Below are 288,358 nucleotides of genomic sequence, written 5' to 3' on the forward strand. Positions count from 1 at the left end.
AAGGTTAATGAAGTGAAAATTTGAATCAGTCACCTGTTAGAATGGTTAAAGAAAGACAAGCTTGGGGAAAAGAAGCTGAACTTATTAGAAAAATATAATCATATAATTTTTAACAGATTTACTTCAGACCTAGCTAGAATTCCTTGTCCTATTATTGGAGAGGACTACAAAAAGGCTGCAGACACTAGAGAAGGAGCTCTTTATCATTTATATCACAGATAGTGTCCCTTGAGTGTTTCACCGACCTGAGGAAGCCAGTCCCAGATGTGTGGGCATGCTGTTGAGAAGGCTTTATCTATGATGACTGAAATGACAACCCCATACCCCCAAAACAAAATAAACTAAACAAGCCAAACCCTAATGGCGTTGAAACTATGTGTTGGGTCTGTTCATCTTAATGACAGCGAGTATTCCAGAGCAATTAAAATGGAGGAACACAGCTTGCGCTCCTATGGGTTTTCTCTGAGACAATTGATATAATTTGAGCATACTGAAAGATGAGAAACCTGTCCTATTTTCGGTGAGTTTGCTTTTGCAAGTACAGTGATGCAAATTTTCTAATGACAGCTTATAATTAGGTATCTCACAGTTAAGATAAACACTAGATTATCCACTAAAAATAGAATCTACATTCAACTTTGAGTTAGTAGGGCCCAGCAGGAGCTGTGTTCTGTTGGAGGCAAACTTAAGATGAAAATTATGTTTATATATTTTGAACAGAAGTTTGAGGCTTTTTATCCATTTCTTAACATTTTTTTTTTCACTCTTTACCAAATGCTCTCTTAGTGTCTCCTATGTGCAGGATGGAAGGGCGCAGTTGGGTTAGAGACAGGTATGTGCCAGGTGCCATATTAAGTCCTGCATTTATATTAATGAACAAGCCCTGGCATCTTCCTTTTTAAGTTTTATTATTTTTTTGTGCATATTTGCCTTTTTCCTAGTCTTTAGCTCTATGAAAACAGGAAGCAAGTCTAACTCGCTGCTCTCTGGTGATTTCCTAGGACCTAGGACAGTGTCTGGAACATTCTTGGTGCTTATTATTTGTGGGAAGAAAGAAAGAAGAAAGGAAGAAAGAAAGAAAGAAAGAAAGAAAGAAAGAAAATAATGACACCATAGTATGATGCATGTGAATAGAAGCGTGGTGAGAGTGTGACAGGCCAGGAGAGGCAAGGGGAACTTTGAGCATTTTCTTAAGCAGAATCTGGAAGCAGAACCACGAGCCCCTTGCTAGAGGCTAACACTCTTATGTTCTTGTGGTGGGAAGTCCCAGAAGAAGAGGGAGGGGCACTCTCACATAATTCGTATTCTGCATGCTGTGTAAACTAAGGTCTTTCTTACCTTTCTTTCTTTCCTTCTTCCTTCTTCCCTCTCTCTACTTTGTCTCCTTCCTTCCTTCCCTTCCTTTCTCCTTCCCCTCCCTCTTCTCCTCCTCTTCTTTTGCCACCTCCTCCTTCTCCCCCTCCTTCTTTTAGGTGGGCTGAGCAGACAAATCAATTCTCAATCAAAATAACTATGCACTTTTCTTTGGATGTGATTAGTTTTAAGTTACTATAAGTGATTTTCAAATATATAAGCTGATTTGGGGAGCAATACTGTTCTTTCAGAAGAGTTATCTCAGTAATCCTGCCTAATTCATAAAATTGAGTTCGTTGGTTTTCAAAGCTTCTCTGGGATGAAGACAAAACTAAGAGTTCAGTTTAAAAGGAGTACTTAAGTTGTAGCCACTGTTTTATTTTCAAGGGATTAGTTGAATACATCAATGACACAACCGATATGGTGTTCTTACCAGTGCAGCAATCATGCAGGGTGATCTCTATTTCTTTGTCTTCTCATGTCAGAAAATAAATGCTAAATTCTGACCTTGGAAGATAAGCAATAACATGTATTTGACACAGCCTGATTGAAGGATGGCATCCAAAAAAAGCCTAGGGTAGCTGGAAACAGCAGGCAAAGTAATAGCAAATGTGTTGTTGTAACAAAACAAGCAGGAGGCTTCTCGAGGTAGAGATGATTCTTTCATTGGCTGTAAAAGCTGAAAATAGGGGCTGGAACTTATGGATTAAAGGTATCATCCAGCCAGGTATAGAGCCAAGAACTTGTACATATATTAGTTATTTTAATTCTCAGGAAGTAGGTACTGTTACTCCCATTTTATAGATGAGGAAACTAAGGTTTTGATGCTTGTTATCTGGGTGGAGAGGACTCTAGTCCATACACAGAAAGGTCCTGCTGTTTCCTGGTCCAGCATTCATGACAGACATCATTCAAGGCATAACTTAATTGCTACACATAGGCTAATTGCTCCTCTCACTTTACAGATGAGGGAACTGAGATATGAAGACTTTGGTGCTTGTTCCAAATCAAACAGGAAGTTGGTAACAGAGCTAAGTTTAGAATTCAGTTGTCTTGATTCCTAGGGAAGTCAACTTCCCATTGGCCTAACTGCATTTACTTTCTACTATTCCTTCTATACTGTATCATATAAAGAAGAGACACTAGAGGGACTTAATCTGTTATATGGCAGAACTTAAAATGTATATAATTTGGGGGTTCTGGTTAAGATTACGTAAGACACAAAGTTATCAGTTTGGCAATAGCAAGACAGAAGAGGAATATGAGTGGCAGTAAAATGTACTCAGGGTTATATACTCAGTAAGGTTAAAGTGTGTTTTGTGATGAGATTTTGCACCCAGAAGGGAGAGTGTTTGTTTTTCTGTCACTAGAGGCTTGGGGTTACAATGAGCCAAAGTCATATCCATGAGATGGGACCAATAACACTGTGCCTACCTTAAGTTGATATGGTGGTCTCCCATCCCGCTTTTAAGCCACGTGCCTCTACTTTGTACAAAAAACTCCAAAGGAGTTGCAAAGTCAGGAACAAAGTTCCCAATGATTCTGTGAAGAAGGATCTTTCACTTGTTTCTCCTGGGAGAGTTAAAAAGCAAAAGAAAACAAAACTCTCAGGTGCCAGTAGTTTTGGAAAATGCTGTCTGAAAGCAGTACATTTATAGCCCTATTTGCAGAATTATGAATTAATGTGTGTTCATAGCCTATGGCCAAAATACCCCAGTATGTGGAGAAGTTTTTTTTTTTTTTGAAAAAGCTATATACATTTATTACTGTTTTCCAAGGTTTCGTGGTAATTTGCATTCACTGGAGAATTAAATGGATCTGTGACACAAATTTACATTAATTTATTCAGTAAGTAATGGCATGTTTTAGGGGGTTCAAAGTGATCATCATAATGGTGAGCCAACAAATCTGACGATTAGCATTGCAATGAATGCAAAAACACAAGGCACAGGGGATAGAAATGAGAAATGAAGGTGCTCTTCAGAGGTTGTTTCCAAGAACATCATATATATTTACATGGCACAGGGCAAAACTAGGAATTTTGTGTAGTTTGTGCAAGTGATAGTCGTGTTAAAACTCAGCAAGATCCAAAGATAAGATTTGAGAACTGACTTTAGAAGCAGCTATTGGGAAAGAAAGCAAAGGAAACTCACTGAATAAAAAAAAAAAAAAAGCAGTGATTGAAGTTAATACTTTTGAGAGTCCCTCAATAAGATGAATTACATTTGAAAATCCAATGTGAATCTGTTTCCAAAACATTTAGGGGTATGGCTTTTTGCTCAGAAATGCTTTCTGTAAAAGGACAAATCTCTGTTTCCAAAACGATGCAAAATGCGTTTCAAGTTGTGCTTAAATCTTGGAGTAGAAACAAAATATGCTTGTCATGACTTGCTAATTTATTCATTATTTCTTCTGGGAGGGTTGGGACTTATAATTCCCAATTTATACAGTTGCATAGCTTACAATTGTGGTTTCCAACTTTAGCATGCTCAGTAAGAACAAAAAGAGCTAGTGGTGGACTTCACCACAATTTTGATCTGCTAAGTTTAGGGAAAGTCTGTAAAATCTGCATTTCAATAGGACTTCCAAGAAACTCTGATATAGGTGAATAGTTATATCTTGAAAAAGAGCCTTAGACCAGTTTTCAAGGGTGAGCTCTGAATTTACACCTTTATTTTGGAGTGGCTGGATGAATACAATATATTGTTTGTTTTTTATTACCATAAATCTTACCGAATCCCTGTGTCTGGAAGCACAGGACAAAAAACAGTTCCTGTCCTTGGGAAAATCCCCCAGTTTTCTCATATTTAAAATAAGAGTTAGACTAAATGCTGTCTAGACTCTTATGTAGTTCTGATCCTTTATATGCATACCTGATGCCTGGCAAATATTTCTTGAAGATTATGACTCATGTGTTGGCCAGTGTGGATAGAATGAGCCAGGAAAAAACAGAAATCAGTCTTTGGGACATTAAATCAATTAAAAAGATTAAATAAGAACCCCACCCCCCACCCCCCCATTTTAGTCCAACTGAGGGAGCTGGAATGGCAATTAGATATACAAACTCTATGCTCAAATGAGAAAAGATTTATCTAGTTTTCTTAAAATGTTTAGCAACTGTCTATATATAATTATCAGAAATTAGATGTATTGAGTGCCAAGCTGCCATCTCTGTGGATGGTTGATGGTTAGTATAATAAGAATCATGTTTACAATATCCTTTAATAATTCTGTCAGCAATGAGCAGACAGAGCAGGCATTATGTGTGTTACAAATAACTCAGAAGGTTCCCATTTGAGTAGCTATATGTTAAGTGAAAAACCAATTCCTTTGCTTGATGCTGCAGAAATAGTTTTCTTATGAGACAGGGATTATGAGATTAAATCATAGAAATAGTAGGCTCTTCAAATAATAATACTGAAAAAACTCTATATTAGAAAATCATGACTTATATTTTTCTGCTGTGTATTTTACAGAGGGCCACACATAAGTTTTTAAAAATTTGGTTGGTGGAGAGTTGATTCTAACCACAAACACACATTTACTCCATATTTCCTTAAAACAACTACAGGTAGCAATAAAAAATGGCCATCTTTATGATTTGTTTAAAACAACAGCATGTTATATAATACTGATACCTAATATTAAAAAAGAAATTACTGCTTATTGGGACACCTGGGTGGCCCAGGTCGTTGAGCGTCTGACTCTTGATTTTGTTCAGGCCATGATCCTGGGGTCATGGGATTGAGCTGTGCTGAGCCCGGAGCCTGCTTGAGATTCTCTCTCCCCACCGCACCCCTCTCCCCTCTCAAAAATTTCTGCTTGTTAAAAACCATTTGAGGGGTGCCTGGGTGGCTCAGTCAGTTAAGCGGCCGACTTCGGCTCAGGTCATGATCTCGCGGTCTGTGAGTTCGAGCCCCGCGTCGGGCTCTGTGCTGACAGCTCAGAGCCCGGAGCCTGTTTCGGATTCTGTGTCTCCCTCTCTCTGACCCTCCCCCATTCATGCTCTGTCTCTCTCTGTCTCAAAAATAAATAAACGTTAAAAAAAAAATTAAAAAAAAAAATTTGAAAATAGCCATAGCAAAAGTTAGGAATATAAGGCTCATGCATTCATTCAGTCACGACATTCACCATGTGCCACCAAGTGCTATATGCTACTTAAGATGGGCCGCCTGGGGCAGAGGAAAGCCAAACAAAGTAACTTTCGGTTCTCATGGGGGTTAAATTTTAAGGGATTAGAGAGACAATAAGCAAATAAGTAAAGAAATATGTAACCCACAACTTGAGAAAGAGCCTTAGACTAGTTTTCAAGTGTGAGCCCTTGAATGCTAAGGAGAAAATAAAATAGAGCAAGGAACAAAGAGTGATGGGGAATTTTATACGAATTTGTCAAGGAAGCTATTCTGATAAGGTGACAACTGAGCAGAGACCTGAGTGAAGTGAGGAATGTGCCAGAAAAACACTGGGGAAAGAGATGGACCTAGGGGTATTTGCTAAGTGAAATACATTAGTCAGAGAAAGGCAAACACCGTAAGATTTCACTTATGTGCAGAATCTAAAAAATAAAACAAATGAACAAACAAACAAAGCAGGAACAGACCTATGAACACAGAGAACTAACTTCTGTTTGCCAGAGGGGAGGGGGGTAAGAGGGATGACTGAAATGGGTGAAGGGGAGTGGGAGCTATAGGCTTCCAGTTTTGGAATAAATCACGGGAATGACAGGTACAGCACAGGGAATACAGTCAGTCAGTGGTATTGTAATAGCGTTGTACGGGGGCAGATGGTAGCTACAGTTGTGGAGAGCATAGCACAATGTGTAGACTTGTCCACTCACTATGTCACACACCTGAAACTAATGTAAGACTGTGTTAACTATACTTCAGTTAACAAAAATTAAAAACAAACAAACAAACAAAACATTGGGGAAAGATTTCTAGGCAGAGATAACAACAACCAGAATGTCTGATGAGACATTCTAAAAAATCCAACATGAACTTGAAAAACCTAGGCTTTTTCATAAATATTGGAGGCTCTCCTGTAACTGAAGTTCTCCCTTTTCTACTAAGCTTCTTTGACTGCTCAAACCCTAGTGACCTCCTGCTCCCCTCCTCCCCCAACTTCTACAGAATCTAACTGGCGCCTAAATGCTGTTTTGTTTTGTTTTGGTGGTGGGGTGAATCTCATTTCCTCAACTGGATTGCAAACTTAAGAACAAGGATCGTACTTCATGCTATTTCTTCCACTAACTCCCCATCTCTACTCTATATGCCCGGTGTTGAACATATTTTGGAGTCTTAATATGATATCTGATTAATCAAAAATGTATATGCAAAATTTTTTGCAATTTTAAGTTTGTAATGAGAAATGTTTCCTTGTCTAGATTCTCTGGGTGTGGTATGGAATCACTATCAGGATTAATAATAATGACTATTATTTCAACTTGCAATTGTACGCACTCACCCCGACATATACAAAAGCTTACTTAAAAGGAGAAAAACAACAAATGAGGAGATATATTAAAAGGCTTTATTCACAATAGAGAAATTTTACAAATATAGTTTTTAAAAATTATGTGTCAATCTATTATGTTTCCCATAACATTAGAGATTTATATAAAGTTGGATATGGCAGAATAGACTTATGTACAAATTAAAAACAATCAGTGAAAAGAATGGGTACTACTACATATGAAGGAGTCATGACAAACATCTTCGAGTTCTGTAAATTTCCATACAACTTATATGTGTAATATTAATTGTGCACAGTATACCAAAAACATATGCAGAAACACAAAATTAAGTGCTATTTTAATTATTCACCTTTCAGGATGTGAACACATATGTAAACTTAACTGCACAGTTTTGATGAAAATGAGAGTGTCTACCTAAGGACTTAAGTTGTTTAAAATAACTAACACAAAGTACAACTTTAAATTACATCACCATAATAATCATCTCTCATCTTGTTTACATTTTTGGTGTTTTGGGGACTTACGTTAAAAAATCCAAGTTTTGGAATTGAAAAACTTTGTTCTTGCCATTGGCAGAGCAAAAGGTAGTACAATCATCTTGCCTATTTATATCAGGATACAAAAGGTACATTATAGTGCAGTGTGTACACATGACCTGATTTTAATATCCTCTCTGCTGCAGAAATGCAGATCACCTTTGTGCTCTTACAAATCAAACTGAAAATCAAAGAAAATAAATTAATTTAAGTTGCTAGTCCTAGGACATTCACATGAGAATTATCATCTAAATACATATGGCCCAATTTTTGCAATAATCTTTCACACTTTGCTTTGAAGTCCTGGGAAGAAAGGACTCTCAACTATCTATTCATTTCATAAGGTGAGCTGAAGATATGAGTGGAAGGAATTATTCTGGGTCACAGGAACTCATTAACATGGCAATAATGATGTACTAAAGGATCTTTTTCATTTACTAACTTTATTAATTTATTCTTTGACATAAACCAATGTACAGTACTGAAAAAAGAGCAGGTCACACAGGTGGTCCTTTCAGACAAAGGAAATCTTGAAACACTTTCAAAAGCTGAAACAGCTAAAACAATGGAGTCTACTGAGAGCCAATAAAATAATTAAAAAACAGTATGTTGAACCATACGAAATTGCTGATATAGGATAGTTTTTAAACTACAAGTGCAGCAATTTCATATGGTTCAGCCTAATTCATGAGGTTGCACTGACCTATCTGACCCCTCCAGGTTGAAAATGCAGGTGCTCAGAGTCTCTGTTCCTCAGTAAATGCATCATCATTATTAGCCCTTTCATGGGAAATATGACATGGGGTGCCACCAAATTTATTCTTGGGAAAGCCACTCATATCTCAAAATAATGCCTGTTCTTAAAGAAGAATCATATCATTATTTTGATCTGCTCTAGGACTGTGGGGAATTAGGAATGTCCATTCCTATATATTGCTTTCAAGCTGGGATCTCTATGTTGAATTTGACCACACAAAATGTACTATATTCTTATTTGGCTTAAAAGTTTATTAGATTTTCTTCAATTGAATATCTATTCAAAAGGATAGATACACTAGCAGAGCTTCTTTCAGAGTTAAATTCTGCTTTCGTAAACTGAAATGAAATAACTTACTACATTTGAGAAAGGGTCTTTTTCAAATCTGAAAAATCTGAGCCAAATGTAATGCTTTTTTTTTTTTTTGATAACAAGAAAAAAACCCCTTAAAGATGAAATACAAACTAAAAACCATGTGAAATACCCTTTTTTAGAGAGACTCAATTTCTTCATATACTCAGTTAAAAGCAAAAACTAATGCACTAAAAGTTATATTGTTTCCTTTAAAAAAATATAATTCCGTAATAACAGAGCTCTGCAAAACCTGAACGATCAACCCATTGTGTGGTAGGGAATGGGAGAAATTAACCAGGGCATGATCCAGAAATGACACAGGACATTTAAAGTAAAATTTGAGAACTAATTCACAAATTAGGAAACACTAATATAATTAACTAACAAAAATATACCATGGTTCCAATGAAATGAGGTCAACATGAGATGATCCTTTTGGGATGACATTCTAATTTGAATTACAATGTGAGTGAAGTATTTTAGAAGACATTCTATCAAATAATGATAGACCCGCATAAAGAAGCTGTCTGTCACAGTTATAAGATCTGTCTCTGGTGGATAGACAAACCAGATTAACATAAAATTGAAAAGGAAAAAGCTTTTTTAATATTTAATTTATTATTATGGCTTTTTGCAACATGGCAAAACATTACAGCTTAAAGCAGACATCATCTCCTCATAGAGGAGGAAAAAGTTTTGCAGTCAAATCAAAATTATAATTAAGAGGTCACTGGTATACCATTCTATTCAGTGTAATAAAAATGATACACCTTCATGAACTCCAGATTACTTAAAAAAATGTAAAAAACCTATGATCCACTGACTGAATAATAAAGGATAGGATAAGGAATTTAGGTCCATCTATGCTTCTGATAATAAACCTAAAAGACTGCAAAACAATTTCAGAACTTAGAATAATCACAGACCTACTGATAAAAATTCATCATGTGCCTGAATACCAGAAAAGGAATCATTAAGGTATGCAGTGAAGGGAATGGAGCAGAGTAAAATATGAAATGTCTTTTTATTTTTCATTGACTTCAACTTCCTTTTTATTCGTAGAGAGTACAGGGAGAAGATGTGCCTCGGTATTGAAGATCCAGTGTTCCAGTGGAAGTAGATCGTCATCAGAAAATATTAAGTACAAATACCTGGAGGGAGAAACGTGAGCATATGAGACCCGAGAGACTGTGTCAGGCAGGGAAAGCAGAAACACACAGCAAAAACCACATCAATGTCTCCATTCATCTCACGGAGAATCACGGACAACAGTCAAGCACTGCAAAACCCTGAGGCAATGCCGTCACTAATGTGGAACAGAGAAGCTGCTTTGTGTTTGGGTAGTAGTGTGTGAAAACCCACAAAGCAATTCCAAGTCATCAAACTTAGGTGACGACTGGAGACACGCCTGCAATTATTGCCAGGCATGTAAGGATGGCATTCGGAAGCGGTCGTACTTGATATTATTTGAATGTGTCCATGATGAAGACATCGCCAAAGAAGATCTGACCAGGTACCTCTGCCACATACGTTTAGAACACATTTTACTTACTTTAGTGTCTCTGCCAGGAAGAAACTCTGTTGCACATCGTCATAACTCTCATGTCTGAGGTAAACATCTCTTAGGCCTGAATAGCCTCCATTCACTCTGCAGTGATTTTCCAGGGCCTGCATTACAAGGAAGAGGGAAAAAGATGGTCACATTTCAATAAATTGCCACCAATTTTTATTGTGAAATTGCCAAATTCAATAAAATAAGGATTCAAGTTGGATGATGCATTGGAAGAGTTTCAGGTGACAATTTAAAAGGCCACAAAATGTAAATGCATATAAAGTATGAAAAGTTAAAGGGCACATGGACAATACATCTCAGCTAATTTGAAACACTTCTACATTTAATTTTGAGACAATTTTTAGTGATTTTTGTGAGTTTGGTTCCCGACCACTACAATAAGTGAATATTGCGATTAAGTGAATCAAGTGAATTTCTTGATTTCCCAGTGCATATAAAAGTTATGTTTACACAAAATCTATTAAGTGTGCAGTAGCATTATGTCTAAAAACAGCGTACGCACCTTAATTAAAAAAATACTCTGTTGCTAAAAAATGCTAAACATCATCTGCGTGTTCAGTGGGTTGTACTGTTTTTGCTGGTGGAGGGTCTTGCCTTCATGTGGATGGCTGCTGACTGATCAGGCTGGTGGTTGGTGAAGGCTGGGGTGGCCGTGGCAAATGCTTAAAGTAAGACAACAATGAAGACTGCCGCATCACTTGACAGTTTCTTTCGCAAATGATTTCTCTGCAGCACGCAATGCTGTTTGACAGCATTTTACCTATAGCGGAACTCCTTTCAAAATTGGAGTCAGTCTCCTGCCACTGCTCTATCAAACACGTTTATGTCATATTCTAAATCCTTTGTGGTCATTTCAACAATCTTCACCAGGAGTAGATTCTATCTCAAGAAACTACTTTCTCTGCACAACCATAAAGAGCAACTCCTCATCTGTTCAAGTTTTATCATGAAATTTGGCAATTTGGTCACATCTTCAGGCTCCACTTTCAATTCCAGTTCTCTTGATATTTCTATCACAAGTGCAGTTAGTTCTTCCATTGAAGTCTTGAACTCTTCAAAGTCATCCATGAGGGCCGGAACCAACTTCTTTCAAATTCCTATTAATGTTGATATTTTGACCTCTTCCATAAATGACAAATGTTCTTAATGGCATCTAGAATGGTGAATCTTTTCCAGAAGGTTTTCAATTTAGTTTGCCCAGATCCAGAGGAATCACTGTCAATGGCAGCTATAGAGTTATGAAATGTATTTCTTAAATGCTTAAAGTCAAAATGTTCCTTGATCCACGACCCGCAGAATGGATGCTGTGTTAGCAGGCATGAAAACATTAATCTCATTGTCTTCCTTGTAGCTATTGGGCTACCAGGTACACTGTCAATAAGCAGTAATATTTTGATAGGAATCTTTTTTTTCTGAGCAGGTCTCAACAATGGGCTTAAAATATTCAGTAAACCATTCTGTAAACAGATGAGCTATTATCCAGGCTTTGTTGTTCCATTTTAGAGTGGCAGAGTAGATTTAGCCTAATTCTTAAGGGCCCTAGGATTTTTGAAATGATAAGTGAGCACTGGCTTCAATTTCAAGTTACCAGTTGCATTAGCCCCTACAGAAGAGTCAGCCTGTCCTTTGAAGTTTTGAAGCCAGGCTTCTTCTCCTCTCCAGCTATGAAAGTCTTAGTGGGCATCTTCTTTCAATAGAAGGCTGTTTCATCTACATTAAAAATCTGTTGTGTAGTGTAGTCACCTTCATTAATGATCTGGGCTGGATCTGCTGGAGAACTTGCTGCAGTTTCTACATCAGCACCCGCTGCCTCACCTTGTCCTTTGATGTTATGGAGATAGCTTCTTTCCTTAAATCTCATGAACCAACCTCTGCCAGCTCCCATCTCTTCTTCTGCAGATTCCTCACGTCTCTCAGCCTTCACATAATTGAGGAGAGTTAGGACCTTGCTCTGGATTAGGCTTTGGCTTAAGGGAATGTTGTGGCTGGTTTGATCTTCTATCCAGACCACTAAACTTTCTCCCTATTAGCATTGCACTGTCTTATCATCCATGTGTTCACTGAAGTAGCACTTTTAATTTCCTTCAAGAACTTTTCCTTTGCACTCACAATGTGGCTGTTTGGCACGAGAAGCCTTCCTCATTAAACCTGATCATTTCTAGCTTTTGATTTAAATTGTAAGATATGTGACTCTTCCTTTCATCTGAACACTTAGAGGCCTTTATAGGGCTATTAATTGGCCTAATTCCAGTATTGTCATATCTCAGGAAAGAGGGAGGCCCAAGGAGGGGGAGAGAGTTGGGGGATGGCTAGTTGGTGGAGCAATCAGAACACATAACACTTATCGATAAAGTTCTGTCTTATAAGGGCGCAGTTTGTAGCAGCCAAACCAGTTACAACAATAACATCAAAGATCACTGATTACACATTCACCATAATAAATATAACAGTGAAAAAGTTGTAAATATTGTGAGAATTACAAAAATGTGACACAGAGACATAAAGCAAGCAGCAAATATTGTTGGAAAAATGGCACCAATTAGACTTGGTTGACACAGGTAGCCACAAACCTTCAATTTGTAAAAAAACAAAAACAAAAACAAAAACACAATATCCACACAGCACAATAAAGCAATGCACAATAAAATGAGGTACGCTTTTAGTTGTACTTGGTCCCTATGCCTAATTTTCTCTGGCTCTTATAGAAAAAGTTTGCTGACCCCTGATCTAGAGAGACTGTTAATGTCAATTGGGATTATAAACCCAAAAACTTAGAACATATACTGGACCAAAAACAGCTGCTAGTACACTCAGAACATCTTATTTTATAAAAACTGATTGCGGAATACTAATTAGTGACATTGGTAACAGATATAAAAGAAGAAAATGCAAAGCAGTGAAAAAATGTGGCTGATATCTACTTCTAAAAAAAGTGTTTTTTTTTTTTGTTGTTGTTGTTTTTGTTTTGCTCTGGGATGGAAGAAAATAGGATGAGTCCATTTCTTAACTGTCTAGAGAGAAATGATGCTACATTTCTGAAGTTCTCTGACTATAACGAGTATTTGGAAAGGAGATGGGTTGGGCAGTGTGGAAATGAAAATTTAGGTAACAACCTAACACAATTTGCAGGCTACATGAATAAAGAAAATACCTCATGATTTGGTACTTTTTAAAAGCCACTGGGAAAATAAGATCAACTTAAAAAAATGCTTTGATTATATTCTCTGTTGCAGACAAACAAACCAAGCAGGGAAAGCCTGCGGAAAGGAACTTTCAGGTCCTAATATTTTTTTCCTTCCTTCCTTTTTTGACAGAAGTTCTTTTTGATTAAAAAGTCAAATACCAGATACACTAGAGTAGACCAGAGATTATTTGTAAAAAAGAAAAAAAAAACAAAACAGGATTTGGAAGAAATGGACAAGCTTGTTATGGAACATAATTAAACCCTACTTCCAGACATTTCCTAAAAAAGATTTTAACAATGAAACTTTTTTCCCCCCTTGAAGTTCTTTGGTGATAAGCTAATGAGAGGACCAGGCATGATCAACTGCCACTCCTCTCTCCCATGGAAATTTCTGTTAAGTTCCCTCTTTCATTATAGGAAAAGAGTTGTTCTGTGGGGTAGACAATGCCCAATCTTTTTTCTTCTTTTCAGTTCACCCCCATTCTTCTTCTCTCTCTGTCCTAATGTGGTGAGCCATAGTGGTCCAGAACACATTCTAAAATCTTAGAAGAGGGGGCCAAATCCCAGCCCTAGACTCCCTGTGACCTCAGATGTTTCTGGACCTAGGCAATGTCCCTTTGCTCAACATGGGGCTGTCATGAGAATAAAACAAGATGAAGACACGCTTACCATAGTGACAGGGATCTTTCAGAGGCTTTTGGCAAATTAAAGAGGAAAAAAAAGGGAACTGCCACAGGCTTTTTTTTTTTTTTTTTTTTAACTTTCAAAAAATGAAAAACCTTCCTGTCAAGTCTAAACTTTGAAACTTTAGGAATATGGAGCCTCCTGGGCACCCATAACAGGTCCTGGTTTCACAGTAACTCAACAGTGGAAGCAGTCACGTATTTATGCTGCACAGTCTGATTAGAACATCATTTTACTACAATCTGTTCTTGGGACTCTCAGACTCTAGGCATAGGGGTCACCTCGATTTTATGTAAATGCTTACATTATTAGTGAGCATATGTGGCTGGGATGTGCTAATAGCAGAGAATAGAAAATAGGAAAATGTTTACAGTTACTGGAAGTCTACACAAAGGATGAAGGACAACGCAGACACCAGTGACTATACCTTTTTAGGGGGAAGAAAGGTAAGAGAATAGGGAGCAGCATGAGTTAAAATCCTAAGTCAGAAAGATAAAGAAAAGCATTCTCTTATCTTTAGGTTAAACAGCTTAGATAAACAGCTGATCCGTGGAGATTTTCTAGAGTGGATCCCAGGCAACAATGCTAATAATAAACCTGAATGGTTGAGTTTGGAACCTAGCAAAACAGACATATCAAAGATTCTGGAAACAGGGTTCCAGCCTGAGAAGGGACAAGAAGGGACTGAGAAGACAATATGGAAAAGGTCAGATTTAGGAGACCAGAAAAAAATGTGCGTAAAAAGAAGAAATACAAAATCCCTATATAAGGCTTATCTGCTATGGTGGACCAGAGGAGACCTCATATAATTTATACATACCTATAATTATAGATGTTGTCAAATCTATATTTACCAACACATATGTGAATGTATATGTATAATTTGTAGTAGACCTTTATCAGAATATTATACCTACTTAATTGGGAGGAATTTAATAAAGTTTTCATGACATTATTGAGAAAAAGCAAAAGAACTATCAGGTAAATGTTATTTCTGCTACATAGATTCACAAATGCATGAATATCTGTGATTAATGGATTGTTGGTAATTTACGGAGAAGTTTCTACTGCTGTATGCTGGATTATATAATCTCATATCTTGTTCGACATTATTATTGTGTTTGGCATTACCATTCAGGAATTTGGTTAAGACATGGAAAGCAGGTTTACTGAGTGTATCAATGAAAGAAGGCTGGAAAGGGAGAATTTCATTAGAAGACAGCAGGGCTGACAAATACTTTACAAATAGCAAGTATGGGTGAAAACAGATATGGAACAAAAGAGCCGTCACAACAGTGGCTATGTAGTAGCTAACACCATTTGACCACAATTTCAGTGTAAGCCAGGAATTTTACAATCTACTAAAAGAACAAGTTGGACCATAGGCTGTGGGAAATGATACTCAGAAGAGAGGTTATTGATTTGCACAGCTCAGACCTGAGAGACCGCACACGTCATGAGGACGCAAATGGAGAGAAGTGTTGGGTGGGGAAGGAACAGGTGGCAGAACATGCTGTCTTCAGATAAATGAGGAGCTAAAATGTAGAAGAGAGAAGGGAGTTTTCCTCAGGACCCCCAGAACACAAAACACTGTAAATTCTGCTTTCAAAAAGTAACTTTCTAACACTTTCAGACATTAAAAAATTGGAATGAATTACTTTATTAGTACCATATTCCTTTTGCTACAAAGTCCTTGGATTGATGAGGAATATCCATTTGGCAAAGACGAAGACAAGTCCTTTCTTTGAGTGGAAAGCTAGATAGACTAGGTTAGTTTGAAGGTATACTCCTATGTTTTAGTTTGGCTTCCCCTAAAAACAGAGCATGAGACAGGGTTGGATGCAAGAAGTTTTTAGGTGATGAATGGGAAAAGTGAACGAAGCAAGGGAGAATAGCCAGTGAAATATGTTGACTGGGTTACAGCTGTGGCCGCAAGGGCTCCGTCCCACTGGAAACCATCTGAGGAACCATGCAGAAGGAATCTCAGAGTTATTCTTCAAAGAGGGAAGACTGACATAGTTGTCCATCAACTCTGAAGCCTCACTGCTTCAGAGTTGTCCCTGGAGACTTTAACTGTCCCGCTTCCCAGACCACAGCCTGGGAGGAAGCCCAGAGTCAGAGCAGCTGAGAAACACCAGGGAGCCCACAGCGATACTGCCCACCGCAGCTGCAGCTGAAACAAAGGAGGGCTGGGGGGTGTGACACAAGGGAAAAAAGTACCACCACACCATCTAAGTCTACGATTTGTGCTTTACAAAAGGCAAGTGTCCCAGCACTCCTCTGTCCCCACTACACCTCAAGTTCCAGCAGAAGCACTAGTGGCAAAAGACAAGGGTGGGGTTGGCGGTACACCTGTTTTGTGGCACAGGGAAATGATCTTTATTTTTTTTACTAAAAACATTTTTTTAATGTTTACTTTTGAGAGAGAGAGAGAGAGAGAGAGAGAGAGAGAGAGAGAGCACACGTGCGCGTGCAAGTTGGGGAGGGGCAGAGAGAGGAGACACAGAATCCCAAGCAGGCTCCAGGCTCTGAGCTGTCAGCACAGAGCCCAACGCGGGGCTTAAACCCACAAACCGTGAGATCATGACCTGCGCCGAAGCTGGACACTTAACCAACTGAACCACCCAGGAGTCCTGGCACAGGGAAACAATCTTACATCATACGCTATGCTAAAATTTGACAACAGACAAAAATCCTAACATCTGAAACCAATTTATTACCCCACAAACACACACACGCCCCTGAAGAACCAAGCAAACCAAAGCTCTTTGACCACATGACAATATTGGTTTACTTATTTCTGTTTTTATATCAGTCCCTAGCCATATGCTTTTCACACTTTGCCATCTCTAAAATTGGCATGTCATAATTTAATTGGTAGTGTTGTATTCTCTTAGTGGTACATAAAATCACACTGTTATCAAATACCCTTATCAATTAGGGTGTTTTACATTTAATGAGATATATCCATTTAAACTGATATTCATAAGGTGACTCTTAGCCTTAATTATTTTGCTGGAGTGTTGAAAACCAAAATCATTTCCTATCACCAAAGTTTACATGAACTTCCATTTTCATACAGTTTTTCAGAGGGAAAACAACACACATTTAAAGAAACTGGAACTACTACTGGCTAAACATAACGAGAAAACTTTGCAAGAAAAAAAAAAAAGAAAAAAAGGGACCTAAAGAATCGTCATTCCTTAAAATGATTAATGATCAGTGATAAGACATATTCTACACGGAGTGGGTAAAAAGCAATATTCATCAATGGCTTCCTAAGATATTAGTTAGCGATTTACACAAAGGCAATATATTCATTTTAGATTTCCTGAGAGAAGTTCTTTTATTTTTTTAAAGTCTGTTTGTTTGTTTGTTTGTTTGTTATATATAGAGAAAGAGAATGGGAGAGAGGCAGAGAGAGAGAGAATCCCAAGCAGGCACCCTGCTGTCAGCACAGAGCCCAACAGGGGGCTTGATCTCATAAACTGTGAGGTCATGACCTGAGTCAAAATCAAGAGTTAGGCACTTACCCGACTGAGCCACCCAGGTGCCCTTACAGAAGTTATTTCTAATGGTCAGTTTTTAAAGACAGCTAACTTTGTAACAGAGTGTTAAAGAGTAAGTGAGTGTAATTCAAGCTTTGGCTTGCTCTTATTGCCTGGGTGCCCCATCACAACTCCTTCCAGAATAACAGCTCTTAAAATTAGACACCATTTGATACATATTCTGGAGGCAACGTCCGTGGGCACCAGCACACAGTGTTCACCAGATTACTTTAGGAAGATGATATGCCATATTCGGCAGGAGAGACCCAAGGGGTGACAAAGACAATTAAAACAGTGTATTGGACAGATGGAAAGTTTATATAAGCCTGAGATCAGTGAATGAATACTATTGCACAAAGTAGTTCTATAGGTTCTTTCTAAAAGTTAGATCTAAGTAGTTAATTTATTCTGTGAAAGAATTTCAATCTAAAATGGAACTGGAAGGTAGAAAATGGAAAATCTTATGCATGTGCCCTCGGGAAAACAAAACTTGAGGACGGAGAGACTGATTTCCTACATATGCTGGATTTATAGAAAACTGATAATATTGGAATGGCAGGGAGTTGGTCAGGGGGTGCCTTATATCAACTTTGGGAAGTTTTACTTATGGTTTTCAGAGGAATGAACATGAAATGACACAGGCCTGGCTGGTCTCACAGAAGAGCTCCATTGAGCTATATTTGTAGGACTGGACTGGTTTTGTCTGCTCAGGGAATTTTCAAAGCTGGTCTCCATTTGTTTTTTACTTGAATAGACTCTAACTGAATTCTTTCTTCTTTACATTCCCTGTCCATAAATACAGCCTACTTCAAACCCTCAACTGACTCACCTGTAGCTTGCTACATTCTGTGTGTCCTGAATTGCAATTCCTCTGCTCTTCTGGAATCAACTTTTTTTTTTTTTTAATATAATTTTGAGTTTGCCTCAATTTACCTCTTTATTTAGGTTGGAACTCTAAGTACAAGCATATATTTTCATTTCAATGCCTAAAGACTAACAACAACAACAACAACAACAACAACAAACCACAGAGCGGCTTCTTTAAACAGACAACAGGCAGGGGTGATTTTCCCCAAGTTGTCAACAAGTCCTTGTGGAATTAAATGATCATCATTTCTATGGCTGTGGGAACTTAATTTCATAATATGCCTTTCTACATACTTCCTTCAATCTCACAATTCGTATATTAATATCATTGTCACATGAAGCAAAGCCAGGGATATAGGATGACAACTGACAACACTCATTCCTAAGTTGGGAAAAAGTCTGATTAAAGCTTTCAAAACCATAGGAAAGTTGATATACTAGATTGATAGAAATCATTGAACATTTTTCCTGAGACATTTATGAACAAGAAATGTCAGCAGATTAAAATATCACCTCTACTGCTTCCCAGGCCCATTTCCTGTACTTTGGATCATGAGTCAGTCGCCACATGTACATGTAAGTCTCAACAACCTCTGGCCGCAGGATGTAGTATTTTTCATTTTGCCTTGTAGCAATGGCTTCAACACCACCATCGAATCTGAAAGCTTCTGGTCCCAGCTTCATAACTAAAGAGTATGCACAGTGACAAGGGTTATTGCCTTGGACACTGCTTAGTTCTATAACTTAAATGAAACTAGAAAGTACTTTACAACATTCAAGAGATATGCCAAAACAATCATTTTAAGAAATGGCTATACCATAAGAGACTCTTAAGGACTGAGAACAAATTAAGGGTAGGTGGGGGTGGGGGAGAGGGGAAAGTGGGTGATGGGCAGGAGGGAGGGCACTTATTGGGATGAGCACTAGGTGTTGTATGGAAACCAATTTGACAACAAATTATATTTAAAAAAAAGAAAAATAGAAATGGTTATAAACATCACATAATAATGTTCAAAATAATAATGTCTCAACTTTGAGAATATAGTCATCTGAGTCCTTTTTAGAAAATGGCAATGATCTTTTATTTTCTTTCATTTAACCATCATTTACTGAGTGCCCCCCAGGTAAATACAAGGCACTACAACACCCCTTATTAGCTAGCTGGAAAACTAATTCTAAGTCATTATGTCATAAATTATGTTAATCTTTGTGCTTCAAACTCCTATTTCATAAGAAGGGACCCAGACTCTATTTCATAGAGACACTGAGAAGATTAATAATGGTTTATAAAATACTAAATTTCTTTTGCACTTGGGATAGAGAGTCTTACCCAATGTAATTTGCCTAAAGCAGGGTCAATAAATAGACTGGCTTAACTCTTTACGGCCTCAAATTTTGTTCCTTAGTAAACTAAGAGTAGATATTTTTATGTAGAAAGCAGTACTTCCTAAAGTAAAAAATATAAATTCCTTTAAAATATTAATCATGAGCTTCCTATTTCATGAGGCACAGTGGATATTCTTTTGATGGCAGCAATGTCAATGTTCCTTAGGAATGAAATAAAAGCATGTGGGAATAGAAAATGAAGAGTAACATGTACTCACATGTGCGATTGTAAGATTCATAACAGGTCCGGGCAATTTCAGCCCCGAGTTGAAGGTAGTGTTGGGTCAGGCCTGCGGGAGCATCGTCCGCCCCGAGTGCAAACATGCCTCCAGCAAAGCAGGTCAGGTGGCCCATCTTGTGTTCCAGGAGGCCCCCTTTCCACTCCGCGATGTAAGTCAGTCCCCTACTAGACTTGCGGATCAAGTGAGTCTCAATTGCCTGAAAATAATAATTATTTTCAACATTTTTAAATCTCCTCTCAAATTTATACTAAAAACACTCTCAAGACTAAGAGAGAAAAAGAATATAACCTCACTCACGGTTTGAGTTTGTTATAAATCTGATTCAACCTGAAATTTTATGCTATTGCTTTCTGTATCTTCCTCTAGTATATGCTTTATTAGTTTGGTTCGTTAGAATTATCACTGTTGGGCCAGTCCAGTTGGTTTTGCCTGAGTCCATGATCAAACACTTTTAGTCCTCATACAACAAAAATGGTCTGCTTCTCAATGATAGGCCACTGGTGTAGACGTAATGCTTAATGCATTTCCATTTTCACAATGAAGAAATAGCACAAAGCACAGGCCCTACTGTGGATGAAGAACAGAGCGTATCTGTATATAAAATCAGGCTGGTGGTATTACCCTTCTTTTTGCTCTCTTAGGCTCAGAGAGTGGCAAAACTGAGTGGGAAAGATGTGCTGTTCTTGAATCAGTTTGCTTGGCCTCAAAATTCCAGCTCTGACATTTACTATCTGTGAATTTGGTGGGTAATTTGCTTACTGTATCCCCAAATCTCAGTATCCTTATCCATAAAAGGAGAATAAGTAGTATTTACTGAGAAAATTCAGCAACATTTAGTTTATGAAGCAGTCAGTACTGTCGCTAGCACTTGATAAAGTTCATTTATCATCCTCATTCACATCTCCATTGTGGTAACATTTGAATTAAATTCCTCCCTAATAATTCTATTAAAAAGCACATTCGTGTACAATGGAAAAAAAAAAAGACACATGAAAAAATGCTCATCATCACTTACCATCAAGTAAATGCCAATGAAAACCATGATGAGATACCACCTCACACCTGTCAGAATGGCTAAGATCAACAACACAAGAAACAACAGGTGTTGGTGAGGATGTGGAGAAAAAGGAACACTCACACACTGTTGGTGGGAATGCAAACTGGGGCAGCCGCGATGGAAAATAGTATGAGGATTCTCAGGTAATAATGGAACTACCATACGATCCAGCAATCACACTACTAGGTATTTATCCAGAGAATACAAGAACACTGATTCAAAGGGATACACGCACCCCTATGTTTATAGAAGCATTATTTACAATAGCCAAGATATGGAAGCAGCCCAAGTGTCCATCGATTGGTGAATGGATAAAGAAGATGTGGCAATAATAAAATATTATTTAGCCACAAAAACAAATGAAATCTTGCCATTTGCAATGACATGGATGGAGCTAGACAGTATAATGCTAAGCGAAATAAGTCAGTCAGGGAAAGACAAATACCAGATGATATCTATCGCTCATATATGGAATTTAAGAAACAAAATAAATACAGGGAAAAATAGACAAATCACGAAACAAAGTCTTAATTATAGAGAACAAACTGATGGTTACCAGAGGGGAGGGATGGTTACCAGAGGGGGGACATGGGTGAAATAGGTGATGGGGATGGAGGGCACTTATTGTGAAGAGCACAAGGTGATATATGGAAATGTTGAATTATTATAATGTACACCTGAAACAAATATAACACTGTGTGTTAACTGGAATTAAAATAAAAACTTAAAAAAAAGGAATAAAGATCTGTAAATTGGGGGGAAATGATGTTTACAAATATGATCTGTAAAATATCTCTTATTTCTGCTGCAGGATTGTTGATATTCTTTTCAAATAGATAAGCCTTTCAAATAAGCCTTATATTCTAAAAAGCAAAAATGAAATATAACTGTTTGAAATCACTAACTTCCAACTACTGTAACAGGAAATGTTGTGTTTTTTTTTTCCCCTTTCAATTACTTCATAGAAGAAAAAGAGCTAAGACTACGTCTATACCTGTTACACTATTATAAAAAAAAAAAAAGAGTTTTTTAGGAAGCACATTTGGGAACAGTACACACAGATGAAACTTGAGATTGAGAAGAATGAATGAAAGTGAATATACAGACAGATAAAACCTTTCCTATTTTTATTGGAAATAAATACATGAAACCAAGATGGTAAGAAATAAATGAACATACTACTGTGCTCATTAACTGTGGTTAGCTAGTTTTATTGATGGTCTAGTTATATTAACATTCATTCTTATCCATGCAACTGAACATCTTAACTATTTACACTTCTTATAGCACAAATTACAGTAAAGGTCTTAAAGCAGATATTTGTTCATCACCCAAGAAATTATTCTTTCTACATGGCAAAAGTTATAGCTTTGGATCATGGATTAGTGAAACATTATTACCCTGTTACAGATCCTGAAAAAAGTACTATATTCTTTCTTTTGGCATGGTTCTGACCAAGCTGCTACCTCTTAAATAAACTACAATGAAGTTCCAAGACTTTTGAAGCAATGTTTGTGTGACAGTGGGAAAATGTAAATAAATATAAAAGAGGAAAAAATAGTCTTTAGTGGCTCTAAAAAAAAAAGTGTCAAATCTACAGAGAATTGCTTAGGAAAAAAGAATATTACATATGTTGTGATTTCAGCCTTCCATATTTGAAAAGAATTAGTGTGATGAAACCTTTAGAAACTTAAATGTCTAACACATCATCAGCCCAGCTACCATTCATTCCAATGGACCTCTGGAAGAATGAACATCCACCACTGTGCATTCTTAGTGTGGTCTCTAGAGAAGAACTTAACAGCCAGCTGAAAGCACAAAGTATTTTGTTATTAAAACAACCAAAGAAAACAGACCATGCTGGGATTCAGTGCTTTCCAAAATCCACTTGAGGCTAAAATCGAAGAACTATATCCGCAGTAACTCAACTGTCCAGAACAATAACGTAAAGGACTCTCTCCTTAATAATAACGCTTTTTTAAACTACAGTTTAGCAGAAAGAAACTTTGCTATATGAGACATGGTTACTTCTCAAAATCAGAAATGTAATTGTTCTAGCTTTGCTTTCTATGTTAAACATACAATGAATTGGAAATGTTTTTACTATTAAGAGAAACAGGAAACACTTTACTTCATTTGTTCTTAATGGATTTTCCTGTCCATGGTTTGTCTAAATGCAATATAGACAAGATGGTAAGAAATAAATGAACATACTACTGTGCTGTTCATAAATCCCTATAGCTGTGCCGGGGACACTGCATGGGAGCAGCTGGAATCCTGTCTGAGGAATAAATGAATATGAATAAAGGAATAGGAATAAATGAACATATACTGTGTGGGTATAGTCTAAAAACTCGGGGAAAATATTTCAAAGAACATTTTAAAGTTACCTTGCAAGATCTTAGGGGACCTTTTTAAGATTAGAATAATTAAAATATCTGCCAGGATAACAAGAAAAAAAATGACACACTGGAAACCATACGGTATGGAGAAGAATTCCCTACCTTAAAACCTGAAACCTCATAGGAATGATGAGAAACAAACCTGGAAGAGGCCATGTGAACCATATCCTACTTTGCTTTTTATGTTCATCATGCGCCTTAATTAAAGGTGTGCTAAACAAAAGCCAATGTACTAAGGCATTCTGGTTCCTGTATGTCAGGCTGTAAAGAGTCATATCTGCTGTACTTAGTGATGCTTCTTATTGATCTTGGGAGGGAACCACAGTAATATTGAATCTGGACAACCAGAGCAAAGTAAGTTGCATTTATATTTCAACGAATAAATTGGACTATGTCTAAATTACCCAGACCTCCTTCTCAGGAAGACTAATTTTAGAACAGCGGCTACATTATTGGAATTATAAACTTCCACTTTTCTCCCCTATGAATTAATATTCTTGATTATAAAAAAGTTTCTGAGGAGTCAATAAAAAAGTCATTTTTCTGAGGATTTAGCCATAAGTTTATAACATTATTTGAGATGACTTGATAATAATTAAGAAAATGGGTTACCACATAAAATACTTATCAATCACAAATGTACTGAGTTCTGCTAAAAAACTTTGTTCCTGAAAAGTTGGGTATGAGTTCAAGCATTTTATATAAAACAATATTCTTCTTTTAAAGCTTTTTATACTTTCAAATTTTATTTTTGGTTTTGACTGAAGCTTACATTTGCTTGAGGCTTCGTTCACTCTTACACTGGCTACCTCCTATAGACTTTGCAGAGCAGTTTCGAACTTACTTTACTAACTTACTGCTCATACTTAAATGTACTATGGAAATTCTTTTTTACAAATAAATCCATAGTGATGAGGTAAAAAGAGACATGTGTTGACACAAATTTTAGTTTGACTTTTGGTTCCACAATCAACCTTTTCCAAGGTTCAGTTCTCTTATCTGTAAAACCAGGTAAATAATATCTAAACTACTGTGAGGAAACAAACAAATCCTTCATTTAAAGTATCTGCCTAACATACTACTTAGCACACAATAGGCATTTCAACAAATATTTGTTCCCTCTCATTGCTCCTCCATTACAAGGATCATAGGAAACTATTAATTAGTTCGGATTTTTATTTGAGAGTGCTGTCTATTTATCTCTGGAGATAAGTTTATTTGAAATGGAAGTAGCCATTAGGGATGTTGTAATCATGGGAAATTTTATTTTTTCTTTCTTTTTTAATGTGTATTTATTTATTTTGATAAAGAGAGAGACAGAGACAGAGACAGAGAGAGAGAGAATCCCAAACAGACTGCACTGCCAGCGTGGAGCCTGATGCAGGACTTGATCTCACGAGATCTGTACCTGAGCCCAAATCAAGAATTGGACACTTAACCGACTTAGCCACCCAGACACTCCTTGGGCAGTTTTAACTTTGTCAATTTGCAGAATACAATTTAGGATTTATTCCTCCTCATGATTTTGTGACTCATGCAAAATAAAACACTTTCAACTGCCCCGTTAGAATGAAACCCAAGTGTGATTACTATTGTTATATTAGCAGACACTGAACTCAGCCTAACTGGAAATACCTTGTAATTCACTCATGTGGTATTCCATTTCCCATTAAATGCTGATTAATATGCAAGTTGTAAGTTATTTTAGTGGCAAAGATGATTTAAATATTGGGCTTACCTGAACAGCATCAAAATACATCTTCTTAGCTTCTAGATCTGTCTTGTCAGACATTAACCACGCCTTTAGCAAATATTCATAAAAGCTGTCTCCGAGTCCTCCAACTGATACATGATCTGCAAAGAGAGGAAAATGAATTTTAGAGTGATTCAGGCTTTAACTCAGATAATGCAGCAAAATCACATTAGTAACTAGGATGCAAAAGCCTACGTCAACTGCAACTCGATGTTACATTTAAATTCCAACAAATCTCTGTTTTCAGAAAGATATTCTGAACCGAGCAGATGTGCTGTTAACTATTGTGATATACTCTAAATAATTACCGGGGTAGTTTTGTAAACATGAAGATAAAAAATACATAATCAACCTCAATTCCTAAAATCTGTTTTTCTAGTTAAAACTACCAAATTAAAATATTTCACAGTATATATTCAAATAAATTTTTAATTGCTTTAGCTTTCACTAACATAACTAAAGTATGTCAAATACTATGAGTATTAACTAATCTTAAAAAGGACTGGCATATGATAAAATGAAGCTCCTCAGACTCTTTGATGATGATGATGGTGATGATGATTATGATGATGATTAGATAAAGTTTCTAGTGTTTTCAACCTATAAGGTCAAAATCCTTTGAGGGAGGCCAGTAACAAAGAAGACAGGGCAGGAGACGTTCTTCCTAACACTCCATTCCTACAATCCTCCCCTACTGCCACTTATTATGCCACATCTACTACATATAGTACCACAATTTTGTAACTTATAGGGTAAGTATCCTCATTAAAAGTGAAAAAAATTAAGGCTTAGTGAGGCTAAATGAGATTGCATCACTGGTAAGTGCCATCTGACTCCACAGCCCATGCACGGTCTCGCACTTGGAACTTCTTGCTCTCTACCTTGTGACACTGAATGTATTCTTTTGCCTACTGCTTGAATTAATACTTTAATTTTTCAAGCATATCTACCTACAAAAACAGAGACATAATCTATTTGAAATATCATTTCTAGAATTCATAGAGAATTTGAGCACTAATAAAACAGTCTTATTTTGGAAATATGCATTTTAAGTTTCATAACTCAAACCTAGTTTACATAACTATTTTAAAAATTTTTTAAATGTTTATTTCTGAGTGAGAGAGAGAGAGAGAGAGACAGAGACAGACGAGAGTGGGGGAGGGGCAGAGAGAGAGGGAGACGCAGAATCCGAAGCAGGCTCCAGGCTCCGAGCTGTCAGTACAGAGCTCAGCGCAGGGCTTAAACTCACAAACCATAAGATCATGACCCGAGCCAAAGTTGGATGCTTAATCGGCTGAGCCACTCAGGCACCCCAACATAACTATTTTTTAAAATAAGACCTCTGTGTTGACTTTGTCATATAAAAGTGAACCCGTTTTTACACAGCTAACAAGACAATTTTCTCCTAACACCTACCTAACAACTCCACTTGGAGGCTTATGTGGGGACAGGATTAAACAGGTTAAAACTGAATTTATTCTCTTGTCCTTCTCAACCTTACCTTCTGCCGTTGGTGCCCGTCTCACTAACATGGCACCATCATCCTCCCAACTGTGCAAGTTAGACATCAGAGAGTCATTCTTCACTTCTCTCTCTCTTCCCTATATCCAGTGAGCTACTGAACTCTACTAATTTCACCTCTTATATATTTCCTGAATCCATCCACTACTCTGTCCTCACCAATATGATCCTGGATGAAGCTACCAATAGCCCCTGCTTCCAAGGCTTCAGTGCCCAATTATTTGGCCCGTTTTACTCCGATAGCATGCAGCTGTTTACATTTAAATTAATTAAAAGAAAAGAAAATAATTCAGTTCCTCAGCCATACTCGTGCCCAACAGCTACATGTGGTCCTTGGTTACTGTACTGCACAGGAAAGATACAGAACATTTCCATCATCACACCGAGTTCTAATGGTAGTGCCACTCCAAACTATTCCCCCATTAATACCAGAATAACCCTTTTGACATGTGAACTGGATCATCCCTAATTGGAAGCCTTCAATGGCAAAGACTCAAATCCTGGGTCTTCGGAGACTGAGAGGCCCTGCGTGGTCTCCATCTTCCCCATATTACCATCAATTCTGCTCTGATTGCTTTCTATCCTCTTGCCATATGGCTCTTCTTTTGTTCCCTTGAAACCAGCAGGCTCTACTGCAGGAATTCTAAAGGCGTTGTTCTCTGGGCCTGATGTGCGTTCCCTGACTCCTTTCCCTTTCAGTAGTAACTCTTACTCATATTTCATGTCTAGGATCAAATGTTGCTTCCTCAAAGATGCTTTCTTTCCCTGACCCTCACCCACTGGGTTCCCTCACTATACACTTTTTGATAACACGTGTTTACTACACTTGGCAATTTCAAAAGATGGTGGAATTTCTTCTCTGTCTTCTTTTTTTTTTTTTTTTTTAATTTTTTTTTTTCAACGTTTTTTATTTTTTATTTTTGGGACAGAGAGAGACAGAGCATGAACGGGGGAGGGGCAGAGAGAGAGGGAGACACAGAATCGGAAACAGGCTCCAGGTTCCGAGCCATCAGCCCAGAGCCTGACGCGGGGCTCGAACTCACGGACCGCGAGATCGTGACCTGGCTGAAGTCGGACGCTTAACCGACTGCGCCACCCAGGCGCCCCTCTTCTCTGTCTTCTCTACAAGATCATGATCCAGGAGGACAGGGACTAGATCCACCATGTTGCCTGGTCCATTATCAGCCCCTGAAAGTAGCTTGCATATAGCGGGTACTCAGTAAACAATTGATGAACAAAGCAAAATTCTTGTAAGGACTATACCCAATCAGGGCTATATTTGTAAGTAGTGAAATATGTGATTTTTATTATTGTAAGAATGTCCAGATTTACAGTTTTAATTTTGATGTAAACATTAGTGTTTTTACAATAGTAAGGCTGATTCTTGAAACAGCAGTGTTTGAAGTGACCTTTGCAATTTCCTAAATAAATTACCACAGAAACCTCTGACATTTACAAACTAAATACACTAAGTACTATCTCATCAATAACAAGCCCTGTTGTTATAAACATGATTGCAGGAGACAAATGCAAGTGATGCATGGTAAAGCAAATCACTGTCTGGTTACTGTCAAAATAACAAGGTCTAGATGAAGTAATAGGAAATGATGGCCATGATCCAGACATGCCCTTCAGAGTTCAAGCACTGAGAGTTGAAAGCTAACAGCCAGAAGCAGCTTCATTTTCTTCCCCCTTGGGTTATGATTCTATAATGGACGGAAGAAGCAAGTTTGGGCATTTGATGATTTTTAAAAAAGGAAAAAGGGTTACATAACAATATATTTGCTTTAATTAATTTTGGTAAACACCAGATAATTTTCTATATTTTTATTTCCTGCCTATAGATTTTTCATATTTGGAAAGAATCAAAATAAAGGAACATAGAGGAGAAACAAGAGCAAGCTTTTTTGATAACTTAGAATATCACTCACTAAGTTTCCCCCAGTCTGGAGGACTGTTTGTGTTGGCAACAGAATTCTGTGTAAATATTTAGTGGGTGTGGGACAGAACATGCTCGATTTTATCAGCAGGAAGGGACCGCCCACTTCTAGAAAGAACATATATGGTATTTTTATTCCCAAATGTTCTAAACGTAATGTGTACTACGGTCACTCAAATATTATGCTCTTCTCTATGGAAGGCAATTTACTCTTTCCTTCCTGAGAGGAATAGGTCCCATAAAAGGATTCATAATACTTAAAGAGATAAAACGAGTAGCAAAAGAATCAAGACAAAAAGGATTAAGTACTCAGTATCTTTAATGTTTAATAATTTGTACACTTCATCTGAATCTGAACTTCTCAAAGCATTCCCCCAATGATGCAAGTGACACTATATGTATATTAATCAAGAGAGAATGATAATTTTCCGCCTATAGACACAGAGTCCCAACTGGCCTCAACAGTTGCAAGATCTCTTCATATTATCAGTGACCAGGACCTGATGCTGTCTCTCAGCCACAACTGAGGAGCAGGGACAACTGTTAAAGGAGAATAAATAGAACCATTATTAAAAGCAGAGACAGAAAGACAGACTGGATACACAGTGCATGAGGATTCACAAAATTCAAGTAAGCAAACACCTACTAGGTGCAAGATATAGTGTGCTGGGCTAACAAACATCACTAAGGCAAAGTCACTGGCCTCAAAAGTTCTGGGTCCCTAGGAACAGGGATGTATACAAATCATTTTGAAAAAGACAATGATAGGAAAGCACTCAAAGTGTTGGGGCAGGGGAAGAAGAGGGTGAGTAGAAGGCAAGTGGGTGCTAACAAATTACAACCAGGGTCTTGAAGAAGAAGGTCCCCCAGAAGAAAGGGCAATTGAGTTGGATGTTGGCAAAGTCAGAAGAGAGGTAAAGGGCTGAGGAAACAGCACAAACCAGGACCTGGATATGCCCAAGCAGGCCTTGATTAAAGAATGAAAAAAACAAATTGGTCTCCCTTGTGGCTGGAACACAGGATGGAGGTGCAGGAGGCGAAACGGACATGAGACTCATCAACCCTATTTGTTTGCCATCAGGAAATTGGCCCATAAGCAATCCAAATATAAAGGGCCCTTTGTACCGGGAAACATGGCCAAATACACAATATACTGGTAACGCAGAAGGTGAAGCTGGAATATTCCAGTACAACTGATACTTTTTGTCCCTCTTCACAGTGGCTTCTAAATCACAGGAAGAAAAGAGTCAATCAAAGATAATTTTTTTTTTTTCAATTTTTAAAATCATTCATGAGAAGGAAAATGCTAAAACTACCTGTCCTTTTAGAGAATCTTCTCTGGTCCTTGTACTCAGAAAGCAACTCAAATTCTATTTTATTTCAAATACTCTACTGGTCCTCAAACTTTTAGTCTCAGCACCCTTTTACACTCTTTAAATTTTTTTTTTAACTTTTTTTTTTTTTAATTTATTTTCGAGACAGAGAGAGACAGAGCATGAACAGGGGAGGGGCAGAGAGAGGGAGACACAGAATTGGAAGCAGGCTCCAGGCTCTGAGCCATCAGCCCAGAGCCCAACGCGGGGCTCAAACTCACGGACCGCGAGATCGTGACCTGAGCTGAAGTCGGACGCTTAACCGACTGAGCCACCCAGGCGCACCATACACTCTTAAAAATTAAGAAATACTCCAAATAACTTGTTTATGTAATATCTATAAATATCTACCATATTGGAAACTAGATTTAAAATATTTAAATTAAAAATATTTTATTCATTTAAAATAATAATACAACCATTATATTAACAAAGATTTTTTCATAAACATGTTATATTTTACAAAAGAAAAAAATCAGTGAAAATACTGACACTGATTTACATTTTTGAAAATCTTTTAAATTTTTGCTATACCAGAAGACAGCTGGATTTTCATATCTGCTGTATATTCAGTCCACTACTGTATGTCATTCTGGTGGAAATACACAAAGAAAGTTCAGCCTCACACAGTTACATAGTTGGAAAAGGGAAAGGTATTTAAAGAATCTTTCTAGATAAGTAAGGACATTTTTCTTTGATACTAAAATAAAACTTGACAAATTGTTTTTTAAAGGTTAAAAATGTCAAAAAAAAATTTTTTTTAATCTTTATTTATTTTTGAGAGAGAGAGTGTGTAAGCAGGGAGGAGCAGAGAGAGAGGGAGATACAGAATCCGGAGCAGGCTCCAGGCCCCCAGCTGTCAGCACAGATCCTGATGTGGGGCTTGAACTCACAAACCGTGAGATCATGACCTGAGCCGAAGTTGGACGCTTAACTGAGCCACCCAGGTGCCCCAAAGGTTAAAAAGGTTTTAAAGGTTGGTTGTAAGGTGGAATTAGAAATCACATCAATGAATTTTTGTACTGTTACATTAAAATCCATTGGTCTATCTTGCACTTTGAATGGATCTTCTTTCTGACATGATTGTTTAATTGCATGTATTAGTCATTTGGAAAATACTGGTTCACTGAATTATGTGGATCTTCTGAATGCTGCACATTTCACTATACGGTATCCAAAAACTGTATTTATTAATATGAACACCAATCTCATCATAAATGTCTCTAAGGATTGGTTAAAGGCATCAAGGTCATGGCGGCATATACACATTTCCTGAAATTCTAATTTTCATTTAGAAACTCAAATTCTGTCATGGCACCGACACCATCACTTTTCTTTGAAGTGACAGGCTCGTTTTTGAGAACATGTCTACGAGTTACCCAATTCTGAACAACCAAAGCGTGTCTTCAGTTGTTCTTTCAAGTAAAAATGGTACTGCACGGAGCAATCGATGGCTGGTGCAGTCTGCAACTCGAACAATCACACGAGTGCTTTTCTATGCGGCAAACGCTATTTTCTATTATGCAGCAAAGAAGTGTACTCAATGGCTGAGATTTACCAGACTCAATAATTTTTTTTTTTGACTTGTGATTTCGGCTCAGGTCATGATCTCACGGTTCATGAGTTCAAGTCCCCCATGGGTTCTGTGCTGACAGTGACGGGCCTGCTTGGGATTCTCTGTCTCCCACTCTCTCTGCCCCTCCCCCACTTGCACTGTCTCCGTCTCTTTCAAAATAAATAAATAAACTTAACAGGTAATTTTTTTCCTTAAAACTATTCATAAGTGCCTCTGGCATATTTTTATTTCTTATTGTCGATGAGGAATACAATGATTAGTACTCTCTGGCTCCTCTACCATGGTTCTCTCTGTGGCTTCAGTTTTACCCACCGTTGCTCTTGCAACAGAAGTGCAAATATCAGCACAGTGAAGGTGGCAGAAAGCCTTAGTATTAATATAAAAATAGCTCTGACCTTGTGGACCTCCTGAAAGGTCCAGTATATGTAGACCACACTTAGGTTAAGTGGCAACCATGATTATGGTCTTGTGGTCTCAACAGCATTGAGATGCCTGTCTTCCATAGGCATTACAAACACAGACTTTAGCACATTTTTTCCCCTACTAAATTATTCTTTGAGAAAAGTACTTCTAAAGTAAGGGTGAGGCACAATCATCTAAGAATCTAATTTTCAATATAAAGAAAATACTCAAATTAGAATTAAATTGTAAGGCATTGCTAATATCCCCAGCACAGTTAGACACCTCACTTAGTATTCTGCACTTGCTCTTAGTTGCTGCGTTAATCTACCAGGTTTTTTTCTCCAAATCAACTTAAGAACATTTCTTTCAACTACTCTGAATCTTCATAACACTGATCAAAGTCCTTAAGGGATCTGAAGTGAAGGCTTCTTGCATAATACTTTCTCCTAATCTGAAGATAATTCTACTGGGAAGAAACCTTTATCTGCTGGCTTAAAATTAAGTAGAGAAAACACCCTGTTTGCTCTTTCAATTTCCTAACCCTTAAAGATTCAGGTTCCTCTCTCATCTTGTAGCCAAAAAAGAAAAAAAGAAAACGCTACAAAGTAGAATGATCCGACTACTCTTGTACAAAACGCTAATAGTTAATAGCACAAAGGAACAATTTTTTCTTCTATCCACATGACCAGCTTGTTATAGGCTAACATCCCCACACAACCTGATCAGATCTTCCCTTCCTGATTAATAATTTAAATGTGCTTACAATGTCATCATGCTCACAGTTACCCAGGAAAAATAAGCCACCTAGTTCCCTGGTAACACAGCCTGTCTTACAAGAGACTCATGAAAGGAACCATGCCCACTTTCCCCTTTTCGAAACATTCCTCAAAAAGATTTGTGCTTTTTTGTGCTCCTTCTCTCTGTTACTAGAACAGTGCTGGATACCATAAACAGCTAAAACAAGTCTAATCTTTTGACTTACATTGACCCCACTGTCCACTACTGGGATTCAGATAGTTAGGATAAAGGCCTTGTGGTTTTTCCAGGTTGTTCAGCACTGTTCGAATATTCATTACCTACAACAGAAAATGAAATGTTACTATGAAAATCTAAAAAAACAATTTTGGTGCCATTCTTCTCTTTCTTCATTACATTTTTCCATGTTAGGAAAGAATTTAGAATTAGAACAAAGACAGTCGCCACTGGCTTACAAAAATAATCTCAGTAAGTGAATACAGTCACACTGATCTGCCAGACACCATAGAAGGAACTAGGGATATATCAGTGGATAAACAAAGTCATTACCCTCTTGGAGTTTGCATTCTTGTGGGAGGAGACAGATAATAAACACATAAATATGTCAAGGTGGCGATAAAGGCTGTGAAAAAATTATAGAGAGCAGTGAGACAGACTGATGTGAGGTGGTGAGGCTGCACGCTGAGTCAGGGGTGGCCGGGGAGGCTGACATGAGGGGATTTGAGCAGGAACTTAAAGAATCAAATGAACAACCATGCGGAAAGTTGGAGGAAGAGCAACCTAGGCAGAGGGAGGTGCAAGTACAAATGCCCTGAGGAGAAAGTGGGTTTGGCAAGACCACCAAGGCTGGAGGTGAGGAAGCAAAGGGGAGAATGTCAGAAAGCAGAGGAGAAAGGTAACCAGGGCCACATGCAAGCCTTGTGGGCCAAAATGAGGGCTTATTTTATTTCGAGCGTGATGGGAAGCCATTTAAGTCTGGTGCTCTTGCAGGATGGGCGTGACTGAGGGTACGGCGGAGTTCAGGTGAGAGAAGACAGATCCCTGGAACAGGGTAGCAGCAGAGTCACAGAACAGGGCCAAATCATTTCCTGATGGATTCGACCTAAGGTCTATCAAAAAGAGAGGAGCCTGAGCCTGGATGACCTCCGATTAGTGGTCTGAGCCACTGGGTAAACGGAGGGGTTCATTTATTCAGATAGTGGAGACTGAGGTAGAAACAGGTCTGGGGGTTGAGTCTGAGGCATTTTTTAAGTAGTAGCTCTCTTTTAGATCTTTCAGTGGAAATGCTGGAGAGAGAGTCTGGGACATGTTGGGACTGGAATTACAAATTTGGAGTCAACAGCACATAGATAGCATGTAGACCCATGAGACTGGATGAAATAATGTAGAGAGTGAACATAAAAAGGCCTAGGCTTGAGTCCTGGGGCTTTTGGATATTTAGAGATTGGGATGCTGAGGAAGATCCAACAAAGGAGGCTGAGAAGGAGCACTCCACTGAGGAAGGAGGCAAACAAGGACAGCACCATAAGCCTGCAGCCCCATCAGTGTCTCATGGAGAAGTGACCAAGTGCATCAGATGCCGAGAGGGTGATGACATTGGGAGGTGAGAATAATCACCAGACCTGGTAATGTGGAGCTCACTGGTCACTGAGATGGGTGTGGCAGGGAGAAAAGCTGACTGGAAAGTGTTCAAGATAGTGGGACACAAGAAGAGGGGATAACAGAGACAACCCTCCCAAGGAATCTTGCTGTAAAGGGGAGCTGAGAGATGGGGTGAAAGCTTAGGGCAGAAGTGTTGGGCTGAATATAAATTTACCCAAATATCTATGGGTTTGTTTCTTGCAAATTAGAAATAGATTCAATTGCTACCTCAAATTTAATTTCTATTTTGAGTTTAAAAAGTCACATACGTGGTTCATACAGTCCCACACAACACCTATATATTTTTAGATAAGGAAAAAATTCAGAGAGGTGAAGAGACTTGCTTGAGGTGTAGAGAAGCAGACATGTATCACAGGCTGCCTCACACAGAGTTAGAAGATCCCATAAAAAGGCTGCAGGATTACTGTTTGGTAAAATGAAATGCCGCGTGTAACAAAACATCATAAAGAACTATATTAAACTTGGTTGTTCTTTTCCACATCCAAAATTACTAAATCGTCCAGGAGAGGATATTGTTTCTCACAAGTGCAGCTTTGCAATGCAAGGTATATTGGAGGATCTCACCTTTTCAGCAAAGATGGGGTTTCCTGATAAGTGGCTCAAGTGTAGAAACTCCAAATGCAGAGTTCCGAATTCTGCCAAAATACTGCTGCCTCCTGAGGCCCAGGGCCAGTTCCTTCCAATCCCACTAAAGAAGAGAGGAGATTGAAGAGTTATGGGTCAGACTAATGCCAATTTTTGCAGCTCTAAATAACAGAAGTGAAAGAGACAGCTTTTGAATAATGGCATCTCAGCTGATAGTCCACTCTGGATATTTAAAAATATCCAGCATTGTTGGCTTTGGCTATTGGTTTCAGGCTTTGACTCTTATCTACAAACTGAAAATCAATGTAGACTTCAGTCAGAAAAAAGTTGCTATGTCCTTGCTGTTGATGAACAGACAAATATTTTGGAAGGAACAGGTGCCATATAGAGATACATACCCATTCCAAGTGGAATATAAACATATCCCAAATCCCACATAAAGCCTTCCAACATTTTTTTTTTTAATTTTTTTTTCAACGTTTTTTATTTATTTTTGGGACAGAGAGAGACAGAGCATGAACGGGGGAGGGGCAGAGAGAGAGGGAGACACAGAATCGGAAACAGGCTCCAGGCTCCGAGCCATCAGCCCAGAGCCTGACGCGGGGCTCGAACTCACGGACCGCGAGATCGTGACCTGGCTGAAGTCGGACACTTAACCGACTGCGCCACCCAGGCGCCCCAAGCCTTCCAACATTTTAATTAATTTCAGCCTGAGATTCCATGGACTATTATAGACATTCACATTATATTTAAAGTTTTTCTTTGATATACATTTCATTAATTCATTATAAACTCACTGAATCTTTCCCCAAACCCTCCCTCCACTTACCACTTTCTTTCTTTTGTTTTCCCTTACACTATTTTACTTATTTTCTAAGTATATTTTCCAGAGCACTCACTTATTCTCTGACCCATTTAATCTAGTTTCAACACAATTATGAAATTCAAATCTGAAAGAGGTCAAAAGGCATGAGCTCCCAAAATTATTGCCTCATGGCTCATCTGGGAGAAATTGTTTCTAAAAAGAGTTAATCCTAAATATACATACACACAAATACACATAAAATAACTTTGGAGACACGGTCAGACTCTTGGGCACAGTGTATTTTTGCGGCACCATTTAAAACGTCAAGACTTACATGATATTTGAAATAAAGAGTCAAGTCAAGGATTTTACCAATAAATCCCCTTGGAGAAAGCTGAAAACCCACGTTTTGGTTGTTGTTCAAATGTGGATTTATTACATGCCTACCATTTGCCAGGGACTATGTATGGCATTGGGTTAAAGGATGATTATGATCACTCTTTCCTTAAAGACCTTATAGTATAATATGAGAGAATGACCTAGGCATAGATAATTCCAATTAAATATGGTAAGTGCCAGGATAGATGTGTGAAAAGGTCTCTGAGACCTGAGAGCCAGGACATATAATCCTACATGGCAGAGGGGCACAGAAGACTTCTTAAGCAGGAGACTCCCCAGTGATTCTTGAAGAATGAATAAGATTTAGTGAGGAAGAATGGTGAGAGGGAGCATCCACATATTGAGAGCACACAGAAGGGCTAGCCAGGAACTGGAAGAAGCTCCTGATACTGGTGAGTAGAGGGAAGGGAAGAGAAGGCTACGAAGTTCAATCTGGGCCAGGTCTTGGAGGCTTATGGATTTCTCACTTTCCTCCCTCCCCAAGTTGACTCCATCTGAATACTGCTCTTGGTGTCCCCTAGATTTCCTCCCTGCTCTGTTTCTTTTTAGAGCAAAACCTAGATTTTATCTTCTAACACAGGTTTATAGTAAACATAATAAAAAAGTAAACAGAAATAAAAGAGTTCTGAAAATCACACATTTATTTATTTTTAAAAATGCTTTACATTTATTAAGTTCTAGGAATGTAAGTCGGTTTCTATTTTCATAGCTGGCTTAGATGAAAGCAATAGCCAATCATCCAAATAGGATGAACAACTACTTTCAAATTTTATTAACATATGGCAAGTGCACATAGTAATTGGTCATTAGTTTGTTGTCATATGTTTTTAAATTCCAACCATTCCATCACTGACCAGAGTCAATAAGCCTAATGAAGCAAAAGCAAAAGTTTCTATGTTCTATAGAAACTACTAAAATCAAAGCCACAATATCAAGGTAAGAGGGAATGAGGACTTTGTCCTAGAGGGGGAGAAAGACAATGTGCTAGGAATGCAGCCCAGTTTCCAGATCTTCAAAGACTGGTTCTTTTCAGTTCAGGGTATGAGGGTGTGGCAGCACTCTCACCTGGGAAACTCAAGTAGTATATATGTACTAATCTAAAATTCAAATTACTTTTGTTTCCATGTGTTTGTTCCCTGCTATTAATGTGGTTAAGAGAAAATCAGAGACACACTGAAAAAATTTCAATATGTTAAAAAAAGTTAAGATTTAAAAAGGATTATATATATTCCCTCTTTCTCCTTTGCACATTCATATCAGAAGGAAATCAGCACACTTCTCTATCACTGTTTAATTATATAGGAAGCAAGAACAGTAAAAGCATTAGCAAAGGATATGTCACGCTAACAGGAAGAAAGCTGGGTTTAGAATACATGGTATGTTTATATGAAAGAATGGCTTTGATTACTATTCTTTCAACCTACAGAATTAATGTATTTCAGTAAAACTGTAAGATCAATAGTTGTGCTAGCTGTTTAATATAAGTGAGAGAAGGATTTCAAGAAGTCAGAGAGAGTATCGTTTTATCTAGATATTTAATAAGATCACTTACCTTTTCTTAGGCAAACCTGCAATGACTAGAGATTGGTCTGGGGAAGAGTGTGGGGCACACAACATAAGCCATAACGGCTAAAAAATGTGTGTACTGGGGGAAATGGCTGCCTGTTTGTACCGCAAGTGTGTACTGAATCAGAACCAGTTTTGGACACTCATAGAATGATTTCTAAGGTCTCTAAATTTTAAGTCTATTGAGGAATCAATATATTTATATGGCTCTAATTTCTAAACTGATATATACAAACGTTGAGCATTTGGCATCAAAATGGTGGGTTTATGACAAAGGAAAATGCGTGCAGAGAGAGTTCTGCTCCTTTGATCTGGGGTCAGGATACTCTGGGCATCCCATGATTCCAAACACTAAAGCTTTCTAGACCTCTGGGTCAAGATCAGTCTCATCTGAGAGAGTAGGGGATTTAAAATGTCTTTAATTTCAGTTCTGTTATCACAGTATTTTAAAGGCAGTCATGGTGTTCTTTATTTTATCTTTATCTATTTTCTAAACACTAATAATACTTTAGAAAAATATTTAAAAACAAAATAACAGTTTGTGTTCAGAAACTATTAGTTCCATCAGGTAGGCATAAAAGGGAAGAATAGTTAAATATTCCCAATCTTGTTATAATGATTGCATTATAACCATTATAAGCCAAAAGATGAGTCAGCATATGGAAATGTATACACAAAGAGGCAATTAACGTGATTTGGGAAGCTGCCAAGTATGTGGTTCAAAGAATCCTGGAACAGAACTTCAAACTTTTGTACTACTCTAATTTCACTTACTTCTGTTTCTTCCAAGCCCCAGTTCTTCTATTTTAAATTGGAGTATTATTTAATACATATCTTTCAATGTATTGAAAAAAATTCTTTTTTATTAAAATTTTCAGTATTCTACAAAGGTAATAATTCCTTAAAGATAAAACATCACAACAAAAAATAACTGATTTTGGCAATCACAACTAGAAACATGTCTTTAAAAGCTGAGTCACTATGATTTTGAAAATGTGAAATACTATTCTGTTGTTTTAGAGAGTACAACTTGAGTGTAGTTTATTAAGCAGTGTTAATATACTCCCACACCCTATTGCAATAAAAAACAAGAAGGTATAATTATTTACTGACCTCATAGCTCTCATAAGCAGTGGACCTTATGCTTTTTTCCCCTCTCTCCTAGGAATGGCTAATATCCAGAGAAAGGAACTACCATTCTAATATTGCTAATCTATTCACACTTGAATCCCAGGGAGTGCTGCTGACTCCTCCTAGAGCTTGTAATGAATCAAGTAGCTGGAGGGTTGTTCTGGATTGATGGTATATCTCTTCAAAATAATCTTAAATTGAGGTACCCAAAGTGATATGTTTGCCCAGATATAGTTTAGATCATTAAAAAAATACATTTGGCTATTTACTATAATCAAATGAAACAAATAAAGCATTTACAGAACTGAGATGATTCTAAAAAATTGCCAGATGAATATATAAACAAAGCATTACATAGTTATACAGTCTTGATTAGCTATGACTTTCAATCTACTCTTCCTTACTGCTTGCTGTTCTATACACAATGGGAAATGGGCCAATAAACTATTGTCTTGAGGATTCTTGCCTGAATAATTTCTGATTAGCTGATCAGTAAACAAATGCCCTTCAAGTTCAAAGTCCAGAATATGGGTTATTCCTCTGGGCTATGGAGTTAGCAAGTTTTGGAAGAAAAAAAATTCCCCACATTCTGTATATTATGGTAAAGCGTTACTTATGCATGCAAATAGAGAGGCACACAGGGATATTTAATTCAAAAGAGCAGATAATCCAATATTATTCCTTTTGGATTTTAGCACAAATTAGGAAAGAATAATTAGAAAAGTTCATGAACGATTGTTTCATTTAACTGTATTCCCAAAGCTAATTGATTTTGAGATTAAGCAATTTCAGCTTCACTTATTACAAATGCCTCCTTCCTGAACAGATTCACACAATGCTGATCTTTCAAGTTTGTCATCTAAGACCTCACTGAGAGTTGGACTAATAATCCCAGGGGACTGGCATTCTAGGACTAGGCAAGGTTCTACTATAGTTCATCCATACAAAATTCAGCTGGGGAGGACTACTTCCCTCAAGGCTACCCACAGGGAAATGATGGCTAATAAAGGGCAGCCATTTGATTGAATTAACTCACTATTCATGCTTTACTGCCTCTGAACAGCAGCATGTGGGTTAAATCTCCAAAGAATATGCACATTAAATTTCTTAACCAAAGACCAAAACAATGTTTTAAAATTAGCCACCTTGTTCCCTCTTATGGGTAGTTACTTTTGACAGAATTAAAACTAAATACTTATTATTTTAGTTTATTCTGACTGTCAATATTGCTGTCCTTGTATTTGACTATGTAGGATTGGAGCAGAGGTTGGGGTTTGCAAAAAATATAAATGGTGAGGGGCGCCTGGGTGGCTCAGTCGGTAGGGCATCTGACTTGGCTCAGGTCATGATCTCATGGTTCATGGGTTCGAGCCCTGCGGTGGGCTCTGTGCTGACGGCTCAGAGTCTGGAGCCTGCTTCGGATTCTGTGTCTCCCTCCCTCTCTGTGCCTCCCTTGCTAGTTATCTCTCTCTCTCTCTCTCTCAAAAATAAATAAAACATTTAAAAAAATTAAAAAAATGTAAATGATGAGAAGGCCTCTCTAGTTCCATAAATAATCTGCTCCACATGTCCAAAGATGCTAAAATTCTGTTTTCCAGCTGTCCTTTCAGTAAGATCTCCTTGCTAAACATTATCAAGAGATTGCAAATAAGTTGAATGCAGTTTCTACCCACTTATTGGGTAAACTGGGGCAACCTATCATTAGGTTTGGGGAACACTCCTAAAAGGCTAGTAATACTGATTAGAAAGCATTGTAGTGCATTTAGGATGTGTGAGTATGCACATACATTTACTTTACTGTACTTAAAAAAATCATATTCTACATGTTCTTTTAAACATACATCACATTCTTCATGGACTTTTCCCATACCCATCAATGTACATTGTTTTTGAGTGAATAGTACCTGACTGAATGGATATATAGGTGAACCTCTAACAACACAGGGGTTAGGTTGACCTCTTGTGCAGTTGAAAATCCATGTATAACTTTTGACTCCTCTAAAATGTAACTACTAATAGCCTACTATTGACTGGAAGTCTTATTGATAATATAAGCAGTTAATTAATATATTTTGTATGTTATGTGTATTATACACTGTTTACTTGTGATAAAGTTAGCTAGAGACAAGGAAATGTTAAGAAAATCATAAGGAGAAAATACATTTACAATACTGTATTTATTGGAAAAAGATCCACATATACATAGACCCATGCAGGTCAAACCCATGTTGTTTGAGGGTCAGTTATACTCTAATCTATTTAAACATACATTTATTGATAGACATTGAAACCACTTTATTTTCATTTTACTTTTGTCACTATAAATAATTTGGTGGTAGGTCTAGTTCTTTTTAAAGCTAACTAATTTTCACGCAAAAATGTCTACACAGATTCCAGCTGGGAGATGTTAATTTAATTGTCGAAACCGATAATGAAGATGGATTTGGGAATACGTACTGGAAGCATAAATGTCTACTGTTTACAGAGTTATTTCTTAAAAGTGTGGACCTATTATATCTTGCCACATTTGGTAGTCTCTAGAGCTCTTGGGGTATCTTAAATTCATCTGCTGTAAATCATTATATCAAGTCCTTTAAAGCTGGGGATGGAGGAACCACAAATAAACATTTATAGCCAGACACTTTTCTAATAAACCTCAGGATGGAATAGGGGATACTATATTCCATCTTCAGAAGTGGCAACTAATATTAGTTTGCCAGAGATTTAGAAACAACAGTTTCATTACTGTAAGGGTTTAACAGATATCATCATTCTAAGACATCATTTAAGATCCATTAAGATCTAATCCATAATACAGTAGATACAGTTTCATAATACAGTGAAATTTGGCTATGTTTATTTATTTGCCTTTCATTCTATGGGTCTATGGATCATCTATGGATCAAGATAAATGAAATCAGTGCAGATTCCAGGCTTTTAATTCTTCAAATTCTGTTCTTCAGTCTCTTTCTGTAACCAGGAAGGCCAGGATTGCTCCCTTCTAGATTCTAAGAGGCTTTATTCATAAAGCACCCAAAGTCTAATTCCAAAGTCTAGGTCAGTGCCAAGAAACAAAGGTATTTAATATATGCTTCATTTAATGAAATTTAAAAAATATGAAGGGTCTACGTCTTTGGCTCCTACCCCTAACTTGTAGCTAAATAATAAAATCCTATATTTAGAGTTACCACATACAAGCCCTTTTACAGACAATTTAAGAAAAAAATATCCTTTCTAGTCTGGATACAAGTTTTCTACCACAAACTTGAAGTAATCTGAAGTTGTGATTTCTAAGAGCTGAGGTATGGTGAAATGAGAAAAATAAGGACAGGGCAGTAAATTATTATGAAAGCTAAATTTTATTCAATTTAAATGATTGTCTTTTATTCCACTTTAATGTCCTTCTCACTTTTGTGATGTTAAGCTTTTCCTTTTTCAATAAAATAATGATGATAATAGGCAGGGTTCTGTTTTGGTATTTTTTTTTATAAACAATAAAGACACTGGCAACCTAAAGCCAGCCTCTCAATTATTAGGGAAATTTTATGTGGCCCATGAAAGCTACAAGTCTGCCACCATTGATCTTAAGGTACAGCAGAAGCTATGGAACAATTACTATTGGGAAAGAACAGTTCACTATCAGTTATGCCAAAACTAACATTAGTTTTTGGCAGAAATTCTGAAGTATAAGAGGATAATATTAAATGATTTTGCTCAACAGGTTAAAACATAAGTCCTCTGGGGGTACATCTTGCCAAAGTCAAGTAAGAATGAGCCAGTAAGTCGACCATAATTTATTGACAGCGTGGCACATGTACAACGTAAACATGAAACACTATAGGAAACAGGCTAAGATTTTCTGTTTTTTCAGATGACAAATATTTTATTGAACTCAATAAAGGAACCAGTAAGATAACAAAACAATCAAGGAGCATTTGAGAAACTGGTTGTTTTTAGGCAATGCTAGGAGAGCCCCTCTAGTCTACCCACAACGCTAGGTCATGTACAACAGCATCATAAATGGTAACTCTTGGATTATCTTTTCAACCAGACAAAATATTTGCATCTCTACAAAATCTATATTTCATCAAAATTCTACAATTGAACATGTAACCTCACTAACTCTAGGACCTTTAATCAATAGTACGTAGTGCTTTGAATTCAATACCATCCTCTAGATAATCTTTTACCCTAACATGACATGATAGCATACCAACCTTTTTGCCTTATTTTCAAATTTCAGATAACTTTTCTCTGTAAGCACAGTATTTATAAGCAAGAGTTTGGGGAATGATAATGATTTCATCTGGAATACAGGCTTAGAAAAGGATCATTGAAATAAAAATCCTCAATTTACTAAAGAACAACCTGACTTTGGAGTTGAAATACTTTTTTTCTTTTTCTTTCTTTTTTTATTTTTAGATGGAGCAAGAGACTGTGACAGGGGGAGAGAGACAGAGGGAGACAGAATCTCAAGCATCAAGCTCACTCCATCAGCACATGGAGTCTGACTCAGGGCTCGGGCCCACAACCCTGGGATCATGACCTGAGTTGAAATCAAGAGTCAGACGCTCAACTGACTGAGCCACCCAGGCTCCCCTGGAGTTGAACAAAATTAATGGGGTTTCTCAGTGAGCATGTATGGGAGGGTCTGGCTTTACCTGGAGACTGATTAGATTTACTTATCCTTCCAGCATCTTACTGGTCAAAATGGTTTGTTCTGAAATTTTGGAGGGCTGGGTTATCAGCTGCAACTCAATTAAATTTTTGTCCAGTCACCTGAGTAGAAGCAAAACAGTTTTTGGAGAACCATTCTGTTTTTCCTTTGGGCATTCTTCAGAGGTCTTCAGCAAAGAAATCAAGTGGGTCTAATTAAATTTTTATGAAAGAAAGTGAGCTTCCTCTGACTAGTATGGTATATAAAGCACATTGATATTTCATTACCAAGTTCAACAGATCCTCGCTGTGTATTTTTTCCAGATATTAAACTACTTGAGAGTAATTGGGAAAGATTCATTTTCTGATGCTTAATAAATTAGTTATCACCATACTTCAGAGTGGGCAATAGATTTTTTTAAAGGAAAATAAATAAAATAAATGTTAAGTTAAGGAGCCTGTATTGGCAAAATGTAGCTAAATGCTACAAGTACTATTCAAATACCCAAATGATGAGTTAACAGTGAGAAAGTTCAAGAAAATAGGTGAGTCTAGGTGATCAGGGCCAATAATTAATGTGTTCTTTTAAGAGGCATTAGGTAAATTCAAATTACTTCTTTTAACATCGAATAGAACTCTAACCAACCAAAAGAAACTAGGTAGGCAATTAAACCACTTTATAATTTAAAATAGTAGTTTTTCTGGGTTTTGAACTTTTACATAAAGAATTATCACAAACAAGTATGCATAACTTGTGGTAAGAACAAACAGATTCAGAGATTACTCTGAACAGATGCTGGAGAATAAAACTATCAAACTACTTCATTCTCATTTCCCTGCCTTCTGCCTACAACTTATGGTTTAGAGGCTGTAGACTACTGTGTTATGAAACAGTTTGGCAACTCAGGTTTTAAGAACATAAAGATTAGGAAAAATTCTCTTGTCTTATGACAAGAGAACTAAGAGGTGAGTAAGAATAAGGAGGAAGAGTACAAGGTTGAGGAAGACTCAGCAATAAAGGCAGGCATCCTTCTCAACAGAACAGGAGCCACTGTGGTTGAAATCCGCGTCTGTTCTGTGTGGCCCTCAATGACATCCTTATATAAATGCAGTCAGTGCTAAAGGATCATCTGTGTATAATTAGCTATCTGCTGCCTTGTGACATCTTCTCTGTTATTTAACTTTTTACATGCTTTAGTTTATCTTCCTAACCGGAGAATAAGACCTAAAGACAATAAATACAATTCTGTTTCTTTGCTGCCTTCCTCCCACCACCCCTACAGATATTCATACAGGTACAATAATTTGATGATTGTTTTATTTATATATTTCAGCAGCAAGTCCATTTCTAACATTACCGTAATCAATATGTTCCCTACAAAATTCAGGAATTACTTTAAGCAAGGTTTATTATTCATAATTAAAATATTTTATATATGTTGATACTCTCATGCATCACTTTAACTCACGTGTTCATATATATTCAAGCAATTAGGATTCTTTATGTTATAGGAAAAAGATACCGAAACATATAACAACACTAACTTTTACAAAGTGAGAATAATCAAAGTGGGTAGTTTACATAGTGTGAACTTTTGGTAGCCTCCTGATGCTAATACTGAAATTTAAAAATGTTTCAAAATATTGAGTAAATAGTTGGAGGAGCTTTGGTAGTAAAACTACCTATTATCTAGAAGAAATATTGAAGATATATGAGTGTTGGCAGATATATCTGTAGCTTTTAAAAATCTTTGTTTAATGTGCACTACCTATGTAAAATGCAAAAACGAAAACATCAGTCTAGTATCTTGAGGCCATACAATCATTCTTATTTTACCTTTAAGGAAATAAAGGAGTGCTGACACAAAAAACTGTAGCTTTTGGTAAATTCTTAGAGAACATTATAAAATGCTAAAATGAAAACATCAAAATAGTGCTTTGAAATTGAAAATGATAATCATCCATTTCACCTATAAGAAAAAGTTAGAGGGGCGCCTGGATTGCTCAGTTGGTTGAGTGTCCGACTTAGGCTCAGGTCATAATTTCATGGTTTGTGAATTCAAGCCCCACGTTGGCTCTGTGCTGACAGCTCAGAGCCTGGAGCCTGCTTCAGGTTCTGTGTCTCCCTCTCTCTCTACCCCTCCCCCACTCATGCTCTGTCTCCCTCTGTCTCAAAAATAAATATAAATATTAAATTTTTTAATTAAAAAATTAAAGAAATAAAAATAAAAAAGAAAGGAAGAACGAAAAAGAGAGGAAAAAATACCTTCCTTTTTTACCTTATGGCTAATGGACTCTGAGCTTTACATTGCAGTAAGGGTACAGTGCTGGCCCAGAAAGTTCTGTGTAGTAATTAGGCCCCAAACACTAGTGTTCTTAAGTCACTGAGGATGGGGTTTGGTGATGTCATTAAAAGAATCTCTGAGAAATAGAGGAATCCAGAATGGAAGGGAAAAGGTGTCAATTAGGACAAATTCATCAAAGACTAAGTCAGACTAAGACCAGACTTTCCAGATAGATCTGGTCTGAAATGAACTGCTGTGAGATAAAGCAATGAACTAGAAGAAGCATTCCAAGGATTTATGGATTGAGGCTACTCTTGCTACAAAATAAATCTTACAGCTTTGATGAGTGCCTTCTTGTTTCTTGAATGCCAATTTAAGAACAATAACAATGTTTATGGGCTATCCTCATCCCTCCATTCAAAATGAAAATGTTCTCTTGTATCCCATGGGGAAAATGCACATTCTTGGAATTTAAGATTACCTACTTCAGTTAATAGCAGTCAGTGTGAAATGTCAGTGTTAAAAATGGCATGATTCTCCTGTAATGTTAAGCACTAAGAAGAAAATAAAACAGTACGATGTGACAGAGTCTGACATGGAAGCTTCTTTTGATGGGTTTATTGGGAAGACTATGTTGGAGGGAAGATTTTCAAGCTGAGACCAGTGAGATAAAAATGAATGTATCAGGAAAGACTGGGAAGTGTCTCCTGAAAGTACCCTAAGGTAGGAAGGATGCTGTAAAGTGTGTGAGAAAGAGGCTGGGTGTGTAGCTGAAGGATAATCAGTTAGGGGACTCTAGTGACAGGGACACTAGCAAGCTGATAAAGGCAACTGTAAGGCCAGAGCAAGCATCTGGATTTATTCTAAGTGCAATGGAAAGTCACTAGGGTTTTACAAAGGAGGTGATGATCTCTCATTTGCATTTTTAGAGTTCATTTTGATACTGTGGGAAGAATAGACTATACGAGAGCAAGAGCGGAAGTAAGCAAGCAAACAGGTATTCAGGCAAAAAACAGATGGTGGTCTGGACTAGGTGCCAATAGATGGACAGATGTGGAGGGATTTGGGCTCTGTCTGGAGGTAAGAGTTGTCAGAAGTATTGGATTTGGAGATGAGGGAAGACAGGAATCAAGGATGATTTCTAGTTGTTGTTGTTGTTGTTGTTATTTGGCTTTGGCAGCTGGGTGGGTACTGATGCTATTTTTAAGAAGATGGCAAAGACTGAGGCAGAAGAGGGCAAGACAAAGAAAAACATGAGCTCTGTTTTTCTGATTTGGCTATAATAACCACACTGTTCACAATTACAAGGGAAAAGCCAGGTCTGATCATTTTAATTTTCCTTTTATTTTTTTAGTTTTTTATAAAGATCAATTTATTCAATGTGAGAAACTTTTCTTTTGCAATGGTAATCCTGAAATTATTTAAAAATCATGAAAATAACATGCATATAGCAAAAAAGTAAAAACAACAACAAAAGATTATGCAGTGGAAATGAATTTGTCTCTTCCTTCAGATCCTACTATTATCTCTGAATAAACATCAATCACCAATTTACTGGAATCTCTCCCAAAACTTCCCAGTACATGGTCACTAGACAAACTTGTTAAAAATATAAATGGAAGTATACTATACATGTTACTATGTCCTGTGTTTCATGAAAAAGTGAAGTATTTAGTTGTTCTGCCTCATTCCAGTTGCACAGTACTCCAGTGTGTGGGTGTAGAGTAACCTATTTAATCATTTTTTTTTGGTCTCAAGTTTTGCTATTTCTAAACAATGGTGCACATTCATGAGTAGGTCTCCAGAATAAAATCCTACAAGTGGAATTTCCAGGTGATAAAGTATATATTTAAATTTAATAAACACCTCCTAATTATATTCTAAAAGGTTTGTCCCTATACATAGTCCCTCTGAGTACGCATGAGAATATCCTAGCTGCTAACTCTGGGCACTTATCAATTTTTTTAAATCTTAGGTGTAGGAGGATGAGTGAAATAGATAAAGGGGATTAAAGAGATACACACTTCCCCTTACAATGTAAGTAAGTCATGGAGGTGAAAAGTACAGCATAGGGAAAATAGTTAATAAGACTGTAAACATGTTTGGTGACAGATGAGGATGGGCACAGAAATGGTGAAACATTATATTAGACACTTGAATATAAAATTGTATGTTAATTAGACTTCAATAAAAATATGAAACATATAAAGAAAAAAATTAAGAACTTGATCAATCTTCTAGGTAAAAAAATAACATCTTAATGCTATTTTAATTTGCATTTCCCTTTTTGAGCTTCTGATGGTCAATGGCCAATGCGCAATCTTTTCTAAGAAGTATATGTTTACAAACTTGTCTCATTTATGTATTGGTGTCACTGTCTCTCCCACTTCTATTATTTTTTATAAATTAAAAAAATACACAGTTAAAAATTATACAAATTTCAAAATGAAATTTTAAGAAATGTGTACTATTATGAGTGAAACAATGCAATGATGAATGGAGAAGAAGCTCATACTGTACTCCTACCCTCCTAGAATGTCTCCCGCCTGCCTAGTTAGCCAATGTTCTCATCTACATGCATATAAGCATATGGGTATGTGCAGGTATCGAGGATTTGTTCTTCTCAATAAAACGGATTACGTTATACACTTTACTTTGCAAGGTACTTGCCTCAATTAGTAGCTCATCACAGACACCTTTCTAGGGTAACAATTTTTAACAGCTGCATAATAATATTTCATAAAAAGATAATCACGTTTAATTAAACCAATCCTCTATTGACAAACAGGTAGACCTCTCTAATGTTTAAATACTATAATCATGCCACATTAGCCATCCTTAGTTATAGTAAAGCTCTTAGAATGAGGTTTTTATACATTAAGAAAACTTGCCTTTTATTCATCATGTGTTTTGCAATTTTTTCCCAAGGTGCTATTTGTCTTTTGACTTCAGTCATTTTTTTTTTCTCCCTCTGCTAATATTTATTTGGTAAACATTTTGCATTCCCCCCACGCCCATATATGTTCTGGTTTCTGTGCTCTGTTTAAAAAGTCTCCTCCCCTTATTCAAGATTATGTTTTAAAAATCATGAAAATCTTAGCAATATCTTCCTTAAATTGATTTAACAGTGAAAATCATAGTATTATTAATTTAAGTATATTTTTAAACTATAAATATTTTTGTTTCTCACATCATTTATCACTTTTTAAAAAGTTGTATTAGGCTCTTCTATTCAGTAGCTTAGCTCATTACAGCTAGTGAATATTTAAGTAGCCTAAAGTTAAGTTCTCTTAGTATTTTTCTCTCTTTTTTTGATCTTACAGCAAAAGTTTACTGATTTATTTCTTTCCTATAGAGATTTAGTAGTTTCATCAGTATTTCCTAATTAAGAGATGGGGAAAAAAAAGTTGTATTTAATTAAAAATGGAGAACATTTTATCCAGAAGAACTTAGACAACAGAGAGGCTGTAGGTAAATGAGAGAATGGGCCAGATCATCTTTAAACATTATTTATGCACTTAGAGAATTTTCAGGTGTGACCTTGGGCAAGTCCCTTAAACTCTGTAAGGCAGCAATTTCTTGATATTTAAAACAAAGTAATACCTGTGCAACCCACCTTGTAGGATTTGCACAGGATCAAATGGAATAATACACATGAATGTGCTTTGAAACTATAGAGTTTAGCCCAGAAAAGTATTTTTATCTCTTGCATTAAGCAACTGACATTTAGCTAACCAAAAGAAATCTGGTTTTGGGTTTTTCTCTTCAATTTTAGAGATGTCTATTCAATAAAAATAAATTCACCAAATGTTCACTTGGAGATAGAAATTATAACACAAGTAATAATGAAACAACGTAAGGCATTCCCAGGAGTTAAAAATGTAACAAATTGCTACTGTTACCAGCCAACTTTCTTACAGCAATTTAATTGCTGTTCAACTACCAAATATGTAGCACTTCAAGAAACCTCTTACATGTCTTACAAGTCTTCTAGAAAAAAGGTAATTTGAAAAATATTTCTAGTAGTAAGAGACAGCTGCACAGACCAATGTCATTTTATATGCATTAATTAGGAAGAGCACAAAATTCCTGTCCAGTGATTTTTTTCCTGTCCAAAGGCACAAAATCTTAATCTGTTTTGGACAGGTGCAGCATATCCCTTCTGTAAGGTAGCTAAACAATTAATTATGAGTCCCTAATGAATCATTAAAAAAAATCCATCTATGTATGAATATTCATATGCATAGGAAATTAGCAAAGATTATTCTCTCAAATTATCTCCTGCCAAAAGGGGACTTTTGCCACAATATTCATTTTAGAATGATTTTTAAAAGCCTACCACAGAAATCCTTCTTGGTCCAGACTTGCTCATTATATCAACTACTTTACTATAGATAATATGTAATGCTCACAAAGGACACTGTGATTTCCATAGCTGCTGATCCAATCAACTGTGCAGCAGTGGGTTAAACCCAATAGGAAGTTTAAAGAAACGGTAAAGATTTGATAACTCAAAAATTTATTCTACTTGGCAAGTTTGAAGAGACGTGCAAAATAATTTTCTTAAAAACTGATCTAAACTTTAAATTTAATTAAAATTATTTTCATATAATGTCTTGTTTGCAGGTAAAATTGTTTACATTTCATTCTTGTTAGAATTACCCGTACATAAATGAAGCAATGAAACCAATGTCAAAAATAACAGTTCTTGATAGACTTAACTAGTAAACCATACTTTAAACATAGATAGCCATTGGGTACTCTTTTAAATGAGGGCATGACAGGTAGGAGATTGTTTATATAATTCAATTAATCTTTTTTCAATAACCATTTAGGTAGTATTATTATCTTACTGTTTACCAAAAAGAAACTGAGACTTAGCAAGGTTAAGTGACTCATCTAGTTTTTAGTTAACTGACAGGGACAGGATGGGATTGATTCCATATTAGGTTGATTATTTTTTCTATGTGTGGGCTACACTTTTCACATACTACATCATGTTATTTTTCATGTTCCTATATATGTTAGGGGTTAATTAGCTAATTTGAAGAGTCTAGGAGACTAGTAGAGCAAAGGGAATTTATTAGCAGTAAAACTGAGCTTACGATTCAGTGTTTATTTGAAGCAATATGATAGTTTAAAGAAGAATAATATACACAGAATAGACTCCTAATATACTTTTTCTTTATAATAAAACTCCCTGGTGCAAATGTGCTATAAAGAGGTAAAAAGAAAAATAATTCTGATAAGTTGCGACTAAGTAAAACAGTTTTGGTTTTTAATGCCAGTGATGAACTCTAAATGTCTAGGTCAACAACAGTTACTACATCCACAAGCCCAATACTTTATCAAAAGCTGAAAGCCTTTGGAGCAAGAAAAAATTATTTTTCTATTTTTTAAGGGTCAAATTCTTAAAAATCATGCTCTCTCTTAATATATATTTCTATTAGATATAAAATATTTCAAATTAAAAGCACAAAAAGGTAAAATTTTACTTCTAATTCCTATCCCATCCACTGTTTACATATTTTTTTTCTTTTTCACAGATGGTCACTATTATTTGTTTCTTGATTTTCATTCCAAAGAAAATTTTTTGTGTATACTAACCAATATAAGTAAATGTCATATATAGTCTTTTAACATAAACAATAGCAGACTAAACACTGTTAAAACCAATTCTTGTTTCACATGTAGAATGCTCACAGACTCATCTTTTAAAACTTTATTTTTAATAAAAAAATTCAAACATGTAAAGTAAGCAAAAGTTCAATAAGCATTTAGATTTACTCACATAGCTGCCACCTAGATTTAACCACTATTAATATTTACATTGCCATATTTGCTTCACCTATCTCCCTACTTGTGAGCATATTAGTATTTTGGGGGGGAATTATTTTAAAGAAGTAATAGACATCAAGCTATTAAATATTTCAGCATTCATCTCCAAAAAGCAGAAAATTTTTCGTATACGACCATGATATTATATGGTACTGAAGAACATTAATTTCTTCAAATGGTCTAATGCCTAGTCTTTACTCAAGTTTCATCAACTAACCTCAGAATATGAAGAATTATTACTTTTTACAGAGCTCCTTTGGCTGTAGTATTGCTAGCATAAGAGAAATATTATAGCCTTTAATATGAAAAGTTTACAATGTTTATTTTTAAATTTTGGTTGTTGTTGTCCTTTTATTTTTATTAGTGCCTTTCACCTTTATCCAAAAATAAAAACAATGACAACAAACACCAACCATCTGGACTCCATTTTGACATTTGCCTAGGAAACTTTCTTCATCATGACTAGTCTTCCACACTTTTACATGTATAAAATTGCCAGGATTCTATCCTCATCTTATTATTCAAAAGGAAAGGAAATCATGGTTGCGCATCTCTGTGAATATACTAAAACCACTGAGTTGTACACTTTAAGTGGGTGAACTGTATGGGATGTAAATTATATCTCAATAAAGCAGCTTTAAAAAAAAGGGGGAGGTAATAAATAAAAACTCATTCTTAAGTAGTATCTGAATAAAGTTAGTTCCCTAAAGTAGAATTTAAAATGTTTCCAAGTATTCTTATTACTAAAATAAAAGCCTAATAATTAAACTAAATAAAGCTCCTACTATTCTACTATTTTGATTATGTGACCGTATTACAACTCTGACTTTTGTTAACATAAGCATAGCATGTGGAGACAGTTATTTTAAAAAAAAGGATAAATCAGAACTAACTCTCTTAGCAAAAAGAAAATCTCATAATATATTTAAAGTTATGTGACTTGAAAGGAAATAAATAATCTTGTTCCCTAGGTGGTACTGACAACTGGTACAAGCATTCTGTAGGGAAGTTTGGCAAAATGCATCAGAAGTATTAATAATATTCACACACACTAATTTAAAAATTTCAGCTCCAGAAATTTACCCTAAAGACATATTAATAATTTTATCCCCAAGTATAAATATTTATATCCTCAAGTAAATCCATGGCCTGTTCATTCAAATACTATTTATACTAGTATAAGACTGAAAAGAACTTGGCTATCTAACAAGAGAAAGGTTGAAAACTTACAGACCATTGAAAAGATCCAATAGTATGTAGCCATTAAAGATCATGTTGTAAGACAGTGCTTAAAAACATGGAGAATTCTTTATAACATTATTGTAAAAGTGGAGGGACTGGTGGCTTCCAGTAATGATGAAAGGTATTGGCTGGCAAATACTCCAGTAAGTTACAATATATAATCTGGCTGCTCCCTTCTCTTTGTGTGTGTGTGTGTATATTTAATATATTATTTATATGCCATATATATATATATATATATATATATATATATATATATAAAATCAAGCATAAACTAAAGGAGTATTAACCACTGAAAGACAGCAACTGCAATGAGTTAGAACTTGAGTTAGTGTTTTTTTTCCTGATCTCACAAAATTGCAGTCTTACTTTAGGCAGAGTTAAAGGTTGGCAGAGCAGCTGACAATTTACTGAGGGGAGGAAGGCAGAGTGGGGGCAGTCCTAGAAATCTGTGAGCCATGGAAGGGGTAGGACCAAAAATCTGAGTATAATCTCTGCCCAAATCCCTGGAGGACCACTAAATAAGATACCAGTAGATCAACAGGAAAACAGCTGGCAGAAACCAGAAGAACCTTGTGAGTTCTACTGTGTTTTCTGACTCAGGTACTCCTGTATCCATGTCTAACTAGGAGGCAGAAAGCAAAAGGCTGAATGATTTCATGTATCAGAGGACAGAGCTTGGTGACAGCTTACCACAAACTTTGCCCAAATCCTTGATCAAATGCTGAATTGCACAGATACAGAGAAGATCCCCAGGAGACCAAATTAAAAAAAAAACAAAAAAAACAGCTTGAAACTGAAAAACTGAACAGAAATTTCAGCTGTTGCACACTGCAGGGGAGACAGAGTTATGGTTTGACTCTAACAGAGTTAGCAGCTTGCTAAGCAACAACAACAAAATAATTTTCAGAAGAATGTAACACATCCGGTTTTGGTAAACATATCCACAATATCTAGTATTTAGCCAAAAATTACTGGACATGTAAAGAAACAGGAAAATGTGACCTATACTCCAGAAGACGGACAGTTAACAGAAACAGACTCTGAGTGAGTGGGTCCAGATGCTGGATTTATCATGACTTCAAGACAACTATTTAAATACATTCAAAGAATTAAAAGGCAATCCCTATCAAAACAACACTAGCATTCTTCACAGAACTAGAACAAACAATCCTAAAGTTTGTATGGAACCAGAAGAGACCCCAAATAGCCAAAGTAATGTTGAAAAAGAAAACCAAAGCTGGAGGCATCACAATTCTGGACTTCAAGCTATATTCCAAAGCTGTAATCATCAAGACAGTATGGTATTGGCACAAAAACAGCCACATAATCAATGGAATAGAATAGAGAACCCAGAAATGGACCCACAAACATGGGCCAACTAATCTTTGACAAAGCAGGAAAGAACATCCAATGGAAAAAAGACTATCTTCAGCAAATGGTGCTGGGAAATCTGGAAGAATGAACCTGGACCATTTTCTTATACCACATGCAAAAATAAACTCAAAATGGATGAAAGACCTAAACATAAGACATAAAACCATCAAGATCCTAGAGGAGAGAACAGGCAACCACCTTTGTGACCTTGGCCATAGCAACTGCTTACTTGACATGTCTCCAGAGGCAAGGGAAACAAAAGCAAAAATGAACCACTGGGACCTTATCAAGATAAAAAGCTTCTGCATAGTGAAGAAAAACTAAAAGGCAACAATGGAATGGGAGAAGATATTTGCAAATGACATTATCAGATAAAGGTTTCGTATCCAAAATCTATAAAGAACTTATCAAACTCCACATCCACAAACAAATAATCCAGTGAAGAAATGGGAAAAAGACATGAATAAATACTTTTCCAAAGAAGACATCCAGATGGCTAACAGACACATGAAAAGATGCTCAACATCACTCATAATCAGGGAAACACAAATCAAAACCACACAATGAGATACCACCTCACACCAGTCATAATGGCTAACATTAACAACTCAGGCAACAACAGATGTTGGGGAGGATGCAGAGAAAGGGGAACACTTTTTGTACTGCTGGTGAGAATGCAAACTAGTGCAGCCACTCTGGAAAACCAGAGCTTGGAGATTCCTCAAAAAATTAAAAATAGAACTACCCTACAACCCAGAAATTGCACTACTAGGTATTTATCCAAAGGATACAAAAAGGCTGATTCGAAGGGGGCACAGGCAACCCAATGTTTATAGCAGCACTATCAACAATAGCCAAAGTTATGGAAAGGGCCCAAATGTCCATTGATTGATGAATGGATAAAGAAGATGTACATACAGACAATGAAATATTACTCAGTGATCAAAAAGAATGAAATCTCGGGGCGCCTGGGTGGCTCAATCAGTTAAGTGTCTGACCGACTTTGGCTTGGATCATGATCTAGCAGCTGGTGGGTTCGAGCCCTGCGTTGGGCTCTGTGCTGACAGCTCAGAGCCTGGAACCTGCTTCAGAATATGTGCCTCCCTCTTTCTCTGCCCCTCTCTGCTCACGCTCTCTCTGTCTCTGTCTCTGTCTCTGTCTCTCTCAAAAAAAAAAAAAACCACAAAAACAAAAAAACAAACAAACAAAAAAACACGTTAAAAAAAAAAAGGATGAAGTCTTGCCATTTGCAACAACATAGATGGAACTAGAGTGTATTATGCTAAGTGAAATGTCAGTCACAGAAAGACAAATATCATATGATTTCACTCATGTGGAATTTAAGAAACAAAACAGATGAACATAGGGGAAAGGAAGCAAAAATAAGATCAAAACAGAGAGGGAAGCAAACCACAAGAGACTCTTAAATACAGAGAACAAACTCGGGGTTGATAGAGGGGAGGTGAGTCGGGGGATGGGCTAAATGGGTGATGGACATTAAGGAGGGCACTTGTTGGGATGAGCACAGGGTGTTATATATAAGTGATTAATCACTTAATTCTATTCCTGAAATCATTTTTATACTATATATTAACTAACCTGGATTAAAAAAAAAAAACAAACACACACAAAAAAACAAAACAGAATCGAAACTTAACTTGAAAAAAAAAATTAAAGGGAAACTTGCCAACAGGATGGGCAGAAGGAACAGCAAACTTGAAGATATCAATAAAATTATCATATCTGAAGAACAGAGCAAAAATAGGATAAATATAAATGAACAGAGCTTTGGAGTCCTGTAGACTAACATTTAGAAGTCCAACAGAATGTAACTGTAGTCCTAGAAAGAGAGAAAGAAGAAAAGAAAAAAATATCTGAAGAAACAACAGCTGAAAACTTCCCAAATTTTGTGAAAAGCATGGAGGTATTAATCTTAAAAACTCAGTAAACTCCAGGATAAATACGAAGAAAACTATTCCTTGTTAGGTACATCAGAGTCAAATTTCTGCTGGCCAAAGATAATGAAAACATTTTGAAAGCAGGCAGAAAATGAACAAATCATTTACACAGAAACAGCAATAACACAATGACTGCCTTCTTACAGAAACAATCTAGGCCATAACATACAAGAATTACATATTCAAAACGTTAATAAAAAAATCTGAAAACTAAAAATTCCATTTCTGATGAAACCTTACTCCAAAGAGGAAAGGGAAATAGGTATTTTCAGATAAGCAAAAGACTGAGTTCATTTGTTGCCAGCTGAACTGCAGTAAAAGAAATACTAGAAGAATCTACTCAGCCTGAAGGGAATGATTGTGAATGGAAACTGAGATCTAGAAGAAGGAAGATAAGGGCATTGGAAATGGCAAATTATGGAGGTAAATGTAAGGTCAGTCAGTCTATCTATCTATCTATCTATCTATCTATGTCTGTCTAACTATATCTATCTGCATTTTTTTCAAAAAGAATGATACTGTTGAAAAATTTCTGTATTTTACCTGAAATGCAATATAAATTCTAAGTAGATTACAATCCTTAGAGCAAATCTATATATCTATATACATACCTAAATCTATTACATATATGTGCATATATACCCATATATATGCACATATATGTAACACTACATTGTACATCTGAAACTAATATAATACTGTATGTTACCTAGACCAAAATAAAAAGAAAATTTAAAAATGTATATGATAATACAGACAAGGAGAAAAAAAGGAAGAGCAGGCAGCATGAGCTCCATATTTGCATCAGTTCCTCGTGTCCCCTTTCACACAGGGACGAGGAATGGTGGCCTGGGTAGACACTGCACATGCAGTTGGTTTGCATTACAGTCTAGGAAACCTTAATCTTTTAAAGGAACTGCTGACAAACTTGCCCAACTTTTGATCCAGAAGGGGATATTATCTTTATTAACTTGGATGGCAACAAAATAAAATAATACAAACCCAAACTGTCCACTTCCCTAGAAGAAAACATGTTAGACACTTTATCTTCTGAGGCTGTATAAAACACGCTTGGAAAGACTGGAAAAAAGTTGATGAGACTCAACAATTCTACTTGTAAGTACTTACCTCAGAGAAATTGATACATAAAATGCTCACATAAAGACTTGCTCATGAACTTTCAAATTAATACATAAAATGTTCACATAAAGACTTGCTCATGAACTTTCAAAAGCAGCTTTGTTCATGATCACCAAAAATTGGAAATAACACAAATGTCCATAAACAGGAGAATGGAAAAACTATGGTATATCCATACAATGAAATACTACTCAGTGGTATGAAAGAAACCAGGCAGAAAAAAGCAAATACGATATGATTCCCTTTGTATAAAATTCTAGCAAGGGCCAAACCTATTTATAGTGACAGCAACATATCAGTGATTGATTGCCTGGGGGTCAGGTAAGGGGTGAGTGAATGACTGCAAGGGTCACATGGAAAGTCTTGTGGGTGATGATGTGTTATACATCTTGATTGTAGTGCTGGATACATGGGTGTATGTTTGTCAAAATTCATTGAAATTTACCTTCAAAATTTATGCATTTTTGCATGTAAATTATGCCTCAATAAATTTGATGAAAGAAAAAAATAGCACAAAAATTTATTTCATTGTTGTCTCTTTAAAAATGAGAATTGTTTATACTGGATTAAAATTCTACAATCAGAAAAAACTAACATTTGTTGAAAGTATTTAGGAAAGATTAATTTATTTATTGGAATTATAAGAAAACTTGTCATTATTGAGATATACACCCATAGGATTCATTGCTCTACACTTTTAAATCCTTAGCAAACCAAAGTTTTTCTAGATATGTGAAAATAACTATTGGAGTGAAAAAGGAGACTAGAAAAACATGCTCGATTTTCTAGCTTTTAGTTTAACATATTCAGTGGAAAGTTGAACAACGTTGGAATGTTAAACTTATCAGACTTGTGAAAGTGACCTAGTTTGGAGAGACTCCTGTCATGCAGCTTTGTGGTAATTATTTATTGATTCTTCTCCAGCATACTTATTCCTTGATAACTTAATCGAAGACAGTTTTACCTTTAGTGCAAGAACAAAGAATCTGATTAACTTCATTCTAACCCTACAGGTGTTTCATGTGTTTACAATGAATCCAAAGCTTTGGTAAAAAAAAAAGTCACACTAATAATATCATGATATTGTGATATTGACTTAGGGTTTTCTTTAATATACAGCTGACCCTTGAACAACATGGGGGTTAGGAGCACTGACCTCCACAACACAGTTGAAAATCCTCATATAACTTTTGACTCCTCAAAAACTTAACCTGCTGTTGACTAGAAGCTTCACCGATAACATAAGCAATTGGTTAACACATATTTTGCATGTTATATGTACTACATACTGTACTCCCACAATAAACCAAGCTAGAGAAAATGTTTCTAAGAAAATCATGAGGAAGAGAATCTGTATATGTTTGTCTGCTGTCTGCTGAATAAATGAACAGGTTCCTTTAATAAATGGGCAGGTTTCCTTTAGCCGTTGCAATCAGAACACTGGTCTAATTCAACCAACTACTTTCCCCGAGCAGTTTCTCTGTCCAGTGCTCACCCCAGTTTTATATAACTGTAACTACAGTTATATATAAAATATAAAACTGGATCTCAGGTAATAATGGCAAGAATGTATCTTGGACCACAGGGTCTTTCTGCTGATTATACCATTCTATGTTGTTCTATACGTGAGCATGCTGCTTTCTTGTCTTGCCAAAGCATTACTGAAACTTATTTTACCCTGTCATTAACCCTTGAAACCGCTTATCAAAATGTTGGAGAAGTAGACTATGACTGGGTAAAGTTCCCTGAGTGTTAGAACTATCTTCCTGAGTCTAGAAAGATTTTCACATGAAGGGATCTACCTAGAGTTTAAAAGGCAAAGACAAGAGAACTGAATTTCTGGATCACTGTCTGGGCAGCAGGTCAGTGATTAATGGGGAATATTTGCCGCAGTGCACTGTGATACTCCACTTTTATCATTCCAGACTCACTGGACTAAAGATCTCATGCATACATTCTTAATAGGACTTATTTTCTACTTCATCCTCTAATTACAATGCTTTCATACTAGAAGATTGTGAGGGATGTTGTTCCAAAGTGGTATCTCCACTTTGAAAATAAGCCTACCTGAACAAAACATCCTCTTTCATTCCATTCTTCTTCCACTCCTTAAAGTATCCAGATATAATTTAAATCTTTTTTTAAAATTTCTTTATTTTAAGAGAGAGCAAGCATGGAGGTGGCAGTGAGAGAAGGAGGGAGAGAGAATCCCAAGCAGACTTTGCACCATCAGCGTGGAGCCCGATGTGGGGCTCGAACTCACAAACTGTGAGACATGATGACTTGAGCCAAAGACTGATGCTCAACCACTGAGCCACTTAGGTGCCTCTAATTTAAATCTTTCTTATGATTCATATATTTGGAAGTCTTGTTTTTTTTTTTTTTTATCATGCCAGAAGAAGAGAATCTAAACAGTATTTAGATAAATAATGGGACTTGGTACACCAGTTTTTAAGGTTGAGATAATGGGAAAGCCTTAATCTCTTATCTAGCTATGTAAAACAGAAAAACAGCAAATGGTGAAATACCAATTTGTAAAAGGATGCCTCATTATTTTCACTAAATAATTAATGCCTTATTTACAGAATGGAGATTTATCAAAAAGATACTATTTCCACTTGTACCTGAATGCATTGTTTTTTGTTGTAGTGGAAAAATAATTGATACTATTTTTTTTAAATTCACCCAGAAGCTTTCATCTCCATGCATTCAACACAGTTATGCAGAACTTTTTGAAGTCCCACAACTCAATGAAATAGCTTTTATCTGCAATAGGAAACAAAGTGTTAAGAGAACAAGAAAAGGAAGGTCATTAAACGTGCCCAGGGTGGGGAAGGGACAAGGCAGAGAGAAAGAAATTGAAGAAATCTTTGAGAACAGGTGACACAATTGGACCTTTGAAGATAGCAGAATTTTTTGGTGGTTAAAGGGTCTGCTTAGGACAAGGGGCTATATATGCATGAATGTGGGGGTTTGAGAGCACAGTGCCTCTGAAGAAAAGCACTACAGCTTTGGGGAAGCTATTAAAGATTCTAGATTAAGGGAGAATGTGTGAAGAGCAGAAGGATAATATATTTTGAGGAGATGACTCTAGTTGTAATATATATATCTATATCACCTATTTGTGATATATATCATATATATATATGACATATATATCACATATATCATATATCTCACATATATATCACATATTCATACATATATGAATACAGTCAAGTTGGAAGAGAAATTGTCTGCAGGGAGGCTTTTTCCAAAGCTACTGTTCTATCTCAGAATGGAACCATTGGGGGCCTAGAACTGGGTGATGAAGAGAATGGGAAAGAAACTTGGTTGTAAGAGGTGTCAATAATACTATGGAAATGAAGTAAACATGATCTGATGACAGACTAGCCATCAGGGATAAGTATTTAAAGACTTCAGGATGTTTGGAATGAGGTTATTGGTAGAACAAGAGGTCTGGAAGGGGAACTCCTTTGGGGATTAAAATACTGCAGACAACTTTTGACAGATTAGCTGAGGAACTATCTGGCACTCAGTAGGATATAGGGATTAAATTCTGTAGTGAAGGCTGGGCTACAGATCTGGATTAAGGGGTGGCTACTGCCTTTTAAAATCTAGGGGGACTCTGCACGTATCTGCATGCAAAGGGTTTGAAAAAGGCAACAGAGTTAGCCTCAATTGTTGATCCACTCATATGTACCTACACCTACCTCCGTGCAGACAGTGAAGACTAGAAGGCAGAGACGAAAACAGCTACTCCCCATGTGAACTGTCTGTGTCATGTAGTCAGGCTCACACCAAACTGTGTGTCTCTAGCACCCTTGTCTTGCTTATAGCTGCACTCTTTACTGCTTGCCTGAAGGTAATTGTGTTTCCCAGCATCTTTTGGAACTCTTCATCTGTGCCCCGAAGAAGGACCTGGACACTTGCCACTCACCTGTCACCACAAGAGCATTCCCAGCCTGGGATGACAGAGACAAGTAAGGCTGTTCCATCAGGGCAGCGTGGGGTGCTGGGCAACACTAGGACAGTCCCACAGATGCAGGGAGAAATAAGGAAAGCTTCCTGCAAGTGGTGCTGTCCCTGCCATGTCTTAAAGGGAAAGGGACAAAGGGAAACTTGTTCCAGACAGAGATAATGTAAATACACAGAGGAAAGAATAGCCATGTCACAGTTGAGAAATTCTACAGCTTGTACAACAGAAATATAGATCATAGAGCATCTTTTTGGCTAATTTTGATTTTATACTTAAGGTAGTGAATAACCACTAAAGAAGAAGACACAAGGAAGTGACATGATAACATTTCCATTTTATTTATTTATTTATTTATTATTTATTTATTTATTTATTTATTTATTTATTGTTTATTTATTTTTGAGACAGAGAGAGACAGAGCATGAACGGGGGAGGGTCAGAAAGAGGGAGACACAGAATCTGAAACAGGCTCCAGGCTCTGAGCGGTCAGCACAGAGCCCGACGCGGGGCTCGAACTCATGGACCGCGAAATCATGACCTGAGCTGAAGTCGGCTGCTTAATCGACTGAGTCACCCAGGCGTCCCTAAAATTTCCATTTTAAAAACATTCCAACAGTGTGGAACTTTGGAAGATGTCTTGGGAAACTGGTGGCAAGACAATGTTAAAAGTTACTGCAATGGTTGAAATAAGTGATGGTGAGGGCCCGAGTGGAAGAAGGAAGAGAAGGATCAGAAATAAATAAAGAAGGGAAACATTATGGATGAAGTATCAGCAAAAAAGTAAAAGGATGGAAGGGCCAGAGAGGGGAAGGGGCCCAGGAAAGAAGGTCCTGGGAGAAGGACAAGGGGGTACATTCAAGAATACAAGTGCTACCACTGAAGACTCTTTTAAAAAAATTTTTTTTAATGTTCATTTATTTTTGAGAGACAGAGACGGAGCATGAATGAGGGAGAGGCAGAGAGAGAGGGAAACACAGAATGCAAAGCAGGCTCCAGGCTCTGAGCTGTCAGCACAGAGCCCGATGTGGGGCTGGAACTCAGAAGTCATGAGATCATGACCTCAGCCGAAGTTGGATATTTAGCCAACCGAGCCACCCAGGCGCCCCTGAAGACTTTTTAAGGAAAGGGGAAAGAATGGGATTCCAATGATTCAGGTACAAATTTAGGACTTAATAACAGAATACTTTTATGTCAGAGCATAAAAGTTTTCTTTAGTTCAAATAGCTCCAAATGACTTCAAAAGGAAATTCAAATTACAGAATTGGATATTTATATCTGTGCCAGACTAGATTAAATCAAATTAACAAAACTTTAAAACATACCTATATTTGGAATTCCTCTGTAGGCTACAGAGAATGGCAGAAGCATGAGGCATTGATATTTGCTTGTCTGTTTACCTACAGCTTGTACACGCATAATTCCTCTTGCTTCCCATTTCTTCCCCTTTACACTCTTTTCCTCAGGATGAACACAATAATAAATATATTTTGTAGCACCTTTTGTTTGAAGAGACCTAGGTTTTACTGTCTTCAGAAAAACTCAAAACACAAATTTATTTATTATTTTTATAGATTATTCTATATAGAGCTTATACTTACCCTACAAATCCCAGGTTTGAAACTTCTTTTTCAAATATAAATATGAAATCATTACTCTCTTGGTCATGGGCCTCAGAAACTCAAATTAGCAAATTCTGTAATCTGAAACCTTTTGAATCTAACAAAAGTTTTGGATATTAGCACCAAATATGCCGTCCATTTAAAAATATAACTCTTCCAGTGCAGACTGATACCCTCAGCCATTTTACTGCTTACTCAATCAATATTAAATATTAATGTCTTCAAGCACTTTCTGACCTATTTCATATTAAAACCAATAACTCACCTTAGAAAAGTTCTTGATATAATTAACAATCTTTTCAGGCACACTTCCACAGCTGACCCACTTTAAAGTGGAGAAAATTAATACAAATAAAGGAGAATGTGCCACAGGATTATTTACCCTTATAATATTTAGAGCTGGTTAAAAGTAATTTAGAACTTCCCTTGAAATCAATTTAAAAAATATTCTCAAGAGTAACCTACACAGGATCAAAGTCCACTTAATATAATGAGACAATATGCCCATTATAAACTGCCAAACGATAAGACACTGGTCTGGGCTTGACAAAGGTAAACGACATTCAGATATTTATTGTTTATGGCAGCAGCCTTTGAAGCAGAATGCAAGACTCTTAATTAGAGTGCAGGAAGAAACTATCAAAGCTGCTATTTCTAAATTTTTTATCTGAAAGGAAAAAAAAAAGCTTTATCAAATTAAATATTCAGATATTCACTGCTCCCCTCCCTTGGTGCTTCTTGTAAAAAGCTCCATACAAGATAGCCCCGTGATGATTCTGCAGAGACTACACAGTGAGAAGAGGTCAGCAGGGTACCTCACTTGTTTTACAGCAGTCAGTGACTTCTGATGTATTATGGTTTATGAGCTATAGAATGTCACTGATGCAGTTAATTTTAACATCCAAGACCTTACACAGCAGAGTAATTCTATTACAATACTTTGTAAAGAGATGGGGAGTGACCACGAAAATATTTTGCAACAAACAGAGATTTTATGATTATCTTGAAGCAAAGAATTTAATCAAGAGTTGACCTTTCAGAAAAAGAAAATGGTCTTTATTTGCTGATGTTTACTGGGACATACTACCTGTCAGTAGTATGCTACCTATGAGATGATTTAAAGAAGCCGAGGAGGAGAAGGAGGAGGAGCAGGAGAAAGAGAAGAAGGACTACAAGAAAAAGAAGAAGAAACAGGAAGAAAACAACACACTTATTCTACAACTTGAAAATAAAAGTAACAAGTTAACATGGATCAACTCTGAATTTGAAAAGAACTCTAAGGAAAGATTATTTTGAAATTGGACATTCCTGAAAATATTTCTGAAAGTGGCTCACCTCACAACTCATATTTGTATCAAACTTAAGACTGGAAGTTTCTATTCTGCTTTAAAATCTTCTAAAGGAATGGGGCGCCTGGGTGGCGCAGTCGGTTAAGCATCCGACTTCAGCCAGGTCACGATCTCGCGGTCCGTGAGTTCGAGCCCCGCGTCAGGCTCTGGGCTGATGGCTCGGAGCCTGGAGCCTGTTTCCGATTCTGTGTCTCCCTCTCTCTCTGCCCCTCCCCCGTTCATGCTCTGTCTCTCTCTGTCCCAAAAATAAATAAAAAACGTTGAAAAAAAAATTAAAAAAAAAAATCTTCTAAAGGAAGAGTTCCAGAGGTTTTTGTTTCTTTTACTTTGCAAGAACAAAGGATGATATCAGGAAAGACTGACATTTCCTGGCACAATTACAAGAATATTCTTTGCATAACCAAAGGATGGGATTTAATGCAAACATCATGTTTTAGGAAAGTCAGCCAGTGCCACACTTCTCTCACCAATACAACTTTGCTACCTTTTCCTTCCGGACAGAGTTAAAACCAAATTTTGAAATAAGGAAAACAGAATGGGACCTTTGAAACACTCACTGTATCATAAGCCTTAAACTGAAATGAAAAATAAAATCACACTACACTGTCTAAAATGATCATTCATGTACTCCTTTTATTTTTTATTTTATTTTATTTTTTTTTTAACGTTTACTTATTTTTGGGACAGAGAGAGACAGAGCATGAACGGGGGAGGGGCAGAGAGAGAGGGAGACACAGAATCGGAAACAAGCTCCAGGCTCCGAGCCGTCAGCCCAGAGCCTGACGCGGGGCTCGAACTCACGGACCACGAGATCGTGACCTGGCTGAAGTTGGACGCTTAACCGACTGCGCCACCCAGGCGCCCCTCATGTACTCCTTTTAAAAAAAAAATGTTTATTTATATTTGAGGCAGGGTACGCACGTGTGAGTGCGCCATTGAGTGTGAGCAGGCGAGGAATAGACAGAGGGAGACAGGGAATCCCCAGCAGGCTTCAAGCTGTCAGTGTTTAGCCTAATGGAGGTAGTGTGGTGAGGCTTGAACTCATGAATCCGTGAGATCACGACCTGAGCCAAAATCAAGAGTCGAATGCTTAACTGACTGAGCCACCCAGGTGCCCCAACACTCATTTCTTACTAAAATACTTTATTTCCTCATCTATTTCTTATCCTTTACAATTCTACTTTTTGAGTGTTTGCAGATGTATAGGACATATTAATACAGCGGTCCATATATACATAATTTACAAATAAGAGTACATGTTCTGGGTGAGTGCTCAAAAATATCTCATTGATAAGAGGGCAAAAAAGCTTAAAAACCATGGGCTTATGGTGCTGATATAATAGTGGGCTGCAAATTCCATCATGTGATTAGCTACAGTAATTGCATGTAAACAAATGGTTAAAAGTGCTGCATTTATACGATGTTAACATGAATTTTTTTCCTATTAAGTTCCGGAACCACTATTTTAATGCCTCACAATTAATGAAACCACCGCAATTTTAGTCCTTACTGCAATCCTTATTTTAGGTTATTACAATAATTTAAAAACAATCCTTCTTCAGCCGTGTAGTTAAATTGGGTACTTGACTTCCCTTTGTTGTTCCAGATAATGACAATTACTATGAGGTCTCTACAATGCTTCCCTTGTTTGAGGAAGACCATGAGTTACAAACTGAACACGAGAGTCATGTTAGAATTACAAATGTGTGTATACCTATTATACACACACGCACGTATGCACACACTTCTTTACATGAAAGTCCATTCTTCTGTGCTAAGGTCTAACTTAAACACAGGTAGTATGGATGGGTGGTATGGATGTCTACCATGATGATTTCAGGATCCTGAAATTCCATAGTGATCCACACTTATGGATCTAAAAGACGCCTGACTTCTTGAATTTCTGCATTCTGTCATAAACATCATCTCAGGAAAACTGATACAATTTATTAATTCTACTTTAACAAATGAGAAAATCAAAGCTTGGAGAAAGAAGATGTGTGGTCATGTTATTTTTTAATAGAGTCATATTCAGTAAAATGCAGCATTTTAAACACATAGTTTGGTACTCTTGGAGAGATATTTATATTTGTCATACTATTCTTAAATTAGTGGAAGCAGGACTTCTATTCCCGTTCTTTCTGATGCCATTTTCTTAAATGCAATCAGCAAAGTCATAGAAATTGGCACTGTCAGATATTAAAAAATTATGGCAAATCTGTAATTCATAATTCATTTATTTCCCAAAGTCCATTTGCAGAGTGCCAACTAGGTATAAAAAGGCACTATGCTGACAGCTCTTGGGGACTGAGATTAGGACAGGACATTCTATGGCTCTCCAAGGAGAGAGGGCACCAACCCCAAGGGCACAGGCATAGAAAAATAAAGATGGGAGAACCCAAAAACGTGTAATCATTTTGTTCAAGGCATACAGAAGATCTCTTATAAAATCATATGCTTTAAGGGTTTAGCAAGCAGATTCACTGGCCTCTGAAATAAATGCAGTCATATTTAAAAAGGAAGTGACACAACACTACACTGTACTCACACACAGCTATTAGAAATGATATCCACCTTAAAATGGTTTATGTAACTTTTATTGTACTTCCAGGGGGTAGAATAGATTTACGCTTAAGTTTTGGAAAACTGCTCACTGACAGAACCATTATAGTAATTGCACTGGGTCTGTTTATTAATTTGTCACAATTAAGTCAATAAGAGCTTTACTAATGTCCTATTACTTGATTAGTTTTGAAAGTGATTATCTTAAGAACTCAACTTAATTGGAAGCCTCTCAATTTACAAGGTACATTAAACCCTCAGTAGCATCTTAAGATTATTCAACATATGCAGGTCAATTACCAGTAATCACTGTTTTGTACAAATGTTCCATAAAAACTATAGCATGACATGACAAAGAGGGAAAGTGAGACCTAATTAATAATGCTAAACTCCAACTGACATTTCCAGGATAAAAGGGCAATATGAGCCTTCATATAAGGTCTTCCTAAAACTAGGTCTGTTACTAAAAATCAAATAAAGAAATGCTAGCAACTCTCTACCTTACAGATGAAGATAATTTGTCATGATTGCTAAATCACCAAATTGCATTGCTTGTACTCATGCCCAGCTGCACATTAATTTCCAGATTAGTAAATTACAATTAATTCTTATTATTGCTCCATCACTTTTCTTTTTCTAGTTAATAAAAGAGACAGCAATCAATTACTGTTCATCCCACTTTTTAGGACAGATCAACTACAACCACTACTGCATGAGCAGAAAACATGGAGTGGTTAATATACCCACTGAGAGTGTAAGGCTTTTAAAAATTATTGGCTGTAGTATAAATATTTTATATTGACCTTCCAATTCCCAAAGATTCAATATAGTTAGTTGAATATTTACAATGATTAACAATAATAAGGGCTGAGAAATTGCTTTGATACCTAGGCTGATTTCCAAACATCTAATCAAACGATTTCACAAACTTTTAAATTAAACTTTATTAATTAGATATTTGAAAGGTTTGCCCCACACTAAAAACATGAGCCTGGTCTTGAGATTAATCACAGGAAAATTGATTGCTGCTTCATTAAAAATCTGGGATAGCAGGCTCCTTGAAAAGATTATTCCACTGCTGACCTGTAAAGGCACTGTATGAATTATGTGTTCTGACTTGTTCCTAATTTAAGTCCTGTACACAGAATACATTTCCAATTGCCAAGTCTGATTTGCCACCAATTGTGTGAATACAGTGAACAAAGCTGAATCCCTAAAATACTAGTTCTGAGCATTTGAAAAACTTGAGATGAAAGCCACTTTGAGTTTGTTGCATTCAAATAACTATAATTGTCCTTAAAATTGTCCTGGGGAGTTAACTGCTTCAACAGTGGGATGCTGTGGGGGGAAGTAGTGGTCATATTTAACAATCCAGTTCCATGCATTTTGTACCAAGGATCTATCTGCCAAGAACTGAATAGTGAGGAAGGCCTCTTACCAGCCTTCCCACATACCACAAGCCATTTTTTAAGGGATTTAAGCAGCCCTCTTGGGGTAGATTGTCTCTCAATTGCCTACACATCACCTTTGATAAATTTTTGCACTTTAATTACTCATATGCTGTAATTTAGCTTTAAGTGTGGGCACTTCAGGAAATACAGAAAAAAAAAAAACCACACATTTTTTCAGCATCTAATCCATGGTTGAATAAAACATCAGCCAGTTTACTCCATTCACATGTCAACTTTCTGCCACTGCCCCACCGAAGCGCAGCAGAAGTGGTCTGTGGCAGACGGGAATTCATGAAGCAAGAGGGTGGGGTGGTGTAGAGAAGTAATGAGGACTGTTAGAGGCCGTGTGCAAAGACAGATATGGTCTGCTCCTTCCTCCAGGGAATAAAAGACACTGAAAACCTCATTTACCTGGGTATTAACTTCAATTATGGCCAGAGGAGTGGGAAGAAATGGAACAGTTCAGACACCATTAGGTTCTTGAAATTCTTACTGCCTCACAACGCATGACTAAGGAATAGCAAAGCATCCTTTATTCAGAATTTCTTGTCCCTTATGTCCCAATAAAGGAGGATATACACAAAGTGCCTTTAAATTAAGTGTTGCTATCCTTATATTCCACTTGCAATAAATAAATGCCTTTAGTTTGGTCAAGCTATGGAGTGCTTGGCACAGATATAGTGATCTGACGCTTGGCGAGAGAATTAAATGATCCAGAAGAAGCCTGGGTTCCCTCCTCCTCTTCTGATGGGAGGATGATCATAGCTTCTTGGGCTCTGGAATGCCCTCAGGTATAGGACCAGGTCACCAGCTGCTTAAAATAAAGTTGCTTTGCCTGAGCCATAGGAAAGGCTTTTACACAAATGGCTCTCCTTTCTATGTTACTCCGAAGTCCTTCATTGAAAATGTTTTTTTTTTTCCCCCTCTATGCTAAAATGGACCAACATTTGTTTTCTAGTCTTACTGAATTAAAAAAAATAATAATAGTGCAAGGGAAAAAACATGTAAACTTTTGTTGGGGGTAATTAATGTCTGGAATCAGTGCTTTCCAGAAGCAATAAACTGCTTAGAATTAATTGAAAGAGTTGGGTAATTATTAACAAAATAAACTAGTCATAGAAACAGAATCCTCCCTCCCCTCTCCTCCACCACTCCTCACCCCTCAAGGATGTTTGGAGTTGGGGGCTTCAGTGAGCAGCTCTGAGATTTAAGAAACTAACTAGCTCTTATGGCTCATTTCTTATATTACGATGGTTCTCAAAGTATGGTCCTTGAGCATCAGCAGCATTGGTAGCATCAGCCTCTGCATCAGCTGGATCTGGGTAGAAATGCAAATGATTGAGACTTGCCAAAAACCTGTCCAGTCAGAAACTCTTAGGGGGCAGCCAACAATATTTGTTTTTAACAAACTCTCCTGGCAATTCTTATACACTCTAAAATTTGAGAACTGCTATTCTATTAAAGCTGGGTATTTTCATACCAATTTTCTAATATTTCTATATTTCAAAAGTTAAACTGACCATCAATTGGGCAGGGACATGTTTTCAAAGGTAATTGAGAAGAGAAATGAAGCTATTCTCAGCATATAAACACTAGACTTAATGCAGTGATTTTCAACCCCAGGTGAACATTGGAATAGCTGAGGAGATTTGAAAAATGCCAAGACCATACTCCAAGCCAAATGAAACAGACCTGGGGACAGGGAGGCAGCAAAAAATATGTATTTTTAAATGCCCTAGTTATTCTAAAGCACTGGAAAGGTTGAGAATCACTGACAGAAAGTAACCATAGCAGTCAGACCCTCAGTAGAAGTGAGACAGCCTAAGAATTAGGAAGGAGGGCTCTACAGATATTTACAGCAAGAGTGCACATACCTTCTTATGGACCAGGTTTATGCCATATTAATTAAACACTATCTAATATGTGGGGCATGGGAAAAGACCATTGCCTTTTATTGCCTCACACACTTCTTAAATCTTATGGATGGAGCAGTTCTTATTTCTAGAGGAGACAATTCACCAATAAATATAATTTTAGAGAGGAAACTGAGATTGGAACCTATAGGCTGATTCCAAAATATTCTAAAAAATAACAAATATTTGAGTATGGAACCAGCACAATCCTACATGTACTACATGGAGACATTCTCTCTGTATTTCCAGCTGGTTCTACAAATACCATCTCTCTTCCTGACCTCAAAAATGAAACTTGAGAATGGGTTATAAGCACTGAGTAGCTTAAAAACTTAAAAACTGCTATAAAAGAAGTATCAAAACCAAATTAGTTTTAGTTATGTGCTATTTTCTATAATATAAAATACTATACACACCACATAATTTTATAATGAAAATTGAGAAGAACAAAAATTAATAATAATTTCAATTTACATTTATTTCACACCACTTCGACATGATATTTTATAATTAAACCATTAGATTTCCACAAAAAACTTTATGAGGTCATCAGGATAAGTAAAATTACTATTATTATTTTACTTTATGAGAAGGTAACTCAGTTTAGTGACTTATCCAAGGCCAAGAGCTATATTGACAATGTTCATAAACAGCAGCTTTAACTATGGTACTGATATTCTAATGTCTGACATTGATAACTTTGTGCATGTCAGTATGAAAACCTTAAAATATGGTTATTATTAAAACATTCAATCAGGAAAAATAAAAACAGAGTAGGTTAGCTTAAGATGCTTGGAAAAAGTGGAACTTCCTTCTTTTCTAGGGTTGCTTGAACTTTGAATTTTTAGCAGATCCACAAAATATATAAATAAAAGATAAAGATAAGACACAACACTGATTTTACACTCAGGTTATATCACTGCTACAGAACCTTTTTCAGCATTTTGCATCAGAATATTAGCGAATCATTAAATAAGTCTGATCTGTTCATGTTCAAAAAATTTGTTTCTTGATTTTTAAAATATTATTCTTGTGACTTAAAGTCTAAGATTGTATTTGCTTCATCTTAAAATTTAATAAGTTTAATAATGTGAACATTTATATTTCAACTCTCAAATAAAACACAGGGAGATATATGGAAAATATTTTAAAAAATATTTAGCTTAATTAGATGGTCTTTCATAGTTTGTGTCTACTGAAACCAGCTACAATAATACTTAAGCATTTACACCCCGAAGTAAAACCCAATAAGGGGGCTACTGCCTTTTGTTACTGTAGTACATGCTTCACACAGGATAATCTTTCACTATTAGAAAACCTTAAGCTATGTAGTATTCTTAATTAAGGCCCCATTTCAGTTAAAGTAAAGCAATTTGCAATTTAATTATAATAATAATACAAATTGCAACGTAACTAATGATACAATATGCTGTTGTGTTGCATAATTAGAGCAGTCAGTAAATAAGGTTTTACAAAGCAGGAAATAAGAATAGGTGAAGGAGTTGTGCTCATTCATCACCTTGCTGACTAACGAGAGCTGGAACGGAGATCAGTCACTTCCCAGCACATCCCTTGACGTGCGCCACAAAAGCACACGCTATAGACAGTCCCACTAACCTAATATAACCACCAGGCAAGTGTCAGTTTGGAAAAATCCACAAAGAGAAACAAGTGATAAAATAGTATATAGCTAAAACTAACTCATTTATCAAGAAAGACAGAATAATTATTAGGAATGCCCAGATTATAGGCCCTGTGATAGAAATGAGTAATGGGAACATTAACTATATTATTTTAAATTAAGAACACACTGGAGAAAACTCCAAATCTAGTAAGTTTACTCTATCTAGGCTTGAATTATACCTAGAAATATGGAAATAGTGAAATGCTTGATTTTACAAACCACAGAGGTGATTTTTCTTCTGTAGGGTGGAGAAAAAGAATGCATAGGGCCTCCTGTTCACAGTAATAAGGTCAGACATCAAATTTTGACATTTTCACATTAGAGAAATTGAGTTCTACCAAAAATCTAATCTACTAAAAAGGCCATGCTTTCCTTTTAGCAGAGGTGTTATATAATACGCACATCTTCATTCTGCTATTGTATTGGTGAAGCTGGTATGTTAGTCGAATCAGGTCCTGTGTATGACACCTAGGTATCTGTTCAAATTACCGCTTGCTATTAAATCACAATTCCGATTAACTTACAAGATAATATAGCAGCTCTTGAATTAAGAATTATTACAGATGTAGCAAAAGAGATAATTATATATCTATTTTTTCTGAACAGATTTTTGGGACAGAATTCCTAATGTGGAATATGAGTAAATTATTTAGATTCTCTGCTATTCTCAGTTTGCACAAATGCTGAAAGCCATTTTGGCTTATTGGTGTTTTGGCTCCAAATGCATAAACCTCCTCAATTCAAACTACTGCTTGCTTTAAATTCAACTCGGTGAGTACTTATTATCTCTCCTTGGCACAGACCAGTTTACATTCATCAGTTACATGAGTGAGTGTATAATATAGTAACATATAAAAAATATATTCTGCTTTACCAACCAGGCTGTGAATGCCCTGAGGGAAAGATCATGTCGGTTGTCTTTTTAAATAAAGTGAAGAGAAACAGAAAATCTTCCCAGGACCCAGTACAGAAACTTTATCACAGCAGGGACTAAAATAAATGCTTATTTCTTACAACAGAAAGGTAAAGAAACCAATTATCTTCAGGCAATAATCTGAATACTAGAGGGATGTGAATATATAACACCAATAAGTTCACATTTTTTGTTAGCATATAGGTGTTGGCAAAGAGCAGCATCCCTATTTTTAAAATTGAGAAGCAAGAGAACTATGATATTACAGACAGAATATTCTATACCTCTCCCATCGTAATTATTGCCAAAATTTTCAAAGCCAGTCAACAGTGAGTATGTAGCTACTGTATTCTAAAAAGCACCCTCAAGCACTTTTTTTCTTGTGGGAATCATTCCACAGACACTCCCTTATTCTGAGAAGATAATTAAGAAAATATGTTTTTGCCAGACATATTTTTCCCCTCTCCTTTGAAAATTTTACTGGTGACAGTCGTCAAAAAACTAGAAAAGAAGCTCCATGCCAGCTGTCCCTTATCCTCTGGCACATACTGTAAAAATACACATACTCAGAGGAAATAGCACATATACACAGGTTGGCATGAACAGCACATCCTGAAAGGCACTTATTACAGATAAATATGAAACTCTGGCTTCTTTTCCTAGAGGATATTCTTTAAGGTAATAAACAAGCCTCACAACTGGACGGAGAATGAATTCGATGAGTATACTTGATTACGCAAAGGGATATGAGGAATTTCAGTGGATTGATAATCATTATTAATTCTGCCATGGCTTATTTTGTGAATTTGGGCAAGTCAGTGCTATTTAGTAAATGGGATTGAGAATGGAAAAAATGTATAATAAAAAATTTCATACAAATTGCCCAGGAAGAAATTAAAAGTGTTCCCATCAGCTCTTGGGTGGTCACCTAATTTCCCCTAGTTTTACGGGAAAACATTAGAGAATACAATAAAATGATACATTAGTTTTTAACATATATCATTTTCCTGTAATCTTTGAAATTAAAAAATTCTAATGTAAAATACTATACATTCAAAATAAGCTTTTATAAAAAACTCCATGCCCCAGTTGATGAATTTTCAAGAGGTATAGACAATAGAGGATAATGGAGGATTCCTCAGTATTTAAGTTTTTAGAAGTATTCCTTTGTGTACTGAAAACTACCTCCACTATACACGAAGGATAGTTCTAACTAAGGAAAAAGCCTCTTGGCTGTTGGAAGCAAACACTAAGTAAAATTAAATATGCTTGAAAAGAATCTAATTTCTTATGCTTATTTTGAGAGAGGCTAGAACTAACTGAATGATATGAGCACCTTACAGTAATTGACTGAACTTCGGCAATGATGGAGGTGCACACCTCTCTCTGCTAGTTTTAGCAGGGCCTTATTTAATTACCTTCCAGGAAACAATGCAAATTAGTTCCGCAGAATCTTAGAGTAGAAGTTGGAGAGATCATTCACGTCAGTATTTTAAACTTAAGGTTCTTAGGTTCTAGGTGGGCTCCGATGGTGCTGTTAGCTTTTGGAAATTGTGCAAAAATATGTGTAGTCAGGAATGTGCATTTTATGAGAAGAGGGCCATGTTCCATCAGAATTTCCAAATGGCCTATAAACCTGAAAAGGTGCATGAAGCAACTACTGAAGTGGCCTAACTTCCAGTTTACAAATAATCCTGGGGAGCTGAAATGATTGCTCGAAAGATGCTCAGAGTGGCTGTAAAATACCTGGAACCAGGTCTCCCGATAACCACTTAACTCAGTGTATTATTATGCTTATATCATTTTTTTCTCAGAGGGTAAGTACGAAAAAAAAAGTGTTAAATGTGCAAAGTGTTTTCATAACCAGGTCTTATTTCAGGTGGCAGAGTCGTTTCTAGGTCAGAGTATTTTCTATAAATACAAAGTCCAAAGATACGGAAGCCTATTACAGGTGATCTACATGAGCCAAATAAAAAACTCACGGACCTCCAAACAAACACCATACTGCCTCCAGGCCAAGCACACACCCACTCTTGCTTTGAGTCCCTGCAGTGTATGCTATGACCTTCAAGATGGCAGAGAGAGCTGTCGGACCTCTAAAGGGAAAAGCGGATCCTGAGATATCACATCATACAATAGAGAACTCAAGTTAACATGGCCTACTTTGGTGGACTCTCCCTCTCCCAGCCTTACTGACTTAACATCCCGCCTCAAACACACACACACACACACACACACACACACACAATTATAAACAGGTACAGTGTGATGTCAGGTATCGATATATAACATACAAATGAAAACAAAGCGTCACATTTAACTGATTTATTAACCAAATAATTAATTTCACTGACTAAGATTAATTTCAGGAAAGAAAGTCACTAAAATAAGTAATTTAGAATAAATGTGCATTAATCCTGCCAAATCACCCTGCACATCCTCTTGGCATTTCTAAAAATAAGAAAACTTTTTAATGTATTGATGTGTGTATAAATGTCTAAGTACATATTCTATCTCTAACCATTTATATACAATATGATGTTAGGCAAATTACTTAGTTTCTCTGCGGTGTAAGTTCCACTAGTAAAATGGAGATAACAATGGTATTGACCTTTTTGGGTCACTGTGGGATTGAATATGGTGATACACGCAAAGACCCTAGAACAAAGCTTGACATTTTATGATAATAAAATAACTATCATCATCATCACCATCACCATCACCACCACCACCACAAGGAGGTACGTATGTAACTAATTACTTATGGGGGAGGAGGGGTTAAGAAGGCAGCTTAAGATAAGACTGTTTATTGGCAAACTATTCAACTATCATAAAAATTCAAACTACTCCCTGGGAAAATACCAGAAAGTCTGTTTAGCCCAGGTTTTCTTGGAGCCAAATTCCCATGGACTTGGCATAACAAGATTCTCCACCCAAATGGGATGAGAAGGTTGGGCTGATCTGGGTCAGTGGAGCAGTTCCATTCCCTCCTTACAACTGTGGGCAGGCCAGTCCCAAGTGCTCCCCACCTGTCACACCAGTTCCTTACATGGGAGATCTGATTGGTCCAAGGTTCTGGCTCTGCAGTATCTCTGCCAGCAGCCTAATTGAAGTAAGTGCTCTTAGGACTTGGATTCTTTGGAAGTGAAATGCTTTGACAATGATTTTAAAGATAATGGGATGTTCTTGGTATCTACAGGGAGACAATATTCAACATCACCATGAATAGTGAAAACCTCAAATCACGTTTGGCTTGGATGATTCTGTTAGGGTCACACCATCCCATGATAGGGACCCATCTAAGGCTTGGAAAACTGCTAGCTTCCAACACTAGGACAGATGCCAAGACTCCCAGTGGTATCAGTCACTGACATCATACAAGAAATTATCCATCCAGTTAAACCACAATTGAATATTCCAACTTAAAATATGTTGTGAAAATGAAGAATTTTACCTTTTTATATTCAGCAATGCCCAAGGTATTCCAGAGGGAGTATGAAACGCAGGTAGCAATTTTACCCCAAGTTCCACTGCTTTCTTTCGAAATATCTGAAAAGTTAAACAGTTATGTAAGCTACTATTGTAAGCAAAACAAAAAAGTGTTATATTATCATCTCACATTTAGTACTTTTCTACTTTAAAATTTTCTTTATATGAAAAAATAAGTTTCTCAAATTAATAGAATTACCTAGTAAAGCAAGAATGGTCCAGGGGCCACCGTGCTGTGGGGAATCTATTACTAATCTTGGTTGTACATTAGCATCATGTTGGGAGATCTGAATAATACGGACGTCTGGATCACACTCTCAAGATTCTAAATTCTATGGTTTGAGGCTCCCGGAACACAATTTTTTTTAAGCACCACAGGTGACATCAGATGATTCCAACATGCAAACCAGAGGCAGAACCAGGGCTGCTGGAGGGTAAGTCCTGGACTGAAAATCGGGAGATCTGGTCCTGTCCCATCTTTACTGATTCAGTAGAGCACAGAGAAAGGAGAAGTTTTAAAAACATATTATTACAATTAACTTATACGTCCTCTCACTTCTTTGCAGTTTTAACTTCCTCTGATGTTAAGTGTAGGTGAAATGGAAGACACAAAGTTAAATTAGGTACAAGTTATGCCCAGAATTTATAAGGAAGATGATATATGCACATAAATATCTAGAACATAGATAGAATGACAACTGGAGATAAAATCATCTGGGAGTTCAGATGCACTCTGTAATGCTCTATGGTGAAGACAGCATTTAGATGAGGGCTGTACTCAGCATGTAATGGGACTAGGAATACTAGAAATTAAGGCAGGAAGTGGAAGCGGTATCCCCGGGGGCCGTCAGTGTAATAAACACAGACACAGGCAAGTGGGGACCTGTAGCAGAAATGGAATAGGTCAGCTTGCCTAACCAAAAAAGAGGGAATACTGGTAAACAAGGTCAGACGTATACAACATGGGCCCAAATTGTGGAGTGTCATAAACATAAGTCTAAGAATTCTATTCTGTTAAAATGGGAAAATATCAAAAGTTTTTAAGCAGCCAGTTCACTTGAGCACACTGTGCCTTAGGAAGGGTAATGAGATGACATCCATTCACAGTCTCACTGAAGGAAGGCATGCTACAGCTTTCCCTGTGACAGTTGAAGCAGCAAGCAGGTGCCCCGCCCCTTCTCCTTCCTATACTGTATAGGACTGAGCATGGTGGGATGGGAACTTAACTATTTCCCTTTGCCTCTTGCTCAAACAACGGAGATGTGAGAAAGGCTGGGGAAACCCTGAAAAGCATGGAAAAAAATGGAAACAAAGTCCTCTCCCAGACAGTGGAAAAGCATTCTTTAAACCCCCTGTCAAAGAGGTCTTGTGTAGCATCTCCAGAGGGAAGGGTTCCAGTCCATAATTCCTGCTGTAAGTCCTGAGCCTCCCCACAGAGAAATCCTGGCATACACTTGGGCTCCCAGAATGAATACACTCCAGTAATACCAATGTTGATGCTATTTTGAAAACCCTACTCTTTTGCAGACTCTCATTTAGTAATGAAAATTAAGGAAGTAATGAGTTTTACTGTAAAGTTTTGGTTGACAATCAGTTTAGATAAACTAACATTCCTGGTATAGAAATGAGGACACAGACATTTGTAATACATAGAAAGCACTAGAAAACAGAGGGTTTTTTTTTCCCCCACAAATTACTATAACTCTCTTTAAAGTGGACAATTTCCCATTTCAATCACTAACAGTATATCGAAGGAGAGGAGGAAAAAAAAAAAAACAAACAACAGACCCAAAGATATATTCTTCTCTTTCTCTGCCTTACTCTATAGAATTCTACATTCTTTTCTGCTGAAAGGGATTATCCAATCACCGCCCAGCCATCTGCTGACTTCCTAGTTTCACTTTTTAAACTGTTAGTTAATTAACTCCTTTTTCAAGAAACTTACATAAGATGGAAGTCAAACGATGCAATTAAAACACCATCGTGGATATTATAACCATATGGTGTGGGAGGTTAAGGATGCAGGCTTTGAAAACACAATGCCTATACTTGAATATTAGTTTCAACTTCTTCAAATTGGGTATTCTTGGACAAATTGCTTAATCCCTCTATGCTAAGCTTCCACATCTATAAAGTGGGGATAACAATAGTATTTACTGGGGTGCCTGGGTGATTCAGTCAGTTAAGCATCCAACTCTTGATTTCATCTCTGGTCATGATCTCACAGTCTTGAGATCAAGCCCTGCATCAAGCCCTGCTTTGGGCTACACGCTGAGCATGGAGCCTCCTTAGGATTCTTTGTCTCCCTCTTCTTCTGCCTCACCCCCCCTCTCAAAAAAAAAAAAAAAAAAAGCCCACAGTTGCATTTACTATTTTAAAGATTGTGGAAAGAAATGACTGTTTCTATATTGAAGGATCTTAGGACACGCAGCAATCACATTAAAAGGTTAGCTGTATCGTTATGGTGATAGTGATAATGGTATTTCCCTAAGAACTTTCCCTAGAAGGAAATGCTTGAAATTCTTTCTTGTCTTGGCTTTTATCCCACTGCTGTTTTGGTACCTTCTCCTCAGGTTGTGTGTGTGTGTGCTATGACCCCATTACACATACTCTTATCATCAGCATTCATTCTCAAGAGCTAAGCCCTCAGTTCTCATCACCTGTTTGCATTTTCTAATTCAACCTTCCATGTCAGCTCTAGTGCTATACTTCTACTTGTGTACTCACATCACAATTTGGGTATCTTGTTGTCTTCTGAAACAACATGTCCAAGATGAAATAATCACTTAATATTCCAGGCAAACTTCCCCAGTTCCATCACTGACACTGTTCAACCAGTCCGTGGGTCCCAAGAGAGGAAGCATTTTGACTATTGATTTATCACTCTTTAGTCATCAAATGTCAATGTTCATTTCCCCGAAATGTCTCATATCCAATTCATTCCCTTTCTGTGATATGAGCATAGTCCTCATTTTCATCACCAGGTACAATGAAATGGCATGATAAAAAAAGAAGGCCCTCTTGGGGCGCCTGGGTGACTCAGTCAGTTAAGCGTCTAAATTTGGCTCAGGTCATGATCTTTGGTTTGTAAGTTTGAGTCCTGCATCAGGCTCTGTGCTAACAGTTCAGAGCCTAGAGCCTGCTTCAGATTCTGTGTCTCCCTCTCTCTCTGCCCCTCAGTGAACGCGCTCTCTCTTTCTCTCTCAAAAATAAACAAACATTAAAAAAAAAAAAGGAAGTCTCCCATTCTCCAGGATTTCCCTTCTTGTTTCCATTAGTCTGTATCTGTATTACCGAATCTTTTTACTATACGACTTTCTTCTTCAAGAAACAATAATGATTCCCTCTTGTCTAAAACATCAGGTTAAAACTGATCTGCTGACTTTTCAATGACCTCTATGAATGAGACCAATTTATTGTCTTCCATTCTCTCTAAGACCACTCTGGATCCAGCTTGAGTCTTCATGGTCTTGGTCACTCATTCAAGGTCCATCCACTTTAGTATCTTTTTTTTTTTCTTAAGTGATTTTCCTCCCAACTTTACTGAGATACAATTGGCATGTAAAATTGTATATACCGTGATGGTGATGATCTGATTCATGCATACACTGTGAAATGATTACTACAATAAGCTTAGTTAACATCTCTATATTTTTGCATAATTCCTTTATTTTTTTTGGGGGGGGGTGCAACCTTTGTATACTTATTTGTAGAGTTCTCTCACCTTGAAACACCCTTTTCTGCCTCCTGGTGACCAATCCAAATTCACCCATTCCTCAAGGCCTAGTCTAAATCTCAACTCCAGGCCAAGATCTTTGCCTCATGTGAACTCCTACACTGACAACTGGCATCACATAACGTAGCATTTGATTACAGAAATCAAGATATAGATCTCTAAAGCTTTCTTGTGTGACTCTCTTGTACCCCCAAGTAACTTTCTTTTCTTTCTACAAGTAGAGAAAAACACCTCCATTTCTCCTCACTGCCTATTATACATATCCAACTCAGATTAAGTCATTTTGTGTTTATTTAAGATTTTTAAATGTTTATTTTTGAGAGAGAGAGAGAGAGAGAGAGAGAGAGCATGAGTAGGAGAGGGGCAGAGAAACAGAGAGGGAGATGAATCCAAAGCAGGCTCCAGGCTCTGAGCTGCCAGCACAGAGCCCAACATGGAGCTCAAACCCACGAACCCTGAGATCATGACCTGAGCCGAAGTCCGATGCTTAATCAACTGAGCCACCCAGGTGCCCCAGGTCATTTTGTGTTTAAATTTATTGATATCACCACAGTATTCCTATGAGTAGTGGGTGGGAGAATATTTGTATTCTCAGTTAACAGAGAGAAAATCTCAACCCTGTGTCTTGAGATTCCCTAGTCCACCTTTGCTGGCTCCCTAGCTCTCTGCATGCCTAGTTCATGCTTAGCTTTAGGAATCCACTTTCATGACCCCTTTGGAGGTCTTTCTTAACAACACCATGTAAAGTTAGCCATTCCATTTACTGTTCATCATATCATCTTGTTTATTTCTGTCCCACCATTTATCACGTCCCTAATTAATGTATTGTTTATTGTTTGACAATTCCAGCAGGCATAAGCTTCACAAGGGCATGGACTGTTTTCTTTGTTGAGGTATACATACACCTAGTATCCTATAATGTAGCTGGTACTCAGTAAATGTTCATTTAATAAACGAATTAATCCAATATTAATAAATATACCTTGGGCTCTGTAATCAGAAACCATTGATATTCTAGTGTTTGTGAAGTGCTCTATCCTATTCTACTAGTTTCTGTTGTTGGAAAATAATGAATTATGTCAAATATTGTGGAGTCTCAACCCTTGGGCACAATTACAAAATAGTTTTGGGTAAAAACATTAATTAACATATTCATGCTTTAAATGAAATCATATATGAGCCTGAGTCAATTCTAATTCTTAATGTTTGATTTGTTATCTCCTCCTGAGATATTAAGACAAGTTACTTGGAGGAGGAATCCAGATCCTCAAAGATAATGTCTTTCTCCTTAAAATAGTGACTATGTAATAAAATTTGAAACTAGTTTGTTAAGTTAATGCTGTTATAAGAATGAAGGAAAAATGTCACAAATCATTCTAAAGAACAGTTAAGTTTTAACTAGCACATGCTGGACAATGTGCTCAAAGGCAAATGATCACAAAAAGCACATTTAAATGGTGCTTCTGTGCTCTTTCAAATGGGGCAAGCAGGATGAAGGTCACACTGGACCAGCCAGCACTTGCATCCTAGGACTGGCTCTACCATAACTTCAAGAGGCGCCTGGGTGCATCACTTAACTTTTCTGGTTCTTGGTTTCCCCAGTTAAATGGGCTTATAGAAAAGCAAGTACTCTAAAGTCATAAAGCTAGTACTAAAATGGGACTCACAAAAAAGCAAACCTATTATCATTTTTATAAAGATAGGAAGTGTTAATTTGCCATCAAATTCTTAGTCAACCTTGGTTTCCAGGATTTACTGGTACTTATGTTTGGTAGGAAGGATTTTATAAAGATAGCAAAAAGAAAAATGACAGTTAATAAAATGCAATCCATGCTGATAATAGAAGATATTTTCTTTTTTTTTAAATGACCATTAAAATCAAATAGTTTTTGTACAACATGTACCAATCAACTTGAGATGGGCAGACACTTACGACCCACAAGGAAACTTCAAAAAGATCCTGCATCATAGAGATTCTGATGATATCCATAGCGAAAAATTAAAACTAATGTAATCTGCTGAAAGAAGGGTAGTAAAATATGATGAAATAGCTTCTAAAATAATCTTTCAAGCATGTATCTAACAAATAGGTTTAAATAAAAACTTTTATGGTCTCAAGTTAAGAATTTCAAAATAACTGCACCAAACCTGTATCTTTTCATTACTTTTAAGGAACATCATCATAGTCTTACTGCTGTTTTTGATCAGTGTTTTAAAAACTTCAGATTGTAGAATGTATCAAATAAAAACATTTATCTTTTTACTTTTCCCTTACAGATAGGATTAGACAAGGCTGTAAACAAGATGTATGGCTTTTTTTGCCTTTCTAGTTTGCAGATCCCCGAAGAACTGTACAGGAATATTTACACGCTAGAGCAAAGAGTAAGGAAAGAGGAAATGAATAAGAACAGAAGGCTCTGGCACTGGAAAGAACCAGTTTCAGTTCAGACATGCTTCAGTTTGAAGTGCGCAATCAATATCAAAGCCTTTCTTCAAATGCTTACGCTGAGCTGAAAACTTCACTGTTAAAAGATCAAACACTAATTCCCCATTAGTATAAGCAGTGTTTACCTATTACTCATTTTTGCTACATAAAGCTTTCAGCACAAGATGCCATAGATATGATAAATATCTTTGGCTGAAAACAACTAAAATAACCTATATATCGTTAGCTGAGTTGATTAACACACATGACACGGGCCAAATTTAATCATTCAACCAATAAGTAGTTATTGAGCTACTGTGGCTTTATAATTTAGAGTAGAATTGCTAAAGGTTTAAGTATTTAAATAAAGATATATAAAAATAGTTAATCCAGAAGAAATTTAGAGCTGGAAGGGATGTCAGAGGTCATCTAGTTCTATAATCTTAGTGTACAGATGAAACTGATGCTCAGAGAGGCCCTATTCCCCCAATTAAATGCTCTGATGTGGGACAGTTCAATAGTAGCTGTGGTCAAGTGAATGCCAGCTTCATTCCACCCCAGAAACAAGTAATTCTTCTGACTCACAGAAACTCCCCTGTGAGTTCTATGTATGTATGTGTGCACACATCTTACACTGCCTTTTTCAAATTTTGCATTCTCTCTGTAATTCATTAAACCCCAAAACTGACATTTTTCTAAATAAGAACTATTTGTTGTATTTGTCAAGTTGCATTATGAACTTCATTTTTTATGAATTTATAAATTTGATTAGATGAATTCTTTTGTCAATTGTTTTGTTTTTCTTCTCTATGATTCAGTATAATTCGATTTTTAGTCTTTAGGCAATTAGATGAAGCAAGTGTCCTTCCTTTCCCTGCAAAAGTAAAGCACTAAGATCCCCCTGAACTTGATTATTTGGAATAAAAAGAATATGCATGTTAATCTGCCAGTAACCATGAGTCATAACCAAGAAGAGTCAATGTAACTGTGCCTTAGACTTTTTTTCCAATGTATGAAAACCACAAAGTTTAAGTGAAAGGAAAAAACTTCTGATAGGTATAATTTTAAAATCTGGATATAGAATACCCTAGAGAATAGGCATTTTTGACTTAGCTAGCTTTTTAAAAATATTTCTCATGAAAAAATTAACAGTGAAAAGTTTTTTTTTAAAGTTTGCTTTTATAGTATCTCCTAGTCAAAACGAATAAATGTTGATAAATGAATTAATAAAATTGCATCTTGGTACTGATTCTTCCTTGAGGGTTCTAATTCTATTCCTTAGCTTCTTAGTTTTTTCCTGGGGGCTCTAATTTCATTCCCTAGCTCCTGAACAGGGAAGATCTTATAAAGTTAAGCGAGCAGGATGAAAAATGGGGAGAAATACTAGAGAGAATTTCAGGCTGTTTAAGGTCAACATCACCAGTATCCATGTGGGCAGAAACCATGGCCACCTCCTCCTGGAACTGGTCCTACCATTTCCCTGAGCATAAATAAGCCAGAGTCAAGGTGGCCTAGTAATAGGTACACTGAACAGGCGGTCAGGAGACCTGGGTTCCAGTTCAGGGTCTGCTACTTTTCAGTTCTGTCACAATGAAGATGGCCTTCATTTTCATCTAGTGCCTTCATGAAGGGCACTAGACAAGACACTTTCTGAGTACTTTTCTTCTCTATACGATCTGGTTTTAAGACTTAGGAAGCACTTACTGCATGTTTCTCAATGTGATAAGGACTATAAGAGAGATCCGTGAGAAAACAAAGATCCGTGATCTCAAGGAGCTTACAACCAGGAAGGCAAGTCAGGCATATAAAACTATATAAACATAAAATATACACCATAAAACAATAGTAGCACATAAATAGAGACTAAATTGTGCGATATAGGCTGTAACTATGGGAATAAAACAAAGAAAGAGATTGAGTTAGGTCCTGGGGGGGTGAGGTCAGATTGGAGAGGTGGCACTTATGTGGGTGTAGGTGGGTGTTTATTTGGGGGTAGGTATGTACCTGTTTGTGCACACTGTGCATTAATGTGGTGGAGGACAGGAGATCAAACAGAAGGGGAGAGGAAGGAGCCGGACAGAGAGCAGAGTAGAGAGGTAGATTTATAGGGCCCAAATGAAATAAGACAAGTTCATTAACCTTAAATATCAGGGAAAGAAGTTAAAGGGTTGGTTAAAAGAGCATATCATGGGTCAAGCAAGTCCCAACACTTATCACTGTAGTGCCTCCCATTCACAACAAATGTAGGAATTTCTGAATCAGGACCCTGAGGAATGGGGCAGGAGAAAGGCAGGAGTTCTCATTGGTTATGCAACTTTTCTTAGTTATAAGGGGCAAAGGTACATAAATGACAATGCCAAGAAATATTACAATGGTTTTGTGATAGAGAAAAGATCCTGAGAAATAATTAGGGTCCTTTAAAAAACTTTCTCAAGGGGAAAGTATATGTTTATTGTAGAGATAAATGGGGCAGTGCGGGGTTTAGAGAAGGTAAATAGTATGATGACAGAAAGCTATGTGTCCCTCTTCTAACATACATTTAATATGGAAGTTCTAACATATATCCAAAATGCACAAAAAAGTGAACAGAACCAATGGTTATGTAGCTCTTGCACTGAGAATTATCCTTAGGTGTACCATACATTGTGTTACCTTAGATGTTCTAAAAAACACTGGCCAAAAGAACAATAAATAACAGCATAATAGTCCAAGCCATTATACAGTGCTCAGAGATGGGCTGTTGAGCTGCTCATTCTGTCTCAATTTTGGTCTTAAAAAATGGGCAATTCACCAACATGAGGTTTGAAAAATATGCAGTATATTGCTAACGATACTTAATACTACTTAAGTATGCCAGATAGTGCCTGAACACACATTTCACATCAAAAAGAAAACATCTTTTTAAAGAAAACATAGTCCCTGCTAAAGAGACAGGAAATTATGAAAATCTGTACCCTATCTATGATTTCTAATAGAATTTGTGGAATCCACCACATAAAGCTTATTAATATGTGCTATCACAGTGTTAAAACAGGGACTGTTCTGTTTATTATTACATTTACAGGCAAATATCACAAATCATTTGAAATACACAGAATCGAGGCTTGGAAACCTTTGTCCAATAGAAAGATAAGAATAAAATGACAGCCTCATCTATCCAAGTATATTATGATTCCTTGGCAGTTTTGAGTTTTAAGACATTCTATGCTAGGGATTTTTCCAGATGCTGAACCTCATCTCTAAAGTACATCAAAATATCTTTAGTTTAACCTTGTTATTTGGTTTTAGAAACATGTTTATCTGTTCTTTTGATCTAGTGAAATGTACAGCTATCCTGTCTTGCTGACTCAGCATCTGTATCACATACAGACACTGGCTTGGGACTAAGAGATCTAGCTCCTTGCCATCTGCTAATGGAGCTATAAGATCTTGAGCACTCACTTAACCCCCTCTGTGCCTCAGTTTTTAAATATGTGAACAGGGAATCATTTTCCCCACAAGATGATTAAATGTTATTAAATGTCCATGTGCTTTGTAAAGAGCCATAATAGTTACCATCCTCATTGTTCTTTGCTATAAGATCACGGTTCCCTCAGGAATAATTGGAGGATATTAGGCTTTTTGTCCATACACCAAATGGTCCAAAAACTACTGAGCTTTTATGTCTGTTTTCTGTAGTTGTAATGTTTCTTTTGGTTATTAGCTATCAGTTCATTATAGTGAAGATTTCTCACTATTGTAGTATATTTGCTCTCCTTCTAAATTGCTGACTAATTTTGTAAACAGTCGTCTGTACCAGAGCCTGAGGATGCCAAATGTCTCTTGCATGTTTGTCTTCTGTTGAAGGGCATGAGCTTCAGGAAATGTGCCCTAATTTTGTGTCAGGTGACTGAATATGAACTATTAACTCTACATGGATGAAACAGCAGTGAGTTAGTATGGTATTTAGCAATAGTAGCTTGCAAATGTGCAAAGTCAACTAAATACCTACATCTACACAGGTTCTGTTTGCTGTTTCTAAAAAAATGCAAAATGTAAGCGAATCCTTTTTCAGTCTAAGCAAATGTAAACCCATCTGATTCTACATCTAATCCCATTAATTTGGTGGTTTTGATTTCTGCATAACCCTCTTTTATCAGATAAAGGACACCTCTAAATTGCCCCTGGGCACAGAGTTCATAATTAACCAAGTCAACTGATGGATGAACATTTTAAGTTATCAAATGGTGATGTTGCTGGACAAAAAAACTTGGTGCAGTGCTATTTTTCTTTTATGTTTATGCCTCCCTCAGCAAGTTGATTAACCTCCCTTAGCCTCAGCTGCCTCATCTACAAAATGGACAACTATACCTTTGCACCTGAGAACTCACAAGTTCCTTCTCATCCCCCATTCTTTTTACCTAACACCAAAAGTAAATTTTTAATTTTTCCTATCTTACAATGAATATATTCTCATTATTGAAAAATCACAAAATTATACAGACAAAAAAATAGGGTCCCATTAATCCTATCCATCTAGATACAAACTATTGTTAACATCTTAAGTGTCTATTCTTCTAAATGGTATTGATTGCATTTTTTCTTTTTTTGAAAAATGGCAGTCTTCCATATGTAATGTTTTAAATCCATCCCCAGCAACTCAATCTACATCAAAAACAACACTGCATACCAGAAGTCAGCAAACATTTTCTGTAAAGGGTCAGATGGTAAGTGCCAGTTACATACTCTCTATCTCTCATAGGTTTTTTTTTTTTTTTTTTTCTTTTATAATCCTTTAAAATGTAAAAGCCATTCTTAGCTCTGGTAGTAAAAAACAGGTCTCAGGATGAATCTGGCCAGAGTGCTGTAGTTTGCTGACCTGTTTTACATTAATGCATACATTTCTGTAGTATCTCTCTTAAAAAAGTTATATAATATACCAATGTATGCCAGATGTGCCAGAACTTAGCCAGATTCCTATTACTTGACACTGAGGTTTCCACTGTCTTGATATTACAAAGAGCAGTGGGATGAACATTGCTGTACACGCTTATTTATATATATGACTATTTCCTCAGGGTAAATGATTGGAAGCAGAATTTTTGGTCATAGGACATTTCTTCATCCATTCACTCACTAACTGGAGATGTAGAATCAGAGCAGTCATATGTTAACTTTCCTGAGAGCACCTTAATTATTTTTATTTACAGTAAGAGGTTTAAAAATTTTTTCATATATCCTATTCATGACAACACTACATGTTTTTAATAGACCAGTGTTCTATTCTTGCACTAAATAATTCAATGCCTTATATTAATAATTGTCATCAGAATATCAAAATGTTATATAACTCAATACTTTTCTATTAGTAGAGCTTCAAAAATACCAAACTGAAATATTCTGGGGGTACCTGGGTGGCTCAGTTGGTAAGGTTTCTAAGTTTGGTTTCGGCTCAGGTCATGATCTCATGATTCGTGAGTTCGAGTCTTCTGTTGGGCTCTATTCTGACAGTGTGGAGCCTGCTTGAGATTCTCTCTCTCCCTTTCCCTCTGCCCCTCCCCTGATGATGCTCTTTTTCTCAAAATAAATAGTGTTAAAAAAATAAATTTAGAGTTATCACTTGGAAAAAAAAGAATGGATCTGGGAGGCATTTCCTCTTTAAAATATAAATATATAATAACTAACAGAAAATATGATTTACCTTGTACATTGTGGCTACTCTTGCACTATCTGAATGCTTTGTAAAGCTATTACATACACATACACACACACATGCACACACACACTTCAACATAGCTGAAACTTTCTAAATTACAAACTTTCAGAAAGAGACCTCTTCTATAATTCTGACCTTTAAAAATGTCAATTCATTTATTCAACAAATATTTATTGAGTGCCTATGTACTACATGCCAAGTTGCAAAAGGCACTTGGAATACATAAGTAAATAAGACAGCTGTGGTCAATGACTCATAATAACACTTGTTTTTGAAGTGTAACTCTAGAAAAATGTCCACAGAGTAAGTAGTATTTGATGATGCACAGGAAAGGATCAAGTAATAACTTCCATTTCTTCTCCAAAAAGAAAGTGAAGAAGAAAATTATATTTTTGTGAGTACTGCACAAAGTATTAGACAAATCCTTGCCATCAGACAGACCATCTAAAATCAGCAAAAGTATCAGAGATATATAGAAAGACAACTGTATAAAACTATAGAGAAAGTTATCATTTAGATGTTTTTAAAGATCTTAAACTCAGTTTTACACAAAGCAGACTTCCCCCAGCATGATCTATGTACACTATACATGCATCTTTTATATTCAGTGACTGGTCAACGTCTTGAAGGTTATTCCGATGGGAATCACCCTAAGTAGCTAAAAAACTGACTAGATCTGTTCAGAAGGGCTAACTCTAATAGAAAGACTGGGATAGTAGCACTGTGTGTTTAAAAAAGTAAAAGTCACAAAGAAAGACAAATACTATATGCTATCATTATATGTAGAATCTATAAAGGCCGAACTCATAGAAGCAGAGAGCAGAATGGTGGTTGCCCAGGGGCTAAGGGGGAAAAGGGGTTGGGAAAATGGGGAGATGTTGGTCAAAGGGGACATACATACTTCCAGTTATAAGATGAAGAAGTTCTGGCTATCTAATATACTACATGGTGACTGCAGTTGACAATGGTGTATTATATACTTAAAAGCTGCTAAAAGAATAGACCTCAAATTCTCTCCACAATTATGTGAGGTGATGGAGGTATTAACTAATGCTACTGTGGTAATCATATCATAATATATAAGGTAATCATATCATAATATATAAGGGCATCAACTCATCATGTTGTAAATTTTACCTACACAATGCTGTAAGTCAGTTATGTCTCAATGAAGCTGGGAAGGGGGGGAAGTATGACTCAAAGTTCTGAAATAATGCATGGTGGAGAAAACATGGCATTCAAAGATAAAAGAGGAGTAAAAGAGAGGTGATAGAAGATGCCTAGTAGTCCTAAGGCCAGTCTAAGCCCAGGCAGCAGACCCATAGGTCAAGACGACATAGAAACAGAGTCAAGTTCTTCTAACATAAAACAAGGAGCAATGCACAGGATAAAAACTTGATATGAATGCTGAAAATCTCACCTTTTAAAAAATAGAGTAAGAGTGGAGTACTGTAACTTTGGCCCTAATTTTAGTCACTACAGGGAAGTATTGTTGAAGATAACTGACTGAGAACCATGGGAAATAGCAACTATCTTTTTTTTTAGGGGTTGTGATAGAAAAATAAACACAAAAATTCTGGTAAATTCCAGCATGGATCTTGGACTTTGAAGGAAATAAGATTTCAAAACACTTAAAATATCTCCATTAAATATTAGAACAATGACAAAAATTTGTGCCACATATTCTTCTGGGATAATGAGATGGCTCTTCTATTTACTTTATTTACTAGAGCTTCCCTTCATATAAATGAAACCCCAAATAATGTATGCTCCATTTGATACAATGTTTATTAGGTTTTAGGAAAGGAATCATCATGGTTCCCAATAGAGGAAATGTTTCCCTCAATTTTTCTGATGTAGTAAATTAGGACAGGGTTTCCTAAACAATGGTGACAGCCAAGTCTAGATGTCTATTTTTTTAGTTCATTTTTTTTTTTTTAAAGGAATCCTATTGGTTGCAAGAGGAGAGTTCATGGCATTAAGTCAGTGGTTCTCAAAGTGTGGACGGATTTCAGGCTAGTGGCATCAGCGTCACACGGGGACTTGTAAGAAGTGAGAATTATCAGACTCCCATCCACATCTACAGAATCAGAAACTCTGAGGGGGGCCCATAAATCGGTGTTTAATAAGCCTTTGCTGGGCTTTGGATATACACTAGTTTGAGAAGCACTGAATGTGAGTGGACTTAGATAATTCGATAAGAATGAGAAATAAATTGATTGGAAACAATACTTTCATCCAAATATTTATATAACACCATGAGTATTACATGGTTTCTGCGGTGAACCAAGCAAAAATCTTCAATAATCTTTAAGTTTAGCAAATTGCACAAGAGGTATTAAGCCACATGACCCTGAATTCACCGTTTAATAGCCAACTCTCCATTTGCTGTTCGCCTGATATATAAGAGCAAATGGGACAGCCAATTCCTAAATGAATGGCAGTCATCACTGCATAATTTCAGTCTTATGTGCTTGCCACTGTGGTTTAGGGGCTTATTTTACTGTTAGTCATGTCTCTAAGTCACTTAATAGCATTAGAATGGAAAGATACGGTCAAATTTATGAGGCTGAGAACAAACCTCCTGTGAGTACTTTATACCACATTGAGAATCTAATTACTGGTTGGCAACACAGCATTTATTACTTTTTTCTCCCTTCACACAGACTCTGTAGCAAATCAGCACACAATAGCATTCAGTTTTGAAGGGACATTTGTATGTAAAGTAGCTCTTGTATCTAATTGTGGAAGTTGACAGGTAAAATAACCCTGTTTCAGCATAGGACTGATAATACAAAGTTAAAAACAATAACAACAACAATTATTTTCAACAGTGAGAGCTATGCCAATATTATAGACCAGGAATAATGTAATTGAGAAACATTTGTAAAATTAGGCATGTCTCATATTAATAGTAGGAAGAAGATTTATGTACAACTTTCTTAAGAGATATTTTGGGCTTCTTTTCATTAAAGTTCTTAACAAGGAAATCAGCAGGAAAGAAATGGAAACTAGCGAATATATGTAAATATTTCTTGAGGTCTAGATCCCTCAGGAAATTTGGAAAATCTAAATACATAAACATTTAAAAAAGTTTCCTGAGGCCTTTCCAAACTCGGCTAAACTTCATTTATCAATGACTGATTAGAATCCAAAACTGTGGGGGAAGGGGGGCAGGGGTCAACATATTGGTTTTGTGCTGGTTGAATAAATTTCTACATTTAAAAAATTCATAATAAAGACTTTACAGTAAGGAATACAAATGTATTTATTTATTTATTTATTTATTTATTTATTTATTTTTTGTTCAAACTCATCATCATTTACTATTACTCAATAAGGCCCCCTGTCAAACAAGATTTCAGATGTGTCCACATCTAAGGCTTTCAAGATTCAATAATCGTTTGCAAATGTATGCCATAGATTTATTTTTATTTATTTATTTATTTATTTATTTTTTTTATTTTTTATTTTTTATTTTTTAATATATGAAATTTACTGTCAAATTGGTTTCCATACAACACCCAGTGCTCATCCCAAAAGGTGCCCTCCTCAATACCCATCACCCACCCTGCCCTCCCTCCCACCCCCCATCAACCCTCAATTTGTTCTCAGTTTTTAACAGTCTCTTATGCTTTGGCTCTCTCCCACTCTAACCTCTTTTTTTTTTTTCCTTCCCCTCCCCCATGGGTTTCTGTTATGTTTCTCAGGATCCACATAAGAGTGAAACCATATGGTATCTGTCTTTCTCTGTATGGCTTATTTCACTTAGCATCACACTCTCCAGTTCCATCCATGTTGCTACAAAAGGCCATATTTCATTTTTTCTCATTGCCACGTAGTATTCCATTGTGTATATAAACCACAATTTCTTTATCCATTCATCAGTTGATGGACATTTAGGCTCTTTCCATAATTTGGCTATTGTTGAGAGTGCCGCTATAAACATTGGGGTACAGGTGCCCCTATGCATCAGTACTCCTGTATCCCTTGGATAAATTCCTAGCAGTGCTATTGCTGGGTCATAGGGTAGGTCTATTTTTAATTTTCTGAGGAACCTCCACACTGCTTTCCAGAGCGGCTGCACCAATTTGCATTCCCACCAACAGTGCAAGAGGGTTCCTGTTTCTCCACATCCTCTCCAGCATCTATAGTCTCCTGATTTCTTCATTTTGGCCACTCTGACTGGCGTGAGGTGATATCTGAGTGTGGTTTTGATTTGTATTTCCCTGATAAGGAGCGACGATGAACATCTTTTCATGTGCCTGTTGGCCATCCGGATGTCTTCTTTAGAGAAGTGTCTATTCATGTTTTCTGCCCATTTCTTCACTGGGTTATTTGTTTTTCGGGTGTGGAGTTTGATGAGCTCTTTATAGATTTTGGATACTAGCCCTTTGTCCGATGTGTCATTTGCAAATATCTTTTCCCATTCCGTTGGTTGCCTTTTAGTTTTGTTGGTTGTTTCCTTTGCTGTGCAGAAGCTTTTTATCTTCATAAGGTCCCAGTAATTCACTTTTGCTTTTAATTCCCTTGCCTTTGGGGATGTGCAAATGTATTTAAATAAAGTAATCACACAACTAATTATAATGACAGACCACATGCATTTCAGTAAAGTGGACCACAAATCAAATATTTTGAGGCAAATTCTTTCCTCCCCATGAGTTTCCTTCTTTCATTTCTTTCCTTCTTTCATTTCTTGCCTTCCTTCTTTTATTACTGTCCACACTAGGATGACAACCTCTGTGAAAACACAATCATTTAGTGGGAATGCCCAAGTTCAGGGATGCCAGGAATGAGGATGTTTAAGTAGGTTTTCAGCCATATAACTTCCCAAAGACTGGACTGCATAAATGATTTTGGCCAAGTAATAATAATAATAGCTGATGCTTATATAGCATTCGGTATACTCCTGTGACTTTTCTGCGTGTCTACATCTAAGTCGCTTAAGCCTTTAAAGACGCTTCAGAGGGTGGGAAAGGTTAACATCCCTCATTATGTTCACACAAAGCTATGAAAAGGTAGATCTGTGATTTGAATGCCCAAATCTGATGCTCGAGTCTAGGATTGACCATTACTCCATGCTACTGAAACCAAGTTTCAGAGTTAACTCTGAACAAAATTCAACATGTGTTGTAAGACAAGACTGAATTAATGAAAGGATTGCTTATTGTTCTCCATATAATAAATGTTAATCACCATATATGCTATTAAGTATACAGCTGTTTATAACTTGAGAATTTACTACCACACCTAGGTGGTAAATAAACTGTTTCAAGTTATTTGGATGATCTATTTTATAAAGTAAAAAGATGAATGCCATTTACCAAAATACCTCTTCAGCCAGCACTTTAAGACATGTAGAATATTTATATATATATACTGTATATTTGAATTATGCTTGCTTTATATCTGATATATAATCTATAATTTGTATGTATCGAGTTAACTCAAATACATTAAACATTCCTTTAGAGAGAAGATCCCAAGATCCAAAATTGATTCCACCCAAGCTTGAATCCCCTTCTGGGAAATTTTTTTGCTGTTAATTTATTTTAAAACTTAAATTCTAAAGATGCACAGAGATACAGACACCCCCTCCCCCAACACACACATATACAACATGTACTGCCTAGTGTAGTATCATAAGGCACATATCCTAGTAATTACCATCCAGGTCAAGAAACCAGTTTTTGCCAGCCCCATCAGAGGCCCCTGTGTGTCCCAGCTGAGACAGCTCCTTCCTTCTCTCCAACTAACCATATCCTGGCACTTATTCCCTTCTATTAATCAACAACTGTTCACCCTTAGACTTAAAAAACAAACTACAACTTTTGGGGCGCCTGAGTGGTTCAGTCGGTTAAACCTCTGGCTCTGGCTCAGGTCATGATCTCATGGTTCATTGGTTCAAGCCCCATGTCTGGCTCTGTGCTGACAGCTCAGAGCCTGGAGCCTGCTTCAGATCCTGTGTCTCCCTCTCTCTCTCTCTATGCTCCTTCCCCACTTATGCTCTCTCTCTCAAAAATAAAATAAACATTAAAAAACAAAAAACAAAATACTACCACTTTTATGCCTGTTTTAAACCACAATTCTCCCTTTTCCCCTTTCTTTTCCTTATAATTTACCAGGGCAAATTTGAATTATTTGAACAACAGCAGCCACATTATGCACATGCATGTGTAGTGTAGTTCAACACATTTTTTCCTCTGTATTTTTGACAGATTGGAAGCTGGATTCAGAGACTTGATCCCTTTGGCAAGAATCAAGGTGATATGTTCTTTTATCAGGAGGCACATACGTGGTTTGCTCTCCTTTTGAGAAATTAGCAGCTGTTGATGATCATGGCCTAGATTCATTAATTCCTCAGGGTTTGTAAAAATGGGTGATTTTCTACTTTGATCATTTTACATTCATTTATTAACAGAAATAATTCTATTAAGAGACACTTGGCTTATCTACTACTTGGTTACCAGTGATACAGTTCATATAGAGAGGGCAAGATAAATGCTTTCTTTTTCTCTATTGATTTTCAAGGTCTAAATTGCTTCATCACTGCTTTGCAGGTGATCAATTCTTTTTGTTTTTTAATATCATTATGAACTCATCTATTTAAACATACCTAATGGATTTTAATGTTACATTTCTTAGTTTTACTAAAACAAAATTCTCATATTTGTCAGTCAGGGGAAGCCTCTTTTAAGTTGGCTCTTAAGTTCTTCTGACATTACATTACATTAGTAGTCTTTGTTATCCAGTTTAATGAGATGTTTCAGACTAGTCTTGTACATTTTGTATTTCAGCCATTTCTGCAGGAAGCCCTGATTAGTAAGAAACAGGAATTCAAAACTGAATCTGGGTGCTGGGGATGCTCGCGACCACTGAAGTCATCATTGTTTTTAGACTTCTTCAGACCTAAAAATGTGTGTGTGTGTGTGTGTGTGTGTGTGTGTGTGTGTATGTGTTATCCAAATACACATATACTCACATTAATGAATATTAATATTTTAAGATAAAATATCTCATAAATTAATACTAATATTTCCAATTAAAATTCAGGACTACAATGTTTTTCCTTTTAACACTTTTATCATATAATTCACCCATGTAAGTGTAAGTTTCAGTGGTTTTAGTATAGTCACACTAAATTGATTCACCACAATAAATTTTAGAACATTTTTATCACACCTAATAAAGAAACACCAAATCCATTAGCAGTCACTCCCCATTTCCCCCCAACCTCTAATCTACTTTCTTTCTGTCTCTACAGATTTGCTTATTTAGGACATTTCATAAAAATGGAATCATACTATGCATGATTTTGGTTGATTCAAGCTTGTTCTATGCTAGATTCACCAGGAAGGGCTCCTGGAAAAAATATTCTCTAATTTCCTACATGGTGATAATAATTTGCCGGCATCCTCTGCAGCTGCCAGAATTTCCCCTGAGTTTATCATTAAAATGGGAGATCTATTTATAATGGAAAATTTGCATTCAAGTTTTGGATAAGGAAGGAGTTAAGACTGTAACTTATTCCATAAGAAAAGAATCAGCGCATGGTCCTAATCCTCTCTGTGTCCATAGCAGTTAGTTTTCTTTGCAGTTCTTCTCTCTGCTTCTTAACATTTCTCTTCCATGGAACACAAGATTTTTCCAGGGCGTAAAGATGACCAACTTGCCTACTTCTTTTTCAATGCCAGGGATTTACATATCTGCACTGCCTAAGCATTGTACACAAGAAGCATAAATCCACTTTACACCAGAAGCAGTCATTGTGTTTACACCCGAAAATGAGTTAGGGAGATCTGAGTTATAGGAAGAAAATTTCTCCCACCACACCCCTCCTCCAGTTTACAACATTGTGTAAACTTGAAAATCAGTGTATCGTTGTTCTAGAACACTGGATTTAGACGATACTTTGAAGACATTTATTCCACATTTATTTTAAATCAATGAAAAAATCTGAAAGTGATGAAAGGGCTTGCTCAAGGTAAAGTCAACATCGAAACAGGATCCTAGATTCTAAAAACAATCTTCTTTCCACTCCCTAAGAGCTACTTCTTAAGTTTATTAGGTGGACAACTCCAATACAATGAATATGTCAAGTAGCCCATTTACAAATTGTTTATCTATAGGCTCAAAATCTGGCGATTTCCCTCAGAAATACAATTTTAAGTCATGAGAGGCTCAGGATCACTACACAAAAATCTATTTCCATTACAGGATCTCAGACAAGTAAATATCTCATAGCTGGAAGGCAAGGCAGAGTTTTCAGGCGAGGAGAAAATGAAGTGAAAAAAGACATTGTTGGCTTTTTATTGCATCTGTAGATATGCCCTCAAACATTTTTAAAAATTATATTTCATAAATATAGAAATTTCCAGTACCTGAACACTCATAACTAAGCTCTATCAATTTGTATCACAGTCATATAGTCATAATTGTTTTGGATTAAAAAAAAGATAAAGCAAAATAGTACAAGTTTTAAAAATACAGTTTCTAGTTACCTTGGGTTTGCATCATAAAGTAAATCTAGATTTTGATTTGAGAAGCCTCAGAGTGTCTGGTAGATTATATGCTTCCCTCTTTATAGTCACGTCCTTTTTCTCTCAGACAAGGTTTTCTTTTTTCCCTGGCTCATTACTGAACAGCCTTTTGCTTTCTTCTTCCTCAAACAAGCATGCATTGCTTTTGAAGTTTCTTAAGGGATATTTACTGCTGTAACAACCGGAGAAAGGCTCTCTGCTATGTCCTCCCTAATACCTTCTTTCAATTAGATCTTGTAGAGAAAAACAAAGACACAGATTGTACCCAGTGCCTCAGTGTTCCCAGATTTCTTTCTATGTTAGCAATGAACATAAACTTTATTAATGAATCTATACATTTAACAAAAATAATTCTACTCTTTTGCCTTTCAAGTGGTTGACGATGGAAAATGCAGAGAGATTTCCCATTCACGTTTTTAGATATGAAATACTCAATAATTTTGTATCCTACATTAAGTTGTTTTGTATATGTGCGTAACAAAAAAAAATCTCATTACTATAATTAGCCCTTGTCTTTTTAAACTGCTTTTGGTAATACAAAGACTAAGGAGTTGATCTGAGACGATGCAAGAGTTTATGACCAATCTGTTTACTTAAGCTTTGTGTCACCTCTATTTCCATGTGAACTGAGGATAATATTAACATCGAAAAGATGGTGTTTTAAATAAACCACCATCTGAAATGGAAATCTATAAATTGACTATAAAGAGGGAAATTCAATTATCACTGAGTAAAGTCATTCTCTTTATGAAACAGATGTCAGAAAGGGAAAAAGGTGACTTTCAAGACTCTACAGGCTGGATTCTTGTAAGAAAAGTCAAAAAAATTTTAAATCTGAAGAGAGGCTAGAACTGAATCCTGAGTAAGTCTAGGGACAAAAGCTTGGTAATCATTTTTCCCCAAGTATATTGTAATTTTCCTTTAATATTTTTCTGATCATAAGATTATTACTAACTAGCTCACCACTGAAACTTTGATAAGTACCAAAAAAAAAAAAACCCAAAAAGGTAGAGTCAAATATTATTTATATTTAAGAAGTTTCTTATGTAATTATTCTATTTTCCATAGCTGAAATCATTATACAGGAAATTTTGTATCTTGTTTTATTATATCAATAATTATCCATGCCATTAAATAAATGAACAAGAATAAATTTTAATGGTCGCACAGTAAACCACTGTATGGGAATTTCATGATCTGTTTCATCATTCTCTTATTGTTGGATATTTGAGATGTCTCCTCCTAATAATGAGTACATAAAATATATCCATTAGCTGCTTTAGGCATAATATGATTACATCTTGGATTATTTTCTTTGGATAGATTCCCCAACGTAGAATAACAGAAGCTAAGTAAATATCTTTATTAAGGATCTTCTTATATGCATATACTTAATAGCTTTTCAGAGCAATCGTATCAAATTACATTCCCTTCAGCAATGCCTGAGTGAACTTTTGCCCTACTCTCACCCAACTGGGTAGTAACATAGTTTTTAGTCTTTGCTAGTTTGATGGCAAAAAGGGGAGGGGGCAGAGGAGTTGAAGTGTTGGTATTTTACTTTGAGTATGTGTAAATTATTATTCTGCATCTGTCTGAACACGGAGGAAAATCACTGAATAAAACTCATGGAAAGTGCAACAACAGGCACTGGTGAGATGAGACTGGCACTACTTGGAAGCGTGAGAACTGCTCATTTATCTACAGACTAATCAAACTCGATTATTTGGGGTGGTACCTTGGAGTTCCACAATGTATGGACCCCTAGGAAAAAACTCCTGGCAGAATTCCAGGTCACTGGATGTAATCTTAGTTAAACATTAGGCGTCCCAGTTTTGAGTCTTGTCTTTTGACAACAGTTAGCATAATTAAAGGAAAACATTCTATTAAATGCTGCCTCACTGCAAATCTTTAATAAGTATATTTTTAATCATTTTTTGCAGTGACTTTTATGACGTATGATGATAAATCTGAGTTTTCCAACCTCTCTTTGTTGAGTGAATATAATAGAAAAAGCAAATAGGCAATAGGATTTCAAATTTTTATTCATAGTCAGGAGGAATTTATTAAAGTGCTGTTGACATATGGTAGATTTATGAGCTATTTCTAAATCCTTTTTGGAATTCTCTAATTATATAAAAGCATTCCAATTGTATTGGTAAACCTTCACAATTTATGTCTGTTAATAAAGCCAAAATATTTTAGTGTCATTTGAAATAAGGTACTACTTTTTTCCTTCATATTTCTTTACCAGAAAATATGATTCAAAATTGAAAATACTATTCTTTTCTAAATTATGTACACTTACATCATTCCATGCTCTCAATTGCTGCCATCTTCAATATGTGCCTTACTTATAAAAAAGTTGAATATATACCTTAATCATTACAGTGTCACACTTAAATGTACAGAGATTTTATTAACATTTTGAACTGTATCTGATACAGATAAAAAAGAAAGATTGATGCTAAAATCACATAGATGTTTTAGACACATTGCAAGGTTTTTGCTACATGTATTCACTGGACAATGAGAAGCATTTTATTCTACTGATGAAGAAGGTGAGGGAATGAAGAATAAAAAAATGGAGAAGGAAAATAAGAATGCAACTGAAAAATTATCTGAAAAGAAATTCAAGAACTTTGTCTCTGTTTTGGAAAATGACATGAATGCAGTGAATAAATAATTTCAAATACAACTTGAGTACAAATCTGTTATAATGTCACAAGTGTTATGCATGTATCACACAATTTAGTTTTCATACCTCAATTATTTTTTGCTGCTCAGGAAGTGTAAGATTTCACAGGTTATGGAAGATTGCTGCTAGCTCATTATATGAAGTTGAGAAGTTGGAAAGATGAGCAAGCAAATAAGAAAAAAGATTGTGGTACTAACCCTCGTAGCTCTGGCTTTGGGAATACTGTGTGGGCAGCCCTAACACCTCCTGTGTGAATCAGGAATCAGGTACACAGGCTTCAGTGTATCTGCAACATGGAGATTACGGAATTTCTCCAGTGTTGACTATGACACCCAAGAAACCCTCAAAAAATCATCTTAATACCACCATTATCATCACCACCACCATCCTCCTCCTCTTCATCTTCGTTCTAAAGTTAAGAGAAAAATCTGTCATAAACTCAACTCCCAAGTTCCTCTAGAATATTCTTTTCTCCAAATCCTCAGTGGTGTCATTTTGGTTCTGGCTCCAATTCGACCTAAAGTAGACCTCATCTTCCTACTCCTCTTATCACATTTTATCACACGATTGTCTTGTATTTTCTTCACAGCACTTATTGCTGTCTGAAATTATCCTGTGAACTTATTTATCATACTATTTCATTGCATGTACATTTCCTGAAACTGGGAGTTTGTCAAATTTGCTCCTTGCTGAATCTTCCAAAGATAAGAACATAGACTGGCACATAATAGATGCTCAAAGTAATCACAGATGGCCCATAATATTTGCTGAATAAAGGTGTGAATCATAAGTGGTTAAACGTGTTGACAGTTGCATGCCTGACAAGATGATAGAGCTTTAAGGTCCTCTACAACTAAATCTTCAGAGTTAAATGAGTTAGTATTATTCTAACCCCAGTCATAAAGCATTAGATAGTCATAAAGATTGGACAGCGGAAGCTCAACATAAATGCTATAGTCGTTTTCCAAAATTAGTGGTTAAGTCTAAATTCAGTAGTAAGTGTACTTTCTACCTGACCAGAGGAAGTCTGTGAGAGAAGACTAAAGTAAGAAGCCCCTATTTAATAATTATATACTATGTTAGCCATATGAATTGAAACACAAAAGTTAACAGTGATTTATAAATTAGAAAAACAGTGTCTATTATTATATCAAGAACTTAAAATAATCTATTAAAACAAGATTAAACAAGTAAATGCATCAACCACATGGAACTTAAATGTGACAATCTATTCTGCTTATCTGGTCTAACTCTAAACTTCTACCTAATGGCAAGAATAAAATAGAACAAAAGTGCTTAGAATAATGTGCTATGAAAAAAATTCTTGTATTCTATGCCTATACCATTAAAACTCTTTGACTTCCTCATTTTGCAGGACCCTGGAATCAATCGCTATTTGTACTACTTTAGAGGAATTGGAAAACTCAAATTAAAATAAAGATCAATTATTAAGTTAAAAACAAACATTACCCTCAAGACTTACATTTATTTTATCATCATTGTAAAAGAATTTTCAGTTAAGTTATAAGATGAACTGTTTGCTTCCGAGCATACAATTAATGGTAGCATATTCAGATATAGCAGATCTCTCTTAGAAACAATTTGTAATGTAGTAGAAATGGATTCAGTTACTACAATGGCTAACCCTAAGACTTGCCAATGAACTATTTTCAAAAATGTCTTAAAGAAAAAACTTAAAAAAATACATAATCTATAAACCTATATCATAAAAAGGTAACACAAGAAAGCTTTATAAATGAAATCTTCAGAGGAGTTATTGAAAAGGCACCTGCTACAAACTGAAAGTTTGTGTCCTCCCCAAATTCATTTGTGAAGTCCTAATACCCAATGTGATGGTGTTTAGAAGTAGGGACTTGGAAGGTGATTAGGTCTTGAGGATAGAGTCCCCATGAATGGAATTAGTGACCTTCTAAGAGACCCCCAAAAGCTCCTTCATCCCTTTTGCCATGTGAGGACACATGGAAAAGATAGCTACCCGTGAACCTGAAAATTGGTTCTCACCAGACAGTAAATCTTCCAGGACCTTGACCTTGGACTTCTGAGTCTCCAGAACTTGGAGAAATAAATGTTTGTTGTTTGTAAGCTATGTGTCTATGGTATTCTGTTGCAGCAGCCCAAACGGACTAGGATAATACCTAAATCCCAAACCATAAAATTTTTGCCAAAGCAAATTTTTGTAAATAAAATAGTTTCATATACTAGGTAAGATGTAATTTTTAAAGAAAACCCAAAACAAATTCACATCACACAATCAAATTTACTGTATTTATCGCAGGTAAAATTTCATCTAGTTGTAGCTTAAAAGAAACAGCTCTGCATAGGTATACAGATGCATTAAACCCAAGTAATTAGCTAATATGTGTTGTTTACATATCTACTGTCAACTCTAATCATCTGTACTAACTTCTTAAGGCTCTAGAGTCATGAATATTTGTCCAACAATCTTATATTTAAATTTCAGACTGTGTGAATACTTCCCTCGTTGTTTAAACAGTGATCTTTGTTCAGTGCATATTTTCACACACATTTATGAATATCTTATAAACAGTGTTTACACTTTATCAAATTTAAAAATAAATTCACTGATGCTTGGCAGTTTTTATTTAAAGACCGATTTTTACATTATACTTTTTCAGTCAAAATGTATTGCATAGTCAGGCATGCAGATAGACTCTGGCAAATCCCACCTTAACCACTTAGTCTTGTGATATTATCCTAGATCATGACATCACTCAAAACCCCTTCATTTTTAAAATCCCTTATTCACCCATCCCACTATATAGCCTTTACTTTCAGACCTTTCAGTCACCTGTAAATTACTGCTACTCCTGTTCTACTTTAACTAAACTTTGGGCAATTCAACCAGTCCATTTTCTAACTATCACTCACCTGCTTTTTTTCATACTGTCTTATACTCGTTTTGGACAGTGTAGTCTGTAATTTCAATAATATTTTTGCCAATAGCACAGAACCCATGCATTTCTTTTTCTCTGTCACTTCTGCCTGGTAAAACCCAACTAAAACCAACCACCTACCTTCTCCTCCTTGTATATGAGCTACTGAGCAATATATACCTGGGAACCTAGGAAGACTGATGCCATCGTGAATTCATGGTCAGCAACCTAGACACTCTACCATGTTTCTAGTTAACTGTCTCTAGAATGACAATTCTATATTATATACACTCAACATATGTTCTCTCTTCAAGTCTAGGCAGATGTCCTTGTCTTCTACTTCTACGTATAGTTAACAGGGGCCATCAGATGGCCCATCAAATCTACAGAGTCACTGATATGTTTTCTCCTCTACTTTCAGTCTGCAATGGAGGAAGGACCCCTTCCTAAGGTCATCTGTCCTCTGAATCCTATCTTCCTCCACCTTCTTAAAGACTGTCTCCTCTTAAATGAAAGATAATTTCGATTCTACGCTATTACTCTATCAAAATACTCTCAGTAAAGTCACCTATGATCTCTGTATTGCTATGTAACAAAGATACTTTTCAGTCCTTGTAACAATTTGCCCTAGCAGCAGCCTTTAACACAGCTGAATACTTATTTTTTCAAAATACTATTTTATCTTGGCTAATCACATTCTACTGGTTTTCCTCCTACTTCTGGGCCCACCACATCTCAGTCTCCTTCTCTAGTCCTTCTTCTCACTAATGCTTAAATGTTAAGGCCTCCTTTTCTCAACCTATTATATGCTATGGGCAACCCCTTCCCCTTCTATTCCTTCTATGGTCATTTAGCTGTTGATGACTCATCTGTTCAGGCTATAGCCTACTACATCTATCTTGTATGTTTGAGATCCCTAATGTCTTGCTGTTACTTGGTATCTTGTAGCCAGAATGTCTGAGTTTGAAGCCCAGCTCTGCCACTTTGCATGCTTTTGAGCAAGTTACTTAACAACCTATGCTCTGTTTCTTCCTTCATAAAATGAGGATAAAAACAATACCTATTCTTATTTTATAGGGTTGTTGTGAAATCTAAATGATTAATATTTGTCAACAGAGACTGTCTTTCCCTTGTTTGTTGTTTCTGCAGCACCAAGTGCAGTGCCTCAAAGCAGGTATTCCATATGCATCTGCTGATTCAGTAAATAAGTGAACTTACCAGATGGCAAATTACTACAATTCTGAGGAATTTTCTACTAGCCCTATTAAATTTTAAATTCCTTGCTACAGCTACCTCTTGGTACCCTTCTAAAGGACACCACAATTTCAAAGAGAAAGAATACAAAGGATATCCTGGAAAAATACAACTTTTGTTTAAACACACACATACGCGCGTGCGCGCGCACACACACACACACACACACACACACACACACACACACACCCTGGTACTAGAAATCCAAGTTGATGTGATTCATACAGTAAAAATGACTTGGAATACTGGTTTTAACAGACATTGTGAATTATGAAATGATTCAACATAAATATCAATATATTACCTCATCTCTTTTATTAGACTTTTGTAAAACCAGAAACGACTGGCCTGGAAACACTTAAGTCAAAGAGAAAGCGGTTGAAGGAAGAGCACCAGGTCCTCAACGTCTGGTCAACACAATAGGGTGCTGCCAAAAAGCAATGATTCACTCTCACATCAGACAACGACAATAGTGGTGACAGACATTCCTTTTTGATAGAGTACTTTATGTCTGTTTGTCAACTTTATTTTTAAAATCTGGAAAGTTAGGCGAGAGGTCTACAATAGAAGATACTTCTTGGAGAAGCAGATCTTTGTAGACTAATGCTAACAGGTAGCCTTTTACTTGAAAAGTTCCTGAAGATGAGAATTCCTATCCCAAGGCACAACCCTCCACTTACTACCTTGATGCCACAGGGAGGAAGTTTCTTCCTAGCAGTACAGATGGATTATGGTTTGGGGATCCTTGGAAAAGTTCCTCTCTTCTCACAAATCCCTGTCTTCTGCTACTCCTGGTGGTCAGGAAGGCTATACATTTTAACTCAAGTCAGTGGCCACTGTGGCAGTCATTAACACTGTTCACTAAATTTTCCTCCTGGGGATACAGTGATACTATGCATCCCTTCCCCCAACCTTTTAAGTTACAGTGGCCATGTGACTTGCTCTGGCCAATGAGATGTGGGCTGAAATAACAGGTGTCTTTCCAATAGATGCATTACAAGCCAGTGTGCGTTTTCTAGATTCTCTTTTGCCAACTTCACCCTCCAACTTCCTGACTCCTATCTTGGCAAATGGAAATGATTAGATGGCAGTTGCTCCATCAGTCTGGGCTCTGGAGGGTGGATGATGAGACACAACTTCCTGACTCCCATCTTGGCAAATGGAAATGATTAGATGGCAGCTGCTCCATCAGTCTGGGCCCTGGGTGGGTGGATGATGAGACACAGAGTCATGGGCACAGCATATAGCATGGGAAGAACATGTGGAACATACAGAGCATACTGTCTTAAATCAGAGATTTTGAGGCTGTCACTACATCAGAGCCTGGGTCTACACTCACTGATGTGAATTTGTAGTTTTCTTACTGTGTGCAAAGTACTGACCTAAACTAAAAGGGATACAGATATTTCATTAAGAAATAAGTTAGGGGTGCCTGACTGGCTCAGATGGTAGGGAGTGCACCTCGATCTTGAGGTCGTGAGTTTGAGCCCCTCCTTGGGGGTAGAGTTTACTTAAAACACAAAAAAGAAACAAGTTAATTTTCTGACTTTCCCTTTTCTTTGGGTGCCAACTTTTCTTGTTTGGTTTACAATCAGAGAAATCAGACCAGCTTCTGCCACTTATACATTAGTATGAATAAGTTTTAGAGCTGGAATTATTAGCAAACTGTAGAACTACTTTCAGGAATTGTAGAGAGAAAGTCCTTACTGATAAAATTTCTGTGCTTTTGCAAACCACTATAAACATAGGATAGATTTTTATACAGAGATAAACACATATAGCAAACCTGAGTTAAGGAGTAGATATGATTTCAGCAATTCACTCTAGGACAAAAAAATGTAGTCACTTCATTTAACTAAAATGTATATTATTTATAATCAATTTCATATACTCCTAGCTGTTTTATAATTTTTTTTAACGTTTATTCATTTTTTGCAAGACAGAGAGAGACAGAGCGTGAATGGGGGAGAGGCAGAGAGAGAGGGAGATACGAATCCCAAGCAGGCTCCAGGCTCTGAACTGACAGCATAGAGCCTGACGCGGGGCTCTAACTCACAGACTGTGAGATCATGACCTGAGCCGAAGTCGGACGCTTAACTGAGCCATCCAGGCGCCCCACTCCTAGCTCTTTTAAAGTACATATTAAAGTTCCAATCATAATAAAATATTCAATGAGAGATGATTATAACTCATTAACCATGGAAATCTAATTAACAAATAAGCGAAATTACTATACTCTAATGTCACATTGAACCTTTTTAACTGCTGACAACAGTGAAAACTGCTGTTCACTATATCATATTCCTTTCTTTTGTAAAAAATTCAATAATAAATGCTAAACAGTAAATTTAATGCCTAAAGTATACGCAAATATCAACCTAAACTAAGAAGCATAAAGTTAAATACATCAGTACAAAATAACATAAGGAAACAATCAATAGCCTTTAGTAAACATGATTAAAATTGTTCTTTTTCAGAAAAGTAGCATAAGTGTACCATTAAATGGCTAAGAAAGTTTTAGCTGGATCATTTCCTCAAACTAAAGCAAATATACATTGCACAATTCCTTTCCTTTTTATAATTTCTTCTTTATGTTTACAATTTCACAAAATGTTCTAATGTCTATTCTGTTTTAAAGGTCCACCATAAATGACCAACGATACTTAGTAATTAATTAAATTTCGATGTAGTCTCTAGCTCACTGGTTTTCAAAACTTTCTCCTTCACAGAACCAGCAATTACAGAACAGACTTGAAAAAAAAAAAGCAAGCTGTTCTGCCAGGATCAGTGGGAGAGGTTGAGGTGGGGAGTGGGGTACAGCTGTGGGGGCTTACACAGGGGATCAGAGATTGTGCATATTTTCAGCTACCTTGTTATATATTCTTTCTGTCTCAACACACCGTCTCAATCTTGCAGGCCATTTGCTTATTTACATTATCAATGCACAGACTTTGCTTTAAAATTAGAAGAATTTTCTGTTGGGGTTTTAAAAAAAATAAAAGTCACAGAAGGCCTGATAAAGGTTTAGTCAGAAACATTTACTAAATATTTTCTAGTGCTAGACACACAGTGTTCAGCAAAGGGATATAAAAACAGCAGAAACTTAATCCTTATTTTTGAGTTACACAGATTCTACTGGGGAAAGGGACGATGGAGGAGTAAGAGGACCAGGAACAACAAGTGGTAACAGCATGTGCAGAGGATGCAGGAAGGGAGTCTTGGACTCCTCCTTGTAGGAGTAGAAGTGGTACCAGCAGTTGGGTCAGGGAGGGCCTCACTGAAGGGCCATATCTAGGTTGGGGGAGGTGGGAGAGCCATTCTGGGGATAGCAAGTGTGGATATAAAAAGTGCACAGATGTGCTTGGAGTATTTTAGGAAGGAAAAAAAAAGCACATTGTAGTTATAGAGGAAGCTGTGTGAGGGGCACAATGAACAGAACTAGAAAAGATAAGCTGAGGCCAGATTATTAAAGGCTCTGCAGGTGGAATCAAAAAGACTCAACTTACAAAGTCACATGGACCAGTGGAGGTTTGCCGGAAGGGCTGTGTGGCATGGTTACATCCTTATATGGTGTGAAAGTGCAAGCCTGAGGGAAAGGCTAAGAAGCTGGAACTACGTCGGGTCATGTGGATATCCTTAAGTCCGTTTTCTGCCTCGTTATCCTATCATTGCAAAAACAAAACTAACAAACCAAAAACACAAACCTTTCTTCTTACAGGTCTGTTCAAGTGTCACTGTTTTGGTTTAGAAGAGCTACATTTCCTCGCCAGAAGATAAAATCCACAGGGCAGGGATTTGAGGTGCTTTTATTCTCAGGTATGTCTCAAGGCAAGGAACAGTGTGCAGTGCCTGGCAGGAATGCGACCAGCATCACTGAAGAGATAACACGACTTCTCTCATGTTGTGACTCCCCGCTTTATCTGCATCGCCGTCCAATCCCACACCACTTCAGGGTGCAGCTCTGCCCAAACACACACCCACGAGAGCTCTCCTGCTGGCACCCTAACTCATCTAACAATCCAACACTTCCCTGTTAGCCTCCCTAACTCCTCCTCCTCCAACATGGGTCTTTCTGTTACCAAGTTCTTCCCCCAAAACTTTTTCTCAGAATATTGATGAAAAGGAGTTTTGGAAATCCAACCCTTTTCTCATCTTACAATGTATTTAGTATTCTTACTTTTGCTATTTCCCTTTCTTTTCTGCTAATTAATATAGACTTAGTTAACCATGTAGTATTTTTTTCATACTATAGACATTTAAAATGAGGTGTTTTTCTAAGAACAACCTTGGTTACTTTCCACCGAATTTAAAGGGATGCTTATACTTTAGTTGTTTGTTGAGTAGTCTATTTTAATATTATAGATTCATTCCCTGATCCAGTTATTTAAGAGATTTAAACATTTTCAAGTGGTTTCACCATTTTAAATATGTGTATCATTTATGCTCAATCTTACATATTTTTTAAAAGTTTTATTGATTTTGAGAGAGAAAGAGAACCAGCAGGGGAGGGATAGAGAGGAAGGCAGAGGATCCAAAGCAGGCTCTGTGCTGTCAGCAGGGAGACCCACGTGGGACTTGAACTCTCAAATCATGAGAGCATGACCTGAGCTGAAGTTGGACACTTAACCGACTGAGTCACCCAGGTGCCCCCCAGTGTTACAGTTTGACTGTGGCATTACACATATATCTTACTAAAAAAATTTTATGGTCTGTAACATATAATAAATATTCTTCAAGAATTCAATTACTTAATTTTTCTATTTCATTATGCCATTATTTCAAGCCTCCTTTTAAACTGTACTGCTCACATCTGTTATTTATTAATTGCATAGGCTTAATATATTTTGATCTTATAGTTTTATGACTTTTTTTCAATCCTTTTTGTGTGTGTGTTTTTGCAATTATGCCCTCTATTGATATTTCTGCTTTCTGGATTCAAATCAACTTTATTAGAGACCATAATTAAATTACTATCCAGAGAGGAGGATATAAATCTAAACCCAATTTTTACAATTTAGGCAGGACTTGGGGAGATGGGTATTAATGCATTTCTGCTGGATTTTTTTTCCTGTTTATACCAGATAGTTCTACATTTTATGGAAAATTTAGTATGTATAAGGTGACATGTGGGTTATTTTACATTATCCAATTTTTAGTGTTTATAAAAAAGCGGTAAGAGAGAGAGATACAAAAAAGAACTCTTAATTATAGAGAACAATGTGATAGTTAGCAGAGGTGGGGGATGGGTGAAATAGATGATAGGAATTAAGAACAGCACTTATCATGATGAGCACTGGGTGATGTATGGAAGTGTTGAATTACTACATTGTACACCTGAAACTGATATAACATTGTATGTTAACTAACTGGAATGGAAATAAAAACATTAATTAAAAAAATATTCTGACTTCATTCTCTGTTTTCAACAGCTCTGTGTGGATTATGCACATTTACTGTAAGTCACTTTAATTTCTTTGCAGAATAAGGCAGGAGACGGGTGGATGGTCTGGAAGACGACTTTATTCTCATAGATGGTGGCAGATATTGAGTTTGAAAGGGAACCCCATCAATGCATCCTGAGTTTCCAAGGGATTTCTAAACATTTTTATAATTATTAGTCACTAATCAAACTCTACAAAATTAATGGCTAGAACCCTAGTACCCCAAATGTCTGAATCCTATTATGAGAAAAGAGTGAATCTTTCTACCACTAAACTCATATTCTCAATCTTATTTCTCTCTTCTCCACTCCAGAATCCTATCAGTTTCCTATATGTTTTTCCCCTTGACATTCCTAAACTTAGTGGCATTAGCTACTTCTCTTTTCAGGAAGTCCTTCAGCAATCTTCTGCAGTGGTGTATGGAACAGTTGATTTCTTTTGGTGAATTTGGGTAACAATATTTTTGCCACCTGTAAAATGAAGGGTATCTTGGCGGAGTAAACTGATTTAATATAAGGATCCATTATGTGTGTTTCCCCTGTGTTAGATCAGATGTCTTTGTGACCTTTATTCATTGACAGCTAGTTCTTCAATGGTTTTAGCACCCAGGAGTTGTTTTTTTGTTTTTCTAGTTCACATACATAAAACATACTAGTCAAATGTTTCCTCTGATCTTGGTAGTTCTAAATGTTCTCTCTTAATTTACAGAATAAAGTAGTTTTGCAAATCAGGAAAAGTTTTTTCAAGCGTATCATTAAATTTATCAGTTTCTATGTGGTTTGTCTATTTCCTGTGACACCTTTACTCATCATAGTGACGTTGTGTCTTTTTTTTTGTTTTTTTTTTTTTTGCGGTGGGGGTGCTTCAAAATATCTACTCTTTCCACTCTTTGAATAGGGGCTGTTTCCTCTTCAGGAATGATCTTTACTCAGTCTTCAAGGGATACTGAATTCAAACCCTATGGAAGATTTTTTTCTGTCATATCCTCTCTTTCATTCCCCAAGATCCCTAAGGGGCCACATGCCAACTGATGTCATTCTCCTGGGCCTTTGTGTCTTAACAAAGGTAGAAAAAATAGGGCATGTTTATTAATTCTAAGATGTCCCAGAGTGATTATCCAGCCACAGAGATTCTCTGTGGCAACTTGAGACTTACTTCCAACTTGTTTTCAGCCCTCACTATGAGTCTGTGGCATTACTATATCCTGTTAAATTCTCTTTCTGCTCAAGAAAGCCATTGGTTGCTCCTGTAAAACAAATAATATGTGATATATTTATGCATGCTACTTCCCACATGTATCATCTTCTCTTGTAATATCTTTTTTTTTGCATTTTCCAACTTTCAATATCATTTTTGCTTAGGTTACTCTTACTCTACAGTGAGGTTTCCTAAAATTTGTTCTGGGAAACATTATTTGTAACTCAGCAAATGTTACACTAGGAAAAAAGGAGAGAGGTTATAGTTAAGTATGGAAAACACAGGGATAAATAAAATTCAATTAGTTTCTTTTTCTGTACATTGTGAATTTCTAAGACAGAATATAAGATGTAGCTTTTTCTGAACTTATTTTTAGTATGTATACAGATACAAACTTATCCTGACATGTCTAAAAAAGAAACTCGTGCTCTGTAGAACACATTTTGGGTAATGATATTCTAGATACTGCTATTTACTATCTCCAATGAGGATTTTAGTTTCCCTTGAGCTTATAATGGAGCAATACTATCTATGTTATTTATATTTAATACTACTCATTCCTATTTACTATTCATCTTATCTTTAGCCTGTTTGTAATTCTTGTGATTATTTGCATTTCATATATAGACTGAAAATCTTGTGGCTTGACTTTTTTTTTTTAAGTTTTTCAATATTTATTTATTTTTGAGAAAGAGAGAGACAGAGAGAGAGAAGGAGCAAGTGGGTGAGGGGCAGAGAGAGAGGGAGACACAGAATCTGAAGCAGGCTCCAGGCTCTGAGCTGTCAGCACAGAGCCCAACATGGCCTGGAACCCATGAACCATGAGATCACAAGCTGAGCTGAAGTCAGCCACTTAACCGACTGAGCCACCCAGGCACCCCATGGCTTGACTGTTTTTAATGGCACTACAAAATATTTTAAATGAGCTGGGGTGTTTTAAAAGTTTTGAATATGTCCCTATAATCAAACTATTTATCAACAGGTATGTCATATTCCCGTTGTAATTTTGGTAGGGTTTAGAATTCCATTGGCATTCTTCATTACTATTTAGTGTTTCTAATTGTAATTTTCCTGAAGCATGTAACATAAACAATGGTACTTCCTCTTCTGTTTTTGCAATATAAGTTTAAGAATCTTGTGTTTATATCGATGTGGAGCTATATACTTCTGATGGTGATTTATAAGATGTTCTCAAAATACTGCTGAGCCTCAGCAATGAAATGGGAATGTTAAATTATTGTGACTTAGAGCCCCTCTATGAGATGATTTAGGAAGATGAATTTTCCTAGACAAGATAAGTAAATACCTTAGTTTACATAAAAAATACAGTATAGAACATTATCAACAATCTGAAACTAACTAATTCATAATTTGGCCATATTGATGTTCTTTCTATTAATGAATGCTCAATTATTATTTTTTTTTGTTTGTTTTGATATGGAGACAAATAGCTTAAGCACAGATTTGAAGTAAAGTAATTTTTCTTGACCACATTCCTGATAGCCTATTCCCTGAGTGTTTGGGGTAAAATAATTTTTCTTGACCACATTCCTGATGGACAACTCCCCTGAGTGCATTGGTCAAATGAAATTGTCAGTGATGAGGTAACTGAGAGGAAAAAAGAGGAGATGGTGTTACAAAAGTCTAGTATTTATCACTTCTCACCAAGAAATCCCACTTTAGAGAATAAATATTTATTAGCTACATTATCCAAAATACAGGAATACTAGAAAAAACCCAACTATCCAACATTTAGAGACTGGTTATGCAAAAACTATGCTGAGAAGATGAATCCTTATGTACTAAAAGTATATTCTATAGAAACAGAAATGTATGTAGGAAAGAAAATACCTTAAGTAATTTTTATAAAATTAAAATGTAGACAATCTAGATGTAATGAAAACAATGTTTTGCATGGGGATAAGCATAAAACAAATACACTAGAAGAATTATTTTCAATGGAGGTGTTCTTTGTAGTCTTTAGTTTACTAAAGTTATCTAAGTATGGAATAAAAAAGTACCTTTACAAGATCTGAGGCAAATGATTTTATCTATAGGAAAAATATCTGTGGGTATTATATAAAGTACATAAATATACGTCTATAATAAGCACACACGCATATGAAATATATATGTACATAAACTTAAGTCACTGTTACAGGTGAAAAAAAATCCCAATTAAATATGCAATTTTTTTTTTAACGTTTATTTTTGAGACAGAGAGAGATAGAGCATGAATGGGGGAGGGTCAGAGAGAGGGAGACACAGAATCTGAAACAGCCTCCGGGCTCTGAGCTGTCAGCACAGGGGCCCGATGCAGGGCTCGAACTCATGGACCGCAAGATCGTGACCTGAGCCGAAGTCGGCACTCAACCGACTGAGCCACCCAGGCGCCCCAATATGATGCAAATTTAAAAGAAATGTTACTTGTTTCTCTTTATATGCTCAATTATCCTATTTGAGCCCAGATATATGCTAGCATGCCGTTCTTACTTCCTCCAAATTGTCTCACCTCCACATAAATGATGAACAAAGTTAAAACCAAGTTCAATGTAAGTATGTCATGTCAAAAACAATGAGAATACCAGGCACTGGACACTCAAAGACAAATATTCTAAAAGCAGATACTTGCTAACTAAAATAACATTAATTTTCAGTATGTCTTTTTAAAAATATGGATTCTCTGGCTTAATGCTTAGAACATCTTAAACTAAATTGAACACATGAAGTTATGTGGGATTGGAAAAAAGGAAGAAGAGGCATGATGTGCCAGAAAGTCTCTTTACCCTGGCTGAGAAGGCGACAGAATCTATAACGAAGAAAAGAATTTAACACTTCAACAGGACAGATATAGGGGAATATAGAAGCCATTTATATACTTTAAAAATATCTACGGTAGAATAAAATCTAAAGACGGAGAGAATGTTAAGATTGCGCAGGCTGCTTTGTTATGGCTAGGAAAGTACCCGAGAGACGGGAACAAAGTAAAGCAGCTTTTCTCATTAAACATTTATTGCTCTGCTTAAATCTGTTTGAAGGAGCATAGAAATACATGAAATACTACACTAGGTAAGATCCACTCTAGCCAGAATGCTGAGGCTCACACAAATCTGACTGACATGAAATTGAAATATCTGACTGTTTTGCCTTGACGTCAGCTTTTAATACTGTCAACATTAAAGACGAAGTCCGTTCCAACAACTTAGTGGAAACTTAAGATATTCATAAAGTTGTCCAAAACCTTTCAAGAAAATAGCATTCATACTCTATACAAGCATGATACAAAAATCCTTTCTTAATCTGTCAATAAAAGGCAGCTAAACGAAAAATTCCTGCTTTCCTCGGAGCAGATAATTAATTGAGTTTTGCTCTAGGAAGAGCTCCAAAGCACTTTACACAGGGACACACTGGCCTACAGGGCTTCTCACTGCAAGGCTGAGTATCTCACTCACCCTCTCAATTTCTTAAACACTGTAATTTTTATATCTTACCTGTCAAAATCTCTCTACCTTAAAAAAGGTTTTTATTAAGCTAACATTATGCTAACATTAAAATAATTTTTAAGGAAAAAACAATCATTCACAGGCCTGCCATTGCACTAAGCCTCTTTAATTGGTCAACAGGCATATGTGATTTATGGTTGTAAACCACACCACACCTAATGGAATGGAGGCAGGCTTTTTTAAAGGCATTGCTTAACATCTCCTTACAACTTGTGCCCAAATTTCCCAGTGTGCCGGTCTCATTAGTATATATTATATGACAATTCATTGTATGCTTGAGGCCCATCAAAATATGAAAATAGGTACCATAGAAAGCACATTTTACTCCCAAAAATGTAATTTTATTGTTTCATCTTACCTCTTCTCCAGACAGATAGTAGGCTGAGAGTAGTCCACCAACGAAGCGTATATTTACTTCAAAAACAGAAACTTCAGCATTCTGTGGAAATAGAATAAAGAAGGTTCATACATAAATGATAGCACACAATTGAGAAAAATGCCATCATGATAAAATGTGCCAAATATTTAAATTTTACTCCATCTTATGTTTGCCCAGAGCAATTTATATACAAGAGAAAAAGTTCCTCTCTTTTAACAATGTCAAAATATATGTAAACAAAAATAATTTTGACTCTTAACAATTATAAAATATTTCTAAAATTAAGTTACGCGCCCTCTGCTCAACAACAGATACGGTACTTAGCTGGTATTCTCTATTTGTGCAGATGCCGCAGGGCCAGGACATTTTATTTTTCTGTTCTGTTGTGTTCTCCTTTATCTTATTCATCTGCCTGCTTTTTCTTCCTGAAAGGCCATTCAGACTCTGTACTCTGGCTGGTGGTTGAACATTATTCTAGCGTTCTTCTCCCACCATGTTAAAGTAGCACAGCTAGAATGCAAATAGAATTTGAAGTTGGGGGGACCTGGGTTCCAAGTGCTTGTTCCCAAATTCCTGCCTGGGGCCTAGGATGGACATCTTCCTGGGAAGAAATTTTATCTGCATAAAGGAGCCTGCTTTTATTATCCACAGTGTGCCAGATCCTGTGCTAGTCTCTTTACCTGAACTACATCCTTTAATACTCACACCAGCCCTGTGAAATAATTACTAGTCTTATGTCTATTTTACAAATGGAGACACTGAGATGTAGAGTGGTTATTGTGACATTTTCAAGGTCAGACAACAAATAAGTGGTTGAATCAGAATTTGACTGGAGTACTCCGATTCCTGGCCCATGGCTCTGCACTGTCCTGACTCCTATTATCACCTCCATGATAATGCACCAAGTCCCTTTATTAATGGTCATACCGTTGTGGCATATAATTAGTAATTATCACCAATACTTGTATTATTTTACAAGACTTGACTACTAAATAGACGTGTCCTACATGCTGTTACTAGAAAATTGCACACAGCTAACCAACAATAGGGGTAAGATCCTCTTTAATCTTTGGTTAGCTTCCCTTCATGTTCATTGGCCTACTCAGTAGTTGTTCCCTTTTACATAAGGTCCAACCATTCACTGATAATCATAGGGGCTAACAGCAAACTATATTATATGGAGTCAATGTCTTGCAGATGAGCTTAGTTAAAATCATCCAAGACATTGTTTCTTTTAACAAATATTTATCAAGCAACTACTATGTGCCAGGCACTGTCATAAGCCCTAGGGGCAAGGTAATGAAGACTGACAAGGTCCTCAAACTCATGGAATCTACACTTTAGTGGGAGGAAACAATTCCAGAAAAGACAAATACACATAGATTTTCATTTAATTGCCCCTGCTCTTGCTAAAAAGTTATAAGGATCTAACAATGAAAGCTAGCCAACTACTTATGGTTAAAAATTTTTCAAAAAATTTCTTGTAAAGGATGAAAACAACTTATGAGAATTAGTGGGCCAGAGGTAGGCAAAAGCATCATAAGACTCTTTAGTGGGCTCGTTTAACAGTATTTCATAATCTGCAACATGCACCTGATATGATTTGACTCTATAGAGGTGCAATTTATCATTGAGGTGCATCATTCAGAATGAGCATTGTAGGCATATTGGTAAAAGCTTCTTTATTCCACAAAATCACTGATAAGGAAAAAGGAAGGGAGTTCACTAATTTACTTTGGTTCACACGCTCTATTTCTTATGTCTAAAGGTAACAATGTCTTATAGTAAAATCGAAGAAATTTAAACTCTTATATTTTACTTGTGTTTTTCAGTTTTTAAGTCTGAGAGCAGTCCTCTGCATTTCTACCTACTAAAATCTGTGAAAGTGATTTTTATATTCTTATTCTGGCTATGGGTTTATTAGATATGCATTCTCTTCCTCCTATGAAAATTTTGGTTATGAGGACTTTGATATAGACATCTGATAAAAATTACTGCAAGGTAGAAGACTGAGCCATGTCAAATATCATCAGAATATATTTTCAGCTAGACATCAATCACCTATTGGGTACAGCTGTTCAACCAGATATTGATCCAGCAATGTATTCTAGAACCTAAATTCTGTTGATCTTGCTCTATAAAATATTGAGAAATGACCTTGCAAAACACCATGCTCAAAGTCAGTTGCTTTGCCTTTTGAATTTCATGGATCTAACAGTCTAGTGAGCCTGTCCAAGAAGCAAATCTGGCTTGTTAGTGAACCCATGCAGCTTTCCAGTGACTGCTGTGTCCTTGTCTTTAAAAGCCTTGTTCAGGAATGTCACATCACCATTAGGACTACTCAAGAATCATCATATTTTCCCCCTTTTGAAAACTGGAATGACATTAGAACTCCCAACATTATTTTTTCTACTTCTTTTTATCAAAGTTAAATCTAAATTATTTATAAACCTTAATTTGAGAGATCTTTCAACATTCTGGGCTGTATTATGTGATTAGGTCAAAAGACTGAGATTTAGATACTTTTGTTCACTTTACAGATCCTTAGATGAAAAGGACGAAGAAAATAAAAATTCTCCCACCATAGCAAACTGGTTTTCTATATTGGAAACAACAGACCATAAAAAGACTACCTTAGAGTCAGAAAGACCTGGGCTTGAAGGCTGAGGGTGAGATCCCAGGCAAGTCACTTACTCTCTTTAAGTCTCTGTTTTCTTGTTTGTAAAAAGGGACAATGCATTCCTTACAAGGCACTAGGAGTCTGTGAATGTAAAGCACTGTGTATGGTGCCTGGCATAATGCACTCAGCAGAGAACGGCTGCCATTACTCACAGCACAGTAACTCAGGCGACATAAACCAAGGCCTATCTTAGTTTATTTCCTCAGGGGTTACTGGAATATCAGAAACTCCAGAATCCTAATATTCTAAATTCTAGAATGCAAACTGACACATCTTCTCTGACCCTCATGGGAGTCCTCTTTCTCAATGTCTAAAAAATCCTCTTTTGAAATACAGTATTTTGACCAAACTTCCTTTTGGGTTTGATATACTTCATATAAGGTATCGGGATTTTCTTTTTTTTTTTTTTAATTTTTTTTTCAACGTTTTTTATTTATTTTTGGGACAGAGAGAGAGAGACAGAGCATGAACGGGGGAGGGGCAGAGAGAGAGGGAGACACAGAATCGGAAACAGGCTCCAGGCTCCGAGCCGTCAGCCCAGAGCCTGACGCGGGGCTCGAACTCACGGACCGCGAGATCGTGACCTGGCTGAAGTCGGACGCTTAACCGACTGCGCCACCCAGGCGCCCCAAGGTATTGGGATTTTCAAAAGGGAATTTCTACAATCAGGGTTGTAGGCTATCTTTATTAATTTCTGATTATGATTTCCATTAAAAATATTATTAAATTAAAGTGAATATATTCATCCCACCAATATTCATGCAGTATCTTTTAAGATGTTCTAAAACTTTTCCAGTGACTTACTCTAATGACAGAGAGGGATTAGGACAGGGAGAAGATAGTATGTGAAGGAGGGGAGCCGCAAAGAGCCCGTAATACTAAAATCTTGTGTGATTTATTTCTAACAGTATGAATTTTCCAATCTCCTTGATCTGTGTTTGTTTTAAAATAAAGTTACCTTCCTTAAATCTTTAAGTAAGGTTACATCGCAGGGATATGCTCCAATATTCTACGGCTTCTAGTGCACTGTCATATGTGGTTGCCAGGTTGAGAAGTTGATCCAGACTTCTGGCTAAATTGCATGCACCTATTAGTTAATATCACAATTAATAAACAAGTGGAAGTGGACATTTTTGGCTGAAAGCCTAACCATGAAAAAAGGCTTGGAGGCTTGGAGAAAGCCTCCTTCATTTTGACTTTCCTCTACCAACAGTCTTTGAATTGAAGGGCACACTTAACCACATTCATATATAGATTAAGTAAAATATATTGTAGAACTAAGGTCACACCTAGAATCAAGAGGTGAGTATGACAAATTATGGAAAAATTAGGCCACAGTACTAATCTTTTATACTGGTTGTCTTAGACTTATAATTTCTGTAAGTTTATCCCTTAACATTTCTGTCATCTAGTTCACTATACATTTATGTGAATTATGAAATAAACTGATAAAGAATGCTAAAATGGATAAAAGAGTTTAATTCAACATACCATTTTGCATGTCTCCCTCTCCTAATCCTTAATACTATGCTCCATATTTCTACTGACTTCCTTCAAGTCAACAGATTTGATTTATGAGCACAAAGAACCTAACTCTATCTGGGCAAGAGGAAAAGTGAACACTTCAAAATCCTTGTTTCAGAATGAATGTCTGAAAGATTAACTTTCTCCCACTAGGCAAGATAGAATTTTAAACAAGTAAGAAACTTTATTAGGGATTTATTTGATATTTTTATAAGCAATTTATTCACCAAACTTTTCTGTAAAATGATAGATTTTAATTGATCTCAGTGAATGAAATGGGCTTCACCATTAGAATAACAAATTTAGTTTATAGCACAGATTTACCCAGTTTTCTTTTGATTGAGGAACTACAGAGGCACAGCCTTTCCCTAAAGGACATATTATTTCTTTGCATAAGACTTATCATAATTATTTAGACTCAAACTTATACTAAAGGCATTCTTAATTCTTATGATTCTACATGGCACAGACAGATCTGATTAATTGTATTTAATTGAAAAAGCCCTCTTGGGAAGAGGACTTTTATTTTCAAAAATATTTTAATAATACTCTATTTGGTCCAAATTCTTAGGCTTCTTTTTTTTTAATTTAATTTTTTATTTTTTAAAATTTACTTCCAAATTAGTTAGCATATAGTGAAACCATGATTTCAAGAGTAGATTCCATAATGCCCCTTGCCCATTTAGCCCATCCCCCCTCCCACAACCCCTCCAGCAACCCTCAGTTTGTTGTCCATATTTATGAGTCTCTTATGTTTTGTCCCCCTCTCTGTTTTTGTATAACTTGTTTCCTTTCCCTTATGTTCATCTGTTTTGTCTCTTAAAGTCTTCATATGAGTGAAGTCATATGATTTTTGTCTTCTCTAATTTCACTTAGCATAATACCCTCCAGTTCCATCCACGTAGTTGCAAATGGGAAGATTTCATTCTTTTTGATTGCTGAGTAATACTCCATTGTATATATATATCACATCTTCTTTATCCATTCATCCATCGATGGACATTTGGGCTCTTTCCATACTTTGGCTATTGTTGATAGTGCTCCTATAAACATGGGGGTGCATGTGTCTCTTCGAAACAGCACACCTGTATCCCGTGGATAAATGTTTAGGCTTCTTTTTTTAAGGGTAATTCTATGAGCCCTCAAATCAGAGACTACTTCTTTGCTAGCTATTCCTCCAAACTCCCCACCAGCTTTCTACTCAATGAACTGTAAGTGAAAAGCAAGCATTAATAACTGCCCTACCACAATCCAGTGCAGTAACTATGTTTAATAATAACTGCTCCACTCCTAACATATATGATAACTATGCTTTGTCTTACTGAAAAGTACGTTGGAAACAAGATGAGACTTTTCAAAGACATTGATTAAAGAGTGGTAACTGCCCATACACCTTGCCTATGTTTAAGCTTAGCAGACACCTTGGATTATAAATAGTATTTCAAAGTGTGTTTTGTATTATTATTTCGAGGATTAAAAGTATAAAACTCCTTTTAACAGATTAAATTGAAATATTAAACAATGTAACTTAGTGTAACATATGTCCTGGCAGCTTTTAGTTTCATGTTTAAGTAACATGATAAGCCTCTTAAGAGGAACAAAGCATTAGGCCACAAAGGTAGACCATCTTCTCTATGTGAATAGATTTTACTATGCAGACCCAGAAGGACCCTCAACTAATAGTCCAATCTATCACTAATTATTGACAGAACATCTCAGTATCCTTTTAAAGCCAAAACTTAAATCATCACGCTTGGCGGGCACTGATTTGCATTCAGATAAAAATACTGAATAACTCCATTCAACAGGATAATTAACTTATTTGCCTCCATAGAGACATAATGCTATTCTAAAATAGACTAAGGCAAATACTAAAGCAGAAGTCACTTCTTTCATGGTCTATGGCATAGAACTCTGGACCTATGTCAAGTACGCATTCAGGTATTTGAGATGATCCAAAAATTGCTTTGTGAGGTTAACTTATTTACGTCTTTCCAACAGGGAGCCTTATAACTTATTTTCTTGAAAAGTAGGGTAAAAGAACAGTCTGGATTATTAAACTGTTGGTGGGAATAAAATTGGTGCAGCCACTGTGGAAAACAGTATGGAGGTTCCTCCAAAAAATTAAAAATAAAATACCATATTGAAGTGCCTGAGTGGCTCAGTTGGATGAACATCTGACTTCGGCTCAGGTCACGATCTCGGGGTTTGTGGGTTTGGGCCTCACGTCAGGCTCTGTACTGACAACTCAGGGCCCGGAGCCCGCTTCAGATTCTGCCTCCTTCTCTCTGCCCCTTACCCACTCACATTGTGTCTCTTTCTGTCTCTCAAGAATGAATAAACGTTAAAAAAGTTAAAAAAAAAAAACCATATGATCCAGTAATTCCACTTTTGAGTATTTAATGAAAGAAAATGAAAACACTAATTCAAAAAGATATATGCATGCCCGTGCGCACACACATAAATATTACTCAGCCATGAAAAAGGATAAGTCATGTGAGATAATATGGATGGACCAAAAGGGTATTAGCCTAAGTGAAATAAGTCAGATGAATACCATAAAACTTTACAAATATCATATATGATGTCATTTATATGTGGAATCTAAAAGACAAAACAAAGGAACAAACAAAACAGAAATAGCTTCATAAATGCAGAGAACAAACTTTTGGTTGCCAGAGCCGAAGGGGTGGGGGAAACAGGCAGAGGGGATTAAGAAGTGCAAACTTCCAGTTATGAAATAAATAAATCACAGGAATTAAAGTACAGCATAGGGAATACAGTCAATAATATTGTAGTAACACTGTATGGTGACAGAGGGCAACCGCACTTAATGTTGTAAGCATTGCATAATGTAGAGAATTGTGAAATCAGTATATTGTACACTTGAAACTTAAATAACATTGCATGTCAACATTGTACTTTAACTTAAAAAAAAAGGGAAGAGATTAAGTTCACCTGTTATCTTAAACATACAGTACTCATTATGACAAAAAGTACAATTCATGCAAATCAAGACTACAATGAGATATCACTTCACATCTGCTACTGATGGCTACTGTAAAAAACAAAATCAGAAAATAACAGTGTTGGTGAGAATGTGGAGAAACTGGAACACTTGCACACTATTGGTGGGAAGGTAAAACAATGCAGCAACTGTGGAAAGCAGCAAGGTGGCTCCTCCAAAAATTGTAAATAGAATTGCCATACAATCCAGCAATCCCACATCTGGGTGTATACAAAAAACAATTGTAAGTAGGATCTCAAAGAGACATTTGGATACCTGTGTTCCTAGAAACATTCACAATAGCTAAGACATGGAAGTAATCCAACTGTCACTGACAGCTGAATAAATAAGCAAAACGTGGAATATACATCTGATGAAAATATTACTCAACCTTAAAAAGGCAGGAAATTCTGACATATGCTGTAATATGAATGAACCTTGAAGACATTATGCTAAGTGAAATAAGGCAGTCACAAAATGACAAATACCATATGAATCCCCTTTACAGGAGGTGCTAGAGTAGTCATAATCATACAGACAGAAAGTAGAACGGTGGTTGTCAGGGGCTGGACGGATAAAGGCTGGGAAGTTAGTGTTTAATGGGAACTGAGTTTCAGTTTTGCAAGATTAGAAGAATTGGATATGGATAGTGGTGATGGTTGCACAGCAATACACTATTAATATTATAGTACTTAATACTACTGAATTGTACCCTTAAAAATGGTTATGATGGTACCAGTTTATGGTACCAGTGTATTTTACTGCAATAAAAAAAAATTAAAGAAAAAAAGTACAATCCATGTGCTTGCCAAAGACCACCATCTTAGTGTGTTGCTAGGTAAGTGTCTGGAATAGGCTAATCATCTATCCTTTGTCATTCTCAAAGCTCCCCCTGTCATAGAGACACCACTTTACCTCAATGAAGAAAAATGCTTTTTAATAGTTAATATAACTTTGGCATTTACTGAGGTTTTATATCAAAATTATTATCTGGAGAAAAGTTCTACATATTCTATAATATTAATACTGAACACAGTTTTCAATATTTCTCCTGCAAGGATCTAGGTAATCAATACTTCTTTGAGGTGACACTAAAGAATAGGCAGCACTCAGAACTGAACTTAGAAATGCCTAAATATGAAACTCTTGATCATTTGTTCTTATGTTAAAGACTTTCCAGTAGCAGGAGCCACTGCAAATCTCTTCTGGAAGTAGGCTAGATAAAAAACAAGTAGATCAACTGCACTTGAAGTCCAGATCATTTCTAACTATTTCAAAATATGACACAGTACAGTTATCCTTGTGCCCTGTCATCTTGTTCTCTGAGTCTAGTATAGTCTGTTGAGAAGTAGGACAAGATAACTTCTCGTTCATTTAATTAGAATTTACTGAATACCTGTGGAACAATACACTTTAATGTGTGCTGTGATATGAAGATTACATGCCTAACCTGGGAGGATTCAAATTCTCTGGCTGCCTATATGTATTTCACAACTCTCTGCACTTCCTCCTCTCTAATAAAAACAGGGTCGCTGAGTTAGGCAGATCTTGTTCACCCACAGCTTTTACTTGCTGTGTGATTTGGAAATTAGTTAATCACCTCTTAATCTACAAAAACAGGGACAATACCACTTACCCTGTAAGGTTGTCACAAACACTAAATGAGATAACCTATGGAAAAAAATCACCTAGCATAATACTTGGCATGTCTCTGTACTCTTTAAATAGTGGTTTCCTCTTTCCTTTCTTCCTCCCTCAAGAGCACTTGGCCCCAGCTAAGGACTCTATTTTTCCTGCTAGACTATAAGCTCCAGGAGGGTAACTGACCTTAAAACGTGTTTAGTAAATAACATGTGAATGAAATAAATAATGAGTAACCAAGGGTGTGTTTCAGATTCTTGGTTTTAGGATTACTTTGAATTAAAACCAGAAAACTCATCCATTGGAATCTACCTTTAGAGGTCTGCCCAGATCTGTGTTCCTCTACAGATGCTTGAATGGAATACAAAGCTCCACCTGGGAAGCCCTTGCTCCTATATATTATCTCAGTGATTTATTTTAAGCCTGTTATTAGAGCCACTTGAACTCTGTGCTACCAAATATGCAAATGGAATCAACTTGCTATGCCTTAATTAAAAGAAAATGAGTTTTAGTTAATGATAGTATAAACCAATAAAAAAACATTTAGTTTACACCTGTAAGTGATGCAAATTGAATATTTCACATAAAAACACATTTATTCTTGATGCTCAAGAGCACCACAGGATAAACCAACCCTCAACAGTAGTGTTTGTTTCAGTTTCATTCTGATTTTTCCCTTGCAATAAATTTGGATGTGTTAACTTTTCTGCAATACCCTGACACCGTCAACTATAATTAATACTTTATCAGGAAAAAAAGTTAATTTAAAAACAAGCAATAATTTATCCAAGCTGGAATCATATTACATGTTATCCATAAAAACAAAACAAATTTTCTCTCTTTGTTTAATAAGCTTCTCCAATGTCTCCGTCCTTCAGATAAACGGAAAAAGTTTGCATTTTCAAAAAGAAAGCTGTGTAATTATTGATATAATCACCTGAGCCTCTGGGTAAATTGAGCAAATATAAAACGAATTCTCATATAAGACATATTAAAACGAACCAGAAAACTGGAAGCTGAAGAATTTTATAAAACAATGATTAGGAGAGTAAAACAATACAGCTTCCCTGAATTTTATTTACTAATTTTAAGATGAGAAGTACTATCACTTGGATGTTACTGATAAGTGCTTTTTTAAGGGAAAATATGGCAACACCCAGAGAGAACTATAACAAATATGTTTCAAGACCTCTCACATTAGGAATAGTATTATAAGAAACAGAAATTTGAGACCTGTGGCTGTGACTTTTAAAGTATATTTTGAAAGACATAGGCCAAGATTATCAATAACAGTTCTAAAATGGTATTTTACACAAGTCTGTCAATTATTTGGATAAAATCTTGTTAAAAAACAAAAATATAGCTTTAAATAAACAACATTAAAGGTCAGTATTTAAGCAACCACTCAAGAACAGTCCAACTGCTTTATCTTGCAAGTAAGGAAGCACAAAAATTGGCTCTTCTCCACAGCCTAATATCCCCTATTAGATTCCCTCTGCTTCCTCACAGGTCCCCACCGCCCACGGAACACATTCATGTCACCTGGTAGTGGTCTGAGGTCAGCCAACCATCTTCTGTTACCTTGTCTGTTAGCTTGAGAGGCCTTTACGCTTTGTTCTTTTAAATAAATGATTCCACAGTTTCTCAGACTACTGCTGGTCATGAAAGCAAAGAATTGTTGCAGGATTTGGGGAGTTTTGGGGAGCAATTCTGTAATTAAAAGACAAGGGACCTGGATACTATTCAGGTCTAGCATCACTGACATCTACTTTCCTGTCTTCAATCATTCGATCTTGGATAAATGAATATGGTAAAACTGCAAAATTAATTACAGAAATATGTTGCATTTATTTTCTTTTCTTTACATTTATTTATTTTTGAGAGACAGAGACAGGGCACAAGTGGGGAGGGGCAGAGAGAGAATGAGACACAGAATGAAAAGCAGGCTCCAGGCTCTGAGCTGTCAGCACAGAGCCTGACTTGAGGCTCAAACTCAAAAACCGTGAGATCATGACCTGAGCTGAAGCTGGACATCCAACCGACTGAGCCACCCAAGTGCCCCATATCTCTATACACTAACAATGAAGCAGCAAAAAGAGAAATTAAGAAAACAATCCCATTTACAACTATACCAAAAATAATAAAATATCTGGGAATAAACATCACCAAGGAAGAGTACTCTAAGAACTAAAACCCTGATGAAAGAAATTGAAGAAGTCACAAATAAATGGAAGGATATTCCATGCTCATGGATTAGAAGAGCTAATATTGCTAAAATGTCCATACCATCAAAGTAATCTACAGATTGAATGCAATCCCTGTAAGAATATTAACAACATTTTTCACAGAACTAGCACAATAATCCTAAAATATGTATGGAACCACAAAAGCCCCCAAACAGCCAAAGCAATCTTGAAAAAGAACAAAGTTGGTGGTATCAACAACCCCAGATTTCAAGATACACTACAAAGCTGTAGTAATCAAAACAGTATGTTACTGGCACAAAAACAGACACAGAGATCAAGAAAACATAATAGAGTCCAGAAATACACATTTATTTGGTCAATTAATGTATGACTAGTCAAGAACATACAGTGGGGAAAAGATAGTCTCTTCATCAAATGGTGCCGGGCAAACTGGACAGCTACATGCAAAAGAATGAAACTGGACCACTTATACCATACACAAAAATAAATTCAAAATGGATTAAACACCTAAATGTGAGATCTGAAATCATAAAATTCCTAGAAGAAAGGATAGGCACTAATGTCTTTGACATTGGCTGTAGAAACATTTTTCTCGATATATCTCCTCAGACAGGGAAACAAAAGCAAAGTTAAACTATTAGGACCACACCAAAATAAAAAGCTTTTACACAGCAAAGCAAACCAACAAAACAAAAAGGCAACCTACTGAATGGGAGAAGATGTTTGCAAATGATATATCTGATAAGGGGTTAATATCCAAAATATATAAAGAACTTATACAATTTTAGACCAAAAAACCCCAATCTAATTAAAATATGGGCAGAAGACCTGAATAGACATTTTTCCAAAGACATACAACTGGCCAACAAATATATGAAAAGATGCTTAACATCACTAATCATCAAGGAAATGCAAATTAAAATCACACAAGATATCACTTTACACCTGTCAGAATGGCACAATACACAAGAAATAACAGGTGTTGGTGAGGATATGGAGAAAAAAAACCTTTGAGCACTGTCAGTGGGAATGCAAATTGGTGCAGCCACTGTGGAAAACAGTACAAAGGTTCCTCTAAAACGGAAAAATATAAATATCCTCTTAACAAAGGGGAAGGGGAGGTGAAATAGATAAAGGGAGTTAGGAATATATTTATCTTGATGAGCACTGAGAAATATATAGAATTGCTGAATCACTATATTATATATCCAAAACGAATATAACATTATGTTAATTATACTTGAATTAAAGAAACAAGTAAAGAAAGAAAAAACACTGGATAACAGGAGGAGAAAAAAATCATTTGATTTTGACGGAATCCAGTTCCTATTCTCCCAACCTTTCTTGAGAGGGGTTGGGGGAGGGAATACATTAACCATTTTCTCTCCCATAGATAGCTGATGACAAGCCCTATTTAAAGGTAGGTATTTTAATTTAACTTATAAATAACAAGATGGGACAGAGATATTAGTAAGAGACGACAAACCCTCAAGAAGAAACAATTTTTTTTCACTGCTTTGATTTTTCATTCTCAGTTCTATTGATAATATTAGAGCTATCTATCACAAGTCATTCCAATCAAATGGCTGTAGAACCTTGAGCAAATCACCAGCTCCCTGGGTCTGTTTTCTCATTAAAAAAAAAAAATTTTTTTTTTTACATTTATTTATTTTTTGAGAGACATAGAGAGACAGAGCACAAGTTGGGGAGGGGCAGAGAGAGGAGGAGACACAGAATCTGAAGCAGGCTCCAGGCTCTGAGCTGTCAGCACAGAGCCCCACGCAGGGCTGGAACTCACAAACCGTGACATCATGACCTGAGTCAAAGTCGGACGCTTAACTGACTGAGCCACCCAGGCGCCCCCTGTTTTCTCATTTTTAAAATAAAAGAGCCGAACACATTGATCTCCAAGGTCCTTTTATGTTGGAATATGTCTCCTTTATATTCAAAATTCAATTATAAGGCAGATTAAACACAGACTTATCTAAATGTCCTTTACGGCAGTGATCTCCAAAATGAGGCATACAAGGCAATTAATAAGAAGGCTGGAACAAAATATTCATTCTTTAAAAATATATATATATATATATATTTATTTTAGAGAGAGGGAGAGAGTACAGATGGAGGGAGAGAATCTTAAGCTCAGCATGCAGCCTTGAAACAAAATATTCAAACTTTTAATTTATATAGGTTTTTAATGCAAAGAGTTAGGAAAAAGATTTAGTTTTATCGATCTTTAATATTCTGACTGACACTGTTGTCCTCACTGGGTCTGTGAGAGAACAAGAGCTCCACAAAGTGGAGGTGTTGAGAGGGAAACACTCTTTCTATGTCCAGTTTCAACATACAGCATGTTGCTTGTGCCTGGTTATGGAGATTTACAGATACTATCGAATGCTTACCAGATAGACAAGAAGCTTATAAGGCTTTCTGTGAAACAATCTCTGATTAAAAATACTAATAATGCAAACATAAGTGAATGACTAGAACACAGCTGGGCCAACAGTCTTCTGCTTTTTTTTTTTTTTTTTTTTAATTAAAAAAAAATTTTTTTTAATGTTTACTTATTTTTGAGACAGAGAGAGACAGAGCATGAATGGGAGAGGGTCAGAGAGAGAGGGAGACACAGAATCCGAAACAGGCTCCAGGCTCTGAGTGGTCAGCACAGAGCCCGACGCGGGGCTCGAACTCACAGAACGCGAGATCATGACCTGAGCTGAAGTCGGACGCTTAACCGACTGAGCCACCCAGGCTCCCCTCTTCCGCTTTTTTAAAACAAGTTTTTTGCCAATCTCATCATGAGGCAAAACACTGATTATGGAATTAGATGAGCTGCCCTCCCAAATCAAAATTATCAAGAAGTTCTGAAGTGTCCGCTCTCCTTAATTCTGAACCTTTTCCTTGGTATACAATAGATTTTGATGTATTTGTTAAGAATGATAGTATACGCACAAAGATTTTTAAAGGCTTCAAATACATATTGACAACATTTTATGCAGACAAGGGTATAGAACTAACAAATTTTGAAGCCTTATTTATGTGACAGTGGATGCATATTGAGAGTTTAGTGGAGGTCTCCTTGGTATTGCAGCCTTGGCAGCCACATAGCCTGTGGGGGGCCTTAAGCCCACGCAGCCACAAGCAAATCCAAGTTCCTGGCATGACTCCCCCAATCGCCCTTGTGATCAATGGTCTCCCTAGCCCCTCAGGGCCTTCCCCTTGTGCACACCTTAGAAAAGACTCCGGTGGACCTTACCAAAACGTAGCTCTTTCCGGTACGAATTGACCAATTTGACTCCAAAGCACTATACCCACCCTACTAAAGGCATGTGCCCCAGGTTCTGTCTATACTCTGTCTGACCTCCCTGTGTGGCCCCTGGAGGCCTGCTGCGTACCTCCTCAGGACCCGTGAGTAATAAGCTTCTCTACTGCAGTTTCTCTTGTGGTCTTTTGTTGGACTGCAGCTCACCACCTGGTACCCTGTACTCCAATTAACAAAAGTTAATTTAATAAAATGAAAACAATGTGCCATGGCCCACGGTGCAAAAGCATGAGCATGGAGCCACACAGATTTCTGCTAGACTCACAGCTCTGACACACAACTAACTGTGTGATCTGGATAAGCCTCTGAGGCTCCAATTTATAGCCTGTACAAGTGTGAAAATAATGGCCATCTCATAGGGTGGTTATGGTACTTGAACATCAACACTTGGCACATGTTGGCCTTGACAGATTTTAATTTCTTTTTCCTTACTCCTAATTTGCTAAAAAACAAAAACATGTACTTCCACAGTAACGGGGGCAAGAATATAGTATGGTACTATTTAAAAATGCATTCTTTGTTTCTGCTATGGTATATAGCACAATAATTGGCCCCACAACAGAATTTGTCCATGTTAAACTGAGATTTAAAAACTGAATTGGCAATTTTTGTTTAACTCACCACATTAAAATCTAGATTTTCTTCAACCCATGATTTTGCCTCTTCAAATTCATCTTTCATTTCCATTATAAAAAGTGTATCCAGGGCATCTACTATTGTTGCTCCTTTAATACTACCTGAAAATATCAGAAAAACATTTATTGATTAAAATATTTGACACACATACAAGCAAATTGACCATCCTTGGAAAAGGGGAATACAGAATTTATTAATAATAGTAATAATGAACACAGTCTAAACTTCTTTCAGTAAAAGAGAGTGTAAAAGCTGCATCAAAACCAAACTAACAATAATCACAGGCTATGAATTGATACACTAATCTTTAAAGCTTCTTCTGAACTTGTATAAAATAATCTCTTAGACATTTCATTTGTGACTGAATTCTCCAGCAACAAAAAATAGATCTGAAACAAAGGAGCAACACACATATTAATTTGAATGTAATCACATCAAAGTGCACCTGTGCAAAATTTTTAAATATAGTTAGATCTAAAATTATGATAGCTCTAAGAAGCCATTATTCTAAAATGGAATTCACTCTCTTTGAAGGCCTGACTGATCCTAACCTCCCCTTCCACCCACCCACCCCATCTTGACTTTATGATTCATTTCCTTCGAACTCCCTTGACATGAAGACTTTACATTGGTCTTGCATTCATCACTTTCTGCCTTCCATTATAATTACTTGTATGCATCTCTTTTAGCCTGTAAACTTCCTCAGAATGGAAAAGACCTGTCTTCTTCATATGCACATTCCATACTAAGAGACTTAGTATGTTTCGATGCTTAAGAATAATTTAAAAAATCATCAACATGTTAACAAAGAACAAAATAATCTCTTTGACAAAGATTTTGACAAATTTACACAAAACTGAGTTATTAATTATACAAGCAACTTTTATAGGGATAAAAGTAAAAACAGAATTAGATTTTAAAAAGTTATAGGAAACAATGAAAAAACAAAGGCCTCTGAGTCTGCATGAAGCTTCTAAATTTGTCTTCAATTCCTAACTCTCAACACCCATGTTAACTGGTCACTGTGTCCTGAAAACACTACTTTATAAAAACATCTGAAAGCACTTCTGTCACTACTCCAGGTTTGGGCTCTCTTCCAGGTCTGCATCACTGTGATGGACCAACCAGTCTTTCTTCTACTCTGCCAGCTCTCCCTAACTGTTCTTACAATTCTCTTCTTCCCACCTGGAATCAACTTCATATGAATATCTGCACTTCAGACGAATATCTACTCACCCTTCTAATGCTCTGACAACTCACTGTTTACACACAGCTCTTCTGCCCAAGGCCATGAACTCTGCAAAGACTTGTATTGTGTTAACACCAGTACTGGAAGGAGACCCAAACACATGGAAGATCCTGAATAAATGGAAAAGAGGACCACAGACTCTGACCTTAGACACACCTGGGTTCTGCCCCAGCTCAGCCTGTTAGTACGTGGCTCACATGGGCAAGTTATGCTCTGAGCTGCATCTTTCTCATCTATAAAATGTGTATAATAATGAGGTTAAGGGAGATGACACACAAATGGCGCTTAGTGCATAATAAATGTCAGTTGATTCTGTTGTTTGTTATATGATTTGATACTATTTAACACCTTCAGTTAAAGTATAAAAAGTCACATTTTCTATGCGGAATTAAGAAGTGTTGGAATAAGACTGTATCCCCTTCATCCTATTACTTACAGGCAAAATTGTGCAGGATAAAAAAGAATCAAGTGTGAGGAGAATGACAATGGTAGCTCTGTGACCCAAGGAATCCACCTAACACTTCTGTTCCCTAGCTTCCTCACGTCACAATGGGGTTGCTATTAATACCCACCGTACCAAACATAAAGGGATGCCGTGAGGACAAAATGCAATGAAGCATGCCAATGCAGATAAATGGACATTCAAATAACTGACCATCCATTCTCACTTTCTCTTCCACGGCACAAACAGGAGAAACCCAGAGCTAAAGTTGAGAGTCACCAAGATACAGTGAAGATCACCATGGCAGGCTGGTGATCAATAAAGCTTATCGATAAAGACACAACTTTACCTGACAAGAAACAGTTAATGCAGCTGACCAAACGCTCCTCTGCTGGGTATCACCCAAGGAGCTAAAAATCTTGATGCTGCACCCACAGCCATTAAATGATAATCTTTGGGACTGTTCCCCAGGCATCAGTATTTTTTTTTAAAGGTACTCAAGTGATTCCAATGTAGAGTGCTCTGTCTGAAGGACACACTATGCCCAGTCCTTGCAGATAATTGCAGCAGGTATGCAAGTTTCCTAGCAACATGGCCTGGAGGGGCACACAAACTTTACCACCCACAAGTTCCATCAATCGGAGAAAAGTTACTGTCACTAAGAAACCAAAGCACATTCTACTCACCAAACAAACTGCTCGAATGGCCTTCTTTTGATATAGGTTTCAGTTCATTTAATCCCCAGGCATAACGTTTATAATTATTCCAAGCATGTTTCATCATCTGAGAAAAAGAAATGAAAATAGGATTATAATTTGAATTTAAGATGTTTTTGCTATGAAATAGATCATTCACTGAGGACCTAAAGGTTAAAGCCTTAAAACTTATGGCTTAGTTAAAAAGATGATGATTAATTAAAAGGGTGACAATGGTATGAATAAACTAGAACACACACACACACACACACACACACACACACACACACACACACTGTCCCTTTATATTTACAAACGGAGATTTCTTTTTTGAATCTAGAGATATCACTTTCAAAAGTCATTTCCCAGTAACAAAATTTAACTTACCCTTAAAGGATGAACCATTCTTACATTTATCTATTTTATTCTCATGAAAGATTAAATCTGCAAAGACTATATTTAAGATTCTGATTTTTGCACAAGGTTCTTTGTACTTTGTCAACCTCATAGTATATAGACAAATATCCAAGGTTATCACTTTAAACACTTTGATGTATGTTGACCAAGTTAATGTGGAGAAGTCTACGGGAAATAAATGAAACTCTATGGTTATATTTAAATCTGGGGAAACTTCAGCTTGTTTTAATATAATCAATCTTGAATTGTATAGATATCTGTGTACCTGTATAATAAAGACTGATCCTGTATATTCCCAATCTAGATTCCTTGTACCAGGATTATTTTTAAAGCCAAACTTCTCTGTCATACATTATATAAATTATTTTTTATTAATTTTAACAAAATTAATTTATCTACATATAATGAAAACCAAATTAATTTCTCCTGGCTTACAGATAAAGTTCCGACCTATTGTGCTAGACACTAACTCTAGTAGAAAGTGAATGATTTTTAAGGAGAGAAATTGTTCTAAGAGCCTGTCAAAATAGTCGTATAACCACTGTATAATAGCTGTAGAATTTTTTTTAATGACTCAAAGAATATATATAATTAGTTTTGTATGCATTTCTTAAAGAGGGCTGGGAACTCTTCACCTGTCAGAATTTATTCATGCCATTATTCCCAATCCATTAGCAAAATAATTAAAATATGGACATAACCTAAAAATGTTCTATTCTGGTTCCATATTTTAAAATATCTTAAAAAAGCATCACCTAAAGTTGACAAATACTTTATGCGGGCTGTTTATAACCAACATCTTCAGTGAGATCAATACAATTTTATTAATAAGAACATTCTTCATAATTCTTCAAAATTCTTCACAATAAACATCTTTTGTTAGCCAATTTGTACTATCTTCTTATCCCACCACTATCTCTATGAATAATAACTGCTAAGAATATGTACAATTTGCTGGGTGCTCTGCTAAATACTCTATGTTCAGTATTGTACTCAATTCTCATTACAACCCTATGAAATGTTGTATTACTATTGTTTGGTAAAGAAATTGAGGTTTGTAAGTTAAAACCCAAACATCTTTATTCAAAGTCATGACATTTCTCCACAGCTGAAGAGCCAGGGTTCATCCCCATGTTGGCCTGACTCCAAAGTCATGGCATTAACCAACATCATCTTCCTTTAATGAGTCAGCAACAGAATCTTCCTTTGATGAATCAGATTGTTGATCCTGCAACAATCAAAAGAATGTGGACAAGGAAGTATTTTCAAGACTTTTCTCCTTATAATTTTATTGGAAGGTATAATCAATTTAAGGATAAAATAACATGATTTATGATTCCTATAATACCACTGATTAGTCACGTAATCATGGATGAGTCATAGTTTTTACAAGACTTTCTTTGAAGTAATAGGATCATATTCCTCACCGGGTATATGTAAGGATTACATGAGCACAGTCCATGATTGCACCTAGTGTATGGCTTTGCACATGGTGGGTAATCACCTGTTTACTGAATTTAAACTTATACTGGAACCAACTAAATTCACATCACAGAAAAAGAAACCAATGCCCCTCTGAAAAGACCAGGAATATGAAGTCCACAAAAACACCTTGAGATTACATCTGAGTTTGATTTGGTTTTCCCATTAAGTGTACATTTGGTCAACTTCATTCCTGTAAATTTCCAGACATTTTATAAATTCAAAAGCTTTTGAAATATACCTGATACAAGAACAAAAAACTCTACAATGATTTGTTTCAGCTCTGAGTGGAAACCAGTGTCATATACTATTAATGACTCAAAGATGGCATAAATCTCTCCCAGAGAAGATAGATTGTTGCTTTATCAAAAGTTATCATTTATACAATGTACCACTAGTACAGAACTTCCTTGAGTTACCTCTGTAGTGTGTGTATGTATGTGTGTATATATATATATATATATATATATATATATATATATATATACATACATACACATATATATATATATATAGGTGTGTGTGTATATATATGTGTGTGTGTGTATGTATGTGTATATATGTGTGTGTGTGTGTATATGTGTGTGTGTGTGTGTGTGTGTGTGTGTGTATAATCTTTTTTCCCCAAGGGAAAATCTGACACTAATTGCTTGGCTTTCTGTATTTCAAAAGTTGCTGTGACTTATTTCTCAGAATGGGTTCCTCATCCCATGGGATTTTGAGGAGTTAAAGAGAGAGAAAAAAAAGAAAACTCTGTGGTCAAAATGCCTTGAATGGAACATAAAGAGTGGCTTCTCCAGGAACTTATGAAATGAGGAGGAAACACCATATTGTTAAATGATTCCAGTGTTTGATCACCTCTGGAAATGATTTACCAAGTTAAAGCCAAACAGAAGACAACGTGTGTGTGTGTGTGTGTGTATAATAGTGAGACTGAACTCACAAGTCATATATAAAGTCAACTTTGTAACTAAGGCTATGACTTATACAAATATCTGGAAACATCAAAATGCTATAGCTTCTAATTTTATAGTATTAAGCCATTAGTCAGCTGAGGGATCTTGGGGATGAAGGCATTTAATCTCTCTAGACTCAGTGAGCTTGTGAGCTGACAGGACAGAAGGTCACTTCCAAAATTCAACTATTAACAAAGAAGTCCATGGACAGGATTAATCTCCATCTTCACACGTTCCTTAATTTTGTTTTGTAGTCTTTCATCAATTTAATTAGAGTTCTACAGCTTGACATCCCAAGTAGAAGGATTAAAATAGGCCTAAACTAGAAGTTGATTAGGACTTCAAACACAGTACTGAAGCCCTCATGAAAAAAAAATGAAAGCATACCAAAGATTTATATTTTCCTGAATGTTTATATTTGCATTAGTGAGAGGCACAGCTAACACATGGTGTGAATGGGAACAAACAGAAGAGAACGATACAAAATTCTATTACAGCAATTTATTATCTTGACCCAGAGAAACTGGAATTAAGACATAAAATATCCATAAAAGTAGCTTTATTTCTCCTCGACTCTACTCTCATGGAAGATTCTTCCACTAGCACTTTCTTTTCAATTGGCAACAGAGTTAAGTAATTAGGCAATGTCATTTATTGAGTGTCTGCTCAATAAATGAATAATAAGATGCTAAAGCAACGAAGGGGAAGTGTACATGACTCTATCATGCTTATAATCTAATAGATAATGTATGGAACCTTAACATTATCCATTCGTACATACTCATAAATGTTTATAAATGTAACAGAAGAAGAGAACTAACATTGTATGTAACTCTGCTATCACAACCAATGATCTGTTTTCCATTTTATGTCCTGACCTAATCAGTGACATGAGAAGCCACAAATAAACAAAAATATGCTTGAATTTCCCCAGGTAAATATGGATTTCACAGCTTACATTTTTGTTGCTAGGAACTACCCTTGAAAATGTTTTTATTTGCTGATGCTTTCAGCAACCATATAGTCTTAGGTTGTTCAAAATAGATACATTAAAAATCTTTTTGAATATCTCACTGTTTTTGCCAGACAGATCTTATGAAGACTTGGGCTTTTGCTGCCTCCTTACAAAAGTCTGCAAGCTCAAGTTCCACTTGTAGCTCTGTCCTGTGTGGTCTTACACAAAATTTCCATCATTTGTACAGTGTGATTGAAGTAAGTCCCTGGTCTCAGCTGACTGATCCAGGGCCTGGTGCCTGACCCAAAGGCAGACAACTAAGGACTGGCCATGAGCCCTGGAGGTGAGGTGTCCAGATATGAAGCTCTCTGTTAATGGCTGGACCAACCCAATCATCTACTCTACCTATGAAAGTGTAACAGAAATATTCACAGAGAATCCAGAGGCCAGAGTGACGAAGAAACAGAGAAGTACAAAAATACAAAGAAGAAAAGCCATGAAAAAAGGAGTTCTGAGGCAGATGAAACCATGAGGGAGATGGAAGGTGAGGAGAGAAAAGCAAGAGGCTGGGAGGCAGACAGGATGCCCCAGGGGAATTAGGTTAGGTCCTGGAGCCACTGCAGAACTACAAACAGTGCTGTTGAATCCTGAATGTTGATGAATCGTTTTCCTCCACTCCATGAGGTGTGGCTCTGCCCACCGAGGCTGTTTACTTACTTTCTCATGTGTCCTTATAGAAAACCCTCTCACTTATTGAAGACATATGTAAGAGAGCGGGCCACAGGTGTAGGCATCTGACAAACTGGGTTCATATCCAATGGCAGCATCATTAATGTGACTCTAAATGAGGCAACTAATCTCTCTGAACCCACTTTCCACACCCATAAAATGTAAAGAAATATAAGTACTAGCCTCACTGGTTACTCTCATGATTAAGTAAAATAATGCATGGAAAGAGCTTAATATATTGCCTGACACACAGTAAGTACATGATAAATTGTAGGCACTATACTTATTTTTATTAAAAACCTAAGTATGTCTCTGATCATTGTAATCTGAAAAAGCATCATACTTTTTCCTAGTAACATATACAAATAGGAGGGGGCAAATATACATAAAACCAGGCAAACTTATTTAGTACACAAACTATAAATATACACACTTAAAAATATATACAACTATTTGATATCCAAAAGGTAGAAGAAGAGACAATGAGAACCTTTTCTACAAAGGGTCTTTTCCAGATGTAGGCAGTATGGGTCAATTTTAGTTCTGAAGGTTCTTATGCCTGGTTTCTTGAGATGTTAGTTGTGCCCGGTCTGCTTGTGTAGGGGGTTTTCTTGAGGGATGTGGGGGCTAATCTAGGGCATCGATATGCCCACAATAAACAGTAATGCACAATAAGCTTTACTGCGTGCTGCCTGGACTGGGCTCATGGAAGATGGAAGTCCCTCACAGCAAGAGACTGTCCAGAGGCTTAAGGAAAAGAGGCCAGCCTCCTGAAAGGAAGGACGGCAAGGGAACTCCCAGGAGAAAGGGAGCTTATGTGCTAAGTGACTTCACTCAGAAGCATGGGAGGAAGTCTGTGGGTGAAAGAACTCCAGAAGGCAGTAGCAGCCTGGGATATTAAAACCACAAGGCCCTCTCTTATCAATGGTCAACAGATGCTGGGTAAGGTTTCATAGAGTATATAAAGCAGGCAGGCTCTAAATGGCTAAAACTCTGCTTGTTTAACCTGAATTTAGTGTCAGTGGGCTATTGAGCTAACAATATTTCAGACTACAGTGGACACATGAGCAACTCAGAGGCCATCTCTGGCTCATTTATGTGACAGCTTGCCATGTGGTACTTAAGGGAAGAAACTGTAATCCAGTGACACTCACATTCCCCCTGTTCTAGAGGACACGAAGGGCTATGTTTGGTTGAGGTGAGGTCTAGGGTGTGAGGTCAACCAACCTCACTGATTGTTAGCTCTTAAGATTATACTTACAGTTGATGTTTTGAAAAACATGAATTTTAAAGCTGGACAGTAGATTCCATCAAACTTTGCCTGAAATGACTTGATTGTCCCATGAAAGTAACTTCTGGAACTTTCAGATAAAATCTCAACACAGAAAATTTTTAGGATCACTTTATCCACCTTCCTTCTTTTAATCTTTGTGGACTGGAAAGTGGAAGGAGGAAAAGATAAAAAGTAACTTCAGAGAATTAAGTCACAGCTTCTCGAAAACCCATTCTTATCCACTGGAGAAGAATCTCTAGATGTGGGAACACGAGACAACAATCTACCCACACCTTCCTCTTATCTAAAGCTACACCTGCCTACATTCCCCTGTGAGAATGAAGGCTGAAAGGACCACAAGGAGCACCAGACTAGGGAGAGACTTGGTGCTGAGGCAGCTGTGGAAACAAAGCAGGCAGGCTTCCACCGGCAAAGACAGAGCCCTGCTACCTGACTCTGACCTCACAAACCCTGTTTTCTCATCTTTAAATAACAATAGTCAGTTGTAACAAAGGTACCACTGTGGTACAGGATGTTAATAGTAGGGTATGTTGGGGCACGGATAAATGGGAACTCTCTATATTTTCCACTCTATTTTGCCCTGAAAAAAATAACTGCTCTAAAAAATAAAGCACATATTTAAGAAAAGAATAACGTTACCTTCCTTACAGCATGGTCAAGAGATCAAATTGGATAATGCACCTGGCTGATAGAAGACGTCCAATGAATATTGCTGGCCTCTAGCCACACCACCTCCTCATTTCCCTCCCAGGCCACAAGAATTAGAGATAAGGGAGAACAGCCTGAAAAAAGAGGAAACTCAGCTACACTCGGAGTAGGCAAGGCAATTGAGGGAGAAGTGAATTAACAGGATAGAAAAGGAAAGAGGCCAATGTCACCTAGAGGTGACAGCATGCAGAGCTTGGTATGTATGACAGGATTCACAGAGACCGCAGGCCTGGAGTCTAACACAATTACAGTGTTTAGCATCCTCTCACTAACAGGCATCAAGATGCACTGAAGACAGTCCTAGGAATGATGCTCCTCCTGACACAGTTCTTCACTGAGCAAGGCCCGAGTCCAGTAACCTTCGATCTGTCATTGCCCAGCATGAAGAAAAACCCTCCTAGCTATGACAGTTTCCAATTTTACCCCATATCAAATTAAAACATTCACTCATGAGCCTTGCTCAATTTATCTCTTTCAAATGCTGAAATATATTAGTTCTCTCTCCCTTTCTCCAAGGCTGCTAAGGTGTTCTGTTTCCAAGATTCCTTTTCCAAATGTTACAATGACAATTACTACTTATGGAGTACTTTTGGTGCCATGATGTGAATTATAAGTGAGGGTAGAGTAGGATGCCAGATTTAGGAAATAAGAAGATTCCATGCGACATACTTACATAAAATATATATACTTAGGTTTACCTGACATGCAAATTTAACAGAGTCCTGTATTTCATCCAGAAACCCTGAGACAGAGGAGAGAACCATTCAATGGCTGCTTCTGTGTCCAGGGCCAGGTCCCTGGCTTGTGTCCTGCCTTGCCTTGGCCCTGAAAGAGGGACTAAAAACTCATGGGCCAGATAGAAACAGAATGGCCAGGTCTAGAGCAACTGGAAATGACAGGGAATGTGGTAAAACAAGAGTGAAGGCCCTGACTAAAGCCATTTATAAAAATTACTCAAAAAAAAACTAAGCTTGCTTTTAAGGTTTTGAGCCAGGTTTTCCAGAGCTCTAGAAAAAAAAAATAGTATGCTAGCTAAGGGAAAAAAAAATCTGTGAGGCACAGATAGCCCACAGACAGCAGTTTGCAACGCAGTTCCTGGTTTGTAGGCACATGTCTAAATACCGCTCTGTGTTTAGGTCTGTGGGCATGTTGTTTGCCCACATGCCCTCAATGGGCAGCTCCATGGCACAGGCTGCCCTCACTGCCTGCTCTTGGACTGTCCTGACCTCACCTTTGCTGGCGTCTCTTTGCCAAGAATTAGTGGAATTAGCAAGGTCTTGAGACCTGAGATGTGTAAACCATAACGCATACACTTCTCAGCAATTCTCTTCTGCCGGATTTCACATTTTAGAAAGCATTTAGAATTCTAAATGCTCTGTTTTACAAATGAAACTGCAGGAGCTGAAAAGGAGAAAGTGGCTTAACTTTGTCAATCATCTACCACAAGGCACCTTGAGGGGGAACTTGATAACAATTTACCTCACAATGTCCCTCTGGGGTATGAGTACCCCATTTTACAGATGAGAAAGCTGAGGCCAAGCACAGCGCAGAGGAGCAGTAAGGCTATAAACTCGCCAGTTCTCATTCTTGCCACTACAACATTTAAGAGAGCCTCAACTTTTTTTTTTTTTTTTTTTCTGCTTGTCAACCTTAAGACAACTCTCCCACTGCTCCAGGCACACAGGGCGGCCCTATCTGGGGTCTAAGGAGACACGGCCAGGCCTGGCACCAAATGCATTCACCAAATCAAACCGGGTTTGTGAGTCAGCTCAAGGAAAGAAGCTTGAAGCACCGCCTCTCCCCGCCTGCCTTGCATCCTTCATGACCTTCCTTCCCCTCCATATCAGGGCTCCCTCCACCTTATCCCTGCTCTTGTCCTCCTAGTGCTGGGGGCTAACTGCGCAGAAAAGATGGCCACCATGCTTGTCACTGGATTTAGGGAGAACTGTGGATCCCTCTCCTTCACACCAAGCTGCAGACTGTACCTACACCTGCTCCCTTCAGCTCCACTAGTTCCTGAGCTTTATCACCACCACTTGGGCTACTGTGGCCAGTTTTTCTTCGCTCCTTTTCTTTCTTGTCTCTGTGTGAACAATTTGCTTGTTACGGAGTACTTGAAGCTGCCTCTTAACCACCGAGTGGATATATATGTGTGCATATTTTCTTCACAGTTAGATGTCCTGAGTTCTCGCACAGCCAATTTTAGTATACTTACTTTTTTAAGACAGCAGGAGATACATAAAGGAGGAGTAATTATTTAATGCTATTGTATGAACCCCAGTGGGCCACTGAGCATTAATTCCCCAGTGAACTGAAAGAGTGGTTAGCAGTAGCAATCTCTTTAGAAAGAGTCAGAATGCCTGATAAAGCCAGTTTTAAAAAATGAGAATTCTAGTTAATCGCTACTTGTGAGGACAGACTGTCCTTTTTCTAAGTATCTCATTCCCTAAGAAAGAGCCAGTTTTTCTAGATCCAGCTCAGGGAACTCGATCATATGATTTTTAATGGTTCTCTTTCTTTGTGACCAAAATTCTACATTATTTTATAAAACTTCTGTGCAGTTATCAAGTGGAAGAGGGTACAGGGCAAACAAGAAACAAAAACCCTCAAACCAAAAAAAAGAACCCCCAAACTTGACTAAAACGTTCAATACATGTCTCTAAAATATTCTAAGGGATAGTACGTTAGCATCTCAAAAGTTAGAGGTTAGGGGGTGCCTGGGTGGGTCATTTGGTTAAGCATCTGACTTTGGCTCAGGTCAGGTTCTTGGGTTCAAGCCACACCTCAGGCTCTGTGCAGACAGCTCAGAGCCTGGAGCCTGCTTTGGATTCTGTGTCTCCCTCTCTCTGCCCTTCCCCTGGTCTTGCTCCATCTCTCTCTGTCTCTCAAAAATAAATAAACGTTAAAAAAAAAACTTATAAAAAAAAGTTGGAGGCTAAGAAAAGGTTTGTTGATATGTGAATATATAGTACCTTCCTTTTCTGGAAAGAAGCACTATTACTGAGATTACTGAGAAGGTTTTCTACATCAATGAGCTCTGCATCAGCCCAGGGCCTATCACTTGCAGTTATTTCCTCATCAAAAGTATCTGTCTTGTGTTTAATGTCTATGGTCTCTTAACACAGAAGTTGTCACTCAAGTTCAAAGGTTCAACCTCAGGGTTTTGGGTCTGTCTGATTGGTTTTTAATTGACCTAAAATTGCATTCATTAGATTACCCCTGCTAAGACCTCTGTGGTCAATGGGACACCAGCCGATCTTCCCTGCTTGGTCCCCAGGCAGAGTTGGTAAGGGTTTTCCAAACTGGGAAGCATCAGCAGCTACAGAACTTTGCTAGCCATCAAGACTAAACTGGTATCCCCTGCTGGGATATCACGAAGCTCTCTTTATTCTAAGATGGAGATCTGAAATATTATTCCATAGAAAACAAATACTATTCTCATGGAGTGTCTCATCTCAAAAGATTTTTTAAAGTTTCAATATTTGTAATAAAAAAGCAAGTCCAAACATCTTTTTAACTCATGCATGTCATTCTACAGTTTCAAATTTTCACTGCATTTACCTTTTTGCATTAGTGACACAATGATTTTTTCGAACTGACATACACTCTCTTCAAGGGATTTGTTTATGGGTTTGTCAAGTTCATAAAGACAGATAACCTTTTATTTGTTATTTAATATTCCTTTTTTAAACTTTACAAATACCATGAGTTAGAACATAATTAATGATAAATGAAAAAAATTAGCTTTAATTTTATATAAAAATGGGCAAAAATCAGATATTTATTTTTTTTAGTATATTATTTTCTTATTATTTTTTAAGTAAACAAACTAGCCCTAGATGTCAAACCCTGTTCTGCTTCAGCTAGCAAGAGGGTTACAGGGCACAGGTGTTTCCTTTTTTTCTTCTGTGTGTATATTTTTTAAAGAGACTTTATCTCTAAAAAATTTTTTAATGTTTATTTATTTTTGAGTGACACAGAAAGAGAGAGAGAGAGAGACAGACAGACAGACAGACACAGAGCATGAGCAGGGGAAGGGCAGAGAGAGAGAGGGAGACACAGAATCTGGAGCAGGCTCCAGGCTCTGAGCAAGTGGTCAGCACAGAGCCAGACGCAGGGCTCGAACCCACAGACTGCGATATCCTGACCCGAGATGAAGTTGGACACCTAGCCAACTGAGCCACCCAGGAGCCTTGAGTGTTTATTTTTTAGAGCAGTTTTAGGTTCACGGTGAGATTGAGCAGAAAGTACAGAGATTGTCCATATACCTCCCTTGCCTGAACACCATACAACCATGCCCACTATCAACATCATGTGCCAGCATGGGACATCTGCTGTATCAATGAACCTACATGACATATCATAAATACCCAAAGTCCACAGTTTACATTAGGGTTCATTGTTGTTGTACATTCTGTGGGCTTTGACAAATGCATAATGACTTGTATCCCCTGCTCTAGTGTCATACAGAAGAGTTTCACTGCCGTTAAATCCTCTGTGCTCCCGCCATTCATCCCTACCCTCCACCCAACTCCTGAAAACCACTTATCGTTTTATTGTCTCCCCAGTTTTTCCTTGTCCAAAATTTCACAGAGTTGGAATTATACAGTATAACCCTTTTCAGATTGGTCTCTTTCACTTGGTAAATATATATTTAGGTTCCTCCATATCTGATTTTTCATGGCTTCATAGCTTATTTCATTTTAGACTGAATAATATTCCATTGTCTAGATGTACCATAGTTTATTTATCCATTCACCTTCTGAAGGATATCTTGATTGCTTCCAAGTTTTGGCAATTACAAATAAAGTTGCCATCAAAAAGAAAGTGGCAGGGCACAGTTGTTTTCAAATTAAAACCAGCTAAAGCATTATAAACTGCAATTTTGTAAGTTACTATTATTTGAAGGTAGAATTCATAAAAAATGTATTAGTTATAAGTGTCACATGGTATAGGAAAATAATTTTTAAACCTTCTGAAATGATTATCCTTAAAATTTGACCATTATTAATAGTTGGGATGCCCATTACCATCCCAGAATCCATGATTTCATTTGATTCTGAAAGTAATCCTTCTATATTCTGGAGGTAACAGTTTTAGACACTACTATCTGGGCACAGCAATAATAAAAAATGTTGTATTAAAAGGTATTATAAGTTACTTGTGAAAAGTAATATTTATATATACTAAATATCAGAAGTGCTGGTTCCTAATATACTCTTGGGGTAGCAACTAGTGATTCTATAAGACATTATCCATAATTGGTGTGTCACACATGGCACTTTGTTATCATCCTTAATAATAGAACCAGCATTTACTGAACACTTCTATGTCAGGAAATATGTGAAGCACCTACATACTCTCTCAGTGCCTCATAACAACCCTGCAAGAAGATAGTCAGTCTCCTGACTGAGATTCTCATTGCACAGATGAAGAAATCAATAGGTTATGTAATTTTTGCAGGGTCAGGCCTCTGATGAGTGGGAGAGGTTGGCTCTCAATTTGGGCTGACTCTGAAGCCTATGACATACTGACTTGTACACTGTCCTGAGGTAAACATATGACCCATGCAATCTGGGGACTTTGCCTTCCAAATAAACTTCCAAAAAACTATTAACTCATGCGTCACTGATAGACATCTTTGTATGTTTTCTATTACCTATTTAATTATTCTAGAGAAATTAAACTTTTTAATAAAGACTTTCAGAAACATGACATGCAAAACCACCTTTTAGGGGCGCCTGGGTGGCGCAGTCGGTTAAGCGTCCGACTTCAGCCAGGTCACGATCTCGCGGTCCGTGAGTTCGAGCCCCGCGTCAGGCTCTGGGCTGATGGCTCGGAGCCTGGAGCCTGTTTCCGATTCTGTGTCTCCCTCTCTCTCTGCCCCTCCCCCGTTCATGCTCTGTCTCTCTCTGTCCCAAAAATAAAAATAAAAAAAAATGTTAAAAAAAAAAAATAAAAAAAAATAAAAAAAAAAAAAACACCTTTTAATTTTTCTATTTTTGAAAACCTTGCTGGTATAGAGGAGAAACATTAAATATATTGGTAGATTAAGGAATTGAAATGAAAATGAGACTACCTCTTGCTTCTAGTGCCCTGTAGGATAAAGATGTCTTACATACAATGAAAAATAATTTTGCTTTACATTAATTTTAACATCTAAAATTTCCTTCCTTTGAAAAATGTTAGTTTGTGTTTATTTGGACACCCTATAGTGTTAGCTCATTTTGTTCTTGGTTTCACAGCAGATGACATTTTATCACCAACGGAACACCCTAATAATTTTGTTTTGTGGCTACTGAAAAAAGACATCTTGCTCAAAATGTATTTAAATGTCAGTAGCACTCTATAAATTGCTCCTAAATTGGCAGCATCAGAGTTCTCACTAAACACCTTCATTAAAAAAAAAAAAAGTAAAGAGATACTGATTATTTTTCAATGCTCTTTCTACTAGCTTCTTTTAGACTTTTACTGAAGATGGAAAACAATTATCTTGGACTGTAAGTGATATGATTTTTAAAGTAAGCATTAACATCTCATATGCTTGTATTATCACCAGTCTATAAACTATGATTCTCTATGGGCAGAAGATCATCTGAAATGTTTTGTAAGTGATGGCAAGTATTTCCTGGGCTTGAAAATGCATACTCTAACCATTCTGTGAAAGCTTTAAAATCTGACAAAGCCTGGGTTTGTTTTTTTTTTTTTTTCCCCCGAATGGTAGAAAAAGATAATAATCATTCTTTCTGTTGCAGGATGGCAAGTGCCCAGAATTAAATATATGCCAAATTCAGTGACCTGTTAAAGTAGACTGCATTGCTTAGTATTAGCTTTGGGTACAAATGACTTCCAATTTTCTTCAGCTGTTTTACAGCTTAAAAAGCAGGCAAAGACCTTTATAAATCTAAGAAGAAGGGAAAAAAAGATGCCAAGTTTATTAGCAGAAGTCAAATTATTTTACTGTTTAAAAAGATGACACAAAGATGAAAAACAATAATAAAAATGGGGAAAAATGAATATATATTCTACATATTGCAGATAATATAGGTTGGTTTAACCACACCCAAGTCTCCTTCTCTCTTGCTTGTCTCTAGAACATAAGATACGAAAGCCAAATGTGTGCTTTCCTAGCCTCTCCACAGCTAGAGGTGGCTATGTGACAAAGTTCTGCAAGTGAGATATTCGCTGACGTCTGTTGGTAGTTCTGCTTTACCTCTTCTTTCTGCCCTAAATGAAGGCAAGATGTGGGTAGATGAGCTGTCAGAGTGGCCATTCTGCTACCATAAATGAGTGTGAACTCAGAAGCACCACAGAGGCATCATTCTGATGGAATGGACAACCATGGCCTGCCCCTCAGCTATAAGTTGAAACTAAGGTTATTGCTACTTAACTCATAGACCAAACACCACTAATGAATTTGACATTTCAGTAGCTCTCCTTTGGTTGTTTTTTGAGTGATCAGATCAGAACTGGACTTAAGCCATACCTCCAATTAGGGGAAACAGGAAGTTTTTCTTTGCATTATTTACTTTCACAATATTGTTTGCTAGCTGAAACTACTCCAAAGGTTTGATCTGAATAGTTGCAAAATAATAAATAATACAATTTATCAAAGAAATTATGGTACCGGAGTCCTCTGTCCAAGCTTTAAATGGCTAATGTGTTGCAGGGGTTATGGGGAGAGCCATAAGTGGTTAAAAAAATAATAGGTATGTAATCAGGGTTTCTGGATTCACCTAGAAAACAGTAACTTTATTGAAGAATGTGAGTTTTTTTCCTCCACCTTGCTCGAAAAAAGGAAAATATTTCTTCTAAGTGGAATAAATTATTCAAGTAAGTAGTGCCATTAAAGATGACTATGTTATATTTTTGAATGAAAATCTCAAATATTAGTTAAGGTATCTTCTATAATAGAATTTAGCCACAGTGCTGGTAAAAACTGAATTACTCTAATATTTGCATCCCATTATTGTTAACTATATTACATAGCTTAAGCTATCTGAAAAGGCCTCTGGTTAAAAAAAAAAAAAAAAAACATGTAAAAGGTATTTTTACTTAATACTATGCTTCCTGTTAGTAAAACTAGTCACACTAGTTGAAATATTTGTTGTCTACTTTTATAGAGTTACACAGCTGAGTTACAATTTCTTTTTCTCAGTGTAAAACTTCTCTTCCTCAAATATGTCTATATATTTATATGTACAAGAATACAACTTTTCCTATGTTTTATTATAACGACACCAAATCTGGTTTAAAAAGGTCAGTATACTTGTGATCTTCAACTATCAATTTCCATATAAACTGACTCTCTTCTACCATGTATTTTCTTCTCATTGTTTGTACAATATTAGAATTCCATATCCTTCGTTTCTGGAAACGAGACTGTTGTTCCAAATAGAGAAGTATGACCTTCTACAGTTGACAGAAAATACCTTCCAAGCACTGAATATAAAATACTGTCCTTGGCTTAGGACTCTTTAACTTGATTTAAAATATCCTTGTTTAAAATGTTCCTCAGAACTAGCAGAATATTTTGCCTTCTCCCAGGATGCTCTGTCAGTATTTAAGAGGAATCTGTCCATCCTACCTGCTTCCTTAGCCCTGTCTTAGAAGATGGATGCCCTTTCAGCAACTAATTACTCACCTTTGAATTCACCGACAAAGATCCAAGGTCCTGATCTAATGGATCAAATGCATGGCCTGTAAATGTTTATCTTTGTTTGCCCAGGAAAGAAGCTGGGCAAAGGTGCGGGTGTCAGAGTGGCCTCGGGTGTGACTGCCTGCCTGTTCCAGTACTGGACTTTACAGACTCCAATTCCAACTCCATTCCCACCTGTTGCTCTGTGCCCAGCTAAACTGTTCATTCCTTCCACAAACATCTGAGCATCTACAGCTACGTGGTCAACACTACATTTCATTCCTATCCACCAGTGGCTAAACTTTACACAGCTGTATGTCCATGACTCTTATCGGTGTTACTAAGAGCTTCAATTCTGATTCCACTTCTGCTTTTTCTCCTTTCTCTGACTTGGATCTTTGGGTACTGGGCTCTGTTCCACTCAGATCCATGACTAACACGATATACTTCGCTGATATTCTTTGCAACCCAGACTCATGCCTCAACTCTATTCTCAGGATTATTAGTAACCATCCCTTGTAAAGGAACTGCCTTCCTAGCATGCATGGTCTCTAGTCTGTGGGCCCCATTAGCCATTGGCCTGGTCCACCAAATAAAATGCCACGATACATGTACAGTTCCACAAGACTAGAAGCACAATGCTGTGATGGTTGCCACTGAGATAATCCAATTTACAAGTTTTTTCTATAGAGTAACATATTTAAATGCTGATTCATTATAATTCAAGGTATCCTCCCCTAATTCAAGTCATTCCTGATACAGAAACTTAGGCATTCCTCCACATTTCACTAGTAAAGCTAATAGTTTTGCTATAATGAAGTAGCAAAGTAAAGCTAAGAGTTTTTCCAAAATGTCTTCAGCACAAGACTTTAAATAATGAAGTGGCAAAATAAGATTTGGGTAATAGTCATTTCAAAATTGAAGGGGGGCTTTAACTAGTTTTCAACTATTATGTAGCTTGATTTTTAACACGGTGCTCAAGGGTGTAACCAAGTCTACAGTGAGGTAGCTGCGGACAGATAAGGGTCTCTATTCTAACAGCCTGAGATCATAGGAAACAAGCTGGACTTTGTCCAAACCCTTGAAAGATGCCAATTATACTTAAACCGAATTCCTCTTAATCATGAAGTCTGTGAAGAAGTAGTTATCACTGTTCCACCACTTCTAGAAAGTGCCACAAAAATGAACCTGTGAAGTTTAACAAAAGACCACATTAAAAAATGTAATTCTGTTGTTATCTGTTTTTCCCAGTTTCTAGCCCTGATGACAAAGTATGGCCGATATGGTTTGTACGGAAAATGTTTTGTTTGCTCCTTTTAAATGAAGTGCCTGGGTGTTTCTCTTTGTACCTGTAGATTCAAAGTTGTAATATAATGACCCAAAAAGAATGGAGTAGATGTCATCCTCACTTCAGCAAATACTTCCTTTTTGCTGACATTTGTAAAAACCAAGAATTTGTTAGCTAGAAGAAAAATATATTTCCATTATAACATGATCACAATCATGTATTTTACCAATACTTAGCAACTGTCTTACGTAACATGAAATCCATTATTAAGTATTTTTGAGTACCTAATTGGTGCTCAGCATGTCAGTTTCCTTCTGCTTTAGCCACAACAATTCAGATCTGCAAGCTACTGCTGTGTTTGTGTCTTGTGGTTATGTTTCTCCAGGTACAAAACACAGTGGAAGATATGGGAATGTACCCAGATTCTTTTCTTTCCCTCCCAGGATGTCAGGCTAATCAGCTCTCTGTACCCAGTGGTAATTCAGGTATTGATGACTAACTGACCCAAGCATCAGAAGAACAAATTCTGAGACAAATGGATAGTGAGAAAGACAACTCAATTAGTTAAACTTGAGACCGAGGTGACAGGGGAGAGGGATGATAGCGAGAAAAAAGTAATTGGAGAATATTCTAAGTCATTACTTATGTATAAGAAGGGAATGGGAGGGAATGAAAACAGCAAATACACAAGCCTTATATAATAGAAATAAAAATGACACTGGTAAAATCATTTAGGGTTTCCAAACAATACACTACAATAAAGGTAAATTCAAAATAGGTAACTACAATGGGTACTTATCTTGCCTATTACTGAGTTTCAATGTAAATTGCAACAGCAAATCCCCAAACTCAAAGAATTTCCTTCCTAAGATCTCCAGAAGAAAGCTCACTGGAAAATTAGGAAATGAAGAAAATTAAAAATTTCACTCAATTTTTCACAGGAACCGAGTATTTCTAACCCCTAATTGTGTATTGTAGGGGTTAAGCACACCCTTGTAGAATCTGTTACATATAAAAATAGATACACAAAGATTTGTCTTTTTAACACCAGAAAATGTTTTCTCTATTTTACTGTAAACCCAGAGCCCCATGTCTGTCAGGCATGAGTATCTTCAGTGTTAAAAGTCACTAATTAAACGTGATTATCTTATTTGCAAATGAAGTTGCTACTAAAACCATAAAAGGGCACTGATTTAAAACATGGTTTCTTAACCTCAGCACTGTTGACATTTTGGGTAGATAATTCTTTGCTGTAGGAGTTGTCCTGTGCTCTGCTGGAAGTTTATCAGTATCCCTAGTCTCTACCCATCAGATGCTCTGTAGCACATATCCCCAGATGCGATAGCCAATATCTCCAGACATTGCCAACTGTCTCCTGGCAAAGGCTGCGGGAGGGCAAAATAGCCCCAGTTGAGAAACAATGGTTGAAACAAATGGTTAAATTAAAATAATCATCCTAATACTTTTTTAGCACTATGAACTAGGCACAATTCGACTTAATCCTCAATAACAATTCTTCTGAGGTAGAGCCTATTTTAACCCCTATTTTGCAGATGAGGAAACTGAAGTACAGAAAGGTGAAGTTACTGCCCAAGGTCACTGGACACATAAGTGGCAGAGAGGGAAGTCAAACCTAAGCAGTCTGGCTCCTAATTTCCACATGATAGCTGCGATGACATAGGGAGAACAAACACAACTTACAATTATTTCTCATTCAAGATTTTTAGTAGTCTTATAATATCGGACACCTTACATACCCCTAGTGAGTTCAGAACAGTGATTGGTAAAACAGGAACAATAATGAGATAAAATAAGATAATTTATCAAAAGAAGTTAGGAAAGCCTCAAAACAAAAGTTCTAAGAATAATGAATAGAATATTCTTATTTATTCACACTCTTTACATGTGGATGTATCTTTGGTGTCTCTTCCCTGTTTATATGCATATAGCAATTAGAATCGGTTACACAGAGAAACTACTATAAAACGCTGCTTCTGCTTTGGGTTATCCCTACCAGTAACCTGAAGCACGAAGTACCTCCTGGGTAACAGCCTGATTGGTCGATCATAAACCATAGCAACAGGCCAACCGATTCGCCAGTGGCTGTTGAGTAGCTCTTGTATATGGGCTGCACCAGTCTTCCCAGACCGCACACACATAGTATCCACAAGTAGTAGGTAGAAATCCCCCCAAAGATGTCCGCTCCCTAATCTAGGTACCTGTGAAATGTAATTTTACAAGGCAAAAGGACAGTTTACAGATGTAACGAAAGTTACACCTAATTATCCAAGGACAGGTAAGGTAACCTTAAGACACAGAGAGAAGCCTGGATTATCAAGGTGGAGCCAATCTACTCACCTGAGGCCTTGAAAACAGACAATGTTCTTTAGCTGAGGCAGAAGAGAGGCAGCAGAAGGGAGAGTGAGAGATTTAGCTGAGCAGCACTCAGTGAGGTGTTGTCAGTTTGAAAATGGGAGAGGCACTGTGAACATGAATACAGGCAGCCTTGAAGAGCTGAGAGGCTCCCAGCTAACAGCCAGTAAGGGCACTGGGACCTCAGCCCTGCTGCTGCAAGGAACTGAATTTTGTCAACAAGCTGAATGAACCTCTAAGTGGATTCTCAACCAGAGCCTCCAGGTAAGAGACCAGGCCACCCAGTGCAGAGACATCAAAGAAGCCCACTCACGCTGACCTATGGAACTGTGAGACATTAATTTTATATAGTTTTCAGCTTCTATGTTTGTGTAATTTGTTACAGCAACTACAGAAAACTAACAGAGCATGCAACATGCCTGAACAAGGAAGAACAGTAACTTACCCACTGCCACAGCATAAATTACCAAGTGGCAGACAAAGATTTAGAAACCCAGTCTTTCAATCCCCAAACTATTTCTTTAAATAATAAATATCTGCACCATCCTGGAAGCAAATGGTTTTGCATCCATTTACTCGCAGGCTCCTCACAACAGCCATGAAAGCATTTTACAGATGAGAAAGGCTCAAAGACATTGTGTACTTACACAGGGTTAGACTGTTAATAAGTGACAAAGCCATGAGATCTTTTATCTCTTTGCCTTTGCATGTGCTGCCTTTAACAGTGAATGTGTAGTAAATATAAAGGATTAAACAAAGCAAGCCATAAAAGCACTGAAAGACAAATGATTTTCTGCTGAAGGGAAACAGGTAAGAATTTGTGGAACTAATAAGATTTAAGTTGGGTCTGGATGGACAGGTAGAATTTCCAAAGAATGCTAAGACCTGATCTTTTTTTTAGAAACGTGGAATCAAATTCGTGTGTGTGTGTGTGTGTGTGTGTGTGTGTGTGTGTGTGTGAATTGGCCACCATTAAGGTTAAAATATTTGAACTTTATCCCATTATGAAGCAGCACTATGAGAGGCTGTTAAATAGAGAACATCTCTGGGCAGGTATGTTTGATTCATGAACTAGTGTTTTGCAGGCATGTTTGTATCATAGTTAGTGGAACAACATGAAAATGCTGGTAAACTGTCATTTCAAGGAGGCAGAATTTTCTGTAGTGAATATATACAGAACCCCAGACAATCCGCCTCTAACAAGTAGTCCCATGACAAAGGAACCTCCAATAAAAGAAAAGCAGCTGGATGCAGCAGAGATGGAGGGAGACCTCTGTGTATCCAGGCAACCCTGTCTTCTCCAACACTCAAGGGGCTCCGTGTCATGGCTATATTGGTATTAAAAATCAATACTCTACCACTTGGCCATAGTGGATTAGACACCTAACTACAGCTGGGTCAGATTCTCCATTCTGGTAATTTAGAATTTAGTCTCTGAGACACTTTTTGGAATATTAGTACTTTAACTCATTGGCCGTGGAAACTAAAGAAAGTGTTTGTTTGCAGAGGAAAGAATAAAACAGATATGTCTACAGACAAAAGATCAAGTAACCCAGGATAAGAAACTAGAGGCATAGCAGTCTTGGTTCCAGATCCCTTGATAGTTCTAGGCCCTGTAGCATCTTGCTGCACTTCTTGACTTGAATCCATGACATAATCTCTCTTATCTTGCAATAAATATCCCTACCCACTTTCTTTAACCTGAGTGGATTTATATTCTTAAAAAAAAAAAAATGATCCTTGCATCAAATTCTCAAAACAAAACAAAACAAAACAAAACAAACAAACAAAACTTGGGAAAACCCCAAGACTACGTCAATCTACTTGTCTGCCTTCTTCAACTATGTCAGAGTGGCTGAATCCTGCTAAAGAAGAACCAAACAAGTGAGCAGATGGAGCCATCACAAATCCACGGCCGCCAGCCCCAAATGTGTGCTTGGCAGTGCCCAGCAAGCTGACTGTTTCTGTACTTAATGTTTGCACTGCCCCTAGTCATCTTGCAGCTACCATCCCACCCCTCCAGTTCCAACCACTTTGGCCTTCTTGGAAGAAAGGTCTCTGTACTTCCTTCCCTCCCCTGCACTACGGATTCCACTCCAAATACACCACTGAATATGTTCTAGTAGGGATCTATTTCTGCCTGCTTGTTACCAAATCTGCAGGCCAATTCTTAGTCCTTATCTTGTTTCTCAGCATCATTTGACACTGCTGACACTCACTACTTAAAATGTTAAATATCCAAAAATGCCCCAGGGTGCCATATTCTGCTAGTTTTCTTTCTGTGCTTCTGATGGCTCCTTCCCTGGTGTCTCTTACCCTGTGCATCCCTTAAATGTTGATGTTCCTCGGGCCTTAGGTCTTGAACTCTCATAGTAGGATACTGTATCCCTGAGAGAGCTTATCTACTTCTGCAGCTTGATGGTCTTAAGATTGGTATCTCTAGTTCAGTCCTGTCTTTGCAGTGCTTGCTCTTTATTTCCAATTGCCTGTGAGAGACCTTCTACACTTGGACATCTTTCTCGTTTAATGCAAAGCACGCCAAACCAAATCCATCATGCCTCTCCATTCCTCTACTTTGCCTAGGTCCCCACCATTACCCCATGCACAAAAACCAGGAACCCAAGCACTGTCTTTGATTCTACTTCCTTCATCTGTCTCCGTGTAAGTGTTCACAAAGTTCTGTAAATGTTATCTTTTAAATATCTCAACAATCTGTCCACTTTGGCTATCCCCACTGCCCCCATGTTAAACAAGCCATCATCACCTCTCACCTGGATTACTGCAAAGCCCAACACGTGCCTGACTCCAACCTTATCCCAAAATACAAACTTGAGATTATTTCCTCAATTTAAAACCCTTTCATTGCTCCCAGAGATCTCAAGATAAAGTCCACACACCTTGTGAGATCCCTTCTCTGCTTTACTTCTCTGGCTTATTTATTAGCACTGGCTTCTCAATTGCTGGTTCATTGCTCATTTAGCTGGTTCAGTTTTTGGCTTACCCTCGGGGCCTTCACACAGGCCTCTCCCTATTCTGTGCCCCCTTCCCCCTGCTCTTCAAGTGGCTAATCTCTACTCCCCTCTAATGCTCTACTACTTTTAGAAAGTATTCCTGAAACTCCTAAACCTGAGCTAATGGTCCCTATCACACTCCCCCACTGCACCCCAAACTTCCCCTACTGGAACACTTATCACACTTCTCCTCCCTATCCTTGTGGATTCCAGATTGGCACTGGTCTCATATACCTTGCTTACTGTTGTCTCTCCAGTGCTCTGTACAAGGAAGTACTCCCAAATATTTCTGGAAAGAGCACTGTTGGAAATGTTTCTTCATTTGGCTTATTTTAGAAAATTAATATTAAAGTTGTTTTTTAAAAACATTTGGATATGAATGATTACTGTACTGCTCCACCTGAATATACTTTAGAAGGAGTTATACTGTCCAATGTATCATCATCGAGGACCAATTAAACATGCTTTGTTGTTACTTCTATGTAAAATCTGAGCGTCAAGTCAGTAACGATGCTTACTTTGACTCAAATCTTTTTTGGTAATATACCTCATCATGAATTTTAAAATTAATATTTCACTTGTGTTACTATGGTCATACTTTATGAAATGTCTCCCTTAAAAATTAAATAATTGCAAGATTATTCATTCTAAAATTTAGGAGTCATAGTTGCCCCAAGACTAAGGGGAGAAAAGGAAGCAACTGTTTTTTAAATTTACTTTGAGAAAGAGAGAGAGAGAGAGGGTGTGTGTGTGTGTGTGTGTGTGTGTGTGCAGGGGAGGGGCAAAGAGATAGGGAGAGAGACAATCCCAAGCAGTCTGCACACTGACAGTGTGGGGCTCAAATTCGTGAACTGTAACATCATGACCCGAGCTGAAATCTACAGTCCAATGAACCCACATGCCCCAGAAAGGAAGCAAATTTAGACTTTTTTCAGAGACTGTCCTCTTTCTCTCCATTTTGACTTAAACAACTTTCCAGGACTTCCAATTATTTTCATTAATGCTTAACGTATAATTTGAGATAATTATATACATATACATAATCATGTATACATTATGTATAAACATATCATTAAGGTGTATATGCTTACATTAATATACACTAATAAACATGTGCTGAATGTGGACCACAATATCATTAAGAGAAGCCTTTGCAAACAAACTGATCATGGGTTTTACTTTCAGAATTAAGTCTAAAAACAAGACACAACAGCACAAACAAACTGAAAACTAAAATGAAAACAAACAAAAACAAAAACCCAGCAGGTTGTTTGCCACAAGCTGAGATGGAATATCAACCCTCATGCTCCTGTTTCCCCCTTACTTCTCAGGCAAAGGAGTGACTCCAGTGACTCCCAGTTCCTTAGTCAAAACAGGTAAGATCCTCAAGGACGCCAAGGCAAGGGGAGGGGGGTGCATTCACCAGGAGTGAATGCAGTCTTGGGAAGATTTGTGCCAGGGCCAGATAGAGCCAATGTCAAATCCCAGGTGAGCCACCCAGAAGCTCTGTAACCCCAGGCAATTTTCACCACCCTTCTTGACCCCAATTTCTTATGTGTAAAATGGGGAAAATAAGACTGAAGTCACAGGGCTGTTCTGAGAATTAAGCAAGTTTATGTATGTAAAGTGGTTAGCACAGTGCCTAATAAGAAGTAAACACTCAACAATGGTATGCTATAATTACTTTCATATTTCTCATCCCTCTAGAATTAAAATTACAGATAAAAGAGACAAAATCCATACAAAGATGAGACTGTAAAAATCTAGTTATTCGTTGTTTTAATTATCTATAGATCAAGCTACAGAGAAAATCACTTAAAGGGGCTATTCTCAGAACAAGAAGAATAACATGCATTCTATTGGGAGGAAGAAGGAAGCATGTTATAGAGTGTAACTGAGAAAGTATATTTTTTTATTAAATGTGTGGTCCTAACTGCTACCTCTGTTTTAAACCTAGAGAAAAAGAGAAAATTAATGGCTATTGTTGTTGTTGTTCATAAATTAAATATATCTGCAAATTAATAGCTGAAGTTTAAGAGTCATTTAAGGAATAAATGCGTTATCTCAAATATTCAGGCAAAATTCTGTTTAAGAAAGAAACAGCTAATGGGGGGCTTCTTATATAATGATGGAAAACTCTAGAATGCATTATATACAGACATTCTCTTTTATGATCACTAATGTGTTCTGTGCCTCTGGGGTTTGTGAAGACCGGGTACTCCAGAGTGAAGTGCAAGAGCAGTGGTCTCACCTAGAGATGGAAGAGGGATTTCCCTCCTTACCAGTTTAGTTTACCACCTTCAGATCAGCTCTTGAAAGTGCTGACTGCAAAAATCCCCCAGTGCTTTGGAAAGCCCTAACAACCCTATGGTGATGATGCCTGAGATTTTGACTCAGTCAAAGGCATTCCTTCCTGAGACAGCCTTCCAGCAATTCCACTGAGAGCCAAAGGCCCACAGACATGCCAACCAATCATGTAACTAGACAGCTTTCTCCATAAGGAATTCTAAAACCTTGCAGCAAGTGCCCCACAGGTCAGGGAAAAGGTGATCTACCAGTGCTAACGTCTGGAATTCACCTCTTAAACTTCGAGGAAAGCAAGAGTCCCCGCTGATAACATAGTCCCTTCTTGATGATTAAGGTGACTAGTTAACATCCCACTTCTGCTACTGTTATCTGCCTTTGTGTCATTAGCACCACCTCTCTGTGAGAGAAAACACAAAAGGATGAAAGATGACTAATAGCATGGGTTAAAAAGTATGAAAAAAAAGGGGTGCCTGGGTGGCTCAGTTGGCTAAGCGTACGACTTTGCCTCAGGTCATGATCTCATGGTTCATGGGTTCGAGCCCTACATGGGGCTCTGTGCTGACAGCTCCAAGCTTGGAGCCTGTTTAGGATTCTGTGTCTCCCTCTCTCTCTGCCCCTCCCTCACTCGTGCTATCTCTCTTTCTCTCTCTCTCAAAACTAAATGAACACTAAAAAAGTATGAAAGAAAAAAATATAGCTAAATTAAGCTAAACTAATTCAGCTAAAATTAATAGTTAATTATCTACGGCATATTCAGCTCTAAAATTCTAAACCTCTATTACAACATCAAAGACAAGTTAGAGGAATTAGGTCAGAGCTTTTACTTATCAAGAATACATACGTTTTCCTAATGAGAAATCCATAGTCAGTTAACTCAAACCTGGTAATATAGTTTGTTAAAACTTCTAGTCCCCAAAGAAGTCCCTTCAAAATGCCTAAATTCTAGTGCCTTTACTTTATGAAAACCTAGAGTGTAATTCTACAGATCACAGGTGGGTGGAGAACTACAACCACAGAAGCAACTACACTGAATCCCAGATTTACAGGCATATTCTAATGGAACTACATTAAAGAAGCATCAAGAAAGAAATAGATGCACAGCATCTCCCCCAAGGGCAACTTTTTGTATTTTAGTTCATCACACTATGCTATATCTTGGAATAGGACTCTCTCCTATTTATAAAATTATTGTCTATTCAATTTCAATCAACTTTAGAAACATTGTCAAGGCATAGAAAATGCAAGATTCTTTTGAATTTAGCTTTTCCTATTTCCTTACCACCAATGTCAGTCAAGTAGATTTAAAATTCTAAGACCGAAACAAATAGATTGGGAGCGGGGCGTTAAAAAAACAAACAAACAAAAAAAACAGCTAGAAAAAAGGAGACTAAAACATACGGTCAGCAAAGAATACCTTTAGCTCTCTACACTAATCAGTTTTAATCAAATAAATCCTACTTTGAAATCTAATGTGACATGACTTAAAAATTAAAATAATACCATAAGTCAAAAACCCTCTATTATTTTAGGTTGAATCATAAGAATTTATGTCTTGTTTCTTAGGTTAAGATTAAATTCAGTTAAAATGTTCTTCAGAAAGCCTTGAAGATTATAATGTTCCAATAAAAGGAAGTAAACTTTTAGAACATTAGTGATGTTCTGTTTCCAAATCTAATCCTCCAGGCATAAGCTACAAAGTTAATAAAGAGCAGATTAAAACCAACCAAGAACAAATTATTAGTTCCGTTTTCCATTTCACTCTTCAATTCTTGTTTTAAATGCACTAGGAATCTCAGCCGCAGACGTGGTTAAAGCTGCAGCGGCTCTAATAATCAGCGGATCTTATCACAAAGGGTGTAGATACTTCCTAAATGAAAGCGCCATATGCCTAATTATTGAGCTAAATTTATACATGTAGCTATCTCTGAATGAAACATTTTCAGCCTTGCAGCTCACAAAATATTTCTTTTCATGCCTTTAAGGTATTTCTCCAGATTTCATTCTCCCCTGCTTTTTTTCTCCTCCGTCAGTTTGAGCATTGTGTGACATACCAGGCCAGGAAGCTAGAGGTAAGTGGACACTGATAAATAGTCACCCCCTCTATGGTCTTCCCAAGGATGAACATCACTTCTGTGAGATAACAATTGAAACAAGGCAAAACAATGCTTACTTTCCTGTCACAGGAAGCAGGAATTTTGGCAACAACAACAAAGTACAGAGGTAACAGCAGAAAATACAAGTGAACTAGCATTGGTTAGTTCAACAATACTGCGGCCAAAGCTTCCCCTTCTTTCCTGGAAATGACTTCTCGAATCCACTTACTTACCGACAATCCCTTTCTTAACAAAAGTCCAAGCTTACTACTCCAACCAATCCCTAGTTACTGACAAATAAAATACTATAAATACTAATAATGAATGCTATGTGTCAGGTATTACACGGAGAGATTCACATACATTTTCTACTTTAATTCTCACAAGGACTCTGCACAAGAGAAATGTTAGCCCCATTTCACGGGTGTAGAAAGGGAGGCTCAGAAGGGATTCTGCTCTGCCACAGTGCTTCACTGTCTGACTAGAATTTTGGTGATAGACTTGAATTGTTTCTCAATTTGGTTACATTTAAGACAAATTTCTTTCCATTGTTAATTCTGGACCACGAACCGATGGAATAGAAAAAGGTCTCTTCATACTCAGGGGGTCTAACATCTAGTTGGAAGATAACATATATGCTCATGAATTAGCAACCCACAGGGCAAAGACAGAGATAACAAATGCCATGGGAATTTGGAGAAGGGAAGAGCAGCAAAGGCTGGGAATGTGAGAAAGGGCTTCATGGGGAACATGGGGAAAGTAAGAGGACATGCTAACTGAGAGGAATAAACTAAACAAGGCAAAACAAGTGTTTTGGAGACAGTAACTATGCAAGTTTAGCTAAGGCAGTTTAGTTTAGTTTAACTAAAGCTAAAGTCTCTCCCAATTTAAGAGCTATGTATGATTCAAGAAGCAGAGCCCGATTTATAGAAGACTATGAATGCCAGCCCAAGGAATGGAGACTTCCTCCTAGAGCAATATTTTTCACACTCTAGTCACTTGGCCAGTGGTATCAGCATCAACCAGGAGCATGCTAAAAATGCAAATTCTAGGGCCTACTCAGATCTACTGAATCAGAAATTCTGGGGGCAGAGCCCAGCAATCTGTGTTAATTTGTCCTCCAAAGGATTCTGAGGCTGGCTAAAGTTTGAATTGTTACTCCACAGGAAATAGAGACCCACTAAAACCTCTGAGATAAGTGACTTAAGAGAAGTGATGTTTTAGGAAAATTCATCTAATAGTGAGCTGCAGAATGAATTAGAAAAGGGACCATTTGCAAATTCATAAAGTTCACAGAGCTTCTACCGTGCAATTATTTATATGAGATGGCCCTTTTCAGGAGCTACAAAATATTAAATTGGAAAACAGGAGACCAAGGTTCTTTTGCAAAATATCACACCTTCTTACAGAGAAATTTTTATTAAATTCTAATTTCTCTAGTGGAAAATAACCCCTAACCTATTACTTTTCATTTCAGGGTGGTACTGTAAACATTACTTATAAAAACATCATTGTCTCAAAAATATTTGCTGGCAGGAGCGGCAGGAAGGGGGACACCCAAACCAACTTTAATTAGGTGTCTCATGTATAAAATTGAAATCTAAGAAAAATGACAACTCTTCATAAATGTAGTCCACAACTCTAGATAATAATGAATAGAAATGAATGAGGACCCTACCTAATTTAAAAGTCACACACCTGAAAAATAAAATAGTGAATGTAAACATAAAGCAGACTAACTTTTAAACAAACACAAACTTTTATATTCAATTAAGTGTTGACTTCCAAAAATATCTCACAAGTATCTACATTGATTTCAGCACTGTTACATCCGGTCAAAAGGTTTTTTATGAAAAATCTTCACAGCCAGTTTATGAATCATATAAGAAAATGAATACAGGTTTTCGTTTTATAAATGATTGTGAAAAAAACTTTAAAATGGTTAAAGGTATTTCCTACATTGATTAATTTCTATTCACTAGATCTGATTATGAATGACTTTTGACTGTTAAAAAGTATCAAGCTTTCCCTCAAAAGACAATGGCTTGTAGCCTATGATGATTCATAGAAGGGGCTTCAAAGATGAGTGGACACCGTTTTTGGATTATGTGATTACATAAAGTGGGGGTAGAGGCGCCTGGGTGGCTCAGTCAGTAAAGCATCCGACTTCGGCTCAGGTCATGATCTCACGGTTTGTGAGTTCAAGCCCAGAGCCTGGAGCCTGCTTCGGATCCTGTGTCTCCTTCTCCCTCTGCCCCTCCCCCGCTTGTGCTCTGTCTCTCAAAAATAAATAAATGTAAAAAAAAAAAAATTAAAGTGGGGGTAGGTGTGTCACACTTGAGTAACTCCTCTTGGTATGTTTGCTTAAATAAGCACATTCATTCAACAAATATTTACGGAGTCCTATTATGGGCAAGGCCCAGAGTTAGCTGACCCATTAGGTACATAAGGGGGAAGCTCTGTCCCGCTCTCAACATGTTAGTCCTGGAACCAATTCACAACAATGAAGAGCCAACATCACAGTTCTCTTGGAGTAAGAGAAAGTACTTCTAACCTATGCTATGGCTTTATCTTATTATTGATAGACCACTTACTAAATCATAATTTTTATTCACCCTAACTGCTAAAACAGCTTAAAGCAGTAGTTAATAAATCATCTTCATTTTTTATGCTCCTTAAATTGCCCACCCCACCCAGCTTCCTTTTTGTTGTTTTTTTTAAGCTAATAAGTTCTTCATCACATATCCAAAGTTAAGTAATCCCTAGGAGGATTAAATAATGAAGACTAACCAAAATGTTTAATATGAGTAAATATACACAATGTATTAAATACACGCCAATTACTAAGTAGAGGTCCTTTTACACTTAATAAGAATGCCTTATAAAATTGCTGACTCGGGCTAATAACTCCTGAGGACACAGTATGGACTGTTGAAACATTTCTAATTATGAGATGAAAACCTGTAGTTGACTAGATACATCATAACATTCAACACTGCTAGTTGACTACAAAAATAACATGTCTCGGAGAACAGCATCCTAAACATTCTAAAATTACTATCATCTTAAACCACAATTTATAAAAATAATATAGTACATTTATGTCAATCGTTATTCACCATGTTAATGCAGTCTCAGAGCCAAATTGAAACAGTTCTGGTGTTTGGCAGACTTTTATGAATTAACCAAGGTCAGAGTAAAAATACATCTTGAAATGTGCAGCTCCTCACTATCTTAAAAACGCATGACTAAAAGCACGTTATTTGAAGGAGTAGCAAAAAACAAAAAGCCCAAATTTCATAAGCAAATCATGCTTTTCTTGCACTCTCAAAATACCTTACGCAAAATGCATATTTATCATATTTAAAACATTAAATACCTGTAAAATAAATAACATAATTTTTCTTCTGTAAGAAATCAGCTTTGTTAAGACTTGCCATTTTCTGGCATCACTAAAATCACTTCTGAAATTCTGTTTAGACTATTTTTGATCTTCAACTATAATCTTAAAATATTAAGAAACCATCCTGATGATTCTAGAAGGAGAAGGATGTCTCCTTCCTTCCCCAGATCTTTAAAGAGGCCAATACTTTCCTCAAATATCTGATGCAAAAGCCCAACTAGAACTTAACAATGAAGATGAGCTTATGGAAGCTGGCTGGGTCTTAGCTGCGGAAAAGCAGACTGTTCCAAGGTTCTTGGTAAGTACCCCTATCGATAAAGAATACTTTTTTATTCTAAGGGTCCAACTCAGGGAGGAAGCAAATATTATTGTAAGTTTTTTTGTATGTTTTGTTTTTTGTTTTTTTAAATAAAATGCTGTCTATCACCTTATAGGACCTTGCCTCCTTTGGGAGCCCATGTCTAACCAGCCAGCTTGTTAGATCCACCTTCTTTGATGGACACCCCACTCCTTGGGCTTCCAGGCTTTGCCTTTTCCATAAATCCTGCCCTTTAATAACTTCCTTGTTCTATCCAACTCACAATGAGGAAATGCAACTAGTCAACCAACACAGAAGAAATTGTTGCTCAAAGGAACGCAAATTAAATATACAAGATACTGTTTCATCACCTATGAAATTTATAAAGATTCAATAGACTACAGTCACTATATTACAAGTGGAAGCATAAATTCTTTTCGGAAAATAGCCCTCAAAATGTACTATGATCCCTTGATCCATTCATTTCCTCTTCTAGGAATTCAAGGGGAAATCCTACTTATGGGGGGTTAGAGCAATAAAAAATGATATGGAAACTTAATGGACAAAGGTGTTTATCTCGGCATTTTTTATATGAAAATAAAAACTGGAAATAATCTAAATGTTCAGATCCAAAGGAATGGTTACACAAACTATGATACTTCAATTACATATATTATATTATCATAAAATGACACAGTTATAACTGTGGGGGAAAAACCCTATATGTTGGGGTGAAGTAGTGTTGATATTACCTGTGACTAAATGATAGGACTGTGGAGGATATTTTTTTTCCTTTTTCTGTTCCTGTGTACTTCTAAATGTTCTCCCCACCACCACCCACCCCTGGCCAGCATTAGTTTGCAATGAAATAAGACAATGAAAGATATTTCCTTCTTCTACAAACCTATTCTCGCCCTTGCTAAGACAAATCTCAAAGCATAATAATTTCTGCTGGGCAACTTGAGTGATATGCTTTTAACAGCGGCCTTTAAGAAGCAATACATCTATGAAAGGGAGGCACTGATGGCAAAATTTCAGGCAGCTGGGAATGAGGTTTTGAGACTGGGAACACACCCCTGCGCTTCCTTAATCATTCCACAGGGCTGTCCTTTAGCCTTATACCCTGACAGAGAGTCAGTGAGGAAACACACACTTTACACAGTTCCAGCACATACTGTTGTGAAAGGGGAACTAGGGTCAGACAATCATGCCCAAACATCAGCTCATGGAATTTGGACATGGCTACCCCCAGCAGGGATCATGAGCCCTGACCCCCTGTCTCTGGGCCTTCTGGACCCTTAGAAAAATCAAGTGCTCCTCATAGGACTTTGAAGAGACCATTCAGTGAGAAAGGACTTGGTAGATAGATTCCAGCAATAGCTCATGGTCTTTGCACAGCTTAAGTTCCCTCTGCATCAGTTCACAGACTGTTTACATGCCTCTTGGCCACACCCTTCCTCATAAACGCACACCCTCGGCAAACAGGTATCCCTGCTAGTCTGTAGCAAAGAGGGTGTCAGCATATGGCATGCTGTTATTAGACCCCCCGGAGGAAGCTGGTGTGCTTCCTCATGTCCTCATCCCTCTCTTCCATGCCTCCTCTCACACCAAGTGCCCTCACTGAACTAAGGACTGGGGACAGGACAACCCAGTGGGGGACCCACATACCAAAGTGTGAAGAAGTGCAAAGGAAAGTTACTATAATATGGCCTGTCACTAAATGAACAGATGCAGAGCAAGAGTGATGGGAAAGCAGTGAGGCAAATCAGGAACTGGGCCTTTGATAAGCTTAAGAACCAGGACACAAATGGACTGAAAAAAAAGGACTTGATGGAGGCAGGCATTCTAGTTACAAAAGACAAGTGACTACAAAGGATAGCGGGCCTTTTAATTTTATTATCTCTGTTCTGGATTATCTGCTCAACTCCTGGGCATCAGTGTACCTAAAGCAACTGCCAGAGTATTCAAGATGGAAAGGAGGGCTGCACCTTTTAAATGCTCTTAAGCCTAATCTCATCTGGTTTTCTTTCAAGTACCTAATGATCACAGAAGTCTGTGTCAGGACCCAGTGGGAGTAGGGCAGTGCTGCCCCCTTCTTTGGAGCAAAGGAATTAGTCAGCATTGCTTTCTCAGGCAATACCTTACCAAGCAAAGATGTTCCTGTCCTTCTCGGATGGTCTCAGTGGGGCTTCTCACTGCTGGTCTGCCATTCAGGGCTGAGGAGGAGGGAGGGCCAGGCCAGCCAGCCTCCAAAACATATGATCTCATTAGAGTCAAAAAATCACCTGTGGAGTGGAGCCTTCAGGCTAAGACGCAGTTCCCAGCTCTGACTTTAGTGCACTGGGGGGAATTTCAGGAAGTCACAGCTCGCTGGGCCCTGTGTCTCATGGAAAATGAGTACTGGGTTTCAGGATCTCAGAGGTCTTTCTGGGCCAGAAACCCTAATAAATCTCAATTCATGGCTCTCAAAGAAGGGCAAAACCTTTGAGTTATAAAGTATAAATGCTTTATGTGAATTTTGATTGTTAGGGGATAGACTGAGCTCTGATTATAGCATTGATCATGATGAAGTAAATTTCTGTCAAGTCTAAAATAATTTTCTTCTCATTTCTTAAAAACATTCCTCCAAAGGTAAAACTGGTTAAAACACACTTAACTCAATCTATTTCAGGGAACAGTTTCAATGCCTAAGAGGTAACTCAAGGACTGTGATGGCTCTGAGAAGATGGCAGTTCAGCAATAAGCACATTTGACTATGAGAAAGAAACTAATTCTTTAACAAATACTTGAAGTACAGAAGCTGAAGAAGTCTATCATTTTAAAGATACCTGAAGTTTTTTGGAATTCGGAAGGAATCTGAGAAAATCAGAGTTGACAGTAACACAGTAAAATCATAGCTGTCTGGAAAGATCATCTTGATGAACTGGAAATGTATCCTTTTAAGCACTAAACTTAATTTGAACTGTTTTTGGTAACTTTTTGAAACTTCATTATCCACTTCCTGATTTACTAAACAGTATGAAACAATGTAATCTTAGATTGACAGCTTTAGGTAGCAACTAATAACCATAATAATAGCAAGTGGCATTTATCATACACACACTGGGCACGCTGAACATCTTTCGAAGTGTTCAGTGTGGATGATCTCATTTGAGACCTCTGATCCAACAAAATGGGTGCCATTATGGTCTTCATTTTACAAATGAGAAAAGTGAAGCTCAGAAAGATTAAACTGTAACTCCTTTAAGGTCAAAGAGCTGGAAATGGAAGAGATTCAGGTTCAGGTCATCTGCCTCCAGACCAGCCCTTCTCACCACCACAGCACTGCAAGTGGTTGGAGCAGGAACAGGCAAGGGCATCTGGAGACTCTTCAGGACCTATTTGGGTAAAGAGAACTGTGCTCCCACAATATAGAACCCATAGTGGTGTAATGTTTAAATGTATGTCTACTTTTTGAAAAATACAGTCCTGCAGGCCAGCTATCAATTCTTCTGTTACACATGATGCAATGTCAAAAGAATATGCACATTTATAGTTTGAAAGCACTCCCCCACACAATCACACTTCTTTTCTCTAAGCTGTCTCTCTTCTCTTTTGCTTCCCCACCTCTCTTTGTAAAGAATGTCCAACTGAATGTTTACAAATGCCTCGGCTTCCCACAGATCTTTATAAAGAGAAAAAAATGCCACATCAAACTTTTCCTGAGTGGCTTTAAAAAGAAGAGGTCTTCTAAATCATGCCGCTAATAAGATTTAAAAAACAATGAGTACAGTTCATGTAACTTAACTAATATAAACTCAGATTTATAATACTGCAGAATTGTGTTTTGTACTCATCCTACATTAAGGCCTTCCAATAATGAATATGGCCAGTCCATTTATACACTTCAGTGGCATTTGATTTAGGAGGCAAACCATGGTAAGACAGTGAGCATGTTGAGATAGGGCTTCTTCCACCCTCAACTCTAATGTGATTTCCAGAAGAATCTTTGCGTCTCAGTTTCATCTACTGTACAATGAATAAGCTGAGCTATCTTTAAGGATTCATACAGATGAATGAACACTTTATGGCTCAGAGAATATATTTACTTTTAAAAATCAGAGAGTTATCATTTTTACAGCATACTGTTAGTAACAGAAAAAAAAATTTGCATAGTTTGCGTAAACGATCTTTAAACAGGTTTGGGAGTGGGGGTAAAGGGGTGGGGGCGTGGTTAGTTAGAGGTAGTTCAATTACTTAACACTAAACAAGAAAGTAGGCTAAGAACTGAGGGAAAAGTCATGACTTAGTTTCCCCAAAGAAAGAATCTCTTCCTTAAATACCAAATGCTGGTTTCTCCTTTACCATGTAGATCTGCTTAGGGTCAAGCATTTCATACTATCTCTGGAGTCCACCAGGTAGATGCTCCTATTTGACCATTCAAAACTCATCTTTGACAAACACATACATTTTTATGGTTTTGTAGAACCATAAAGAACTTAAAAGGCCACAGGTTCTCTATTGGGCCAGAGGGTATAATCAGGTTCCAATGTAGTGCTGATCTACCCATGTATATTTGTCCCTCATCACTCATACTGGTCTGTGGGTATTCCTCTTCTCTGACATTGAGACACATGCTTTAAACTCTCCTTAATAAAGAATTTGTACTACCACAGTTTATGGAATAATTCAATACAAATATGTAAGCTCTCCACTGAAATCCAAAAATTCAGATGTCATACAAAGGCATATGTGAAATACTAAGATATATTTCTTAGGATGGTTTATTTTACCAGCTCACCGAAGACATACAGAAGCATTGACTTGAAAATGCACTTTTTAACCACTTTTCATACCCTTAACTAGGTTCTCAGGCCTAGTTTAAAGAGGAAGACAGAATACTCCTCTCAAATTATCAACAGCTTCCAGAAAATTAAGCTGAACGTAATTGATTATCCATTCACAGTCTTTTCTTGCTTTCATGTATTAATATTCAACAGTCAGCATCTACTCTAGTACTTAGACCATTGAAATTTGAATTTATTCATCTATTCATTATTTAAAGAGAAAAAAAAGATTTTATTAACATTCTATGACCTACCTGCTCTGGGGAAAGACCGAAGGGTGGGGGAATCTGGCATTTGCCCATTGTTAATATCAAGTGCGTTTCAGACCAGGATGAGCAGGATAGGTGAGGTAAACTGAGAGTATTTCAGTTCCTCTGGAGTCAGGTCTTCAAATTGTGACTTTTAGTATTATGCAAATATTATTTTCCACATCAGAACTACCCATACAAATAAACTGTAAAGCTGAGTTTCAAAATAAAAGTATTAGTCTGTCAAGGTAGATTATTCCTACATCTGATCTTTAATAAAAAGGGGTTAATCGTCAATAGCTGACTTATAGACTCAAGAACAACGTAAGACTAGACTAAGGCATAAAAATATGTATTTAACCATTAGCTATCAATATGAACATTTTCTTTAAACTTATGATCATATAAACAGGTCTGGAATAAAAAACTAAAGACTGCTTTGAGAAGCCTAGAGACAACTGTGACCCATGGCTAACCAGTCCTAAAGCCTTACCTGATAGACCCAAAGTTGACTGTCAGCCCCTTCACCTCTATCCCATTTAGGTTGGTGGAGATTCCAGCTGGAGATTCCAGTCTGAGAAAGGAGGAATCCCTCTGACAACTTAACTGTCTTCAGCCCCTATTACTCAAGGACTCTCCATAATTCCAATAGATGAAAAATGAAATTATTCATCCTCTAAATTAGGAATATGGCTCTAATCCTAAAGGACAGTGCAACTTCTTTGTATAGACTCAACAAAACAAAACAAAACAGGAAAAGAGCTTCCCGATTTAAAAAAAAAAAAAAAAAAAAAAAAAAAAAGTCAAGGTAGAAGAGAAACTATTCTTCTAAAAATTCCATGGTGCTATTTTAACTTCTGTACTTCATTATTTTAACACTGCTTTTTACATTAAGCACAACCTGAGTACAATTTTAAAAAGATCAAACTCATGAAAATATGTATTATGTATTATAAAATTCAGGGAAATTCCAGAGTTGGTTTACAAAGTTGTTTTGGGGGGGGTATCTTGGTTTCAATTTTAAGTTTTACATCAAAGATTTACCATCCATCAAATTAGTATTGAACAGCATATAATTCCTTTTTGTAAAGGGTGCTAGGCAATATCCTATTTGAAATTATGGCTGTCTGCTAGTGGCACAAATTTGTTAAAAATTTACCAAAGTGCCAGTAACAATTGCGTTGAAAGTATAAAAACAGTATTCGCTGCCTTTAAACCAAATTTACAAAATAAATGTTTGGCTCAGAAATTATAGTCTATGCTCTCAACATATTAGACTTGCCTATACCTTCTAAATTTTAGCTATAAAACTGTTAGTACATTCAGGTGTGATAGAGAACCTAAGTATATAAAGAAAACTAGAAAATACAGGAACAACAAAGATCAAAACCAAGGCAAAGATCCACTGGTCCATGACAAATGTCCACGGTGGTGCCAGAAACAGACTCTAAAAGTGTGAAGTTAAAGTGCAGGGTACTCACTCTATTCACAATGGATAACCACTCTTTCCCCTCTAAACCTGAACATTTTCAGCACAGTTTCAGAATGGCATGAGTTACTTTTTTTTTGGGGGGGGGGAGTGGTTTACAAAGGAGCACATCTGCCTGAACTAATCTGATGAAAAACCATAATCCATTTCTTCCCATTAGCTTTTGACTAAACACTGAAGCTAATTATGTCAGCTTTTTTGGGTTTTCACAGCAACATGGAATTTTAAAGAACACATTTAGTTCCACCACTTTATGCAAGACTGGGCAGTTTCAAAACATCTAACTGCTAAGATGTTAGCACCACACAGACACAGAAGGCTACATAAATTTTCCTTATAAGGCTAATTAAGACTTTTTGATTTAGAGAGATAACATGGATCTAATACGGGAAGATACACATACTGTTAATATGCTGTCCTGAATTCCCACTGCTTCTGCTCTAAATGCACTTTTAATCACTATTGGTCAGTACCAATCGCTTTTTAACTTCCATGCATCTTTAGTATTTGAAATAATTTCTTTGGACAACTGTGATCTGCACTAAGTGGCAGCTCATAGGAATTTAAAGGCATGAAACATGTGAATTACACTGTTTTAAACCTAAGGGAAACGTAAACATACAGATTTGGGGTTAATTTACATACAGGTTTCATTTGGAGATTTTTAAGGAGGATGGGAGATGAAGAGGAGAGGGAAACTGGTGAGAAGTAGAGCTTTTTTCCCCCATTTTCCTGGTGTGGTAGCCCTGGCAGGATTGAAGGGCTTCCCAGAGAAGGGAATCTGCACGACAGAAGTTGTCCAGGTGCATAAAATCCTTTCCCTCAAGTCTGGGGTTCTATGCCTAAGGAAGAGTCCCAAAGTAGAAAGGCTGATGGGCTGTTGAAGGAAGCTACCTGCACAAAAGGAAGAAGGCACCCTCCTCGTGCCTAGAGTAAACTGAAAGGGATTCAAATCCACTTTAACTTGCTCAATTACAGCTTAACCAAATTCACCTGGTCTTATAGTTAAGGTCATAAATCCTGTGACAATCCAGCTGCCTCTGTTCTGTAGTCACTCACGCTAAATACCTCTTCACCAACTTGAAAATTCTGTTTATTCTCTGAAAATGGGGGAATGAGGATGCTTCCTTTCCTGATTACCCACCCAATATCAAAACACAAAATTTATTTTCAGAGACTGTGAAATTTTTTAAATGATAAAAATATTACTTCCCCTCATAATGCATTTTAGAATGATTTGGGATGAAATGCTTTTAATATGGTTCCTACAGCTCTTGGATTGTGTAAAAATCCAGGCGGGCATAGTTTTACACAGGGGAGTAGCCGTGGAAGGAAGCATGTCCACAAAGAGCCTGCTGACTGGTGACAGTGACGGGGCTTCAAGTCCTGACTTGGTCACTAACTGGTTCTGGGGCTTTTGGGGTTCTCAACTTTCATCTTTAAATTGACAGCCCTAAATGACTTTTAAGGTCCCCTTCAGCTTTAAGCCAGTGAAGTAACCATACGTTACAAGTACGAGAAAGAAATTATGAAAGACTTATCAAAGTCCATGTTTGTCCTAGATTAACTTTGTCATCTCTGTGCTACTGTGGAGGCAAACCTGTTGCATCACATAAAATACTCTTTTTCTGGCTACATTAAAAATGCAAGAAGAGACAATAGGCTGGCTCTTTAAATGTTTCATTTTTTAAAGTGTAAACAACAGCATGTCCCCTGTTATAGGGAGTTCTCAAGTTTCACCTTTATAGTCTGTAAGTGTACACAGGATGCCACCTGGCAGAATAAGGCCACACCAGGGTGTGCTGGCTTGCTGTTAGAACTCTGTTATCCTGCGCGATTGATGCTTTGCATTTATTTCAAGCCATGTCCCAGCCTTATTTTGGGGCTGTTTGGGACCTTCGCTGTCAGTGTTCGCAGGGACGATTAACCGTGTAGTGGCCAGTGAAAGACGACGTTTGCACACCACCTGCCCATGTAGGTAATACGTACCTCTCGTGGCTTATGCTTACCAGAGCATGCAAGTTAAAAGCAACGGGATTCAACCTCATATCCTAACTGGCTACATGTACTACGATAGCGAAAAAAGGAAAACGAAAGAGCCTTTGACATTGCACCTGGTGGAAGCGAAAAACCTCTATGTCCGCTTACACGTTAATGTTACAGTCTTAAGAGTTTCAAAGGTTTGTCTTTTCTCCCAGAAAAACGCTGCCAGGCAGGAGGGGTTCCCAGTACGATGCACTCACCTCTTTGATCTTTGCCCTCTTCTCGCGGATGGCTGCGTCGGCCGGCTCCCGGCCAACCGCCCCGATCGGGGGCACGAAGTCCACCGGGGGCAGCCTCCTGAACACCGCCTTGTCACGCAGCTGGTCCTGGGCCACCTTCTCCTTCTCCAGCAGGATGTCTCTTTGGATCTCCTCGGGCAGCTTCTGCAGGGTCTCCTTGGCTTCCCTGAGAGCCCGCTCGTGGTTTTCGCGGATCCTGGCCAAGTTGTCCTCCAGGGCGGCCGCCGGGTCCCCGGGCGCGCCCTCCTCGCCGCGCCTGGCTCGCCCATCTGCCGCGTCCTCGGCGCGCGCCCCAGGCCCGGACTTGTGGTCAGCGGCCGGCTGCAGGGCGGGGCTGGAGTGGAACAGGACCCCGCTGAGCAGCTTGGAGGAGTCGGGCAGGAAGAAGATCGCCCCGAAGCAGAGCGTGATGAAGGCGCTGAACACCAGCAGCAGGACGAACTTCTCCGTCAGGCGGAAGGCGGCGGGGCCGGATGCCTTCCTGCCGCCGCTGCCGCCGCCGCCGAGCCCCCCGCCCAGGCCGCCGCCCAGGCCGCCGCCCGCCGGGCTGCTGAAGAGCGGCAACAGGCCCCCCACCGGCATCCCTCCAGCCGCCGCGGCCGCCGGGGTGCCCGCTGTCCAGTGGCCCTGCGCCGCGCCGCTCAGCAGCCAAACTTCGCCGCCGCCCGGCGTCAGCGGCTGCGGGGCTGGGTCCTGCGCATCCAGGCCGCCCGAGCCCCTGGGCTGGGCTGCAGGTATGCGCCGGGGAAACAACTCTTCCGTGGGTCTTCTCCCAGGGGCAGCTCCTTTGGCAAACAAGCACGCGCGACAGACCGCTGGCTGCAGCCCCTGCGGGGAGAGAAACAGTAAAATGTGGTAATTACGATGATGGTGATAAAGTTTCCAGAGGGTCTCCGCCCACCGACGGCCGTGCGAGCCGCCGGGACAGCTCCCCCAGCGCGGAGTGGGGAGTCCGGCTCCGGGCACCGCCCTCAGAGCTCCCTCTTTGGACTTGGGGGGAAGTTTTCGGGTCCCGGGGGGCGGGGTGTCCTGCGCACACCTGGAGCAGGGCCGCGTGCGGGCACCTCCTGGAGAGGGCAGCGCGCCTCTGGGCAGGAGGGACGCAGCGCGGGTCGGGGAGCTCGTCAACTTCGCCAGCTCCCCATCTCGGAGCTGGGACGAGCTGCCTCTGCTTCCCCGGCGGCGGCTGAGCGCGCAGCCCGGCCACCCCGCAGCCCCGGTCGCGGCTCGGCAGGGCTAGCGCGCCGACCCTCGGGCGAGTAGGAGCGAGCAGGGCTGCACTACGCCCTCCACCGCGGCCCCGCGAGCACTAATACCACTGCCGGTCTCCGGGCTTTCGGAAACGAGGGCGGTGACGCGTCCGGAGAGTGATGGCGCGGCCGGGCCAATCACGCACCGCTCAGGGTCCCGCGGGGGCGGGGCCGAGGCGGGGAGGGGGCCGCGCGGGGCGGGGAGTTTACGGGAAGCACAGTCTCGCGGGGGCCCGGCCGGGGGCGGGGAGGTCGCGGGTCTGGGAGGCGCGAGGCTGGCGGGAGTTGCGGCTGGCTGGCCGTCCAGACCCGCGCCGGAGGCCCGGGGCGCAGGAAAGCGGGTGGGGAGAGAGGGGTTTCGGGGTCGGGGAGTGTATCCCGCGCGGTCCTCGGGCCCGGGTCGCAGGGGCTCCTTGGCCTCGAGTGGCCGGGGAGGCGCCCGGACTGACGCAGGACCTCCCTGCCGGCCCTCGGACCCGCCCCCCCGGGCCACGCCAGGCCCGCTCCGAGGGGTCCCGGGAAGGCCACGTCTCGCGGAGAATCGTCCGACGCCGGGTTGTTCAGAACGTGTCTTTTCTCCAGTTCCCTCTTTTTACCCAAGGCGGGGATTCCCCCGGTGCCCGGTGGCAGTCAAACCAAAAGTCCCTCGCCGAGGAGCTGTGATCCGAGAGCATTCGAGCTCTGTGGTCCAACATCCTTTAGCGTCCTAAGAGACTCGTCGTTTTGTGGTTGCTCAGGATGCTTCGTCTGCATCCTTCCCCCTCCCACTTAAAGAAAAAAAGTTGTGTACCTCCTCCACCCACTCCCACTTTCAAAATTCATTTACCTCATAGAAGTTAGTCAAATTTTCCATTTAAAGAAGACAGTTTTATGCCATAGCTTCAAGTAATAAATTTCAACACTGTGTTGAAATTAAGTCTTGGCTGTGACTACTTCCAGGGAAGTAAGGACTTGGTCCAATAGAGATGGTTTTCAAGACAGCGTTATTTTCCAAAATGTGTTTGTAATTTCCCCGTTACTCTGCAAACGAAGGGTTATCAGAGAGGAAAAAGTTGACTACTGACTTCTCATTTCTGAAAGCTAGTTTGAAGCAGCCTTATCCTATGCCTCCCCCTTTTCTGGAAGCGTGACTAGCTCTGTTTCTGCTTGCCTAAAAACAAAGGAAACAGCTGGCAATTTACAGGAAGGTGCCCACAGTACCGTTGTTTCAGGTGTTAGACTGCATAAGAAAATATAAAAAGTCTCATTACAGTTTTCATCTAACTGTTCATTTTAACCATCACTATTTGTTCTGTCTTTATTTTGAGTAAAATGAGTGACATGCCCAGTGTTTCTGTTGATGGGAAGTTGTTGTTTGATAAAACCGACCTATGGCTTTAGTTATTCTGATAACTGCTGTGAAATTCTACGCCCAGAAGAGTGCAGCATATCCAAGCAGGGTAACAAAGTTTAGAAGGACTGAAAAAGAAAACAACGATGTTTTAAAAATTAAATGATGGAATAGTAATTTTTGTTTCAAACTACATTTGCTAGTTGTGGATGGACTGAAGAGTTGGAATTGATGTGAAATAATATTGCTTATTTTCAACAGCTTTAAAGTTCAGTACCTCATGGATAGATAGATAATAATTAGGGTTAGTACCCTAAACGCCAATCCCTTTGTGATCATCTTTTCTGGAATGACTTATTATTTTAATTATTATGTTTTAGGAATGGAATTATTTCTTATAGCCACAAAAATATTTAGAAACTTTAATTTAAAATTAGTATTATTAAATATTCCAGAAAGGTAATAAAAACTACTTTTCAGTGCATGTTTAAAATAAATGGTACTGGAAGGGGGTTACAGACTTAATTCTACTTTTGGCGTTCTTCAATTTCAACACCAAACAATTTGGGCAACTAACCCATTGAAATTGTGGAACTATTCAAAATTTAGCATATGGTCTTCAAGATTATTTGTTTCCTAAAAATTTTAAATTTGATTTATCTATATTGTGTTTGAAGTGACTGCTCTGTTTATTTCTGTTTCCCTTTATGAAGGTTACTTTAAGATTACTTTATTAATACCTGTATTTCTTATAAAACAGAGATTTATTATGAGTGAAGCCTGGCTTAAGTGGTTGATTATAGGATATGTTTTAAATGGGGCCAGTCTGTGTTAGGTAGGATGAGAAATATGTGGGAGTGCTCATATTTGGGCTACAGCAGGTTAAAAAAAAAATCAGACAGTATTTAAAGAGACATACCAATTTAAAGAGAAACTAACCTAGTAAAACCCTTTAAAATAACCACACAAAGTCCTGTGTATTCATGGTAAAGGAGGAATGCAGGATGGTCAATAAATTAGAAATTGCATTTTGTTGAAGCAAAATCTGACACTTTGCTCTGATTTCAATACCATAAACACTTCTCATTGTACAGGTGGAAAACAATGTTTTATATGTTGGGATAAGGCAAAAAGTAAAAATATAGGTTATGGTTCTGGTCCCCAGATAATATAACCTTGACTGTGTCCAGTAAATCCATACTCGCCCACCTCATCTACCTGAAGATATGTCATGATCTTTGTAAATACAATGATTGTGATAAAGTTGCTGTTTTTGTTGTTGTTGTTGTTATGAGTAGTCTAATGTGAACTTAGCAACCTTAGTGATTCTGTGTGGTTTTTCTGTTTAAATTCTTGCTGTGTTTTCCAATTTGACGAGCTAGTACTGAAGTATGTGTCCCTTGTACTTTTTTCAGGTTTGCCTGCAAACCTAATTCTTACTTTTTCCTTTTTCAATGCTTATAGCTCTGTATCTTTTTTTGTAAATTGTAAATTTTTGTGTGTCAAGATAAAATCTTTACAATCAATTAATTTTTTAAAACCTGGTTTTGGTTAGAGATATCCCCCCAAGGCGCAAAGAAATCCCCAATTTATTTGGCTGCTTGGATTTGTCTGTTTTTAAAATAATATTTAACAAGGGGTACATTTAACTCTTATATTAACGTGCCTAAAATTATATGTAGTAATAATTATAAACAGGGCTATATGGGGGAAAAGTGATAATATTTTTATTAAAACTGTGGTGAATGAATATTTTTTTAAAGTTTCAAATCCCAGAAAATTAAAGTGCAAAAGTATTTCTTAGTAGGGAGTTTCCAGAAGGTACTATGTAGAAGTTTATGGAAGAATCCTTTTGAAATTTTTTCTTTGATTTAAAAATAAAAAGTAATATGACAAAAGAAATGCACTTCATATATACGGGTAGCATTTAACTACTGAAGTTGTCCAACATGTTAGATTTCTGATACAATCTTATTGTTGCTGATTTTCTAATTATCTTCAAATTTCATGTCACAATAGGTTTTGGCCTTTATTTCTAAAAAAACAAAATGTAACATGTAAAAAAATAGTTCATTGTTAATATTAATCTTTAATTTTCAATACTTCATCGGGCAGCTCTGAATTTTACATGAAGTTTATTAAGATAGGAACTAACCAAAGTTTTAAAGTAAAGTGTCAGTAACATTTGTGGTCATGTGAGGGGCTACAGTTATACCCTGGTTCTTTTTCTCCCACTCCTCAATTTACTTTGGAGTATAATAGATTATTATTACATAGTAGATTATATATTATATCTGTATAATAGATTATTTTTATAGGACTTCAATCACCTTTGTGTATGTGTGGGAGGGGGCAGTAAGAGGCTGAATCAATGAGACCCCTCTGTCCCTGCATGTTCCTGTTGAAACATCTGTTTTTGTTTTGAACACTCATTTCATAAATATTAGCAGTCCCCAACTTAAAAACATTGTGTTCCACCAAGTATTTGTGCATTAGCTCTTTGGAACTTTCAAAGCGCTTCTCTCCATAGAAACAAAGTTGTAAATGGTGCTTTGGGTTGCTAGTCTACTCTACAAAGATCTAAGACCCTAGGGAAGAATAAAATGTTGGAAAAGTCCTGTGGCAATGCTAGTAATCAAAGCAGCATTAAATTAGAAAGTGTTTTATTTATCTTGAATGTTGGAGCCTGAGGACAAACATTTATTTGGAAGAAGAGGAGATAGAATGATTATTTCAGAAAGATTCTAAGCCTACTTTCAAGGTCAGAAAGGTTGATGGAAGGTCTTAAGTATAGTTTTCCTTCATTACATACATATAGCTTTCTTTTGGTTTCAAGTGTATCACTAGAATTACCTTTATGATGTTTTTGTTTTTGTTTTGTTTTGTCCTGATTAACAAAAGGACTGAAAGAGATAAGTACAGGGAGAAATTTTTCTGAGTTAAGTTGGCAAAAGTTTGAATGAGAGAATAATTTATTATACAGGACATGCATGTCCTTGGTTGTATGACCATGGGTGATAAGTTACCTATCTCCTACATCTCTCATTCTTCATCTGTAACATTGCTGTGGCTCTTAGATTAAATGGTATAACTAATGTGTCTGGCACAATAGGTATTTGAGAAATTTAATTCAATTTTTCTCCTTCCCTAAAAAGGGAATTAATGTTCAAGATAGTCAAAGAGCAGTGTCTAGAGGATTCTTAAAAGGAAGAAACCAGAAAAGCATGGCAAGCAAGAAATTTAGGATTATGCGGTTCTTCACATGGTTGTCACTTTTTAACTTCCATCTTCTATTTAAATAATACCCATTAGAGGAATTGGGGGAACAGTCTCAGGTTTGGTAGGCAGCGGGTCCTACAATGTGTCTCCACTCTATATATAAATAGGACCAAAAAGTTTGCCAACTAACCAACTTTATAGTTCTTTAAAGCCTTTAGAAAATGTGAATGATGGCAAAGTCTCCAAGTGAGGAGAATATTACTGCTTAGTGGTCAAAGAATCAGGAAACCAAAGATTCAGGGCAAAAAGGCTACGCAGAGAAGGCCAACAATGACCCTTAGAAGTCCTTGTATATAAAATGTTTGAATTTTATGACTTGAAGAGCATATACTATTTCAACTGAGTGAAATGAAAGGAAAAAGTTTCTTTCTATGGTTAGAGAAAATACAAAATGTTTCCTTAGTTTTGAATTCATTAGGTACATTTTTTAAAGGAGTCACTTTTTCTTCAAAAATTTTTTCCTCTTCATTCTCTGTCCCATAAAAGATCATACACTTTTCCAGAAAAGCCAAATAAACTTAGAAAAGTTATAATACATTATTCTGCCCAATTGAAAATTTTTTTCATGAAATTAAATGAAATGAAACCACATGTGCTTGTTCCTGTTTTGGAGAAATGATCTACAACTATGACACAACAGCACTTTGCTTCCCAATTTCATTGTAAAATAATTGTGCTGTTTGCACTATGTGTTCAGTTTTTCATTTTGTCTTTCAAGGCAGAATTTTGTCTTAGCCCTGGGTTTCTGTAAACAGATAGGAATTCACTTACAGTTCTTTGTCCACTGAACTTATTTTTCAAGTTCACTTGGAGCATTCTTCTGCAATTAATAGATTCATGAGGGGCTAAGGTAAAAGCAGATCTTTGTTGCAGATTGTATCTGAACAAATTGCTTCTACTGAAAGCACAACAGGTAGTCTATTTGTTTAGCACAATTAATGCTGGTCCTGCCTGTGGGAATGAGAGGGACATATTGAAATTAACGTAGGAAAAATGAAGGGAAGAATTCCAAATCAGTGACCCATATATCTGTTAGACTTAATGGTCTGGAACTAGCAGATAGGGTTTCTACAAATTACTAAACTTAAAATGTGTTGAGTTTGAGATACTTAATCTGGCTCTTAGGTTATAGTTATTGAACATCCACTGAGATTGTTAGGTTTTCCAGTTTCTCTCAAATATTAAATGTGTGTAATGAATTCCACTATTATGCTATTGTCGCTTGAACAGTAATGAACAAGAAATTAAAATATCAAGTGCCTAAACTTGCCATCCATTCTTTTTTTTTCAGTTTCAACAAATATCAATTTATAGGTAATCTGTTTCATTTAGAACTCCATCCAATGCCCTCCCCAACTCCACTTCAAATATTTCAAAGCAAACTATAGTTGACCATTTCACTCATATTTCTTAAAAACTTAACCATTATCATCAAATCAAAGATCAATTCGTTAAAATAAACAATCTAGTTGGTTCATTTTAAATCGAGATCCTCAGTAAGATCTATATATTACAAGTGGTTGCTCTTTTTCTTAATTTTTTAAGTGTTTATTTATTTAAAAATTTTTAATGTGGATTTATTTTGAGAGAGAAAGAGACAGAGACAGAGCATGACCATTAGAGTGGCAGAGAGAAGGAGACACAGAATCTGAAGAAGGCTCAGGCTCCAACAGCACAGAGCCTTATTATGCCGGGCTCAAACTCACGAAACATGAGATCACGACCTGAGCCGAAGTGGGAAGCGTAACCGACCAAACCACCGACGCACCCCCTTTTTCTTTTTAAATTTCTTTAAGTCTTTAAACATACCTTATTTTGAAGGCAGAGCGTGCACTTTTCTGATGGATTGAATGTGTAGTGTTGTATTTTGCCTGAGAAATCACAGTTAGGGTTTCCATCTAGTGAGATGCGGAAGACTGCAGGAATTGGGTGCGGGCGGGGGGGGGCAACCCTGCTAAATTAAAAAAAGTCTAGCATGGTAACATATTTAAAGTGTGGCACACGGTGGGGCGCCTGGGTGGCTCAGTCGGTTAAGCATCTGACTTTGGCTCAGGTCATGATCTCATGGTTGGTGGGTCCCAGCCCCACATCAAGCTCAGTGCTGATAGCTCAGAGCCTGGAGCCTGCCTAGGATTCTGTGTCTTCCTCTCTCTCTCCCCCTCCCCCACTTGTACTCTGTCTCTCTCTCTCAAAAACAAATAAACATAAAAAAATGTTTTCTTACATGAAAAAATAAAGTGTGGCACATGGAATTAAGAAATTATGAAGGGTTATCAATTTCTAAAAATATCAAGGACTAGCATATGGGAATAAATAGCTGAGGTAAAGTAGAGAGTAAGAGGATTTTGGACACAACAACCACACTTATCATGAACACAAATTAACCTTACTAAGGCCTATCACTTTGTTCCACTCCTCAACTGCTTTTTCACAAAAAATTACTGGTATGCAGACAAGTGACTCAAGCACACTTACCTCACAAATACTCAAATTCATGCCTCTGCAAAATTAGATGCCTTCAGAATCTCCCCCAAAAGTTCTATATCCAGCGATGAACAGCCATGTGGTGTTGAGTGTCATGGGTACCATATTCCTCTTGCTTGAAATACCCCTAATATTCCTTCAAAAATCACATTCAAACCACTTATCCCATGAAGTTTTACTGGAAAAAAATTCCTGTACAGTTCCTTCTGTTACTGTTCTTAGCACACTACAATTTACTTTTGAATGGTTTGCTTGCCAAATAGTTGTAAAGAATATTGGGTTTAAGAAAAGCCTCAAATTAATACAGTTTTTATTGCATCTTTAACATATCACAAATAAGTCTGAAAAATCATCTGGACAGCTCAGATCTTATTCATCAGCATTTTGGACTGTTCCTTTTTTTAGAAACAGAGACACCATCCCCAAATTTTCTGATATCCTTGCTTGTAACTGTTGTGGCTTTTTGTGTCAAAGCAGCTGAATTTGATACAAGTTTGATGTCATTTCCTTTAAGAATTAACTCATCTTTCTGGGCCTGAGATACTGAATAAGCAACACCTGGCCTCATCCGAACCCTGCTGATATATTTTTCATCCCAGGAAATTTCGAATTTCAACGAGAACCATTCTCCTGAATTACAACGTTGATGGGGAAGTGAGCATACACAGACTTCATCTTGTAGTGAATCCCAGTTTAACACCCTTGATCATGTTCTGTGCATGACTACGGATAGTGCAAACAGTAGCCAGTTCTTTCCTATTTCCCCACCATTTGTCAACTAGGAGCCTCTTCTTTTTCTTTCTAAGGAGACTGAGTTCTACATTGATGTAGTTGACATCCCTTTGCAGGTTTCCTCTGGGGCCTTCACAATAACAGTGTGTCCCTTCAGAACGATGTCAACATTTTCTGGAATATCAACAGTCTGATTGCTGAGAATGTTCTTCATTCTTGCAGTAGACAGGGCAGAGGGCCCGTTTTATATTCTTAATATCGAAAACCACATATATCTCTATCAAAAAATTAATTGCGGGGCATCTGGGTGGCTTAGTTGGTTAAATGCCCAACTCTCGATTTCAGCTCAAGTCATGATCTCATCGTTCATGAGTTTGAGCCCCTCATCAGGCTCTGTGCTGACATTGCAGAGCCTGCTTGGGATTCTCTCTCTCCCTCTCTCTCTGCCCCTTCCCTGCTCATGCTTGTGCTCTGTCTCTCTCTCAAAAATAAATAAATTAAAAAAATTAATTTCAATATTCTTAAAAGTAGGTAGCCATTAGGGGCGCCTGGGTGACTCAGTCAGTTAAGCATCTGACTCTTGATTTCGGCTCAGGTCCTGATCTCACAGTAGTGAGATTGAGCCCTGAGTCGGGCTCCACGTTGGTTGTGGTGCCTTCTTAAGATTCTCTCTCTCTGTCTTTCTCTTTCACCCCCCACTCTTCCAGTCCCCCTCCCCTGCTCATATTCTCTCTACCTCTCCTTCTTAAAAAAAAAAAAAAAAAAAGTAGCCATTATAAGGAATTCAGTTTTCTCAAGTAAATTTCTTTTATTCCATAGGTGTTTATAGGGTAGAATAAATTACTGAAAGAAGAAAGTTAGGAAAGGTAAATTTGTGAAACTTCAATTAACTAATAGGCTATATATAATGTTCCATTAAGTACATTTTATTAAGTGTATGTAGCATCATTTCCCTCTCCTTGCAAAAGTATTTTGAATTCACATACCTGGCTAGTGGGAAAGTAAAATGGTGCAGTTGCTTTGGAAAGTAGTCTGGCAGTTTTTTAAAAGGGTAAGTATAGAGTTACCAAATGAACCAGCAATTCTAGCACTAAAGCCTATACCCAAGAGAAATGAAAGTATCTGTGTACATAAAAATCTGTCCATAACTGTTCATAACAGCACTATTCATAATACACAGCAGCATTACATTATTTATAATAGCCAAAGGTATAAACAATATAAATGTCCATAAATTGATAGAATACAGTGTATCTATCTATACAATGAAATATGATTTAGCAATAAAAAGGAATGAAGTACTGACATATACTACAACATGGATGAAACCTGAAAACTTTATGCTAAGTTAAAGATTGCATTCACAAAAGACCACATATGGTATGGTTGCATTTACAGAAATGTCTAGAACATGTAAATCTATAGGGACAGAAAGTAAATTGGTGATTGTCTTGAACTGGGGTCCTGGAGGAATGGAAGGTCACCACTAAAGGGTATTAGGTTTCTTTTGGGGGGTAATAAAAAGGTTCTAAAGTCAATTGTCATAACAGTTGCTTGGCTCTGAATATGTTAAAAAAATATTGAATTGGGGCGCTTGGGTGGTTCAGTTGGTTAAGCGTCCAAGTCTTGATTTCGGCTCAGGTGATGATCTTACAGTAGTGAGATCAAGCCCCAAGGAGAGCTCTATGCTGGCCATGGAGGCTGTTTAGGATTCTCTCACCCTCTCCCTCTGCCCCTCCCCAGCTCATGCTCCCTCTCTCTCTCTGTCTCAAAAAATTTTGGATTGTACACTCTAAATGGGTGATTTTTGTGATATATGAATTATATGGGAATAAAGCTATTACAAAAAGAATGTATTCCTTTCAGAACTAGCTTATAAAAAAATATTTCTCAAGAACCATGAAATACCTTAAGCAAAAAATAAAAATAAAAATAGCAAGATGAAGTGACATGGTACTAAATAGTATTATTAAATATTTAAGTTTGAAAAGTAGTAAGTAGAGAATATAATGTCAAGAAACATTTTCAAGTCCACAGAGGAAAATACTACAATTTCTCAGCTTGAGAAATACATATTTTTATTGAGTAGTCAAACCAAGGGAATGTTTTTGAGTTATGAATCACTTGTATACACTCTTTCCTATTAAGTAAAACATAGACAAGTAACATCATTCATATTTTGACATATGGAAAATTACTATTAAGTTAAATGTACCTCACAGCACTGTAGTGACCAAAACGTTGCTGGGAGAAGTTAACTTGCTCCAAGTAGACAGACAGCTTAAACTAGGCAAAATGATGCAGGGGCAGAGGATTTGGATTAAGAATCAGAAGACCTATTTTTAAAACTAGCTCTGATTTCTGTGGATTATTTAAACACTTAGCCTCAATTTCTTCTGTAAAATCATGGCGACTCCTAATTGAAAGAGTTGTTGTGAGGATCAAATTATATATCATATGCATATAAAAGAATACTCTACCACTGTAAGGTATAACAACTATTAATAATCAATAATATTAATTATGTCATATTATTTAAATGTTAGTTATGATTAATCCAATATTACATTATATTACATTAATTAAATTCAATACAAGATTAAGTACAGTTAATAAACTAATATTATTTATTAATATTAGTTTATTATTATTAAGCACTTGGGGAACCTGGTATCAGAATTCCAATACAGTAATCACCGGGAAGACCAAAGAGATAGAATTTGTATCTGTCTATTCTATCTATCCACCTACCTATCATCTCCAATATCTTTAACTGAAAAAGTTGAAATATTTTGAAGAATTGACTATTCTATTTTGTAAAGAAATTATGGGTATTTAATAGGACATATTATCAAGTTTATAGCAGAATCCATGTATGACTCTTCTATGTTCACTTAATCCTACCAAAATAAAAACCATTATGCTCCACGCCTTCAAGAAATAATAAAAAGCAGGACACAGTAAGAAATTTTCTATTTTTCCGCTTTCTTACAGTATTCATACTCCCATTAAACTTACATTTTTCCCTCCTAAATTGATTTTTGCTTTTTGTATTTTTATAATTTTACATTCTTAGCACAAATATAATACATGCTACAGAAAATATAGAAGATATGGACCAACAAAAAAGAAAGAAAACTGAAAATTCTTCCAATAACAGTGTGTTTGTACCTATCTCATACAGCAGCATAGTTGTGCTCTCTTTCATATGTTCAAATAAACATTTTTTTCTGGTTTTCCTCCCTTCTCTGTCTTGCCTTTAAAAACTTTATTTGTAGTGTAGTGAGTAATATCTCTCTTTCCTACTTGACCTTGGAGGCAGATGTGTAATGCTTTTGTTAAACCTCTAAATTTTCTCATTTAAAAACATGGAAACAAATGAAAAATGGAAGAGGTTTTGTGATTGATTTTCTCTTTCTAATCACTATCATTTTCTGTTTATGTGGACCACCTGTTTCTCTACTTTCTTTTGATACCAAATCATTAAAATGTAATAATTTTATTTTAGTACAGAGACATGTTTTTGTAAAAATTTGAAAAGAAAAGAAAAAATATTAAGGAAAATAAGAAATCATTCTTCCTTCCTCATAGACAGTCAAATTTAATATATTCTGTATCTTTCCTTGTCATTAAAAAAACACACATAAAGGCACAAATTTTTAAACACTTAGATGTAGGGGCGCCTGGGTGGCTTGGTCAGTTAAGCGGCTCAGGTCATAATCTTGCAGTGCTGAGTTCCAGCCCCTCTTTGGGCTCTGTGCTGACACAGCTCAGAGCCTGGTGCCTGCTTTGGATTCTGTCTCCCTCTCTCTCTGCCCCTCCCCCACTTGTGTTCTGTCTCTGTCTCTGTCTCTGTCTCTCTCAAAAATAAATAAACATAAAAAATGTAAACACGTAAATGTAAAACAGGTGCAATTTCTTTTTCAAGCTACAGAAATCTGGCATGTAGAGAGAATTATCTACACTAATCCAAGAGGACTTTTCTTAGCTGAGGCTGTTCTGCCGTGCTGCTTCTGCTTTTTTTTTTTTTTTTTTTTTTTTTTTTTTTTAGTAGATTCAAATGATCCAAACCCTGTTTGGTTGACTAAAAGATGTAGCTACTTTTCAGTTTTGGTTATGATTTGCTTTCCTCTTTGTTTGAAAGTTTTTAGTTCAATTCAAAATAGGTTGTTGTTATTTGGCTGTTGTTGTTTTGTTTTGCTTTGCTTTACCCCTCACAGGCTATATCCAGTTAAAAGAAACTGGCTCATTGGTTCTTCCCACCTCTCAAAATAGACTTTGTTCATTTCTCCCTTCAGTGTTACCGAGCTTTCTAGAAAATAAAGATTTAATTCTGGGCACTGCTCTACAACAGCTTTTCAAGACATGTTCGTGACCAATCTTTAAGTAAAAAGAGTCCTTAGTCATTTCATAAGTGCCTCACTGTTTGAACATTACCTGTAACAAAACAAGGGACTTGGAAACTTGAAATGCAAATGTAAACTTGCAACAGTTTTCAGATCTAGTTCAGGAGAAACTGAAAAGAGAAACAATATGTTGAAATTGGGATACAAAGTAAATGGAACTCATGATGATGAGGATGATGATGGTGATGGTGATGATTTAGGTTTATTTATTTGTTTTGAGGAGGAGAGAGGCAGAGAGAGAGTGAGACAGAGAAGAATCCCAAGCCGACTCCACATGGTCAACACAGATCCCCACTCAGGGTTCGAACCTAAACCGTGAGATTGTGACCAGAGCCAAAACCAAGAGTCAGAGGTTTAACTGACTGAGCCAACCAGGCACCCCCAGAACTCATATTATTTTCTATTTATTCTCATTTCCTTCATTTAGTACATGAAGAAGCGATGATGTAAAACTGTTTTTGAAAAAAGTGTGTGTGTGTGTGTGTGTGTGTGTGTGTGTGTCTGTGCATCTTAAAGATGTTTAGGTCAAAACTTCATTTCTAGCTCCTAAACTTATTACAACATTCTTCTTTAAGAAGAGAATATTTTTCATCTGCCCTTTTCCCCACGACCTGCTTAGATTCTGCGGTTCATAATTTCAAAAAATATCCTACCAATATTCTAAACCTTTTGTCCTTCTGTCTTTTTGTAACATTTCTCTGGCAAAAACCTCAATCCCCGGGGAACACAAACATCTACTTTTTCAGTGCCTGTGCCCCAGCTGACAGTCCTTGGTAGAAAAACTCCAGTACGACAGACTGGTTGCACCAGGATCCATATCCAACTTCAAGTGGGCCTCACAACTGCCCTTCGAGCCTCTCTCGTCTATTTGGTCAATTTACTTTCCCACCCTACACAACACTTTCAGACCTTCTCCATCTTCTTCTACTTTCGTTAGCTTGGTAACTCCCAATCCTTTTGCCCCCCACCCCAGTCCCTAGGGGACATTTGACAGTGTCTGAAGACAGTTTTGATTGTCACAGCTGGAAGGGCAGGGCTGGGGTAGTGCCGCTCAATATCCTATAGTGCACAGGAAAAGCCCACGTAATACGGAATTGTCTGGTCCCAAATGTCAATAATACTGAGGTTGAAAAATCGACTCTAGCACCTTCATGTTCAGCAGATGCTATTCTTCATTTACAGAGAAAACAGCAGCCAACTGTTAAGATCTCCCTCAGCTTGTCTATTTCAAACACAAAATATACACTTCTGCACAGGGTCTCATGTCATTACAACAGAGGGACTCTCTCCTCCTGCCGGAGACTAACCCACCACCTGTGTTTTGGACTTTAAAGCCTCTCACTTTCTCCATAACATTATACTACTTATTATTTGTTTTCTCTTTTGATCTTGCCTTCTATATTCTTCCTTTTGATTTTAAACGCGATAAAGTTTCTTCAACTAAAGAGACCAAACTAACAAAAAACACACACAAAAAATGAAAGAAAAAACAAAACAAAAACCCACAAAACAAAAAATAAGACAAAACAAAAAAACAAAAACCAAAACAAAACCAACCAACCAAAGAAACAAACAAAAAACCCAAACCCAAAACCTAAAACCCTCTCTCCCTCCAGGCTCCAGGTACTACCCTGTCCTTCTCTCTCTTTGCAGCCACATTTCCTCAAATAGTTGTTAATGACACCAGCTGTCCACAATTCCTCACCTCCCACTCATTGCTCAACCTACTCCAGTCTGGCTTCTAGCCTTGTCACTCCATGAAAACAAGCTCTAATTAAGGTGACCAATGTCCTCCATATCATAAATTCCTGAGATAATTTCAAATTTTCATTTGACTTCACCTCTCAGTCGCATTCAACAATGTTTATCACTCCCTGCTTTTGGAAACATTCTTCCCTTGATTTCTGTGACACAATAATCTCTTGGTTTTCAACACCTCTGACCAATTCTTCTATTTTGTTTCTTGCTTATTCAGCCTCGTCTTGACCTTTAAATGTAGGCATTTCCTTAAGGCTCAGTTCTGGAACTTCCTATCTTCCTAATTTCACTCTTTTCCTGACTAATGTCATTCAGGATCACTGCTTCATTTAACATACATATGCAAAAAATGTTCAAATTAATACTTCTGGCCCAGGCCTCTCAGAGTTTTAGATCTGTGTATCCAGATCTTCTTTTATCGTATGTCTCAAAACGTGTCAATCTCAACACATCTCTAATTTCATCTGCCTCTTTTCTTAGACCCTGCTCCTTCCAACATTGCCTTTCCAATCTAGGGGAGACTCCTCAGTCCCAAGAGGGGGAAATTCTCAACTCTCTACTACTGAATCTAGAAGAGCCTGTTTTTCATTCTCTCCAATGTCAAGGCAGCCAGTTCATAGCACATGATCAAGTCTTTTCTGATTCCTTCCTTGCCTCTCAAGTAACTGATTAAAACACAAAAGTGTCTTTAGCATTTATTCCAAGCTTAGATGGCAATAATGGTATTCTACTGCAGTGGTTTTAGTCTTTGGGCCAGATTATTCCTCCTAAAAGATGTTTACGGTCCTTTGTGGTTCTAGGACCTCCAGAAGGATCTCAGTTCCTGTTGATTTCCCAAGCCTGTTTTTGAGGACAAGGGTACTTATTTGGAAGGGGTCCTTCCCTCTGCTCTCATCCAAATTCTTTTGGTACCACTTGTTTGCAATCTTATTTCCATGTGAGAACTAGCTAACTGGACATTAAACCATGACAAACCCCCAAAAAATCCATGCCAGGGGTGATGAAAATCTGATTTGGGATTAGGTTTTGCTAGAGATGAAAGTTTCTTTTAGTCAGAACTGGAATAGTCACTTCCAGAAGAGTCACTCGATGTTCCCAGGTTTTAGTTCATACTGTGAGCCAAACATTTAGGTATTTGAATTTAATTCTCTCTCTCTTTAATTTTTTTCTTTAACGTTTATTTATTTTTGAGACAGAGAGAGACAGAGCATGAACGGGGGAGGGGCAGAGAGAGAGGGAGACACAGAATTGGAAGCAGGCTCCAGGCTCTGAGTCATCAGCCCAGAGCCCGACGCGGGGCTCGAACTCATGGACGGCGAGATCGTGACCTGAGCTGAAGTCGGCAGCTTAACCGACTGAGCCACCTAGGCGCCCCCCTCTCTCTCTTTTTAAAGGTAGTCTCCACACCCAGTGTGGAACCAACATGGGGTTGAACTCATGACCCTGAAATCAAGATGTGAGCTGATATCAAGAGTAGGATGCTTAACTGACTGGGTAACCTAGGCGCCCCTGATCTCTTTTTTTAAAGATTTCTAATGCTATTAAAAACACTAACACTAACATAGTCACTGAATTGGTCAAATCATTTACTGGTGGTGGCAACAATATCTCCCTAGATTGTTATAGCAGTTGGGTACTGGAGTGCAGGTGACCAAAGATGATAATTTAATTACCTTTCAGTTATTGTATACCATGAACTTCTAGATTATCTTCCTGTAACACCAAGGAGGCTTTCATGATTTTCTGTAACTCCCTACTTCCTGGTTCTAAATTCTTTGATTTTAGAAGATGCTTTTGATTGCAAACAACAGAAAGCATTACTGGTCTCCTTCAGCCAACAATAAAAGGAAGAACGGGATTTATTAGAAAGATAAATAGGGTTTGTGGAAACAACATGTGACTATTATTCCCTTATATAAAGTGGTTATGCTGCTAGAGGGAACTGGAATTATTTGCAGACTTGTATTCACAGTTAGAATACCAAGAGCTCCAGGACACCAATTATAAAAATGAAATCTGGGAGTGTCTGGGTGGCTCAGACAGTTAAGCATCTGACTCCTGGTTTCAGCTCAGGCCATGATCTCATCACGGTTCGTGAGTTTGAGCCCCACAAAGGGCTCTGTGCTGACTGTGTGGAGCCTCCTTGGGATTCTCTCTCCCTTTATCTCTGCCCCTTCCCCCCACTCTCACACTCACACACACATTCACACACACACACACACACACACACACACTGTTTCTCTCTCTCTCTCTCTCAAAAATAAACATTAAAAAATCTTAAAAAGTGAAATCCAGAAAGAGAAGGCTTAGACATCAAAGGGTTGTAGGACTTTACCAATTCACATCAGCAGTAATTTGGAGAACACATAATTTTAGTGTATATGGCCAAAGATGGAGGAACAGTTTTAGATTAGGCTGAATATAATTATTGATATGAGTTCACCTATTGGAGATTCCTAATTCCGGATACCATGTGATGGAAAGAAGATGGGCTGAGTAACACTAAGCTAGACTTACAGATGAACTTGACACGTCAGAAATGTCTTAGAATAACGTAGAGAAAATAACTCAAATGATAGGGAGATTGGAATACTGGATTTGATTTATCATAGGTGTCCTGGTCCTGTTCACCCATCCAATGAATACATTTCTCAAGCAGTCTTAGAAGACATTCCATTTTCTAGGGCTCTGAGACATACATTGTGATTGAAGCTCTGGCATATTACAAAAGAGGAGTAGTGGTTGTTCTTTAGAGGCTGTGGGAGAAGCTGAAACGGAAATGGGTTTTCTGATTTCAGTAGGAACAGTGAGTCTGTGAGGTGGTAGAAGCCAGATAGGTCACTCATCCCTGGAGGAATGGTGGGCCTGTTAGTATAATGGCAGCAGCATATGAAATGGGAGTGACTATAGGGATCTTTGCCAGTGACTAATTGATCACAGAATCTTTGGCGTTCAAATATAAGAGTAGTCCCTTAAGACCACATTTTTTTTTTTCTGCAACCAAAAACTACTGGCCTGGTGAAGAGTTCTTTTCTCTATACTCTATACTAGAGTATAATATATATGGCTTATCAGTGTTGGTTAATTCTAAAATTTAGCCTTCAGGGTAAATAATATATATCACAATGAAACTAGAAGAGTGAGGAACATTTCCTGGAGTTCAGGCTTGTAACTTGATAGAGTGATGAAAGAGTTGGGATTAATTTCATTTGGAAAAGAAGTGTGTTTTTGTGGTATGAGTAAAATATACATTATGTTAGGAGGAACAGTCTTTTGGGAAGTACAATTTAGGAAGAAGGATATGAGTGAATATTGGTCTGCCAAAGGTGTGCACCACTGTGTATGTATTTTCATTTTATTTCTGACTCTCTAGCATTTTACCACATTGCTATTTGGGGCAGTCCCCAATGAATATAGTCTTGGAAAGGATAAGTGCCCCACCTCCCACTAATGACATTGAAGATGTCAACTCCTCTCTTACCTGCTCTTGGAAGACAAAGCTTAGGCATATGACCTAGTGAATTGATACTGCTCCCTTGGATTGTAAATTTGAAAATGGACCACATAAATGAAGATAGGATGAAGATCCATGTTTGGTTATAGTGGCATGATTCTTGCAGTGTCAGGGGTATTCTGGCCAGATTATTCTTGTCAAAAGACACTTCTTATTACTGCTGATTCTTGGACTTCTGGACTTGCTTGGATTCCTGCCTCGTTTCCAGGTCCTGTGCTCTAGCATCCTTCGATTTGGTGGATTCATGATGCATTTCCTCTCCATTTCCTTGCACTCAGATAGCCAGAATTCACTTATATAACTTGCATATGTTAGTTGTATCTTAATAGACACAGAACTTAAATGCTCAGTGAACAACAACATCATTTATCCAGTTAAACAAGTCAAAAGTCCAGGGTATATCCTTGACAATTCCTCCCTCTCTATCCAACATTTAATCTACCACTAAATTGTATTGATTTTCTTTCCTAAGTATCCCTTGAGTCTATCTACTTCTCTCCAGCTTTATCACCATCAACATCAACACCCTAGCCTAAGCCACCATTACATCTCACCAGGACAACAACAACGTTTTTGGTCTACCTTTACTTTTCCTTTCTTCTAACCCATTCTTTCCTAAATGTAAAATCTGATCATGTTATATAATACTCCACTACCCAGCTAATTCCTCTTTCTTTTAGTCCCCTGGGAATGTGTCTTGCTGCTTCTTACCACTAGGTCTCTGCACATGCTGTTCCCTTTCCCTGGAACTCTCTTCTTCTCCTATTGACTTTCCATAGTTAACTCCTACTCATCTTTCACATCTTGTCACATCTCCTTTCTTGGTGATTGCTATCTTAGGCTGCTATGACATAATTCCATAGCCTGGGTAGCTTAAGCATAGACAGGTATTTATCTCTCACAATTCTGGAAACTGAGAAGTCCAAGATCAAGGTGTTGGCTGATTCAGTTCCTGGTGAGGGCCTCCTTCCTAGTTTTCAGACAGCTGAATTTTCATCGTGTCCTTAAGTGGTTTTCCTTTGATGTACATACATCGGGTTCTCTTCATCTGATCACAAGTCCTATCAAATTAGGGCCCCATTATTAAGACCTCATTTAATCTTAAGTACCTCTGAAAGACCCTATCTCCAAATATAGTCACATTGGCTGACTTCAACAAATGAATTTGGGGGACACAATTCAGTCTGTAGCATTCTTTCCCTGCACCCCAAAATTCATGTCCTTATTGCTTGCAAAACACATTTATTCCATACCAACAGCCCCCAAAGTCTTAACTCATTCCAGCATCATTTCCAAAGTCTAAAGTCTGAAGTCTCACGTAAATATCATCTAAATCAGATATGGGTGAGACACGAGGTATGACTCATCCTGAGGCAGAATTCCTCTCCCGCTGTGAACCTGTGAAACCAGAGAAGTTATGTCCTTCCAAAGTACCGTCAGGACAGGCAAAGGATAGACATTCTCATTCCAAAAGGAGAAAAAGAAGGGAGGGATGATGAATCCCAAGCATTTCCAAAACCTCATAGGGCAAATTCCATTAGATCTTAAAGCTCGAGGGTAATCCTCTCTGGTTTGATTCCCTGCCTTCTGGACCCTAATCAGGGGGTCACATCCTCATGTCAGGCAGAGGCGATCTGACTTGTTGAAACTGTGTTAGCGACCCTGATGATCCCTGAATCACCTTTAGGACAATTTTCCCCTTTCTTTGAAGGATAAAGCATGATTGCAGTCAAATGCCTCTATGGTGCCATCCTATAGAATCCAAGAAGTCTGACAGCCTTCCGTCATTCTGTTCCACTTTCTCTGCCCCCTTTGGTCCAAACTGACAGCATCTCTGCTCGTACAATCCCATCTCCATTCCTGGTTTCTGCTGAGATGACTGATGAAATCCACAAGCCACATCTATGATCTCTTTATCAAGTGGTTGCTCAGTCATACCCTTAGCGTTCTCTTCAGAACAAACTTTTTCACTTTTTTGCAATATGAGTAGGCTTACAATGTGCCAAATCTCCAAGTTCTGGTTCCGTTATACCTAACAATGCCTTCTTCAATTCATCTCTCTCCTCTTGAATTTTACTAAAGCAGTAAAGAGGACCCAAGCTGCACCTTCAATACTTTGCTCAGAAATAGCCTCCACTGATGTCCAATTTTACTGCTCACAAAACACTAGAACATAATTCAGCTAAGTTCTTTGCCACTATATAAGGACCACCTTTCTTTCAGTTTCCAGAAACCTATTTTCCTCATTTCCCTCTCAGACCTCAGCAGTCTGGGTGGAGGAGGTTTGAGAATTTGCATTTCTAACTTTGAAAATCACTACTATGAGCTATGACAGTGCATCTCAAACTTTAAGGTGCATGCAAATCCCAGGTCATCTTGCTAAATGTAGAGTCTGATTCTATAGGTCTGGGCAAGGCTGGGGAGTTTGCAGTTCTAACAAACTACCAGGTAAGTAGCAAACTGCTTCCAGGTGAGTTCAATTTGTATCATCTGGAAGCTTGTTAAGAAAATCCCCATTTTGGGAATGCCAGCTGGTGCAGCCACTCTGGAAAACAGTATGGAGGTTCCTCAAAAAACTAAAAATAGAACTACCTTATGACCCAGCAATTGCACTACTAGGCATTTGTCCACGGGATACAGGTGTGCTGTTTCGAAGGGACACATGCACCCCCATGTTTATAGCAGCACTAACAACAATAGCCAAAGTATGGAAAGAGCCCAAATGTCCATTGATGGATGAATGGATAAAGAAGATGTGGTATATATATACAATGGAGTATAACTCAGCAATCAAAAAGAACGAAATCTTGCCATTTGCAACTACATGGATGGAACTGGAGGGTATTATGCTAAGTGAAATTAGTCGGAGAAAGACAAAAATCATATGAATTCACTCATATGAGGACTTTAAGAGACAAAACAGATGAACATAAGGGAAGGGAAACAAAAATAATATAAAAACAGGGAGGGGGATAAAACATAAGAGATTCATAAATATGGAGAACAAACTGAGGGTTACGGGAGGGGTTGTGGGAGGGGGGATGGGCTAAATGGGCAATGGGCACTAAGGAATCTACTCCTGAAATCATTGTTGCACTATACGCTAACTAATTTGGATGTAAATTAAAAAAAAAATAAAATATAAAAATAAATTATCAAATTAAAAAAAAAATTGAAAAAATTTTAAAAAAAAGAAAATCTCCATTTGATCCCTAGCCCTCCAAACCTGAATCTGCATTTCACAATGCATGTTAACATGATTTGTATCAATATTTGAGAAGAACTGTTTTAGGTGCTTGTATCACAAGGGAATTTAGGGAAACTGTCTGGAGTATATACTGGGCTGGAGTCACAGAAAACTATTTTCCTATTTCCATTTTATGGCTGAGAAACTAAAAATTAGTGTAGGTAAATCACTTATTTAAGGTTACACAGCTAGTGTACGTACTAGTACTTTGCCCCAAGTACAGTGTTATTTTCCATTAAGTCACATTTTCAGGCCTTTCTAACTATTAAAAAATATGGATTTGGAAATATTACCTAAGAGGGAATCATTTCAATCAAATCATTTCACGTAATTTGTCAGCTTGCCCCTTCAAATTCTCCAAAAAACAGCTTTCACCCTATCATCAACATGCTCTTCTAAGATGTTCTTTTCTGTATGCTTTACTTTTTTTTGACATTTGAAACATGGCTAGAAGTCAAAATAAAGAAATATCTGCATAACCAAGGTGGGAACAAGATCAAAATGCCAACGTTTATACAACTTACTCATAGATCAATAGTCTCTTACCTAGAAAAGCTCCTAGAGCTCTCCCTGAGAGTTGGAACACTCTGGAACAGGTCCTAGAAGTATGGAAGTTTCTTTCATTCCTTCATCTCTCCCCAAATCTAAAGCATATAAAAAGGAGCATTTGAAAGAGGAAGAGTTCCTGTCACAGGCAAATAAAATGACAGAGGTGAAAAAATTCTTGGGCCTTTCTTAATAGAAAGGAGACCATAGCCATAAAAGAAGAAAGAAGAAGAAGTGGGGGGTGGGGAGGAGGAGGAGGAAGGAGGAAGAGGGGAAGGAAAGTAGGGGGTAGGGGTCAGGGAGGAGGAGGAGAAGGGGAAGAAGGAGAAAGAACTCCAGAGTCTCAGCAACACACAGTCCTCTGCACCACAGCAGATCACACAGTTACCATTGCTTTATGCTGGAGTGGAATTTCATTTTAAAATAATGATGATTGAACATCATTTAAGAAAAAGTAAAGTTATATTTAGAGTACTTTGTTGCAGAAAGCTATAAGATATGCAATGTTATTCAGAAAGATTTCTAGAAAGAGGGTTAAGTGAGTAAATCTTCAACATTTCAGGGAGACACATCCTCTAAGGGGTGCTGATAGATTTCATTACATTTTCTTTCCTTTATCTCTCTATTGTAGTGTTTTAGAGTATGGAAAAGACATATCCACTTGCATTTCACTTACCTGGATTCAACTATATGTATCCAGGCCAAAGGAAGAGAAAAAGAGAAAGGAAAGAAAAGAAAAAGAAGAAAAAAATCTTGGTGGGTTTTCTACCAGCCATTCATTCAGTGAGCACATGTTTTGGCAGCAGCAGGAGAGGGAAGACAGGCTTATGTTGTTACTTCAAACTCAGATACTCTCAGAGCTCTTATTATGCCAGTATCTTGCTTTGTGATTGTAGTGTCCAGAGGCATGTATCTTTTATGCCCCATTACTGACAAAATATTTTAGCTGTTGAACAACTGAGAAAATATTAAACTCTTCAAATGCTGGAGTAAAACCTGATTGCATTATACTTATTGAGAGATACTGTATTGGTGTCCAGTGAGTAGTGTCAAATAAAAAACAAATCTGGATTAGTAAGGACTTAATTTGAAAGGATTATTGTGAAATGGAGAAGGCAAGCATCTCAAGAGGGAGGCAGAAAGGATCGGTTTATTTTATAGAGAGGAATAAGCAAGGCTGGAAAGAATTAGGTAAGGGAGAAGTGGATGAGGAGCATGACCTGATCGTGGTTCAGAGAAAGTTTTACCCTGAGACCAGCCTGTTTGAGGTGGGTTGTGTGCTGGCTCAGGATGAGAGTGAGTTCAGGAACCTTGGGGAAGAAGAGGAAATGGAAGGGTAAAGAAGGAGTGTTCCCCATGAGACTTAAATAAGAATTACAGATGGCCTCCCAGTTACCTAAAGTGAGTCCAGACAATGTCCCTCCAAATTCCCACTCTTTGCTTCATAAATGATCAGCAGAACTGCTCCTCTCCACTGATCAATGTGAACAAAATGCTTCTTAACCAAGCTTTGTCTATGTTCTAGCACCTGGTCTATATTAGATGCTCAGTATGTTCTTGTTGGGTGAATGAAAGATGTTTCTATTATTCTCTCACTATAGAATAATACTGTTATAATATAATATAATATAATATAATATAATATAATATAATAATTATTATTGTACCTAAAAGAGTTACTTTATCCTATTGTCCTCCTTTGCATATTGTATATTGTTTTGATCAGCCATTCCTTGTAATTTAGGTTTGTGAAAACTGGAAGAAGTGTCTTGAGAATCATTTTACAATATTCTGCATAAGATAAATCTATGTACATGGAATACCATCACTTATTAATCAATAATACCTAATATTTATTAATGCTTATTATATTTAAATTCATTATATACATTGTTTTTTAGTCTTCAAAATAATCTCATGAGTAAACTGTGATTGTATAGGAATAGTTTTAGACAATTTCTGTATAAACAAAGGATAGGGTAGTCAAAATATGTAACTTCTATTGTAATCATGAATATTCCTGTAGCATAGGAAAAAAAATAGATTCCAATGTAAAACTGCTATCTTTATGTCTTGCAGTAATTTTTGCATAATACTTCTGAAATATATAAATTATGAAAACATGGTATGGTAAAAGGAATTTGGGAGATAATTCTTGCTTATGGAGGCCTACCCCAAATTTACTACCATTGTAGTATATAATGGTTTTTCCTCTAGTTATAAGTACAGATATTTTTGTGGGTAAAAAAAACCACATAAAATAGGAAGTTATTTGCATTAGACACCATTTATACAGCATAAACTCATCTCTATAAATCATAGAAAATGATGACAGAGAATGGTGTAAGCCAAAAATATTAAGCATGAATTAGGGACTTATCAGATAACTCTACATTAAGATCACTTTGTCTTAGCAGCAGACCCAGAGCACAGAACAGATGGGTGTAGATGCCTCATACAGAGGATGTTGGTGCTGGGTCCTTTGGCTGGGTCATCACTTAATTCATAGTCAGTTGAGTGGATAAAATAATTGAACAAGCCTCTCAAATATGGAGCAGCTTCACAGACTTTAACCACTTCCAAAATTCTTGGACTCAAATCTGTTGGAAGCTGTTGGATTATGATGGTAGGAGTAGGGGTGGGTTGGCAACTCCTTCCTCCTTCCAAGGAAGTTTGGCGCTTCATCCTCCTCTCCCTTCCCTCCTTCCTAATGCCTTTGTGTACTCAATAAATGGGCAGGGTTTGGGGAGGATGAGGGGCAATTAAGAAGAAAAAGCCTCTCTTATCCTTTGTTCTTTACCCTCTATTGCCCTGAGGTGGAATCTTAATTATAGCTTTGAAATTAAAAGCTAGCTTGTTTAGATTAATAGAAAAGGAACTGTACTTTCAAGACTGCCAAACTTGTGTGTTATTCTTGAATTCTTTCCAGAATCCAGCCTACTCTAAATCTTCTTTTTCAGAATTTTTTTGATATGAGGTAGTAACGGTTATCAGAATTAATCCAGGCAGTTGTTGAAGGGCAATTTTTTCTTAAGCCAGTTCTATGTGTCAGCCACCACTGTTCAAGGCACTGAAGATGTGTGGGTGAACAAAGTTCTTATCCTCATGGAGCCTAATTCTAATGATGGAGATTAAGAGATAATCAACAAAAACATATTATGATTTCAAGTAGCACTATGTGCTCTGAAAAGAAATAAAGTAATATAAAACATAAGAAATGAAATGTGTGTGTGTGTGTGTCCTTTCTGATGAGGTGATATTGGAGGAGAGATTTCCATGAAATGAGAGAGCATGAGAAGTGATAAATTGCAGAAAGAGCTGCCCAGGTAAAGTGTAGAGCAACTTTCAAGGCTTTGAGAAACATGTACTTGACAGGGGACCAGTGTGATTGAAGAAGACTTAAGGTATGAGTGAGAGAAAAAAATTAAATCTGAAGGGTGGCCTGGGACCAGATGATGTAGAATCCAGTAGGTTATGGGTTAGAAATTTGGGCTTTACATTAAGTGTGATTGGAATCCTTTGAAGAGTTTTTGTGAAAAGAGTGATGTGATCAGATTTACACTAGTAAAAGAAGTCCTTCTGGCAGAATAAAAATTACACCAGGTAGAAACTTAGATCTATGTAAAGAAACAAAGAGCACTGGAAATGATAACTAGGTGGCTAAATATAAAAAAACTTCATTTTCTTTACATTTAAGAATTTGAAAAAATTGCTTAAAGCAAAAATAACTTTGGAGTTTATAATAAACATATAAGAAAAATATGCATAAATAATAGCACAAAAACAGGGATAGGAAAAATGAAAATGTGCTACTATAAGATTATTATATTATATGTGAAGTGGTAAAATGGTAATTGAATGTAAACTGATTATTTAAAAATGTATACTATTAGCCATAAACAACCACTAAAATAACAAAACAAAAAGTTATAGCTAATAAGTAACAAACGAGATAAAATGGAACCACAAAAAACCTAATTAATTCAGAAGAGAAAGGGAACAATCTTGTAAATGTGAAAGACAGAAAACAAATAGCAATATGGTAGATTAAACCCAACACATCAATAATCATTAAATGTAAATGGTCTAATTATTCCAATTTAAAGGCAGAGGTTACCGGGTAAAAAGGCAAGACCCAGTTACACATGGCTTACAAAAAACCCACTTTAAATATAAAGACACAAATAGGTTGAACATAAAAGGATGGAAAAAGATAAATCATGCTAAGGCTAATCAAAAGAAAGTTAGACTGACTATATTATTTCAGATAGATTTCAGAGCCAGAAATATTATGAAGAACAAAGAAGTGTTAATTCATCAAGAGGACATAACAATCCTCAATGTTTATGTATCTAGTTACAAAACTTCAAAATACATAAAACAAAAACTGATAGTACTGCAATGCAAAATAGACAAATCCACAATTATATTCAGAGATATTTTAACTCCTCTTTCATTAGCTAATAGAAAGAAATAGAGAATTAGGAAATATGTAGAAGACCAGAACAGCACTATCAACTTGCCTAACTGACATGTGCATGTGTATAACATTCCAGTAGACAACAGCACATACATTCTTTTCAAGTGTACAGAGAATATTTACTAAGATTGGTCATATTCTGTGTGATGAAACAACTGAATTCAATAAATTTAAAAGAATTCGAATTATACAGAGTATGTTTTCTGACCACAGTAGAGCTAAGTAAGAAGCAAAAACAGAAAGATACTGTGAAAATCCCTAAATATTCGGAAAGAAAGTAATACACTTCTACATAAACTACGGATCAAAGAAGAAATCAAAAAACAAAATAGAAAGTATTTTGAATTGAATGAAAATTAAAATATCAAGTAAAAATTGTGGAATGTATCTAATCTAGTAATTAGGGGAAGATTTCTAGTATAAAACATTTATATTAGACAAAAGAAAGGTCTTGAATCAATGACGTCAGCTAACAGTAAATGAAACACTAAGTTGAAGAAAGAAAATAATAAAGACTAGAGTGGAAATTGATGAATTAGAAAATAGAGAATCAACAGAGAAGATCAATGGTATCAAAGTTACTTTTTGAGATAAAAAAATTGACAAACCTCCCGCTAGACTGATTAAGGTAATAATAGCAGATCTGAACTCCAGTAGTATGAGAACTGATACCACCATAGATTCTATATATAGAACTTTATAAAAATACAGTTGACCATTTAGATGAAATGTTTAAATTCCCTGAAAGACACAAACTACCAAAGTTCACTGAAGAAAAAAGAGACAACCTCAATATTCCTAAATTTGCTTTCAAAATGAATTTGTAGTTTAAAATTTCCCTTAAGGAAAATTACTGGCCCAGATGTCTTTACTGATGAATTATATACTTGAGGAAGGAATAATGTAAATTCCACACAAATTGTTTTAGAAAATTGGAGGGGAAGGAATAGTTCCTAAATTATTCAATGAGGCTAATACTATTCTGGAACCAAGAGCAAAGATATTACAAGATAAGAAAACTATAGATTAATATCCATCATGAACAAAGATGAAAATTATTCTTAGGAAAATTTTAGCCAATTTGATCATACAAATATATAAAAATGAAAATACATTATGGCCAAGTGGTGTTCATTCCTTAACATTTGAAAACTAATGAATGCATTTCAACATATTAATAGACTGTTTTAGTTGGCTTATACTGCTATAACAAAATACCATAGACTGCGTGGTTTACACAACAGAAATTTATTTCTCATAGTTCAAGAGGATAGGAAGTTCAAGATCAAGGTGCCAGTCAATTCAGTTTCCGGTAAGGACCTTCTTCCTAGGTTGGGGATAGTGCCTTCTCTCTGTGTCCTTATGTGGCAAAAAGAGAGAGGTCTGTTATCTGTTATCTCTTCCTCTTATAAGGGCACCAGTCCTACCAAATTAGGGCCCCACTCTTATGACCTCATTTAACCTTCATGATCTCTTTACAGGCTCTAACTCCAACTACAGTCATGTTGTGATGGGGGAAGGGCTTCAACATATAAATTTTGAGGGGACACAAACATCCAGTTCATAACACAGATGAAAAAGAAATAAAAGTATATGATCATCCCAACTGATGCGGAAAAGCATTTCACAAAATTCAACATCCATTCCTGCTTAAAAAAAGAAAAAAAAAATCTCAGCAAAATGATGAAAGGCTGCTTGCATTCCCCACAAAACTCAAGGATTTTTGCTTTTACCTCTCATTTCTTTTTTTTTTTTTTAATTTTTTTTAACATTTATTTATTTTTGAGACAGAGAGAGACAGAGCATGAACGGGGGAGGGGCAGAGAGAGAGGGAGACACAGAATCAGAAGCAGGCTCCAGGCTCTGAGCTGTCAGCCCAGAGCCCGACGCGGGGCTGGAACTCACAGACCGTGAGATCGTGACCTGAGCTGAAGTCGGACGCTCAACCGACTGAGCCACCCAGGCGCCCCTTACCACTCATTTCTATTCAACATTCTACTAGAGGTTCTAACCAGACAATAAGGCAAGAAAAACAAAAGTTATCCAGATTGGAAAGGAAGAATAACTCTCTTTATTCACAGATAACATGATCATCATGTAAAAAAATCTTATGAAATCTACAAAAAAAGATACTGAGAGTAATAAGCGAGCTTAGCAAAATTACGGAATATGAGATTGATATAAAAATCAATGTATTTCTATACATTAGGAGATAATCAGAAATTGACATTAGATAATACCATTGATAATAGCATCAAAAATATGAATTACTTAGGGATAAATCTGGCAAGATGAAGGAATTACAAAAGGGACAAAGATAAAGAAACTTTTGGGAGAAATGGTTATGTTCATTACCTTTATTGTGATGATATTTTGAGTGCATACGTGTGTTAAAACTTATCACATTGTTCATTTTAACTAATACAGTTTATTGTATGCCAATTGTGCCTCAATATAGGGATTAAAATATACTTTATCTTATTATTAAAGTTTTTAATGTTTATTTATTTATTTTTGAGAGAGAAAGAGAGAGAGAGAGGCAGAGAAAGAGGGAGACAGAGAATCCTAGGCAGGCTCTGCACTGTCATCGCAGAGCCTGAACCTGATACAGGGCTCGAACCCACAGACTGTGAGGTCCTGACCTGAGCTGAAATTGAGTCTGACGCTCAACTGACTGAGCCACCCAGGCACCCCTAAAATATATTTTAATAAAGCTCTGATACATGTACTTTTGTTCCTTCTGGGTAAAGTAAGTTGTTCTACCTGAATGTTAAATAGTAGGCAGAGTTATATTTTTAACATTTTTTTCACTGAAACGTTAAACAGGATCTATTACTTCATTTTACATCTGTCATGACCATTTTGTTGTATGTGCTTCTCCTATTTGAAGAGATGATTTCACTTTCAATTTTAGTTTTAAATAATCTAATAGATCAGTTGAATAAATATGATACATTTACTCTATGTTATAGCACACAATTCTTTTTTTTTGTAATATCACATAATTCTTAAAAAGAATTAATTAGGGCTATAATTATAGACCTGGAAGAATATCTATACTATAATCTTGCAAAAAAAGAAAATTTGAGGGTGATATAATAGAATCCTATTTTCTATAGCAACAAACAACAAACCCTTATGCATAATAAATTAGTGTATATGTGATCATAGAGAAGGGTGTGGAAAGATTCATATCAACTGTCAGCATACATTGCTGTTGATGGGAATGAAAAAGTATAATTTTTTCATCATTTCACTGCTTACAATGAATATTGCTTCTATAATAATAAGTTACAAAATCAAAAAAACAATTTGATAATTTTTCTGTCATGGAACCTATTGATTTTTAGGTAAATCGGCTTGAATTATTACTTAAAAACATTTTAATTATGAATACCATAATTTAATTCAGTACCTAATAACATAAATTAAAAATATTTTAATGTTTATTTATTATTTTTGAGAGAGAGAGAGAGAGAGAGAGAGAGCGAGAGAGAGCAGGGGAAGGGCAGAGAGAGAGAGGGAGACACAGAATTCAAAGCAGACTCCAGGCTCTGAGCTGTCAGGCCAGAGCCTGACACGGGGCTTGAACCCACGAGCTGCAAGATCATGACCTGAGCCAAAGTCAGATGCTTAACCGACTGAGCCACCCAGGCGCCCCACCTAATAACATAAATTTTTTAATATTTATTTTAGTAATATATTCCTCTTGTCCTACCCATACACATAAGCTACAGACATGATTTTAGACATGTTGAATTTCCTCCTAAACTTATTTTTGAAAATTAAATGAAATATAATCCATACTAAATCCATACTTAGAACATGGACTGATACTTAGTCAATATATAGTAAGTGCCAGTTATTATTACTAAATGATACAACTATTTTTTGTTTTACAAGACTTAGTATCAAGTTGTTACAGATTATGTTTTCCAAAGATGGCTTAAATAATATTTCCTAATGCATATGCTTTTCTCTATTGCTACATCCAGAAGTAGAGTCTATTTCTCTGTCCCCTTGAATCTGAATTGGCCTTGTAATTGCAGGTTAAAGTGGAAGTAAGATGATGCACCAGTTCTGGGCAGAACGTTAATTAATCTGCAGCTTACATTTTTTGTCTTTGGAATGCTTGTTTTTGGGACACCTTCTTGGAAATTAGCTGCCATTCTGTGAGAAGCTGAAGTCATGGAGAAGACCACATGAAGACAATCCCATTGACAGCTCCCCCTGAGTTCCCAGTTGGCATCCACCCATCATGGCTAACTGGGTTGAACCTTCAGCCTCCTCTAGACCCAGTTACCAACTGAGTGCAATTACATAAAACACTTCAAGTGAGAATCACTCGCCTGAGCCCAGGTAACCCCTGGACCTATGAGAGATAATGATAAATTGTTTTAAACCATTTAACATCGATTGTAGTAAAATTTTCTTATCACATATTACTAAATATACCTTTGCATTTTTAATACAGTGTACGGTTTAAAATGCTTAAAATCATGACAGTGAAGCCTGTGAAATATTTATTTAAAAGTTAAATTATTGCAATCTTTAAAGGTGCTGTCTCATGGACCAGTTTTGAACTAACTATTCAACTTGGCCTAGGCTGGTGTTATTTTAAATTAGCATAATGTCTGTAAGAGAACAGACCTTTTTCCTTTTACATATGCTCATTTCTCAGTTTACAAATATGTACAACTTTTATCTTTTTAGTACAACTTGTGGATCCACTAGGAATTATGTTACCTTCAAATACACTTTCTGAAAGTCACCAGCTACTAGGAGGTTTTTAATAAAAGTAATTTGAGACTGAGTGGGTTGAAGTCATCCTTCAACTTCTCTTTAATGTAGTTGATTTGTGAATTTATAATTCTTACTTTAAGAAGACAGATTTCATTTTATAAATGTGTGCGTATCATAGATCTTGTAGCTCAAAGGGTATATAGTTATTATCTAAGGCTTAAGAAGGTAGCAGAGTGTGTGGAACAGGGCCCTGGACTAGCACTCAGAAAAACTGGCTTCTTTTCCAGTTGGACTAGATTTGGTCATTTCACCTCATTTTCTTCCTTTGTATTCAGATATTGGCTCCTGTTTATCTTTTTTAAATTTTTTAAAATCTTTATTTTTGAGAGAGATAGAGACAGAGTGGGGGGGGGGAGAGAGAGAGAGAGAGAGAGAGAGAGAGAGAGAGAGAGAGAGAGAAGAGAAAGAACCCAAAACAGGCTCTAGGCTCTGAGCTGTCAGCACAGAGCCTGACGCGGGGCTCAAATTCACGAAAGCAAGTTCATGACCTGAGCTAAATAAAGTCTGATGCTTAACGGACTGAGCCACCCAGGTGCCCTCATTAGCTCTTCTTTAAAGTTCTTTCCAGTGGAATTGGTGGCAAAGTAAGGCATTTTGCCTCCCAGATGTGTCCTCTTTGCCTGCAATGGTCTCTTCTGGCCCAAGATTTTGAGAAGAGGCCAAGCTCTGTTGGAGCGAAATGATCTTTAGCTTGGCTCCCAAAGTGAGCCAGGCACCTTCCGATGTTAATCATATGTGACTTTGAGAGGCTGGTTGTAAAGTTAGAAATGCACAGGCTTAGGAGGGCAGTTACTGATTAATTCTAATTGTTTTGTGTGTGTGTATATATATATACATATAGATATATATACATATAGATATATATATACATATATATATATATACATATAGATATATATACATATAGATATATATACCAATTTATACAATATAATCCAGGATTCTTCCCATATGATAATTTTCTTGATAATATAGTTACATACAGAAGAATTGACACAGAATAAGAATAAGATGTCTAAAAAAAAAAGATGTTTGCACATTCAATTCCTTTGTTTTCTGTAATTGTTGTATGCACAGCCTTTAGTTTTAGCCAACCATGAGAAACAAGGTGATAATGTCACCCATCCATTCACAGAGTTGTGACAAAAGTAGTTCAGGACAATGCTGTCACCCATAGTACATTGTGCTTAGGAGTGAAGAGGTAGGATGGATATAGAAATTGAACTTTGATAGACAGTTTTGCACAAATCATTTTAATTCAGCTTGCTCTTACTCAATATTTTTACAAGAAAAAAATAACATTAAAAAGCAGATCTCACTGATAACTTAAAAAAAGACATTAATAGACAAATCCATAAAGAAAAAAGAAGAAATGAGACATATGGAAAGATGTTCACCTTTTTGAATAATTGAAGAAAAGCCAATGTATCATGAGATATGCATCAAAAGTCTTTAAAATGTTCATATCTTTTTATGCTGTTTGTTGCTTATGTTTTATGACAGATTCCTTTTTTGCATTATTTATGATGGTAAATAATGGAAACCAATGCCCAACAGTAGAATAATGATATGTAAACTATAATACATTTGTTCTGTGTAAGCTAAATTCTTTATAAACAATATTTACAAAGGCTGGGACATAACATGGGAAAAGGCTCTTCAAGTCATAGTAAGTATATGAGTAAATGAAAACTTAACACTCAATAACTTCACTGACATTCCAAAAAATACTGGATTATCTATATATTTTTAAATCTTTGAAAAATATCCATAAGCTAGAAAGTAAGTAAAATAAGATCAGGAACCCAGAAAGTAAGTAAAGAATTGAAGCTGGGGTATTTTTAATTTGGTGAACTTGGACTTTAATCTGCATTTGGAGTAGTAATCTTGTACTGTGGCTCTGGGACCAGGAAACAGGGCCTAGGACCTATCTACGATGTGGGGTTAAATAGAAAGCATCTCTCATTACGCAGGAACAATGTAGGTTGCACCTTCTGTGTGGGGGTGCAAGAAGGACATTTTAAACAACAAAAACTGAAAAAGTTTACATCCACCAGAGCCTAACTAAAGGAAATCTGAAAAGTTTTACTCCAGGCATAAAACAAACAAGGAAGATTTGAGATGCAAGAAAAAAAATAAAGGCAGACAAAATGGCAAATATGAGTAAATCTAAGCCTCTAAAGCCATATTTGTACCAATAAAAAACCTACCCTGTTGAGAGGACACACAAAAAAAGAAAGAAATAAAATGCTTGATAATAGCATATAAATTAGGAGGGGATTAAATGGAATTAAGTATTCTAAGACCCTTTTATTTTTCAGATGGAAAGCAAAGATTGATTAACTTTAAACATTGCTAAAATTTCTAGAATGTATATGTAATTTTCAAGTTAGTAGTATGATAAAACATTCTGCAATCTAAAATAAGATGAAAAAAAGAGAAAAGAAAACAGAACAGACAGGATACATTTTAAAATTTGGGGGTAGAAAGAAATTCAAGTATATGAACCTGTTAAAAAATCAAAGATAATTAGGCTAGACTATAAACAACACCAAAAAAAGCTCAAAAGTGAAACCTATTTCAGGCAAAACCTAATCAAAAGAAACCTGATGTAGCTTTATTATTTTTATCATACAAAACAGATTTTAAGTCAAAAAGCATAAAAATAAATAAAAAGGGTCAACTATTTTCAGAGATTTTAATATACCTGTCTCAGTAACTGACAAATATGGCAAAAAAAGTAATATATAGAAGAGTTGACTAACAGATTTACAATAAAATGATCAAAGTGTCTCACAACTGAATCATCAACTTTAAAAAAAATTTTTTTTAACATTTTTTCCTTTTTTGAGAGACAGGAACAGTGTGAGAGGGAGAAGGATAGAGAGAGAGGACAGAGAGGCTGTTAGCACACAGCCTGGTGTGGGGCTTGAACTCATGAACTGTGAGATCATGACCTGAGCCGAAGTCGGATGCTTAAATGACTGAGCCACCCAGGCTCTCCAATCACCAACTTTTTTTTTAAACACACGTGAAACATTTAAAAAACTTACTACATACTGGGCCTTAAAGTAAGTTTGAGAAACTTGCTAAAGATTGGCATTTTGCAGACCATATTCTGGGACCACAATAAAATTAATCTAGGAAATTCTAATTAAAAGATTATTTGAAAAATAAAAAAAAAATCCTGTAGATAGGAAATGAAGAAACCTATTTCTATTTTATTTATTTATTTATTTATTTATTTATTTATTAATATATATTTACTTTGGGGGAGGGAGGGGCAGAGAGAGAAGGAGACACAGAATCCGAGGCAGGCTCAAGGCTCTGAGCTGTCAGCTTAGAGCCTGACGTGGGGCTCCAACTCACAAGTCATGAGAGACTGAGCTACCTAGGCACCCCAAGAAACTCATTTTTAAATAAATCATATGCCAAAGAAGAAATCATAAAGAAAATTAGAAAATTTGTAAAACTGAATGATAGTAAAACTAAATGGTAACAAAATCACTGTCTATAAAAACTTACGGGAAATGGCTAAAGCATTATTAAAGGAAAATATATAGCCTAAAGGACTTTTATTAGAAAGACTGGAAGTTACTGAGTTATGCATTTATATCAAGATGAAGTTAGAAAAGAGAGAGCTGGGGCACCTGGGTGGCTTAGTCAGTTAAGTGTCCAACTCCTGATATTGGCTCAGGTCATTATCTCACCGTTCATGAGACCAAGCCCCATGTCTGGTTCTGTGCTGACAACTTGGAACTTGCTTGGGATTCTCTCTCTCCCTCTCTCTCTGCCCCTCCCCCACTTGTGTGCACTCTCTCTCTCTCCAAATAAATAAACATTAAAAAAAAAAGAGAGAGCTGAGTAAACCCAAGAAAGAAGGAAATGCATAATGAAAGTAATAGTAGAAATTAGTGAAGTACCAAACAAACATTACTTAGAAAGGACCAACAAAGACAAAAATTGGATCTTTGTTAGATCAATACAGTTGATAAACTTATGACACCAAGATCAGAAAAAAAATGGGCAAAAGGCAAATGAACGATATTAGAGATGGAAAGGGGGACATAACTTCAGTGTGCAGGAATTAAAATAAGAGGATGTTATGAACAATTTTATTTAAATATGTTGAAAAATCTTTTTAAATGAACACATTTCCAGAAAAATGACACCTATCAAGTTGACTCAAGGGGATATAGAAAACCTGGATATCCATGTCCAGTAGAGCTGAGGCTGGTAAACTATGGTACCTGGGCTAAACCTAGCTTGAGGTAAGTTTTGCACAGTCTGTCTGATGTTTTTTACATTTTTAAAGGCTGTAAAAAAGGGGGGGGGGGGGAAAGGGGGAAAAAGAATATGTGAGAGAAGAGGACATGTACAAGAATATTTATAGCAGCATTATTCATAGTAGCCAAAAACAGAAGACCACTTCAATCCCATCAAAAGTAGAATGGATAACATAGATTGTCACAACAGTGACAATGAATTAGTATAACATATACCAACATGGATGAATCTAAAAAACAAAGGTTGTGGGAAAACAGAAGCCACAAAAGAATACAGGAAATATGATCTCATTAAATAGAGTTCAAAACTGAGGCAAAATTGAGCAATATTATGTTTAGTGATACATTACCATGGGGCAAAACTATAAAGAACAGCAAGGAATGAGGAATATCATAGTTGAGGAGAAAGGTGAAGGGACTTCTAACAAATGGTAAGAGTGCAAGATTGTTAGCATGGCATGTTGCCACTTTGATTTTATTTTACTTTATTTAAAAAAATTTTTTTAAGTTTATTTATTTATCTTGGGAGAGACAGAGACAGCACCAGTGGGGGAGGGGCAGAGAGAGAGGGCGTGAGAGAGAATTCCAAGCAGGGGATGCAGAGCTGGAACCCACGAAGCTGCGAGATCATGACCCTAGCCGAAACCAAGAAACCAAGAGTGGGTCCCTCAACTGACTGAGCCACCCAGGCGCCCCTTTGCCACTTTGATTTTAAAAACAGAGAAGGCTAGAAAGATTTATACCAAAATGTTACCAATTGTATTTGGAGGGTGACTTCAGTCTGATTTCTGTTGATTTGAATGTGAAGTGCAGGAAACCAGCAAGGACAGGATCAGTGACTTTATTTCTTGTTTTAGTCAATTAACCTAATTTTGATCACAAACATTTCCTCATGCTTTATAATTTTTGATAATCTAGAAAGACTAAGGATGTCTTTCTCTGACTTTATTTATTTATTTATTTGGTATATTTGAACTTAGAGTATGTTGTATTTATAAGATAAACTTTAAAAATAAACTATAATTTCCCCCTTTTTTTTAAAAGGCAAAACAAGCTATTGAAAAGACTTTCAGGACATCCTGATTTGTTATTATAAGCTAGAAAAAAATCACTCTCTCTGTTGCAAGCATGACAGCAACATCATCCTTTAAATCCCACAGCCTAGCAGGCAGATCTGACTGGGTGTGTGCCCAGGTCAGAGGCCAGCTTAGCATACGACAAGGCAGCTGAGCACCGGGACAGCTGTTGGCACCTGCACCAGCAGGAAGACCTTGGCTTACATGTGATTTTAATGCCTACGTTTCTGGGAATCCCTACCAATCTTGTTTTCTGCCAATGGTGCCTCTGTGACAGGGAAATACGATCTGGGAGCCCAGGAAGCCGAGAAGAAATGCAGTCTCTTCGATACTCAGAAGTAGTACACAGGACGTGATGAGAATGGAATGGTGCCTGCTGTCCTGTGTCGTGGGAATCTGCAAATCTTGTGAGTTTCTGAAAACAAAATATAATATAATGAACTGGAAGGAGAGATGTCCCTACACACGTGCCTGTAAAGAGCTTCTTGTCCTGTCTAAAAAGAAGAATGGATGTGGAAAACTACGTAGATTTTTCACTAGATAGCTGAAATATGTTAATTTTACTCTACATTGTTATTACTCTTCTAATAATGGATTTGTTTCTCATCTATAGTAAACTTGGTCCACAGGATAGAGGAACAATTTGCAAATTTCCTATTTTATAGGGAAAAAAATAAAGATGATGAGTTGATGGTTTTAGTGAACTTAAGTGATTCAAATTTTCAAATAAAAAATAACATGAAGGGGTGTCTGGGTGGCTCAGTCAGTTCAGTGTCTGACTTCAGGTCCTGATCTCACGGTTCATTGGTTCGAGCCCCACCTTGGGCTCTGCACTGACAGCTCAGAGCCTGGAGCCTGCTTCAGATTCTGTCTCTCCCTCTCTCACTGCCCCTGCCCTGCTCACTTTCTCTCTCTTTCTCTCTCTCAAAATAAATAAATAAACATAAAAAATTAAAAACAATAACATGAAAATTTTTTTTTATCTTTTACAACACATTTGATACACCTATTTGCTTTGCTTTATCTAGTGTGTCTTCCCTGAAAGCTGGGTAAAATTTTTAGTTGGGCCAGCTGGTTGTTTGGTAAGCTTGTTAAAGACTTGAGCAGTTACATTTTCCTGACTTATTTGTTCTTACATAAGACAACCAAAGAGACCAGGCCTGCTACTTTTTCCTCGGAGACAGGACAAATGCACTAGAAAGAAGACAGTTTCTCAAATAAACTACTTGCACAAGAAGATTTCTCAAACACATAAACAAAACACAAAACCTGAGCCATAATTTTTGTTGGGGTGCATAAATTTGAAGCTGGGGTGGAAAAAAAACCTCCTGTTTCCCAAGCCAGGTTTTAAAGACGTTTCTTCTTTTGAGCTGACTCGCTAGTGGTGACCTTTGTTCTCTGAGCCTGTATCACTTAAAGGGAGAGAACAAAAACCGTTTTCATGCTCTAAGCCATCTATAGTTGTAAGGTCAGGGATTAGAAATGAAAAAATATGGTAACTACGATGGAGAATATAACAGATGTCTGAATATCCTCAAATTCTCCCCCTTCCTTTCTGCCACGTGGCCTTGGCTAGGTCATCCCAGGGCCTTCTTGTAGAATTGGGACAACAGGTAATTGTCTTAGGTCGCAGAAAGAAGTGACCTAGATTTGCCTGATTTAAAATGGATAGAGCCAAAAATTTCTTCAGGATAAAAAAAAAAAAAAAAAAAAAAAAGACTAGATCTGGGAAAGGAAGGAGAAAGAAGAAATCAACAAGGACTGGTTTTGAGGGGAAATATTTTGGGGAGTTTGGGAGCAGGGGAAGTAGGAGAGTAGGAAGAAAAAGGCTCTTCATGCTATCTGAAGCATTGGAGAAGGATGAAGTGAGGGGTAATTTAAGTTTTGCCTTCGATTATAAATGTCATGACTCTTCGCCATCTTTGAAAGACTGCAGTAAAGGTTTTAATTACTTTTCATCTATGTTTGGAGGGCAGATAGGTGAATCTTCTGAATGGGACACGGTATAGAAACTATCCTTAAAGGGGGTGGGCTGAAGATGCACCTCTGATAATCCCTAAATTTAAGGGCACTGAGGTGAGAGTATGAGTGTAAGAAGGACAGAAAGGTAGAAGAGAGAAGGAGCCTTTTGTCTTCGATCTCCCTTTGCACTGTCAGCTATGTCTTTATTATGTCCTCGATTCCTGAGCACAGCAAAAAGGGAAGTAATTATTATGTTTTCTTCTAATTAACGCATAACCGATGAGATGTTTCTAACATCAGAGAAATAGATTCAGCTATGAAGAGCAATAGCATTTTAAGTGGCAGGAAGTGAGAAGCCGACTCAGACTCTTGCCTTCTGTCTTTACCTTCATTTGACTCCGAGGTTGTCTGGGAGTAAAGATGAAAATGGAGAGATCATAATGTCTAGGAGGCTGACCTTACACAGCGAGCTGTGTTCTGGGATGTTGGAATCAAGCATTCCTCTTTCACATCCCCTTCCCTAGGATTGCTCTCCTCCTCCCCACTTTTCCCTGGGTCTATCTCTTCATTTCTTTGCTCACATTTTCTGCTGGTGTTTTTATTATTTGACTTCTGTATCCTTGCACACACATACTTTCTCTTTTCTCCTTCTTCATCACTTTCTCTTGTTCACATTCTCCTGTCTCCTGAAGCCCACCAACACCATTGTTTTTGCCTCCTGCTATTTATCAAGATTGATATTTATCAAGATCTGGTATGTGCTATTTGAAAATGGTGACAACAGAGTGGCTGATTCCATCACTGACCCTTCACTTTATACTTTTGGCACAGCTAAGAATCGACACTCTTTGCTCCTTACTGAGCTAAGAGCTTACCCATTCAAAGGGACAGGACTGAAGGCTCTGAGTGCCTGCCCAATGATTGTTCCTTCTGAGGAATGTTATTACAGGTGATTTCTCATGATTTGCTCAACAGCTGATTGGACAAAGGACTGATCTGAAGGCACCATCCATAGCATGTCAGTGACCTTGAGTGAGCCTGGCAAGAGAACTCTGTTCAGCAAGAATGTTCTTCCTGGGTCGTGTCTGAGTAACCCATACAAACTCTCTCTCTGGAGAGAGTTTGAATGTAGGTTACCAGGATAGGTAGAAGTAGTTTAGAACACATGTGTACTCAGAAAAAAAAAAAAAAGCAGAAGTCGTGAGATAGTAGAGGCTATTAGGAAAAGACAGAAAGTCACAGATCAGAGGGAAAAATGCTGTGGAGGCAGAGACAGAGAGAGATGCTAGTAGAGTGACTAGAGATGCTGGAGGAAGGAGCAGGGGAACTCACTTTTGAGAGTCAGCTGCCTCCCTCTCCAGGAGGCCTAGCACTATAGCTGATGAGAGTGAAGCTACCAGAATATGCACGCTTTTCCCTCGCTACTTGAAATAACTATTGCACATATTACTTAATTTAATCTTAACAATTCCAAAAGGTTATTCCCATTTTATTGGTGAGACGGCAATTCAGAAAAATTACATGACTTGATTGTGATCTTGTGAAAACCCCCAAATGCCTCGTTCTAACGAAATGCTTCCTTCTAATGAAGTAGTAAGGTAGAGTTTTTGAAGCCTATGAGCAAGTAGAAAAACATGAGATTTTTTTCTATTGCAATTCTTTTTTCTGTCCACATTCCAATGTAACTCCAATGCTTTATTCTCTCCTTTCTTCTGTCTGCCACTCCCTCTCTTTTTGTCTTATTAACTTGTACCACATATAGGCTACTTCATCCAGGCACTACTTGATGTCAATATCTAAAAGGCTTGCTTTGATAAAACCAAATTGGGATGTTTTATTTTGACACAATTTAGAGAACAAAATAATCTGGAAATGTTCAGTCAGGACCACACCTGGTTTGAGTTAATTAAGAGTGTAGCAGGGATTAATTTGTGACCTGGAAAATTTAATTCCCCAATTAGGAGCTGAGAGCATGATACAGTCTTTGGGGTTCATTTTGGTTTAATATGTTCATATACAATGCTTAAGTTTCTCTGTCTTTTAAACTCAGGGTATTAGAGAACAAAAGAAATTATTTGAGAACTCATTGTAGTAGGTATAACAAAGAAGGCTTTATTTAATTACTATTCCCTTCTCAAGATAATATGGATTTTCTATCATCTATCTATCTATCTATCTATCTAGTATCTATCTCCATTCTTCCCTTCCCCTTCCTCATCCTAGGACTAACGGCCAGTTCTGAATACTAGACAGGGTCTCTTTGTTTTCCTTTGGTCCTCACATGCTTTTCACCGTTGACAGAGAATTTCAGTTTTCCTGTGGGCCATTTTCCTTCCTGATTGGTTTAGTATGATGACTTGCTACCTTGCCTCAAATAAACTGTCTGCTGTTTAAACAACTTGCTGTTGCTTTCTGCTCTGAGCTCTTGGGCTCTGTGTTGCAAGCCCTTTGCTGGGCTTGGGTTTCCCTCACGCTTGTTTTGTGCTGAGCTATGTAACCTAAGTGTACACATTCTCTTTCGCTTCCTGAGCTCAGAAAGAAGGTCTGAGGCCTCCTTGATTTAGTTGTCAGGCACTACCATTTTTGCTCAGACTATTCTGTGGTGTTCTGTGAACTGTGTCCAGTGATTCACATGGACTCCCCTTTACCATAAAGGGAGGGGCTGTTATCCTGTGCCTGAGTTTTGGGTGGGGAGGAAATGCCTCTGGACAGACAGTATTTGAGGAAACACGGGCATCCTTGTCCATAGTCATTTTCTTTCTCCATGTTTCCACATGTGGCCCATTAAAACCATGCTGAGGCTCATGGCCAGTGCTGTGAACAGCTGGAGAAAAGCTTCATGCCATGTTGTATTTTTCAGTCCTCCATCTCTGTTTATACTGCAAAATGGTCTCATTGATGAGATAGGATTATAGAAGAGTCATTAAGGAAAATAATGAAAATAAACAGATTTGCCCCCAAATTGGGATATAACAGTTGAGTCTTACCTAAATTTCCCCCAAAACTGGGTTTTAAAAGGTATCCTTTCATTCTAGATGGTCCTAAGTTATCATCCCTCAAAGATTTCTGAGAAAGAGAAACCATTTTGGGCTGTCTCTTCTGGTGAAGGCCTGGTTTAGGTGTAGTGGGGGTAGTTTCTGTTTCAGTCTCAAAGTGCTCTGGAGACATCGAGGTCTGGTTTAAATGTTATCTGGAGTAGTGTTTATAAACTCCTGAGCAGGGCCGGCTTCATGGGCATGCAGCCCACGTAGTTACACAGGGCCCATACTTAGAAAGGCCTTGCTCTTGGTCTAACACTCTGCTGTTGCCATCTTGAAATTTCTAATTATTTGTGAACAAGGAGCTTACATTTTCATTTTGCCCTGGGCTCCACAAATTCTGTAGCTGGACCTCCTCCCTAGACCATTTGCCTCAGAATCACCTGGTATATGTATTATAAATCAGATTCCTACTGTATGAGACCCAGTAGGGCTAAGACCTCTGAATCAGCATTTTAAAAAACATCCAATTAATTCTTTCACAAAGTTTGCAAAGCCAAGGAACCACTGGGAGAGAGAGTCAAGACATCAGGTTCTTGGGCAGCTTTGCTTGTTGAAAGATTTAAAACAGAATTCTTGGCTTTTATTTCAATGGGGGTGGGGTGGGGAAAATGCATTCATGATTAAAAATGTTTTATGTAAAATATATTAGGCAGTTTTGTCTTATTTCCAAGTTAATTATTTGGAAATATGCCTAAATTGTGGATTTAAGAATTCTCACTTTCTTTGTTCATTCTAGCATTATTTATTTATGTTTATTTTTATTCATCTCTCATTAAGTCGAGGCAATGCACCCCCTATCTGTTAACTAATTAGACCCACTAAGAGGAGTAATATTGCCCTCATAATTTCAAACAATTTCCTCCAATCCTGTCAACATCCTGGCAAATCAGAAAAGATGGAATCCTCATCCATGACTTATAGGTTTTTGAGAAGTGCTAGCTGACAGTCCTGTAGGCATATATATTTAGTTTATATTCCAAACCTCAAGACAGGAAACTGCTTCAACTTCCCAGACAGTTTTACCAACACATGGTAATCTAGTTGTGGAAGGAAAGGCCCTGGATCGAGGGTGACAGGACTGTTGTCTTCTTGAGGATCTTGTTGGGACTGGGAACATGAAGATAATTAGTGTTAGTTGTGCTAAGATTGTAGCATTAAATATTTAATCGAGGCTAATTCACCATAGAGCCATTAGAAAGAAACAGCTTTTCATGACTGCACAGAACACAATTTCAGCCAGCACTCCAGTGATGAAAAGTCTACCCGACACCTGAAAGCCCCTGACTCACCTGACTGCAGTGCTTTTTGAGGTCAAGCCTTGAAATTCCACTCTTTCTGACCATATCAAGCTCAAACTGTGAATATGAAGCATTTTTCTGATCCATATTCTTAGACACTTGCTGATCGATGGACTGTTTGGCCTGATTCCCTGTGTATTTTAAAAGTAATATTTATTACATTTTTTCCTTCACAGGAAAATAAGAGGATTTCATGGCAGAAAATTTAGAGGAAAAAAAAACCTATGTATTTTTGGACAAATTTTCTGATGCCTTTTGAAATTTAATTTTGGTGAATCCATTTTACTTAATATTTAGAACTATTGTAATATATAGCTTTCATCTTTGATTCAAACATATGAATAAGAATTTTTGGAAGTTAATTACCAAGACGATTAATTTAGACATTTTACCATTACTGATTTTCTCTCATTGTATGAGGTTATTTAAAATTAAAATCTTAAAAAAAAAATTTTTTTAACGTTTATTTATTTTTGAGACAGAGAGAGAGACAGAGTATGAACAGGGGAGGGTCAGAGAGAGAGGGAGACACAGAATTTGAAACAGACTCCAGGCTCTGAGCCTGGGGCTCGAATTCACTGGCCGTGATATCATGACCTGAGCCGAAGTTGGACGCTCAACCAACTGAGCCACTCAGGCGCCCCTAAAATTAAAATCTTTTAGGATGGAGTTCATTCTTTTTAAGAATAAATTCTTTTAACCCTGAACTTCCTACTGTCTTTTGATAAGTTAAAAACATTTTTTTTAAGTTTATTTATTTATTTTGAGAGAGAGAGTATGGAAGGGGCAGACAGAGAGGGAGAGAGAGAATCCCAAGCAGACTTCGCACCATAAGCACAAAGCCTGATGTGGGCCTTATACTCACGAACCATGAGATCATGACCTGAGCTGAGACTGAGTTGGTCACTTAAGCAACTGAGCCACCCAGGCACCCCATTGATAAGTAAGTTTTTAAATGAGTAGTGAGAAAATAAGTCATAGCCCTGTAAATCGGACCCCAAAGATAAATGTTATGAATGAGTTTTTGGGAACCTCACGTTTCTGTTTCCCTCCTGATTCATTTGCCTCCAAAGCAGGGTGGTGGGCAGCCTCTCCATCCTGCTGCTCATAACCACCCTTATCCTTAATGCAAGCCTCGTCCAAACCTCTCCCAGAATGGCATTCAGGCATCTGCTCCATCATGACACAGGCCAGAGAAACAAACTGAACTGTACTAATTATCTTGATTGCTAAAGTGAGTCAAGCAACTGGACAAGAGCCTAAAAGATATAAACAAACAAAACTTCACAAATCTCTGAGATGTACTTTTTGTTTTTAATGTTATTGCCCAGTTAAACGGTGAAGATGATTTATGTATGTGGTTATTCACAATTCTGTTTGGGCCCTTTCTCTATAAAAGATCTGTCTGATTATTAAAGAATAAATACAAAGTTCTATTATAGACTACAGATTTTATGTAGTCTACAATTATTTGGTTAAAAAAAAAAAGGTAAACACTAGCATGATCTGGGAGAGAGATTTGTGTACTCAGGATCATTGTAGTATTATTTACAATAGCCAAGAGGTAGAAGCAACCCAAATGTCCACCAAGGGATGAAAGATAAAGAGAACATGGTACATGCATTAAATCTAGTATGAGTCAGTCTTAAAAAAGACAGAAGTCAGGTCTCATGTTATATAATGGTTGAACATGAAGGACAGTATGCTAAGTGAAATAAGCCAGTGACAAAAACACAGATAATGTATGATTCCCATCTACATGAGATATCTAGTCAAACTCACAGAAATGGAGTGGAGTCGTGGTTGCCAGTAGCTGGGATGAGGGAGAGGTGCATGAAAGAGGTATTCAATGGGTAGAGTTTCAGTTTGCAAAAAGAAAAAGTTCTAGAGATCTGTTGCACAATAATGTGAATACACTTAACACTGCTGAACTGTACACTTAAAAATGGTCAAAATGGTAAAATTTTAATGTTTTTTTAATCACAATTAAATTTTAAAATCTTAAAGTAAAAACTACAGAATGGCTGATTAGCTCAATTAGTTAGAGCAGGCAATAAAGTTAACCCTGGCCTTAAACTTAATTTTAATCCCAAACTTAGCAGTTATTTTCTTTCTCTGAGTCAGTTAGCTTTCCCTCTGTTATATGTTTTTTTAAATTTTTTAAAATTTTATTTATTATTAAAAAAATTTTTTTTTTAATTTATACCCAAATTAGTTAGCATATAGTGCAGCAATGATTTCAGGAGTAGATTCCTTAATGCCCCTTATCCATTTAGCCCATACCCCTCCCACAACCCCTCTAGTAACCCTCAGTTTGTTCTCCATATTTAAGAGTCTCTTATGTTTTGTCCCCCTCCCTGTTTTTATATTATTTTTGTTTCCCTTCCCTTATGTTCATCTGTTTTGTCTGTTATATGTTTTAATACTACATGGGTTAGCTTGGACACCTATTTTCTGGATGTTTGCCCAATGTTTCAAGGCATTTCTACCAGGCTGAATATTTAAATGGTGTACCTTTATGACAACTTTATAAACCTAAAGGATAGGTCATTTGTGCCAAAAGCACAACTATTTAATTTTCTTAAGTTTAAAGGTTGAGAAGAGAAAACACACAACAAAACTCACCATTCTCCTTTCATTTCTGCTTTCAAAATTTTCAAGTAATTGTTCTGACATTTAAAAAAGTATCTTGACATTTATAAATAATAAAAGCTAGGGAATTAAAAGGGAGGGGAGCCCGGGTGGCTAGTCAGTTGAGCATTGAGCATCTGACTCTTGGTTTTGGCTCAGGTCATGATCTCGTGAGCTCTGTGATGAGTGCACAGCCTGGTTAGGATTCTCTCTCTCTCTCTCTCTCTCTCTCTCTCTCACTCTCTCTCTCCCCTGCTCCCACACCCTCTCTCTCTCTCTAAATAAATAAACATTTTTAAAAAGAGGAATTTTAGTTGAAATTAACCATTTTGCTTAAACTATGCATTAGTATTTATTAGGTAAAGTTAATCAACAGATTGCCCACGTTAAATTACAAATTCTATTCTATCACCAGACATTGAATTATAATTAGGGGATTGTTTGTGTAGGGCTTTCTGTTCACCAATGTAGTGCAATTCTTGTCAACACTAGAAAGAGGCATGGGGTTAGATGTTTAAAAATTTTTTGCCAATGACTAATCCTTGACTGTTGTAAAATGAAAATGGTTTGAATTCAAGTTAATATAGTCCAGTTACAGAAGTGCTTCGGAAGGGTATCACCGAATTCAATCTATCTAACAGCAAGCTTACTTGGCACACACATATCACTTTGTATCAGTATTACTCCGATTGAGTGATCTTTTGTCATTCTCAGTAGCCATTTGTCTTTTATAGGAATGAAACAGATTTTAAAAAATGTATTGAACCAATTTATTACTTAGAGAAATGTCCAGCTCAATCTTTGTAGGTGATACTAATTTACAGTTCATTGCATTTACATTCCCAATGAATTATTGGGAGACTTCCACCAAAGTTTTTGTTCAGATTTAGATCATTACTTTTGGCTTAAGAATGTGAGTCTGTAGGAATTCAACTATTAACCACATATGAAATACAGGTTGTTGTTGTTTTCTTTCCTTGAAATCTCACTCATGTAGCATATTTCAATTACCTCAGTTATATATCACTGAACTGCAATTCAAGCTAAACTAGTGCTGTGTCTAAATCACTGTGTCATTTATTGTATTCTTCCCTTTCAGATAATCAAAATGCAATTAAAGTGGAATTAAAACAAAATGACAGCATAAGAAAAAAATTACAAGTAGAAGTGTATTATAATGTAGCTCTTTGTTAAGGATTTAGGTATACTGTGATTACACTGTATTCCCTTCCTGAAAAAAACGAATTTACAGTTTTCCTATTACCATAGACTTAGACCTGTCTCCCACCACTACCGTTACAAAAGAATTCCACTGTCTTGGAAAAGAATGGAATTTACAGTAAATGTAAACACAAGGCAAATATATCAGGACAAGATTTTTTAAAAATATTTGTTCCAATAGCGTTGCAATTTGCCTAATAGCATATTGCTGAATGTGTAGAATATTCTTACAGTGGTGGTGCCACTTACTGGCAGGGAATAAGGACCCAAATGGAATTCAGAAATAAGAGTTAGGGAGTGAAAATATTCACAAGAATATTTTTTAACTCTTTCATTTTGACAAATGTTTTTATTTGTGAAATTGTTGTTTTTGTTGTTTTCCCAGCAAGCTATTTACCACAAGCAAACAAGCACATCCATAATATGTTCAGCTATTTCAGACCTTTAACATTCTTACCTGGACCAGATTCCATGGCTTCCCCATTGCTCCTAGCAGGTGATTTTCTTACCTCCTGAATCACAGAGCATCTATCTGAAAGCAACTTCCTCAACTTCCCATTTCTTTCTTCACCCCCTTCTACTAACATAGCTCTGTCTAGACCAGGATATAATTTATTCCCTCCACTTTAGACGAATTGATTTTAAAAATTTTGCCACAAATTTATTCTCCATTTGTTCTGTTGGTCCTATTCCTCTTTGCACTGCTGATTCTCTCTTCTCTCCTGTGTTTTGTCTTCTAAAGATCCCCTCCTCAGTCTATAAAGACACTAAAGTCTGTATCACATAAAAACAAAGGGAAAAATTCACCCCCACTTCAGATCCCCCATTACCTCTACAGTGCCCTCTATCTACTAGCTTATTTTTCTAATTAATTTATAACTGAAAATTTCCCAAGAAGATAACACTGGTTTCCACTTTTTTTTTTGTACCTGAATCCATTGCAGATTCCACTCCCATTATTTAACTAAAAATTTTATTTACAAGTCATCAGGGTCCTCACTGATAAATTTGAGACATTTCTATCTTTTTCTTACTGCATCGCTCTTTAATGTTTAGCATTATTGTCCATTTTGTCTATGAAACGTTTTCACCTTGTTTTCCATTATAATAAGCTTTCATTGTTTTCAGGATATCTTTTTGGCACCTTTCTTTGTTTATCTTTCCCCTAAACACTGGTATTTCCTCATAGTCTATGCACAGACCTCTTTGCTTCTGAATCTACACATGTTCTATGAAAAGCCTTCTCTACTTTGCTGGCTTTAGCTGTGTCCTACATGCTGATGAATCTCAGACTCACATCACATCTTAGATTTCTCTTAGAGATTTTTGTCCTTCATCATGTCACAGGCACCTCGAACATAATGTGGTCAAAAGTGGAGTCTCCCCACTGAATCTGGTTCCCTCCTGTGTGTTTTCTTGTTTACTGGACCAGCAGATATCTAGTTACCCAAGATAAACTGGGACCCTCTATGTTTTCCCTTCTCCTTTCAAGTCATGGCCAGTTAGTGGCAGAGCCTTGTTAAACTTATGCTTTTAATATCTTCTGAATGAGCCCCCCTCTCTGCTCACTGGTTGAATTTTGCTCACTGGTTGAATTTTTCTCACTGGTTGAATTTTGACCATTTTCATCCTTAGGTAGAGACAGTCACCCTACTAATCTTTCTAAATCCAGTCCTGATGTCATAAAATCCATTCTTTATCTTAAAAAATAACCATTTTTCTAACATATGAATCAGATCTTGTCATTCTCACTTTAACACTTTTAATAGTTCTTTAATGCCTTTAGAAAAAAAAATCCTGACTGATTAGCACAGTAAAGAAATTCCTTTATTTGGATCCTAACTGACTCTCCAAATCCACCTCTTAACACACTCTGCCATTTATTTCTTGCATGCTTCACTCAAATCATGGTAAGTCTCCTGTTTGTGGAAGGGCCAAGTGTCTTCCCACCTTTGTATCTTTGTGAATCCTTTTACTGCTGTTTGGTACATCTTTCCTGTCCCTTTTACACCCATGTATCCTTTAAAACCCAGCCTGATCATCGATTCCTCAGAGAAATTTTCCAGCAGTTTAGTTGTCTGTCTTGTGAGTTCATATTAAATCCTGTGCTTAGCTCATAGCACTTTTTCATTTATATTGAAATTATTTTCCTCTTCAAACTCCTAGAGGTCAGGGACCTATATCTCTGATATCTCAGTGGCTGGAAACACAGTAAGTGATAGAGTTGGTGCTCAATAAATGGAAAAAGAATGAATGAAGATAGAAAGAAAATCAGCTGTTTTGTTAGAGCCAAATAAAGAACTCAGATCCTGGTCTAGTTTATATTGAGATTTGAGAGAGCCACTCAATTTTATTATCTAAGAGATAGAATCTACTGTGATGATGATTTCCAGTTTTCCTTCTGAAAGGTTTTGGCAATAGAATTTCCTAAGTATAGAATTTTGGAACCAGAATGTGCCTTAAAAATTCAGGTGGTGTCTACTAGCCACACATATTTTAGATCTTATAATGTCCAATAAATATACGAGTATATAAGCATTATTAAAAGACAAAATGCAAGATCCTCTGACAATTACTCTTGAAACCATTCTTGCTTATTAAAGCATGTTCAGTGTTGTGAAGTACGTAAAAGCAAGCAAGACAATCTTTTAACTATATAGTTTCAAAATCCAAAGGAAGAAAATTCTCCCTTTTTACTTTCAGTTTTCTGAAATTCCTTAAGTTTATCAACCACAGACAAGTTTCCACTGCCATTTTAATGTCTCTACCTTGACAAATGTAATGGTTAAAAAGGAAACCAAGTAAGTCACTCAAATGTTTGGTCTACTTAACCTGAGACAATGGGTTTGACGTTTGCCTGTGTTACCTGGAATCATGAGTAAATCAGCCAGTAATTTTGATATCCTATCATTTTTAGGGGATAAAAACATGTTGTTAGGTATTGCAGTTGTATGCACTCATGTGTCTATTCTTTGGACATTATTGCATCTCTGTGGAATGGTTAAAAAATTCTTACAATTCAAAGTAAATCTGAAAAATACTTTAATAAACTGATAGGCCTAATGATTCTTTGATCTAAAAAGTCAAAAGTAAACAACTAACGAAAAGATAAGCAACTACCACAAAACCCACAAATCCTTCTGAAATCCACCACCCAAACATTTCTCTTGCCTTTGAGAATTTCCATCAATAACCATATCCTACCTGCTTATGTAGGACTCTAGTCTCTTATATATTCCCTTTCTCAGGGTAGCACTGGGTGTTATATGCAAGTGATGAATCACTAAATTCTATTCCTGAAACCAATATTCCACCACATGTTAAGTAACTAGAATTTAAATAAAAACTTAAAAAAATAAATTCCATTTCCCCAAGAATTTCTGGAAGTCCTGACCTATATACACACATACTCATCAGTTACTGAGTAGCCCCACCTTCACTCTTCTACCTTCCAAAGTTTGTCTTCTTTAAGCCAGTTTGAAGAGACATCCTTTCTTTATTTTGATGTAATATTCTGTTAGAAAGTTGCCAATTACCACTGCCTGTGTCCAGTGTTTAATGAGGCTTTTAGAGCAACCAACTCTTAGACCATGGGAGATGGGGTTAGAAAAAAATCCATCTTGCCTGTCATCCTTGTTATATGGGTTATCACTCAAAATGCAAGCCTCTCCAAGTATCACTAAACTCTTGTACAGAGGACCTACATCCTACTTGGGGGTTGGGTTATATGGGTTATATAGGTAGTGTTTAAGGCAAAATCAGGATTACTCTTGAAAATCCTTTAAATTACCCACACAGGATAGTGCATTTGGTTTTGAGGATATAGTCCTATACAGCAATTCTTTGAGAACCACTGAGGTACAAAGGGAAGGAACAAAGGGGAAATACATAGGTCTTGTCTCCTTCATGGTAATCATTATATCCGTGGTGGCAAACAGGTGGAGGTTTCTGAAGTGTACCAGTTTATCTGCTGACTAATCTGCAATGTTTCAATATTAAACCTTTACAGTCTTCACACACATACGGTTTGATTTGTGGCGGTATAAGGATTAAAAGAGATAATATACGTGAATGTACCTAGCTCAGGTTCTGGCATACAGTAAATGCTAAAAAAAAAAATGTTTGTTGGATTCAAGGCTAAATTTTGTTTGATCAGATTAATGTATACACTCTTCTTTGGAAACAGGCCACCTGTTTCCTGTTTTTCCTGGTTGCTTTTCCTCTCTGAACAGGTGTCACTTTCATGGGTATTGGTCTTATGACCCTTAAGTGGAATCACAACTTCCTCAAGGATTAAGATCTAGGCAGCCTGAGATAAGTGTGTGCATATGATGAGTCCCCACCGGATTCTTAGCTCCACCACCCTCCTCTGTGTGTTTCTCTTCCCAGCTTAGCTCAACCCATCTTGTTACCCTCACCCTTGCTCCCTGTTTTAAAACTCCTCTTTTATGAATAGCAAACTCTTCAATATTTGTAGTTTTTTCTCTCTTTTTTTTCCAGTTCCTTTCCTTGCCTGACTCTCAGCTGGGCACTCTGAGCCAGGACTTTTATTGTATTGGACCGGATTGTATTGTGTTTTCTAAATTGGAGTACAATTGACATATGATGATAGATTAGTTTTAGGTGTGCAACATATTGATTCAACAATTCTGTACATCACTTACAGAGAATTTCCAACTTTGATGTTGTGTTTTGTTTGTTTGCCTAATGCTCTGTGTTCTTCAAGGCCAGAAGTTCGGCCAGTGTCCTTTTTGCTTCTGAATGTTGCTTGTAGACCGTCACTCCTTCTCATTAAAACCCTACTCTTTTGAGGCTTTTTTCCTCCTATCTAACCCTCTCGGTTAACATTTACTGAACATTTCCACTGAGCCAGGGAGTGTGCTAATCATTTGCCTAGGTCATTTCACTGAAAACTCACAATAATACCATTTAGGTAGAATCTATCATTATCAAACCATCATGAGGTTTATAGAGGCCAAGAAACTTGTTCTCATTTTATGATACAAGAATGCCTAACTCATTGGGTTGCTGTGAGGTATCTCTATTTGTAAGGTGCTCAGTAAATACCTTGCAAGTGTTTTCTGTTATTTTGTTGCCCGAGGGAACTCTGTGAGAAAGTGAGGGAACTGGAATTCAGACCCTGGCAGTCTGACTCTGGAATACACATCAGTGATCATTATGCATGGCAAGGTGACATTCTACTGACCATTCCTCATTTGATAGTTATATCCTTGGGACACAGCCTTTAAAGCCAGTTCTGCTTCAGTTGTCCTAGGCTTTTTCATAGTGCAAGGGCTGGCTCACTTCACCCTTGCTATTTCCTTTGTCTCCTCTGCTGCAGCTCGTCGCAGGGAATCAGATCCAGAACACATTTAGAATCTGTCTTTACCAAGAAGAGAGACATTTCCTCTGTATTAAGAGGGAAAAAAGGGGCTAAATGCAGAGGTGGTTTTATGGGTCTGACAATGGGAAGTTGAAGGAGTTTCCATCTTGTTATCTCTATTTTCTTAACAAAGTAGGGAATGAGGTCATCAGTGAGAGTGAATGTGGAAATCTGCACTGATAACACTTTGCTCTGTCATTCTGCCCCAAAGTACCCCAGTGTCATAGGGACACTCCTAGTTTTCACCGTCAGTATGCTTCACCAAGTGACCACAATAGCTTAGTGGCTAGATGAAAGAACTCAAGTCTGAAGATAACTTTGACCCAAATAGTCAGGATTTCAGAAGACTACAAACAAGATCTCTAGCATCTAATTCTTCACATTACCTCAGCCACCCACTGCCACAACACATCCCGCAATTCACTTCTTCTGAAATCACTACTAGTGTATTTCACTATCTCGCCACCACCCCACACACAGTGGTGAATCCTCACTGAGACACCTACCCCATAAATGCTACCACACTTCTATTATCCATCAACGATCCTTCACTTCTTCTTTTGCCCAGTTTAGTTTTCATGGCTCAAATCATAACCATGTCCTTGGGGAGACGCCCAACTCCTTATTCACCTCTGCCTCTCACACTCACTTGGCAGAACTTAGGCACTTGTTGAGCACGGTTATTTTCCTTCTTTGTTCCTACATCTGAGCAATTGTGTATGACTAGAGAAAAATAAATAACTAGGCTGCCTGATTTTGACAATAAATGAATTCATCATCATATTTAAGTGCACTGCACGATGGTGTAGTGTTTCCCTAGTAAACTGAACCACCGTCGAGGTATTATACACTTTTCCCCCCTTCACTTCTTGCACACCTCCTCTCACTCTCACTGATGACCTTATTTCTTACTTCATTAAGAAAACAGAGATAACAAGATGGAAACTCCTTCAACTTCCTATTGTCAGACCCATAAAACCACCCCTGCATTAGTCCTTTTCTTCCCCCTCCCTGTTAATACAAAGGAAATGTCACCTTTATTGTTAGAGGCCAGCCAGATCCAATTTCCTACTCCTCCTGCTCTTTTCTGCATGTCGAAAGCCCTCTCAGCAATGTTCCAGGATGAAACCCTCCTACAGCTGCACACACCCTTCCAATTCCTCGAAAACTTAGATCTGAGGTGGACTGCTGTCTGCAATCTTTATCTCTGCTTCCCTATCTCACATTCACTGTATCCTCACCTTATCAGCCTGCTCCCACCCGGCACTTACACCACTTCTTCTCTGAAACTGCTTTTTCTAAGGTCACCAATGAGTTCCATGCTGTCAAACCCAATGAATGCTATCCATTCTTTAGTTTACTCACTCACAGGATGGCTTTTTTTTTTTTTCATTCAAATTGCATCTTTTTAGAGAGATCTGCTCTGATGACTCAAGCTGAAATAGTTCCTCCCTTCCCCCATAATGGTGCCATGACATCACTCTGCTTTATTGTCTTCATAGCATTTATTATCTGAATTTATAGTGTTCATTTATTTGTTCACTTGTTGACTGTGCATCTCATGTCCTCACCTAGAGCAGTGCCTGGCACATCACAGATGCTCAATGAGTATTTGTTGAGTGATCGACACAATACTGTATTTAGAATCTTCTCTGCCCTCCAACAACTAAGCTATTATTAACTGGATGAAGTTTGTCTGCCTAACTCTCTCTAATATTGGTGTAACCATCTAGTCCCTCAAAAGAGTTCCTGGTGGGTTCCTTCCTTCTTGGACAGGTCTGACTCCATGTAGGACCAGCTTTATTTTGGGCATGTGTTTCCCATCTTTCTCCTCCTCCTTTTCTTCCCACCCATCTGTACCATTCTGGCCACACATTTCTAGTCTCTTCTTTTCTTTTTCAATAGGATCCCCAGTTTTAGAAACTTATTCTTCCCAAAATAACTTCACAACACAGGTGGCTGTGTTGGTGGTGATTGGTGGGCATCTCTGAGCAGTTTGGGAGTGTCACAGCCCTATACTTGCTCTATAAATCTGGAAAACTTCCCTGTTTGGGGCCAGCTGGCTAAGTTCCAGATCTTGTCTCTAGTCTTCTGAAATCCTAAGTGTCTGGGTCAAAGTTAGTTGCAGACTTGAGTTTTTTTCATCCAGCTACTAAGCTATTGTGATCACCTGGTAGAGCACATTGATAGTGAAAACTAGAAGCAATGTCTAACCTAGAGGTTTTTGTAGGGTGAGTTTGCCCAGTCCGACAGTGCAAAAGAGAATATGAAATTTAAAAAGTCACCACCTTCCAGGCACACAATGTTATTCTCCATTCTCCTATTGTTAAACAAACATGAAAGCAAAACAACACCGAAAAGGGTATTACTGAGAAACATTCTGAATTCTAATTTTAAAAGTTTTCTTCAAGTGGTCATAAATTCCTTTGAATCATGATTTAACAATGATAAAAATATTGTCATATACACACAGGTATAATCATCTCCCTGATACCTGGACTCGGCATAGATGTATTTTAGAAACCTAAGGACCACGAGGCCAATTAAGTGTCATTGGCTATTCAACTTCAGCTCCTACTTTGATCATACCCAATAAAGGATCCATATCCAAGGTAATAATTTAATTTACCACCCTAACTGGAATACTATTGATAATTATTCTGGAATAACAGGAACAAATCAGGGCTGTCCTGAGAAAATGGGAACAGATAGTCATTCTAACCATAAGCTCTTATGATGACTGTAGACCAGTCCAGTCTCCTGCAAGCCAAATGGAGGCTCTGTCTGCAGCTGCAACTCATTGCTGCCCTTGGTCCACAGGTTTAAAGGTGTACAGGCACTGTTAGTCATGAACTAGGGACTTACTTAGCTGTTACAAGTGCACTTAAATAATCTCCTAAGTTTGTGATCACACTGACAATATCCTTTTTGGTGTTTCTTACGCTACCTCTCAAAAAATAAAGCAGGCCCTCAATACATGCCTTTGAGAAAGAAGGAACTGAGGGAGAGGCTTCTATGAACTAACTTCCCTTACCCCAGCCCAACCACTGTTTAATTCAACACATAGTCTGCTATGGTAAATAAAATTGAGTCCTTTTCAGACAGCATCTTACCCTCAATGCATTTGCAATTTCTAACAGAAGCAAAATGTGTGTGTGAAGGATACATACATACATACATACGTCTCTATCTCTATCTCTATCCCTATATATATGAAACACATGAAAAAAACCACGAATTTCTTAGAGAAAGGTTATTATATACATGCCAAAACCAAACCAATAATTTGTTAATGTTTATATTCCAATACAATTTTTAAAAGGTGGGGACACTGAAACACTCTCCCTCCTTCAGAGTGACTCCTGTCAGCTGATCCTGGTTATTCTCCTGTAACTGAAGCCCTAAGGCTGGCCCTGAGCAAGGGCACCAGCACTGTTCTCCGTACTGGCTTTACGTTGTGAGCAGTCAACCATGAGAAAAAGCTATGAATACTGAGACTATAAGACATGTTTGGAATTAAAGAAACTCTTTTCCTTGGCGGCTCACAGAATTTATCTCATTTCACATATGCCTTCTATGTGTATGAAGTTCCAGACTCCATAGATGGGCTTTTCTTTGAAAGTCATCAACACCCACATCCCTTTGAGTGTCAGCCTCGTGCTGAGCTGAGCTTGAACATGTCCAGACAACAAACTCATTGCCTCCCATTGGACAGTTCTGTTAAAAGGTATCTTCCTTTCATTGAATCTGTCATCCCAAGTGACCAACTGTTATTGTTTGCCCACAAATGTCTTGGTTTTAACTGAAAATTCTGCATCCTGGAGGACCCCTCAGTCCTGGGCAAACAGAGACAGTTGGTCACTCCATCTTTAGTTGCCATCTGTTGGCCCTCTGCTCCATCTTTGGCTGTGCAAAAAAGTGCTATTATTTCCTTCAGATGATGTCCATTCCGACACATTTCAGGTATATTTCTCTTGCTCCAAAAACCTCAGATGGCATAGCTCTAGATACTGTATTTTCCACATGGTCTCCTCAGAATGTATGGTCCTCTGTTGAGGGAGGAACTTCCCATTTCTATCCATGTGTTTCATAGAGGAGATGAATTTTACTTCCCTCTCCATGCAGGGGAAGGGTGGGGTGGGGAGAAGGTAAGTAGGAACACTTTTGTTATTTCTCTACCCACTTTTCCTCCTATTCCACTGAGAGGAAGAGTCACAGCTCATCTGATTGTTGAGAACCACAACTTTTGGGACAAGGTTCTCAGGATTCCTTTACCTCATAGGTGATAAACAGGTTCTGTCTCTTTCACTGCCAGTCTCAGACTCACAGATCACAGAAGACCTGACTTTCCCCTTCTTGCTTCCAGGCAGTGAGCACACTGAAGCAGGAACCAACCCTGTCTTGTAGAGGCAGCTAAAAATTCCTTGATATTGCTTTAATTTCTGATTTCCCTGCTTTCTGGGTGAGTAGGTCGGGTCACCCATGCCCTGTAAAACATGGATGTTTTTAATTTAGAGTGAGTGAGAGTGAGGAGGCCTCACCACTTTCTCCTATTTTTCTAAAGAGCCCAATACTTGTTATAACAATTAATTAGTCTAATTCTTTGGTTTTTCCTTTGGCTTAATTCCTCACATCTTGTCTTCATCCTTTGCAACAGTGATGAAAAAGAGGAGCAAATCCTTGAACTTAAAGCCCCATTAAGCTAGAATTTATGGCACAGTGCCCAGAAATGAGTATAATAAACTACATGTGAGAACTTTTCTATTCCAGGCATAACACTTCCTTAATCCAGCCTATGATCGCAACAGTTATTTTACTGACTTCATTCTAGATTCCTAGTTTTCTTAATGATGACTGAAATTCCTGATAAGGAACATGTTTGTCCTCAAACGTCTGTACTGGCTGTTTGTACCAAAGTCCAAAGGTTTGACAACCTCTATACCTACCATTCACTTTGAACTCACTGCTCTGAGCCTCTTGTCCCCCAGGGCTCTAAAGCAAGTGCTGTCATTAAGGTTACTGATGATTTTCTAATAGACAATGATCTTTGTCTCTGACCTGCCTTATCACTATTCATTTACCCTGGGTGACCTCCTTCAACCCACTGGCCTTTATCTGTCACCTAGATGTTGACGATTCCCAAACCTACACCCACAGCCCAGACCTCTCTCCCAAACTCCATATTCAGGTAACCCAGTTGCTTATAAGACAGCTTTACCTGGATGTCATTTCTGCACTTCAAATTCAACATACCAGTAACCAGACTATTATCTTGGTATAAGATTCTCAGTTTACTCCAGTATTCCCCATGTCAGAGACTGGCACAACTATTCGCATAACCTCCCAAGCCAGAAACCTGAATACTGGTCTTAATTCCACTCTTTCTACTTTTGTATTTTCAATTTATGCTGTTAATCCTACCTCCCAAATACTGTTGTACATCCCTCTCTTGCTCTCTGGTCTTATCGTCACTAGCTTTCTTGTTGGAATTCCTTTAATACCTTCGGAATTACCCTCTCTGCCTCTGGTCCTACCTGCCCTAATTCTCCACACTGTTGCCAGAGTAACCTTTCTACAAGGCAAATTGTATCAAGTCATGTGCCTGCTTTTAAAATCCTTGAGTTCATTCCCATATACTTCAGAATAAAGATCAAACTGTAAAAACAGTTTAACACAGAATGTCCTTCATGGTTTGTCTCCTGACCATACATTAGCCTCATTTCCTGCTACCCTCCCCACCTCTGGCCCTCATTCCTGCTCAGTAACATGCAAGTTCTTGAGTACATTATGCTGCCCCACGCTGCAGAGCTGTTTCCACACACTACTCCCTCTACCTGGAATGCCATTCCTCCCCTTCCTCCATCAAGCCCCAGCCTACTTGTCCTTCAGAATCATATCAAGGGTCATACTCTCTAGAAATCTTTCTTGACCCCATTTTCCTCCATTGTCAGCCAGTTTCATTTTTGATGCTCCTGTTGTGATCTAACTAAAACTCACGCCTCAATGAATGGTCATTTCAATGTTCCACTGAAATGGCTCAGAAGAAGATCTATGGGTGGAACGTACAATTTTCTATAGAAAGTTCTTCTATATACACCATTCTATCTGCACCATTAACAAAAACAAATGAATGATCAATTCCCCAAAGCTCTACACTATAGAATGCGGTGGGTATAATATATCCTGGAATATTATCAAAGGAGGAGCTGCAAATAGCCTGTCACAATCATAGAGAGCTCTTAGTAGTTTGCTCAAGAAACATCTGGTTTGGCAAAACTGAGCAACAGAGATTCCCAGTGAAACTGCCAAGGTCCTAAGTAACCACATGAATTATTTGTTTCATGGAATTATTGAATATAAACTAATTGAACCAGGGAGTAGCTGCCAAAAATAGTGATTTTTACCTTCGGAATTATTGGTCATAACCTATCCTTTCTAACAATCATTAGACAGCTGAACCAATTAATTGTCTATTGCTGCTATTAGTTCATGACAATAAAACTATGTCATTAGCATATAGGAGGGATATTTTTCTCTCTGTAGTGAAGAATGTGCTTCAGATCATCCTAAATAGGTTTTATTTTATTCAAATATAAGTTTAAAAGAAATTTGGATTATCATTTGGTCATATAGGAAGTTTTCTACAGACCCCGAGTCTTATGGTGGTGGTAAAGAGAAGATTTACCAGCTTGGGGATATACAGCTTAACCTGTAACTGCTTTTGGTCTGCAGAATTAAAGGCCAAAGACAGTCAACAATCTTTCATTTGTACTGAAATGACTGCTCACGTGGCCAGTAGTGCATTGTACTTTTTGTCTTGACAAATGTTTTCACAAGATGATTAGAGCTTAATGGGTTCTACAGGAGAGAGGGGATGCTGCAGACCATCAGCTCTGCTTATGCTCTTGTAGCCTAAAAGTTAGAATTAAAGAGCCATAAGAGTTATACGGAGGGTTTAATAACAAATGTGGCTGTAGCTGTGGAGAAGTAAAGAATTTTTTCTTTTCCCAAGTGAGATGGTAATATCTCACACCTAGCTAGCTAATATCATGCCTAAAATTAATAAAGCCCAATACATAAGTTTGCAAGAATTGGAAACCATCAGTGAGAACACACAAATCCATTTCTTAAACATGGATTATAAAACAGAGAAAAATAATTCTCCTGGGTGTTCAATGGGATCTAGACTTCTGCAGGCTTTATCAGATCTACACCACAGATGAATTCATCCCCAAATTACATCTAAATGTTTAATGTCTAATTAAATTAATAGATGTCGAAAAAGTTGTGTCAGAGAATAATTACAGGGGCACCTGGGTGGCTCAGTCAGTTGGCCGTCTGGCTTCAGCTGAGGTCATGATCTCACAGTCCGTGAGTTCAAGCCCCGCATCGGGCTCTGTGCCAACAGCTCGGAGCCTGAAGCCTGCATCAGATTGTGTCTCCCTCTCTCTCTGCCCCTTCCCCACTTGCACTCTCTCTCTCTCTCAAAATAAAATAAAAGCATAAAAAAATTAAAAAAAGAGTAATTACAAAAACTCTTACCAAAGAAAATTTAATGAGAGCATAAAATGTTTAAGTGAAAAGTTTAACAGAAGTCTATATAGTATGATCTTAATAAAAAAAAATTCATAGATGTACCCATAAAAACACTGGAGGAATATTCACAAAAAAATTTGTTTATTTTGAAGAATTAAAGTGAGGGAAAATGTTTAAAACCATCTTACTACCTTCCAAAACCCATCCTAAAGAGTATGGTAAGCAATTTATGAGCGAACTATGCTATTGAACTCCAAGGATGAGTATATGCATGGCATTTCCTCAAGTCTTCTCAGGTGCAATATCAGTTTCTGTTTCTGACTATTTTTAATGAGGAGTTTTCTCTGTGAGTTGGAACAGCTGATCCTAGAAGAATGGCAGAGGGGAGACAGCTCCCCTCCGCCACACTGATCCTGGTAGAGCGTGGTACACTGTGGATAATCAGCCTGCACAGAGCAGTTTTCAACTGTACTGTGATTGTTTATACGCATTCTCCACTGTGCAGTTGTGCTCATTATTTCGAGACGAGCATGTGTCTGGAGAAGCACAGAGTTTCTGGCTCCTACACAGGAGCCCCCATGTAGAAATGTGTGCCATATCCACTGAAAAAGGACACCAGGATTGATTTGGGGAGGTGAAGTAATGTTTATTTCCTTGTTTCTCTCTCTGTCACATGGTGAGTGGACATATGGAAGAGAAGGTGGCCACCCCTGATGTCACTGCATGTGCGCACATGAGCATATGCACCTGCATGTGTTTGTGCCTTGTGGGTACACTCACGGTATGAAAAGGATGAAAGTGGTTCAGTCTATAGGATCAAAGGGCTTGAGCAGTGTGGGTGAATCTTGCCCACCAGGATCTCATTTCATAGGGATAGAAAAAGAGAGGCTTTTTTGTTTCTGATGGCTTTTTTGATCAGATAAGCTCACTTGAGCCTTTGTGCTTCTAGAAAACAGGCAGCAAAGGTAGCAGAACTGGCCCAGGGTGAAGTCCTGATAATCCTGAGTGAGCAAAGGAATGGGGTGGGGTGTGTGTGTGCCTGTGTGTGTGGCTGTGTGTGTTTCCAGATTCTACTGTGGGGATCCCTCGCTAACAAGCCTTAAATACGAAATCTACTAGGGATTCTAGTCCAGTGTCCTTTTTAGATATTCATGAGAAGAAAAAAGTTGGGAAACACACATTCAGCTGGCAGAAAGTTCCTTTCCTTTCCCATTCAGACATGGTTGAGAGGCCATCTCTCCAGTACAGTACTTATGGTACTCTAGGCTGCAGCTTTGAAGCTTTGCCTCATTTCAGCTATTCATAGAGGAGCTGATTTTTATAAGAACAGAAAATGTATTCTTGAAACCAAGCTTTCCTTTTTCTTGTTTAAGATTTCTTGAAAAGACTGTAAGATGGTTAAACAGTTACTATGTGGCCATACAGTGAAAGTCATAACACTGTTTAGAGTAAATAAGGGAGTCTTTATGAAAACACCATCATGCATATACAGTGGTTTCTGCATGAAATCAAATTGTCTGCTTTCAAAACATAACTGATATTCTTAGGTGGGATGGTGGCTTGGTCCCATCAGAATACTGAATGTACTGGTGCCAGCCTGGAAGGGATAATTAAGTAAAAAGAAATGACACCAACAGAGGGGTACAAATAATCCACATTAAAATACCAACAGAAAGTTGAGTTTGGGAATTATTTATAACCTTGAAATTCAAAAGGATTGCTAGGGTACACATACAAGTACATACAGAAGATTTATCTCAGCATCTATTGGAAACTTTGCTTTTCACTGGTTTTGGAAAACAGCAATTCTTAGGTGGAATTGTGTATCTCTGGTAGGAAAATTATGATAATTTGCTTGGTCTTGGAAATAGTAGGAATAAAAAAGAGCACAATTCATAAATGGAGGCCCTATTTTTCCCCCTTTCAGTTTTTCTTAGCATATATTTTTTTAAAGTAACTATTTCAGAAAATAAAATAGATACAATTTATTGCAGGAGAATCCTTCTTTTTGAGTTTACAGTCCCTATGGGAAGAAATGCAAAATTCTTTTAGCTATTGGAAAGCATTGGAGTGTGATGGCAGAGTTTAAATAATATCCAGCATTCAGTCAGGGAGGGGGCTCGCTGTGTCCCTTGTGAGCCACGGCAAGAACAAATACACAAATACTTACATGACATTGGGCTGTCTTCCTCTAAATGTTTTTGTTCTGTCAGTCGTGTGAAAGAAAAAAAAAAGAACCCTGTAACTCATAAAAATCACATTTCTCCATTTCATTTCAAGTACAAGTTTTGTTCCAGAGACATATTCAAAGTGGAGAATAGGACAAAATATGTTTTATGTTCCCATTCATCTTTAAAATAGCCTCTCGACACTGTTAACTTGCTACTGGACAATTACTTGGCACATAACCCATGCAGACACCAACCTTGACAGAATTAGAGGAAATCCTACTTCAAGGATGAAGTGTTCTTGAACAATTCATTGGAAGCATGAGGCACAGACGCACTCTTTAACTACAGCTCATGCATGCCAACCTTCTTGCTCGCTCATTTTCATGTGCTATAAATGGTTTTGTTTCAAGTTTCCTGTTCTATTTCCCCAATCATCCCTTCCCCATGACAGACCAGTTAAGCAGATAGGGAGGCATTCTACACACGTGTAATTCAGGTCTCCTCGAGAACTTTTCTTGTGCTTCTAGAGGGTGCTTACATGGCATTAACGATAACCTGCATCATTCTTCAAGTGTTGTAAGCTCTTTAGAAAAAAAGCCTTTATTTAGCTCACTTGTCTCTCCTTGCTGAACAAAATAAATCCTCTGAGCATGGATTATTGGTAAGAAGAACAGCACTTATTCTAGCCCAATTCTGGGCCTTACTTTATGCTCAATGTGACTTGCTACCTAGGGAGACTGTTGGGTGCCATTGTGATCCTTAAGGAAGCAGGTAGAAACACACTTCTCAACACACACACACACACACACACACACACACACACACTTTATATGCTTAATATAAACATGTAAACACTTTATATGCTTAATATAAACATGTAAAGAACTGGGAATACAATACTGAACATGTCCTGACTAGCATGATACCCTTCTCTTTCCCAACCACCTGCCTGAGAAAACATGCATGCAGATTCTCACACCCTGTCCTGTAGCATTGTATGCAGGACATTTGGGGGCTCAGTCTCCTAAACTCACCCTCCCAGTCTTGCCTGTTCTCATTCTTTTAGACTTCGACTTCAGATTCCATTTTGCTGTTTGGCTTTAGCCTTGATGCTTTCGACGTTCCCTTGCTTTCCAGAATGTCCATATGTGATACTGTGAGTTATAATAAATATACATTTGGTCTTTATCCCTGTTTCCAGCACAGAGATCCGAAAACCCTTGGAATTTCTTAATTCCAAGAGTCTGATAGATAGTGTCAGAACTGAGTTGAATTATAGGACACCCAGCTGGTGTCCAAGAATTGCTTGATGGTGTGGGAAAAACCCGCATACAGTAGAACTGGTCAGAATTGTATCGTATCTAGGATGCTTGCTCCTCTTTGCTCATACGTCTTGCCTTCATGGGAAACCTACACATTTACTTGGCATCAGTGTTTACTTTTCTTTGTTCCTCATCCAGCAGCCAGCTGCCTACTCCTATAACCAGCCATGGCCCCAAGACTGCGACTAGGGTCAGATCTGAGGGAAGGGGTATCAGTAGAGAAAATAAAACATTTTTTCTCTTCTTTCTTTTGTTCCAGTCATGGCCATGGGTATCTATGAGCATTCTGTGGGTATCCCAGAGGGAAAGAGATTTAGAGTAAGGAGCTTTCTTATCCATTTACCTAGGACCCATTTCAAGTCCTCTTTCCTTTCATTCTATAAAGTAGAACATTCCACATATCTTGTGTTTATCTTTTATTATCACCCACTCAAATGTAGCCTCTGTGTGTACGATTTGAGAAACATTGAACAAAGGTGCTGCTCTCCATTTGCCTTCCTTGGCCTTTCCTTGTGTTCAGCTTTCTCAACAACAAGGACATGGCCACCAAATTACCATCCTGAAGGGAAGTGAAAATCAGAAGAGGAACTTGGGAGAGCCCATCCATCTGTGGCAACCATGTTCTTGAGTGCTCTCCTTTTGCCACATGTTCTGGAGGTTTACATGGTGCCTGTCATGCTCCCCTGAGAGGCACAGAAAGCTGGAGGTCAGGATCAGGCAAACCAGCACAGAAAGCGCTCAGCATCCTTACAAAGTGGGGCTCAAAGATCCACAATATTTTAATTTTTTTAATGTTTATTTATTTTTGAGAGAGACAGAGACAGAATGTGAGTGGGTTGGGGCAGAGAGAGAGGGAGACACAGAATCCGAAGCAGGCTCCAGGCTCTGAGCTGTCAGCACAGAACCCGACCCGGGGCTCGAACTCACAAGCTGTGAGATCATGACCTGAGCCAAAGTCAGTCGCTCAACCAACTAAGCCACCCAGGTGCCCCAGATTCAGAACATTTTAAAGTTGCAAAGAGTTAGATATTGAGATTCTATTGCCACAAACATTACCAAATGAAAGTGTCTTGCTCTGCAGTGTTATAATAAGCAGAAATCTTTTGAATGTACTGGGCAGACTTCAACATAAATGATGAGAGTGGGGTCACTGCTCTGAAAGAAATCTTAGCTTGGAATCTGAGAATTGTTAAATTATTATACAGTTCAGATAGGTATTGAATCCATTCATTTTTGCAGTACAAAACCAAGAAAAACAAAACAAAAAGCCCATTAATGCCTTCCTAAAGACTCCCACTAGTAACAGTTTTAACCAAGGTGAAAATATATTTAATTTTGTGATCTAAGGCTTCAGACTAATTTTTCTGAGGGAAGACCTTTCAAAAGAGTAATTGTTTGTTTGAAGCTTTTAGATAATTCAAAACGTATTTTACTATAATTTCAAAGGGGTTGTCTATTTTTTTTTTTAACCTTACCTGTGGCACAGAAGACATTAGCATTCCCGTGCAGCCTAAGTAATGCTAGGTTTTTCATGTGAGAAGCAAACTTATACATAATGCAGTTCTTTCTCTCATCTCTAGTAGTAGGGATTGCTTAGTGTATTGAAACTGCAGGAGAATTATGAACTGATGTAACTCTGACAGAGGATAGACTGTGGCCAAATGGGTTGACTCAGTGCTGTAGCACAACCTTCACTTTGGCAGTTGCCCTTTAAATCACTCTAATCACTGTGTACACACCCATGCTGGTCCATTTAAGAAAACAAACAAAAATAGTTGAAAACATGGATGTTTGATTGATGCACTATTAATTTCTTGAGCACTCACTATATACCAGAGGCTGTCCTAGGCACCAGGGACACAGTAGTAAAATTAAACAGATGAGTTTCTGAGCTCATGAACTTGTAAAACAACACAACTAGATGAATCAAAGCCAGGATCAAAATAAACCATAGGTTTGCTTCAAGTGTTTTTGTACTTGGCTTTTTTTTTTTTAAATGAACTCTTGGCTCTACACCAAAATGTGGGCTCTGACCATTTGTCATTTGGGCAACACACCATGTTTGATGCTTTTTACACTCCCTTCCAGGCGTTTGGGATCTTGGCACACCTCATATTCTCCAGTTTTGCTCTTCCCTTTGACTTATGCTTTCCCCATTGCTTCAAGCTGGACTTAGTGCTGGTGACCTTAGTCCTAAGAAACCTGTCCACTTCTACCTCTTTGTGCCCTGGCAGTCTTAGAGGCCAAGAAATCTTGTCATGCTGCCTGCCTGAATGGTGATGGTTTCTGTGATAACAGAGGCTGATTGGAAGTGATGTGGGTTGTTTCTATTTCTACCATCTCAGGTGAGGAATTACGTGGAAACATTTTTGGGGATCGTAGCTGAAACCTCATCATGACAGATTTTCAAATATGATCAGACAATGATAACAAATTCGGAGAACAACATCTGAAGATACTGGACTCGCCCTTCTGACCGTTTCATTTCTTAGAAGTGAAAAGGGGAACTGTTGCTCTGAACCAATTTCTGATGAATAAGGAAAAATGAACTGCTGAGGTGCAAGTGACCATGTTGTGATCTATGTAATATATGATATATTCAATATGTAATATCCTCCGGAGAGGAGAGAACCCTAATTTCTAGGGAAAGGCAGATTCTCAAAAAGCATAATCCCCCCATCCAAGACTCTGGAAGAGCCCAAGAAGCACAAGTGACTATCAAAAAAAAAAAATTCTGACAGTCCTGTGAGAAATGATTCTTACAAGGGATAAAATTTAGTTATCCAAAGAAATAAGGAGCTATCAGGTGAGTGCATATTTCAGAAGGATGTGCTCCAAGCATGAGAACCTGTAGAACATCAATCCCATTTTTAGAATCTGAAGTGAATATAAATAATGAGTTATATTCCCTACTCATTTTGCTCTGTTTCCCATGTTTGCTTTTTAATGTTTCTTCCATCTTTTGATTTCCTTCTGCCTGTGAATTCACCTTGTCTTTAAATTTCTCTCTCTCTCTCTCTCTCATTCCTGTAATTTCTTCTTGTGGTTTCTCTTCTTGGATTTCAACCTACACTTATGTGTGTCCTCTTTCTCCCTTACAGTTCTGGGGTGCTCCTGGTCTGATACTTTCTTCTCCCTGCTTTCTTTTTCCCTTCCTTAGTCCACTCTCCCAGTTACAATGGTCAGAGAGGATTCATTAAAAGACTGTACCTCCAGTTGGGGTTGGGGCTAAAAAGCCCAAAAGCTTTCTATAGTGATACTTCCTTCCCTTCAACTCCCCTCATTCCCAGACCATTTTTTTTGACATTAATAGCAGAATGCTTACTTGAAAACTGGAAGATAAATTTAAGAGTGGATTCATTTCCTTAACAAAGTACAGAGGGATCAGAGTCACTTTAAGTAGCATCTTTTCAAGTGTTTGTTTACAGATCATTAAATACTTAACTTAGTGAGAAACTAAAAGCTGAAGTGTTCCAAACCACTGCTGATTAAATAGCAATCTGGAATTAAGATAAGGCAAATCTAAAATTAAAATACCAACAAATTTGAAATGTTCATGTTTTCAGATAAGAAGCTAAAATACTTGAGTATTTGGTTCAACAGGAGACAATCTAGCCAGCCCAGACCTTGCTTTTTCTGGTTACTGAGATCCGATGTCAGTTTTTGTATCTTTCTGTCACCTGTGCTGCTTGTATTACTGGGATCTCCCCAGGGCGGGGGGCAACTGCTCCATTCTCAGCCCAGCTCCCTATCCTCTTCCATTGGTACTCTGGTCTCCCTTGGCCAGAACACAAAAGATTGAAGGAGGGGCTCATTGCCAAAAGTGAATATTCCTATAGTGACTAAAAATGTAAGAATAAAATCAGCAAGTCTAAAACTCATCATGATAAAAATGCTAAAGATAATAGCAAAGGACAGTCAAAACCATATTTCTAACTAAATAATTGGGTTAGGATAAAGGCTTGATGGAGTGGGGATGGATGGCATAAGGTTAAATGATTGAAAGAATATGCCTACTAAACTTTGATTTCACCTCTGTCTTTTTTACCCGGAGAATGATCTTCAAACTAAAAAGAGCAGAACAAACATAGTTAAAAAGGAACAGAAACCTGAGATAAGGGAAGGAATAGTGAGAAAACACTTAGATCCCTTAAAGGTGCTCAAGCCTCTGGGAAAACTGCATTCTAGCAGAATTAAAGTGCTTACTTGTGTGATTATGAAAATACTCTTGGTGATTTTGGAGGATTTATGAAGAGAAGCATGCAAAGTCCAGATTGGATAAATATTATTAATTATTAATAAGGACATAAAGTGGATTTCAGACATGAAAGACTAATTTAAAGGTGAATTTGAAATCATGATAGAGAAGGGAGGTGATGACTCCTACCAGCAGTGTGGATTTAGGAAATAATTCATTTTCTTTTTCTTGTGTGAGTATTTAATCTATTTTTATGAAAGTTACTCGACCATGTGACATAATTCACTTTGTTGATTCATGCATTCAATACACTAATACATTATTAAGTGTTTGTCTGGCTCTGAGGTCAGGTATGGGAGGTCAGAGATAATTAGGCCTCAACTCTGACCTTAAGAATTCATAGTCTATCTGGGAACTAAAGGAATCCACAAGGAGGAATAGATTTGGAAGAGCACAGTGAGTTTGGTCTTTGGGTTGTGTTGACTTTGGGATGTGTAGTTGCCCTTTGGAGATGTCTGGAGGTCCAGGGAGATCTTGTCTGGAAAGGTAGTTAAGTGGTGAGTAAAGCTGTGGTCTTGAGTGAGAACAAATGAAGGTGAATTATGCAGGACACTTGAAAGGCAGGTAGTGGCACGGAGGGACCAGTTAAAGAGACTGAGACAGAACCAGCAGGAAGGTAAAAGGAACATCATGAAAGGGGGGCTATGTGGAAGCCAAAAGAAGTCACAAGAGAGCCAAAAGAGAAATGTCCCTAAAGAAAGAATACAGAGACTAGAACAATGAGACAATCAGAGTCCACTACTTTTGGAATTTAGTCGTTGATGATCTTAGCAAGGCCACATTAGTGGAGTGTGGGGACGGAAGCCAATTGCAGCAATCTCAAGACTGATGAGATGTGAGAAAATGGAGACAGGCAATGGAGACTTTCCTGGGCTTGGCTGTAAAGGTGAGAGTGGGACAAGGGAGGGACTTCTCTTCCAGCTTCCATTTATTTAAATACAGCTTCCATTTATTGAATATTTAGGCATGGTAAGGAGAGCTTTACTTATATTATCTCATTTAATCTTCATTACCATCCACAGAGGCAGATATTATCATTCCCAGTTTATAGATTAAAATATTGAGGCTTAGGGATGGTAAGTCATGTGACCTCCGTGCCCAAGAAGGGACACAACAGGGATCAAACTCAAATTTCCTTGGCTATAAAGCCCTGTTTTTACTCAAAATGCCGACCAGTGGTTTTGAGATGTTAGTGTGTGTGTGTGTGTGTGTGTGTGTGTAATAGACTGCTTGGCCCTAGCCCCCAAATCTCTGATTCAGTAGGTCTGGAGTGGGGCCTGAGAATGTGCATGTCTAACTGTTCCCAGGTGGTGCTGATGCTGCTGGTCCAAGGAATGCATTGGGGCCACTGGAATTTAGAAATGCAAAATCTTGGGCCCCTGAAACCTGTGATTTAACAAGACTTCCAGGAGATTCTGATGCCTGCTAAACTTTGAGAACCTCTGTGCCAGGTTAAGGAAGAGGTGGTACAAAGGAGCAGGTGGGAAACAGAGAGAGGAAAAATGATGCATTAAGAGGCGCACAGGAGATTGAAGTGCTGGGATTCCTCATGGCCCAGGTGGTGGCTTCTGTGGCAGAAGGAGTAGCTGTAACTTCGAGGTGGGAGGAGGAGGTGAGCATGCGTGTACAGGTAGCTGACTGCATGACTGGGGAGTGGAGAGTGGAAAACCTAGGGCAGAGCTATGACTGCCAGCGTTGCGAGCTTTTAGCAAGACAGCTGACAGTACCTTTTTGGATGCTTTTGTAGAAAGGCGAAGAAATGGGGGCTTGCTGAGAGTGTCTTCAGTGGCTTTGAAGTTGGCTATCCCCTAGAGGGAGACTTTAGGGGTGTGTTACAGGGTTCAGTCAAACTTATAACAAACCGGCGGCAGAGCATGGGAAGCTCACTCATCAAATCTGAGGATGGCATGAAGCTGGGAGCAGCAACTAATTACTTGGATGACAGAGTCAAGACTCAGAAAGATATTGACAGGTCGGACTGGTGGGCCAAAAGAAACAAGATGAAATTTAACAGATATAAATATAACTTCCTGCACTTAAGTTTAAAAGCTTATCAACCTCGCCAGTAGAGGGGAAATTTCCAGAACCCGAGTCCCATAGCTCAGGCAGCTCAGCACCATAACTGGTTCCAATAACAAAATTGTTGGCCTTGTTTCTTATGCCCAATTCTTTCCTTGTAACCTGCCTCTGGTAACATGCCATTTTCTCTTGTTTTCTGCTGCTGTGGGCACACCCCAAAACCTGCAGGAATTAAGTAACTGTAGAGACTTTTAATGATGTTTCCTTTTGAAGGAGTGAGAGATTTAGTTTCGATTTACGTATAATTGCTCACAAAAATAAAATTCTGTGCTCATATTGCATTCTAAAATGTATGAAGTACTTTCATGTACTTTTTTTTTTCATTTAAATGCGATCATAATCCTGTAGATAGGTATTGCTATGTTCATTTCACAGCTGAGGAAATTGAAGCTCAAGAAGGTGAAATGACTTGCCTAAAGCCACACAGCTTCTAATTGGCAGGAATGAGATCAAAACTCAGGCCTTCTTATGCCAGCCACCCACCCCCCACAACAGCTGCACCTGTTCATCAACTTGTAATGAAAACTTGAGTTGTGTCCCAAGTATTAGCTTTTCCTAAATATATATTTTGGGAAAGTGTCAAATAGATAATGACTCCAGCACGTGAAACGAAAAGGACCGCAAGGATCAAGAAGGCAATTTTCAGTGTAATTTATCAGGGTTGTTTTCATTATTAAAGGCACCAGCAACTACTTCATCACTTAAGCCAAGTAACTTAAACAGGTTAAGTGTCCTAATGAAACACAAGAAAGGTAGCTAAGTCCAGTGTTGAGATGTCATTCCCATTTCTATCGTCCCTGTCTAAGCTCTCACTAGTTCATGCTTGGATTTCTGTACCCATCATTGGCTGGTACCTCTGGTTCCATTCTCTTTTTAGCTGTAGTCTATCCAGACCACACTGTAGGGGAGAACCTTTCTGAAATGTTGCCTTTACCATTGTTATACCTCTAGCCAAAGGCTTTCATTGGCTTGTACTTGTCTGAAACATCAAGTTTCAACTATTTTCATGGCCTTCTGTGCCCTTCCTAATCTGACCATATCCTGCCTGGCAAAGCTCTCCTCATACAGACCAGTCTCCTCCGTCTGTCTTATCCATGCTACTTGCTTCTCATGCTTCCTGAACTCTTCATATTGAATTCACCTCTTCACTCACTTTTGATTTGTTTTTTAATGTTTATTTATTTTTGAGAGAGACAGATTCAGAGTGACAGCAGGGGCGGGGCAGAGAGAGAGAGGGAGATACAGAATTGGAAGCAAGCTCCAGGCTCCGAGTTGTCAGCACAGAGCCTGACACAGGGCTTGATCTCACAAACTGTGAGATCATGACCTGAGCAGAAGTTGGATGCTTAACTGACTGAGCCACCCAGTCACCCCTTCACTCACTTTTAGTATCTCCATTGGGTAGTGCCCTGTGTGCAGCCCTGCATAATTGAGAGAATAATATTATGGAACCTGGTTTAGCTAGGGAAAGCATTTGGTGTACAAAACAAGGAACCACAGTGGAAAGCGAGGTTCTCAAGCATGAGCTGAAAACATTTCCTTGGAAAGAGCACAGATTGGGAAATTAAAAGCCACTCAAATAAAGAAATCTGACAAAGAAAAGATATTGTTTGAAATTTATGAAAATGGTGATTTTATAGAGATCATGGAGTCTCTTACTTTTAGATTTGCAAGGGATACAAAAAGTCAATTATCTTAAATGAGAAATATAGTGTGGTAAAAAGAACATGGGACTTGGTATTAAAATCTCACTTCTAACATTTATCAACTTGTTAACTTGGGTCAATTATTTGCCCTCCCCAAGCCTCATTTTCCTTATCTCTACAGTAGAAACGATGATTCTTATGTGTATACATATTGTAGTCGAGAGGATTAATGAGTGAAGTGGATTACATAAGCGTGTCCAAAATTTAGCTGCTGCCAGCTCAGAGCCTAGAGCCTGCTTTGGATTCTGTGTCTCCTTCTCTCTCTGCCCCTCCCCAGCTCACACTCTGTCTCTCTCTCTCTCAAAAATAAATAAATAAATGTTAAAAAAGTTTTTTCAAAATTTACTACATAGTGTGCAGCTTAATAAAGTGTAGACACACTTTTAGCCTTTGCTTTTCTTGTCCACAGGCCCCGAGGGCACCATCACCTCTTCTCAGCCCTTCCTCCCTATCTTGTCCCATCCACTTCCTAGGCAAGCTGCCCCAGCACCTGGCCCAGTGCCTTGGAGAGACTCAGAGCAGGTCAGCCAGAAGAGGAGGGTGCTGGGTGGGGTGTCAGAACTGCCCTGTGTACTTTGAGGTGTGGATACAATTGAATTTGATGAACTTTCTTTAGGGGAAGTAGGAGATGTCTAGTTGATGCTTATTTTCAGGAGATATGCTGAATGAAACCTCCCCTTGAACCACTGGAGGGAGTGTGGCCCTGCTGACATCTTGATTAAGGACTTCTGACCTCCAGGACTAGGAAAGAATACACCTCTGTTGTTTTAAGCCACCAGGTTTGTGTTCACTCATCCATCTTTTTGTTTCATATATTCATCTATCAATTATGTATTGATCACAGACTACGGACATTCTTCTAGGTACTACAGGCATGACAAAACATATCTTTTCCTTATATTTTAGCATGTGTGTGTGCGTGTGTGTGTGTTGGGAGGGAATGGCAGGAGTAAGAGAAAACACAGAACACAACCACAAACATGATGTTTAAAATGTTATGAAGAGGCATCTAAGCCTGAAGCATAGCTGCCTACAGAGTAGGTAGTCAGATCATAGTTTATTAATATTTATTGATTTAAGCTCTCTCTTTCTACCCCCAAATCCTGAGGAAACTCCAAGTTCCTTTGTAACTCTAGGAAGCTATATTCTCCAGCTCCAGGCTCCTAGCAACATTTCCTTCATGCATGGCCGTGGTTTCTCAAGAATGATCTCCTTTAAAGCAATATTTATATTACATCTTAAAAATGTAGTACTGGCATTTTAAAGTCCAAAGACAGATGTAGTCTCCTTGGACCCACCCATTATATCAACAATGATCAAATTCTCAATGTGGAAATCATGCCACACACATGCTTGAAAAAATAGTGTTCTTAACAAGATTGCACATTAATTAGCAACATTCTGAATCATGTGTTCCTAGGCACTGCCACTTAATTTTAAGTTTATTTTATAGTGGTTAAATATCCTCTCACATATTATGGTTTATATCTTAGTCATTCTTAAACTTTAGTTATGCTTCAAGTTTCTTGCTAAGTGAATACACATTATTCCCGATTTTTATTTTTTTTTATTTTTTTTTATTTTCGAGAGAGAGACACAGTGTGAGCTGGGGAAGGGGCAGAGAGAGGGAGACACAGAATCTAAAGCAGGCTCCAGGCTCTGAGCTGTCAGCACAGAGCCCGACACGGGGCTTGAACCCACAAGCCACAAGATCATGACCTGAGCCGAAGTCAGATGCTTAACCGACTGAACCACCCAGGCGCCCCTATTCCAGCTTTCTTAACACCACTTGTAATAAAATTATCTGTTAACCTACTTATACTTGCACATTTCACATTTTTTTTATACCAGAGTTACATTAGTATACCTAATAGCATTTTGAAAGAATTTCAGCTTAATTCACTAAAAGGCCATTAAAATTACTTGGACAAGGAGCTGATTATATTTCCTTTAAACGATTTTTTTTAATGTTTATTTATTTTTGAGAGAAAGAAACAGGCAGAGTGCGAGCGGGGGAGGGGCAGAGGGAGAGGGAGACACAGAAACTGAAGCAGGCTTCCAGCTCTGAGCTGTGGCTCTGAGCTGTCAGCACAGAGCCTGTCACGGGGCTCCAACTCACGAAATGGGAGATCACGACTTGAGCTGAAGTTGGATGCTTAACTGACTGAGCCACCCAGAGGCCACAAGCTGATTATATTTCTTATGTGTACAAATCATGGGACACCAGAAATGCTAGAGACACCAGGCTGGAGATACATGACTTTATTCTTTAATTTTTTTTTATTTTAGAGAGAGAGAGTGCGAGTGGGGGAGAGGGGATTCTTTATCTTAATGCAGCAGAGACATTTTTTTCCCTGTCTACCACCTACCTACCCTCAGTAGGTAGGGCAAAAAATCAGGCAAATTTCACGAATTAACCTCGTATTTCTTAACTGCTTTCAACGCAAGAGTGTCAAAAGCAGTAAAGTTTACTGGTTACTGTCCTACCTGGTGATTTCGTCCCTCTACATCTTTCAGTGCCTCTGCAGGAGTCACTCCCAGGATGTTAGTGGGCTAGGATTAAGATAAATATTGCTGGTAGTTATTGATTATACATAATTTGCCAGGCACTGTATTGTTTTATCTGATTTATCACATTTAAGCTTTATGGCAAACAAAAGGGGGGAGCATTATTGCTTTGAGCACTTTACAGAAGAAACAGAGTTTAGAGAGTGTGTGTGACTTGCCCAAGATCATATAATTAAAAATTAGCAATGGATGGTCTTCAGCCCACTCGGGCCACTGCAGTTCATGTTCCTATTTGTAGGTATCCCACAGATGAAGACAGTTGGGATCTTCCCCAAATTTTCTCCCTAGGTCAGGAGCTGATTGCGGTTATTAGATACCCAGGGTTAGCTGTGAATACACTTCGGATTATTGTTTCCATTTCACTCAGTGTGGCTAAACGCTTTTCCTTGTAAGAGAGAAAAAGATGGATGAGTGCCCAAGGGAGTATTGGATTCAAATACCTTAATTTTTTGGTGTGTGATTAAATACATTCTTATCACAGAAGGAAGATAGAGTGAGTACGTGAAGTTTGGGAATATAGAACAGAGCTAGTATGTGGAAAGTAGCCTTAAATCTCTTTAAGGGCAGCATTTCTGCTGCCTCTTCCTCTCCCCATCCAGGAGGACTGGCTCTTTGGAAGAAAAGGAAAGATAGGAACCAGGTGGGCTTTATGCATGGGGCTGAAACAGGGCCAGTGGCAATACCATCACAGCAGGAAAGTCATAGAAAACAATCCTAAGGCTGGTCAAGAAAGAGCAGCTTGTGGCAGATGAGTACTTCTAATGAAAATGGCTCAGAAAGCTGGAGGAAATATAAAAATCTTCAGCATGGTCTAGGAAATGAAAATAGTACTAATTGATGTTAGGTTCTTTTAACTCAAAATGCATGTTATAATCTCAGGGATAAAAGAAAGTATATATAAGAAGCTAACAGAGGACAATAAGTGGAATTATAAAACAAATACTGGATATATCCAAAGAAAAACAAAAAATGAAAGGGAAGAAAAACAGATGGAATAAATAAAAAAGAACAAATGGTTATATGAAAGTTACAAATTTAAGTATATAAGTAATAAATGAAAGGCATCTAAACTCTCCAATTAAAAGACAAAAATTTTTAAAAAGGCAAAAGTTGTCAGATGTGTAAGAAGATAAAAACCAACAAAGACCATTACTTGCAAGAGACATAACTTAAGTATAAGTACACACAAAGCCTGGAAGTAAAAGAAGGCAAAAAGATGAGTGTATTAGTTTGCTATTGCTGCTGTAGCAAATTACCAAAAACATGGTATCAAACAGCATAAATTTATTATCTTACAGTTTTGGAGGCAAGAAGTCGGAAATGGATCTTATGAGGCTAAAATCAAAGCATCAGCAGGGCTGATGGCAGTTCCTTCTGGAGGCTGGAGGGGAGAATCTGTTCCTTGTCATTTGTAGCTTCTAGAGGCCACCTGTATTCCCTGGCTGTGGCACATTCCAGCAATCACATCTCTCTAACTTCTCTGCTTCTATGATCACATTTCTTTCTTTGACATTCTTAATCAGCATATATGAAACGCTGCCTTCAACAATGTAACTGCACACGTTATTTCAAGTGTATATGGAACATTTACCAAAACTGATCATATATTGTGTCATAAAATAAATCTCCACACGTTTGAATGAATTGAATGAATTGAATGAATTGAAATCATTGAGTATGATATATGATCACCCTATAATTAAGTTTGAAATCAATATTAAAAATATAAACAAAAAATCCCCAAATGTTTGAAAATAATACATGGGTAAAAAAGGACATAACGAGGGCAATTAGAAATATTTTGAATTGAATGATTCAAAAAAATATTTTGAACTGAAAATATGGCATCTTAAGACTTGTGGGATATGGCTAAACCCCATCCTAAGAGGTGAATTTATAGCTATCCATGCTTTATTATAAAAGAAATCTAAAAATCAATTATCTAAGTATCCATCACAAAAGTTAGAAGAAAAAAATAAAATTAAACCCAAAGAAAGTAGAAAGATTAAAATAATAAGGATGAAACTAGACATTAATAAAATAAAATAGAGCAAATCACTAAAAAAAAATTGGTTCTTTGAAAGATTAATAAAATTAATAGACCCAAGTAAGATTGATCAAGAAAAAAAAGTACAAATTCCCAGAAGCAGGTGTGAAAGAGAAGACATAACTACATTTCCTATAGGTATTTTAAATATAGTTAAAAGATAGTAAAACAATAATATATTATTACTATATTTGATATACACGTGAAATGGACAAATCCATTGAAATCCAGAATTTATCAAAACTATACAAAAAGATATAAAATTATAAATAGTTCTATGTCTATTTGTAAATAAATGAGTTCCCCCCCAAAACTCTCCATGTCCAGAGGCTTCATCAATGAAAGTACTGAAACATTTAAAGAGGAAATAACATCAATCTTAACAATCTCTTTCAGAGAACAGAATGAGAAGGAACATTTCTAGCTTATGAATGAAGCTAGCATAACTTTAATAACCAAAATGCAACAAAGATATTACCAAAATAGAGGTCAATCTCTCTCAAGAATATAGATACAAAAAAAATTTAAAAAAAATACTAGCAATTTGAATCAGTAACGTAAATAAAAGGGTAAGACATTACGGAAATTGGGTTTATTCCAGGAATGCAAGGTGGTTTCACACTAAAATAACCAGTGTATAAACCACATTAATAGAACAATGAAAAAAAAAAATCACACGATCATCTCAATAGATGCAGAAAGGTATTTGATTAAATCCAATGATTCATGATTACGAACAAAACTCTTAGGAAACTAGGACTAGAGGGGAACTACTTTAATCTGATAAGTGATGTCTGTCAAATACATATAGTATATTTCCCACTGTATGGTGAAATACTGAAGATTCCCTTGAGATTGAAATTATGGAAAAATTATGTTATTGCCTCTTCCCTTTAGCATTGTACTAGACATTTTTAGTCAGAGCAATAGAGCAAGAAAAGTTTATCAGTATTAGAAAGGATGAAATAGAACTATTTTTTCAGATGACAAAGAAATCCAAAAATTATAGAAAATACAAAAGAATCTACAATCAAACAACTTAGATGAAAAAGTAAATTTAACTAAGTCTCTAGATAAAAAGTGAATATACACATTCAATTGTATTTCTCTACACAAGCAACACAAAAATTTGAAATAAAATAATACAATATATGATTTATTTACATCAATACCAAAAAATCAGAAGCCTAGAATTAAATCCAACAAAAAATGCACACAGACTTTATATAGAAACATACAACACTGAGAGAAATGAAAGCATACTTAAAGAAATGAAAGATTATTCAAAGTTTGTGGATTAGAAGACTCAATATTATAAAGAAATAAGTTCTCTACAATTGATCTATAGATTCAATGAAAGCATAATCAAAATCCCAGGAAGATATTTTTTCTAAAAATTAAAAAATTGAATCTTAATTATGTATGGAAATGCAGAGGATCAAGAATAGTTATGGTAATAGGGAAGAAGAAGCTGGGAGACTTGCACTAGCAAATTTTAATATTTACTATGAGGTCACAGTAATTAAGACAATATTGTATTCTCTGGGGCATAAACAAGTAGATCAAACAGTAGAAAGTCTAGAAATAGACCTATCAATATATGATGACTTGATATATGACATTGACATAGTAGCGAAGGGTGAGAAGAATGGTAGTTTTAATAAATGTAATGGTTCAATTGTATATCCACTTGGAAAAAAGTGAATCTTACTCTTACCTAATTTCACACACACAAATAAAATCCAGATGGGTTGTACATCTAAGCTCGCAGGAGATAGCAAAGGAGAATATATTTAAGACTTTGGAGTAGGGTAGAAAATTCTTTTTTTTTTTTTTTAACGTTTTTTAATTTATTTTTGAGAGAGAGAGAGAGACACAGAGTCTGAGCAGGGGAGGGGCAGAGAGAGAGGGAGACAGAATGCGAAGCAGGCTCATGGGGCTTGAACTCATGGGAGTGTGAGATCGTCACCTGAGCCGAAATCAGTCGCTTAACCGACTAAGCCACCTAGGCACCCCAGGTAGGAAGTTCTTAAAAAGGACACAAGGGGCACCTGGGTGGCTCAGTTGGTTAAGCATCCAACTTCAGTTCAGGTCATGATCTCATGGTTTGTGAGTTCAAGCCCCCCATCAGGCTCTGTGCTGACAGCTCAGAGCCTGGAGCCTGCTTCGCATTCTGTGTCTCCCTCTCTCTCTGCCCCTCCCCTGCCCATGCTCTCTCTCTCTCTCTCAAAAATAAATAAACAATAAGAAAAAGAAAGACACAAAACGCATGAGCCATAAAGGGAAAGACTGGAATTCATTAAAATAAACAGCTCCTCAGAAAAACACACAGTTAAGAGAATGAAAGGCCAGACATTGTGAGAGCATGTATTTGGAATATATATATTTAACAAAGATCTTATGTTCTCTGTATAAAAAACAACTCATAAATTAATAAGAAAATGATGGGCAAACTCATTTAAACATGTGCATAGACTTAACATATATTTGAAAACAGAGGCTATCCAAATGGCCAATCAACAATGGGCAAATAAATTGTAGACTATTAATAAAATGTAACAGTATATACAAGATGAGAATACAGGAATTACTACCATATATACAATATTGATGTATTTCATAAGCAGACAAAATAAAATGTGAACTGTATGAGTCCATTTATATAAAGTTTAAAACCAGGCAAAAATCACTAATGGTAACTTATGTCAGAGTGGTGGTTACCTTTGGGGAGGCACACTGGTGGTGGTGGGGAACACAAGGTAGGATTCTGAGATGTTGCTAATATTTTATTTCTTGATCTGTTACACATAGGTTTTCACTTTGTGAAAATTGAGCTGGGCGTTTATAATTTGTTTCTTTCTTCTATTCATGTTATATTACAATAAAAAGAAAATTAAAAAAAAATAGGGACATCTGGGTGGCTCAGTCTGACTATGGCTCAGGTCATGATCTCGCAGCTCATGAGTTCGAGCCCCACATCAGGCTCTGTGCTGACAGCTCAGAGCCTGGAGCCTGCTTCAGATTCTGTGTCTTTCTCTCTCTCTCCCCTTCCTTCACTCACACTCTGTGTGTGTGTGTCTCTCTCTCAAAAATAAATAAACATTCATGTCTTCTGCCCATTTCTTCAATGAATTAACAACTCAGGAAACAACAGATGCTGGTGAGGATGTGGAGAAGTGGGAACCCTCTCGCACTGTTGGTGGGAATGCAAACTAGTGCAGCCGTTCTGGAAAACAGTGTGGAGGTTCCTCAAAAAAATTAAAAATAGAACGACCCAGCAATAGCAGTACTGGAAATTTATCCAAAGGATACAGGAGTGCTGATTCATAGGGGCACACATACCCCAATGTTTATAGCATCACTTTCAACAATAGCCAAACTATGGAAAGAGCTTAAATGTCCATCAACTGATGAATGGATAAAGAAGATGTGGTTTATATATACAATGGAATACTACTTGGCCAATGAGAAAGAATGAAATCATGTCATTTGCAGCAGCATGGATAGAACTGGAAGGTATTATGCTGAGTGAAATAAGTCAGGCAGATAAAGACAGATACCGTATACTTTCACTCATACATGCATCTTGAGAAACTTAACAGAAGATCATAGGGGAAGGGAAGGGGAAAAAAAGTTACAGAAAGGGAGGGAGGAAAACCCTAAGAGACCCTTAAATACAAAGAACAAACTGAGGGTTGATGGGGGTGTGGGGGAGAGGGGAAAATGGGTGATGGGCACTGAGGAAGGCACTTGTTGGGATGAGCATTGGGTGTTGTATGTAAGCGATGAACAATGGGAATCGATTCCCCAAACCAAGAGCACACTGTACACACTATATGTTAGTCAATTTGACAATAAATTATATTAAAAAAATAAATAAACATTAAAAAAATAAAATAAAATGAAGTGATATAATACCTGAGTGCAAAGTTGAACTTAGACTGGATCTTGATTATATGTTTTTGGACAATATAAGTAATTTGAATATTATTTAGATATTAGATGAAACTAAAATGTTTCTTCATTTTTTGAGGTATGATGGTATTGGAGGCTTTAAGGAGAACATTTTAATTTCTATTAGAGGTAAGCTGAAGTAATTACAAATAAAGGGCCAGGATGTTGGCAACATGCTTTCAGTTTCAAACGGTTCAGTACATACATATATGTACATATATATGTACATATGTAGATATATCAGTACACACACCGATAAAGCAAATATTTGAGTTTTAACATATTCGAATATTCGAATGTTAACAAAAATATTAACTGTTGAATTTAGGCAGTGACAATACTTATGATCAATGTACCAGTGTTTCAACTTTTTTGTATGTTTAAAAATATTTAGGGGCACTGGGGTGGCTCAGTGGGTTAAATGTCTTGGCTTTGGCTCACGGTTCCCGAGTTCAAGCCCCATGTCAGGCTCTGCACTGACAACGTTGGACCTGCTTGGGATTCTCTCTCCCTCTCTCTTTTCCCTATCCCCTTTCCCCCATTCACAGTCTCTTTCTCTCAAAAATAAAATAAACTTAAAAAATTGTATCGTAATAAATTTGGGGGAAAAATTCTAAAGCGTTAATGTTCAGCTATATGTGGCTTGTGGGCTAGGAGTTCTGTGCAATGGCCATCCTGGGCCAGAATGATGTGTAATGTTGATTTTTGTGTCTTCCCAATCTTTCTAGCTCATTTTGCATTCTCTGGACTCAGGAGGCAACGCCCAAGCCAGCTGCTGCCTTGCTCGGTCACTCACACTACCAGATGTCAGGTGTCCCTTCCTGGCTTCATGCTCAGCAACCTCTCCTTTTTCTTGTCCTTCTCTCTTTGGACACTGCCTTCCTTCCCTCCAGTCCCTGCTCATGGCATCATACAGTCCAATTCCATAGTTTCGGAACCAGGAAAAGAGAAGCAAAAAAATCAAACAAATGTATCATCTCAATATACTGGAGGACACTCTAACAGCGAATTAAAACAATTTCCTCTTTAGCCAGCACCACAGCAAAAGCTGGGCTCTCACCACATGTGAAACACTCTGCATGTAAATATTTTCAAATTGCCTTGTTAAGGAAAAGAGGAAACCCAGGCAGAGTCATACATCGTCCAGATGTATTAGATCAGAGGAATGAAAGTTGGAAAGGTCAGATACTCTTTCTGTAAAGGAGAGAATATCCGTATTACTTATAAAGGGCAGAATGAAGATTATATGGACAGGGAGACAGATACTAGCAGGCTGTCCCTGGAAAATTAATGGAGCACTGCAAGGTGCAAGCAGACAAAACCCCAGCCACCTGTGAAAGCAGGACGGAAAAAGGAAGAAAAGCTTCTGAACTGCTATTCTGTAACATGTGGGCTAGAGGCCCTCCCTGCAAGTACACGATTGTTTATTAGTCCTAATGTCCCTTATGTACACTACTGAGAAACACCAATAAACAAAGTTTGTCTGACAAAAACAACATTTTGATGTCTGTGCTTCACTCAGTTTAAAAAATTCAGGAATGCTAGACTTGTAACTTAGGCTCCTCTGCTTGCTTATTAATGATGTGACCTTAGGCAAGTCACTGCCCCTGTGTGTCTCCATTTTCTTATTTATAAAATGGGGGTATTACAGTATGTACTTCATGAGCTGCTTTTAGTGTTAAATTAGTTAATACATGTAAAATGCTTAGAACGCTTCCTGGAACAGACTGAGTGCCATCACTTGTAGACTATGATGATGGTGATGGTGTTGAGGAGGAGGAGGGCAAGGAGAAAGAAGGAAGAGAAGAAAGAGAAGTTGGAGGCAGAGGACTTCACAGGCATTATCTTCCCTTTAGTCATCTTTTTTTTTACCTGTTTCTATTTCTGAAACCATCATTTCAACCTCTAAACCCCAAATCTGGGAGTCACTGTTGACTTATTTTCTCCCCCAAGTGCTGGAGTCACTATTGACATTTTCTCTAAGATTTCCAGAACTCAATTAATTAGTTGACATGTTCCGTGGATTTTTTTTTCTTTGACAGAAAGAGAGACAGAGAGAGAGCATGCGAACACCAGCAAGGGATGGGCAGAGAGAGAGAGAAAGAGAGAGAGAGAGAGAGAGAATCCCAAGCAGGCTTCTTGCTGTCAGCCTGGCGCCTGAAGTGGGGCTCTATCTCACAAACTGCAAGATCATGATCTGAGCTGAAATCAGGAGTCAGTTGGATGCTTAATTGACTGCACCCCAAGGGAGAGAGAATCCTAAGCAGGCTCCAGAGCCCGACGCAGAGCTGGAACCCACAAACCATGAGATCATGACCTGAGCCAAAACCAAGAGTTGGACGCTTACTGGACTGAGTCACCAGGCACACCTGATTTGACCTTATGTTTATCATAGGTCTTTACTCTAAGTTTGCTTCTTTTTTTTTTTATTTTTTTTTATTTTTATTTATTTTTATTTATTTTTTTTTATTATTTTTTTTATATATGAAATTTACTGTCAAATTGGTTTCCATACAACACCCAGTGCTCATCCCAAAAGGTGCCCTCCTCAATACCCATCACCTACCCTGCCCTCCCTCCCACCCCCCATCAACCCTCAGTTTGTTCTCAGTTTTTAACAGTCTCTTATGCTTTGGCTCTCTCCCACTCTAACCTCTTTTTTTTTTTTTTTCCTTCCCCTCCCCCATGGGTTTCTGTTATGTTTCTCAGGATCCACATAAGAGTGAAACCATATGGTATCTGTCTTGCTTCTAACCTGAGAAATTGGCAATGACTTCTTGGTCTAATAGTCCCCCCAGTTCCCTCCACTCCATTATGTCTCTACAATGCCATCAACTTGGGTAATGCCAAAACCTGTTCAAAACTGTTCAGTGGCTGCCTGCTGTCTGGCAACAAAGTCTTTAAACTAGAATTTGGGATCTTGGAAACTTGAGCTGTATTTCTAGACATTATTATTATTATTATTATTATAGTTTATAGATATGCACTAAAAGCTCTGTTCAAACTAGATTCTAACAGTTTGCTGAACGGTTTTCAGTTTTAGATTGCGCTACTTTTAGCTATCTGTCCTGGGCAATTAACCACTGTTTCAGTTTCCTCTTTCGTAAAATGGAGATAATAATAGACTCTGCAGTGTGGTTGTGAAGATTACAGGAGTTAACACATGTAAAGAACTTAGCACAGTGCCCTACATGAAAGGAGTACTCAATACATGCCAGTCTGATGATGATGATGATGATGATGATGATGAATGCAATTGTTTATGCTGTCCTTTTACAGAAACTTTCCTCACCTCTGTTTCCTTCTGAAACAACAGTAGCTATCCTCCAAGTCTCGTCTTTTCTCAAATCTGCCCATTTATAAGGTGCTTTTTTATTCCAAGCAACCATATACCTTTTTTCCATCCTCTGAACTCTCATGTGCTTACCTTTCTTTTGGAACGAAACCTTTTTCCTACAGCCACCCCAAGCCACCCTAACTCAAGAACCGTAACACGAATTCCCAGACAACCCCTGAAGGTCAAGGCTGATGCTTTACTTATCTTTGTGTCTCCTGCAGTATCTACCACGATCACACGCAAGATCCTCAAATGACCCTTTAATTGATAATTTAAGTATAACTGATTAATTAATAAACTTAATTGATAAACTCAATTTGCTGGATTACCTCTCATAACTCCTGCATTTGGATTTGACAGCCATAGAATTAGGTGTTAACTACTTCCTAAAGCCCCTAGCTCCCACAGGGCACTACTTAATAGGAAAGCCCATCCTTAGGACAACTGTAAAACTGTGTTATCCAATACTCTTTGGAAAAAGCTTCATATTTTATATTTCCCTGTTCAGAGATAAAGATCAAAATAATCAAGATGAATAATCAGAACTTTGTTGATATTGCTTTACACATACTGGGCTGGTGGAAGGATAGTATTATAATTTTTTTAGTGTTTAAGCTGTAAATCTCTCAGTCTGATCTGTTTTACTCTTTTCTGCATAAGGAACTTTGCTCAACCTTACCTTTTTCTTTCTTATTTTAAAGTTTACTTATTTATTTTGAGAGACAGAGAAAGTGGGTAGAGGAGGGGCAGAATGAGAGGTAGAGAATCTCAAGCAGGCTGGCATTGTCAATGTGGAGCGGGACAGTCGGGGTCCACCCCGCAAACAATAAGATCATGACCTGAACTGAAACCAAGAGTCCCATACTTAACTGACTGAGCCACCGAGGCACTCCTGAAGCTTACCTTTCTCTTCTCTTTATTCTTCTGCACCCCCTGTTTTTCACTGGGGTGTAGGTGGTGGTGGAAAGGTTGGTTCACAACCTTAGGAATTTCCTGGCGTGGTCTGAAACTGGCTCCCGTAGAAAGAGGGCGAGGAGAGGTGGAAGAAAGAGGCAGCCACTCCAGATTGGTGGTGGCAGGTTTAACAGGCCAGAGAACTACCACGCGAGGCTCACCCTAAGCAGCGGCACCTCTGGTTGGTCTTGCACCTGTCGGCGCCGGAATCTTACAGGTTTAAGTAGAGGCCTTTGCCGGGTTCAGTCACGTGTGCCCGACGCGGGCGCGGAGGGAACCTTTCTCTCTAATTGTCACAGCCTCTCACGAGGGGGCGGAGTGTTGCAGGAGGTTATCGAGAGAGCGTCACCGCCTACGGCCTGGAGAGCTAGATCCCGGCCTTCCGGGGCTCCTCGCGCCCTCCCCTGACCTTGGAATGTATGTTCTGCCCACCACCCCCGTGGTGGGAGCCATTTTCATGAACACAGTCTTGGCAGAGTACAGTGTTGCCGAGACCATCTATCTGTACGGTGTATACACTCGGAAGATTCTGGCGGGCGGGTGCGGAGATGTACTGGAGTTGCTGCGGCGCAGGGCATGCCTCGTTCGGAAGCTCCCTCGCTTAACCTGCCACCTACCCCTCTGTAGTGGCTGCGTCTTTCTTCAGTCTCTCCTTGCCCTCTGTGTGTGTGGGGGTCAGTTTGCAAACCAAAAGGGACTGTAAGGAATGAAGAGGGAAGTCCTTCATTCCTGTCTCATGGGAAGACCCTGAATTACATTCCCTTCTCTGCACCCTGAAAAGTTTCAGCTGCAGATAGCTGCTGATTCCAGGCTTCAGATGAAAAGCCACAGCTTTCCTCAAGCCAGAGCAGGAACAGTTTTTCTCAGTGGGCTGCTAAGCCTGAACACTGGGTTCCCCGGAGCGCCCTTAAACAGACCAGACCACACCACTTGGGCAAGGTTTTGAAAAACCAAAAAGGTAAGATAATGGAGGACATAATTTGTTTTCAGATTTATGTTTTTGAGGATATTCTTCTATAGATTGTAAAAATAAGAATCCATGCCCGATAAACTGGATAAGTGAGGACAAATCTGGCTTAGCCTAAGGAAATTATTACAGATTCATGGCCTGGTGATTAGAAGCTCTTCATGTTAGGATCAACAGATTGCTTCTGTACTATCTACTGCAAAAAGGCCGGGTCACAGCATGTCTTACCTGGAGCTACTACACACTCACGCTTAAAAACTGCTGACTTACACAGGTAATAGAATCTCTTTTAAAGATATCTTTCTCATGTATTTACTTTCCAGACAGCCAAATACCAGGCTGCTAACAGATGAGTTGTTTGTACTTTAAAAGTTTACTGTTCCAGTTTAGAACATTCTTGATGGCATTTTATATTCTCTTTGCAGTGCAGTCAGCTGATTCATGCTGTATTCTGAAGGTTATGAGTCTCCATGTGATGTTAAGAACTATATGTCTGAACCATTAAAGAAGTGTATAAAATGCAGTGTTGCTCAGTGGAAGTATATGAACCAGAAGTATTTCATTTTATGCCATGGCTCTAGCTATATTTGTAGCTTTTGAGCACTGACAGTTCTTCGACTTTCTTGTACTTTTGGAGTTATAGCTGTCTTCCATGTTGAAAAACATAGACCAAGGTTGTTACCAGATGAGCTCTTTATATTTATTATACGTGTTTTCAGTTCGACTTACAAATGCCACGATTTGCTGAGTTATTGGTATATGTAAGTTTTTCTGCTAGATCTGCCAAGAAGGCTACCTACCAGGATGACTCAGGTAGAGTCCCTGATCTTTGGGAACTTAAAGTCACCCATAACTGAAATGCATGCTAAAATGTGTTAGAGATTATTAGAAAAATATAAAGCATTAGAAAGATTCAAAAAAGGGAGAGGACATATTTGTTTGGGAGAGCTGAAAAAAAACTGCATAAAACGTCTTTTAAGACGGACACTGAAAGATAAACAGGTGGAGCTTGTTTGGGGTAAAGGAGATCCAGGAAAATCATGAATTAGGCCATACATTCTGGGAAAGGGTGGAGTGCCTTTAAAGAACAGTGGGTGTCATAGGGGGATCATACAGAAGCAGGGGGGCTATTTCCACCTAAGATTCTTGCTCCCATCTCCAATGTATTGTTCCTAGAGAGTGACTACCTGACCAAAGGCTAAAGTTTCCGGATTCTCTTGGGATACAGGCAGACATGATGGGCTATTTCCTGACCTTATGTGCCAGTTAACTCTTGATTCTGAAGGTGACATTGAAAGCCTCATGCAGCAGTTGGTAGAGCCTCTGAATGGGTAGAGCAGCCTCTGACTGGGTAGAGCAGCGTGCTCCTTCCCTTCCTAGTTCCTACCCCAAGTGGGAACACTCAGGTGTAGTTAGCTGAGCAAGAAAAAGAATTCTTCAATGTGTTTAGGTGTTTGGGGCTTTCTTAAGGAAGCTGGAGTTTACCTTATCTAATGTGGTAGTTAAACGGGAAAGGTAGTCCTGACCCATGTTTTTGAGAGACAGCATGATATAGTGGAAACAGCTCTAGGCTAAAAACATGGGTTTCATTTATTCATTTATTCACTTATTCATTAATTCATTTCATATTTACTGAGACTTTTATAGCCTGTCAAATCTTGAACTAAATTCTGGGAATGCTATGATTAATAATGCAGAGTTCATGGCCTTATGAAGCTTACAGTGGAGTGCAGGAGAATTTAAAAAAAACACAAAACACCCACTGGGCTGTAATGATCTAGAATGCCTTAGACCAGTAGTATCAGCATCACTCAGAGGCTTGTTAGAAATGCAGAATCTCAGGCCCCACTCCAAATCAATGGAATCAAAATCTGCATTAACAAGATTCTCAGGTGATTTGCATGCACATTAAGGTTTTCCAAACACTGGAAAAATGTTTAGTAGGGACATGCATGGGGGGCAGTGGGAACCCAGAGGAAGCATAATTATCAAGGCTTTTCAGAAGGCTTCTTAGACTAGGTGATGGCCAAACTGACTTTGGAGCAGCATGTTTTAGTCATAATAGTTGTGTGAAGTTTTGGTTTCCTTCTCTGCAAAAATAAGTATAATATTCCAAGGTGGTTTCGAGTCTCAGGACTTTCCAAGGTTGTTTGGAGGCTCAAATAAACAATATGTAAAAGTGCTTTGAGTACTCAAAAGCTGTATTAAAAAACAGAAAATGTTTACTTTCTTCACTTGCCCTTGGAAATATAGGAAAACATTGTATTCTTTGGTAAAGACAGTATTTAGTAAGAAAAAAATTATCCTTTATGGATTCTTTGTTTGGAGTATATGCAGAACTGAAAGATATTTTTTTTTCCTCCTATTTAGAGTGGAACAGTATAACATCTGAAAAATAGGTCAAGTACGTTGGTCAAATAGGTTATCTCATGGCGTTGAAAAGTGCATTTCCTTGGGCCTTGTGGGGTCTGGACTTTAACCATTTGTTCCCTTGCATAGAGTTTACCCAAAACATAGAGACAGTGGGGAGGGACTTTCTTTTGACTAAGACCAACATTAATTTTGGCACAAACAGAAAAATCGAATTGAGTGAGTTTATTCAGAATTAATAGGACTGTAGAAGGTTAATTAAAAATAAAGAAAGAACAAGAATTAATTAATGATGTTAGTGATCCAGTAATACAGTCTTCACACAGAACTTCCTCACCACCACCAAGTATTTTTAGTGTTTATCAGGTGTCAGGCAAGGTTCCATCCAGTCATGTGTGACCCAGCCACACAAAGTGACCTATTCATTTATGCTTCTGTCCTTTTGCATGTATTTTTTTCTTTGCCTGGGATATTCTTCCTTTTCTGGGTCACCTGGTCTACCTGGGCCATTTGGTGGTTTTTCTAAAAACTCCATTTAGACATCATGTCCTGACAGTATGAAGCTTTTATTGACCAATGTAGGCCAGTTAGACTCACCTTCCTCTATAGTCTCATGAAAAGTATATTGAGTCACACTGTGATCATTACTCCATGTGTCTTACTTACTTCCTATCCCTAGTATTTGGCACAATGCCCAGCACATAATAGGTCCTAAATAAATGCTTGTTGAATGAATTGAGAAAGGCTAGCAAGTTTAAGAGTGAATGCATAAGCAGAAATCATACTAATACTGATGGAAATTTGGTTACTTGTTTGTTGATGTCACTTACAGAGGGATTCTGTCAAATAATAGTCTAAGTACTTGTAAAAAGAGATGGTTATTCATAGATCTTATTCTATCTTAATCATGGTTAGATATTAATATATATGTAATGTCACAAATTCTAACTCAGAAATTCCACTTTTAGAAATTTATCCTAAGGAAATTAAGAATGTGCACAAAGATTTAGCTACAGAGATGCTAATTTTATTCAGTTCATAATGACAAAAAACTGTAGATGAGCTAAATGGCCAATAATTGCGAATTCGTTAAATAAATCGGACACAACATTAAAAGTGAAAATGTAAAATGTATTTATTAATTTGGAAAGGTATTCATATTATTTCAAATGTACAAAGCTGGTGATGAAGTAGTATATTTTCTCAGTTGGCATTTTATTAAAAGGAAAATTTGCATGTTTGGACCGGAAAGTTTGGGGAAAAAATGTTCATTAAAATGTTAACAGACATTTTCTGTAGTTGGTAAAATTAAGGGTCATTTTGATTTTTGTTCTCCTCACCTATAATTGTTTAACATGCTCACACTAACATAGATGAATTGGATAATCAGTGTTTAAATTATAAAAGAATCATAAACATTTTTGGAACAAACCATCCCCCTGAAGGCCTCTTGAGACCCTCACATCTTTTAACATTCCCTACATTCTATTCTTGCACAAGTCTTCCTCCTCCTCCAGTGGGTTCCCAGATCATTACAGGCTGGTGAAGGGAGAGGATGGAATTAAGGAACAGGAGGAAGAGGAGTCTAATCCGTTCTTTCCATATTGCCCAAGCTTCTCTGGGGAGTTCAATCACCAGAAGTCAGTTTTGGGGCAGGCTGCGTTGTTCATTTGGGTCGCTGATAGCAGGACTTGGGGTGGAGAATAAGATGTGAACCAGGTGCTAACGATGTTGACAAGTGAGGGTGTGTGAAATGCAGTTCTTAGATCTGATCAGGAGGAAACGGAGAGGACTGAACTGAAGAAACTTGTGTTCTTCAAAAGAACATGGCTTTTTTTTTCCCGCCAGGAAAGTGAGGAGGAATAAGACAGATAACAACCATGTCTACAGACCCTGAGGAACATGAGGTGTGAGAATAAACAGGTAACCCCTTCAGGGGGTCACAGAGGATATGGAGTCCTGGGAGAGTCAGGTTTCACTTAAGGGAGGGATACTGTTGTTGGTCAGACCCAGTAAATTTGCATCACAATCTCAAGGGCAGTGGGTGTCCCAGAGGTTGCTCAAAAAGGATAACACGTGGTTCCTGGCTTTAGGTAACTTGTTCTAGGAAGCCACACTGAAGATACACAAAACACCTGGAAAACATTTTGATGCTGGGCTGTAGCAATGGGCTGTCAGCTTTAGTTTTTAAAAACAGCCCAGCCTTGGTTTTTAAAACCATTTGTAAGGTTTTGAATTTGTCATCCTTTGAACACAATCCCTGCCTCTAAGTCCTTCTCCTCTCTTGGCTGCTATTTCACCCAGCAAGGTCAAATTCCATGTCATGAAGAAGGAGTTAGACTGTGACTCTCAGTGAAGCAAGGATTCAGAGAAGACAGATCAGAGTGGCAGGAAAGAACTAGAATGGGGATGATGCATGAGACTGACTTACCAGTTCTTAAAAGATGGATAAGGTTTAATTTCTAGACACTGGAAACAACACAAGCAAAGATGCCACAATGGGAATGAGCGTGATAGGAACATTATAATATTTTTGCATGATAAAGTTGTTTCTATTTTTCTTAGCCCATATTTTAAAATTAAGCTTATTGAGGTATGATTCATATACAATGAAATTCATTCTTTATAGTGTACAGTTTAAGAGGTTTGTCGATGTAAACAGTCATGTCCCTAATATCACAATCAAGATACAGAGTAGCATTGTCCAATAGAAATATAATATAAATTACATATGTAACTTTACATTCCTAGTAGTCACATTAAAAAGGTAAGAAGAAACAGGTGAAATTTATTTTAATAATATATTTTGTTTAACTAAATATGTAAAATATATCACGTTTCAATATGTAATCAATATAAAACTTACTGACAGATTTTACATTATTTCTCATAGAAAGTTATTGAAATCTGATGTGTCTTTTATACTCACAGCACATCTCTGTTCAGACTATTCACACGTCAGATGCTAATAGCCACATGTGTCTAGTGGCTACTGTGTTCAACTGTGTAGATAGATTATTCCCCTCATACCAAAAAGTTCTCCTGTGCCCTTTTGGAGTCCATTTGTTCCTCCCTAATTCTGGCCCCTGACAACTACTAATCTGTTTCCTATCCCTACAGCATTAGTTAGGGTTCTCAAGGGAAACAAAACCAAAGGGATATATCTACATCGTCTATCTCTCACTATCTCTATATATCTAGAGATATTTATTTTAAGGACTTGGCTCACATGATTGTGGGGTTGGCAAGTCTAAAGTCTACAGGGCAACCGTAAGGCTGGAGACCTAGAGTTGATGTTGTAGCTCAGATCTGAAGGCAGTCTGAAGGCTCAGAATTCCTTACTCTCCTGGGGACCTCAGTCTTTTCTTTTAAGGTCTTCAACTGATTGGATGAGGCCCACCCACATTATGGAGGATAATCTGCTTTAGTCAAAGTCTGCTGATGTAAATGTTAATCACATCTAAAAAATAACTCACACCCCGTAATTCAGCAATTCCACTTCTGAGTATATATCCAAATAATTGAAAGCATGATCTTGAAGAGATACTTGTACACTTAATAGCATCATTTAGTAGCATCATTATTCACAATAGCCAAAAAGGTGGAAACAACCCAAGTGTCCATCAATAGATGAATGGATAAACAAAATATGATATTTGCATACAAAGGAACATTATTTAGCCATAAAAAGGAAATCCTGACACATGCTACAACATGGATAAACCTTAAAGATACGCTAAGTGAAAAAAGCCAGCCACAAAAAGACAAATACTATATGATTTAACTTATATGAGGTACTGAGAATAGTCAAATTAATACAGACAGAAAGTAGAAGTGTGGTTGCCAGGGGCTGGGGAGAGAGTGAAAAGGGGAGTTACTATTTAACGGGTATAGAGTTTCAGTTTTTCAAGAGGTGAAAAGAGTTCTGGATATAGGTTGTGCAACAATGTGAACGTACTTAACACTTCTTTTTTTCTTTTTAATTTTTTTTTAACGTTTTTTATTTTTGAGGCAGAGAGAGACAGAGCATGAACGGGGGAGGGTCAGAGTGAGGGAGACACAGAATCTGAAACAGGCTCCAGGCTCTGAGCTGTCAGCACAGAGCTCGAACTCACAGACCACGAGATCATGACCTGAGCTGAAGTCGGCCACTTAACTGACTGAGCCACCCAGGCGCCCCGACACTTCTTAACTGTACACCTAAAAATGTTTAAAATGGTAACTTTTATGTTACATGTATTTTACTACAAAAAAATATACCTTCACAGCAACGTCTTCACAGCAATGTTGGTTACCAGCAACTGGGTACTGTGGCCTAGCCAAGCTGACATGTAAAATTAACTATCATGGTATAGTTCTCCCTTTTCTAGAATACCAGATAAATTGAACCATACAATATGTAGTCTTCTGGGGATGCTTCTTTCACTTAACATCCTGCTTTTGAGATATATCCATATTGTTGGATATGTCAGGAGTTTCTTCCTTTTTATTACTGAATAGTATTCCATTAAGTGGATATACTATAATTTTCCTAACCATGTACCAGTTGATGGGTGTTCGGGTTGTTTTCATGTTTTTGTTTTTATTATTAGGGCTGCTATGAACATTCACTTACAGGTCTTTGTTTCTAGTTCCTTTTGAGCAAACATTTAAATCAATACATCATATAGAGTGCTTGTGGCTGCAAATTACAGAAAGTTGCCTCTTAAAATATAGAAATTTATTACCTCATTAATAAAAGTCTAAAAGAAGAATGCCTCTTAGGGTAGATAATTCAGTTGATCAACAACATCATCAAAGACCCAGGCTCTTCCTCTCTTTCCTCTTTTTCCTGTTCCTCCAGTCTGTCCAAATAGTTCCTGATGCTACAGCTGGGGGCCCGCCTTCTGGCCCGCCTTCTTTCCTGTCTACCCCTGAAAATCCTATGAGCTGCCCTCACTCCTGGTCACAAGATAGCTGTGACAGCACCAAACATTATACCCAGATACAACAATGTCCAGAGGTAGAAGATGGAGCTGTCTTTTCCTCCTGTTTTTTTTTTTTTTTTTTTTTCTGAAGGTCAAGGAATCTTGCCCGAAGTGCCCTGGTGAACTATCACTTTTCATTGGTTTGGGTTCCATCAAATATCCAGAATTGCATCAAATGATTAAAGCAACTGATGGCAAAGACAGTGGGGCCCCTTTAGTTAGCTTAGAGCATTCAGAACCCAATATAGTACTTTGAGATGAGGCTCATATAATTTCCCCTAAGGCACATACCTGTGCAGAGGAGAGTAGACACCTGAACAAGGCCAGAGTTTGCCAGCAGGAAGAGTAAATCAATGTTGGATAGACCGGGTCCGTGCCATTAAGTCTGTCCCATGCCACTTTCATACTGGTTTACTGTTGCTAACTTGTGACACACTTCCTGACATACTTTCACATCTATTTTTCTATTTTTCCTAAAAGCTTAACAGTAACAAAAAGAAGCCCCACTCCCATCCTTTAGAATAGATAACTGAAAATTGTGCTTGTTCCTCCTTCAAGACTCAGTTTTAAATTACTTCAATCATTTATTCAACAATAATCTGCTGAACTCTTATTTGATGGAAGGCTTTGCAAGGCAAATAAGGAAGGATAAAATTAAGATTCCTGCTTTTATCACTTTACAGTTTAGAAGACAAATTAAAAGTGATAAGTTAAATAATTGCAGAGAAGATATAAACAGTGGTTCTACATAACTGTGCAGAGTTGGTGCAGGCAGGCGGATGATTAATGGTTAAATGACAGTAAGTACCGTGGCAGTTCAGAGGAGGACAGGATACCTGTGGGCTGGAACAGGCTGAGAAAGCTTGCCAGCAGAGGAGGGATTATAGCTGGTTCTTGACAGATAGGATTTACAGAGGTAGACAGGAGAAAGGGCGGGCCCCCAGCTGTAGCATCAGGAACTATTTGGACAGACGGGAGGAACAGTATGATATTTGCTTACATCCAAGATATAGAGTGGACTCTCCAAATAAATTTTTTTCACTCATTCATTAGATAAATCTTTTTTATGTGCTGCTTATGTCCCAGGCTCTGTTTTCGGCAGAAAGGATATTGCTGGAAAGCAAACAGACACAAATCTGGGTCCTCAGAGAGGATGTATTCAAGGAAAGGAATGTAGACAACCATACAATAAGAAAAATATATCTCGCATTAAATATAATAGAGAAAACTCGGGGAAAAAGGGACAGGATGAGGGGGAGGATGTTATGATTTCACGGATGAGTCTAGACCTAGAGGTCTGAACCGGCTTCTCTCCCATATGTGCACAGGGATACAGGGAGAATGAATGACCTCAAAGGTTTGGAGGCAGATGGTGGCAAGGCTGTGAGTGTGGCGGGGGAGGAAGGGTGGAGGTCTTGCCAACATCATGCAGGGATGAGGGCTCCCTCTTTATTCCTGCTAATGGTGAGGGGGAGGCTGGGGAAGACTCAGAATTACCCAGAGGCTCCTGGCCTCTTCCTTACTTCTGCCATTGGAGAGGGGAAGTTGGGAGGGATAGCCTTATTCTTTACAAATAGTAGGAGTTAAAGTTGGAAAAGTAGGTTGCAGCCAAGTTGTCGAGGACCTTGAAAACCAGGGTAATGATCAGGTGTAGTATTGGTGAGCTAGGGGATGGTTGCTTGAATACCTGTTTGTCAACATGATGAAAGCAAAGTATAGAATGGACCCTCTCAAGTACCCCTTAAGTCAAGTTGTTCTTAAAGTTTTTGAAGTTCTTGAAGTATAACCAAACAGAAGAAAATCCAAAATAGGTTGGCAAAAATTGTGGTCTATTTAAATTGTTTAAATTTAATACATTAATGTTTTATCAGACAGTAACACCATGTGATATAATTGTGCTTCCCATAAGGTACTACAAGATTTATTAAAGAATAGTTTAGTTCAAAATGCCCTAGTGGGTTTGGTCATGGGACTGTTATTTAAAGTCATATGATAAATGCCTTCTTTCAGTCCTGTCAGTTTACCTCTGCATCTGTGTGTGCAACCTCATTTGGGTTTAATAACCCTCTACTTTGGGCTGAACTTCAAATTTAGCTGATTTCCCATTTGCTCATTGTTGGATCTTTTATCATTCTCTGTCCTCTGCTGTCAGTGTCCTTTTGACTTTTATTTGTTTAATGACTTTTGACCAACCCTGTTACTGTTGTGACCCTCATGTTTTGTCTGTATCCTGGTTTCCTGATCTGGCTCCTTGCCTGGATCCCTTAACCTGCTGCCATTCACAGCCTGGCATGACAGATGGCCATAGGCTAATGACAAGGGCACCCCATCAGAGCTTTGGCACTGCATTCACTTAAGATGTGAGACAGGCAGCAGAGAAGAAAACATGAATAGGTAGCTTGATGCTTTTCATGTTTTCTATATAGTGCCAGTTCTTGGCTGGACTGCTTGTTGTCCACCTAAATGAATCATTGCCAATGAGACTTTGGGTAGACAGAATCTCTCTGGGTCATATTGCAAATTATTTTAATTCAGTGCATGCTTATTATAGGTTGGTCCTTAACAGAGATGTGCTGGATACTGAGGGGGATACAAAGATGACAAAACACTATTGCTGCCCTCAAAGAGCTTACAGGCCAGGAAGGGAGATGCCCACGTAACTAGCAAATGTTAACATATATTAAAATGGGAAAGTCCTGGGGTGCCTGGGTGGCTCAGTTGGTTAAGCCTCTGACTTTGGCTCAGGTCATGGTCTTGTGGTCCATGAGTTTGAGCCCCACATCAGGCTCTGTGCTGACAGCTCGGAGCCTGGAGCCTGCTTCAGATTCTGTGTCTCCATCTCTCTCTGCCCCTCCCCTGCTTGCGCTCTGTCTCTCTCTCAAAAATAAATAAACGTAAAATTTTTTTTTTTAATGGGAAAGTCCTGTGGCAGAGATCCAAACCAAGCTGCTGGAAGCACACAGACAAAACCATTAACTTGACAAGGTGAAGGATTTGCTGATGGATTTGGGTGGTAGTTCCAGTTGTGATATGTGTGCTTCTGGGTCTTGAGAACCACACACACATCAGTTTCTGCTAATTGTTTTGAACACTGCATCAGACTCATTATTTGAAGAGTCAAAGGAGTGTTTAGATACAATCATCGCAGTAAGGCAGATAAGATTCAAAAGTGTGTCATATTTATGGAAGAGGAAGTGACAATGAAAAAAGGCAGAGAAGAAATGGCTCCTTACAGTAAAACCATGGCCTATGTTAATCAATACATTTTAATGTTTAAGGTCAAACAGTATGTAGAATATTTTGGTCTTTTCATTATCATAGGCCTGCTGTGTCAACTTTAATAGTCATTTAACCATTTTCAGGTGCTCACCTGAATGCAAAAATGTCTGTCCTCTACTTGTTATATGTGGTCACAGTTTTTTAGGAAAAACCCTTGAAAATGCTTAGAAGTTACAGTAAAAGATTTTTCTCTTTGGAGAAATACACCGTATCAACTCCTTTAAATGTTCTAATGTATATCCCTATCGTTTATTCACAAATGACTGTATTAATATAAAAGGACTATCTTTTTGGTAAAAATAAATAAGAAGTGATTACAGTTTTAATCCCACAGGAAAATGTACAGAAAGGCTTTTCTTTTGTAAAGTATAGGTTTTAAACAGTAACTGGCTCTGTATTTACTACCAATATTTGCTTAGAGAAATGTGTGTACATGAATTTGTGAAGATAGGCCTATGCATGTATATAGAAAAAACAAATTGCTATCATCCTGCTTCACATTATTAGCCTCCATATATATAGATTAAGGTGTGCAGGACATAGAACTTTACTTTTCTAAAACTGTAGTTTCTATTTCAACCTTCTATATTTTTGAGATGGTACAAATTTAAATTTATCAATCTGAGGGTTCTTCCCATATTCCACCCCCAGGGTCATGACTAAGGTCTGGCGGTCTCCACTCTATCAAGGTATTGGAAGGTGGTTTGTCTAGTAGTATACCCAATGATATCTGTCCATCCATAGAGATCTCAGAAAAGATGTCCTTTAGGGGCCCTGGGCGGCTCAGTCGGTTAAGCACCCGACTTCAGCTCAGGTAATGATCTCTCAGTCAGTGAGTTCGAGTCCCGCATCAGGTTCTGTGCTGACAGCTCAGAGCCTGGAGCCTGCTTCAGACTCTGTGTCTCCCTCTCTCTCTCTGCTCCTCCCCCACTCACGCTCTGTCTCTCTCTGTCTCTCAAAGATGAATAAATGTTAAAAAAAATAAGTTAGAAAAGATGTCCTTTATTCCTGTCCTAATTATCCTAAAGAAAAAACCCAATTTACATCTTAAATTATCCCAACACATTAAATAATTTACTGTTTTACTGCAGTTCATTCTTTTATGCATCTCATTAAGCATTCATCCAAATGGTCTGTACATATATGATATCTTCATGAAACAAAATGAAACTGTGGTAAATACAATCTGAGTTTTAATTTATTTTTAGATATGCCTGATGGAGACATTTAAAATCCTCTTTGGAAGTAGACATGGATATAAATAAATAAAAATTGCCGTATGATTGATGAATTTGTAAACTTAATTATTTATAATCTTATTTTCTCCAGAATGGATTTCGGGAAGCTAACAGAAATGAATGCAGTAATATATCATGATAAAATAAATAGATAAAAATAAATCATACAATGAGTGTATAGAAAATTGCTAGAACTGGATTACACATTTAATTTTGAGAGTTTGGAGGCCAAAGTAAAGAGGAGATCACAGTTTATGGAAGGATTCATGTGTCAGCACAATACTGTTCAGGAGTTACCCTAATCCTGGGGCCTTAGAGAGGGATCTCTCGTAGATCTTGATGCATGGAACCTTCTGATGTCCTGGGCATTGTCCTCAGTGCCATCCCTAAAACCAATCTAATACTGTCCAAGGCAGTCCATGAACAGTCACTGCATAAGTCACCAAAGTAATGTTGTTTAAGTACTGAGTTCTCTGCTGTGGCTTCAAGGGAGCAATATTTGAAATATCCAGAGAGATAGAAGTAAAGTTGGTATTTAGCTCAACCGAACACTTGTCTGTGATTGAATGAAGGCTGCGGTTATACATCCAACAAAAATACACTCAAGCACAGTTTTGGTGTTTAGAGTTTTCCTGTCCCTTATTAGTTGAAACCCAATTGTTGACACACTTTGTTTCTAGTGAAAATCATTTACTATGTGACCTTAGGGTTCAAAGCAGAGCAGTTTTGGGGCCCAGGACAAGCAGGATGAAAAGCAAACTCGTCACCTGTGTGGTTTGTGATGTGGCTTTCAGACAGTGCTATTATCAGCAAGTGCCATCTGGTCGCTGCCTATTTTTGTTAGTTAGTTTTGCAGCTCGGTGCAGAACTCACTTGTTTTTGAGCTATGGAAAGGGGGTGCATATGGTAAACATGTAAATGTCACATATTTTAAAAGGAACAAATTTAAAGATATTTATTATTATTATTATTCCTGTAAATTTTGATGGTCCAAGACAAAGGCCCAGAAGCATGGTGTCACATTCCAAAGGAAGATCATTAGGGCTTTAAGAATGTTCCCTGCTTCAGATCCAATATCTTGTATCCCAGACTCACTGGTATCTCAGGAATCTGAGAAACAAAGTCTTTGCTGGTATAATGATATTTGTGAATTGCAAACATTTATCTACTTGTCTGACTCTGCATTATTTTGGAAGCTCCCGGTGAGCAGTATTTATTTGGCTTGGATATAATTTGTAAAAAAAAAATTAACTTTAAAATATTTGTAAGATAATTTGGAGAATAATTCTTGGCCATATATCCATCAATCAGCGTTAGCAAAGGGTGACATTCTGTCATATTTTCTTAGTCTTTTTTGTTGGCAAGGCAGAGTGTTGAGGTATAATTTGTATACAGTAAGGTGCCTAGATCTTCAGTGTGCAGTATGAAAGATTTTGACAATTGTGCATACTCATTTGATAACCACCCAAAGCAAGATATATGACATTCTCAGGAGTGCAAAAAAATTCCCTGAAGCCACTCTCCCGTCCACTGCCTGTCACAAAGGGGCAACCTTTCTGATTTTCTATCTGATTTTCCATCAGCTTATGTTAATTTTGTCTGTTTTTGGACACCATATAAATTAAATCACACAGTATACACTCCTTTGTGTCTGGTTTATTTCAGCTCACATAATGTTTTCTAAATTCACATGTGTCGGTATGTATTACAATAATTTGTTTCTTTTTTATTGATGAATAGTATTTCATTGCATTTGTTCATTCCGCCTATTGATGTATCATATTTGGGTCATTTCCAGTTAAGGCTACTGTGAGTATTGTAAAAATCTTCTTGTGAACATATGTTGTCATATATATATATGTATGTATATATATATATATATGTATGTATATATGTGTATACATACATATATATATACATACATATATATATATATTTTTTTTTTTTGAGGGGGTAATTATTTAGGAATGGGAATGCTGAGTCAGAGGGTAGGTGTGTGTTTAACTTGACAAGAAAATGCCAAATTGCTTCCCAAAGTGGCTGTAGCATTTTACACTCCTACTAGCATCATGCAGGAGGTCTGGTTGATTCACATCCTCCTCAACAGTAGATGTTGTCAGTTTTCAATTTTAGTCATTCTGGTGGTTTTATTTTACATTTTCCTGCCGAGAAAGATGTTGAATACCTTTTCATGTGCTTCTTGGACATTTGTGTATCTTTTCTCTTGAAGTGTCTCTTTGGGTCTTTTGTGCCTTTCTGTTTTTTTCTTTTGTTTGTTTGTCTTTTATTCTTTTGTTATGAAAGTTCTTTATATCCCAGATACAAGTCCATTGTCAGATATGTATTGCGGATATGTTTTTCCAGTCTGTGACTTCCCTTTTAATTTTTTTTGCCTATCCCAATTTGTAAAGATAGCTTCCAGTGTTTTCTTTTAGAAGCTTTAAAGTTTTAATTTTTTTTGTAGGTCTAAAATTCATCTTGAATTAATGTTTTGTGTATGGTTTCAGAGAGGATGGGGTTTTTTCTTTTTTCTCTCTCACTCTCTCTCTCATATGTATATCTAGGTACCAGAGAGCCATTTATTGAGAAGATTTTCTTTGCCCATTAACTTGCTTTGTGCCTTTGTTGAAAATCAATGGACCGTATAAACTGTGTGGTTTATTTCTGAATTCTGTATTCTGTTGCATTGATCTACTTGTCTGTCCTTACATCAGTGCCACTCTGCCTTGATTCCTGTAGCTTTCGATCAAGACTTGAGGTTACCTAGTCTAAGTCCTCCAGTTTTATTTTTCGTTTTAAAATTGTTTCGGCAATCGAGGTACATTATATTTCCAATTAAATTTTATGATTGACTTGTAAAGTTCTCTAAGGAAGTATGTTGGGATTATGATTAAGGTTGTGTTGAATATATACATTAATTTAGGGAGAATTGACATAATAATATTGATTCTTTTAATCTACTACTATGGTATGTCTCTTCACTTATTTAGATCTTTTAAATTTTCTCTGAACAATTTTTTTTGGTCATTTCAGTGTAGAGGTTGTTTTTGATACCATTGTAAATGGAATTGGTATTTAAATATACCTCATAGCCAGGAAGTAACAAAATTCTGATTGGGTGGTGAATTCTGTAACAGGGAATTTAGTGCAAAATTATTTGAATAAGTGAATTACAAGTATATTCAGGAATGACTAGTTATTATTCAGAAGTGCCAGTCTGTTTCTAAGGGCACCTTGTCATTGCCTAATTGTGGAGATTTAAAAGTCCTATAAATTACAAGTCATTAAGATAATTGTTTTATTTGGTTCATTAAAACGATAAGTCAATATGAAAATTTTGATCATTGCAGAAGATGTTCCCTCATATCACAGCAGTGATAAGGAAGGCCTTTTCATTCCCACACAAAAAATTACAAAATATGATTTTTGCATACAACTTGTAAACATAATTGTACATTAAAATTTATAATTGATTTAATTAATTACTGTATGAGGTGATATTTTCTCTAAGTAAATTTAGATTTGTTATAGAAACAATAAGACCATAAAATGATAAATTGAAACAGTTTTACCAATATATAATTCATAAAACAAATCTCTTTGATGAGAAGAAAATACTGATAAAATACTGAAAGCTCATTAATTTGATTTAATTTATATGTCTACCCATCCACTTCCTTATCTATCACTGTTCATATTTAAAATAAAATTAATATTAGTATAAACCAAGATTCAACTTTTAGGTACAATTAATTTTATTTTTTAAAAATTAGAGAGGGGCGCCTGGGTGGCTTGGTCAGTTAGCATCTGACTTCGGCTCAGGTCATGATCTCATGGTCCGTGAGTTCGAGCCCCGCGTCGGGCTCTGGGCTGATGGCTCAGAGCCTGGAGCCTGTTTCAGATTGTGTCTCCCTCTTTCTCTGCCCCTCCCCTGTTCATGCTCTGTCTCTCTCTGTCTCAAAAATAAATAAATGTTAAAAAAAAATTAAAAAAAAATTAGTGACAGTAAATTTGCAACAAGAGAAAACCTCATTCTACATCTTAATATTTGTAATAATGTTCAGTTTTCAATATATACTGATGATCTTAACTGTGCTAGGATCTATTGAACCTGCATATAGCACATAACGACTAGACAAAGATTTTCATCATTGCTGTTATATTTAAAATTATCTGTGGTGCTTCTAATATCTGGATGTCCTTCCCTGTGTGACTTATGATACTTGCCCAGATCAGTCTTTGCCCATCGTTGTCACTGTCACCTGCTGTATTAGTGTGCTATTGCTGCATAACAAGTTTTCACTAATTTAGTGCTTAAAATAAGCACCCATATATTAGCTCACAATTCTGTAGGTTGTAGTCCAGATAAACTTGATTGGGTTTTCTGCTCAGGGTCTCACAAAGCCAAAAACAAAGTGTTGGCTTAGCTGGGCTCTTCTTTAGAAGCTCTGGGAAAAGACATTCTTCCAGATTCATTCTTATTGTTAGCAGAATTCAGTTCTTTGTGGTTGTGGGACTGAGGCTCTGTTTCTGTGCTGGCTTTTGGAAGGGGGTTGATCTCACCTTTGAGAGGCTTTTCTGTGGCTCCCTCCTTCTTCAAGCCAGCAATGGAGAGCTTCTCATATACAGAGTCCCCTTTACGCTGCAATTATCTGACTTTTCCTTCTGAAACTGGCTGGAGAAAAGTATGTTTTTAAAGGGTTCATATGATTAGGTTTGATTTCTCTGAATAATCCCCTTATTCTAAGGTCACCTGACTAGTATACTTAAATACATCTGCAAATCTTTTATGCTGTGTAATGCAGCACAATCAGGGGAGTAACACCAGGGAGTAGAGATCATGAAGCTATTTTAGAATGGAGGCTCAGCATTTGTGCAGAGACCCTTGTTACACATTTACCCCTAAGTTCCTTGGCTCTATACAAATGGTAATCAGCTCCAGACCTTATTATTATCATTCACAAATACTGTACACCTGAAATCTGAAACCTGTTCTTCACTCTTAGATAGTAATGTTCTTCTAATTTTTAAAAATATATCCCATATTGATTTTACCAGGAGATATAGTGGGAAAGAAAGGGGAGGATGCTAGCAATGGTCAGGGCCAGTGATGGGGGGACTGACTTTGTAAGAGGGCTCAAGGGGTTTAGGTCAGCAGAGAAGTAGTAGGTCATTCACAGTGATCAAGGAGGCAGGACATGATGGTGATATTGGAGAACTCTTACTGAGTGGTTGGGGCTGGAGTTTTTAGCTTTTGTGATACTGAAATCAGTGAGGTGGTCATGTTTTGGCAGCAAAGGTCAATATGGATTTAGGCTGGATCCCAAGCCAGCACGTTATAGCACACCAAGTCAGTCCCATGTTGGGTGAGAGAGGGCTGTGAGGGATTCGGTATGCTGTTGGCACTACAGGCAATCATTTGGCATCAGGCAGAACTCTAATCCCAGTTGGAAATCTGCTGAGGAGCCAGGAATTGGAGCATAAAACTGGACAGTTGTGGAGGGAGTTGGGGGGAAGGCCATGGCTGAGGCCAATATGGAAGCTAGGCTTTAGATAGCAAGATTATTTTATATGCCACATGCTAGAGGGATGATGCTTCTAATAGTCTTGTATGGTTGTAGGCTGGATTGAGACTGCATCAGGCTAGGCTAAACTTCCATTTCCTGCAAGGGAACGGATGGGTCTAGGAAAGCAGGACCAACGTCTTCGGGCTTTCTTGGTCTCACTGAACTTCTCTCTGAAGTCACCTGCCCAGGCTTTTCCTCACATGGGAACTGGAGAAGAGTCTCCTCTTCTGGTTGATCCCATAGGGACTCAGTAGGGTGTGAGATCCTGAGGCACTCTATCCTATGGTATCACAAGTTAGGAGGTCAGTGGGAGGGTGACATGTCAGGTACTGGATGGACAGTGCTAAAGTGAAACACAGAAAGTGAATCCAAACCCAGGTGCCTCTCAGGAGGGGCCAGCAGAACAGCAATAGCAGGAGCACAAGGTAGAGGTAAGGGGCTTAAAGACCAGGAAAGTTAGGGCAGCAGGGGAATGGGAGGCAGACTGGATGAAATGCAGACCTGCAGCCCAATTCTTTTCCCTTCCATTCCCTCCCCTCCCCCTCCTCCAATCCCTTCCCCTCCCCTTCCCTCCCTTCCTGTCCCTTCCATCCTTCCCTCCATCATTCCTTCTTTTTAATATTCTCTGCACATTTTAGCATGAGCCAGCCAGAATGGGAGAATACATCTTTCCATTTTACTCTAGTCTAAAGCACGCTGCATATATGTAACTTTCACATCACTGTATTCTCTAGTGCTCAGAACAGTTTTTTGGGGGGTACTGAACAATAACATTAATTTAAATCAAAAGGAAACATAATAAAAGAGGGAAAAAGATCTTGTTCACAACTAGGGCAGGAACAATGGCTTAGCCTTGTGTGACTAGAATTTTATCAATATCTTATTGACAAATGATTGGCAGCTGGGTGTTTATGTATATTTTGCTTTGTGAAGTTATAGTTCAGTTAACCATTGTCAAAATGTATGGTTTGTTTATTCTGTTTCAAGGCTGAAATTTGTTTCAGCGTATCCTGTTCTTGTTCTTATGTAGCTTCAGAGACTCCTCAGTACTGTTACAGAGTAGCACTTGAAAAGCAGGTGCTGCATTGATTGTTTCAGTGGCTCTGCTAATGTCCAGATCAGAACATCCTCTTCCTTTAGAGATGGGATTCTGGAGGTGCCCATGAGGAGTCACAGGAGTGCTCTACACCCTTCAGAAGTCAGGGAATGAAGTACGGTTACAGCACAATAATATCTGTAATGCCATGTCCTATGGCACACACACCGTTCCAGTGAGGGTATTAGAAAGTTTTCAGAGTTGCCTAGGTTAGGCTGGTTGATTAAAATTCATTGAGGGCTTTACTGTTTCCTCTGTGCAAGAATATTGGAAAATACAGAGACCCACAGGTGACTCTGGACCTACATCATCAGTGCCCATCTCTGCCGGAAATTTGCTTCAAGATCACTTCCTGTCTGTCACTGGGCCAGAGCAGGTGGGTGGGTGTGAGAGCACAGCCCTCACTCCTGCCTGGCATTCGGCAGCACTGTCAGAAACATTTGTGTATCATCAATCCCCTAATCATTTCTGAGACACTGAGGCATTTCTGTAAAAAGCCTGATTTACATGGTATGACTACAGATTTAAAGGATGGATTTTGTTCTGGCTTGTTGAAATCATTTTTTAGAGACAATGTTTGAAACAAAATTTATCAAATGGTCTGTGGTCTACTTACTCCCAGATATTAATCTCTGCCTGCAGTGCTGGGAGTCTCTTTTCCTCCTGAAAAAATTCCATTCTTGTGAATTTGGTCCATTCATGTGGAGTCAACCTTATAGGACTATTATTGACTTCTTTTTTAGAGGGAATAGAATAAAAAAAGAAAAGGCATTGACAACCAATTGTGTGGACTGGTTCATAGAAAGACAAAGGATTTTTTTTTTTATTCTTTAAAAATATACAAAGCTCTGCTAAAATAGAACTTCATATTACAGGTTGCAGTTATTAACTTAGGAGGTAATGGAGTTTCTACTTTCTTATGATAAAAGCTTCCCATGTTAACACCACCTACTGAATAATGTCTTGGCACGATGTGCAGAATTTTCTTTGTTATATAGTTAGTGAATGGCAACTTTTCCCTCATGAGTTCCAATTTTAGGCAAAGATAACTCCATGAATTCTAAGAACGAGAGCTTGTGTTCTCCTTAGAAATAGTGAGCAAGGCAGTAAAACATACTATTTTTGGATTGCTTGTTAATCTTGTTTTATTATATACCACACATATATTATTCAGAAAACTTCCCTAAAACGTGGACATGAATAAACATTATAATTTTTTACTATCAACCTTAATATTTCCAGAAAAATGTATGGTTAAAAAAAGAGGTTTGGCAGAAAGCTCCTTTGCCTTTATTCTCAATCTTCTTGGCTCTTTACCCAGCTTCTACAAACCTATAATGCTATCTCCATCTGAACCTTGTAGAAGCAGGAAGAAATGTATGGGACTGAGGAGTCTCACACTTTTGGAGATTTCCAAAGCTTCCGTACTGGGGGAGGGAAGCGTGTGCTGAGGTATAGGGATGTGTCTCTAACATAGGAATTGATTTGAATTATAGATGTGGGACAGAGGGGACTCCTCAAAACCTTTCTTCTAGCAATCTTAGTTATTATGGAGGATGGGTTCTTCTTCCACCTCGTGATACAAATTCTTCCCATCATCCCTGGAATTGTGGTCTATCTGTATTACTATTAAGGGGATGTTTATTGACTGGTAGGGCAAATTCTTTTCTTTTCCTTTTTTAATGTTTATTTATTTTTGAGAGAGAGAGAGAGATGCAGAAAGAGAAGGAGACAGATGATCCCAAGCAGGTCCAAGCTGACAGCAGAGAGTCCATTGTAGGGCTTGACCTGAGCCGAAGTAGGATACTTAATTGACTGAGCCACCCAGGCAGACTGGTAGGACGAATTATTTTCAACCAAAGTGATCCAGATCCCCATTTTGATTTGTAACTAGAAGGAGGATGGAGGGGCTCTTAGATTTCCATAAGAATTTGAGCATTTTAAGTAGTGAAAGGAGTGTTTTTTAGTTTTTAAAATGTTCACATTTACATTGCAAATTAGTATAGACTTAGGGAAATATTGATGTGCTAACTTAGAAAAGCATAAAGTGTAGTTCTCAATGCCTTTTGTGGAGAACATTAGATCCCGGAGGTCCAGAAACTGTAGAATAATAAACTCCTATTTTCCCTTTTAAAATATGGGATGCGTACTTCACTCTGCTTGTTATATAGAGTAAATGGAAGGAGAAAACACTGAGAATACTATGAAGTCTTATGTTTCTGATTTAGGCTACTGTTTAGAATGCTGATTGTCATTCACATTTTATGTGTATGAAACAATATGAGTTTTATAAAATTACTAAGTTTATGGGAGGATTAAGCAGGTTTTACTTTTATAGTCATAACGTGTTCAAATGCATTTGCATCAAATGGGAGATATAATTTCTCTTTGTAATTGAAATTTAAATCCCAGCATAAATACGGTGCTTAGAAAACTATTTTATAGGCCTTTCTTTTATAAGGATCCTGCATGGAAAGAAGGTTACACAGCTGGAGATTGTTTAGAGACAATTAAACTTATTGGCTTTTCAGCTGGTGATAAAAGCAGGGCTCTGAGACTCTCTGCATCTTGAAATTGTTACCCAGGTGAATTTCCTTTACAACACTAAGCTCTTTAGTGTTCGTAAAAAATTATTTAGTACCAGAGACTTAAGGGGATGATCTATTGGAGTTTAAGCCCATGATGAACGCCAAGCATACATTTGTCTTTAACATGATTCATGCGGGGTGAACCTGAGACCCCAGCGAACTTTTCAAGACTATTACTCACTTCTTTTCCTGAGGAAATTGAGGTGTGTGGTTAGTTTGAGCACTCGCTGCCTTCTGTTTCTAGTGCCTCTGAAGCAGTATCCTACTCCTTTCAGATTCTAACATCTATCTCCTGTTCTCTCCTCCAGACTTGGGAAGAGGCTGCCTGGTCCAGCAACCCTGATAAGTAAGTGATTTAAAAATACTACTGATAGGGACAAGGATTTTATGGATGAGTCTTATTAATGAGGAACTTTCAGAATCCATTGGTAAACTATATATACATATGTCTTTTTTTATCTTAGCAATATTTCTTTCTGGTGGCTCACAAATCAGATCATGTAGGGGATGCTTACTTTATGATGCTTACTTTATGTCAGTTGTTTGACAAAAACCCTAGAGGATATAAACTTTTATAGTTAAACACTTTAAGTTGACAGCTGGCTTGATCCACCTTTTAATCAAACCCCAAGTGGCCACGACACTCAGATGTGAATAGATCATCTGAAGCCATCAATGTTTTGAGTTTCTTTATTGAAGTAACTGGTCAGAAATTTGACTTGTCTTACTCTCATAAGTGTGACTCTTGGTATCATACAGGTAAGGATGAACCTGTTTCGGAAGTTTGATTTCTGAACTGAGATTTTTACCCTTATTTGACTGAAATGTCTCCACAATCTAAATGTGACAGAATTTATTTCTTGATACATAGCAAAGGCAGATTGAATATTAAATTAATTTAATTTGTCCTATTACACTAGTACTATGTGTCTGTTAACTTCGGTGGGAACATTGAACTTGTCTTTGGTTTGCTATTTCACGTAGGGGCATGAGATGGTGTCACAGTGCTTCCATCTCTGTAGTTTGCTTCTGCTTGACACGGTTTTATTTTCTTTGACAGACATTCAGTGGTAAAAAGTAGTGTAATTATTAATTTCCCACTTGACATTGTGAACATTTCAATGCTAAGTTAGCAGGTAAAAATGTCATTTCTATTATATGTACCCACAGAACTTCAAAGGGCTCCTAGCAATCGGTTCTTGAGCTGGAAAGAAGGCTGTGACATGCCGATACCAACTAAAATTAACTTTGTTAACAGTACTTGACCTTTCTATAAAATACTCAATTTTGTCAGATACTTTCCTCATGATGATAGTGTGAAAAAAATTAACATTCATCATCTTATATGGCTTATGTTAGGTGGAAAGAGATTGTTTTAGCAACCGACCTGCGTTAGTCTCTCACATATTGAGCAAATGCTACTCCCTGGGGCTATAATAACTGCCAAGCTGTAGTAGGTATGGGGAAATACCAACCTCTTTACTGAACTGATATATGGTGAGAGACAACTGCTTCTTACAAAGGCACTACTGATTAATTGGCCTCAGAGAGTTATGTCTCAGACCTATTAACTTGAGTGTTACCGCAGGGCTGAAGAGCACTGGGCACAAAGGTAAGGAGCAGGAACACGGCTTTCAGGTCGTGGTGAATCTTGCAGCTCAGCTCAGTAGAAATATAAAAGTTGCTGCATTTAAAAACCTCCTTGTGGCCACAAAAACAAAAACAAAAAAACAAAAACAAAAAAACCCCACAAAAACTAGAAACAGGGAATTGATTTTTATAATCTACTTTATTTGACTCAATATATCCAAAATATGGCTGTTGAGCCACATTTCCAGGGCCCAGTTGGTACATGTGGCTATTGGCAACCATATTGGCCAAATAGCTCTTAGGGACCCTGGATCTTCATGCTATTTGAGCTCCTGTTTATATAAAGCCTGCTTTCTAACCCAAATGTTGTGTCTGTGTAGGAAATACTGAAATATCAGGTACTTTAAAATCATATTTGACCTTTGATGGGAAGTTTTAACTCTTTATTTTGTAACACTTGTGATCCAAATGGAAAAGAAACTGATTTATCTGAATCAGATTTGTGTGGTGGAAAGAGTCCTGGGGCAGGTGTGTGGACAGCTCTGTTTGTGAAGGTCACTTGCTAGTGACAGGGACAATTCAGGCTATCCTCACTGAGATTTAATTTTGTTTTCCAGAATATAGGAATAGTATACTCTGTCTACCATGTTCCCACGTGTAAATAGGCATGTGACATCCTATTTCCTTTTAAAAAATAACTGTAAACAGCTGAGGAATAAAAGGCACATCTGGGGCACTAAAATTGTTTGAGACCAAAAGTAATTCTTTGGGAGCCATGCCTGATTCCAAACAATTCTCTAGTGTGAGGCTACTTTCTGCCTGTATTCTGTCACTCAGTTACTTCTTTCAACTTTTAGATCAATTGATGCTCTTTCCCCCTTCAAAATTCTTAGTTTATTTTGAAAAATTTACTGCCTACTCGGGGCACACGTGTTGGGCAGGGTTCTTTTGTATCTCTCATCTCATTTAATCCTCAAGACAGCTTTACAGGTTTTGCTTCATTTTATGGACAAAGGTGATTTGCAGAGTGATTAAGTAACTTGCCAACACCCCACAGATAGTAAGCTGTCATTTGGATCAAGCCGTCCGAATCCAGAGTTCACGTACTTGTGCACTAGACAGCACTGCTGCCAGTCTGAATTGCTGATGGGACATGCTCCTGAACATATTGTATACATTTTTTTATATGCTGTGTATTATGGTCTTTTGACCGAAAACGATCTTTCTGGCTGGGCATAGACCGCCCCTCCTGAGGCTGGCCAATTCTTAGAGATAGCACAAGACTCCACTGGAGCTTACCATCGCCATGTAATGAACCAGTGCAGAGACATGCCTATTATGTCTGGCTCTGGATCATATGCCTCAGGAGGCAATACTCTTATATCTTAGTCATCCTGGAGCCAGGTCCTAGGCAACTGGACGCCACCCCTGTAACTCAAATCCCACTGAAATCACTCAAACCACCAGGACCTAAGCTGTTTACCCTGCCCAGCCTTGCCTTTCCTACAGAGACACTAATAAAGGCTGTAGCCTAAATAGTCCTGTGGCTCTTGTCTTCTGCCACTTGACCAAAACCGGGTGCTTCCATGGTGACTCTGTGTGTGGCATGTGGTGACCCCCCCTCTTTAGGGTCTGTGAGTATGATAAACTTTGTTTTCGTATGCCTCTCCTGTGTCCCCTCTTGCAGCTGTACTTGACTGACCATCAACTAAAAGAACACAGAGCACTGAACCATAGCCGTCTGGGCATGACAGTACTAACTGATGATGAACTTTTGGGTAAATTGTTTTTTACTGCTCTAGAGTAATTTTCCACCTTGTAGGGTAACTCTAGGGGGGGGAAGTGGGTAACCAAGAGTGATCAAAAATATCATAAAAATGACCAGAGATTTCTATAAGTTTAGTGAAGACAACCCCAGGGGGAAGAACACTTGTGACATTTGAATGGAGAGGACTTTTCTGAGCTTTTCTTAGGGGCTGCTGAAGTTAACAGTAGTCTAAGTTCAGTTTTCAGAGCTATGGAGAAATGAGTAGGTTCTTGAAATGTCCATGGGAAAAAAATCTAATTTGGAAAAAGAATGTGGGTGTGGATGATAGATATGAATTTAAGATAGGAAGGAGGAGGAAAAGTACAAAGTTTTGTGTTCTTTTTTTGTCTAAATGGTATCTGTAAAATGAGGGAAATCAATAAATTAACAAGAATCCATTGAATATACACTCTTTTTAGGGCACTATTGGGTATGCAAATATGCCAGAGATGTCACATGCCAGTTTATTGGGGAGCTAACATGCACTACATGAAAAATCAGGTAGTGTAAACAGGAAAAGGAGAGGTGGGATATGACTGCTGGCTGAATGGGGGTCAGGATGACCTTGCAGCTGTGGTCAGGATGAAGTGAGAGCACTTAGCTGGGAGTGCCATAGCAGGACCTCCAGCAAGAGCTGGGGCAGGTAAGGGCCAGAGAGATGGTATAAGGTTTGGACAGTCATCAAGAAAAAGAGAAAGTAGTTCAGATATTTAAGAAGATTTGATTTTCTTGTGTAATGATTAGAGCGTGGGAGGGAGGTGGGAGGAGAGATAACTGATCTGTGTGTTCATTTAAATTTTAAAACTAAGGTGACTCTCAGAGGCCTCCCAAATGCAGAAGAGGGAGACCACTGGCCAGACAACAGGACTCACTGAGATGAAACTTTAATTTATCCTAATTCAATAATTTCTCCATAAGAAGGTGTACATTTTAGTTCCATTCAAGTGTAACCTAACTATAAGGAGGATGGAGCTGGATGACCAAGAAGGTCAAGATACATCTCAATTTTTAAAAATACACCCTCTGGGCAGTGGGGTGGCTCAGTGGGTTAAGCATCCGACTCTTGATTTCAGCTCAGGTCATGATCTTCTGGTTCAGTCTGTGAGATCAAGCGCCACACAGGGCTCAGTGCTGATAGGATGGATTCTCTGTGTCTCTGTCTCTGTCTCTCTGTCCCTACCCCCACCCCACTCACACTTGCACTCTCTCTCAAAGTTAACAAATAAACATTAAAAAAAATAAAGAAACAAAAGTCCACCCTCTGTATGGATGTGAAGGGAATGCAGAGGCCTTCTGGGGTCCTGCTGGGGCACAATGAAGTCACCTGCCTCACTACTCCCCAAGCCTGCATGGCTGCAGGGATTAGACTTACTGAAAGGATGTGATTGATTTCCATCGCTGCCCTGGCCAGGCACACTTTCAATCATGGTTTTCTGGTTTCTTCCCCATTGATATGTTAGTGTTAGTGCATATACTTATCACGGATTGAAGGCTCAGGAAAATATAAGAAATGGTTGAGGTTGCGGATGCTAGATAGGCAAACTTTATTTCACAAGCCCAAGGGGATAATTTGCTTTTCATCTCCTCCCTCTTTCTCAAAATAGAGAACCACCAACACATGGTATATAAAGGAAAACAGAGCAAACAGAAAGGGGAAACTTTGCAATTTATTAACTCAAGCATGAAAGAACAGAAAATAAGCAGGGCTCAACTTACTTGGAAAAATGAGTCTGAACCTATTGCATTAAAACATGGTGTTGTGCTAATCTAATGAGTTTTCCAGCAAATGAGGCATGAAACATTGCCAAAATATAAAGTCAGTAAAATATCCAAATTACTATTTAATGCCATTATATGTTTTATCTTACTGGGAGTTGGTAAAGAATAGATTATTCCTAAATCTGCATTAGTAGCAAAGTAAGTGAAATTATTTTACAAAAATTTATGATTCTGATAACTTGTTATGTTAATAATGGCAGATCAAAGTAACTGAAATTCCAACACAAGATACACATATCCTTACTTTGTAAGAAAATATTAACAAGACATAATACATTTTTACCTTAGTCATTTAAGTCCTGAGGAATTCAAGATAATACTGAAGGAGATGAAACATGATAGTATGTATGCAATTTTGAGCTAGCACAAAATAACCAAAGATTGCATATAATTTTTTTAAGAAAAGAGAATTATTTATCAGACATATTCATAAGGTATATTTAGAAAAAAATAAAGAAAACATCTTTAAAGTTTACTCCAGAATTATTCTATTACATTCTGGATATGATTGAATACAGTGTTTTGTTTTGTTGTTTTTTTTGAATATAGCTGAGTGCGATTAATGAAAAGCTTTGGGTTATGTTTTCAGTAGTGAAAAATGGAAATGATTTATTCTGGAAACCCTGATTTTATTATAGTACTGTCAAGTTATTAAAATATTGCCAAATTATGTACAGTTTAGTAAGGGATGGCAGCTCATGAATTTTTTAACACCTTATTTATACGGTTGTTTGAATCTATTTATGTACCATTTGTAATTATTTCTAATGATTAGTACTACTGGCTGTTATGTGCCAAATCCTTTTTCAGGGGAAAATTAATCTTTCATCCTCCACATCATCAAAAACTTGTCATTTAAAGGCATCTTAAGTGCCTTCCAGTGGATTTAATATTGTATTTATTCTGCCTAGGTGAGGCAGGACTAACTTTACAATTTTTATCTCTACTAGCTATTGTCCAGTGTGTATTGACAGTTCATTTGGTTTCGAATGGTTCTAAATGATTCTCCACACTTGGGTAGATGTGCTTATCTGTGAATGAGCAGGTTTCTTGTGTGCACTTGTTTCTGTCACCTTGTGCTGAGTTAAATGCCCTTGGTGCTCTGGAATCATATTACAGTGGGAGGGCATCAGAAAAGGAGCTGGCCCAGCACAAAGCAGAGCATTTCTCCTTTGTCTGATTCCACTTGGACTGTGTTTCTGGATCTGACAGGAATGAGAAGTTGCTCTTTTGGTCTTCAGTCCATCACATGGCTGGGGGTCCAGCCAGAAATCCATCAGCATCCACGGTTCTCCCTCACCCCCTCCTCTGCCAGGCCAGTCAGCACTTATCTGACCTTTTCTATTCACGCCCTTAACTGCCCAATCTTTGCTACCAGATTTGGTCCCCCCATTCCCCCTGACCTGCCCTGCGTGGCTTTATACCCTGTTTTCTCTCTTGTCAGAGGGAACTAGTGGATGCTTCCCTACATGACTTATGACTTGTATCATTTCCTACTTCTTTTCTGGGGGTGAAGCTAACACTACTGCAACTCATGCACTCCATCTGCCCATTTGGGCTTTAAAGGGTCTGGTAAAAATTGGAGATAAAATTTCTGATTGATCTCTTAGGGTTACAGTACCATTAGCATGGAAACAAAAATGTACTTGACTAGAAAAGAATTTGCCTGAACCTCTTTAAAATCTGCCTATGATTTTGTGGTACTAAACCACATAATTTAATTTGGCATTGAGTCTTTGTGACAAGATTGCGGGTGAAAATCCTTAAAATCTTTGGTGCCTGTTTGTCTTACTGGTATTCAATGCAAACTGGTCTTGAGGGCAAACTGCTTTGGGGTTTGTTAAGTATGAGAAGAATAAAACAAATCTTCCTCTGTGAAAATAAGTTTGTTTAACTGTTATACAAAATTAAGCAGATTTATTTACCGATAGTATTCTTGTGTATTAATATGCATTGTGAATCTGCAAGAGGGAGATTTCATTAGGCAGTGTTTCCTGACTCTGTGTGAACATGCATATCCCTTCTTGGAACACAGTCTATGGAAGACTGCTCTATCAAATGGCCTGTGGATAGCTCATAATTCTGTCTACCAGGCAGCTAAATTTAAACCCCACCCTCCCATACTGTTGAATAGCCAAATTATAAATGCCAGATCAAATATCCATGAGAGTATAATCAATACCAAATACATTACTATACTTATCAAAGTTTCTCTACTGTAATTCAGGCTTTTCTGTTCTGCTCATATAAAGGCCTTTCCCCAATTAATGGTGCCATAAATTATTAGAGAACAGGGTACTCTGTCTCGATTATTATAATGTGGCATATTTTACCAATATTTTGGAGAGAGGCAGATATTGGGTGCCCTTATTAGACCTTTTGTCAGTTATGCAACTGCTCTTTGCCTTTGCAAATGTTCCCCCAGTCTTTGATGTTATAATTCAGGGTTCCAGGCAGTGACTCAATGTGAAAATCTGGGGAAAGAAACATAGGGAAGTTACTGGCTCCCAAATTGAGCAAAACAGACAAGGACAGGAGTACAAGTGGAACCAGGCCTTGAACAGAGCAGGACTCTCTCCACCTACCTCTAGTCGGCACTTCTGTGTGCTTGCTGGCTGTGTTCTTTTTCTGCAACTCCATTTTGTTCACATGGCCTTGAAGGTGGCTGCTAATAGCTGTTGCCTGATGTTTTCCTTGCTTCACCATCAGAGAGCCAAAGACTATTCTTTTCCTTCTAATTTGGAAAATCACAAAGGAGGCTGATGACCCACCATCTTGTATCATTTGCCATCTGGACGATCACTATGGCCCTGAACAGGACCATTTGAGAAAGTGGCAGTTCATTGTTAGAGCATTCCAGCCATGAGTCAGGGAGAAGGGCCAGGCTCTATAAGAGGGAGGGTGTAGTGCTCATCAGAAGCGAGGGAATAATAAATGTCCCGTCCCCTTCAGATGCCCACTCCCCTTCTTTAGTGGCTAAATCTTTCTCCTTCCCCAGCCTCACCTCAGGGGCTTTAGAAGTTTTCCCCACTTTCCCCACCCCCAGGCCAAACATTCTGAGAGCTTGGGAGGGGACAGTGGATGAAAGTGAAGGGACAAAAGTGGATGAGCAGAGCAAACTCTTTATGTCACTCACAAACTTCAGGTCAGTTATGTTTCAGGGAGCCTCCTCTGTGGTATTGGTGTATGCAAAACAGGAACATCTGTCCTTTAACTTCACTGCTTGCAAGGGAATCAGTTTATCAGGGGTGATTTGTGTCTGTCTGGGATGATTTCTTACAGCTCTTCCAGACCAGTGATTCTGGTAATTGTCCTTGTTCCTGAAGTCCCAGCACTTGTGACATTTAAGCTCAGTTCCAAATTAGTCCCTTCTCTCCCCTTTTGGAGGAATGAAGAGGAGAAGAGGGAGGAGAGATGATGCTTCTGTGGCTTTTCTTCTGTCTGAACAGTGCCAATGTGGATCTCCCATAATTTCATTGAAATTTCAAGCATCATGATCCTGCCACCACTAAAACCTTACTAGCCTTGCTGTCTGTGGAGTGGACTAGACTTGTATAATTGATTAATTAAAGAAATAATAAGATTAAAAAAGAGAGTTGTGAATTTCATTTGATAAGGTTTCACTTGATAAAATGATACACAAATAAGATGTATTTTACATTTTATTTCTAATGCCTACAACATGATGATATAAGTGAATATTTAAAAAAAAAATTCAGAGGGTTAGAGCTATGTGAAATTTAGGAATCACCTGAATCTACTGTCTTTTTTAAAGATATGAAAACAGATGCCCAGTCTGGCGAGACACAAGAATTAGTTGAATATGTAGGCATCTTAGCTCTCTCCAGGCCAAGGACTTTTCTAGTTAATATTGACGCTTCTTACATCTTAAATCAAGTGGGTTATTAGAAAACTTGAGTTTCACTAATTTATTTAATCAGCTGTACAGAAGTGTAGGATAGCAGGTTCCAAACTTACGGTAGTAACTGTAAAAATAGTGTTAAAAATGAATTAGCTCCAGGGTGTTCTCTCTTGAAATTATTTGATTTCAAACGGTTTTAAGTCTCTTTCTTTCTCTGCTCCCCCTTCTCCTCTTCTCCCGCTTTCCCTCTATTGTAATGATTGTTTTAGGTGGTTGGTATGCGTCTTGGTACTTGGTTGCCTGAAATTGAATACACTTCCCCAAGAAATGTACATTTGTATTCAAAATGATTTTTGTTTAATTTAGGAAGAGTGAATAAATTCACATAGCAAGATTTGTCAGTAATGGATGAAAATCACAGAACCTTGACATGGAAGTGTGTCTCATTATTCATTTTAAATCTGTAATGGATTTTTATTTTATTTTATTTTATTTTATTTTATTTTATTTTATTTTATTTTTATTTTTATTTTTTTTAACGTTTATTTTTGAGACAGAGAGAGACAGAGCATGAACAGGGGAGGGTCAGAGAAAGAGGGAGACACAGCATCTGAAACAGGCTCCAGGCTCTGAGCTGTCAGCACAGAGCCAGACGTGGGGTTCGAACCCACGGACCGCGAGATCATGACCTGAGCCGAAGTCGGACGCTTAACCGACTGAGCCACCCAGGCGCCCCTGTAATGGATTTTTAAAGGAACAAAGCTTATATTTGCTTACATTAAAAAATTATTTATTTAAATTCAAGTTACATAAGATACAGTGAAGTATTGGTTTCAGGAGTGGAACTTAGTGATTCATCACTTACATATAGCACCCAGTGCTCATCCCAACAAGTGCCCTACTTGCTGCCCGTCACCCATTCAGCCCATCACCCACCCACCGCCCCTCCAGCAGCCCTCAGTTTGTACTCTGTATTTAAGCGTTTCTTATGGTTTTCCTCCCTCTCTGCTTTTATCTTATTTTTCCTTCTCTTACCCTATGTTGATCTGTTTTGTTTTTCTCAAATTCTACATATGAGTGAAATCATATATTTGTGTTTCTTTGACTGACTTATTTCACTTAGCATAATAGACTCTAGTTCCATCCATGTTGTTGCAAATGGCAAGATCATTCTCTTTGATTGCCAAGTAATATTCCATTGACTATATATACCATATCTTCTTTACCCATGTATCCATCAGTGGACATTTGGGCTCTTTCCATACCTTGGCTATTGTTGATAGAGCTTATATAAACATTGAGGTGCATGTGTCCCTTTGAATGAACGCTCTTGTATCCTTTGGGTAAATACCTAGCAGAGTCGTAGGGTAGTTCTATTTTTAATTTTTTGAGGAATCTCCATAATGTTTTCCAGAGTGGCTACACAAATTTGCATTCCCACCAGTAGTGCAAAAGGGTTCCTCTTTCTCTGCATCCTTACCAACATCTGTTGTTGCCTGAGTTGTTAATTTTAGCCATTCTAACAGGTGTGCGGTGGTATCTCATAGTGGTTTTGATTTGTATCTCCTTGATGATGAGTGACGTTGAGCATCTTTTCATGTGTTTGTTAGCCATCTGGATGTCTTCTTTGGAAAAGTGTCTATTCATGTCTTTTGCCCATTTCTTCACTGGATTATTCGTTTTTTTGGGTGTTGAGTTTGATAAGTTCTTTATGGATTTTGAATACTAACCCTTTATCTGATATGTCATTTGCAGATATCTTCTCCCATTACATTGGTTGCCTTTTAGTTTTGCTGATTGTTTCCTTCACTGTGCAGAGGTTCTTTATCTTGATGAGGTCCCAGTAGTTCATTTTTGCTTTTGTTTCCCTTGCCTCTGGAGACCTGTCACATAAGAAATTGCTGCAGCTATTGTCAAAGAGGCTATTGCCTATTTTCTCCTGTAGGATTTTGATGGCTTCCTGTCTTACATTTAGGTCTTTCATCCATTTTGAGTTTATTTTTGTGTATGGTGTAAGAAGGTGGTACGGGTTCATTCTGCTGCATGTCACTGTCCAGTTTTCCCAAAGCCATTTGCTGAAGACACTGTCTTTTTTCCACTGGATATTCTATCTTGTTTTGTCAAAGATTAGTTGGCCATATGTTTGTGGGTCCAATTCTGGGTTCTATTCCATTGATCTATGTGTCTGTTTTTGTGCCAGTACCATGCTGTCTTGGTGATTACAGCTTGGTAATACAGCTTGAAGTCTGGGATTGTCATGCCTCCAGCTT

The 288,358-nt window shown here is 37.7% G+C and overlaps 1 protein-coding gene, 1 long non-coding RNA gene and 1 pseudogene across 5 annotated transcripts; all 3 read right to left on the minus strand.

Annotated features, from left to right (window-relative positions):
• Positions 1 to 6,866: 6,866 nt before the first annotated feature.
• Positions 6,867 to 171,654, minus strand: MAN1A1 (mannosidase alpha class 1A member 1). Of its 4 annotated transcripts, XM_049654258.1 has the most exons (13): positions 171,359 to 171,653; positions 170,281 to 171,147; positions 131,514 to 131,610; positions 129,122 to 129,237; positions 114,099 to 114,179; positions 76,305 to 76,399; positions 34,963 to 35,086; positions 32,963 to 33,056; positions 25,155 to 25,270; positions 19,934 to 20,153; positions 18,843 to 19,015; positions 10,026 to 10,141; positions 6,867 to 9,624 (listed from the first exon to the last, which is right to left on the minus strand). In XM_049654258.1, the coding sequence occupies exons 2-13, from the start codon at positions 170,899 to 170,901 to the stop codon at positions 9,498 to 9,500; spliced, it is 1,980 nt and encodes a 659-aa protein (XP_049510215.1). In that variant the 5' UTR covers positions 170,902 to 171,147; positions 171,359 to 171,653; the 3' UTR covers positions 6,867 to 9,497. The 4 variants fall into 4 exon arrangements, with proteins under 4 accessions (XP_049510215.1, XP_049510216.1, XP_049510218.1 ...); XM_049654259.1 differs by lacking the exon at positions 171,359 to 171,653 and having other exon boundaries at positions 170,281 to 171,348; XM_049654261.1 differs by lacking the exon at positions 18,843 to 19,015 and having other exon boundaries at positions 9,531 to 9,624; positions 171,359 to 171,654.
• Positions 139,258 to 170,274, minus strand: LOC125938867 (uncharacterized). The gene is made up of 2 exons (XR_007462842.1): positions 144,048 to 170,274; positions 139,258 to 143,791 (listed from the first exon to the last, which is right to left on the minus strand). It is a non-coding gene; the product is annotated as an uncharacterized LOC125938867 (long non-coding RNA).
• Positions 171,655 to 178,917: 7,263 nt separating the features above from the next.
• LOC125938863 (60S ribosomal protein L9-like) lies at positions 178,918 to 179,608 on the minus strand (annotated as a pseudogene).
• Between the last annotated feature and the right edge of the window lie 108,750 nt (positions 179,609 to 288,358).

Source organism: Panthera uncia, assembly GCF_023721935.1.
Source record: "Panthera uncia isolate 11264 chromosome B2 unlocalized genomic scaffold, Puncia_PCG_1.0 HiC_scaffold_24, whole genome shotgun sequence".
Lineage (NCBI taxonomy): Eukaryota > Metazoa > Chordata > Mammalia > Carnivora > Felidae > Panthera > Panthera uncia.

What these genes read in the sequence shown, in the direction of transcription:
- MAN1A1 (XM_049654258.1), bottom strand. Translation starts at nt 170,901, where the DNA reads ATGCCGGTGGGGGGCCTGTTGCCGCTCTTCAGCAGCCCGGCGGGCGGC. An exon ending in ACCCCATCTTTGCTGAAAAG is followed by an intron (nt 33,057 to 34,962) that starts GTGAGATCCTCC and finishes TTTCTGTTGTAG; the next exon opens with GTAATGAATATTCGAACAGT. An exon ending in GGGCCTGGGAAGCAGTAGAG is followed by an intron (nt 10,142 to 18,842) that starts GTGATATTTTAA and finishes CTTGTAATGCAG; the next exon opens with GCCCTGGAAAATCACTGCAG.